The 282,357-nt window shown below is 44.6% G+C and overlaps 2 protein-coding genes and 2 long non-coding RNA genes across 6 annotated transcripts; 2 read left to right on the top strand and 2 right to left on the bottom strand.

Moving 5' to 3' along the window:
• Nucleotides 1–54,059: 54,059 nt before the first annotated feature.
• On the bottom strand, nucleotides 54,060–88,833 carry LOC115343307. Of its 2 annotated transcripts, none has more exons than XR_003924069.2 (4): nucleotides 87,910–88,833; nucleotides 74,623–74,735; nucleotides 55,022–55,137; nucleotides 54,060–54,202 (listed from the first exon to the last, which is right to left on the bottom strand). It is a non-coding gene; the product is annotated as an uncharacterized LOC115343307 (long non-coding RNA). The 2 variants fall into 2 exon arrangements; XR_003924071.2 differs by lacking the exon at nucleotides 87,910–88,833 and adding an exon at nucleotides 75,532–75,854.
• A 32,673-nt stretch (nucleotides 88,834–121,506) lies between these two features.
• Nucleotides 121,507–127,932, bottom strand: ACKR3 (atypical chemokine receptor 3). The gene is made up of 2 exons (XM_030018794.2): nucleotides 127,860–127,932; nucleotides 121,507–123,521 (listed from the first exon to the last, which is right to left on the bottom strand). The coding sequence occupies exon 2, from the start codon at nucleotides 123,491–123,493 to the stop codon at nucleotides 122,399–122,401; it is 1,095 nt and encodes a 364-aa protein (XP_029874654.1). The 5' UTR covers nucleotides 123,494–123,521; nucleotides 127,860–127,932; the 3' UTR covers nucleotides 121,507–122,398.
• Nucleotides 127,933–128,113: 181 nt separating this feature from the next.
• LOC115343383 lies at nucleotides 128,114–134,159 on the top strand. 2 transcript variants are annotated; one of them, XR_003924102.2, is made up of 3 exons: nucleotides 128,114–128,197; nucleotides 128,759–128,870; nucleotides 132,987–134,158. It is a non-coding gene; the product is annotated as an uncharacterized LOC115343383 (long non-coding RNA). The 2 variants fall into 2 exon arrangements; XR_003924103.1 differs by having other exon boundaries at nucleotides 128,125–128,197; nucleotides 128,740–128,870; nucleotides 132,987–134,159.
• Nucleotides 134,160–169,133: 34,974 nt separating this feature from the next.
• Nucleotides 169,134–281,128, top strand: IQCA1 (IQ motif containing with AAA domain 1). Its single transcript, XM_030019198.1, has 19 exons — nucleotides 169,134–169,399; nucleotides 179,581–179,905; nucleotides 183,460–183,573; nucleotides 185,752–185,940; nucleotides 186,671–186,742; nucleotides 198,306–198,493; nucleotides 222,677–222,761; nucleotides 230,321–230,443; nucleotides 236,250–236,325; nucleotides 242,654–242,760; nucleotides 242,974–243,069; nucleotides 249,873–249,934; nucleotides 252,777–252,859; nucleotides 255,683–255,790; nucleotides 259,235–259,434; nucleotides 268,236–268,319; nucleotides 272,416–272,593; nucleotides 275,815–276,053; nucleotides 280,577–281,128. The coding sequence occupies exons 1-19, from the start codon at nucleotides 169,389–169,391 to the stop codon at nucleotides 280,679–280,681; spliced, it is 2,445 nt and encodes an 814-aa protein (XP_029875058.1). The 5' UTR covers nucleotides 169,134–169,388; the 3' UTR covers nucleotides 280,682–281,128.
• Nucleotides 281,129–282,357: the final 1,229 nt, after the last annotated feature.

Raw genomic sequence — 282,357 nt, 5'->3', positions numbered from 1 at the left:
AGGTGTGGATGAGGAGCAAAGGGATTAAAAAGGAGGTTAAATATAGGTCTTTAAGGGTGGGTTTCCCATCACTAGACAGACATGAGCCCGGGACACCCCACAGGAGCTGTTTGCAGAAAGCTGGCAAGGGGTGGCAATGAGCCGCAGCCAGCATAATCCCCCTTGTAAATCTGCCTCCATGTCAGAAATGATCAGGCTGGACATAGCCAGCTGGAAAAAAAGTCCCCAGAGCGCTGAGTAAAAGCTCGCCAGGCAATTAGCATCGCTCGTACACAAAGTCTGTACCGACACAGCCAAGTCTGGGTGCACAGCACTGCCTCGGGGTCAAATAGGCTGCTGCCGTCACTGCCCTTCGACAGAAGGGAAACTGAGGCACAGCCACTGGGTCAGCTTGGTCCAAAGTTGGGACTTTGCTTTCCTTAATAATTTCCTAATTGGCCTGATGGGAGGATGTGCGTATAGGGTTTTGGGAGTACCAACCCTGGTCCTGCGCGCTGCTTCTTGCTGGAAACAGCCCCTTTTACAGCAGTAACATGGAGATGGGCTTTTAGCACATGCTGGGCCATCAAATTTTAAAGGAATATAATAATCAATGAAGGAAAGATGGTTGTTTAAAGGACTGAAGCAATATCAGTCAGCATTGAAGTGATTTTCTAAAAAAAAGAGACATGCACACTCCGTAAATGAGGAACTGGAAAAGTTTATGGCAGCAACAGCATCAAGAATATGATTAATTGATAGATTTTCCTTGAATTGTTTCCAGACTAATGGCTGGAGCCGGAGACCAATAAACAAGATCCCTAAACTCAGCTTTCATTTCTGCCTTTGAACTGGCACACAACATTGCACGAGCCCTGTGGAAAGGCCTAACCTCCAGAAACACTGAATGCAAAAGTCCATCTGCCCTTGGAAAAAACCAGCTAACTCCATCCGAGCCTCCACTTTGTCACAAGAGATGTCTCCCAGTCGTCAGCAAGGCCAGCTGAGAAATGAAATCCTTTCTTCACCTGCCAAACATTGCAAGCAGAACTACCTTTCGATGCAAGCATTTCTGCTGATGCTTTGGGGTTTTTCTTGGCTTGTAAGAGCTTCCGGAGAGGAATGCCAGCGGAAAAATAACCACTCAAAATGAAACAGAAAGTTGTTCTCTTTCCCTTCCTTTGTATAAGCTTAGCAAATGATTGCTAAATCCCTACATTCCCAGCTTCTTTGAATGTCACTATTGTTGGGAAAGGCTTTCCGTGTGTTAGTCTGTTTTGCCACTCTGATGTAGTTTACCCTAGCAATGTCATACCCATCGGACCTTAATTCTGACGAAGCCCGTTTGGAGATGGCAATGAAGCCGCCACCATTAAAGACGTGAGCGCTCCCCTGATGGAGGTTGCTTTCTGCACCTCCCATCCCGCTCTCCTCCCTCTTCACACCCTTCCCTTCACAGTAACTGGCACTTAAATGCTCTGATCGGGGAATTTCTTCATCAAAAAGGTGTCCAAAACTAAGCTGAAACTGCCCTATGAGCACATCCATCCTTTCCAGAGGGCTGGGGGGGAACATGGCAGGGAAGACCAGCCCCACCACCAGTCAGGATGGGACCCTCTGGGAGCTCTTCTCAGGGAGGATATTTTGGGATACACCCTAATAGCATAACTATTTAATTTAAGCCACGGAGCTATTTATTCTGTAAAAACACTGTGCTTTTATTAGCCATTTATTTACAGTATGTGGCATTCCCCACGTGCATGACCTGCTGGCGAGCATAGGAGGAGGCTATTTATTTTGGAGCCATGTCCAATTTACACTAACCATGGAGCAGGGACCCATAAAAAGGCCAGCGAGCAGAGTAGAGCCAGCCCGTGGGCTCTGACAACACGGCCATTATAAGGTCCTATGCATCCCTCCCCCATAAATGTACGCTCTGGATGGCCCAGATGGACGTGGTCTGGGAGCAAATCTGGTTTAGGTGGGTCTTTTTTTAATGTATGTCCCACGGGTGGGAGCTAGCTCGGAGGCATAGAGCTGGTGACACCGCATCACCGGTCCCCATCACCTTCTTGCCACAGGGTGTGCAAAGCTGGAGAAGCGATGCAGGCACATCTCAGTGATGGACATCCCTCAGGAGGGATCCAGTCGTAGGCACGTGGAAAACTCTGGCTTGGGGATCAAAAAGAAGGGTTGATCCCGTGTTCGGGTTTGTGTGGCACTGTGGGATGTCAGGTTTCCTTGCCATGCATCAGTTTTCCCCTCCGCAAAGAGGGATGGTCCTGCTTTGCGCAGAGCCACGTAGACAAAAAGACATGATGCAAATGCTCACCAAATGCTCAGCAGCGCCATTGGCTCTGGCAGAAACTTGCTGCTGTTTCATCCCATTTGTAAATACTCATAATTTTGCTTTATGAGGACAAAACGAAGATTTAGGAATTGTATTACAGGATGTATTTCCCTCTATGGCACCCCAAAGTGCTCTTAGGGAACCTTGAAACACCAAACATCTGGGCACAGCAACAAATAATAAGAAACAACGGCACATTCATTGTTTAGCAGCCTTTTATAATCCATCCAATGATTTTTAAATAAACTGGATGGAAAATAATAGAAATTTCAGGCCCTGGAACCCATTATTCCTGCATGCCAAGCCCAATGCTGCTAAGTGCAAGAAGGACCCTGAAGTTAATGAAATTCCTGCCTGAACAAACTTTTATCATGCTGTTTAGTAAAATGACTTGTGCATCATAAAAGCAACATCACTCAAGCTGTTAAAATGTCTTCTGTGGAAATAAGGCAAAGGAGGAGGAGGAATATATTTGTTAAATTACATATAACAAGTAATATATATATTTAAAATATACCTTTATTAGGTTACTGGAGGTTCTTCAGTTTAAAGCATGAGGGTGAATTGATCAACTGCTGTGCCAGCAATTGAAGTCTCCCATTTGAATGGAAGGCTGAAAAATTTTAACTGATTTTCATACAAAATATCTATCCATCACCCCACCAAGCCTGGAAAGCTTCCATTTCCAGAGCAGTTTTCTGTAAAAAAATGTTTCATTGACAGTCAAATGAATAAATAACCAAATCACTTCAAAGGCCCCAGAGGAGCATTTTTTTTGAAGAACGCATTTCAGATGACAGCATCAGCCTCGTTTCTAAAATCCCTAATAATCTTCCCCTTCTGACCAAGGATCTGTTTTGCACGAGAGGAACTTTGCAGAGAAAAAACCTTCCAGCCAGCCCTAATTAAGTTCTGCTTCGTCCTGATGAAGCACATTTCTAGAGCTGGATTTTCAAAGCCCTTGTATCTGCTCCAGTTTCCCTCCAAATGGCTGCAAAACACCCTCCAAGAGCTGGTGAGCCCTGATTGCTTTTGGAAGCCCTTGCAGGTTATACATATTGATTATTGACATCATGTCCTGTTCTTTCCCAGGGGACACATGGGACCAATTTATCCTTTTTCTGCTGGACAGGAGTTGGAAAGCCTGGGAGTGTTAATTTTAAGCTGTTTATTCCACCTCCCCCTCTGCCCCCTTAAAGTTTTTTAAAGAATTTAGCTGGAATTTATTTTCAAGGTCACTTATGCACAGTGCCTGTGAGTAACCTACCCTGGCTAGCTGGATAACTTTGCGTCTCACTTATCATTTTCCCTCTTCTTTTATTTATAGAACTGATTATAGAAGTGCATCCAGCGCCAAGGGCTCCCTCAAGTCAACGAGGTTGTGCCAGTTTACACCCGCAGAGGAGGCGAGGGAGATGACCTAACGCCAACACATTTCCAGAAGAACTCATTGACAAAAGGAGCCTTCTCCAGCAGGGAAAAGGCATGGCAGGAGGTGGAGAACATCCAGCATCACCTGGCTTTAAGCACCTGCCTAACCCTTAATGAAGCGCAGGGGGTTTAGATCCATGCCCATGTGCTTTTTGAATACAGGTATGCCCATGCAAGCCTGGATCTGGGCTCAGATGTAAAGGCACTTGCTGCATGAGTAAGATTGAGGTGAGGGTGCCCAGGAGCCTGGTCGTGGTGCAAGAAACTGTTATCTCCCTGACATCATTTTCATCAGGGCCCTGGCAAGCTTGAGGGCACCTGGGATAAGCAATGGGAGGCTATTTTGTGTGTGATGAGGTAAAGAGATTTCAAGATTTCAGGCTGGGATACAGACTCCTGCCCCTTAGCAAAGGGCCCCAAAACCTGGCTGTCGCCAACACCTCTCCCTTCCCTCTGAAACCACTGTGTTTCTTGGGAAGAAAACCATTTCTCCTGGAGAATGTTGGTCTGCTGTTGAGCAACAAAGACACAGAAAGTATTTTGGACTGGAGGCTTAAGGGAGGTTTCTTGGAAGAAATCACTTTTTCTCCTGCTGCTCCCCTGACATAAGCCTGAAGGGCTTGCTGCATTTTTTCCTCCTGCTTAACATCATTGGAGTTGTCACTTTCAAGCCCATGCCTTGGAAGATCCCAGCACTGCACAGTCCCAGACCTCGCTTCATCCCACCTGTGGGTTATTTGGGCTTCCAGGTGCCCCAGCAATGCCCCATTACTCTTCACACCGATCCTACAGCTCAAAAAATATGAGCTGTTGAGTGCAGGCAGATGGAAAAACATCAGCAGGAGGGTGGTCAGTTGATGTCTTTAACACCTGCAGAGGCCTCAGCCTGGAGGACGGGTGGAGGGATGAACACCTTGTGCCATTCCTGGGCAGAGGGGAGGATGGAGCATGCCTGAGATCACAGCACAGCCATCTCCCAACAAGTCCCGCTCCCTGCGCAGGCGTTTCTCCAACACATCGTAATTTTTGCTATGGGCTTAAGCCACCGGCAGGTCTTTTTACAGTCTTCGCCATCACCTCTGAAACTACCTGAGGCTGATATTGAGCAGTCTTCTTTAGAGAATAATCTTAAAAGGCAGAGGAAGGTCTCTCAGATGATGGGAGATCATCATCTCCCGGAGGACGCCTGTCCAAAAAAAAGATGAAAAAAAGCTGGGCAGATGCCTTCTCCAGCACTTCTGGAGAAAACTGCTCTCGTGGGTGGTGGCAATCATGGGAGACCAGGGGAGGTCCAGTGGGACCAGCGACAGCCCTGATGCAAATCTGAGGGGCAGCTCACCCAGCCCATGTTCCCCACACACCGAAACCTCGTTTGCCTCAAACAAGCCTGCCAAGGTACTTGTTTTTGTAGGGGACCAGCGGTGCCTCAGTTGACTTCTCCATGGGGCTGGAATGGTTGTCCATTCCTCCACATTTGCCAGCAAGGTTAAGGGTTTATTAAGTCCTTGGAAGCTCAGCCTGCAGATGAGTGCTGGGTTAGGCTTAGTCCAAGCCTGAGGCTGATTTAGACACAGGTCAGAAATCCCCAGGAGGGAAGGCAAGAAGATGGGTATGTCTTTATGTATCAGTGAAAAAGCATCATCGATGCTGCCTCTCCCAGTTGCTGTGAGTCCCGGTCCCCTCCGGACTGCGTCGGTCCCCAGGCATCACAGGAATGCCTCGGTTTGCACCCACCACAAGATGTTTCTACCCTGAAGTCAGTCCTCTATGTAAAGGCAGAGTGTGACCAGGGGGGCTGAGCTCCCTTGCATCCCATCAACCAAAGGTGAGGCGGCCAAGGGAAGGAAATAATTGCCTTGTTTTCCAGCTCTTCAGGCAAGGGGACTGCGTGCAGAGGAGGACTGTAAGAGCTGACACTGATGTCTCTGACCAGCTGCCCCCAGGAAAGCTGCCAAGAGCTCAGCTGTAGAGAAAATGTGTTATATCTCAGTTTGAGAGAGAAAAAAAAAAAAAAAAAAAGGATTTAGACACTGTGTTTAATAGGAGTGAGAAGCCCTCACCTCAGATTTAAATTCAGCCCCAGCTTCATCAGGAAAGAGTCAGAAAAATGTACTGAGTCCTTAACAGGGCTGACACACCAGCTCCTTTCAGAAATGGGTGGATGGATGGACAGACCTAATCACCTACTGTGCGTCCTCTTGCTAGTCTTGGCTCTCTGTGCAAATGTGGGCACCTCTGGGTGTACCCATGTAGGTCTTGAGTCCAGGGGAGGCCTGCCCTTTGGGATGCAATGTCCTGGGTGTCCCCTCTTTGCACCAGGAAGGGGTCCTGCTGCCCCAAGACCTGTCCTGCTGCCTACTGGCACCAAGGGACATTTCCCCTCCTCTAGCTCATCGGTACCACCTGAGTCCACCTTAAAACACTGACCACACATAGGTATAAATCCTCACAAAGCAGATGGCTGAGCACAAATCCGGAAATACAGTTGCAAAAACCCCTCCGCAACCACATGCAAAGGAAAACAAAACATCAGTGTATACCCGAAACCTTTCTCCACTCCCAGCTGTCTCCTAAGGTTTCCCTGAATCTCGTCTCCCTGTCCCTGAGCGCTGCCTGCCTGAACCGACCCCATCCCTGGGTTTCTGTTCCCTGCTTGTCCTTGGCACTTATTGAACATAAATAAAGCCTGGAGCCCCCTTGTGCTGTTTCCCTTCTCATCCAGGGATGTGCCTGTCCTGGAAAGGCAAACAGAGCCCATTTTTCCGTGCCCGGCTCTCCTCGGCTCTGCAGAGCTGACTTCCAGGACTAGCCATCAGACACGCTGCAGTGAAGGAGCTGACTCCATAGGATTTTGCAAGCTGTTATCTCATGAGGTGTTGTTTTGCCCCATTCCCTTTTCAAAACAGAGAGCACACGTGGCATTTAATGAAACAGGTGGCTGGCTCAGCGCTCAGAGCACTCCGTCCCCACCGTCCCCCTGCACATGTGGGCTTGCAGCAGTGTTGGGGGTTCACGACCTCGCAGATGGTCTGGGTAAACGCGGTCCAGGGAAACAAGAGGGACTGATGGATGGATGGGCTAAACGCTTCAGGTCCACCCGCCTCACACATGCCAGTGGCCAAGCATTCAGTACTCAATGAATCTGGGGGGAAAAAGGGCTTCATCTTGCAAGGACTTATAGGTGAAGCAACCAGCCACCATGCTGCAGCTTTATTTTAAGTGAAGGCAAGAGTTTCAGCCAGGATGTTTCACACCTGCACTGAAAGTCTTCAGTGTGTGGACACTGGAGGAGACTCCAGCAAGGGCAAAGGAGAAGGTGAAGGTACTTACGGTGGTCCTGGAGAGTACCAGGTTCATGGGTGGCAGCCTCCTCTGGTTTTCTTCTCCCCTATCCCTTTGCTGTTGAGCTTGTGCTCCCATTGCAAGCACATTTGACTGCAGCCAGGCAAAAATCCATCCTCAGGCCAGATGTCCAGGGCTTCCCAGCCTGACCCTTGGCTGTGCCGAGCAGCTCTCCGTGCTGGCGCCAGGGCAGGTGTGCTAAGACAAAACCGCTCACCCTGCACTCTCCCTGCAGTCCCCCCAGGCCCCGGCAGGCAGGAGCCAGTGTTCCCCGGACAGCATGTTCCCTGGCTCAGGGTCATCCCTAGTTTGTCCCAATCTGGCCCAGATTCATGAGGCAGGTCCAGAAAGAGAGGCCAGCATGGGAAGCAGCTGAGCAGGCTTGTTTCCAGACCGGTGCAGCTGGGGAAAAGTTTATTTTGTTAAGCTGCTACTGTCCCAAGGTTATTAAAGGCACGCTTGGTGCATTAGCCCCTATTTAAGCCATGCTGGTGAAACACAGGATAGGCCAAGAATCACGGCGAAGCCAGGAGGAAATAGTTTTTATTTGCTAAGCAAGCCTCAAAAAGATGCGCTGCCCCTTTGCCCTGAGGGCTGCTGCATCTTAGACCCATCATCTGCATCCTTGCCGCCGGCACCTATCCCAGCACCCCAAGGAGGCGATTGCAGGGGCTGTGCCTTGCTGCATGGATGGCTTGGCCCCACGTCCCCAGGAAGGGGCAGCCCCACAAGCGCCATGCTGGGAAATTCATGGCAGCAGCCTCCCTGGGTGGTATTTCAGCCCCTGGCACCAGAATGCACTGGCCCATAGATTAAAATCATGCGTCAGGCTTTAATTAAAGTAACTTGATCCCAGGAGGCTCCAAAGCATCAGGAAACAGCATCCCCTCCCTTCCTGTCCCCTTCCCGCCGAGTGATTTACAGTGGGGCTGACGAAAACACAATCCACCCTGGGAAACCCCTTTACTGGTTGCAACATCCCTCAGGGCTCACAAGTGACCCCAGGGGTGGCTGAGACCTTGCAGAGGCATTGCACTCATGGCACTGGCAAGGAGATGAATTTGTTTGTTTGGGGCTTCCTTATCTGCCACCGGCAGCAGGAAGCTCCCGGTGCCGGGGCCACCACAGTGCATGGTCTTGTGGCTGCCGTCATGAACCCACGAGGTCATTTTTTATGTGTTTTTAATGGCTGCGTTAGGATGCGCTGGACTGGCTCACCCTTAGCCCAACCTTTTGCAAAAGCTACCTTTTTGAATCAAGATTTTACTGGTGGCATATATTTATAAACCCTGTGCATAGGGCTTCATCCAGACAAAGCCTTGGTCCTCTCCTCAAGTGTGCCTGTACCAAACTCTTGGGTACCTTATTAACTGCGCAAAAGATTAATAAGAACAAGCAGGTATCAGCCCAAAAGGCCAGCCAGATGCCTTCTCTGACAACCCCTGCATTATTTGTGTTTTAACCAACCTATTTACCAAGTTAAGCACCTCCTACAGCCTACCGAGGGTAACACCAGGAGTGAGTACAACCCTTATCTCCATGTAGCATCCTTATTTCTTGAGTATCTTCAAGTGCCTGTGTTTTTCTGCCCTCCACGGTCCTGTAGCATTTGTATTAGCTAAGGGCTGGACAAAGCACATCCACCACAGCTCAGATACAGAAGCAAACAACTGTACAAGGCCAGACACTGCAGGAGCAAATCCTCAGATGACAGATACCTTTGAACCAGGATGGTGATGCAGGTAGAAAAGCAGATAGAATCATAGAATCATTTAGATTGGAAAAGACCTTCAAGATCATGGAGTCCAACCATCAACCATGCCCACTAAACCATGTCCTGAAGTACACCGTCCACTCGCTTTTTGAATACTTCCAGGGATGGTGACTCAACCACTTCCCTGGGCAGCCCATTCCAATCTTGACAACTCTCTCAGTAAAAAAATTTTTCCTAATATCTAACCTAAATCTCCCTTGCCTCAACTTGAGGCCATTTCCTCTTGTCCTATCTCCAGCCACCTGACAGAAGAGACCAGCACCCACCTCACTACAACCCCCTTTCAGGTAGTTGTAGAGAGCGATAAGGTCTCCCCTCAGCCTCCTCTTTTCTAGACTAAACAGCCCCAGTTCCCTCAGCCGCTCCTCATAAGACTTGTGCTCCAGGCCCCTCACCAACTTGGTTCCCTTCTCTGGACACGCTCCAGCAACTCAATGTCTTTCCTGTAGTGAGGGACCCAAAACTGACCACAGTACTCGAGGTGCGAATAGATAATAGTAGATAGATAATAATATTTACAGAGCCACAAGCTTTTGAGAGGAAAAAAGTGAACGCTGGGTGACACAATACATCTTAGGCTGCCCACATCCTAAGGAGCACCAATCCCACCACAAAAAAAGCAGCTGTAACCGTGAGACAGCAGCCATTCATCCCTCATTTCAAAGGGTGAGCCTAAGAAAAGCCCCTCAGGTAAATATATCCACTGCCAGAAATGGACAGCTGGATATGTGTAAATACATGTAGGGATTAAAGGTAAGTCTCTCTGTATGTAAAAGTTTCATAAATCACTTTGTTTTCTTGTTCTTGCTGCCCTCTCCATGTTTCATTCATTGCCTTGTTTTCCTCTCACTTTCTGCCTGCAGTACAGCTCCAGCGCTGCCTTCACCAACATAATAATAATTAGGAAGCCTTTTCTTTGGAAAGAATTTAGAAATATTAAGCATGTTACCATTGTTGTTTCAGTACATAATATTCCCTTTTTGACTACATTTCTTCTTCTTCAAAAAAAAGGTCAAAAATCAAGCACTGCGGGTGGGTGGGAGACAGCATCTTGCCCCAGCCTTCAATCCGGCTGTGGCGGCTGGTATAACATCCCAGTCCTGTCCTCGCTGCAGGGAAAAAGGGATTGCAGGAGCTGGCCGGGGCCCAGCTCCAAATGTAACTTTGGAAATGACTTGAGAAACTCCTGCAAATGAAATTCAGGGAATAAAGCTGCCTCTGAGTCAATCCTGGCAGAGAGGAATCTACCTCCGAATGGGGCTTTTCCCTTGTGTTTTTCCTTCTGACATCCTTCTAATATGACAGCAATTAAAAGCCCTGAAAAATGGATGGAAACAATTTGGAAGAGGTCTCTATTCGATTTGCTCTCATTAGCACTGTAGGCTATTTTTTCAGCTGCTAATTGACAGCTGCCTTCCATATGCAGTGTCAAAAAATAAAAGCCCCAAGGCATTATATCAGGGTAATTTTAACTGGGGCTGTCTCATCGGGCATGCAAAGGAGCACAAGAAGGGAGATAGTCACATCAGCCCACCATGGCCAAGCTGATGTCAGGCAGCTCCGATTTTGGGGATGCCATACCCTGGCAAAGCAGAGAGACGGGGGGTGTGTGAGGACTTGGACACACCAGGTCCTCCCACTACCTGTGGGACCACACTTGGGGGCATCATGTGCATCCACAGCAAAGAAGGGATGCCCTCAGCACCCAGAGGGTTTTGGAGCCTGCACAGTCCACAGCTGCCATAAAAGCACCAAGCATTGCTCCAGGCTTTTGCCTGACTGCCTGGGGTTGTCAGGGCAAGTTTTATCATGGTGACAAGGGCTGAGACCACTCTGGACTCGCCCTGCCTTGGGGAAGCCATGGGAGCCCTCCAAAGCCACAGGTTTCCACCTACAAAGCAGCCCCAGGAGCAACTGCTGCATGCAGGCAAGTCTTTTGGGCTCCTCTGACCTGGAAGAGGTGGTCCCCGACATGTCCCCACCACCTCCTGGCCATGAAACCTGTCCTTCCTCTGCAGCAAGGGCACAGCACTTTGCTGAAAGAATACCCACCCAGCAGCACCATATGGTAAGGTAGATAGCCCCACTGAAGCAGACCCAGCTTTTTTTGGTCACCTGGAAAAAGCAGTGAAATTCTTGTGCTGAAAGTCAACCAAGTCAGCTAGAAATAGTTTTAGCAAGAGACCGGTGGAAGGAGGCTCACGTTAGTAAGCACTGTCACAATTTCTCAGTGAGATGAAGGAGGAGAGAAAAAGGATCAGCCCTTTCTGGTATGCCTTTTGCCCACTGGTGTGCTGCCTGTGGGTGTCATGGATGCTCTTTCCTGTCCCGAGAAAAACATAGGACTACACTGAATACAGCCAAGAGATAAATTGCTATAAATTTTTGTGAGGGATGCTTACTCTGTACTGAAAATCCATATAGGTGGGTTAGCCAGCAGAGCTGGATGTCCAGACTCCTGGACGCCACACAGTGAGCAAGTGGGCGGTAACATGAGATGTTTGCTCAGTGGATTTACACAGCAACAGCCTTGGAAATTACTGGAAAGCCAGGAAATGGAAAAATGACTGTATGCCAAGGTGGGCATTTCACTTGTTTGTTGTTTAAACCTATCATTCATGAACTGTTGGTTTTCCTTTAGCAGCACTTCCCTGGCACCCAACCCAGACTTACTGCTTATTGAGAGCATTGATTGCAAAAGATGTTTACAGAAAGGGCTGAAGATGTTCCCAAATTTCAGCGTGGGAGCCCACAGTGAGTGTCTCTTAGACATAAGAAGCTCCTGGACAGCTGAACTTGGACTTTCCTCCTTGGGGCGAGGGTAGCCCAACTACTGGGCATGACCCAGCAGGATGCCCCTGCATGTGGCTGACATCCCCTCAGCTGGAAACTTTGCTTTGGCTTTTCTTCTAGCCAAACTGCAAAGGTCAGTGGTAGGAACAGGGAGGGGAAAGCCAATAGCTGGAAACAGTGATAATCCAGCTCAGCTCTGGTGATGCCCTAGAAGATCTGTCAGGTCAGTCTGCCTTTTCTTTGGAAAGAAATGAGACTGGTATGGGAAATGCATGCTGAAATACTCTGGCTCGGTGTTAAATAGCTCTGGGGTGACCCACAGGTGTCTGAGCCACAGCACCATCACTTGTCCTGGTCCTCTCCAGACAAGGGATGACTAAAGGCAGATGAAAACCTAGAGGAGCAGAGGGACACGGATGGTGAGCTGGAGACCACTGTGCACCCAAGTCATTGGTCTATCCCCAGCCAATGCATCCCAGGCAAATTCCCTCCCAGATAAGTAATGTTTTCAGGTGCTAGTAGAAGATCATTTTTTTCCCACCAGAAACTACGGTACCACCAACACAGAAAATCAGGTCGCTCAACACTTTGGTATCTACAAACAGGCTTTTTTCATCCACTTGGAGCGACGTAGGTTAGTTTTCAGCCTCTGGCTCACAGGGGCTGAGCACTCACTTCTGGCCCGTCAGCACCGATAACCACAAGTTTGCTAGTGGGTGGGAAGAGCCCATCAGCCCTGTGCATGGAGCTGGCTGTGATTTATAGACAGCCCGCTGAGTGTAGATGTCACATCACTTCAAGTAGGAATATTTTTTACTGTTGCTCCACATTGTAAATTTGTCTTCGCATGACATAATTAACAGCATCGCCTCACACGGGCAAGGTGATTTAAAGGCATGGAAATAGCTTCGGTAAGTTCATCACTGGGGAATTTGAGGAGAGGCAGCATGGGGGCAGGAGAGCAGCCTGGACGGCATGGGTGGGTGGCTGTCCACGTGCTGCCCCATGCTGTGCCCAAACAGCCACAATTTAGGGCTGCGTCCCACAGCACAGTGAGGAGAGGGCTCATAAGACACAGATACAGCCTCTGCCACCTCAACATATTATTTTACGGTTGTTATCAGATGGAGAGACTATTGCATTAAAGAAATCATTCCTTGGGCATAAGGGAACAACGATGGTTTTCCCCAAACGGAGGGCAGTTATCTGAAACATAAATAACCCCTGGTTCTGTTTCTATTAAAGAGAAACATGTAAGAGATCAAATTCTGCCGCTAACTTCGCTAATAGTTGGCTGCATCGCTGACATCTCTACATAGGCTCGCCCCTAAATAATTGAGCTTGAGCTGGCTGAGAGTTTTCCACTGAAATAGCTCTTTCGGGCACACAAGTATGATTTCTGCAAACTTTGAATTTTCTGCGGGAAACCATTTTGGAAAATCCTTTTTCCCTTGGGAGCAAACAACAAAAAAACCCACAAGCCAAGCAATATTTAATTTCAGTTCAGTTTCCTTGGGATGAAAGCCCCACAGCTTGTGAAGTTGAACTGAGATGCCAAGTTTCAACCATTTGGCATTAACCAGAATCTGCAAAAATTTTGCTGTGGTGCCATTCATGAGCTGTTATTCAGGCTGGGTTCATTTCCCATGATAACGTCCATAGCCCTGTTTACCTGGGGTGCTCATGAATTAGGACAAACATAGTATATCTCAGGAATCTGAGGTATAGGGGATATTTAGTCAGGTTTGCAAGCCCTTCATTGCTACAGCCTGGGGATACAAAGGAGCCTATTAAACCCCGAGCAATGGCCCTGAGGCTCCCAATTTCCTAATTGCTAAATGACACAGAATGACAAGATGTGATGCAAAGAGCAAAAAAGCATGGGAGTCTTGGAACAGAGACTGTTTTATATTATTTAACTAGACCCGCAGCCTTGAGAAGACTACGTAGATCACTCGATGGCAACACTGTAAGAATCATACATTGGTCCCACAGGCTGCCAAGTAGGATATTACTGTTATTTAGAAAGATATAAGCAACCAGTAACAAGAAGAGGAGCCATAAGACATTGTTTTTCAAATACAGGTAGCCTCACTCAATGTACAACAGGATGCACGGGATGTCATCTCTGTGTAGTTGTCTATATGGATTAGCTAAATGGATCTAGGATGCAAGTTCTTGGTCATCTGCATGTACTAGTGTAACTTGCCATATGGACACTTTCATCCTGGTGTACAAGTACCTATTTTCATACAGATGATCTCAGTTTGGAGGAGTTTAAAATAGGTCTCTATTCCTATCCTGGAATGAGCATTCCCCTGTGGGACTCCACTCATACGATATGCCTGGGTTAGCTACCAGCATAACAGAGGAAAGAGGTCTACTTTTGGTGAGGAAAATATGCTACACTGATTCATAGACCAGGGACCATCCCTGGGCGTCCAGCACCAATGATATAAGGTAACATGCCTGTTCTGATCACCACTTGTTTCACTCCCATCTTCTGCAAAACCAAGCTCAGGTCAGCATGCGACCTATCAGTCACTCAGGTTTAACTCTTTAAAACACAGAAAAAGTGCTCTCCCTTCTAGTTTATACTCCTAATGCAAGAGACCAAAGTCCTACCTGCTCCCTGGAAAAGACCGCTCTATTCTTCACATTTGCTGAAGAAGTGATCAGACAGCACTTTGCATCAAGAGCAGGCTTTTTCCATCCACACCAGAAGAAACCTCACTAACTACCAGCCCACAGCACAGGCTGCCTGCTCAGTTACCAACTAGCAGTAAGCAGCCTATACATTAAATAGCCTCCAACCACCCCCAGGAGGCCCACCACCCTAAGCATGTGTTGCAAGGTCCTGAAAAACTCTGCCAGTAGAAAAGTACCCTCATCTGGTCAAGCCCCAGCTCAGGCCAGCATCCTGCCTAGCATTTTTTTCATAAAACACAACAGGAGAAAATCCAGTAGAAAAATCACTGCTCTGAGCTTGACCAACCAGCCAGCCTCCTTACCTGCTTGCTTATCTGACCAGCCAGCCATCTTGCCTGCCCAGCCAGCCTTTAATAGGCAGCTGCTGCTGCCTAATTGGCTCTGCCCAGCCCTGCCTTCATGCTGAGCACCTGGGTGAGGTGCAGCCACCTCTTCCCTTGCTGCTGTCATAGGGTTTGCTGAGTCAGACAGCCACCTAGGAGCCCTGCTCATGCCAGAGTTTCTACAGGACAGCTATCACTGGTCTCCCAGGCGCTTGTTTGGCAGTCTTATGCTCAAGCACATTCACAACTGTCTTTTTGTTGCTTTTGCCACTGCTTTCTGCTCCATGAAACAAAGTCCTTTCATGGCCACCAAGAGACTGGTCAGCTGGAGAGAAGCAAGGATGTCCCTGTTCATGGGGTCCCATCATGCTCAGAGGCCATGGTCACACCAGTGTCGCTGGCCCACTGTGTTTGTTGCATCTGCTGTCACTGCAAAATGCACACATTGGAAGAATGAGATTTCTTCCTTTAATTAATAATAATTCAATAGCTGCCCTGGTGCTCTGAAAAGCCGGGCTTTCCCTTCGACTCTCTATCCAGCTTCCACCTTTTCCCTACAGCTCTCTTGACCCATGGTCTTTGCATTGGCCATGCTCAGCTCTGCAGAGAGACTGTGAGCTGGTACCACCCTCATGTTGGGTTAGCGAGATCAAACACACAGCCACAACGGGACTTGATCAGTAACGGACTGGTCCTATTTGCCACCCCAGCTGCTCAATACAACACAGCACACCCAAAGCAGCTGCTCAAAAAGCAATAACAGAAATCCTCGAGAGTCATCTCCCTCCCACCTTCCCTATGAATCAGGTAGCACTCACCACCACATTGCAAACTTGCATCTTCCAACAGCCAACAGAGAGAAATCAGACCTAAATCTGATCATGATAGATCAGAAATGGGTTTGGAGCTCTTTGTTTCTCAAGCGTGATGATGATGATGTTTTCTTCGTTATGCCTCTGTGACTTTGGGGACTGGGTCTGTGAAGGCTAATGTGCCAGACTTCTCAGGCAGGGTTGTTTGAAAGGATGACTTCATTGGGCTTTTTGTAATTCTCAAACCATGAAGCAGGACTTGCCATGGCATTTGCAACAACACATGATAATTGGGTGTAGCCTGAAGATTTTACTAGCACTCCCTTGGCACAGCTAGCATTAGTCCGTGCTGCCAGCATGCAAATAAGTCTTGTAGCCTTGGCTCATATATTTGCAGAAATCATCTATTATCAAATTGCTGGAGCTGCATGGTTAGCTCTGCTTGCACAGATTTCCTCTCTAACTGGGAAATGTGGGGGAGGAGGAGAACTGGAAGGTAACCCCCACTTCCCTGCATTTTCAAACTTCCTTACAGAAAAAGCAGGATTTCCCAAGACAGAAACTTCTGGCCAGGAAAGTGAGGGTTTCCCATGGAAATTTCGTTGAGAAAATCCCTAGTTTTCGGATGTGTGTTAATGGAAAAGCTGTTGTGTAAGAAGATGATGCATTTTATCTGGTTCAAGTAGGTCAATGGGCAGCAGAAGAAGGACTGGGCTCTGGCCACGGCTGCTGTTGGGTGACCTTGGAGAATCGCCTCCACGCTGTGTTCCCATCTGCGAGGTGGGGATAAGAAAGTGTCATACAAGAGCTTGCTGGGTTATTAATAGAGGCCTCTGGCTGGGATTTTGAAACAGCCCAAGGGGTTGAGAAGTCCATTTATTCTTTACAATTCAAAGCAGGCAAGTGACTCAGATTTCCTTGACACTTTTAAAGTTAGGAAAAAGCACTCTCAAAAGCATTTGTCTTGAGGGAAGCAAGCATTTGAATATGTGACTTTCTTTTTTCCAAATATAAATGAGAGCAAATTACCAACGAAGCTGAAATGTTTGGTTTGGTTTGACTTTCACACTGAAAAACATCAGATAGAAATCTGAACATCAACTTCTCTGCCTGTTATAGTCGTGGTAGAAAAACAGCCAATGCAGTGGTCAAAAGGAAACATTTTGACTATATGGGATGGAAATGTTTCCATAATTTCCTGTTGAAACTGTAGGTGAAATTGATACATTCTCCCAGAATGTTTGGATTTCATTAAATTGCCATTTTTTGGCCAGATCCAATAGTAGCAGCGGTGTGGGTTTGGTTTGAACATCTAATAGATACAAAGGAGTTTCTCCAGCATTGCTGTAGAATACATCCTAGGTCGACTGGCACCCCCTGGTTAGAAGGGGGGTGACAAACAGGACAGGGGAATGTCGTGGCAGGATCTTGCATGGAATCAGGACCGGAGCAGGGCAGGAGCCCGGGCAGGGACCAAGGGAAAACCATGGGATGGCATCTTGTGCAAGGGGCTGTGCTCCGGGATGGGATACTCTAATGCAGATTTATAATCGTGCTAATTCAGGTCAGCTAAAATCCAGAGGGAGCAAAGGGCATGTAACGTGCAGTAGCAAATTGATGTGAAAAGGGCGATTGCAGTTTGGGGAAGGGGATGAAAGCAAAGCAAAAGGAACGTCAACATTTCGTGGTTTGTCCGTATCCTGAAAATATTCAATCCCGTGTATGGTCAGGGGAATGGGCTGTATAATCTTCTTTTCCAGCTCTGTTTTTAATGGTGAAATGGATACATCTTGTTTTCATTCTGACTTTTACAAAATCTGATATGGCACTACGACTTCATTAAAAAGACATTTGGAAACAAACAAATGAAAGACTCGACCAAAATCTTTGTAAGCTGATTTTTCTCCTGGAAAGTTTTCATTTTGACAAAGGGGAGTTTACCACAGGGAGAGGAGGAAATCATTCCCTTGGAAAGCGTACAACTACTTCTTTTTTTCCTCAGCTCTGCGTTTACTGCAATCTCAGATGCAGCAACACAGTGCTGAGATGCCAGGGTTATACTTTCAAGTCACTGCTGTGTTGACCCCTTATCTTACCCGTAGACCTACATCCCTGCTGTCTTAGCTGTGAAGATGGTCTTTAACCTAGGCTGGGTGCAATAACACTTCACCCATGTTGTCATGTGTGAGTTTCAGCAGATGTGCTGCTGTTTCCTAATCGAAACCCCACGACTAAGTGGAATTCAAGGTAAACATTTCCTTCCAGCCAGAACGGGCAGCAGTGATAATTGATTCTCGCCTGAGATAATTTTTCTTCTGCAGGCCATTGGGCTGATGTATTGGAAACCCTAAAAGGAAGACGAGAGAGAAGAGGAGACCAAAAGCTCCATTTGCTTAGCGCTGGAGAAGCCAAACTGGGATGGATTACTTTCGCTTGGATGCAACATAATTAAAAGGAATTTGTGAAAGAGAGACACACGGGGAAATTCCTAACAACATAAAAGGGAGGAAGGGATGGCTCATAAAAGAGTGATTCCCTCTGTTTTTTTTGGCAGCCCAGCCAAGCTCCCTAAACGCAAGGTCGTAAAAGGACTCCACGCTGAGCAGAAGACAATAACAAGCAGGTGTTATGGAAAATGACCCTTCCCTGAGCAAACAGATTTGATATTCCTGCCACCTCACTGCATCCTTCATCTGCTTCTTAAATCTGTTTTCAATGAGCAGATGCAGCCTTAACCTCGAGTCCGTCAAATGCTACGCTCAGCTGCTGTGTTTTTGCAGCAGAGCTTGTGTCTTGGTGCCTGTGCCACTGGGCACCACACCACGGGTATCTACCCACCACTGCTTGGCCAAGGTGCCTACCGCCTGGGACGTCCATCCAGCAGTCTGTGCTCCAGGCAAGGGAAGCTTTGCATCTGAGTCTGCACCTAAATCAGTAACTTATATCCAAAAAAAGGATGGGTCGACCATGAGTGCCCCAGCTCTCATAAACACCTCAAAGCTTAAGAGGATTGCCGTTATTATATTTAACAGGGGCTATATCAACACTAAAAATAAAAAATAATATTTTCCTGCCCTGTGTCAATGTAAAGTGAGTTTAAAAATGCTGGGGGTTCTCCTGTGAGGAGGCAGCTGACCTCAGGTAGAGGTTGCTTTTGAACATGTAAAATGTGAAACTTGTCTTAGGCTTAATTTGACTAAACTAAAATTCTGAGGTGTCCAATACTCAGGTTTTATTTTTACTCTTCAATCCAGTATCACTATGATACATAATTCAGTATCAGAAAAAATGCAAGGAGGAGCGGGGTATCCTGTCCTTGCAGAGCTATGCAATACTGAGTTATATTCAGTCATAGTAGTGAATGGAAATCTTCATAATCTAATTCAGTTTTTTCTTATTTCCGAGTTTCCGTGTTTTTAAGTGAAAATACCAAAAATGTAACAGCAATTGGAATCCAGAAAAAGGAAGACCAGCCAAAATTAGCAAGTTTGGCTTGGATTCATGCTGCTACTCTCTTTTCCAGCAGTTTCTCCTGAAAACCACAAATTAGCACGACACAACTCGAAAACATGCTCCACAGACGGGATCCCGGTGGTAGCAGTGTTCGTGCAGCCTGGGGGTGAGCTTTGCAGCAGAAGCTGGAGCGGAGCAGCCCAGCAAGCTGATTTCGAGTGTCTCCAGTCCCAGAGATTGGGGAGCTTTGCTTCCAGCTTTTCTCCTCCCCTGTGCCGGCTCTGTCAAAGGCAATAACCTACACCAGAGGGAGAAATCTTCCCTCCTCCTTCACTTGCTCCAGCGCTGTGTTTTGTTCCACTGCTGCATAGACAATTCAATAAAATAAAAATATTTTTGTTATTTTTATTGCATCTGATGACTTTGAAAAGATCTTCATCCCATGCCTTCGGGATGTTCTTGTATGCCACTGAGATCCTAGTAAAGGAGGTCAAAAAGCCTTTGAACTGTATGAGAAGTCCTTGGTTGGAGGCACAGGCACAGCTATTTAAAATGGGATTTATGTGATATTACGGGTGGAATTTGCTGGAAAAAAATGGGGTTAATGAAAAAAAATTGGGGGGTGGGAGGAAAGGGCTTGAATAAGCCCTGCACTGCTCTAGGACTGGGTTTCTCAGAAGCTCCCAGGACTGGCTTAAGCCTGCTGCAGTTGGTGACAGCCCAGCTATCAGCATCACTGGGCGCAGCATGAAGCCAAGGCTGAATGCTTCACTTCTCATTTTTCTGGGTTGGGTTTCCACCCACTTCCTACTCAGCCTGGGCTGCTTATTGTTTTCCTGCAGTCCATGGAGGATTTCTCGTACATGTGCAACATCCCTCATTCTACAGCTGAACAGTGGAAATAATAACAATAAAAAAACCCCAACCACTAAACCCAACAGCAAAGCACTTCTTGGAGAAATTTGCTGATCTGCTGAAATCAAAACATTCCCCCAAGATGGGATGATGAAACTCTGACAGAGCCCAGCCAGATTCCTGCCCAAATGACCTGGTGGCACCTGCCCAGCAGCCAAGAAGGGGAGATGGCAGGTCCCCTCCTGGAGACCGTGCATGTCACGAGCTCTGTGGCTCCTCATCCAAGGAGATCTGGGGACTGCACCAGATCTTGGCACTGTGAAGCAATTTAAACTCTTTTTTAACTACTGTGCTTCAAAGGTTGGTTCTGGTTTGGGTTCAGCTGACGACCGGGTTGTTTGGCTGTGATCCTCTTTGAGTTCATTTTCTGTTTATTGGGGGGAAAAACCCAGTGGTTCGGTCTGCATTTGCTTTGACTCGTTGCATCAATTTTAGTTTCTGCGTAGGCAGGAGATCATGGCGAAGCAGAGTTGGACACAGACGCTTGGGTATTCCCCACCACGACTGCACCACGCTCATAACCCCTCCCGTCTCAGGTGCTTTTGCAGGAAACAGCCCTAATCCTGTCTGCATTTAATTGACACACAGGCTTAGATCACACTGAAGTCAGGTTTAAGCGTGTGCTTAAGTGCTCTTGAGTTAAAGCAATAAAAAAAAAAGATATTGTGCAAGGACTACACATTCCAGGTCCTGTCAATTGTGGGAGTTTATGTGCTGACAAAGGTTAAATAGATGGAAAATAAACCATCAGGCCATTGACTCTAGAACAAAACAATGAAAGCACCTAGAAATCAGAGCAGGAAAGAATTTGGTCAGAAACAGCAATGTTAATTGCAGTCAGCTTGGCTAAAGCACCTAGATATAATGATTCTTTTTTTTTTTCCTTGTAAAAAGCAACCAGTGTTCTGAATTTGCTTTTACCTGAAATGAGTAAGAATCGCTTACAGGTTTAAAGCAATGAGATGGTTTCACTATGACTTCTATGTCTTTTTATGTCTTTTAAAAAGACCATGGAAAATATTGTTCAAATAAACTAAAAGGCTATAGCGAACCTTCAGACAAAGTTAAAATGAAACTTTCATAAATGTTCTCTTTGGCTCCAAGAACTCACGGAAATGAGGAAATTTGGAGTTTGGAACAAAAGCTGAGTTATTAGCCCAAGTTAAGTGGTTAATGAGTGCTAAATATACATGTCAGTGAAAGACATATACAAACTGAAAGTGGCACTTCTCAGAGATTATGTAGGGCAGGAATAGCCATAAATGAAATCTATCAAGCTGCCCTTTGGGATAGATTTGTGACATAAACCCCAGCAAACTGGAGTCGTGGTCCCATGGCTTTTCCTATTCCTGTCTCCCCTCCATCCCCCTGCACCCATGGCTGCCAGGCGAGCCCTGCCCTACACCCACCCAGGGCTGAGACCCACTTATGATGGCTTCTCCGCTCCCCTTCTGTGTTTTTAGAGGGGTGAGGGATGGGTTGGAAACACACGCCCGTCCTCTGGTCGAATATCCCAGCTGCCGCGACGCCAGCTCCTTTGAACTGCGATTTATTGGTGGAGGAGAATGGGGGACGCCTCGGTCACAGTGTTTAAACCAGAGCTGCCAACCAGCCTTTCATTTCGGCTCACTTTGCCCATTAGACTAAACAGGTTAGGGCTCAGCTGAAAGACATTGCCCATGCCAGGTGATTTATCATCGTCTATGGAGCCTGGGGAGTGTAAGTCCCCCCAGGCACAAGCACAGCTCCTATTTGAAGCACCGTGCAGGGTAAGGGGTAGAAGGACCTCAGGCATTGTTTATTTTGGATGTCATGTAATAGTAATAAATAAGGCCAAGAAGCAGCACGTGTTAGCACTGAGTCAGCTTTGGACGCCAGCAAAATAGATGATCTCAGAGCTGGAGGGGACCTCACGGGGGTGGCTCTGCTGGTTTCTCTGGGGTGGGACATCACAGCAGCTCCCAGGACCCTGCCCACTGAAGCCGATTTCTGCCTGTTGCCGTCTTATCCCTAAGCAGCATTTAGGACATATAGTCTGCATTTGGTTTTCTGATGGACGCAGGGAAAATCGCTTTGCCTGTGAGCAATTCCCAAGCTAGATAGGATGCCCTCACAGTTCAGAGAAGGGCTTTTCAGCCTTTCAGCCCTTGAGATGTTCACTTTGAGGATGAGAGACTGTTTGTACTACCAGCCCCTTTGAAACAGAAAGGGGTATGGGACCTAAAAAGGGAACAACAACATTTACAGGCAGAATATTATGACAGTGAAATTTTTCCAGCAGCCATCATTTTGATGGGAAGTGCCTGGTTACTTCCATTTCCAGTTTGGGTTCATGTTGAAACACGATATCTCAAATTGCCTGAGGTTTTAAGATCAGGGCTAGCAAAGCACAGATTAACTGTAGTAAACAAGCTGGGAATCATATCTGCCCAAAAAGGGGGTTTCCAGCTCAGTTTTGAAACTGATTTTTGAGCTCTTTCAAGACTTGTGCAAGCTTTCAAATAGAAGAATGGAAAAGTTCCCCAAAACAGAATATTTTCAAATAAAAAATGTATATCAAGCCATCAGATGAGAGGGATTGGGAGAGGGTCCCACTGAGCACTGCTTGCCCACCTGCACGAGTACACAGCGCGCCAGCTCATCACAAAAACTTAACCTTGCTGGAAGGGAAAGACTCCAAAGAAATGCTTCCTCCCTGAAGCACAAAGCTGTCACTCCTGGGAAATGGTATGGAAAAGCCTCCCCTGTGCATTAGAGGTTTAGGAAAGAGAAGGTGCAAACAAGGATGCTTTACCACCTGGACTGGGAAAGACATTTGGCACTAAACACCCCAGCTTCAGTAGTATGGATGTAAATAGGAGCAAGGAGTCAAAGCACAGCAATTTGACTTGCTCCTGCTTTATTTAAAGGGCAGACATGTCTAGGAGCAGCCTAGGAAGGTTTCTTTTTTTTTTTCTCCTTTTTTTTTTGTTCTGGAAAGCTGTGGGTGAGGAGTAGTATTACTCACCCCCAGTAACTTAACACAGAAGGGACACACTGGAAAGAGGAGAAGAGCGCATCTGGCTGGGGGAAACCACAAAACACCCACCCCTCCACCCTGGCTGCCTTTGCTGCATGGTAAACCTCCCTCTCTTTTTCAGAAAACCCTATTTACAAACCTGGTGTAGGATGTCACACATAATTTACTATGTTTACACGAAGGAAGGAGAGTGGAAGGGAGCCTGCCAGCACAGTCATTGCAGTGGGTATCGATCCTTCACCATCTACGCTACGACATGTCATCTTCCCCATGACCACAGGGCTGGGATGCCCCAGGCTGTGCATGGGGCAGAGGGCAATCGTGCGCTGGGCAGAGCTGGGGGCAATGGGCAATCCAAGAGCAGCGATGGGGAGCCTGGCAGCATTGCCTTCCTGCAGTGTGGTTTGACATCACATGGTGCCAGGTACAGGGCAAGAAATATGATCAAAACCTACCTCGCTTCCACCACGTGTTCTCTTTTTTTTCCATATTAAATAGGATTTTGACATTATTATAGATCTCCTACTAGAGCGAGACTCTTTAGCAGAGAAACCAGATGTGCTTAAAAACATGAGCTGAGAGCCTGAACTTTTAATTTAGGGGAGGGGTTTTACCAATTAAATTAGTCTGTATTTTCCTGCTCTCCCCTCCAGGCAGAGGACCCCCGGTGTCAGGCTCTGTGTAAACTGCGTCTGAGAGGCTGTAAACTCCATGAAGCGGGGTAAGCAGCCGTCCTAACAGTGAAGGGAAGTAAAGGGTGAGAGAAGGGAAATGTTATCCCAGTTTGGAGCTGGGGGGATTAGCAGCTGGGTAGGATTCAAGAACGAGCTTTGGTGCACAAGTAGCTACTTGCCTCTCCTGTAAGCATCTGGGGTGCCTGCGGTCCCACGTCCTCCTGAGGGGATAATGCTGGGGTGCTTTTCAAAGGTTGCAGGGTAGGGAGACAGGTAATTCAGGTAATACACAGGGCCATTGACTTGAGCTGATCCGGAGCTATGCAGGCTCCAAGAGCTGGAGGAGCGTGTCTTAAGCTGGCTGCTGAGAAACAGCATCCCTGTCTGCTTCCCTCCCTCTTCCCCAGAGCTTAAGCTGTTTGGCAGCTGTGCTGTCCTGATGGGACCGTCGCAGCAGAGAGAGACAGAGAGGCGGGGGATGCACCTACCAGCTTGGCCAGCAAAAGTGACTATAGCACAGTCACGTGCTCAGCCTGGGTTTTGTTTCCTAGCAGAGGGAACAAGAGTTCACATCATGTACGTCACAGGCTTTTTGGTCACTAAAGTAGGGGTTCCCCACACTGGCTGAATTAAAGCATCATGGCTGTGCTGCTGTCACTTTGCCACGTTGAATAAGGCTCAAGGTCTGCAAAGATGCCTGGGCTGCAAAGCCGATCCAAGCCCAGCCCTCCCAAGGTCCACTGTTGATGGCTCCAGTTTATCTTCATGTTCTCTGTCCCTCTGCCCCATGCCACCCAGCCTGGCAAACCACTCCTCAGAGCAGCCCTGTGGTCATCAGCACCACTGACCAGCTTCCTCACATCTCTCTGGGCTCATACCTCGCTCAGCCTTGTCACATCCCACGTTAGGTCCTCTCCTTGGGAGCACTCACCGAAACATATACCCAGCCTGCGTGTCCACTAAAGGACATTTTGTCATCAGTACTAAACAGCTCGTTACCAAACCGTTGATGGTGACCAGCCCTGGAACCTCTCCTTGCCTTGCAGATGATGTGGCCGCAGCAAGCAGAGCAAGGCATGCATGGGAACCAGCAGAGGCAAGGGAAGAAAGCATGCAGACCTTTCATCTTTGGAGAGGCTGCATTTCCTCCTTAGCCTTAACTTGGCCCCTAAGCCGTTTTGGTGGAGACTGCCATCACAAACAATGTGCTCTGTTTTCCTGACCAGTGTCCGAGTGAGAGTCGAAATCCTCTTTGTTAGCAGGCTGGGTTTTCTTCTCCTGTTTTCAGGAAAGAAAAAAGAAAAGGAGCCCAAGGGCAGACCATGACAAACTGGGTCTCCTCCATCTCTCTTCCAAATCTTCCAGAGATATTTTTTCATCCTCATCCTGATACAGAAATAATATTTATCTCAGCTGCAGTCAATATAGAGCATCTGTAGCATGGTGCATGTGTGTGTCTGTCACACATATGGATGCCTGGGATGATGGAGATGAGTTCAAACATGGCCCTGTAACATGAGTCTAGCAGGAACTGCTGGCCATCATCCAAGGTAAATGGCCAGGACTGTCCATACACGGAGCGAAGGCGGTGGTCAGCTGCTCATCTAACTACACTCACGCCACGCTTGCCAAAGCAAACGGGCTGCTTTGACCCCGACTGAGATTCCCAGCACAACCCTCTTCAAGCAAGCCCTGATGAACCTTGAATTATGCTGAAATACAAATAAAGTCCATGAGATGGGAAAACCCCAAGAAAGCATGCTCTGTGCTGATCATCGGACAGCTGTAGCTGGGTTTGTACCCCCTCCTTCCTGAAGACACTCATATTTCCTGTAGCAGTCTTGAAAAGAACAAAATCCTTAAGATGAGAAATGCTACACAACTCTACAAACATGTTTTTTTCCAGGAAATGAGAAGTACTCATTGGGTTGAGGGAAGAATTTACATATCGTAGGCTACCGATGCTAGTCAATATTGTTCTCATCATAAAGTTTTCTGCTGGGAAATGATGTTCTGTGGAGCTACCTTGCTTTTTGAGACCACTGTGCAATACTGCCTGATTTTATCAGAGTTTATGGGCTTGATTTTATCCGAGTATTTTGCCTTTTAAATATTTAAGTTTTGCATAAGCTTAGATAATTCAAATTAACATAAAAATGTAATTCAGATAATTTTTAATCAGTGAATGATTTTTTCTCATTAAAAAAAAAATCACTTTGTGGGCAAATTTCATAGTCCATTTTGACATGGAAGGGAATCAAGTTTTCCTTAAAATTCCTTTTTGAATTATGAAAATTTTCATAGAAGACAACATCTGGTTCCCACATGTATCTGATTTTTACCATGATGAAGCCTTCAGTATGGTGTCTCTTCACATCACACAAGATTAATTCAAATTGGCTTGGATGGGAACAGTCCGTGAAGGCTAAGAGCTAGATGGGAGAAAAAGCAAAAAGGCAACCAACAGAGTATACTGTTGGCAGAGCTGGTGGATTCCATTGGGAGGTCAGTGTTAGGTCTGATATTTTTTTACATCTTTATTAATTACATGAAAATGCAACACGATATGCCAGTAAAACAAGGAAAAAAGAGTAAAAAAAAACCAACCAAACAAAAAAACCAACCAACAAACCAAAAAAAACTAGTGATGCTAATAGCAAAAATATAGTATTTCCATGAGGTTACTGGTTAGACAACACCTGAAATAGCATGGTCTTTTCTGGGCACCCAACACTGTAATTTGGAGGGAGTTCATAGAAGAGCAACAGAGATGATGGAGATGGAGGTGTTGAACTTGGCTCAAGGAAAGGTTGGACAGAGTAACAGGCTATGAGTGCTTAAAGAAAATAAACACACAGGGAGAAATCCTGACCTTGTTGATGCTGATGTCAAGACTTTCATTGACTTCAGTGGAGCCAGCCTCCTTCACACAAAGGAGGAAGAGGAATTATTTAGTGGTGGAGAAGGCTAGATGCAGGACCCGTGGGATGAAAATAGAGGAGATGATAGACTGCAAGTTCAGTATCAAGGGAAAACAAGGCAAGAAATTTCCGTTTTGTTCAAAGGCAGCAAAATCCAGAGTGCCAGCTAACTGATACAGAAAGAGAGAACTGCAGTTCTGTAACCCTTTAATTAAAACAAGGTTAAACAAAACTAGTGTTACATATTCAGCTCTGATGAGAGAGGAAACTAACAAAAGCAACGCTACACCCCCTGCAGCCAAACTCCCAACTGTAGCAAGAGACAGCATCTCCCCAGTTCAAGCACAGATGGTTTTATATGGGAAATGTAAATAAGACGTTACCATCTGGTTAATAAAACATGCATCTAAGCTAGACTTGGCTACATGTCCCCAGATGTAAAGATTTAAAAATACTTTTTTTAAAAATGCATTTTTTTCAAGGTTTTCCTCCAGAATGCCCACGGAGGAAGTATTCCCACTAACATCAAAAGCACTAAACAGAACCACAAAATGTCCTATCTGTCTGTCCTATAAATTATGAATTTATATTAAATCTCCCTGCTATCTGTGCAGAAATATAACCAGGATCTACTGCCAGAACGTATAGTACACTGCTCAGTGCCTGATGAAATCTAGAGGCTATTGGAGAAGCTGGCTTCTTAAATACATAGCCTATGTGAAAAATAAGGCAAAAGGCAAGCTATTTTCAGAAAATGGTAACTCTGCTGGAAAATTCTGCTTTGGAGATGGAGTCTATTTATGCATTTGAGTTGAAATTGTCAACCAGTTATTTGTGACCAAGGGAAACACATTCTCAGGGAAGTGGAAACACTATTGGTTATTTTTTCAAAAGACTTTTTTCTTCCCAAACTGACATACTATTAAAATAAAACTCAAAAGGAAGGACTAATTAACCCTAACATCAAAGGAAAATTGTTTACTCCAGGTTGCACGGAACGTTTTGAGTGACTTACTTAAAGGAAAGGTTCTTGTCTTTCTCCTTTTCTTGCAAAGAAACCAAGGAATTTCCAGTTTGGCTTGGCCACCTACCCAGGTGGTCCACTACATCCATCTCTCCAGTGAATGCTAAGTTCAGCTCTGCCAACACCTCCTACAGTTCTCCCCATGAAGAGGGGTTTCACCCATAATTAACATTAGAATAAATGACTGAGATAAACAATAGGAAACCATTTAGATCAAGGAAAATGGGCATAACACAACACCCTCTCAAGTCAGAGGAGAGAGTCCAAGTGATTGCAGGGGGTTACACTAAGTCTGAGGCAACCAAACAGGAATGAGAAAACACAGCCCTGAACCCCAACACTTGCCACACCAGCATACTAGCTGTTGGAGTTTGCTGCCAATTTTTATCTTTATAAAGTGGCTGAGGTAGCAGGAGAACTGCCAGAATGCAAAAGAAGGTAAGATAGCATCGCTCAAAGTCTCTGCGCGCCTGCAAAGAGGAAACACACTTCAGCAACAATACTAAGAACCTGCCAATTTCACATGAGATACATAAGCAGAGTTACCCTCCTCTGTGCATGTTTTGGAAGCAGCTTTAGCACTACACATATCAGCATTGTCTGTTAGAAAACTCTTCCCACCTTACTCAAGTTTTGTATGACTGGGGTTTTATCATCTTTCCAACCACCATGAGTTGCAAAGCTGTGGAACAACAGCTTGTCTCCTCCGTGTGTCTTGGGGATCCTCAGTGAAAATGAAGCAACACTAATTTGGCTGTCCGGGTGAAGAAAGCAAGAGGAAGGTAAGAGATTTCTCCTGAGGACCACACAGGAGGTTTCTAGCAGGGTGTGATATGAATCCAGACCTTCTGATCCACCAACAAGGCCACCACGATCTGTTTGACTCCCTGGAGGTGTAAGGTTTATCACTGTGAGACTGTATTACCAGGATAGGACAAAAATCGATGCTTCTGAAGACTCTAGCAGAAAGGCACAGGGAATCAACGCTGTATATTTATCATATTTGTAAAAATATCCTCCAGTTTTATTTCCTTTTTATATACACAATTTTAAAGCTAAGAATAGCACACTGGCATCGTTCTACTGCTATTAGCTATAAGCTCTTTGTGTATTTGAGAGGCACCAGTGAGGCTTTCAGGCCTCATGATCAAGTCCAACCTCATGGTTGGACTAGACGACCTTTAAAGGTCCCTTGCAACCCAAACCATTCTATGATTCTAAGAGGTGGTCAAAAATTGGACCCAATCTCTCAAGGAAGACCTTGGAGAGCTCCCATGAAACCCTGGTATTCTGGTGCCAGAGCAGGCATTTAATCTCTCCTTTCAATAAAAATCTCCATTTAGACATTAGAACTTCAAGAGAAGATCTCTAAACAGTCCAACAATGCTGTCATCCTAGCAGGGCACACAGTTTGTTGAAAAAAGTGGGAAAGAATCCAACAGTACAAGGGTTGACTTGAAGCATGACTAGCATCCAGCTGAAGTCCATCAAACATCAGAACCTGCATTTCTGGCTGGACCTCGAAGAACCACTGCAATGTCACCAGCTTTCCTTGGACCGGGTGAAACACTACTGAGGGCTTGCTGCTTTTGATCACTCGGGATATATAAAGCTAAATCATGAGGGAAAAACGCCAAAACCTTACTCTTGCTTTGCTGGTAAAGTGGATGAAAACTTTTTTCAAGACCGAACCGCTCTTTAAGTCATTGTAGATTTACAGAAAGTTTTTATCTTTTGCTTTAATTTTTACAGTTGTTACACTTTTTATTTTAAAGGAAGCTGAAAACATTTACTGACATGAACCATACTTGCTTTGTGCCTTTTCAAGTACCAGAAATGTTCCATTGCAGGCACTCTTTGAAATGTTTTCCTTTTTCCTGCACACTCTGTAAGGTTATGTCAAGTTTCCTCATTAGAAGTAAGAGGTGATTTCTTATCAGCTGCTTGGCATGGTGTAATGTTTGCATTACGTAGCAAGATGGATATTGCATTTTAAGTCCTCAAAACTGTGAGAGTGGAGAGGAAGGACTGGGGCCAAGGGACCGGCATTATCACAGGGCAGTCTTCCTGCCTTGGCCACAGCCAAGAACACACACACGGGAGCTTCTCTAGACTTCTCCAAAAGAAAGACTTTTTTTTTAGTAACTCAGCCACACAGGAACCATGGCTGGACTGGGTACCCATTTAGGCTGCCCCTTCCCAAGTAATACAAAGAAATCAGGCCGTTCTAATGAGGGGAATTGCATCCCTCCCTCTTTAACAGTTCCCAAACTCATTTTCCTTTTCATCCCCATATGTTACCCCAGAACATTTCACCAGCCAGTGCCCCTTTTTCCCCTCAAAGCCAGCTCACTCAAGATAAGAGAGCCTGGCTAGGTATGCCGCTGGTGGACTGGTTCAGCCCCTCTGCTTACCTTCTCAAGAGATGCTCCCCCTCACCAAGCCCCACCAGGACCACAGATCTTTGTGGTCCTCCACAAGGTCATCCTCTAGAGCTGATTTTTGCAGGGAGGTGGAAGAGGAGAAGATGACCTGAAGCATTTTCTGGTTTATTTCCCATTCCTCCAGCAAATTATCTCCAGATTACATCTGGCAGGGTGTGAACAGAAAGTCCTCGTGAAGAAACTCAGACAATGCCGGAGCACGTACAGAAAGAAAGACTGGAGCTGTGTGCGGAAGAGGAGAGGCATGAAAAATATGAGTGAAAACAGCAAAAACGGGAGGGGAGAGGAAGGAGCCCTCCCCTCTTGGCTGCTGAAGCTCCATGCGTTGACAAAGACTACGGACACCTGTGCCCAGGAGAGGACATGGACAACGACCTCCAGCTGTGGAGGGAAGGGAGGGTTTGTGGAGCATTTCCCAGTGCAGGGGAACAGAAGGAGACCTGTTCTTTTGATCACTCACTGGCTCAGTGGCCAGTCATGGCATGCCTGGTCCCTTGATGTGCTCACGGGGAGTGATGACAGTCATCAGTGGTGTGGGTTGGGTTTTAAATAGCCTCTTGTGGGGCTGCGAGTCAAGACTACAGGGCCTTCTGCTAAATTTATGGGACTAACATCTCAGGTGCAGACAAGCTGGAGCGGAAATGGTGAATCTGAAAAAACAATTACGAGGGGAAATAGGCTGCTCTTTCCTGAATTAGGGGGAATGTCAGGATCATTAGGTCCCCTCTCCCTGTAAGCAATGCTTACTAATGCAGGCACTTGTCAGCTCCTCTCCCTATTCTGCTCTGGACTGGGCATGAACTGGCAGTGCTGGTGTGCATGGAAAAGAGGGATTTTTGCTGCATTTTCAGGGTGTCCCAGCATGTTGCACAGAGCCCTGCCTAAAGGTCCATGCTGGGAAGCACTGGTGGGTTGGGCAGGTCGGGGTGAGCAGCCCACCGGGTGCCCGGGGCACACTGGGCAGAGCTGGGGGAGGCTGGTCACTCAAGCACCCACCACCACCCAGCATCACACAACCACGGTCGGCAAAAGCTGTAGTTAATATGGACAACGGCTGAACCCTGTTTCTGGAAATGCAGTGCAACTTAAGGATCCTTGGTAGCAACACACGAGGTCCACATGGTGACTGTGCGCTGCCTCAATTTCCTGGAGGGGTTCAAACCAGCCCCTAGGTGTTATTTTAGCACAGTTTCTTGTGTATAAATATTTATAAAATGCTTGCTTCAAATACCCGTTTTAAAAAAAAATATTAAAATTAAATAACTTTCCAAACCCCACTACCACTTATTGCATCTTTAGCAAAATATTTTCTTAACCTTTCCTATCTTCAGCCCTGGGGCTTTCGCTAGCTAAGCAAACCTTCCTCCTCCCTGTACCCCAGCCTGCCTGTTCTCCTCCTGCAGGGCAGCAGACAGCTTGCTTGGTGGTTGATGAAGTTACATAGGACTGTAGGAATGTCAGGATTTGGAGGCAAAAGTAGGTGGAGGGAAGAAAAGAAACTTTTCAAATCTGTAGTCCTGTCATGAGCACTTGGTTTTCATCCACAGGGGTCAACGGGAGAAGGAAAAAGTTCATTGACAGTTTACTGACATGCAGCATATTTGACTTGCAAGGCTTGGGGCCTTGGGCAGTACTGAAGGGTTGCTCTGGGTGTCCTGAGCACAGGAGACCTCTGCTTTCTGTAACTCTGCCAGTTATCAGCCAGCTCTGTGTGGGGATTGGGCTGGACATCATAACAGAAGGGCCATGGGGTCATTTCTTTTTTTCCTTGGGTCTGGGCTAGCTACACAGGTGTCCCAACATGGGAGCAGTACCACATCAACCCCAGAAGCATCCAAACTTCAGCCCTGAATGCAAAGAAAGCATTCGAAAGGCTCAAGCTCAGTGATGAAGGTACCATCTCTAGCTGGAGAGTGCCACAGGGAGGACAGACCTTTTGAGCAGCTCTCAGGACATTGAAATAGGATTACCTATGTGATGTCCAGAGGTGGACAAAGCTTCCCCTGAGGACTGGGGAAGGATCTCCTCCCTTTTCCACCCAGGTGAAAACCGTTCCTGGCCTGGGACTCTGGTTCTTCCCAAACTGACCACCCTCCTAGCTCATCCAGGGCAGATGGGCTACAGCCAGTGGCCAGTGAGACTCGATGCCTAAAACTGAATCAGCCCCCTTTTTAAGTCATCTTATTACTTGGGATATTATAACTCATTTTATGTCCATAGCGTTTGCCTCCTTTTGTTCCTAAAATCATCTGGTTAGCAAATCCCAAGATAGAGCTGTCAGTCTGCCCCCGGCCATCTCTGCTGCTGCACATGAATGGGGACAGACTCATTTTGAAGTGTTCCTGGGGTAAGGGTGACCTACTTTCATGGCTGCGGTACAGTTCATTACGAATTCCTAATGATCTCATTGTTCCATTAAATGAAGGTTGCCACCTGTCCCGAAGACTTTAGATCAAGCTGGGATTAACATATCTGCTGACCCATTTCTCCCTTTTGTAGGACACAACGCCATGATCAATAGGGGTTTTTTTCAGACCATCCAGGGTTGAACCTTAGCAGCGATGTGGTGCTGCGTCCAATTAGCAGGGGATGCTGAGCAGTGGGGCTCCTGCTGGTGCTGGGCACTGCTGAAAATCCTGCCCAGCCGATTTGGGCATCAGATTCCACCTGCCTAGATCCCACCAGAAAGAAAGGTCAAACCTTATGAATAATTTACTATGGAAAAAATCAAGGAGAAGGGAATTGCCAAGGTTGCATTTAGGGCAAATGAAATTCTTCCAATTTAAGAGAGAGTCTATAAGAGACTCTATTAAGGACCTGGAGGCTGCCTGCGGTTTTGCTCTGGGCAGTCATCCCTCCTGCAATATTATGGTAACAAAAAAGCCCGGCTTAGCACCCAGCAGCCATTCTGGCTTGTGGACCCTTGCAAGAATGCTTGTTCGGCAGGCTGTCCCAGTGCAGGCAGCCCCGCTGGGCTGGCAGCGGGGTACAGGCAGCCCCCCTTGGCCCCTTTGAGGACAGAGCCCAGTGGCTGAGAGGGCTGGAGATGGCAGGTTGGAAGCACAAGCCGAGCAGCAAGAGGAATAAAACAAATAAAGAAAGAAAGAGAGAGGAATAAATTCCCATGGACAGGCTCAGTGAGCGCACTGCAGCCAAGTGACCTCAAGTGCACCGCTTTCTTCTCTTGCTTGAGGAAGGCAGAAGTACAGCTGCATTTTTCATAAATAGGAACACCCTAGCTTGATGTTTTTTAAAGCTGTCTAGACAGTAGAGCAAGACCTTATTTCAAGTCACATAATCACTTTCCCATTTCTCTTTGCAGCAGAGGACATTTTCCAAGATTAGATAGAAGCTGGTGGAGCAACATGTTATTAACCTTGGGTGTGCCTCCCTGCTTTAGGCTCTCCTTGTCCGAGCTGGAGGTGCCTTTCTGTCTGATCATGTCTCCCCTTTATTCATGCCTTCCCCCTTGACAGAAAAGCTGCTTCTTTCACTAGCTTGCAAAAGCGAGATAAAATTACACATGGGCTGCAGACAACTGGGAGCACAGAGGGTGCTGCGGTAAAATGCCAGCTCCCTTCAGCAGAGGGCAAATATTTTGTGCTTCCCAGCACAGCACTGATGCCTCTACCTGAAAATAGCATTAGAGAAAAAAAAAAAAAACCACTTTGTGCTGACCTCCACCAGGCCAGTGTGCCCCAGGCTGTTGGAAGGAGGTGGTCAAAGCTGCTAAATGTGAGAGATGGTGGAAGAAAAAGCACTACCAGGAAAGGATGCTCTCAGCAGAAACGCCTCCCTCTGGCACGCCTTGCATCGTGCAGCCTGCACCTTCCAGGGCTGGCTGGCCCTGGGCATTTTTCTGGCCATTTCTCAATCCTTTTACTTTTCTGTGTTAGGACTGCAGCCTATTTCCACGGAGCAGAGAAGGTGAATAAAATACCCATGCGCCATTTGATTGCAGCACGTGGCCTGACCCAGCAGCAACGGCTCATCCCCATTGCCTGGGGATAAGGAGCCGCCATGGAGATGTTGCATCAGGCACTTTTGCTGCAGAAGATGCTCCTCTAGGGCCAAGGACAAGGCTTTCTTGTGTGAATGTGTGTGATACGGGCACGTGAGTAGCATCCTGTACCCGACATGGACCATTTTTTACTGCGGTGACATGCAGCGATCTGTGCTCAGGTTATCCAGGGAAAGCAGAGTCCAGCACAGCTCATTACATTGAATTAAGTCAGCAAGACCTGAACACAAATACACCATCGCAAATGAGATTATTTCAGTTTAGAGAGCCTGGTTTGCTGCCCTGCTGGAGAAGCACCGGGTTGGTAGGAAAGAAAGTTAGTGTTTTCAGGGAAGGCGGGGAGGTGTTTGTAGCTGAAGCAAAGCGCGCATTTCTTGCCTGGTGTTACAAGAGCGATGCTGAGCCTCTCCCTGAGCACTGCTTTTGTAGGGTTACCCATTAGGATTAAAACATGTGGACTGGGAGAAGAGGACTGCCCTCCTCCCCACCTCTCTACAGGATTGCCACGTCTCCCCACGGCTGTTAAAGTGATTAGCCAAGCATAGTAGCAAGCCTGGGCAGCGATCTCTCTTTTTTTTGCTTGCTTAGCATTTTGCTTTGGAGGATGCAGAACCTGACTTTGGGAATAATTTGAGCTTGAGAGTATCCGGTATTTCTCTGCTCCCTAAAGCAAGCAGTGAAAATCATCCAGGGGAGCTGCCTTTCCTTAAACAAAAAATCTCTACTGCTACGCAGAAAGTGAATACATGAGCTCCCTGATATTAATGCTTTACTTCACAATTTACATATCAAGTGCTTTAATGAATTGTTTTCAGTATCATTGTTCCTACCATGAATAAACTTAAAAGTAATGGATTTGTAATTAATTAAAGTTTAATTACAATAGTTTGTCATTTTATTATTTGCAATTATTACCATAAAGGTAATAAAAATTGCAGGATGTCACAACTGAATACAAATCCCTAATCAGAAGCAATCAACTCATGCCGTAACCTTGAACAAGGGTGATTTTATTAATGCACCAACTCTGGAGCCCGAGCTGCTGCCTTGCACGTGGTGGCTGCGGTATCCTCAGCCCTGGCTGGGGCCGCATAGTGCTTTGGGCTGTTGTGGTGGGATCCTCTTGCCCCTTCCCTTGGGTAGCCCTGGCCGTTCCTCCCCTTTGAACCTCTTTCTCCACGAGCCAGAGAGTCAACCACTAACTAAAGATGCCTTCACCCACCTCCTGTATGTTCCCTTTGGACACACTGATTTGCTAAAGCAGTTATCCACCATAATTCTTATTTCATTATTAGCTATCATTTCTTCCAGGTCCCCTGGATGAGTTTTTCGTTTGTATCAAGTTTAAAACTGCGCATTAAATCCTAATTTCTGCATCATATTCTTCTAATATTTAATTTTCAAACAATATTTTTTTGTATTATGAAAGGTCATACCTAAACCACTCCAGTATTCCGCCTCTGACTTGGTGAGCCCTGCAGCAGAAGTTCCTTTGCTCTGAAGTACGAAGGATAAAAGGAGAAGGGTTAAATTATATCTCTGTTTGCTGCTGCTGCTGTCCCCATGACTATTTCCAGGACTCGCAATACCCATGTTCACATGCAGTTAATTCTTCCCACTTGAGAGAACAAGATATGCATTTCCTCATCCCTACATCTTGATAGGCTCCAATCATACCCATGATTCCCTGGCATATTTCATTTGGCTTGGCCTGATATCTTAAAAAAACATGTTTTAAAGCAGTTTTCCACTGGCCAGTCTCAAGACATCTTCAAAAGGCATGAGAACTGCACCCAGAGCAGCAATTAGGCTGCAATTAAGCAGAGACTTTCCCAGTGAATGCCCCCAAGGGGCTATATTCATGATGTGGGAGGGGGTCTTCAGGTTGGCTTGTCCCACCCTGCTAAATTTATCCCTTCTCACCATCCTTTGTCAATCTTCTGCATGGCTCAAGCCCTCAATCGGGTTTGCTCTTTGAAGTCATTAATTGGTTGGGAAGGAGCAATTCCATTTTTAGCTTCATTTCCTAGGGAAAGCATATGTACATTTGCCTGTCCTCCCTTAATCATTACTGAATGTGTTGGCCAACTTCATGCAAAACCCAACAGAAGGAGAGAGGTCTTGGTGCCTCTCTGTGCCTACAAGTTACACAAAAACTAGGCAGCTGGGGAGAGGCAAGAGAAACCCATTCAATGTCCCCAAATCAGTGGGTGACTTTCACCAGGCTTGAGAAACCCAAGACACGTATGGACCCCAGGCAGACTGCATGCCTCCGAGCCATCATATTTCAAATGCAAAACGTTTCTGCTGCTTCTGGTTGGGAACTCAGCCACCACTTCATAAATCAACACCCCTGCTATCGCCTTTGCTCTGCCAGCAGACGGTTTGATGTGAAACAATACAGTACTAGAGGCGTCAGCTTCCTTGGGTTATCTTAGTGGAAGGCTAACATCAGAGACCCACTTTATCCATCGGGACGGTGATATTTTCAAGCTCCTTGCCTCCAACCAAAATTTCCTTGCACGACACCTTCAGAGATCTAAACAGCCCCTATTTTTAAGCTGTGATACAACAGCATTTTCAAAAAGCTTGAGATCTCTTATATCTCAGCACTTCCACCTTAGAGAGGTTTGCAGATACGTTCAGCTTCACGCATGCAGTCTTTCAATTGCCTTAGCATGAGCTGAGACTTAAACATGTACATGAATCCTGCAGGATCAGGGGCTAAAGTTAGGTGAAGGGTAGAAAACAAACCCACCATAGTCCTGGGGTATTTGCATTTCTCGTAAACATGCTTGCAAAAACCACTTAGCAAATGAACGTTAATTGCTCTGCAGAAATCCCACCCTGTTCAAAGGAGAAGGGGAAAAAGAAAAAGCCCTAGGTAGATGTTGCCAATTTTTCCTTTGGTCCCCCAAATAAAATTCAGATGATCTCATCCCACATTGATCAGCAGAGACCAAGTAAGAAAATCAAAAGGAAATTACTTCATCTTAAGTGCCTATTAACTGATGTGATAAAAAAAAAAAGCTCCGTTTGACAGTAAAAATCCATGTGACGAGCCCACGAATGCCAGAACAAGCTGGGTATGGCTGGAGCTGTCAAAGGCATGTAACTGCAAACCTTTAAACCAATTTAAGTGCCTTCAGTTGGGTTTGTGAGACAATCATGCCCCGAACAAACATTTACATGAAAAAGGCTGCAGGCCTCCGCTTTTGTTGCTTTTCCAGCCCAAGGCTGGCAGAGCCGGGAGTATTTTACACACACTGCAGCTGCTGGGGTAGCAGAAATAGATAAAACTTGACAAATTAACACAGCATACACCAAACAAAGAAAGAGACCTTTGAACTTCAGCCTTGTGGCTGCAAGGATGCTGAGCCCAAGCTTAACTCATAGCAGTGCTCTGGCTTTCAGGCTTGCCCCACCATTGCCTCTGGTCTCGGCAAGGTGAAATGCAGCAGTGATGCTGGCTGAGGGGCCAGAAGCAGGGATGGATTTGAGTGTTATCCTTACCTGGGGCCAAAAGCAGAACGAGCCTCAAAAACTAAGTGCATCTCTTGGGATTCAGGGATTATTGAGATGATTGAGAAACCCCCTCTCCAGAAACACCGTAACTCCAGCACTTCTGCAGTTGTTTCAGGCGTGTTTCCGCAGAGCAAAGTAATAACGCCATATAAAACCAAACTGAAATGATTATCGTAAGCCGACGTGTACACAAGAACAAGGAGTCACTTTGGGGAGAGTTCAGGCATTAACTGCTGAACTTGGTTTGACCTACTGACTGCACGGACCGGTGACTCTCAAAGCAGCCGAGGCTGAGGACGAGAATCCCTCGGGCTCTTCTTTTCTCTCCTTGAGACTTCCTACAAGCTCTCCTCAATTTTTTAAAGCCTTCCTTGGCGAAGGTGACTTCTGCCTATCTTGCCTTACCCAGCAGGTCCACTTCAGATGTTCCTAAGTTGGGAGGGAAACCTCTTCCTCCCTCATTTTTTCAGGGCTTTCTGTGTCTGTAATATATTAGTTAATCCATTGTTCAAGCCATAACCTTGGCTCTCGTGGAACAAACAGGAACTGGGGTGGCTTGACAGCTCCGCTGCTTTCTTCTCTCTGGATTTAGACTTTCATAAATGACCCTGTCAAAGCTACGCCTCGCAATGCCACAATGGTAATTGTTTGCAGTGTGGATTGATGATACCGTATTAAAGCCACTTGGCAGGGATAAGGTTTGACTTTTTGTGTTCAGATGAACAGCAGTGTGGATGAACGAGCAGAACGAGCATCACTTGGCCTGCCTCCATATCTGGCCACCAGCGCTTCCGCAAGCCAACATCTCTGTGGTTGAGTGCATAGCATCGTCTCAGGGCACCCTGGAAAATGGAAGCCGTTCTCCTTCCTGAGATAAATCCTCTCTTTCAGACCTTCTTCTTTATATGGAAATACTCATCAAGTTCCTTAAAATAGGAACAAACAGGAAATTCTTTATATGCCACTAAAATAGAGTCAAAATCCTCACCAGATTGACACAAAGGTAAACAAAACATGGAAATAACTCGATTCTTTTTAACTAAAAAAGATTCATCTTTCCTTATTTTGCCCTTCATTCCTCCAATGAAAGCTTCGCCAAACTTTGTGGCAGTTCCCATTTTCAAGAAAGGGACCCATATGACAATCTCTTCTTACTTTTTTCAAAAGCAAGTTTTGTGACCACTCCCTTTCTGTAACATCTTTGGTTCATCACCGATGTCATTCAGTTTCCAGAAAGTAAAAGCCAAAAAGAGGAGCCATAAGCACATAATCATCTCCTGGCGATTCCTGCCCCGGGAAGGTGTGACCGGGAGGGATTGCAAAATGGCAGATGGAGAAGACGGACCGGCCACAGAGCCGGGAGGGGTCCGGGGAACATCTAACTCCACATGTCCCATTGCATCTCTCAGCACTAAACACTTCCAATGCATGGTGGTCACGCTGTGAAGTCTGGACAGGTTCATGCAACGAGGACTCTGCTGAGGGTTAGTAAATACAGAGCAACGACCAGACCCGGAGCAGATGTTTTTGTGGGATAATGCCTTAAAAGCAACATCACCCCTTCATGGTCATCCCCACAAGTCCTACCAACCTTCGCAGGGGTAGCATAGACTGGGGCTGGGTGTTTCCGAGAGACCTCACATCACCATAATCCCACAAAGACTCTCTTCTTTCTTTCTTTTAAGTCTCCTCTGCCAAAACTATGTGAGGTTTTCACTTTCTTTCAGCAGGGAAATTCAAAGACCTGTGCAGATTCCCTCGTGCAGTGCCGGGAGAGGGGAGCGATGACTGATTGATCTACGTTTCTTCTGTCAAGAACACCAAAGGAGGTACCGAAAGTATCCATCTTCTGGAAGAAGGTTAATTACAGAAGCTCAGCTTGCACACAGGGGTCCCACCAGTCAGCACTAGATAAGCAGCCTTGGGAGTATAAATTATTACAGATGATAAGGCAGAATTTCCCCTTAAACAGCTTTGTACATATGTTCCCAAGATTGACTCCAGAGATGCCTGTCATCGGATGTCAAACAAGAAGCAACAAAAATTACAGAGAATTAATTTCTTGTCTTTTTTCTTGCAAGCATATGACACTTACTCCCTTGTTTAGATTAACTGAATGATTTCAGATCCTAGCAAGATGTGACTAGATGACAGGACCTGGGAATCAGAACTGAAGCCCTATCACCCATGCTCGATCACAGCAGGTGGCGAGAGCTCCACCACTCCATCACGCCTGCAGAAATGGAGGCTGGTTTTAGCTCTAGAAAGAAGATAAATTACAGGCGCCAATTGCTACAGTTTTTGTTGTCACTATCTCTTCTGCAAGCAGTGTATAAACAGGAAACCATGGCCACATGGCAGGGAACTGACTCAATACTGGTGAATACTGATAGAAATCAGGTCATATTGACATCCTTTGTTTATGCACTGCTTTGTTAACACTGTTTATCCTTAGTGTCTCGGCCACATATTTGGAAAAACTCCCACTTTGCCACCCATCTACCGCTCTTTTGTTCCCCCCAAAATGTGCCACTGCAAACCCCTTGCCTCTAACCATCACCAGTAGCAGCTCCTTCAGACCAGGACCTAAGGGGATGAGTACTTTTGGGGTACAAACCAACTTATGCCACTCTTCCAGGAAGGTTTCTTCCTGATGCCTAGGAGCTTGCTATTAGCTTTTGCCTGCAAACGGGAATTTCTCTCCTACCAAGGAGCCAAATCTATTTTAAGTGACCAACCCGCTGAAATGCAGCCCACTGCAGGACAAATCTGCAGTCTAACCGTGCATTGCACAGCAAAGATCAGCCTCCATTTGGCTGTCAGCTGTTTATCTCTACCTGGTAGTTTATTCCAAGCCTGAATTCATCCTACTGGAATGAGGAGTTTACATGCATTATAAATTTCTTCCAGCATTATTAACACGCCAACAGCCACACAAACATGATTCATTCACGATGTTCTGTATTTTACAGCAGCAGTTCATCTGTTCCTAAACACTTTCCTCCCCACTCCAGATATGCCGGAAATATCAAGGTAGCGTTCCCACCATCAGCTCTGGGACATCGGAAATAGATGACATGAGAAGACCCTTGAATTCCTGCATTCATGTTTTAGGTATTTCTTTACCCAGCCGAGTCCACAGCAGGTCAGAGGCTTCTGCTGGCGGCTCCTTCTTTCACATACCCTTGGCTTTAGAGGAGGAAGGCCACTGCAAAAGCCAAAACTTTTTTGCTGAGAGGAGAAAGAGATTTCAGGTATAAACTGTTATTATTCCACCCCCATTTTTACCAGCTAGGAGCTTCTTCTCAACCCCCACATTTCTGCTGTATTGCATTAGCTCTTGGTCTTTGCGATCTAATCCGGTTCATTTTTTAAGCATTGCCTCCATCAAGGGAGTTTTTATTAACCACACAGCATGAGGAGTTTAATGTTTACTGTGGGCTAGCTGTATGCTGAATTCCTCCCCGCAAATCACCCCCTCTCCTCTGCATTTACCACGACTCAACCAGGCTCAGCCGTGGGGATCTGCCCAGCCAGGCCCTCTGCAGATGGGCAACATGTTGCATGTTGGTACCCAAAGTCATCGATCGTGTGAGTAGGACCTACACCCAGTTATTGACTGGGGTCACGGAGCCCAGCCCCAAAGCAGAGAGTTTGGGACTAAACAGCTCAATGCCTCAGGGGTGGTGGGATGAGGAAGAGGATGAAGGCTGGGAGGCATTTTGCCAGCCAGTTACCTACTAAAATTAGTGAGCTGGGTCAGTGGGGGCATGCAGAGAAAGGCTTTGTTCAGGGGAATTTGGGCCTGGGAAAGCCTCTGTCTCTGTCTCCCCACATATAATACTGGGAGATTAACTGGCCACAGCATGGTACTACGAATACCTTGCAGGGCTTCATGGTGGGCTTTTAAAACATGAAGAAACACGAAGAACCAGCAAAGTTTGGAAAATGAGTGCTAAGACCTCTGACCTTCAGCATTCAAAAAGATAGAGGCCATCTCAGGCTTGAGAACTTAACAACATGGGAAATACCCTGCTGGTGCCTGCCGGGCCAAGGGCCCACCTAGCCCAGCCATGCCAATAGGAGATGCTAGTTTGGGTGGTCCATGAGCCCCCCTTCTCTCTGCTGCCTTTCCCCTCGGATGCCTCCAGCAGCCCCAGCTCCTGCTTGCATCCGTCAGGGAAGCAATATTCCCCCATTCGCTTTTCCCACCGCCGTCACAATTTTGCAAACCTCCATCATCCCCTCCAGCCTGAGCAGCCCCGGCATTTCAGTCCCTCCTGGAAGGGCTCCATCCCCTCCATGGTTTCAGCTGCCCTTCCTGGTCCCTGCTGCACTTGAACTATTCTCCTCAAGATACCAAAAAACCCCAGCCTTATTTATAACCGATGCAGTTTGGGGCAGGGTCCTTCCAGTTCTCATGGACAACCACACACAGTTAAAAAATCTTGCAGCTGGTCAGAGCAGCCAGATGTTATTGCTGCAAATTTCCTCAGCCCCATGCTCCTTCAGTAAGGGGAAAACTCTGGCTTGAGCTGCAGGCGTAAAAGAGTCTGATAAAGATATAGGGTGGGTTTGGTTCTGTGCTTCTTCAAGGCCGTGTTGGCAAGAGCAGTTTTGCAGATGCTCGGATGTTGCCAGATGCATCCCAGCCGAACCAGTGTGAACTGGGCAGCCGACCTCAATGAGGCCGTGACCAGCCTCCGCCCCGAGCATCCTGAAAGGTTAAGAAGGGCCATGCCACCGCGTGGGGCAGGGTTTCGTCCTGTCCTCAGTTTGCCTGTGGGATCCAAAAGGAATTTTTTCCTATTTCTCTGCCAGGCAGGAAAAGAAACCAAAAAACTTTGTTGTTGTTTATACTGGACGGGATTAAAGTTTGCAATATTTGTTATATTTAGATGCCTTTCAGACCCAGATTCAGGGAAACATTACACATGATCCTTGCTGTTTACCCTTCACTCTGTTCCCTCGCTTTTATTGTTCTTCCAGTTTATTCCTCTTCCAATTTAGGTTACATTTCCCAAGGACTGCGGCATAAACCCAGATTTCCCAGGGAAACCAGCACCTCTCAGCAGCAGCAACCAGTTTTGCAGCTTCAACCAGACCACCTCGGTCCTGCCTAAAATGAAGTGCATCCACTCTTGCCTGAATCACAGCCTAAACGACCCCTTAAAGTGGATAATTCACCCCAAGATAAAAGGCATCTATCCACTTGAGCATGATGCTTTGTCTAGGATACCCCAGCCTGCCCTTGCTCCCCCTCAAAAAGGGGCTGCCAATGCCCGCAGCGCCGCAGGGCTAGGACTGACGTGCAGCACAGCCCCAGCTTCTCCAGGGACCAAGAAACTGTTGTTTCTCTTCCCCCTGAATTTCTTGAGGAGGAAGGGATGCTGATAAGTCCTGCAGTGAAGGACTTGTGAACAAAGCCCCGGCTGCAATATATTCTCATAAAACCTTCCCAAAGATGAGCATGTGAAAGATCACTTTATAGACAGGGCAGGCGGGAGAGAAGTTTACATCCAGTGCCCATGCTGCAGTTAATCATTCCCTTCAATCTAGCTGAATTTTTTTTTTTTTTTTTTTTTTTGAACTCTGTGTCCACTAGTTTTCCAGAGCAGACACATGTTTTGGTGCACTCTTCCTCCACCCTCCCTTGCAGGCGAGGCAGGACAGAGCGCCTGATACCTGATCTCTCTGCTGTGCCCTGGCTAATGGAAAAAAGCTGCTCGCTTGGAGCTGCTCTGATTTATTCTGTAATAATCTCTCCGATGGGGAGTCTTTGACCTCCCCACAGAGGCTCCATTAAAACTGAGCCTGGTAGCTGGGTAAGGACAGGTAGTTATTTTCTCTGGATAGCAATGGTTGTGCACAGTAATGTGCCATTCCTGCACGTTGTCTTCACCTTAAATATAAAGACAGCCGTCAGAGCAGAAGCTTATTTATTCACTTTTTGAGGTCTGGTCCAGAACCCATCATTTGCTTTAGCTCAAACCCCTGCGCATGGATCCTGGCAGAGCTCCTGCGTGTGTTTAATTTGAAGAGCGCAGATTATCTGCCTGCTCAAAGCTGAGCTTGTGCAGAGCTGCGTGGAGGAGCAGGATGCAAAAGGCACTTTGACTCCAGCTAAGTCTGACCTATCCTTTCTGGCCACGGGAAACCCAGGAACAGATGTTTGGTGCTGGGATTTTTCTCCCAAAATATCTCGGATGTTTAATTCACATTTTACAGATTTGCTATTGCTGTGTATAGCATGAAGGAGAGCACGCTATCAGGTTGCAGGGAGGGGAAGAAGGTATCTAACAGCTTTTCTTCTCTCTTTAAAGATGACTCAAGAGAAGATTTTGGTTTTGTAAGCAATGGGCAATTTTTCAAATGCATTCACTATGATCTCCTTGGAAGTCTTTGCTATCTTCCACATTTAAAGCAGCGTTATTACAGTCTGAATAGCTGAGCGTTGAGTGTTTACAGAGAGGGGTACATCTTTCATTAGCCCAAATGATGTCACTAGGTAAAATAACCAGATGAGCTCTCAAGCGCAAAAGTCCTTCTGCAAGTCTTCTGTCTGACTGTTCGCCCAAAGATCACTCGATTATTTGGTTGGGGGGGGGGAGTTCCCCTTCAAGCTTTACACTGCTTGCAGCGATTAAGTGATTTCAGACAAGGTTTCTGCTAGCAGTTGGTTGTCACATTTGAAGGAGTCTCTACTACGGCAAATGGGGCAAATTTTAAGAGCTCTCCACTCACTGCATGTCCTGATGTATTTCATTTGTGCAGAAGCCCACCTCTAAGATGGCATAGAAATATTAAGGTGCATGGCTGGTTTTATGCCTTTTTGACCCAGAAGGGAAAACTGGCTGTGTGTACTAACAGCTATGGAACGAAGCCAGAGTATTCAATCAGAAGACAAATGATGTGCAGGAAATCTCTTAGGTGACCAAATATTTACTGTAGCAATGAAACTCCCCCCAAAAAGTTCCCACTCAAAAATACTTGAAATTATCAGACTTTTTCCCAACTTTTCTCTACATGAGTAGTCAAAAAGTTTCCCCTGGGAAGACCTCGCAGAGCCGCAGCTGTGTTCCCCTCCTGCTGAATGGCCTGGAGCATCCTCCGGACACGGATCGGGAGGCACAAAGAGGTGCAGGACCCCACAATTCTGCTCTGAACCTGTCCCCCAAGGACAGGGGAATCTCACAGTCCTAGTTGGGTATTTCTTTTTATTTTTTTTTAATGTAAATACATCAATGCTAAAAGTAATTCGGGGTCAGATAGAGTCTTGCTGTACCTTTCCATCAGGGCTGGAGGGAGTGTAAAACGGCAGTGCAGAGGAGAGCTGATAGGGTGGTGGGCAGCTCGGCCGTCCTGCTCCCCCTGTGCAAGGGGGTTTCTTTCCAGGGTGTGAATCGATGAGGGTTGTTTTCCTAAGCATTGCAAAAAGCTGGTTGTTTTTATGCCCCTCAGCTCTCTAATCAGGAGAATAACGCCATCAAAGTGGGGAATAACCAGCATCCACCTCTGCGTAGCTCTTGGCTCCATTTAAAAGTCCCATGGGGCTACAGATGTGCTTTAACCTCCACGGCAAAGGCACTGAGCACCCGTCCCGGCTGCTCAGCTTTTCAGGCAGCCAGTTATTGTCCCCAGCATCGCTCAGGTTCGTCGTGGCCATGCCAGCTCGGAGCCCGGCACCGATGCAGCCTCCGGGGCGTGCATCCTTGACACGCCTTTCCTCTCATTTTGGGCAGGAGAGGTTGCGGGTATTTTTCAGACCATGAATTCCTCATGAGTTGGGCAGACTGTCTGCAATTACAACATTTTTGCAGGGCATGAAAACCATTTTCCGCCAAACCCTGAGGACCACAGACGCCAGCCCTGGCAGGGGGGGACTGGAGCTGCGATGTTTCCCGTCCTCCCCTGGCTGGGGGGGCTGCTTTTTTTGATGGCTGGGCTCCAGAGAGGGCTGACGTGATAGCCTTTACATGCCATATTATCCACACGGAGCTGAAGCCGCTGGGGATCAAGCCAGGGGGACCCCAGAGCTACACCCAATTGCCCACGGGAGTGTCGACGCTGCGGCAGCCGGATGAGTTGCTGCTTGCCAGCCGTCTGCCTGCATGCCCTTTGCTGCTCCCTGTGAAAGCTTTTGTCAGCCTGACATGCAGTGGGCGAGGCGGGGGGACGCGAGCACAGGCAGCTGCCGGCACCCGCCGCAGCTCCGCTAAGGCTTGGAAACTTGCTAAGAGTGTTTGAGCCTCAACAGCCAAAGGCGAGAAAAATAGGGGCTGTTTTTCTTTCCTGGCTTCTCCCATTGGACAGCTGGTCATTGCTAGCTCCTTCCCCTGGCTCCATCCCCACGGACGGTCTCAGGCTGGCAGCTGCCGTGGGGTATATGGTCCCCTGCCTGCTCCGGGGTGCCCAGCTGGCATTTCCTTCCGGACGGGGTACCGACTCTTCATCAGCCTTCAAGATCAGAGCATCTCGCCTCCCACAAAAGTGCCCAGACACCCACAACCTGCCTTCTCACCCTGCCCTGGGCCCTGCAAGTAGAGGAGCCCGGCACAGCCAGCCAAAATGCCGGGACCCAAAAGCAACTAAATACCCCCCGGGCCAGAGCAGCTATGCCAGGAATGCTCCAGTGGGCTGCCAGCCAAAAACGTGAACTCCTCCGGCAATGCGGTGCTAAGTAGTTTGAATTGGGTGGTTTGCTCCTTCCATTGCAATTTCTCTTTTTCATGCTGGTTTTGCCTCGGTTCTGCACCTCAGTAGTCCAAGCGTGCTCATCCCTTCTTTGCAGTTCCTATATGCACGTGATGGACCCATATTGCCAGTGATCAAAGTGAGAATAAAACAGAGTTAAAGAGCTTGTATTGTGCAGGTGAGCAAATGCAAAGCAGAGACCAAGGGAAAGCTCAGCCCTCCTTTGCTCCTTGGTGTGACTATAGGTATGGGACCTTACAGCCAAAGTCTTCAGAGCTTGGGAAAACATGGGATTTGGGGACCTAACTGAAATAGAAGACCACAACAGAAAACCAAACCCTTAGCTCTCAGGATCTGAGCTCAAAGGTGGGACCCTGAGCACCATTGGGAGCAATTTCGTGAAGGGAATTCACATCAGCCCCATCACGGCAGTGCGTACGACTGAGCGCTTGCTGGACATCTCACCCCGCAGCAAGGGAGGAGGTACCATTTAAGGCGATGTACAGATGTGGGGATTATCACCCTGATCTCCCTCCATCCTGACAGAAAATCTGTCCTGCCAGAAAGCAGCACAATCCTGCTGCTGTAATGCCAACCTAAGATCTTCTGCTAAATGTTCCCCCCCCCAAAAATGCTGCATTTCAAAGCAAATCCTCCTGCCAGCATCTCTATTTATACAGTATCAAGCACTGATGCCATTTAACAATGCCCTCCCTTTTCTTGACATTATCTTAAACTGCACTGCCAAATTAAGCAAACCCGCTGCCCAGCATATGTTCTCATCTTTTTCTCCTCTCTCCTCAACCACTGCCACTACCATCCCTCAAAGGGACCAAGTACAAATAATTCAGCCTCTACCACTTGGACTGGTTTTAATCAAAGGATTTGCTGGGTTTCTACCACGTGGGACACCTCATTAACAACTTCACACCTTTTAGAAGGAAAAAAAGTGGTGTTATCCATTTCACCATCACTGTGCTTAATGCTGGTACCTGTCGTTTTGCACCAGGGTCCCCTCCCAGGACAAGTTTTATTTTGGTGGGGAACAAAACAACAACAAGATTTTTAAAAAAAGCATTGCTGGGCTGAAAGGGCTTAGAGATCGGCAGGAGCGTATTCGTCAGAAAGGAGATTAGAGCCTAATGAAATTTGTCTTTGTGCACGTGTCTCTTTCTTTTTTGGGGGGGGGTCTTTGTAAAAAGGCAGGCTTATTAAAATGCAGGGAGAACCCCACACAAAAGACATTTCTTAGGGTCCAAAGGCGCACTTATTAATGCAGAGGTTTTTGTACGGAGCATGCCAGTTTCAGGAGATTTTGGGTATTGTTTGGGGAGAAGAAAGCAAGCCTCACTGATCATTTTCTTTTCCAGTTTTAGTCACAGCAGCTGAAACAAGCAGGTGCTGCGATTCAGAGCCTGCAGAAAAGGGCAGAAGATGGGGGGGAAGGGGAACGCCACAGGGAAAAATTCATCTGCATGAGGGATTTTTACTATTTTGGCTCATTAAATTGCAGCGCAGCAGTGTTGTGTCCACATTCCTAGCTTCCTCCATGAGGGTGGCACGTTAACTGCTGGGAAGCATTGGCCGGGCACACCATCAGAAGTCAAAGCCTGCTTCAACTGCAACAGGTTGGCATCAATAGCCAGCAATTTTAACCAAAGCATCCATTTTCCCACATACATCTCTGATGATACCAAACTGTTGGCATGGAAGAAAATAAGGGGTTGTGGCCGAGATACTGGTGTGGAGCACAACTCCGATTTCCTCCATTCATTTCAAAACACAGCGGGGTCAACACCCTGCTGCAGCAAGCACACCTGAATGCTGGTGAGCAGCATCTGCAGCAGCGTGGCTGCATAGGGACGGTTTACCTTAACGGGGCCTTAACCCTGGGAAAATATGGTGATAGCACTATGCACATGGACCTTTTGCACAGCCATTGAGGACAGAGCAACTACAACAGTGCTGGCAGCCCAAGCACACTGGCATGGGTCTGGGGAAAAGGAGGAGAGGTAGAGATTTGCCCCTGTCCTACAGAGGACCTTGGTACACCTCCAAGAAAAAGTTTGCATAGTTGCTCACACTTGGAAAAGCAAACGCAGGGGTGGGTTGTGCAAGGGGTTAGGACTCCACCAAGTCCTTGCTTACAAGAGGGGAAAGACTTGAAAATCTCCACAAGGCACTTTTAGCACTTCCCATGACTCTCAACCCAAAGGGGAAAGCCCACATCTACCTTCTGGTTGGGAAACATACCCAAGGCTCCCGCTAACAAGTGTTTCTCGAGCGTGACTTGTTTGCTATCGGCAGCAGAGCCCTTGGGAGTGTTTACTCAAGAAGAGCAACAGTAGGAGTTCATTAACTAGCTTTTGACACTTTGACAACAGAGTTGGATCCACCCAGCTGGCTTTTTTTCCACACTGCTTGCACGTTTCCACCTGCTATGCTATGAAAACTATGAGAAAAATCTCATGTGTTTTCTTATGAGATTTTTCTTTTGAGAAAATGTGGGAACTGGTCCCATGCTGCCTCAGCCAAGAGAAGAGCGTACAGAGGGTAAGCGCTGAGAAGGACACAAACAGAGGATGGAGCAGCGAGCCCTGGGAACCAACCAGCACAGAGAACTGACGGAAAAGTATCCTGGAGCGGCACAGCTGAAAACTCCCTTGGTACTAATTTTTCTCTCTATGTTTGATCTAAGCTCATTGCAACAAACAACAGCACCGATGCTGAGGTGCTACCCCCGCTATCGAATAATTCACATGAATTATGATTTCATGTAGTATCTGATGGCTGTGTAGAAACACAAATAATGACAATAAAATTCACTGTAAGCGTGTTACAGAACATCACCCAATGTTTTCTGCAGAGCCCCAAAGACAGTCACAGTGCATGCTCAGCAATGCCATCCCATTAAGATATAACAAATTTGTGGGTTATATCCACTTATGTCTCCAGTCAAACTTCTGCCAACATCTCCTTCACCTTTTGCAGGTGCAGGAGCAGAGCAGACCATAGCAAACATCTTTGTTTATTTTCTAAAAAAACCTGCCATCACCCACCCATCACTGCCAGCCCAACAATTCACCCCACAGGCGAGGGAAGAAGGAAGCTGAGGCTGGGCTAAAATTGCTTATTAAGTCTGATTGTTTTCACCTTTGCTAAGAGAATATTTTAATGGAAATCAGATGGGCTGAGTCCGGGGACAGGAGTTCAGCTCAGAGAAGCAAGAGCTTCTCCCCCCTGAGGCTGGCGACAGCTCAAGACCTCACAAAATCTTTATTGTTATCATACCCTTCATATTGCAGCCCTGCTTGAATGCCCCCCTCAAGCTGAGGCCCCCAATTTGCACCAAATTGCACAAGCACACAGAAAGACATGTTCCCTGACAGCTCGCATATAGAAAACATATAAACATTGATCCATCAAAGCGATAATAGCATAAAAAGAAGCCTGGAATAGTTCATCCTTCATCGTGCTGGATACAGTAAAGAGGGACCTCTCGGTCAGACTCATGGCCAGCAGCAAATGGGACAGGCGAAGGAGCTCCAATGCTAAGGAGCATCTTTGACTTGCTTTCATACAGGTAAAAGGAGGATCAGCTGCCTGCCAAAAGCCATCTCTTGGGAGGGTGTCTCCCACCCCAAAGCATGCAGAGCTTGGCGGTTATGCTGAAAGGTCAATGAAAAGATTGAGGTTTTAAAAATGGTGCATGATGTGCATGGGGTTGGTCTGTTTTTTGAGGGTTTTGTTCAGCACAGGAAATTGAAGGTCTTTGTAAGAGTTAATAGGATATCACGGGGCTCTGGACAAAATCATGAGGACCAGCAATATTGTGGCTGGTCCAAGTAACTCAGGCCCTGCTAAGCCCCCCTCTCACAGGGGAAGGCTACAGATGGTAACACTGATTATCAGCCAACCTAAAATGGATATATATTTTTATATATACATGGAAGAGAAATGAATATATATACAAATATATATATAAAATCACAGACCTATGGAACTCATTGCCACAATATTTTTAGATTTTATCCATATTCAAAGAAAGGATGGATATTTATGGTAAGACCTTAGTCATCCCAGCTAGGGATTTATCCACACTTCAAGGAGCACTTCAAGCTCCATCCATCCAAAGGCAGGAAGAAATGTTATTTGTTAATCACCACCATGGGGATTATTTCCACCTTCTCCTCGAGGCTACCAGCTGATGGCTGTAGGAAGCTGGACCAGGTGGACTGCAGCCACTTGATGGCCCCAACCAGATGCACTTCTGGGTTGCTTTCAGGCCCCAAGCCCATCCTCAGCTCTGACCATCCACATTCTCCAGCCCCGCAGCCCACCAGATGGTGCTCTCGGTATTAGTTAATACTGAATTAGTCTGCGCCTTTTCCTTCCACCAAGAAACTCCAGCACAGGTGAGGTGTGGAGAAACACCACCGAGAGCAACAGATTTCTGTGCTTTCCTAGAGCACCAGCCAGATCACGTGACTTCATCCCAGGCATAACGTGGTCCAAAAACCAGAAACATGTTTTTGAAGCATCTGGAGGCGATGGTGGGTTACGGGTGCTAGCATGCACCTTCAAGCCCAAATGCAACACGTGGCCCTTTGGCTGCACCATGGTGTTGAGCCAAAACACTGGGAGAGATGGGAGAAGTAAAGTCAGTGGGGAATGTGAGCATGCCCTGACACTCAGGAGACAACGTACCACATGCTAATGGACCTGTGAGCCCATTGGAAACCCTCTGGTGCATCATTTCTTGAAGGCCTCCTCTACAGGACCAGCTTGTTTTTCTGGAGTGATACACCATGGCCAAGAGAGCTGGCTGGGACATTGGTGGACTTTGGTATTTCTGCTTGCTAGAGATATGAAACGTTTTCTATTTGAGGGCAAATGTTGTAATACCAGGGAGACATTGCGCAGGGCTGTGGAGGGGTCTCCGTCACCCAATGTTACCAGCTTGCACCGACATCCACCAGCTGTGAGTTTTGATGAACTCCGAGGTCCCTTTCAGCCTTCATTTCTCCCCAATTTTCTGCAAGAGGAATGTCTGCAGTTCCTCTGCCCTTTGCAGACTGCAATGTTCATAATTATATCAGGTCTGGAGAATTGGGCTAATGTTATAGGGCTGATCCTGAGGCTGTTTCTTTGGCCCAGCGGGATGGACTGCTTTCCTTCTGTGTTTCTGGCTTAACGAGGCTTTCTTTAATTTCTCCTTAATAAAACCTGGGGCAAAGGGGAACATTTAGTGTGCAGTTAAATAAGAAACAGAAAGCGTACCATACTGGCTGACTTCCTAAAAAGTAAGTGCATTTTCTACAGTCATCCATAAGACATCAGCAACAAAATAAAACCTCAAGCACGGAAGCCTGACCACTAAGCAAACCGGCAGCTAAGTCTGCGGCTTTTGTTTTTTACCAATAATGTATTTTTATCACTGAGAAGCCGGAAAAGGGAGAGCATTAAAGGTTGCCTGCGCGGGTACACGGGAGCGCTCTGGCTGTTTACATCCGTAATGAGTTTTGCTGCCTCTGAGCAGAGCACAGGTAATAACAGATCATAAAGTCGGTTTACCACCCGAATTGCCAGTCTCTGAAGGTTACTAAAAGCCCATTGAAATGAGCGTGGTCAGATCTGCCTGGCTGTTTTGAAATCACCACTTTCTTAACGGTTTAGTGGAAACCTCTGTTTCTCCCCTCATTGAAACGGGTGAAAATCAGGACCAGAACAAACAGAGCCAACCTGGTTTTGTCCAGGAGAAGAGTCTGGCCAAAATCACTTAAATTTGTCTGATGATGCTATTTGTTTGCTTTGTCCAGAGCTGTCCCATCAGCTCGTTGACTAGTTATAAAACTTCCCTGGTTTATGAAAACTGCTTATAAAGCATCTCCACATTGGACAGGGTTAATCCAGCCCCGGGATGTGTTTTTCAAGCGTCATACCTGGAAAACCCTCTGGGACTCAGGGCCCCCTGCCAGGTGGAAAGAGCCACCACTGTGTCCCAAGGGCTGAACTTCCCTGTGGCAAAGCAGGTGCCCCCCCCAGGAGCGGGGCTGATGGAGGCGCTGGGGATAAATGGCCCCCAACTCCTCTTGCTCCCCCCTGCAGGAAACTGCCCAGAAGAGCCATGGATTTGATTAGTGAAAAAAATTCATCCCTCCTTTTCTTTTTAGGATATGCAGTGGTGCTGGAGAGGTCTCCAACAGCCTTTATTACAGAAACCCTCTGATTATACCACTTTTCCAACCCAAAAGGGCCCGAGAAGGTGGACAATCTCTGTAAAAGAGAAAAAAGCCTCTGACACATTTGCCGCTGTGGTTTCAGTGCCATGTTTTACTGCCCCTCCATGGGACACAGAGAACATCACTTCCCAGCTTACCTTCCCCTGTCCCCCTGAGCTGGCATCACTGTCCCTGGCACAAGCATCTCCTTCAAACCTCCACCAAGACCAAAAAGTGTTTTTTCTGCTCAGCCTGGACCAGAGTTTCTCCTCTTTGACCCAGCCGCTGAAAGAGGGGGAAGGATTGCACTGATTTGGTGGGTGTCCTGCCATGGCTGTGGATGTTACAGATTGCTTTGCCTCAGGGTTTCTCTGCTCCCTCATAGAGAAGCAGTGCACATCCCACACAAGGGAAAGCAGCATCACTGCGGCAAAGTTGATGCATCAACGTTCTCCTTCAAAATTTGGCCCCTGAGAATGGAGTGGCAAAGTGCTGGGGATGCAATTGCTTAGGTGTGAGGTGTACGAAGCTCCTTGAAGACTCATTAATAATTTTAAGAGACAAAATAAATCTGCTTGGAACAGTCTATCTTTGGTCTTGCATTAACAGAGAAGTAGGAAGGCTACATGGTCCTAAGATGTAGCCAGAAGGGTGTATGCAGTGTCTGGCCTGAGGGCGGATGTGCAGCTAGTTAAGAACAAGATGTTAAAAGCACCAAAAGGTCAGTGACATTAAGGGCTCAGGCTTGGACTTGCCCCAAAGGATGGTGGCCACAGCCTTGGACCACCTCTGCAGCATCCCATAGCGCTCTTGGTGCGGGGCAGAGTATGCGCTTCTGCGCATTTTATTTAAGAACCATTTCACCTTTTGCACAACCCAACTCCATCTTGTGCACATGCTTTTTCATTTACAGCCAAAAAGAGAAAAAAAAGCTGCATTTCAATTGTTCATTTAGCACTTTGATTTCTCTCTATTTTCCTTGCCTTTGTCTGTGTAGGAATGTGCATTTGTGGGAACACATAATATATTTTAATGTTTTCTGCAGTTGTTTAGTGGGTCCCCTTCTGAAGCCGTATGGACCACCATGGGCTGAGAAACTGGGATGGAAGATCCAGAGAGACAGCCTCGTGCAAATCCAGTGTCATCCCTTTGAAGTCCTTGGGGCTTCCATGGCAGCCAGAAGTAATTAGTGAGAGAAAGGGATTGTAAGAGCCATGCTGGCTCGCCATCAGCGCTTCCCGCTGACTTCGAACAAAGCAGAGCTGAGCCAATACCGAGCACTGTTGGAATTACGACACCAAACATCCAACCTATTTATCGAGCACACTGCGGGGCTTGGAGACAGCTCTCTGCAGCAGGACTCACACCATCAACCTTGCACCGCGCTAGTACCAAAACTACTTAGCCAAAATACACCAGGCATTCAGGTGCTGTGGCTGAACTAGTCACACTGTCCCTCCTATGCCACCATCCCATCAAGTCAGGGGTGGCTGTAAGCTCTAATTTCCTTAGCAGACCAATTTCAAGGAAGACCAGCACAGCTACCAGCACAGGCAAGAATTACCAAGTGACTTTACGCAGCTCCTAGATTTGCAGAGAAAGTCAGTACCAGATAATCAAAATGCTCCTTCTTACCTTACTAAACCTCTCGATCTGTCGAGTGCTCCCTCTGCCATGGGGTGCTGAGCCTCGGCAGCTGGGACTGCTCCTCCCTCTCAGTTCACGCAATGGCTCCTGCTGTATGATTTGGTATTTCTGCTTGCCATTTTCTCCCCGCTCTATAAAGCGAAGTGGGTAAAGTTAAAGACACCTGCCTATTGCTTAACTAGCCAGTTCTCCTGTGCCTTCCCCATTAATGGATGCTCCCCACAGTCGGAGATTTCACCTTCCCAAAGATGTGCCTGGGAAAATCCCTCCTCCACCACTGAACTGAGATCAGGTATGTAGGGTGGCTGGAGGAGATTACTTTGGGGATATTTTGGAAGAAAAGCAGGGAAGGAATTTTAAATTTTCAACCTGGAAAGGTACAAGTACTCTTCCTGCTTTTTCCCTTCTAGGTATGTCTTTGACAAGCATGTTCCTCTACCTCTGTTTTTCTTTTGCTATCTTGCCTTTTTTCCTCCCCTCTTGCTTTTTGTGTCTGTCGTTCCCCTCCCCCCCCCCCCCCCCCCCCCCCCCCCCATTATCTCTTAGCAAAGTTACTATTTTCCATGGCAAAGACTGTGGGCATCACCAAGGTCAGAAGGCACCTCGGGACGTCTCTAGTCCAACCTCCTGCTCAAAGCAGGGCCAGCCTCAAAGCTGGATCCAAAGTTTTGCATGTGGTTATGAACCCTGCGCTATAAAGATGAGCACAGATGTGACAGCAAGCTGCGTTTGGGGCGAACCGCTGAAATTCCCAGAGCAGTTTTTCAATAGTAAATCCTGATTCATCCAAAACCATTTGACTTGCAGGAGAATTTTGATTTTGAAGGAGTTTGGACAGCAAAACCTCAGAAACATTTAAGTTTGAAACTAAAAGCTTGATTTCAGCTTTTTCATGTTGGTTATTCTACCCTTTCCTTTTGTTCTGACACCCATGTTTTGTACCACTTTACCTGGTGTTTAGACTGAAACTAAATGGTCTGCTTCAATAAGGTCGCTCCCGTGTTTCTGACTCTACGTTTCACAAGAACTTCCACTCAGTGAACAAACTTGGACTTTTCTTCCTGATCTGGAACAAAAGCGAACAGAAAAACATCAGAAAGTTTCATTCCATGTGATGGGAATTTGACTTTCTGGACAGCTTTCGTTGCTGTCAAGAAGAAGGGTGGCTGGCTGAGACAGCTCATGAAAACTTTGAAAGTTCATACAAAGGCTCTAAGCTGGAAACACGTCCCCCAATCCTTGCATTGACTGCCAATATTGTGTGGATGGGATTTTTCAGGGTCCCCTCAAAGAACCGAATATACGGCTCCCAAGACGCCTGAGGCCTCTGGTTCTGCTAGGCTTGTTTTGAAGAGTCCTAGTCTTTTTTTTTTTTTTTTTTTTTTTTTTTTTTTTTTAATTCTGCTTCAGATAACCAGAGTGGGCCTCTCGCTCATGGGAAACATTGTTAAATGTGTCACCTCCCACCAAGAGAAGCAAAGAAGGAAGGAAAAAAGCCACATGAAGATATTAAAACATGAAACTGGAACGTCTACAAACTGCTCGGAGAGTTCATTCTTAATTCACATATCCCTATTTGCTATTGAAAACGGCTATTTAGCTATTTATGGCATTGTAAGCAATCACTCTTGGTTTCCGCTTAGCCTCAGATGGATGGTTGCCCCATATGTCTCATGCTGTACATAAGTACGATGGAAAAAAGAGAGAGGGTATAGAAGCGAACAGACCTTTTTGGATGGCCACATCTGGTCCCCATGTGTAAGCCCAGCCTCACGGAAAGCCTGCTGACAGAGAATAGCTGCATGCTGTGGTTCTAGACAAGCTTCTTTTATAGATGTATTATATATATACATACACTTCCATTTTATATATATGTGTAAACATATATATACACAGATAGATATTGAGCGAGAAAGAGCTTTCAGTATTTTCTTTTCTGACACTTGCAGAGCCCGCTTGGCCAGATGTGGACCACTGGGCAGCACTGATTTATTGCGAAGCAAGGCTGCTGTTCCTATCATGCTGCCGGATGGCGAGAGGCTGGGGAGCAGACAGGAACTCTGAATATCCCCAAATTGGGCAGGGAAGGACCTGGGGCAGAAAGCAGAACTGATGTGAAGTGTTGGATAGGTTTATGTGAACTTTCTAACCCGCATCCCTCCACAGAGCACAGGTCCTGGGGGTGGGTGAGATAAACACTTTGCCATCCAGCCAGATCCACCAGCCCATGCCCTGGCACCCAGAAAGCAGAGCTGGTGCCACTTTTTGGCCAGCAAAGTCTTCCCTGCTCCACTCCTGTGGAAAGGGGATGCCTGGAGATGCTTCCACTTAGTTTCAAAAACACCATCAGCATTTATACACCTCCTTCTTTAAATCAAGACCTCCAATTCACTTAGAATTTTCCCCATATCTGCTTTTCAGCCATCTTGCTCTCATCTGCTGGGGAAATCCATGCCACCAGCTGTGAGTCCATTTTTTTAAGGCCACTTTAAGGCTGACACCCCTCTTCTTAAGGCCAGAAGCCTCTCCTTTCTCCATCTCCATGGCAGAGTTGGTGTCTTCTTTCCTTAGCACACCAGGACCCTGATCTCGACTGTGACAGAACAAATAATGCTGCTGGGATGTTATGGCTAATCAGCAGGACATCTTTAACCTATTATTAATTTGGACGGCAAACAAAATAAACAGGAACAAAACCAACTTGTCTCCTCGCTCCAAACATTTGTCTCCCAAGGAACCCATGCTCAATACGATATTAAGAAGGGAGCAAGCCATGAATGTGCAAGCACTGCCGGTGACCTGGTGCTTTGCTGAATTAGGGCCAACAGCCTCCTAATATTAAATCCTTCTCAAAGGAGAGATAGCTGCTGGGACTGAAATACACTTGGACAGGATAAACTGGAGCACAAAATGGGCACCTGAAGGAATATTTTCTCTTGGCGAGACCGTGGATTGTTCATTGCAAGGCCAAAAGGCATCCACATACTTCTGCAAATTGGAATTTTTGTGGCAGTCTGGGGAGGAGCGGGATAAAGCACTTATTTCCCTTTTTGCTTTCAAGGTGGAGATGGGTGTCTGATGTCCCCGAGTCCTTCTGAACCCCCATCCTCGGCAGACCTTCTGCATGGCCCCATCCAGTGACCCCTGCAGCAGAGAGAATTAATCCTCCCTGCCATGCAAGCGCACACAGCAAAACCCAATAAACCAGCCCTGAGCTAGCAATTACGTTTGGAAGAGCACATCAAGCACCGAGCCAAGTGATCTCAAGTGATGGAGCAGCCTCCAGCCCCCCAGGGCAGCTGACTCAGGAGCTATTTACACTCACATTATCAAAAACATTTCATCTCATCCCCCAGTTCTCCACACACTGTAGCTTGGAGGAGGATCTCAGCTCTCCCTGTGGAGGGAGCAGCTCCTATGGATGCCATTAATCCTCACCCCAGCCTTTGGGGATAGCTAAAAGCATCGGCACGAGCTCCTGTTTCCCCACTGCCATGCAACAGAACATACTGGGTGCCTGCTACCCTGGGCGATATTTTTTTTGGTGGGATAAGGATGCCTCAGCCCAGCTGCTGCCCTTTGCAAGGGCAGGGATCTCACCAATCTCTTGTTTTCCAAACTCAGAATGGGATGGGTGGAAGCACACACCAGCTCTTTGCAAGCCCAGGGGACAAACTGGTGTCTATCGAGACTCTCACGTGGGAAAGAGGATGGACAGAGAGTAGAAGGGGGGCTGGCAGTCGGAAAACAGCGGAAAAATTTTTAAAAATAGTGGAATTGGTGGAAAATATTACAAAACACCACCCACTTCCTTCCACAACCAGTGACTACAAGACTTTCTTCCCCATCTATCACATTAGCTGGGATTTTTATTCATCAACCCATCCTCAAACTGTGCAGCAATGTCTTGGGGCAGGATCCCTGGAGGACTGGGTCCGAGTGAGCTAGTTTGCGGTGTGCCCAGTGACTTGCTCCGACACAGCGATGGTTGCCTTACATTCGCATGCACCGAAGGGCCAGCCTGTCTGCAAGGCATTTTCTCCATCCCCAGCAGCTCTTTCATGCTCCTGAGCTAGTCTGCTACAGAAACTGGGTCAGGAATTCACATCAGTGAGGATGCAGGCTTACCCATCATCTGCTTTTTCGGAAGAACCCTGCTCACAGTACCTCTTTGTGCCATATTGGAGCAAAAGGGCCCAGGACTGATAACTGACCTGTTTTTCTCTGCTGGACAAAGATTGTCACATCTTCCTGTGAAAAGCTGCCACTTTGAGGCAGCGATTTAAACCAGAAACCTTTTTTTCCCTGCCCTGCTTTTTTAAAGAACCTGAAAATGATCTTTCAATAAGGCAGTGATAAATACTATTGAGTCTCGAATATGTGCATTAGAAGCTGTCATTTGTTGTAGAAACAGAGAAAAAAAATCCCAATACATGCTTAAAGCCTATATTTCCCCCCTAGCAAACCCCAGAATGTTTTTCAATATTTTCTTGAAATTTTACAAGTCAAATCAGTCAAGTCTGAAATACTGTATTTTTGCAGCATCTACTGATACTGAACATGCTGTTTAAACAAGCCTGCTCACACTCGTAAGTGAGCAGCATGTATGAACTGCTGCTGGCTTTTTCCAGGGACAGGAGCAAGGTTCAACAAGGGCATTAAAGCAAACATTTCCTGAGTTTTTGCTCTTTTTTATGCTACAGAACACCACGTAAATGACTGAAAAAAACATGTTGTTAAGAAGTTATGTAAGTATTACATTTTCTTTTCTTTAGATCAGGCCATAACTCTTGCAGAAGGGGGAAATTTCTGTGGCTAAAAATGATAAGGAGAACCAGGGTTTGAATAAATGGTCCTTACACCCTTGGATGGATGCTGTGGACCCTCTGCTTGGGAGTAGTGGGCTTTTGGGGGAGTTCATAAGAGATGGGCTTTGTTCATATGCAAATTTATTGGCATTTTGCAAGGACACATGCAACTTTTTCTACTTTTCTCTAGCAGTAAGTTTGACTCAGCCGAAAGCAGAAGCAATTGGATTATGCCATACGTACATAGGAGCTGAAAAGATGTCAGATTTCCCCCTCACTCTATGCCATGCACAAATCTGGAAATTGGCAGTTTGCAAGATAGAGAAATTCCTGGGGATCATCCAAAATAAAAGTAATTTTCCCATTATAAGCAGACTGAAACTAGAGCTGCAAATCCAACCCTCTTAAAAAATGAGCTGCGGTTTGGATGAGATACACTGAATCTGGATCAGTTGACTCCCATTTTGATGTGGGAACCCAAATCAGATCAGTTTCATAATACTGTTTCAGATGTGGCTGAAAAACTCATGCAAGCAACAGATCTTCCAATGTTTTCCTGCTTGCAAAATGGCTGCAAGTCCTGGTTTGAGCCAAGTATAAGTACCGCTAGCAAAATCTGTCAGCGTCAAGTCTAGGACCATTTTTCAATGAAGTTACGAGCTTTTCTGAAAGCTAATTCCCAACCAAACTACACCACGGCAGCTTTCCATAGCTTTCTTGGAGGCTAGCTCAAGCACAAAGTTTTGCATCCTTTCAGAGAGATGGTTTTGGAGGCAAACGTTTTCTTCGTTTGCTTGGCTCTCCTTCCAGTAACTGTTGTTAATTTTCCAGTCTGTTTTGCAAGTGGCAAAACGTTTCCCATTTGCGAAGTGAGCAAGTTTTAATTACTCCCATAATTTTGTATAGAAGGGAAGAGCCAACCATATTAATCAGATAATGAGAGCAATTGCTCTGAGTACCATACTCTCAAATACACAAGCCAGGGTATGATCTCAAAAATAAACCTAAAGCACAATTTAGATTACATGAATGTGCCATAAAACAAAGGAAAATTTACTTCAGAACCTTCTCTCAAACTTTGGGTGTTACATACCCTTAGCTATAACCCCATTACCTCTCTTTCCTCCATCCCCAGCCCCCATCTCTGCAACAAGGACCTTTGCCAAATAATACTTCTAGCTATATCTGAAGGAGAAGGCATACAAAGCCATAGTAATTCAAATAAAGGTTGGAAAGAATTTCCTTACAGGAAGAAGCTATCCCAGTTTGTCTTCCCTTCCTTTTGATTATACAGCTCAGATTAGGGTTAGTCAGGAAATTACATCGTCTTCAGAAAAAAAAGAAAAAAAAGAAAAAAAAAGAAAACAGAAGAATATCAAGGAAAAGGAAATTTTTTCATTTCTTGCCAAAAAAAATCCCACAACTTTTTTGAGGTTTCAAAGGCTTGGTTACATTTCTTTCTTTCTTTCTTTTTTGTAAAGTTTTACCATAACAAATACCACTTTGCACATGGTCCTTGTTTTTAAACAAAACATGGGTTGCTATAAGAACGTGCATATATTTTCTTCCAACTTAATATTTTAACATTGAAGATGGATGGATTCTGATGACAGAGCCACCAAAAGCCAACATCTGCCCCATGATCTGGAGTAGATCCTGAGCACTGTTGAGCAGACTAACTTGGCTCTGTGTGTTCATGACCAGAGGGAAGAATTTTTGGCTTTTATAGCAAAAGTTTATCCCCGGTGCCTTTTGATGAACAACTGACCTAGAGAAAAGCACATTTGCCACTGCAGTGTGTGACTTTGGGTTTTTCTAACCTGAAAAGCGAGCAAGCTGAGCATCCTCTGAGCAAAGGTAAGCCTTTCTAGGTAATAAAGTAGGAAAAAGAGAAATCACTGTGAAACATGTTGTACCCAAACACAGAATCTACGATTCTATGATCAACCAGTTGTCGGTCAGTCAGCACGGACAAACCTGTTGTTTTACCTCTGCTCCTGACAAAACTCAGTGGGGGAGAGGGAGAGGGCAGAGCTTTCTGACGGGCGGAGATGAGACGCAGCCAAATTATTTACTTCCAGTATTAGATTAACTGCACTATGGGAATGATGGGACCATGTGGTTAAAATACTTGCATCAAAATGATTTATGGCTGGCTTTCGTAAGAAGATATTACAAGACAGGCTACACCATGCTCAGTTTAACTCAACCTGAATGGTCTTAGCCCTGCCAATTCCCTGCAGTTTACACATATATATGTGATTTTTCTTTTGTACCGATGTGGCAAAAAAGCACATCAGCTGTGTGCTTCTGCAAACAGGATCTCTCGGCTCTCCATCACCCATCCATAATACTTTGCAGCCATCACCCCCACAGGCCCATGAAACCTGCTCAGAGATGGTTATCCAAATCTTTATAGTAGAGGCAAGCCTGGCCCCAGTTTTTGGGGCTGAACCTGCAGAGAGGCAGGACAAGCCCCCCGCAGAAAGTGAAACGAGGGCGAGCTGTCAGCACTGAGCTGGTGAAAGAATAAATCTTCCTTAAGGAGATAATCCGATCAGCCTTGTCTGACAACACAAAGCCAAGGGTGGCATGCACAAGGCTGGCTGCACAGGGGAGAACCAGGAGCAGCAGTGACTGCAGACACAGCAAGGCTCATATGCAGCACCCATTCCTATTTTAGCAGGGGATCAGAGCTCAGTATAATCCTCCGATGGGACTATGCACGATGTTTGCCTTCAGACCTTTCCCTCCGGGCAGTAACCATTTGTATATCGCAGTCTTGTTTACATCCCGCCTTAAATACATGCGCCGACACATCACAGGAATTAATTCCTGATGCGCAGCTGGCAAAGGGGATGCTTTTCACCCCCCCAAAATTGAAACCTCTCTTCTGGAGGTGGGGCACAGCACCAGCAAAAAAACCATTAAAATATATCTGAAATTTCTGGCGACACCATCACTTTTCCACATGTCGGGCAATGAATTTGTCTGACACAAACCACAACTCCCTTTAAGAGCAAGGTACACTTTCATTGCAAGCTGCTGGGGAGGCAGAGCAAGCTCAGCAAGCTTCCGGCTGGGCAGCAGAACAAGAGAGAGCAGCTCCCCAACTTTCTGATCAACTTTCCTGGTTTAAGATTTTGCAGCTGTCCCACACTCGAAAAATATGCACCCAAAACCTTAAATGTTCCTGCTGCCTTGCCCCTTCTAAGGAAAGGAACGTGGTCTGAGCATCCCAATCCCATGGAAGAGGGATGCCTCATGTCACAGCTTATCTAAAACCCGTGGGTAATCCCACTCACTGTGGCTTTGGTAACCGTTCTTTAGTGTTTCCCTGTAAAAGAAACAATCTCCGTTGTGTGTTTATCGTTGTATTAAGGCCTGTGCTTTGCTGGGTGTCCTGGGTTGATGGAGGATGCAGCTGCCTGGAGGGGGCTGCGTCATGGCTGAGGTGCTCTCCCCAGCTGGCTTCTCCCTGCAAAGTGTTCCTGCTCATTCAAGGCTCCGGTGGGATGCTTTGCTGTCACTTGTATTTGGGGGAACGACAGCAGCACAGTGACCACAAGATCATTTCTTGCCAGGCCAGCAGGTACCAGCCATACTGGGGAAGGAAGGAGCACGAGGGAGAGATTTCACATCAGGAGCTGCAGAGAAGCCACTAAACCTTCCCTATCCCTTTTTTATTATTATTATTTTTGTCCTGGCATGAAAATGACTGAACTGAGAGGGGCCCCTTGAAACAACAAGACAGAGGGGAGAAACTGCTCTTGAAGTCCCACCTTGCAGAGTAAAGTTTCCCCCTTAGAGCTCATTTTCTTGCCCCAGGGCTGCACTAGCCAGACCCTCCCTGTGGTCTTCAGGCTCTAAGCATGGCAACTTGCGCCCTTTCGGAAAGCAGCCCCAGCCCTCTGATCCCACCCTGGTTTTACACAGCTTTGCACTAAGCCTCGGTAATCTGTAACACACCTGATTCAGCAGAGACAGTGATTTCCCAGAGGGGAAAACGCACTGGTGCCAGCACGGTGCTGTGACAGGCAGCAATGGCACGGTGGCTGCTCAGCGGATACATGGGACGGCACAGCATGGTGGCTTGCCCTCCCCAAGCAGCTCCCACCCCCTCCATCCCATCCCTCCTCCCCGTGCTCCTCTCCTAGCCCTGCTGCTGTAACCCACTGCCCAAACAACCCCTTTCAAGAAGCTCCTTGTTTATTCATTTTAAATATCCCTCTCCAGGGAGCACTCATTAGATACGAATCTTAGAGCAACACCCAGCAAAGTCTGTGAGCTTTGGCACGCGGGCGTTTAACACAGGCTGGAGAAAATCCACCTCTTGTCCCCAATCTAACGAGCAACTTCAGACCAGGATGAACACGAAGCATCAGTTTGTTTTCTTTTGTTATTACTGAAGATCAAAACAAAGCCAGAAGCATGGCCAAGAGTCCCCAGTGTCAGCAGGGAAATGGGAAGAGGTCAGAGCAGCATCATTAGCAGGGCAAGGCACCACACGCTGGCTCCTGCATCTGAAGCAGGGTGACCCAGCCCGGGAAGCCCTTCTCCTTCCATCCATCCCCTCTGAGAGGAGACCACGGGGGTCCCAGCTCCATCCCAGAGCTGCAGGACCCTGGCCATGCCTGCGGCCCCTACACCATCCACAATGACCTGATCACCACTCCGCTGCAACGGAGACAAATCTGCTTCACAAAACATCCCAATGCAGCAAATATTTTTGGCTAGCTTTTCAGTGGGGTAAATCAGTGTGGTCTGTAAGTGTCGGCGGAACCATGGGGTTACTTTTGATCTGGTGACACAGCCTGTCCTAACTTCATTTGTCTTTTGGAAACATCAGTACCACACAGTAAATCATGCTACATAGCCTATAGAGTAAACCACCGCTTCAGCTCCTGATGGCCAGAAGCTGATGACAGCTTTACAGCAGCAAACACCCTGCTGCCTTTGACCCAAGGGCCGTGTGCTGCCATGGCTCATCTGCCAGAGCCCTTGGGCATCCCTCGGCTGGGGCAGGTCCTCCCTGGGACCGGCCCCCGGGTGCCCAGACAACCTTGGTTCTTGCCTCCGAGCCCGGCCAGTCCTTTTGTCAATGGGTCATTCGCCACACCCTGACACTACCAGGTTGGCGTGCAAAACAGCTAAGCTGTATTTTAGAAGTTCAGCCTTAGGACAGGCTTAAATCCTAAAAATCTTGCCAAGTAGAGGCTGAATTTCCAAATCCATCAGAAACTATTTTGGTTGCCTTGTGGGGCAGGCAGGAGACTATCCTGCAACCCGCCGTGGACCACGGAGAAGCACTCCTACCAAGGCCTGGGCATCATCCGTCCTAACACCGTCACTCAAAAACAGCTGGAGCACTGACATATGCTTGCAAAACATCTTTTTTTTTTCCCTACTTTAGACATTTGATTTAATATTAATATATTATTATATATTAATAAGTATTATTTAATACTCCACCCCTCCCTTCAAGTAGCATCAGGTGTCCTGTAAAATATACAAGCTGGTAGACAGCAGTGGTTTCTTGACCTTCTCTGCACCGCTCACTATTTCATAAACCCCACCAAGGCACCTCTTAGTCTGCTCCTCACCGAATTAAACAGCCCTAATCTGTTTAACCCCCTCCTCCTCCTCTACCTGTGGAAGACTTTCCAAGCTCCTCATCATTTCTCCCTCTCTTTGCTGGCCCCACTCCAGTCATGTTTCCCTCCGGCTTGGGCATAGGACAGCACCCCAAGGTGATGGTACTCCTGCCAATTTATAGGATATAATTCAGATACCCTCAGGATTGCTCTCCAACTCTTACAGTAGTCAAACACCTCCTGGGACAGGAACCAGGCACCACTGCTCCTGGCCGTACCACCAATTGGTGCAGCATCTGGGAACAACCATTGCCAGGGCTGGTGTCACAAATTATTTCAGAAAAGCATATTTCTACTTAGAGAGTGTAAAGCTGGACATTTCTGCCATAGGAGGAAGATGTGAAATAGTTAAACCTGCCTCTGGGGTTGTCATTTTGGGGTTTAGAGTTAAAGGTTGCTGGGGAAATTACCGTCTCCCGTAAGTCCTCTGCCATAGATACCAAAGATCCCAGTTTCCCCCATTTTGGGTATCCTTAGGACGTATTAACGGTGCCCACTGTGGCCCTACAGCTGGAATTGAAATGGTATCTCTGGAAGGTCAACAACACAGCACCAATGCACTTGGCAGCCTCCTTGCAGTCCTGGCAGCTCCTGGCACACAGGGATGTTCAGGGACTCCAGTTTCATGAAAAGGATGGGTTTGGCAACCCTTCAGTCCCCAGCAGCTGCTCTGTCAAAAGTTATTTTGCCATGCAGCATCCCTATAGCTGAGGGACAACAATATTTTCCTCTTCCACACTAATCTTCTCTGGTTTTCCACTAAGAAAAGAAACCAGTTTTTAAAGAATGAAATTAAACCAAAAGCAAAATGATTTTGCTTTTCTCACAAATCCCTCTTCCCCTTTTTCTGGTGAGAAGATGGAAGGTGGAAGGAAAATAAGGAAAAAGTGTTATTTAGAATAATACTTTTTCTGCATGAAAAACTGGAAAAAAAAAAAACCCCAACTTAATCAAAAAGAGCTGAATTGCCATGCCTCTCCTGGGATCACCTCATCCCTCTAAGCCTCTCGCCCTCCGGTGATCCAGATATTTGCATGCCTGCTCACGCTACAGCCTTTGGGCTTTCCTGCAGTACAATGGTTTATACCAAAAAGGCAGAGGTTGCGGACAAAGGAAGGGGAGGAAAGAGCGAATTGGATCCCTCCAAAGATAAATACTGCCTTGTGGAAACTCAGATGGCTATAAGCCTCTCGCAGCTCATTGCTCCAGAGCAAATGAGCTGGTGGTCTCCATCCAACGATGGGCAAACATCCAACCTGCAGACCCTCCGTTCCAAAACAACGGCAGCTGTTGAACATCCTAGCAGTGTCTGCTGAATGGGGAGAGCACCCAGAGATGGGACACATGCACAAGCCCTCACCATCCCTGAGGAAGGGCAGAGAAGGCCAGTGCTATTTTGGCAGTGCACAGTAGCCCACAGCATGATGAAGATGGTCGCTGGATGCATGCCAGCTGTTCCCTTGACAAACTGCTGTTTTTCTTTAAAGGGTAACAGAGCTTCCCAAGAGAAGACCGTGCGAAAGAAATAAAGGACCAAGTCCAAGACCAGGCAGGATCTAATCAGCCCAGCTTAAATTCTGATGTCAGATTCAGTTGGCCTTCATCCCAAGATGGGATGTGCAACTCAATTGAGTTGAACACCAGCACATCAGCAGGGTGGGCTGTCCCACCTCAGACAAGGCAATACTCCCAAGATGATACCTCTAGCAGACAGGCTAGTGCTACCTACGGCTCTTGGGCCAAGCTGGTGATAGCTGCTGCATCCATCCATGAGACACTACCAAACAACCGGAGTGTTTCTTCCAACCTGTCACCAATCTGTTTCTATGGGGATTTCTGTAACTTTTCGTGCATATGGAGATTTTATTTTTTCCCTTCTTTTTCAATTACATGTTTCATTAACTGCCTGCACCTCTTGATCTGCCAATGACTAGCTGAGGTTTCCAGACTGAAGAAATGAAGAAGGAAATAAAGCAATGATCTATTACCATTTACAGCTGCCTCAGGATGATGCAAAACTTAATCAGTTGTTTGTAAAATGCTTTCACTAGCAGGGAAAAAAAGCTGAAAAAAAGCAATCCTTTGCTGAAGATCATTTCCACTCCCTCTCAATTCTCTCCTAAAGAAATGCCTGGGGAAGTGGAAGTCCTCAAAGTGTGTCCCACTGATGACAGCTCTAGGGTCTCTGCTAGAGAAGGCTTCCAAACTCGTTCCAGCAATGCCAGTGCTGCTGGCCCTTCCCACTGGTCACAAAACCATCGCTTTTCTTCTGGCCACACACAACTCCATTGCAGGCAAAAGTGTCACCCTTGAGGACCAGACAGACAGGAGATCTCTCTCTGGCTTTGCCCAGCAGTGAAGCACAAGCTGTGGTGGGTTCTCAGCAAGACATGGTGTTACTTGCATCACAGACCATGCTCTGAAGTCTATCCCTTCAGCCTTCCATTGGTTTGCCTCAGGTTCAGAAGTCCTCTCTGGTCAGCTCTGCCCATGACAGAGCACTCCTCGGATGGGTTTTTTGAGCACAAACCTGTCAGTCCCATTTCTGACAAGACCAGTCCAATGAGATTTGCTGACCTAATGCAATCCTGCCAGGACTGACAGCTCTACATAGCTCTTCCTCGAAGAGATGGACAGCAGACAGATACAGACCTCTGAACAAGACAGCCCCTTCCAGTTCACCTCTGCTGAAATGTGCAAGGTACAGCTTCAGCTCACCATCAGCCATCACTACTGTCCCAGCAGCATTAGAGGAATTCAGCTGATCCCACACTCGCATGTTCCTCCCTGATAGTACCTCTCCACTCCCTGACTCAGCCCATGTTAATTGTGTACGACGTCTTAAAGACCACCCAGCTTGAGCTGCAGAGCATTCAGCAATGGATAAAAATAACAATTGCATTAAGTGAGGCTGCACTCCTTGCCAAAAAGATTAGCAGTGGGAAAATTCCTCCTTTAGGGAGCTTTGCAGCCAAGGACCAGCCTGTAGGGTTCATGACCGATGGCATGCCCCACGTACATTTAACAGCTATGGGTAAAATGTGGGAAGAATTATGAAACTGGTGACTTCCCCTAAATCTTGCTTTTGTCCTCATTCCTAAAAGGGAGAGCATGGTCGGGTCAGTGGTCCTGGCGGGATGGTAGGCAACCGGCACCGAGGCTCATTTATCAAAGATGTTATAGGGGGAGCTGGTGACAGGGAGGCTGTACCAACCAGAGCATCATCTTTCCCTCCAGTCCATTTGCTGTTAAAAACAAACCAAAGCAACCTGAGGATATTAGAGAAGGAGGAAGAATCACCTCATGTATTTGTCAGATTTCCACTGAGCATCTTCGAGGACAGGTGCATGGGTAGCCACCCCTATGTGCCAGTGAAGAGTGCATGTGTAATGAAGAGCCATGAAAAGGCACGAGCCAAACTATGGATTACAGAGAAAAATACTCCCCAGAGGTGAAAGATGAATACTGACACACAGACCCCCTTCAAGTATTTTTGTTTTGCTGAAATGCAAAGAAAGGAAAAATAGGCTTGATAGTTTTGTTAGATACAAATGAATTAACCTGTCACTGTGCTGATAGAGGGATACTGCTGTAGTACCCAGAAAGGTTATCATGTTGTTAGCCATTGCGTAAAAAGGTGAATTAGACACCTAATACCTTTGCTAGCACTGAACATTTGGAAATCTGTTAAAAATGCTTCTTTTCCGAGGGTATCTCAAAGTCAAGAACTGTTGAGTCCAGCCTGTTTGGAGAGGGTATTTGAAAGAGTCAGTTCTGATGTTTGTAATTTTAATGATCCTGCTAGAGGAAGGATTTGGGGTGAGCACAGAGAAGCTTGTCCTCTACACAACCCATTGTTAACTGTTAAAAATTCCCTGCCGGGTGCATTCTCCAACCCTGTCCAACACTTGCTCTCAAAATAATTCAGGAAAGTCTATTATATGGTCTTATACCTGTTTTTGCTGGAAAGAGCATTTCAACACTGGACCACAGAGGACTTTGTACTTTATGCACAGAATTGGACTTGTTTGGCTGCCTTTCACCCTTTAAATCTAATCAGAGGTTACCTGGCTAATTTGACAGTGCAGTGTGCACATTGCCTTTATGTTACACAAAAAAAGACTTGTCACATCAGACACACAGCAAGGTCTTGCAGAACCGTTAGCCTAAGATGCAGAACCTGATGCGTGCATGAACTACTCACATTTATTGTTTGTTTTCTCCTTTTCATAGGCAATAGTGTTCTCTTTCCCCATCTCCAGCTAGTTTCTAGTTACTGCTAAGAAGAAGCCTTGACACCTTGTGAAGGAACAGTAAAATGTTGGGACAGGAGAGCAGGCAACAGTAATATTTAATGATTAAAATAATTTCTCTGAACCTCAGACTATTAGGAACCTGACAAAAATTCTTCCAAGTGAGTTAAGAATTGCGTGGAATGACAACTGTGTATAGGCAACCATGACAAAAAAAGGCCTCTAAACACCTTCCAAATTAAGTAATAAGTTCCTCCACCACCAAGCCTTCTCCTGAGAGCCCCAGGGCCCAGGTTTCCAGCTTTTGATTGCTTTTACTTAATCACAGAGCTTGTTAGTCCCTAGCAAGCACCCCGAATTAATGGGGCCACTGCATCGTGCTTGACCTTCTTTGGATTCCATGCATGGGATTCAGTGATGGTGCCACCCAGCCAGATGTTTCCAGCGCCTTTTGAAAAGAAATGCATCTTTTCTTTTATTGGACACCCTGGCAAGCAAGCCCACGTGGAATGTAAACTCCGTGTGCAGAGATATATATTTTCTCTCACTGTTTATAAACACATAGAGCCCGGTTCTTCCCCCACTGGGGTTATATGAGCCCAGGATTTATCAATGTTGGAGAACATACTCCTGATTTACACTGAAGTGAGCAAGCAAATTATTTGCAGGAATAAAAATAATTAGGCAAGCAATTGCTGCTTTGCATATAGATTTGAATACACACACAACACAATATTTAGATTACTTGCAATAAACAAACTTGCCTCAATACCCACAAGACTAAACCTCAGATCCAAAGGTAAAGTCAGGGAAAAATACCCTCATCTTCCCCAGCAGGAAGGGAGGCTCTCAGACATGAAAAATGCCCTTGGCAACACCTTTTTTTGGCATCTGCTTTGACATCCCTGAGCCAGCCCTCAAATCTGCTTTGCTAAAAGAGCAGGGCCAGGATGCCCACAGACCTACAGAGGTTTTGCTGGCTTCTTACCAGCTTGTTCTTGCTCATCTGTAGCTCCAAGCTCCCTTTCAGCTCCCTTGCTGCTTCTCCTGCCTTGCTCCTTGGTCTTGCTCTGCTCCATCGCATGTTTGCTGCCCCACAGGACCACAGGCTGGTCCCAAGAGCCACTGAAGGGAGGTTGCTAGACTGCGTCTGTCTTCTCCCACCCAACTCCTGGCCCAGCCTTCAGTACATGCAAAATCACCCTGTGATTCTAATAGAAGCAGGCATGCGGTTTTGTTCATGGCTAAAAAGCACGAAATCAAAGTACATTAATTTGATAGTTGGCATGCATATGGATGAGGTAATAAGGATGGTTAGCATCAAGTGTCCTTACGAGACATTAGAGAAGCCACTAATGTTTTGACATCAAAAAATTTACGATACTTATAAGGCCGAGCTCTGATAATGATGCATTTTCTGGCCCCAGTACTGCTGTTATTGTTGAAATAACATGAACATACTGGTAACGGAATAAAGCATTCTATATATACACATAACATATGTTTACACACACTCATATTTATAGATATACACACACATATACAGGAGGGGATAGATAAATATCTGTAGTTCACAAATGAGCAGTTTTAGGAAACTGCAGGACACAAGGAAGGATTTTATTTAGAGTACAGTTTCCTCCTTCCAAGACGAGATCTCTAACATCTGTCACCCATCGCCTTCTGGCCAAGCCAAAGGGGTCATGAGTGCAAAACAGACACCGCAAAGTCACGCTTTGGCAGGGTATTCACTCAATTTTGGATGGATGAAGAGCGCTAACCATGCTCATCCCCTGCAGCTTCTGCCTGCTGGGGCTGCTCCTTTGCCACATTGATTTAAAGGGTTGGGGATATCTCTCACAGCCAAAACTGGCCAGAAGTAAGCTTAATCACCAACACTGGATCTCTCTCCTTCCATCCTCACCATTTCATGACCGTACCTGGATACGAGTGGAGATGCCTCACTCCTTTAATCTGTTTTTTTAATACTCTTACAGAGGGAATCTGGGATCATCAAGCTTAATAAAGCTCAACATATTTAAAAAAGCAGAGGAGGGCAGAAAAAGGGTAGATAAGTATATGTACATATATACACACACAAATAAAATCCCAGAGGGGGGAAGAAGGGAAAAGCTGTATTACAGTGAAGGAGCCCTGTTAGCACAAGACATGGGTCCACGTGTTGCCAGGAACAGGGAAAGCCTGAAAGGTGCAGCTCCCAATGTTAGTGCAACTGCATGCTGGGACAGCATTCCTCCGGGAGCAGGCAGAAAAAAACCCAACTTCTTTAATGGTGGAACTGGACCAAATTGGTTTCTGAAAGGTCTCTTGGGAGAAGAAGACAGAGAAGACTTCCATGGCCCAGGGACTCACCTTGAGCTCTGGCTCATGCCCAGAGAAGCCCCAAAGTCAAGTGCCACACTGGAGCAGTCACCACTTGACCCTTTCCTTCATTATTTGCAAGGCCACATTTGAAAAGCAGCCAAGAGGCAGCACCAACCTGTCTGGGAGCACCAGGCTATAGACAGCCACAGCTCGGCACAGGAAAGCTCAGCAGTGACCAAGCAGCTGATGGGGTTATCATTCCTCACCCATCTGCACCCAGCAGAGCCTTTTGATGCTTACAGGACCTTAATGCTAGAAGAGTTTGGGTGGCTCCTTGTGAACTGACCGCTCCAGACTGCTCATAGCTGGGGGATGCAGGGCTGAAGCAGTTCAGCAGGGAGGGTTGTAGGCAGTAGCACCACCAACCCCAGCTAAGCCTTTCCCCCTGCAAACAGTACTGCCAACACACCCCTCACTGGACACATGCAGAGGTACAGGTGATTCACCCACGACAGCAACAGTCTGAATATCTCAGCATCTGGTGCCTTCTGGTGCTACATGACAGGATAAATGGATGGCCATCAGCCAGAGGGAGAAGGCCACCACCAGAAGCAGAGATTACATTAGCAGAGGCAGGCATGCATTGCACGCTAAGAAGGGGAGAGCTATCACAGCTTGACTTCGAGCCCAGCCACTCCTTCAGGAGATTAGATCCTCATGGCAGTAGGAAACGATTGCTATCAAACATCTTCCCTTGCTCTGGGATATTCCTTTGGGAAGGTGGTGCCAAGCCACATGGAAGCACACCCTTCCTTCATGTCAAGCCTCCAGCACGGCTCCTCAGAAATCCCTGCTGGGGCTGAGCAGCAATCTGAACCATGAATTGTACGTGCTTAGCAAATTCCCATCTTAAATATCTGGCAGCTTAACTTAGACTGGGCTTCTGCAGAATGAGAAATGGATGCCATTTTCCTAGGAATAAAATAAAATGAGGCCTCCTTCTTCCTTCCATTATCCCTTTGAGGGGAGCTTGAGCTTTGTCCTTGTTCCAGGCAGTCTGGAGGCATATGATGGGACAAAGATGTGGAGATAAAAAAAAAAACAAAAAACCAAAAAACCGACAAAAAAACCACCACACAACCCCAAAAAACAACCAACCAAAAAAACCCACTATCTCTACTCATGATACTCCTTCTTTGCAGCTGACTCTTGATCCTAGCCCAAGACCCATCTTCCTTTTAGCCCAAGAGAGCCGTCGCAATGAGGCCACGTTGGGTGGTCTGTTAAGAGCACAGACAAGAAGATGAGCTGAACAAACATAGTAGCTGCTGTCACAACCATTTTGTCTATAAGGCTAGTTGTTCTCCAGTGTCTTTGGACAGCTCTTTACAAGACCCCAGAAAGGACAGATAAATTATCCCACAATACTTTAGCATGTGCTATGAGCCCTGCATCAAACATATGCACCAGGGACAGGGTGGACACTGCAGTCTGAGGGTTATTTTGCAGTATGTTTGCTCTCACAAGCTACCCAGACTAATGTGAAGGATCAGGGGTGTAGCTCGCTGCAGTGAGCCGTGCTCGGGGGCACTGCCAAGCACCCCCAGAGAGGTGGCAAGAGCAAACTTGCTGTGAAAGCCAGCTAGAAAGCTTCTGCAGGAGAAGATTCCCGACTTAAAAAGCATAAAATCAAAATCCTTCCTTTGACAACATCCCTTTTGTTTAAGGGGGAAAGTAGTCCTGGAAAAGCTGTTTTTCTCTTGGAAAACTTGAATAGCCGAGCCCTGGGAGACTGTTGAACTCACTTTCCGCAGCCATCAGGAGGAAGGTGAAGCTGAAATACTCCAACCAGGAAAGCCCCTCAGGAACACAAAACCTATTTGTTCATTGCTGATTTTCCTCCTCTTTTTTTATTGGGAAGATGGGACCCTCTTGATGCATTCATCGACATGGGGAACAGGGTCCTTTTTTCTACTCGGCTCCACCCACCACCAGTTTACACACCTACACACAAAATCCTTTCCCTGCAGACAGGAGCTACACCCATCCAGTCCTGTCTCTGTCACCCGAAGACCCCTTTCCTCTGGGTTCAGCTGCCCAAAGGACACCGCAAGCCCAGCGAGGCAACCTTTCCCCATTTAATGAACATAACCCCCTTGTTCAAACCTTCTGACCATGCTGCAGCAACAGCAGAGAGGGAAAAAGAGCCGGAACAATGCAATTAGCTCCCTCACACTCAAGAAAAGCCCTTGGGGTGGGGGGGTGGTCAGGAGCTGCAGAACATTGAGGGACCCAGCCAGTGGAGACATGCCCACATTTTAAGAACTACATGCAAGATCTGGGGATATTTTTCCATAGGATGAAACAAAGGGCACCACCTAAATACGTAGTAGTTTAAATAAATAAATAAATAAAATCTCTTTCCAGACCACCTCTAGGTAGAGCTGGAGAAGTTCCTCCTCAAGTTAAAGCAAGGGATGTGGGGGAAGAACCTGGCTTTTGTATGAAGCCAAGCACCACATGGGATGATGTTGACACAAAACTCTTGACTGCACATCGCAAGCACCCCAAGGCTAAACATGCCTCCGGGGCAGATGGACCTCTCACCCCCTAATCCCCAAAAACTAGGAACAGAAGAGTGGGTGCCATGGGAGGGAGGGAGCAGAGCAAGGGAAAGGACCAGGGACCACCACGAACCCAGAAGGATTTTCCCCACCAAAACTCCTACACAGCAAATGGACTAGGACTCGGCCCCAGCATCACTGGCTCAGTGACACTTGCTGTAAATTTGGGGCAGCCAAAGGACACACGCCACAGGTCCTGCCCTGGGTCCGCTCCGTTTTGAACCCAGCAGGACTTTTGCCAGCAACATAAACAGTAGCAGGCTCCTGAGATGGGTTTCTCATCCAGACACTCAGAACTGTTTTAACTCACAAAGCCAGCAGAAAAATCATTCAGTGGTGTTGTTGGATCCCTTTTTTGCCAGGTTAGTGAGTTAAATCAGGGTCCAACAAGCACTGAAACCAGAACTAGATAAACAGAGGGAGTGCAGCACCAGAGCATGGATGATAAAAAAAGGGAAGCCTCCACTTTTTTTTGTTCAATTGCCTCCAGCTGCCTTCCCAAACCCTGGGAGCCAGGATAGCAAGAAACAGCCAGCTGCTACCAAAACCACCAGCCAGTAAATGCAAGGATTAACAAAGAAAAGAAAGAGAGCAAAATACAACCTGCCAAAGAATCACATTCTGAGTTGGGCAGAGCAAGAGCTTGATAAAGCCAGTTGCAAAAGATAGCCCATGCAAATACATTCACAAAAAAAGGGGGCTGTCTGGAACCACTGCATTTGGCCTCAAGATCCAAATTCCAGTCCAAAACTCTACCTGTGGGAGGAAGAAAGCAGCGAGCCAAAAGCAGAAGGTGGAAGGCTCTTTGCATTTTTCAGGTTGACCCTCAGAAACAGAACATAGGAAACCATAAAATGCCCCTCTCAAAACATCCCCAGGCACCTACTCACACGTTACAGAGCATCGGTATCTGATGATCGTGATGGAAACAGTCTTGCACAGGCTCCTGGACCAGGGAGGGAACGAGAAATCCAACAGCTACTCCCGTTCCAGGTTCTGGCACCTGCATGTGTGATAGATAAGCATAAAATAAGTCTTCCCGGGGCAGGGTAGACAAGACACTCTCTTGTAGTGCCTCTTCCCATGAACAAAAATTGCTAAGCTGTATTCAAAGCATCAGCTGTGACATTTGGGGTGGGTGGAACAGGAGAGAGATAAAATAAAAATGATTTAGAAAAGATGAAATAACTTCCAAAATAAAGTAGAAAAGGCAGAAGAAAAATGTTCTCAGAGCAGATGGAGCAGGTTGTGTCTCAGTCCTGGCTCCCTCTGGCTTCACCAGGTGCACCCACTTACCACACACAGGCTGGTAAAGGACAGGCCCACATCTGCCTTTTCTGATAACCTTGTGATTTTGTAAATCCCCTTCTTCCTTTCTCCAGACTGAGCAAATCCAACATTTCCAATCTCTAACTGCCTGTCTTCCACCATTTTACCTGTACCTCCACCTTGCTCCTCCGCAGATGCGGAGGCAAGTAGTGCCCTCAGTACTCAAGACCCAGGAGCACCAAAGCTTTATTTTTTGGCAAAAGGCACTCTGTCTTGTTCTCATCACTCTCCTCTGGGATGCTAAAGATCTTAAAGCACCTGCTCCCAACACCTAGGGCCCATTGTATTTGCTACTACTGAGCATCTCTTGGACCAACACCTGATCTAGGTCTTGGATAGCACCAGGACCCAATCCAGAAAAGCATCTTTTCTTGTGGGTTTTAGGACTGTACAGGTTCCGCTCATTTCTAAAAGATCCCCGGTTCCTAACAGAGCAACATCCCTGCTCCCTACGCCAAACTCAGGCTTACCTTGCATGCGTACACAGAGCCTTCCTCCATGCAGGTAATCAGACGCACCATGGGCTGGGCAATAAATAGGGTGACCCCCACTGTGTCAGGGTTTTCTGCCTGCCTCCTAAGCTGTGGATGTTTGCTTTCCATAGCTAATTAACATAGCTTCCCCTCTAACAAAGATTACTGCTGTCTTTCCCTACTCCACGCTTATTAAGCTAAGCAGGAAAAACTCAGGCATGGCATAGCTGAGACAGGACGAGCAAGAAGCAAGCTCAGCGGGTGTCCTCAGTAGCCCCATAGTACTGCAAACAGCTATAAAATCCTCCTCCTCCCTTGCTATCCCCATTCCCAGACTTGCTGCTGGCTCAGCTCCTGCCCTATATCCTCTCCCGAGCCAGCTCCACCCCATCGTTAGGACAAAGTCCCACCTTGCTCAGCCCCATCACTCCCCTTGAAGGGGCAGCCCCAAAGTGAGCACCCAAAGGTGCCCCAGCTCGCCCTCCAACCCCAGCCCCATGCAGCTAGCGTGCAGGCCAGGCAAAACTGCAGGCAAATTCCCTTCCCTTGGGTCAGCTCTATCAGCCACATGTGTTTTGAGTTAAGATTGGGGTATGTTTCCAGTAAGTAATGCCCACACAGTCTCCGGAGTAGTACCACAATCTGAGATTAATTGGAACAAGAAGTCACACGTTTTGTACTGCTGTTAGCGAGATTCAGTGCTTAATTGAATTGCAAGGCACCTTGAAAACTCAGAGGCTGAGTATGACTGTAACTCCCAGCCTTTCCCTTTCCTCGGGAGCCTTGAAGTGCCATATAAGCAAGAACATCATTGCTGCCACTTCAGCAACTGGGGAAACTAAGGCACGGGAGCTGACGTGACCGTTCCTGCTCATCCAGCTGGCCCATGGCAGAGAATCCATCTCCCCAGAGTTATGGTCCAATCTGAGATCCACAAGATCAGATGCAGGGTCATTTTCTGCAGCTACCTGTAGTGAACAGCCCGTGGGGGAGACCCACTCTGAGCAGATTGCCCCCGATCAAGCCACAAGGATTCCTCTGCCAGATGTTCCTGTGGGGAGGATTGGTCAGATTTTGCAATCTCTACAAAGCTCAGAGAGGCTCAAAACTTCTACTCCAGATTTAAGGCAAGAGATATACTTCAATTAAGATTAAAAGGAAAAAAAAGGTACCTAGAGAGCTCTTTATCAACAGTTGACATAGAGGATGTATCAGAACAATTTTGGCTCCCAACAACAAGGTGCCTGTTGACAGCTAGGGGAACCGCGTGTTCAGCTAGCACCAGGACATATGTTTGGAAGGTGAAACCCTCTCCTTTAGGCTCCCACTGGACCCTTATTCCACCCATCTCTGTCTTTGAGAGGACGATGCTGAGCTTTGCAAGCATGGGCTGTCATCTGGACCAGGCTTGAAGATACCACTGCAGCCTGAGCGGCAGCCACCTCATGCTTCCTTGCCCTGGAAATAATCTCTCTGCTGCATCCTTAGGGATTAAAGTTTTAATTCCCCCAGTGATGCCTCTTGCATGGCTCATGGTTGCTGAGGTTCAGTTTTCACCACAGCACGCTTGCTTCCCTCCGGAGGGTCCCGAGTTCCATTCGCACACATCAACCCCTGAATCACATTCCCCTGGGTGCAAGCCGAGCACCTGGAGTTAATAGATGGGATTTTCCTGGGAGTCCCTGCAAAGGGGACTGGAGTGCTCCCATGTGAGCCGGGAAGCAGCAGGCACGGCTGCTCTCTGGTCGCCCAGCATCGCTCTACACAGAGAAGTTTAATGCAGGCAATTCACATTTCATCCAGGAAAAAGGTGAAAAGCTAAACATCTCCCCCCTTGGTAGAGAGATACATAGCCCTGGAATTCCTGTTTATAAAACTGCAATCAGTGCAAGCGCAAATTAGGTAGAATCAGTCAAGAGTAGGAAATTGCCATCAGAATTTCTTTTTTTTTTAATCAAAAGAGAAAAAAAAAAGGCAATTTAAAACTGCTCTGGCTGCTGAGCTTTCATAAAAGCTTTCCAAGACCACATTTCTACATTGCATGTCACCGTGGAAGACACCCGAGATGTAGCGAATTCCCCCAAGTTAATTTGAATTATGCCACAAAACAGATGTGTTCTTTGGTGCACAGAGAACCTTTTCCTTCAATTTCAAAACGACTGCTGCTGCATCCCATCAGCTCTTATTATCCCACCACATCGTCTGACATGACATAACAAGTCATGACACCCTCGTATATCATCAGCAGAGACGGTAGCAACTCCACTCGAGTTGGGAAGAGCAGTTATAGCACTGTTGTGTTGTAGGAGCAGGTTTGATGGGAAGCTGGGGCTACTGTCTTGAAGGTATTGGGAAAGGAGTGATTCCCCTTTCTGCACCAATTAAGATCTCGCAATCAGGCAGCATGCAGGAATGAAGGTGGAATTAATCGCTGAATCGTATGGAATTTCACCCTCTGGGCTTGGCTCCCAACTTGTGGGAAACAACACAGATTTAATCAGAAGCTTTGAAAGCAGGAAGAAATCATTAGAAACACCCAGCCTGGCCTCCTGTGTTAGAGCGGGTTGTGCTTTTCACCCAGAAATTCCTCCATCAAGTCCACTAACCCAGGGCTGAGGAGGAATCTGCCACTGCATGATGGATATAAGCTTGAGACAAAGCTGAGAAAAAATGCACAAGATCCTTTGGACATCTATTCCAATGGTTAAAACCCTCTCATCTTTAGAAAGCATTAATCTAATACCCATATTCTAACTTCAGCTCGCAGTCGCTGTACCTGGCTGGGTCTTCTGCTCAGCTGAGGACACCTCTACAGCCAAAGCTTGGTGACATGCAAGTGGCTGATCCTGGTGGCAGATTTGCGGGACCAGGAGTGCAGGGATGTCCAGTGACATTTTCCAAGCGCCCCGTGAAGCTAGAAGCAGCACCATTCCCTCCTACAACGTCCTTCTCTGAGATCTTTCCAGCTAGTAGTTCAAGGACTGCCACTAACCACACTTTTCTGCTACCTTTCCCTGGATGCCCTTAGAGCACAGGTAACAAACATTTTGTGTTTAGTGCTTTTGCCTTGTCTGATCACCGCATTTCCAACCTTCTCCACGCCTCCAGATAACCTAACCAACTGTAACATCAAGTTTCTCCTTCCCACTCTTGCCACACAGAGTATAGATAACCATGACCATGGGAAACTTGCCCTTCGGCATGACATAACGTTGATTTAACCAGTTCTCTCCCATTAGAGCCTATAGATTCTCTACATAAGCCCATATCTCTACATTTCTGCTATTACCATGATGCAAATTAACCCTAAGTATACAAAGGTACATTTGCACACCCACGCTTGGAGGGCAGCAAATGTACAGGGTCACATCTGATTTTCCCTTTAGGTAAGTTTCTGTAAGAAGAGCTCAGTGCTGAGCTATAAGGTAAATTTTCCAGATGCGAGTCATTCTCTGCATCACATACAGGGGGAAAAAGTCCAATTTTACAGCACTTCTGGTAAAGGAATGCAGAGAATGTGTCGTAAACACTCCCCCCATCAAATAGGTGGTAAATTGAGCCATGAATGTTTGAAACACTGTACTTTGGAGAACTGGTGGCAATGATTTGGAGTTTTGAGGCTCTTTCAGTCAAATTGTTTGTTCTTTCCATTCCTCAACTTCTTTTTATTGTATTTGAGATGATGAGGAAGATTTTTCTCTGCCTTACTCTCCTGGTATGCCATGCTGGTTGCTTGTAAGAAGGCTCACCATAATCACTAAGCAAGAAAAAAATTGTGGTTATGTATATTTTGTCATTAGCTCCACGATGGCTGCCCTAGGAAATCACAGCCCAAACCATACCCAGGGGGCTGCACTGGAGAGCACCTTTCTGCCTGTCAGATGGAAGACGGGTGTTTTTCCACCTTCGGAAGATCTTTATCCAGAAACAGGCAAACAAACAAACCACCCAGCAACCTTTCTTCCCCTAGTGAAAATATTTTAACTATCCCAGATAAAAGAGTCAAGCCTGACAAGGCATTACATATGCCTTTCATGAATTTTTGCAGGAGGTGGTTTCTGGATTGACTTAAGGAATGCACTTAGCATGCTGTTTCCCCTATATAAAAACACTGAATTAGCATTTCTCCCTGTGATTCTCAGCATGATATTGCTACGTGCAGAACAATACAGGATAAGCAAAAACCCATAAAAAAGGCTCTCATAAAATTGCACAGTGCTTGGTTTTCTTTTGTTAATCCCTTGACTTCATCAGTCGTTCCGTCTGCTGATAGGAACAAGGGTCTCCTCCACAGTGCTCTTATGCTTATAAAAAATCTCTGGTCTCCAAGATGCAAGTGGAATAGGTGGCCATCAGCCAGCTGAAAACAACAATCCCAAAGAGCATCTGGACATACTACCCCTGCTCAGTTGGAGCCATTATCAGGGACGGGGTTGGCAATAGGAAGACAGGACACCCCCTTTGACCCAAGAATGTCAGCTGGGAGCTGATCTTCAGGGTGCATCTAATTATTCCTTAAGAACATTTTAATTCACAGCTGGTTCTGTTCCTGTTTAGTACCTGGCATCAAATTTATGGGGCAATGTTTCTTTAAGACTGGCATTAAAGTGCAGAAGTAACAATCTAGGGTTAAGAAGGTTAGGCATTATGTCCAGATTAGTATTATCAGATGACCTGAAGCAGGGGTTACATTAAAAAATGCCTTAATTAAAAAATACAGGTCAGAACCAGTTTAAGCTCCAAACCTCCGGTTATATTCTCTAATTAGAAGGCTTGGACGCATGCCTCAGAGTGATGGATGAGCCGTATCTGCCTCATAGCATCACATGAAGAGATGGGACACAACTCCTCAGGCACAGGGCTCGGGCAAGATTGTACCAGTTTTCTTCATTTCAATTCACCTCTCTGGTTCCCCCCCCCCCCTCCCCTGAAATTAATAGACTGCAGGCATTCAGGAACCAGAAATCAGCAGGGCACTAACTCCTCTTGGTTGCTTCACTCTGAACTTCAACTTATGCACTGAAGCCATGCCAGCTCTCTTCTCAAGAAAAGCAGAGAGAGCCTATAGTTTAACACGTAAGTTTATTAACTTACTGCCAAATCTCCAAAGTGTCTGTGCAGGAGTCAGGAGGTGTGTTTTCCTTTCTTTGCCCAAGCAGAGGAGTTTCATACCCTGGAGGATGCCCTACGCCTCTGCGGGGTGTTCTCAAGGTCTTCAGCCTTGCTCTGATAGAGGTCTATGTCTTGTGCATAGGAAAGGTTTGCTAGGAGACAGACCACAAGCAGCCACATCTCAAGCACACGAGTTGAGCAATCCGGAGCAAGAGAAAGGTGTTAAGTCTCAGTCCCCGTGAACATCTCCTGATTTTCACCAGACAGCAGGAGAAGACACCATGCTGACCGTCTCCCTGCCTGGTTCAGATGCAGGTAGGGAGTTTGTGGCTAGGATGTAGGTTTTATCCTAGTCTCCTCAGGACCACCATGCAACACAAGACCCTCACCAGAACTGCCAAGGACAGCCTTGGGCCCTATATAACCCCATGCTCCAAATCCAGCATATTTCACCAGGTGGTTTCAGATGAAACCAAACCTCTTCTTGCCAATGTCATTGCAATTCCTTGTCCGAGGAGAGCGAACCCTCCCCACGAACTTCACCAGACTGGTCCTGCTTGAAACATCCACCTGGCATTTGGACAAAACTGCTTTTTCACTCAGAGAAAAATCTCCTCGTTTGTATGAAAGAATTGGAGAAGGCCATGGGGAAGTGCCAGGAGACAGGGCGAGGAGCTGAGCCTCTCACCCTGGGAGATTAGAGACCTGTAAGACTGGAAAGGAGAGAAAGCAAGCCCTTCACCAGGCTCTGTGCTAACAGCTGCAGGTTTTCCCTTTCACATTAACAGTTCAGACACCTGAAACCAGATTGTGCCCTCGGTAAGAAGCTTGTAAAAAAAAAAAACCCAAACCAAAAAAAAACCCTCTTCTTTTCTTTAAATTTTTTTCCTACAGCATATTATAACCCATTGACAATTCAACTAACTTGCATGTTTCATTTGTTTATCTGCTGCCCTAAGTGGAGATTTTGCTATATAGCTTGTAATTCCTTTGGGAAAACAAATTGGTAATCTGATAGAGAAAGCCACATATGGGAGAAGGCCTTCCAATTTAGAGAAAAAAAGGCACTTCCTTGCAAAAAAAGGTTCATTACTCAGTTATTTCAGCATGCAAACAAATTTAGTGAGTGCTCGGTAGGTATTTCAGATAAAATGGGAAAGGGAATTGTCACAGTGACAATTGATTTGTTTAGTATTAGTTCTGCTGCGCTCTGTCAGTGTGCCTCTCCATTAAAGGACATTATTGCTGTCCTCCAGTTTCATTTACATAATGAAAATAGATGAGTTGTCAAGGCCCGCGGGGCAAAGCACCTCATCCCCTTTCATGTTGTAGGAGGAGAAGGCGAGGTGGTCTCCATGCCACCACCTTGTCAATCTACCTGGGGCGCACCTCAAGTGACAACAGCACACCTCTATTAGGCACAGCATCAGGAGGCACCCTAAATTCATCCTGCCCAACATTTCCATCACCCTCACTCATGCAACACAAGGAATAACTCAGTAAACATCTGCTGCATTCAACAGCGGTGGCAGAAACAACCCGGAGCCCCCACAGTGAGATTAACAGCCAAGCACGATGAGATCTGTAGGGCAAAGAACATCGCCATCGGTAGCAATTTGTACAGCCCCTCACACCGTGTGGCTCTAATCACTGATCAGAGCCACACGGTCTGTGGCTTGACAGATATTACATTTCTTTGTAATCCCCATTCCTTTTGTAATCCCCATGGGCTCCAGCCCATGCCTGGGGAGCTCTACATGCAAGTGCTCATGCGTGACGGAGGGAGAATGGTGTTTGGTGAGAGCCGCTGACAGCTGAATGCGTTCGGAGATCATTGAGTCAAAGGCATCTTCCAGCCAACGCGGTTATAAGGCTCCAGCATCCCAAAAAGCTGCAGAGGAAAGAAACAAAGAGGCAACGTCTTCTTTTGGAGAGCATCATCTGGGTGTTTGGTCCTTTCCCAACACACCAGAGCATGCACAGACGATCAGAGCAGGCTTGCCTCCATCCCAGATTTATTACTGGAGAAGACATCTCCTAGGAAGCCTGCAGGGTTTCTGGTTCTCATCTTCTCCCTGCAGCTGCCGCATCGCTCAGCGCTGCAAATTGCATAAATCAGCAGTAACAGCCGGGAGATGAAAGCGTAAATAGGCCGTCAGAGAAGTTATTGACACTAAAGGGCAAATCCTGCCCTGACAGGCACCCTGCAACCTCCCGTTCATTAGGAGGGAGATGGAAGGGGTGTACGCGAAGGTGAATGTCAGCCCCCGGGACGTGGGTTGCACTGATGGCAGGTCCGACTGATGCAGGCGCCTGCGGGTCAGAGGGGAAGATGCTTCAGCCCTATCTGCTTCCCACTGGCTGAGATTTGGTTTTAGCAGATAGCCACTGTTTAATCACCTCGAATGCCATTCCCATCTCATAGATCCCAGCAATTTATGTGCTAGCAGAGCTCGAGCAGGACAGTGGTGCTTTGCAGTGAGGCTGGCAAGGATAAACCAAGGAGAGCCTCAGACTTTAGGAAGATGCTGAGAAATGCCAAGTGCTTTGTCTGAGACCTAGTGAGGATGGGGGAGAGGGGGAGAAGTGCCAAGCACAGAGCACCGAGTCCTTTAACTCAAAACTCTGCTTTGGTCCTTGTATCTTAAAATCTTCTGTTCTTGACTTGTGGGTGAGAAACACAGCTTTCTCTGTAAAAGGGGAAAAATTCTTTCTAAACTGCCTCCTTAAAAGCTGTGAACTGAAAAGGAAGAACCCACATGCGTTCGTGTTTAAAACTCTGGGATTTAAAACACTGCTCCTGAGCTAAGGGTGGGGAGACCAGGAGAGTCCCCAAGGGGAAGCTAACTCCCAGGGCTTCATGGGTCAGATTTAGCATACTGCAAATTTAAAAAAAAAAAAACAAGCAAAACTGATTTGAAATAACCCTGAACCCCAAAGGGAGTTTCCAAGAGCTTCACTAGAGCATTTGCACTCAAACTGCCACCCAAGGGAGCAGCAGGACCGCCATCACCAGATATTTAACCAGAGCACCAGCTTTTCCCCAAGCAGAAGGTGTCCAGCTTTTCCCCAAGCAGAAGGTGTCCAGCTTTTCCCTTCTCTCCTATCTTGCTCCTTTTCACATCACACTTAGGCTTTCCTGGGACTGCTTCTCCACCATAACAGCAGACAGGAGGAATGTGGCACACCAGGTTTGTTTGGATAAAGCGAGAAGGGGGGATTACCCTTAGCTTTCTAATGGAAAACTGGCACCGCAGTTAGCTCTTAGATTGGTACGAGGCTCTGTAAATAAAAATTGGACACAGGAGGGGGAAGCCTCTGAATTCCCCAAACAGAGCGAATTACCGATACTCCAGGAGGAGTGATTAGGCAGGATGCCAAGCCATAGCTAATGTTTTCCAAAAATAACTAAGTCAAAAGTCCATAAACATCAGGAATTTCTAGCACAGAAACTACAGCCCACGTGTTCTCCGATAACCAGCTAGGAGCAAGCCTAGCGGAGCCTTAAGTGATGGTGGGACTCGTGCCACTGACTTCGGTGGTCCTGGGAATCAGCCCCAAGGAGCTGTTTACGTGGCCTGTGTCAGAGCTAAAGCAAGCCACCTTTTGCCCGATGCAGTCTTGCAAATATTTTCCTGCTGGCGAAAAGCAAAACAGGGGAGGGAAGGGTTGAAAGGAGCTAAAGGCTAAGTTCAGCTTGCTGCTGTATCCCCTGACCCTATAAGCCAGACCTTTAGCATACCAACAGGGAAATCAAGCGGAGAGGGTTAAATCCTCACCCATCAAGCCCACCACAGAGGCACATTATGCTGACAACTGCTCTTCCCGCACTTGAACTACTACTGAGCTAGTAGTTTAAGGGTTGCTGAGATAGCGCCTCTACTACCTCGCAGTGACTGCAGTGGGTGAACACTCTTTCTTTCCAGAGATAGCTCGCTTTCTCCGGCAGCACTGTCTGCTCTGCATAGCAGGGGATTTCGCAGGGAACAAAGATAAAGAAACGCAACTGTAAAACTACTTTTAAAACCTGCCAGAAACAGGCACAGAGCCGGAAAGCTCTCCTTTTTGGGGTTCCCAATGCTGCTACCGCACTGCGGGGCAGTTGCTGCCTGGAGGGTGGGAGACCGCAGAGCTACAGAGCTGGAGAAACACGAGCAGATGCTATAGCTCTTCTTACAGACACGCACAGCATCAGTCAAGATGACCGCTGCAGAGGGTTTCTTCCTGAAGACGACCAGTGCAGAGGTTTTCCTTCTCTGCTTGCAGACAGTCTGTTCCTGCTGCCCCACATCTAGCAGTGCAATTAGGTGGCAGCACTTGGGGAAAATCCTAAGGAATGCGCGTTTTCTGTCACACAGCAGGCACAGCCTACGCAGCCAGGTCAGTAAGAGATCTGTGACGTGTGCATTTGAAACACCGGATTTGAAATTTGCACGTTTTTTTCTTGCCAAGCCCGACTTTGCTCGGGCCATTGCTTGGCTGAGATGAAACTCAGGACATAAAGTGGCTCAAGGTTTTCTGCTTGGAGATGCAGTCATTTATGTGGAAACATTTGCAAGGCTCAGCACTTTCCCCTAAACAACCTCAGGAAGAGAGTCCAGCGATCATACGGAGGGTTTAGCACAATTCCTATATAAATTGTATTCTTCCAATGGCACAGTTTTATTTTCCAAAGTGATAAACCATAATCTCATTAGCTTGGCTCCTTTAGCAATGCAGAATACTCCCTATTTGATTGGCAAAAGGCGCAGGGATTCAGAAAGCAAGCTTGCTTTCTTGTTAAGCCACGGGCAGTATTTTTTTCAGCCTTCTCCTGTTTCAACAAGACATTAGTATGTACAATGTGTGCTGTGGAACTAGTTTGGTCTAATCCTCTTCTTTGTTTGCCTTTCAGCGTTGCAGTTTTTAAATTAGCATGGCATTAGCCTGCAGAGGAAAATGCAAGGCTGGCTCACTCTGAGTAAGTTATAAGAGTCACAAGCTCTGGTTACATGTGACAACAATTCCAGAAACAAGTCCTTTACTGAGCAAGGTCCAGGAGAAAAGCCTGGAATGGGTTTCCATCACCAGTGACAATACAGGGTGTTAGGGACAAATAAGGCCCTTCCCAGAATCATGATTAATTTTTAACTAAGCATCTAAAAATGTTCACAGTGTTTCCCAGATTTTTCACAGCTTCCAAAGTATCAACGTTCCAAGTGAAGTTGTCCAAAAGTGTCATTATGAGTAATTTCAACTTTCTGTTAAAAAAATAATTGTAGTTACAACTTAGTTTGACATAAGTACTTATAAGAAACACTCTTAAAATTATACCTATTTCAAACCCTGGGGGAAAACCCCCCGAAACTCTAACTTTTGAAGTCACATTTGAATTCAAATTATTCTCCTTTTCGTATGTAGAAAATACTGTTGATTGACGCAGGGTTTCAAACACTTGGCAACGAGTCTTTTATGAGGCAAAGCGCAAAGAAAAAGAAAAATCTGCTTTTAAAAATCTATTTTTAACAGATAAAAACACCACCATAAAATAGATGTAATGACACGCAACCAGCCAAGTGAGTTCTAGAGGATATAAGATATTGAGGCAGAGCTTGGAAGAAATAGAGAGAACTGGTGTTTATCTAGAAAATAAGGATATCCATTACCAAGCACCTGTTTATCTCTGTTTACCTCTTTCGCTTTTGGGGAGAGTTACCCAACTGCAGTATTCCTCCAGTTTTCCTCACTACAGGTCACTGCTGTGCTGTGGGACTGCAGACCAGAGCCACAGCTGAAAAATTCCCTAAGCTCGGCTGCAGAGAGCTGGAACATACGAATTACCTCTCTATTTATAAGGCAATAGCTCTGCTGGGATATTCAGCCTGGTGTCAAGTTGTATTAGTAAAATCTGGAGTTAGAAGAGAATATGGCATCTGGCAGGTGCCGCAGGGTTTGCTAGTCCATCCTTGCTTGTTCACACCAGGGAACGCCAGGAGCATTTCCAGAACACCACAGAATATGCACTGGTTTAAGGTTTTATTAAATATTTTCCTCTTTAGTAAAGTTTGCAGATTTTCTGCCTCTTTGCAACCTCCAAAACCTGGCATCCTGGAAAAAAGTCAAATGCAAGGCAGAACTGCTCATTAAGGTGGGCTGGCGTGACCAAATGAAATGCAAATTAGCCCCAGAGACTGCCAGAAATTGCTCACCAGGCCCTCTGGGTTGGCATGCATGTCATGGGAGCCCTCCAGCCTCGCTGCGTGGCCAACAATGAGCCATAGGTTTGGGGAGGGTAATGCAAAGCAGGCAGAGACCTGCTGGATGGACCCTGCCAATGGAGGTAATGCACCCTCTCCCAGGGCTCCATCGCCGCTTCTTCCTGCCAAAAGATAATGACAGGGAAGAAGCGAGCCTTGAGATGTCCTCGGACAAAAAGCTAGGACAGACTCTACAGGAATTTGCCAAGCAGTGAGATGTTTTTCTCTCCAGAGTCCAACTTGCTTGCTGCTGACAAAAGAGAGGTAAATTGTTGAAAGGAATGAAAAATACCTCAAACACTACCAAGCCCCTGAAGCCTTCTGTCTTCAGAAAGATGTCCTGCTCCCACCTACACCATCCTGCTGTCACTGCGAGCCATGTGTGATCCCATTTAGCCAAGGTCCATACCGGCTCTCAGGAGCAGGGCTTTTCAGTCCTTCTTTACCAGGTGACACCCTAGAGAAGAGCAGTTTCCATCTTTTGGGGTTTTTTTTTCCTGTTTTCTTCCCCTCTTCTTTTAAGCCTTTCCCTCAGAACCACAGTAGCTTTACTGAAGGGACAGCAATACCAGAGCAGTGGAAAGGAGGCAAAGCCCCATGTGAAACTCATCTCCCACCTTCATGCCAAGTCAGCCCAATTTTATTTGGGATGGCTCCCAGAAAAGCACTTGAATTGATTTTTCAACTTCATTTGCAAAGCTAAGGAATTCCAAGCAAAGCATGGAGACAAGCACCACTGGCTTGTTGGAGAGACGGAGGCTTGCTGCACATTTGCAATGCACTTCACCCACTATTGCCTTCCCAGCAGTTACTGGAGCTGAGAGACAAACCCAGGCACACAAACAAACTCTCCGTTTAGGTACAAGTCAGCACACAAATTGCTTCGATTCAGCTAAATGAGGGGGGCACAACCTAAACAACAGCAACCTCTGCAGTTGCACATCTTCAGCTACAGCAGCCCCACTGGCATGATCGCTTGCAGTCCCTGTTTCAATATAGCATATTTGCAGTAAAAACACTGACCTACCAAAATAAATGACTCCAGTGTACGCGCAATTGAAGAATTATTCCAGACTTTGGCATCGGGTCCATTCAAATCCCCTCTGCTGGGTAAGCTGATGCAGCTGGGCAGAGCCGGTGGCAGCCACCCGGGCAGGAGGAGCCAGGGCTGATCTCATTGATTGACGCACTGGGCACCAGATGGTCTTACATCCATCTCAGACCAGCTTCTGGACAAGTTTTTGCTGGGGCGGGGGGGAGAAAATTACTGAGAGTTGCAAGATGAGAGGCCCTGTTAGAGGTGCAGAGCTGTAGTCCGTGATCACTTTTGCGGTTCGCTCTCTTCAGCTTTGGGCTGCACGACACATCCATCAGCTGAGATGGTAGCTCCTCCACTAGCCCTACGTGAAAGTTATTTGCCTTTAACAAAACTACAAAAAAGTAAAAAACAATTATTGACACCAGATGTCACTTGGACTGAAGGGCCAGACTACACAGAGCTGGTGGAGAGGAACCGTACATGATATTAAACAGATTACTGGGTTTCAGACGTCATCCGCTGTGTTTTGAAAGGCAAGCTTTCACCCCGCAGCATTTCTCAGGATCCCAGCACAGTTCCACAGGAGCTGCATCCTCAGCTGACACAAGTCAGAGCTCTGCTGAAGTCAGTGGCATCGCACCCGCTTTCTCCAGCCACAGGATCTGGCCCCTGAATTTTCCAGCTTGGCATCCTGTGATCCTGACAGCACTCTCCTTCTTCCAAGACAATCCAAGTCTTGGCAGGAATGCCCCTCTGTTCAAATGAAAACATTCCCAATGTTGTGATTTTCCATCTATAATTACCAGGAGATCAAATTCCTTCATTGTGAACAAGCGTGATTGCTCCCTTAAGACTCACTGATGTACATGCTTTCAGAGAGGGGGAGAGGGAAGACCAGAGGAAAGGAGAGGAAAAAAGAGGCTGACAAACAAAATCTAAACAAAGCATTGATTTTTCTTTTTGAAACTGGGTTGCAGTAACATAGCAGATTGTCCGAATTCAGTATATCCCTTGGCTCAAGAACAACCAGCTCAGTGGTGGAAGGTGAAATCAAAGCCATGTTCTCCAGCAAGCAAGACAGCTACTCTTTATTCAGCTTTCTGCAAGCCATGAGCTTTATTTGGAGGCTGTAGAGCTGCATGCTCAGCTAGCACAAAGCAGTACCCTTGCGCTCAAGGATCCAGCCTACCTGGGGGTCAAATAGCCCTTTTAGAGGTGGTCCAGTTGCTTCTGCTTAAGTAACCCAGTGGGAAAAGTCACAAGCAAGTTGCACCTTCTCCTCCTGCCCTCCATTGCCAACAAGTGCATTTGAAGGCGCATGGGCTGAGCCTCCTTCCCATAGTCCTGCCCTGGACAGTTGCCTCCAAGGAGGAGTTTAAACCTCCAGTCTGAGCTCCGAGGCAAATCAAGACCATTTACCAATGGTTTTTTTTAATCTTTTTTGCTAATAGCATTGCGTATTGGAGTATGAATTACAGCCAGCAGTAATAATGAACTCACAAGATAATGCCCCTGGGGAGAGAGCAAGGAAATTCAGGGCCAGGATACAGAAGCTCTCATCAGGCAGATGGAAGGCTCGCTAACGAAGGGTTTTGCGGCAGGGGACGGTTTGGATTCAAGCAGACCGACACATCGAGCCTTTTACGTCTCGTACATTTTTTTTCCATGCTTTCTACAGGCAATTCCTGCCAGAATTTTTCTGACTCCACTTGGCGGAGAAGTGTTTAATCAGCATTCAGCCTCTTTACGGGGCTGTCTCTGAGGGAACAGATTCAGGCAAGCGATAGCAAGTGGTAATTTTGGCTGCTTAATCTGGGTTGATTCATTTTAACAGTCTGCTTAACAATAGATACCATGTGGCCACAACCAAAGAAGTTTCACGGTCTTTACTGAGATTTAAAGTAGGTGTGAAATGCTTTAAAAATGCATCATTACTGCAGGAGCGATAAAAGCTTCATTGCCCTAATGAGGAAAAGGATTGGCCCAAGTTCCAGAGCGATTATTGCTTTTCTCTGTAAGGTCATTCAGTGTCACCAGATTCCTGAATTTCTTTTATAAAATTGCAGAGGAAAAGACGAGAGTCTGAAAGCCCCAGATCCTGGAGTCAAGTGATCACGTGCATCATGCGTACTCTTCTGAACTTCTGCACCACCTAGGAAGGAGAAGTTTAGGTCTTTCTCTCAGCCTCAGAGCATGACCTCTGTAAAGCGGTTTAACTAAAGGAATTAGCAATCTCTGTAAGAGACACACCTCTTAGTCCATCCCATCCGAAGCACATCCTCCTCCCAACCCTTTAGCCAATACTCAGATGGGCAAAATGTTATGCACCTGATCCTAGCTTTGATGCTGGACATATTCTTCTTGCACTGCTTTGGATTTTTTTAGTTTTTTTTGAGACAAACCACCACAACAGAATGTCTTGTCTCACATTATAAAGTATGACAGCTGTGTTTCTGTAATACATTTTGCAATTCAGAATTGCAGACAGTCAAGGAAAAGGTTTTGAGATGAGATAGTAATAAAATAATTTTGCATTCCTAAATCAATGCATGTGCTGGTTTTAAATTACATTTTTAAAAGTGATCTTTACTCCAACAGTAAAGTGGGCTATTATACAAGTAACTGAAGGTCCAAGACCAGAGCTGGCTCAGGTATTGAGTTTCCAAGCCACAGTAATGCCAACATTTTTGGAAAACAATGTCATCTTTAGTCCAACTAAAAAGCAAATTACTCAGTTATTTCTAGACCTGAAATCGCACTGTAGAGAGTTCTTTTTGAGACAACACAATACTGCTTTTTTTCAAATTATGTAGGATTGTCCCCCCTGACATCCTTGGCCACTGCTGACCTAAACTAGCCTGCGACACAGCTACAAAACAATGACTTATGTTTTCGTGAATGACCACTGCAGATTTTGGCTTGTTCATGGGAGTTCAGGGAGGGCTGTCTGGTCCAAAGGGCAGCTGTTTCTCCAAGCTGCAGAGCTGAGCTTGGTTGGGAAACACCTGACTCAGGACGCCACGTCCTAGGGCATTGCCTGTGAAGTTCAGACCTGGAAAGTCCATCAATGCTCGGTCCCAGGGCGGCCATGCAACAAAACTGCCTGAGAGCTGAGGACCCTGAGGACCAGCAGTTCTCTTTCTCCTTCACAGAAGTTGCAGTCTAAAAGCTTTGATCATTACCTTCGTGACACTTAACGAGGACAAAACCTGGAACATTTACCAGAGCATTTCCAGCTTTTTATTACAGCACCATTTAGGTCTGAACTTCCCAGCCTACTTTGAGGTTAGCAGCAAACACCAAACCTTAGTGACAGAGCTGAACTTGAAATCCCTAGTACTCATCCACCTACAGTCATTCAAATGTTTTATGCATAAAATCAGCGTCATTCCAAAGGCACAAATTGTAACCAGGTCAGTCCCTATCCACTGAAGCGTTTGTTTTAGTACAGGCTAGCCGTTGTGCTTACGTGCACATATTTTCCATCATTTCTTAGAAAATATGGGCAGAGTGCAGGCACGTGTGTCAAGAGAGGAAAACAGGACAAAGGACAGGAGGAAGCCCATCTCCAAGAAATCACTGACTAAAATTGCTCCCAAGTTCCCATTTCCTCCACAAACAAAACAGCTTTCAAAAGTCCAAGTTGGGGTGGATAAAATATCAGCCACGTGCCTGACTTACAGCACTGGGACTGAGGTTTGGGCACCACTTCAAGACTTTCCCCTAGGAGTCTATCCAAACCCTCTTTGCTTCTGATGTGGAATAATTTGGAAGTGTTTTTAGGCTGCCGGCTGGGATAACACAAGGGCTATTGTAAACACACATGCAGCTGATCAGCACCAAACCCACACAAATATGGTCTGTACACACATAACTAGTACATATTCCTTTTTTTTTTTAAAAAAAAAAAAAAAAAAAGAAAGAAAGAATTAATTGAAATATTGAATTAAAGAAAAAGGTGGAATCACTGAGCAGGTCTCAAGAAGAACAGTGATCATTTATGGAAAGAGTTATGTTTTACCTGATTTTAATAAACAAAATGCATTTATATGCAGGTCACTAGATTTAAAGAGCTACGGATAAGATACAGCCGTAACCAGCTCTCATCCGAGTGTATGCAGTGAAGCAAGACCATAATTTCCGCAGATGCTATTTCAAAAATACTGCTGCTAGCCAAGAAGGTTTGGAAATGTAAGAGAGTGTAACCAGGGCACGGAGACCTGTGCAGACTCAGAAATAACCTGCTGGAGATATGTAACCCAGCCTGGAGCTCTAACCCTGAGTAAGTGCTGTTTGCCTGACCTCTGCTTTGGGTGGAAAAGGACAGAATTGCTCTTCCAGAATCATGGCGCTCTGGGATAATTTGGTTTTCTCCACTACAGTAGCCAGGAAGAAATTCATCTTACCTGTGAGACATGTCCCAGCTGGCTTGAACATAGAATGGTCTTTTGGACCCGCCCCAGCTTTCAAGGCAGGCTGATGGGAGCCTAAAAATGGGTGTCTTCACAGATGGCCTCAAGGGAAGCCATAGCCAGAGGTCGGCACCATTCAGGTATGGCCACACTATGAGATGGAGGGGCCCTTTCCTAGGATTCCCAAATAGCTCTTGCCGGCTCTGGTCTGTCTCACAGCATTACGGCCATATCCTTTATTATTTCTTCAAAAGTCCTCAATGACCTCTGGTATTGTCCTCTATCAGCTGGTCTAGGCAAGCTGATGAACCAATTCATGCCAGCAGGTGAGCAAAGAAGTCAGAGGCAGGGACCTGCAGCAACTCAACCTTCCTTTCATTCTGAAATGCTGAGCATTTTTCCTTTTCCACCTCCTCTCAGAAGTGTGATGTGACAGAAGTCAACACACCTCACATCAAGGCTGCTATCTACCATGGCAACTGCTTTTCCTGCAAGGAATGGAGTCTCTCCATATCTGGCCCAAAAAGGACTAAAGGTCTCCATTTCTGGAGACACACCAGGCGTTTCTGTCCACCATGCCAAGCCTAGGCTGGGATTTAAAGAAAACAACAGCAAACCAGTCTGTCAAGTTTATAGATGTTGGATTTTTACGTCTTGCCACCGGATGGATTTTGAGCAGAACCATTCCACATGGTGGGGAGAGTGAACCTCAGGAGAGGGAAGAGGGGAAACAAGATAGCAGAAAGATTTCTCTGCAGTAATAAATCCATCTTGAGAATAACAGAGCGGCATACAACCCCGTTGTGACAACCGCGTCCATCCATGTACAGATGTTTACAATATCTGTAAACAATATTTCCCTGAGTAGGAAGTAGCTGGAAATTGAAGTAACGTTTCATGTGAAGAGGCATAAGTTCTTTGCTCTTCCACCACCAGCACTACTTTGACCAACCTTGTACTTGAAGCAATCCTTAAAATAAATAAAAGGAGTTATTCGGCCCTTACATAGGTCTTTGGTATCTGCTGTAATCATAGAGCTTATGGGATGGATCCCACTTAACAGGCCCAGAGGAGGAGGAGGACTGATTAGAGCCCTCTGAATGAGAGATCTTATGATTCCTGCATCAAGCTAAGCTGGTTTTGCAGGAAATAGCAGTTTGTTGACGCTGCCTTCTTAGAACAGCTTTGTTGTAGACTTGATCCAAAGCCTGTTAAAGTCTGTGATTAGACTTCCTCTGCTGTAGCAGCCTCTGGGCAAAGCAATGTCATCAGCTTCTCTTGGCTCATTCATGGGGCTGGTCTGATGCATTTCCCAAAGCAGAATACCGGTGCCAAGATCCTACCAGTCAAAACCCACCAACAACCATTGTACAAAGGTAGACAAAGTCCCTGATGTAAAGCACATCTAAGACAACATGCAGAAAAGGGTGTAAAACGACTACAACACCTCATAAAGCACTGAGGGAAATTGAGAGCACGAATTTTACATGAGTTCATTATGCACAATGCTTAGTTTAGTTTAATCAAGATAGCAACCAAAGTGTGATCCTCCACAGCAAAATCCTTCCTCAAATCTTTGTCCTTGACCTTGCCTGAAAGGCTTTGCTTAAGCCCTCAAGACTGTAGGTTGAGACAAAAAAAAAGTCTGAATCACCCTTTGTTTGGTGACCAGTCAGGGTCACACACAGAGGGGAGAACTGAGAAAAATTTAAGAAACAATCAAGCAGCAGAGAGTCCCAAAGCTTTTCTGGCAGCAAGGGAAAACGTCTAAGGAGAGCAAACCCAATTTGCAAGGCTTGACTTCTTAAGACCAATCCATTCAGCTTGGAGGTACTTCAGCTTCAGACGTCTGGAGGTTCACCTGCCGCAGGGTGACAGGAGGCTTCTACCTGTACCAATACGGGTTACTCAGTTGATACCACACAGATGCCAGTGAGAAACTGCATGAAATGGGAGGAATTTACCCATCCAGCTCTGCTACAGAGAAGTCCTCCCTGTTTTGACCTCTCCTGACAACCTCATCAGATAATTTCAAGCACTACTTTTATCCAGGATAAATTTACAGGTTATGTATGAAGCACTCAGGATCTTGCTTTTAGCTCCCCAGATTCACCATTACACAGGAAAGCCTCTAACCTGAACCAGGAATGAGTTCAAACTTAAGCCTCCTTTAAAACTTAAGCTCCTGTCCTGAGCCAAGGTGCAGGGTGCAGACTGGGTACTGGCTTACCTCGGGCCAGGTTCCCAGTCGACCGTCGTAGGTCTTCGGGACAGAGCTGTTTGGCTGGAGTTTTTTCACGCTGTGACCCATAGCACCACTGTGAAGACAACTCCTGCTCCTATTTGGGAGCAGCAGAGATGTCAGGGTAGCCACATGGGTCTTGCTTTAAGCAGCAATAAACGAAACTACCTGCAGTGCACAAACACTTTCCAAGAAGAACCTGTGTTGGGCAGAACATAGGATCCGAGGACCTTCAGGGCAGCATGACAACTGCTCTAGAAAGTGGAAGGAAAGCCAAAGACTGAGAAGAAACACACGGGCTGGTGCTGGGAGAAGCAGCAGGAGATGATGATCTCTGCAGGGCCCATATTCATTTGGGCTTATAAATAGAAACATCGAGGAGACTCTCTCCAGACTTCAGTGACTTTTTTTTTATGTGAGAAATATTAGGAGTACATGGTCTGCAAAGTCATTATCACCATCCATAGAAAGATAAGGAACATTGATTCAACTCAAGGCTCAGAACAGCTGAATATTGTACAAGCATCCTTCAAGCCAAGATTTAGAAGCGGTGGGGGAAGAGAGTGCACGCACATCCTTTGAAGGGTTGATTAGCACAATGGCCTAAGAATATTCTCAAGGCTGGAATAAATTAAGACATGCATTTTCTTGAGATGCTTGGGATGCTCTGTAATTTTATGATATCCAAAGTGCTAAGAAAAGCAAGGTGCTGCCAAGATTGCATTGCTATTCATGTGTTAAAGGTCAAAGAGTTGCAAGAAGGTCAGTTTTGCAGGTTACAGACATCTGTAGCAGTTATAATCAAAATGCGTGCAACGTCTAAAGCTCTCCTTATGGTTAAGTAACAAGCAAAGACTACGGCAATGATGCAATACACAACGCACCCATCGGTACCAACTTAGCACATGAATCAGTGTCTGGTGCTATAGATATGTTGCAGCATACAAATAAGGCCTTGCTATTTGCACGGCCCATTAAGCCTTGTTGAGCCTTGGATGAGGGGACATGGTACAGTGTGCTTGGTAACATGAGCTAGAAACTTAGCTAGAAGTCTAAGAAGGCTTCTTAATGTTTTCTTTCTCTTAAGGTCATTAGAGGTGTCATCTAAAGAGGCTACTTCCAACCTCCTCTTCTTCCTACCTATATGAAGCTGTACTATAATGAAATGCCAGAGGAGCAGCGAGATGGCAACTACCTCACCACTGATAGGCAGGAGTCAGAGTGCAGAGGAGGAACTTATATAAGCTCTTACAGCACCAAGATGAAAAAAGATATTGCTAATTTCTTTCAGAGCTGCCTCGTCTTGACAGAGAACAGCAGAGATGACAGTCGGGTTCCCACTATTCCCAGCAGTCATCCAGTTACTCACAGACAGCTGAAAAGTCACAGGCAGGAGGCAGAAATGGATGTGGTTTCAGTCTCTTTCCTGTAACGATCACTTTACATGATCTCAGCTCCATTTTCCTCCCTCCTCCATTCCTGCCGGTGGAAGCACTGATGGTGAGGACACACTAACTCCGCTTCGGAGAAGCCAAGCTCTGGCTGAGGTCAATCCCAGCTGGAATAGGCGATCCTGTAACGCCAGATGGGGGTCTGAGGAAAAGAAAAGCAGCACTCCTGCTCCTTACTCTGCCACAGATTTCTTGTGGGACCTTGGGCATGTCATTTAGGGGAGAACGTGGCAAAGTCAGGTTAGATGTGCACTAAAAGGGGCTTGGGGGTTTTGTTTCATTTTTAAAAGACATGCTTTGGCAAAAACTCTCCAGTCTTTCAATACACTTTCAGCTGGAAATCTCAACCTGCAAAAATCACTGTATATCAACATTGGGAAATTCCTGGTCAGATCTAATTAATATCATAATTCCAATACGAAGGGGTTTGGCTGCACAGACTTTAGTTTAGGCAAAAGCATATGTGCTTCCACATCAGGCACTGCTCCCTCTGAAACACACAGAAATTCCCCCTGCCCATTTCCAACTTACTTCATGGTGCTTTGGATCACAAGACCTCAGGCCATCTGCAGATTACAAGTCCTGACCCCACTGCCAGGACCTTGCACAACACGAAAGGGAGGAAACTCTACCAGTATGAATTCAGTTAAAAACCTTAGCTTGAGGAGAAAAAATAAAAAACCAAAGATCTGCCTAGGGGAAAAACATCTGGCTTGGTAGCAGGGTAGAAAGCACAATCCTTCAAACTGACATTGCATATTTTTCACTGCAAGTCAGTGCAAAGTGAAACATGTATCCCAGGAAGCAAGAGGCCAGAACCCCAGTCAGAAACATTTTCACAAGATATCATCAGAAATCCATAGTCTTGGCATACCAGAGGCACATTCCTTCTCACTTCAGAGTAAGGCATTCCCTGCCGTATAGGAGAGAGTAAGCTGAATAAAGCCAGCTTGACTTACATACGGGCCAGGATTTCAAGAGTCAGATCAGAAATTAGTAGGAGCTACACAACAGCCCTGTAGCTAAACCCCCCATTTTGAGCACATCAGCCTAGGCTCTTCGGAAACATCTACATGAAGGCGTTCGACTGTTCAGCCAGCCTTTTTTCCATGTTGTGATGACAGCATGAGCTATTCCCAGCGCTGGCATACCTCCACGGTTATTAGCAGCTAATAACCCAAGCATTTCTGGGCTCGTCATCACAGTATCTGAGGGTCTTTCAAGAGTTCAGAAGTATTTAAGAGTTTGATTTGCTTTGGCTGTGGAGAATCCAAGCTGGAAATCTGTGTGGCTTGATCCTGGACACTCCTTGTAGGGAGATATGGATGGTGCTGGGGTCTCCAAAGGGGAATCACAACCCAGCGGGCAGCCCCCTAGTAGTGCCCAGGGAGAGACAAGTCCTCCGGGTGGTGGGAGGAGGAGGTGCTGGTTGCTTTCCTCGCCCATCAGTCTTGCCACCTTTTTTTGCACAGTAGCCTGGTTTCAGAGGTGGAGTTGTGGTGGGGATCTTCCAGGTTGGGGAATAAAAGGCAAGTGGCCCAGGCTGCCTGTTCCCTTGGGCAAGGGTTTCAACACAAGTCCTTACAGGGGGAGAGTGAGGGCACATCATGTCCTGCAGCTCCATGCCAATGGATGGAGCCACAGCTGGATTTACAAGGAGGTCTCATCCCATGAACTTGTACTGGGGAAGCTGAGCCTTCAAACTGAGACATGCAGGTACCTGATTTCTCTGTCCTAGTTAGCCTCAGTCAGTAGATAGACTCCAGGCTGTTAAGACCAATGCAGAGGTAGAACCTTAAGCCACCGTAAAGACTCCCAAGATCAACCAGGTTGAGAAGAGGTACTTGCAGCATCAGCTGGGAGATGAGTAGAGAAGCCTGGGCAGTTTCCAGTTTTGGACTTTGCACCCTCATTTCGTGAGGCTGTCCCTAGAGAGGATCTGTGCTGAATCACTGCATCTTGCAGAGAGTACACTGAAGCCACTACTTTGGTGATAGTTTCATCTGAAATGCTTGCCAGCACTGCTAGAGAATAAAACAGCTCAAGAGCTACCTGCCACCTGACCCAGCTCCAAAGAGGTATAGTCATCAACTGTTAATGGGATGGAAAATGAGGGCCCTTCATACTATGTCAAAGCCTCATCCCCTTTCACCTTCTGGGAGAACTACAGCTGAGCACCAAAGCCACTGATAACACTTGTCTCCGTTCCAGTTATCATCCTAGAGCTCACACACATCTGGAAAAGCACAAAAATCCAAGAAACATACTGCACTGAATAAGATGCCTTTGACCTGAGTCACCGAGTGGGACGCAGAGGAAAAAACAATCATTTGGAGACAAGGTGAAAGGCATTATGCCAAGGAATTGTGCAATGAACACAACAAACGAAAAACACACAAAAGAAAAAAAAAAATCACACCCACCAGGGAAGCTGCCTGCCTCAAGGAACCCCGCAAATCAGAACTGCCCATGATAGCTCAGCTATCTCTCAACATCCCTGTAACCTGCAGAGCCAAGACATACCAGCATGCTGGGATCTCCTGGAAGAAATTTCAAGGCTCAGTGGTGAATATAAATCATGACTTAATGCACTTACACTTAAATGTCGCCAAAGCAGTTCATGGTATTACAACAGGGCGCTCTCCCCTTAGCTTTCTAGTGGGATACGTGAGTATCGGAGGCTTGGAAATGCAATCACAGTACATCCCTTAATCACCATGAGGGTCTTCCAAAGGTAGCCATCAGCCCAGATCAGAAGGTGAAAAGTCAGCTTGCCATCACTTGTAGAGACGGCATTTCTATGAGCTGCTGTCAGCCTACCACCCCAGGCTGTGCTTAGCAATAGATTATAGTCACACCAAATATAGATATGGGCTACTTTCTAACTATAAAAAAAAAAAATCTAGTGCGGTTTTTTTTTTTTACATGTTAGTCTTAAAAAATGTAGTTCTTCAGGGCAAATGAAAGATATTGGATCAAAAGCATTTTTACCTTCTCCCCCAAGAGTTCCCCAAAAGCCTTCAATAGGGTCAACTGAAATTGCTTTTGATCATTGTTTTGGGTTTTTTTTAGCTAGTCCAGCCAACCAACAAACACTTCAACTATCTACTTTGACTTTTCTTTAATCTGCATTTCTTCTTTGGCAAAGCTGCCTGGTCCTCAAGCAGGTATCCTTACCATCTACTACAGGGATATTGGCAGGCTCTCCAGTTCAGCAGACCTTGAATCCTCAATATTAATAAGATTTGTCAGACACTATCTGCTTTTGTTAGCTATTGCTCTCATCCCTAGAGGACTCTTCTCTTTCCTTTGAATCTGGCAGAACAAGTCCTACTGCCCATAGATTTATATGGAGGTACATCAAGTTCTCCTTCCACAGAGGGCTCTAGCACATAGGACTGTATAATCAATTCCACATGAAGACTTGTGAAAAAAATCTATTCTCCGACAGAGCCGTCCATGGCAGGATTTTTAAACTGCTTCCAAGTTGCTATTAAAAAGGAAAAAGAAAAAATAATTTATGCAAATAATGAAGTGTTAACAGCTTTTGTGATATTTGGTGCTTTTCCCAAAGCCACAGCTCACAGGGCTTAACATGAGAACCCAAGCAATTGTGTGTGCTCCTGAGCCTCACATTTGCAAAAAAGAACATTGCAACAGTCCCAGAAACAGGTTAAACAAACATTTATGAAGAATCACACAGGTATTGCTGAGCTTGCCTTGGAATGAGAGGAATCTGCTGGATGGAGTCTCTGGTGCCTATTCCAGGACTATTTTCTCCAATGCTTTTTAAGTCTGTGTTTCCGAGAGTTAAAACCACACTCATTTTAGCCAAACTTTTGTTTTATTTAAGACACAAAGGGAACAATATTTATCATTCAAACAAAGGAGCCAATTCTCTTTCCTCCCTGCTCCTATTTTTGTCTTCTGCCTCTAGACATGAGTATCCTTTCCCTGTGCTAATTAATAGGTGGATAAAGGTGCACCTTAAGGTTGAGTGTTTTATAGAAAAATTGATTACAGATCCTGACTTCACAATTACCAATCAAGATGCTCATATTATCTGCCACAAGATAAGGGTAAAGCCCCCAGGCTTTACCTGGCTAGAAAGAAGCTTGCAGTGCCCTGTGAGATGACTTTGAAGGCTGGAGTGAAAGCTAAACTCTAGAGAAAGTATAAGAGCATGGGAAGGGCCACCAAAGATCTCAATAACGATGACCCATACTGGGGCACATCAACAGGTCAGAAGGAGTGAGAAACAATAATAGGTCAGATACATCATGATGTACTTGCCAGAATTTAAGGGAATGGAGACTAAGACCATGAGAAGATAATGAATCTACTGCACTGACAACGTGGCATTCCATACCTGCTGAGGGTGCTGGGTCACTGTACATCTATTAAACAGGCTGATACTGAGAGTGATTGGAAGAAGATGCAGGATCACAGCAGAGAGAAAGCTCTCCTTAGACAAGACATCTGAAAATGCCAATATGCAAAGTGTGTTGCATGTTCTCAGCTCGGCCTTTGGACCCAGCAGTACAGAGTGGCTTAAGACCAAGACCACTTGCGTACTTACATCTCTGACGTGCAAACGCTTACATACACGCTTTGGTATTTGCTGAGTTGGTGCCTCACGCTCCCCATTTCATAAATCCTCTTTCCTTTCAGGCTCAAGTGATGGAAAATGCTCTCTGAGCACACAAAATACTTGCTGAATTCAAAGGGGAACTTCAGCTAGAGAAGTACAGCAGAAAGTCACAGTCTGGAGAACACAAAGGACTCCTCATTTATAAAACCAAACTTTTAATAACCAGGGGACTTAGACAGAAACGTCATATTGGCACTGTGCAGCCAGGGTTGCATGGACTGATCTGCATGGGTTTTACCAGCACCCTGGGAGCTCCCACTGCCAGTTGCTGCAGGCTGGGACATCCTTGCACTATGTGTTTGTACAGCCCATGACACATCTGGGGTCCAGTCTCTATAGGCAACTTTGGGCACACACATAACTTAGAAAGCAGTTTAAAGTCAACACCTTACCTATACACATGTTTATACAGCAGGACATACGCCGCAGCTCACAACTAATTCTCCTCCATGCCCAAGGTGCTCAGAGCAGTTAGGAGCACATGTCCCACCTTTAAAAGGAACCATTCATCAAGGATGAGCCAGTCCATTGAAGAAAAAGCTGCATTTCTCAATGTAAGCAAGGCTTTGCCAGCCAATTCTACAAATCAACTCGTTGGAAAAAATTACCAAAAAAACCCAAAACACCCCACAACAATTAAGTGTCATGTCAGCAAAATATCAATGCAAATGGGAATTCCTCACACCATATACTCCCAAGCCATTTTTACAGTCCTTATTAGAGCCACTGTTTTGCTGCGGATAAATCCTTTAAAATTGTCTTTCAAAAAACCCTATGAGATAAAAAAAGAAAAAGTTCCCGAGTGACTGTCACGGGGGAACAAAGCAAGAAAAGAAGAGGAAACGGCGAGTTGTGGATCACCGTTGGTGGGCACTTGAATAGGAGCCCTGTGCTTGACACCACCGCGACTTTGAACAAAACTGAAGTCAAACAGCTATTTGTCAAGGGGTACAAATGCACACAAGTGGTGAGAACCTGGCCCTGCTGTAAAAACGTGTCAGGAACTTTTCTGTAGGGCCGCGCCGAGCCCCCCTGATGGATCGTTGTACTCGGAGGACAGCATTGTGAACAGCAATAATAAGACATCTGGTCCGTTCTCTTTCTGAAAGCATATTTTGGCTCGACTGAAACCACGTGAGCAGCTCCTTGTACAATGCAGAGACGCAGCGTCTCATTGCCACCGATCCGCAGCGCCGGGTCTGTCCTCCCCCGCACCCAGCAGCATCCCTCCGATCTCAGCCCCACCAGCCCGGCTCCGTGACATGCAGCTGGCATCCGGCGTGCCCTTCGCATCTCTCTGTCTAGACAGCTATGAAAGGACCGACATTGCATCATCCGCTGCAGCCTCGATCACCCCACCGCATCCCGCCTTGTAGGTCTTGCCCATTCCTCTTGCACGCCCACACAACGATGAGCTGGAAGAAGAGCTTGGCACCAGTACCAGCTATTTCCACACACGGACTTTCCCCAGCAAAGGCGACAACCTCTGAATAAGTAGGGTTTCTCAGACATGATGCTTAGGACACCAGGTCCAAGCTGACACACGCACAAGCTTATACAGCACAGCCCCACTGCGTCAAATCTGCCTTGCGGGCACGGGACCGCAGCATGCAGCAACATCTCCCCAGCCAGAGAGGAAAGGATGTGCAGCAGAACATGAGGATTTTAGCAAGCTGCCAGTGCAAACAGGCTCCCCAGCCACAGGTAAACCAGCAGCTCCTGGGAAGCCATCAGCTTTCCTTCCCGTGCATGGGCAGGACCCAAGGCAGCCAGCTCACACGCACAGCCCCAGGGAAGCGGGCATAAATTATAAAGCCTAATTCAGGTACAAAGTTTCTATAGAGACTTTCAGTTCTGAGCACATTTTACAAAAAAAAAAAGAAACCTGGAAAAAAATAGGGACTTGACACGCTTCAGAAGACCTCTCGTGACACCCTGCACCCTACGAGTGATGAAGGGAGCAAGGGGAGCTGGCTGGGGACGGACTCGAGACATAAAGAAAATAAGGGAAATAGAAGCAAAGAAACGAACAGCAAAGCGGAAGAAGTAAAATGAAGGATGTCTCCGTGCTTCAAATATTTCAAAACAGAGGCCTCACTTTCCAAACAATGTTTCACTGGGGGAGGGAGGGGGAAGAGGGGGTAGGCTGGTTTTCATTTCATTTTCACTTTGAAAACACCATTTTTCCACACATCCACTGAAGTGCAAATTTCCACCGAAGCCGTTTAAAAAGAGAGCATGCCTCAAAGCTGAAGTTTTCAAAACCACATCTGTTCGAAGTTATAAAGCCGCGGTTGAGAAAGCCCCCAGCAGCCCTTTGCCGAAGGAGCCGTGAGCAGGATTTCCCAGCACAGCACCCGAAAACACCCCAGGACCCAGCAAGCCAGAGTGCTGCCAGACGGGCATAGCAGGACCCACCAGCTGAGAAGAGGGCAGCAGAGATGACACAGAGACCAATTTCTTCTGCTCCAGCCTCTGTCACGGACCACGCCAGTGCTGGGAAGAGAGATAAGGAGCTGGGGCTGCTGGGTGTGCGGTGGGGGGGGGGGTTGATAAATGAGGTGCTTGGTCACGCAGCCCCTGTGCTCCTGGCACTGACCACCAACACCTCCGCGCTGCTGGCTCGTCCGGAAAGCATGTGGCTGCCCATCTTTTCATCCTTCTGTCAGGAGCTGAGCAGTGCAGGCAGCCACAGGCAGGACGAGGGTTTAATATTAAGAGAAGAGGGACGTCGCCCATTGCTGTGCCTTTCCAGCTCCGCCACGCCTGTGCCGGACCCCAGCTCAGTACCCGGGGCGGGCAGATGGCTTTCTACAAACAGCTCATGGGGGAGAGATCTGGAAAGCTCTCCAAATTCCCTGCCGGCGCAGCGGCAGCCTCCCCCTGCCTGGCTGGCAGTTGGCACCGATAGCATTGCGTTCCCCGAGATGCTGCGTGCACGGAGACCCTTCGCCTGCAGCTGCGAAGGGGCCGGGACGGGAGGGACACGGCCCCGGCGATGGTCCCCGCGCTGGCAGCTGCAGCTGATGGCAGGGATGCCTGGGGAAACCAGGTGCCCCCTTCTCAACGGCTGGGTGGGAACGCTGGCACCCAGGGCTGACGGTGCCTTTGCAGAGATGCGACCCGCTGGCCGGGCGCCCGCTGCCGACGCCTGATGCCCTGACAAAGGAACCGTGCATCCGCAGCGGCACCGGCTGAGGGGGCTCAGCTCCAGCACACCCCACGAGGCTCCTTCGCCCACAAAGAAGAGGAGCAGCTAACGGGAGGGACATAAACCATCACCCACATGGCAATCAGCTTCACCATCCTAAAAAGCCCTTCACACATTGCTCAGGCTGGCGGCTCCTACAGGATTTCAGGATTTCTTCTTTGGGGGCTTCTCTCACCCAGCCACACGCACCAGCCCCCTTCACAGCAACGCGGCCGGCACTCAAGGTCTGTGGTTTTTGGCATCCCCGGCTCTGCCTCTTCTCAGCGTCGTCTGGCAATGGAGCCACCCGGCTCACTGGCACCCCAAATCTGCTCCTAGGGAAGGAGATGTGCCAGGCGCTGAGCTGTCCCCTGCTGCTGTGTGGTCCTCCCCTATGACCTGCACTCCCCCTTTCTGAAGACTGTCCCGGTCTGTCTGCAGTGGGACAAGGACACGCAGACCTTCCCAATTCCCACCAACCCCACCACAGCTTACCTTCTGGGTCTGTAGCATTCCCAGCAGCAGCAGCTGTGAGGAACGCTGTCCCAGAGTCATCCCAGCCTGTAAAAGCATGCGTTTCAGGTAACAGGGCCACCAGACCCCAACTAGGTGGCATTAGAGCACAGTAGCTGGTCAATGTGCTGCTCCTTTCCTGGGAATATCAAGGTCCATGGGTTTTGCAGTGCAAAGGAGTCCTTTGACATTCAGTTGAATGTATCTAAGCCAGCCTACAGAGCAAACACACCATGGTCTTTAAATGCATCCAGAATGGCTAACTTTCATAACTTTCTATTGGGAAGACCCGAAGAGGACAGTAACGCATCCCAGTCCTCTCTGCTGCGGGTTTCCAAGAGCCCTGTAAGTGCAACACTGTGTTCATTTTTCAGAGTTGAATAATAGCAAGGGGTCTGAGGCACTTCTGGTGAACAGCTACCAAGGAGAGACATGCCACTGCCTTTCTGCAGAGAGGAGATTTCTGTGGAAACATCTCCTTGCCATCCTTTCAGCATCAGTCACCTCCAGCACCGAGCTGTGCGTGGAGAAAGGGGGACATCACAGACCTTCCTCCCAAGGGAGAGGAGGCAGAAAGCTAGTGGGGAAGCGAGAGCAGGATCCTAACTTCTGGTTAGGGGCACCCCCAAAGCTTTCGATGTTATTTAATTCATTACTATTTCTCTTCCAAAAGAATGAATGGGGATCAGAGAATGGACTCACACACTGACTGCCTGCGCCACACAATTCCAGACCACAAAACCACCTTCTTTACAAGTATATGTATAGCCTATTAGTCCATTTTTCTGAATTATGTGACTCCCACACCACACTCGGATTTCCCTGTGCACATTCCCGCTGTTTCAAGGAGGAGATGGTGCCTTCTCTTTCCTTCTCACCATCACCCTGTGCCTCTGGTCTCCCCCTTCACTCTTTGCCAGGTGCCAAGAATAGCCCACAAAGCCCTGTTTGGGGGTTTTTTCCACATAAAGCTCCCTGCAGCTGCTGCGCAACAAGCTCTACATGCTGGGCTGAGCAACCTACAATTTCCCTAACTCATGCCCTTGAAACCAGATGGCAAGCCAAAGTTTTCTCTGACAAGCAAAGGAATCAGAACTGACATGATTGGAAAAAACAAGCTCAATTCCTCTTGGCAGGATATTAATTTAGAAATCTCTGGTGTCGTTGCCCCAATTCACAATGAATTTGGATCCAAGGTTTCCTAGTGCCAGACGACACAGAGATTTGACAGAGGAGGTAATTGGAGGAAATGGCTTTGTAATCTAGCTATTGTGCTGGCAAGATCCAGCTCTCCTAAAGAACAAGGTTCACTTCCTGGCATGGCTGATTCATCATCCTTTATTTGTCCCCGGTGCCTCTTGACTTTGCTCTGCCTGGCAGGGATGGCACAGACCCTTTAAAGCAGCATCAGAGGTCTGCTGGGCGTTCACGCTTTTGCCCAGCCTGCTGAGCGGCAGCGATGGGGTGATGAGCCCTGCAGGGTCGATGACTCCAAGTGTTCAAGGGGCAGGGTGAAGAGCACGCTTGAGCGAGTCTCATGGCCTGCGCACCCCTTGGGCAGTAAGCACACCAAGCAGATGGAGCCAAGCTCCACCGACGGTGTGGGCTCGTGCCATACCGGCAGCAGGAACAAGGACGGGGGACGTACAGGTGGGAGCAAACCCACCCAGAGAGTGGCGGGGCCTCTGTCCACGCCACATAAATAACCCAGAGGGTGGGAAAACCTGAACTGGAGCAGAGTTTGGACCAAAACTTGTAATCGCATCCTTAGCGACATCCCAAAGTGGCACATACCCCAGAAGAAAGAGAGTAGCCTCTGTGGGGTTACCTGCCAGATACAGGTCCTAATCATTGGATCATCCATTCTTATCCTTCTTCTGAAAAAGGTACTGTAGACACAGGCTGCACTATGGGGAAAATGTAAGCATCGAGGGACAAAAGAGTCTGTCCTTATCCCACCAAGAAAGGGGGGAAAAAGGGGGAAACAGGACGGAGAGGTTCCAAAATGTGTTCTGCGCAAGGTATGCAGGTCCTGGATCGTCATACGTAGCATTTTTCCACTGCTCTAATAACAACCACCATTTTATTGACCTGTGTGTTTATGCCATTCCACTAAACACTTTGTTTTTCTAACTGCAGTTACCTAGACTGGATGGTGAGCTGTTCTGGATGGATGTCAGATCCACTCCCAAGCTGCACCTCCAAGATCTGATCATTTGGCGGCTGGGGCAGCATGAAACCCTATACCTGCTAGCTCTGCAGATCCCACCGATGGCCTGAAGTCCCCTTTGGGAGCCCTGTTAAAATGAGCTCTTGCCCTTCAGAAGGCTCCTCTCTATTTAAATAAACAACTTGGAGGATGAAGCATAGCAGCAGTCTAGCGTGCCCTGCTATCTGAATATATCTTTTAGCTCCCTGACCTGATTCCCTGATGAAGCTAACACCAGCACACTGACTGCATACAAAGCCAGTGATTTTGCAGAGGAGGAGGGGAAGAGTTCAATTACTTTTCTTCATCTGCTAGCAAAAAAATATTAGAATAGTAAACAGCTAGCAATCACATAGGAATGCCTGGGAGAGCTCTTACCTACATGCAGATCTCTCATCTGGAATTCATTTATTTACATTCACCATTGATGACATTAAACTACAGAGGTGGTTGGGGAAGGACATATTCAAAAGAGGCCTGAAGTTATTGAAGAGACCAATCTCTACTCCCAGTGTCACCTCTGGAAATAATGTAACCGAACCAGCAGACTAGCATTTCAGAACAAGAAATGCCATTTTCAGCTGCACCAGCACCATGTAAAAATCCGGCATTATCAAATAGACATGGCTCCCATCACCCTGAAAAGCAGGATACTTCCACCGCCTGACTGCAAATTCATTAGCGCTATCAGAAATAGAAGGCACCTCTATTATACTGCAAGTCACAAAGGTCCAAATTCATCCTTGGGATCAACCAAAACGAGCTAGCGATGCGCTGTCTGGTTCTGCACCTGGTAATTGCCCATCACACCTGGCATTACCACTGAACAGCTTATGTGGGATGAATCCTGGGGGTCTCTAAACCTCCTGGAGGAAAAACTGCACAGAAGAATGGCATATTTGCCCCGTGGGTTTTATTCTGCATTGCATTTTGCTGCTAATTCCCTCAGAAAGCTTTCCTAGTGCAGAGGATCACCTGCATCGTTTAATTACATTCAGTAACTTAAACTGCCGGAGAAAACCCACTTTAGCTATAATCATTTTGAGCTCTGAAGAAATCCCATAGCCTTGTAGAAAACATAGATCTAATTTGTATATTCCCCTTTAGTGTCATCTTATATCTCTTGCAACGACGCATATGCAGATATGTACTGAGATTCGCTTAGCTTACCCTGAACGTGGCTCCTCCAGGGTCTGAAAAGCAGAAAATACACTGCCTGACTCTGTTTTTGGGGGTGTTAAGTGGAAGGTCCAGCAAGAAAGCAGATGCCTCCCGGGAGCCCTGCACTGCTCTCCACCACGAGTTTCTACAGGCAGCTCCAGGGCTAGGCTTACGCTTAGCACCGCTCTAGGAAGGGACCACACATACTCAGGTTAAAGGGAGAAAAACGCACACAAAGATCATGGAAGTCTCAGGGCAAGTAAATTACTGTTAATTGTGAGATATTTGATTGCAAGAAGCAGCAGATGGCCAGCCATCTGTTTTTTATTGTAAAATTAAACAAGATTAACCCAAACAGGATTTCCTCAGCATTCTTCTCTGACTGGCTCACAAATACATCTTTAACACCTATGCTGCAGATACAGCACAACCAGAAGCTCTTCCTGCCTTTCCATAATGTACTTGGGCTAAATACTCCGCTAAGTAATGCCCCTGCACGTAAAGATTTCCAGCAGGACTGAAAAGAAGCAGAGGATGGATTAATTCAGAGATGAGAGAACTGGAAAAGGTCAGCTCAAACTGAAGTAAAGCAACCCCAGCAGAACACCTTCCTTTTACTCTGCTACAACACCAAACTCAGGTTTGAAGGGCACAAGCCTATGGGCAAGAGAGGATGTTGCCAAGGGCAACAGGTTGCCAGAGGCAACGGCAGCTGGGGTACCAACCCCTCCCGCCAGCATCAGCACCCGGGTCGGTGCTGGAATGGAAAGGGACAGAATAGCAAAAGCTGGGGAGAGTGGCCAGAACCCCTGTGCTGTGTCCATGTCCTCTCAAAGGTAGCAAGACCCTCCGACCTCCCCTCATCCTCCTCCCTGGCTTCGTCCCCTCCAGCATCATCCTTAAGGCAGGAAAGGCCAAACCTCTCTCCCTAAGACTAACTAATTCAATTCACCCACCCTATGAGGCACTGTGGGCAGCTCAGCACACAAACTCATCCGACCAAAGCGAAGTGCACAACAAAGAGAGGTGGCAGCATCCTCCTGGCTGGCGAGGGCATGCACGCATCCCAATTTAAGCACATGGCTCAGGTGCTACATACACAGCATCACGTCCCTGCTCAAAAAAATGTCTCTCACTACAGTACCTCTACAAACTCAGGCATTTTCTTTACCTTTCTACACGTATTCTTACAAACTTCTGGAACTTCCCCTTTGCCCTGCCATCATCAAAACGCCTGCCTTTGTCCCAGGAAGGGCGGCATTGCAGAAGCTCATTTTTGCTTTGTATGATTAGTGACAACGATGTCATTTGCAGGCTTCGGCCACTCTTTGCTTCAAGACATACAAATACAGAGATCAAGCCCTGCAGAAATCAGCTCAGAGAAATTTTGTCTAGCAAGTCGGGCTTGCAGGACCCACTAATCCAGCGAGTTTTCAGCCCTCAGCTACCAAACCTGCTCTGGAAGTCAGCTGCCTCTCATGCTTTCCCTGGAAGCTGGGCTGCCGCCAAAAAGGCCTTTCCAAGCCCACCCAGTTACGCTACGCACACGTAAGTTAGTACGTTATTGGATCAGCTCTCGCAGCTGAAGCTGGCTGAGCCCCTGTCCCTCTGCAAGCTTTTCTCATGCAGATTACACGCATCTTGGTTTGTTCAAAGCAAATCGGTTGTGAATTGAACATAAAGGGTGTTCCAGGGGAGATGTCTGCTTGCATCACTCCCCAGTGTAAATCCCCAGGACACGGTGCGTCCAGAAACTATCAATAATACCCCACTCACACCCTCCTATCTTATCACGTACAGGCAGACAACCTGTTGGGAGAGTTTAATTGCCCATCAGCTGACGAACAACAGGCCAGGGTTCTAGCTCACGTAAATGCATCTTTTTTATAGCTGTTGTTTACCTTTGAATATCTTCACTTTCAGGGCTACCCTGGAGAGAAAAATGCCATGGTCTTCTTTTTAGGACAGCAGCCAGCCAGCTCACTGCACCCCAAGCTGTTTGCCCCCCCCACCCCGTCGCTGCTATCGGAGGCTGGGAAATGCAGTGCATGATTCACCCTTGCACCCATTCGCAGGGTGACAGAGTGACACAGCTCCTCGAGGGACGTGTCCCACAGCTGCTGCCCCTTTGGCATCTCCAAATACGAAAGGAGAGAAGTGCAGCTGGGTTTTGCCTGGCTGCTGACCCCTAATCCGGAGACAAGCTTACTGTGGTTTGCATCTGGACTCAGCTCTGGCCAAATACAGCAGACCATCTTCCTGGAAATACAGTCTGACTCCCACCTCATTCACCTCTGACCTTGCATTTTACTGATCCACGGTCATTTTGCATGCAGACACATGTGCTGCAGGATCACTGCGGTTTGGGGTGAAGTCTCTAATAAAAAACAGTTTGACCCCCTCCCTCTACAATACCAAGGGAAATGAACCCAAAAGGCAGATGCTGACAGAGCTGATCTTTCCACCTGCAAACGCTGGATGGCCTGGCTCAGCAGCAATTAGCAAAGGAGGCACGGACAGAGGAACCATCCTCTCCTTCCCAAACTGTAAGTCCCAGGCTGGAGGTGGCCCAGCAGTCCAAGCTGCCCATCACCTACTTCACTTGGATGCTCCCTCCCTGACAACCACACCAGTTCTTCACTGGTGCTGCTCCTTGCCAGAAATACAGGCTGCCTGCCGGGCCACTGCAGATCCTGCTGCCTGAACAAAACCAGCTCCGTCCTTCTAGTGGGAAACTTCGCATCCCTGGTGGTTTTAGGATGATGGACTACCCCAGGGACACCCTAGTGTGATTAGCTCATCCAGGCTTTTATGTGTTATGGAAACCATGTACCTTCTTCCATTTTGTGATGCGGTCTGCCTTTTAAAACAAACAAACAAACAAAAATGGTCTCAGACATGATAAAAGCACGAACTGCAAACTAATCATGTTTCCAGCCAGTTCACTGCTTCTTTTCATCCTACTGGAAGCCACCAAATGGAGATCAAGTTCCACCCAACGACAGGCCATCCATTTCTTTCAGGCCAAAGCCCTCGCGCTTACACAAATGTAAGGACAATTCTGCCCTGTATTCCTGGGCGCAGAGGAAGACATTGTTAGGATAAAACATGGTCCATGTATAGGCATATTCAGGGAATTAACTGAAAAGCTGTAATACGTCTTCTCTTTTCTCCTTGCCTTTTCCACAAGAGAGAGCCAGGCTTGCTTCAATGTGGACCAAATTATTTGGTTTTCCACAGTCTTATTCTCAGAAATGACTGTTTCATTCTGAGCTGGTATTTCCCCAGAAGAACTCAGTCCAAGGCAGACACCTCAGCTGGAAAACTCCAATCCCAACAGACAAAGGTATATGCAGCTGACAAGAGCATCCTATCATAAAACGGAGCAGGGAATTACTATATAAGCACTGCTATACTACACACTTTAAAAGCATAGCTTAAAAAGCCAGTTTTTAAATGAAGGGAACAGATGCTCTGACAAGAGCCCTGTGCAAAATATTTCCTTTACCAAGAGAGTAAAAGGAAACCCACTTCAGCTGAAGAATCAGCTTTTAAAGGCAATCCCTAGTAAATGAGGTATAAAACTGAATTCAGAGTATTTCCACTACTTTCTTGTCTTTCCAGCAGAGCATCCGCTGGGCTGGGCTTTCACTGACAATCACTCCTCCACAGCCAGCTGGGGAGATGCCCCAGGAGGTGGAAGCACAGAAAAAATAAAAAAAATAAAAGCAGTTAAAAAGAAAAATTACAAGCTTTTTAAACATGATTTATCTATGCTGGGTACTCCTCTATCTAACCAGATGCTTCCAAATGTCTGGCACTAAAGAAAAACCTATAATTTTACCCCATGAGATATTACTAACCCATATTAGACTTGCCCAGAAACAACTGGCTGCTATTGCAGCCGGGGGCAGGGCGGGGTGGGAATAAGTGGATTAAACTATAAAACAAAAGAGACTTCAAATAGCTATGATATTATCTCGGAGGAGTTTCCTAACAAGCCAGTTCAGTCTGTCAAACGTGGATTAGAAGGGCGCTATGTGCTCTCATGAGCTGCCTGGGGAAATGCGCTTCCAGAGATGCTTTCTACCAAGAGAAGAGATGCTTTCTACCAAGAGAAGATGCTTTCTACCAAGAGAAGATGCTTTCTACCTTGCATGTTTGTAAGTGACTGAATAACAGAGTATGGATGGGAAGCCCCCATCCAAGCCGGGATCATCTACCAAGGGGCTTTCAGATAGAGATGTGTAAGAATTAGACTCTACCAGATCACAGGTTGCTGCCAATAACAGGCATATAACTCCTGCAGTGTCTCACAGTGTTTGATAGCATGGAGACCACGGTGCATGTCCTCTATGAGCTGGTTACACGTGATGCACAGATACCACTGGAAAAACCAGCGCCAATACAACTGGAGAAAAACAGATACGCTTTTAGCCTGAAGAATGGCTTGTCTGTTTTTTCGCAAATCTATCAGCTAATCTAACAAGAGATATTACTTCCTACAAACCTCGCCTTGGTTATGGGAGCACTGCAGGCAGCAAGAGCATCACCGCATAAGGGAGGGAGCCGGCTTGAAACACACGTTGCTCTTGTTCCCACGCCGGTATGGCTACAAAACAGCTTTTACAAAGCATCATCGCTTGTGCATGTTTGTGAAGGGGCCCAGAGAAATGACCCTTGACTGGGATGGACCTGCAAGGGTAAGGGAAAAGCTGAGCAGAGAACTTGGTGCTCGCTACCAGCCCTGCTGTTAGGATTTCAGGTGCCGGCTCGTGCGGAGCTGTGCCTGCAGCACCAGAGATAGGACAGAGTCTTGCTCTGCTCCCAGCTGCAAGGCAGAGATAAGGCTCCTGGAACCGATGGAAATGCAGGGCACGAATCAGCCCCATGTTTGCAGGAGGAGGAGAAGGCCACCAAATGAGGCAGAGAAAGAGTACAGTCAAGCCAATCCAGCAGAACACCTCGGATGAGTTTTATCTATCCTGACGAATACAGTGATGGTTATCAAGCAGATGCTGCTGCTAAGAATGGTGCAAAACCCTACCACTTCAACAGGGGCTCCTTGGCTCTCCCAAACCCACACTCTCATCTTCACCCCCTGCAAACAAAGAAGAGCAACCAAACAGAGAAGCTGTGCACTACAAAAGTTCAAACAACGCCTCAGCTGACTCTAAATCAGAACTGAACATGCTCCTGGTTAAGATGGCAGCTTAACTTACAGCATGCAGCAGCAAAGGGCAAAAAACACCCTCCTCACCTGTGAACCACAGGTCCTGGAAACAGTCAATGGCTTTGCTCTTCCCCCATCACTTGTCTCCAGCTTGCTTCTCCTACAGGCATGGGATGCTGGGTTACCCCGGAGTCTTGTTTTGAACGTGTCTCCTTTGCTGTCTTCCTCTAATGCACAACTTCAGCTGTCTATGGAAGCGGGGAAGGCAATTAAATTGGCTAATGACGACTCCCTGCAGGAAGGTACTACTTGTGTAACACAAATCTGACAACTTGCAGTTCATTGAAAGTTCCCTTTTCCATCACCATGCAAGTTTAAACAGTTTTAGCTCCTAAGCGACATGGACGTAATCCAATGCCTTGTAAAGTGGAAGTGGTTGGTTGCTCACTGGAGGAAAGGAGAAGAGATTTGTGAGATCCCAAGTAGTATTTCTGGTGCTCTATGTTGCCATGTTCTCCACTCCCAGGACTAGCTCAATATTAGTATAAATATATAGCATAGCATATATATAGTACAAATAGTATAAAGAAGACAATTTCAGTAAGTGCTAGCAGTCTCTTTTATTGATGACCATATAATTGTTCTTACTAATGACTGCTGCTACCCTAGTACGTCAGACTGAGACCTCAATTATGCCAACCACACAACAGGCCTCGAGACAGCTCACTGCACCTTTGCCAGATGCCCCAACTTTCTGAACAGCTGAAGATTACAAGAGGTCACAGGAAACCCCTCGAAGGCCCCGGGGTCTGATCTTACAAATCAGGATTAGCTGAGCTGATCAGCTCCCATTTGTCAATGACATCCCATTGGCTTCAGCCAGGCCAAGGTGTCTTGCCCTGGATACCAGCCATGAGCACAGGAGTACCACCTGTAACTCAGGAGTGGGCATCCCGTGATGGAGACGATGAGCTGCTGATATACAGAATGTCCTATTAATCACGGGAGCCATCTCTGCATTGGAATAACAACACTCAACACATGGAAGCAGATCAGAAGATGCATGGCCAAAGAGAAGGACCCTTCAAGCCAGGGCTGCTTTCCAGCCAATGCTAAATCATCACCAAAACTTGACTCATAATCCCAAGCATTTGCTTCCTTTTATATTCTGCGTGACAACAATTCATCTCTGAGGCTATACCATCTCCAGAGGTGCTACCCTTTGGTAAGGCAGACTTTCCTTACAAGCAACGCAGACGGCTCAAATGGGAAACAGCTTCCCCTTCCCCCAAACACCTCCTAGGTCTAACACACACCACAGGCAACAAGCTGCTGGTCTCGCAGAACAGAGGGGAATCAAGAAGCCTCATACAAATAAATCCAGGCCAAGAGGTGTCTGGGACTTTCTCACTGACATAAGATAAAAGAGGTTGCCATCAAGAACAATGGCAAATTGCAGGGAGAAGGCTAGATATACAGAAGCACTTACCCACCCATGCAAGTAAATCCCATTTACTTCTACTGAACCACCCGGTCCAGACTTCCCAGCCACATAAAGGAGTATAACCCACTGATGTTGATGGACACTAGCAATTTCTACCTTGAGATGCTCTTAACCCTTATACAAACAGCACCTGGGGTTGAATCCAGTTTGAAGAATGGGTTTTCAGCTTCAAAAGAGCAAATCTACCCGAGTAAAAAGTGAGACCTCTGCAAGCCTAGAATTTCAGAGTTGCAGAACTGAACCTGTTTCAGGGTCTGGGTTTTTGTTCTTTATTAATCATTTTCACAGGCCTTTGCACTTTTGGATTTCAGCCTGACTGGAAGCAGCAAACACTGGAAACCTCACAAAGCTTTCCAAGTGTGAAACCGCCCTCCCTTGAGAAGGTTTAATGCACTTCAGGTTTGCATCCAGACTTTCAGGGGGCTGGGCTGAGCCAAGCAGTCACCCCTCTCAGACACTCAGGATGTTCACCTGTCAGAGAGCTTCCAACCTGAAATACAGGCTTTCATCCTGAAGCATCTTTTGCAGAAGCAGGACCAAGAGATCACCAGGTGCAAAGGAATGATGGGGCTGAAAGGCAGAGCCGAGATGGTGCCTGGAGAACAGCTCATGATAGCAAACCATCGGGGCTGCTGATGCTTTTCTCGCTAAACACCCACTTTTCATCCTTCCCCAGAGATCTCCTATGCTCCATCACCCTCATCCCATAATTAAATTGAACAAACAATGCCTGGAGTTCGCTTCCATAGACAGACACAACTCTCAGGCAAGGTTTAGAAAGCCTCAAGTAATGCCAAAATCAAACGTGGCCCAGACGTGCAGAGCAAAGCTGCCTCTCAGCCAAGAGAGTTGGAGCGTGCACAGGGAAGAGCCTCCCTCTCTGCTATTTTATTCTCTAGCCTTACAATGAGGGCTATTCTCCCCTGGAAAGAGGAATCCAAAACACTCCAGCTTTTTATTGATTCACTGCAAAGGGAAGGTATAGATTCTCCTCCGCCGGCCAACTTCCCATTAAAGCAGCCACCTCAGGCCCATGATGAACCGGTCGAGCTGAACCAAGAGGAAGCAGCAGCCGGTGGCTCTTGGGAGCTTGCAGAATCGGTGTTTCCGACTGACTGCCTTCCTCACTCCTTCAAACCCCTCAACCAAAAACACCGCATTCACTGGGCCAGACGGGACGGGAAATGAGAAGAAAAACTTTCTCTCCATCACCACTCTTCTTTATAAAACTGCCACCCCTGCCTCCCACCAAAGCAACAGGGCAACCTTGAAATTCAAGCCAGTCATTGGAACAAGTTGGCTAGGTTAGAGACAAGAGCTCCGGACCACGTCTTTCAGAGCTGAGCATCCTCCACACAGTGCAGGATTCCCATACCTTTCATCCTGCACTGGTTTTAGAACAAGGCCATGTGGAAAAAGAGAGCCCGGAGGGAGTGTGGCATGGCCACGGAGGGCTCACAAGCTGCTTCGTGAAGTCACGTCCTGTGTTCAGGTGGTGAGGTCTCAGATATTTTACCAGGCCTTGATGAAAGGAGGCAAAAATTATTAAAATGCCCTCTAGAGGAGGTTCTTATGGCTGTCGTGGATAACCCTGAGCTGAGCAAATCCACTTTGCCCCAGTCATTATCCAGGCCAGCAAGTGACAGCAAGGTTGTGATGGGGTGCCTGGAGGAAGGGAGATGCCAGCTCGTTGGTCCGTAGACCAGAAATCTGACTTTCCTTCCCTCTCACACCTTCTGCTCTCTGGAAGCAGCATCCCACAGACTTAAACCAAAGCAGAGCCTGTCTGGGGACAGCCAGGGGAGGCCTTAGTCGCAGTCTGGGACCCCACACCAACCCATGCACACCAGGCAAGTGCTGGGAGCAGCAGGGCTCCCCCATCTCAAAGCCCACCTTACCCACCTTCAACCGGGCTGGGACGTGAGCTCTGGGGGTCAGGCACTGCCTCCAGCTGTGTTTGCACAGCCTGGCTTGATGGTTTGACTCTCCTGCAACCCAAGCCCTAAATAATGAGGATATTCAAGTGTCATGTGCCCACTGGACCCACAGCATCACCCTGATCGATATGGAGCTGATGGGAACAGATCCTGGCGAGCTGGTGGCGATGGGAGCTGTAACCCTGAGATGCAGATAGACCCACCCTGACGCATGATGACCGTGACTTTGGCTTATTGTGCATCCCAATTCCCCACTGCAGAAGACATAAATGTGCCTGTAGGTGGCCCAGAAACACTGACTTATTAAAAAGAAAAAGGGGGGGAAAAAAAAGAATGAATGCAGCGTCTGTCACCCTTTTGCAGAATTGGGGTTTTTTGTGTGTGTGTGTAGTTGGTGCTTGTTTTCCAAAGATTTACATTTTTGTGTGTGTGTCATTTGCTTTTCATGCATTTTGAGACCTTGGAGCTTAGAAATTCAAAACACTTGTCAGTCACATCAATCCTTCTGGACAAAACAGAGCTGCCACTTGGATGGATAAAAAAAAAAAACAACAAACAAAAACGCACTTTTCTATCAAGCTGTGACTCGGTCACCCTACTCAATGCAAGCAAGACAATGTTTAGAGAAAGCAAAAAGAAAGATCTGAGTTTTCATACTCGTCGGTGGAACTAAATTGATTAAGGTCATTTCCTAGGTAGGTTTGAAATCTTCTGCAACAATTTTTTGAAAAGAAAAAGAAAAGCATCCCCCAAAAAAGGGAAAAGTCACTACTGCAAAAACATTAAATCTGCTTGGGTAACTCAGAATATATGTTGGCAAGGCAACATATCTCAGCTTGAACAGTAAACCTGCTATGTCAGAGGCTCTGCAACATATGAAAGAGGCTTGGGTTTCAATATATCATGCTGAATTTACTTCTTTTCAGCCTTTCACGGCAAAGTATTTGATGTCTGTCCTTTCACTGTTGCAATCGATAGGGTAACCTTACTTAAAAGTTTCCTGACCTTTGCTGTTGTTGATACTGTTCTGTTAAAATGTAATTTAACTCTTTTTCTTTAGTCTGGAAATAGCACTGTACAGACAGCAAACATGATAGGGGTTTGGTTTTTTTCCCCTCCTAACCTAGAGGCGAGAGGCAAAAATATCCATCATCAGAGTTGGCTTAAAACCAGATGATGTCAAGAAGCGTACGACGTACAGCGGCCCAGACCCTCTGTTGAAGTGGACCTGTTGAGTTGCACTGATTTTTTACTTCACATCCGAGCTAAGCCCACTGGCATCTGCAAAGGGTCCGGTTGGTTTCCCAGCACTTTCTTATAAAGATATATACCTGCTTGGTAAAGTAAATAACCAGAAAGGCCGTATTCTGATGCTCTCACTCCAGTGCTGAAGAGCATCCTGCCCCAGTGCTGAAGAGCAACCTGCTCAATATTTTAGCCATAGGATTGAGTGGTCTCCCTGGATTCGCAGCATCACTGCGATGTTTGTATCTCTTTGGTACTATGAAGTTGTAACATTTCCGGGATAGAGACCTTTAGCTTAAGCCTTGCCTGTATTCCACATAATCCCTGAAAACCAAATAGATCAAGACTTACATGAAAAAAGTGAATTTTTTTCAAACAGCGACTACCAAAATGGAAGGCGACCGATTTTTCTCTTGACAGTGGGTGTTAGAAGAGTTGGCCACATGCTTTAGGGTTACAGCTGGATTATCCATCACAGGATCTTTGTGAGCCCGGTTTGAATCATATTATAACCCTGTAATGCAAGTACTTTTGCAAAAGCAAATTTACATTGTTATTATCTGTTGTGTTGCTATTATTAAGTCTTTGCTTTATGGCTGTACACGGGTATTACATTGCATTAGTGATGCAGATGCGCACATCTGCACTCACACCCATACATTTGCACAGGATTATGGCTAAAATTCCTGATCCTACTTATAAAAAGCCCTGTAAATCCTGGATAGCTCCCTTTAAATCAGCAACATGATCCTACTGTAAATCCGGGGTGTGAATCAGAGCAGACTCTGGCAAAGATGCTCTTCAGCAACACACCGTAATGGAGCAGGGGAGGCTGAAAGCAAACCCTGGGCCCTGTACACATCAGTTCCCCCCAAAACCCATTCCCACTGCATCATGCCCTGCTTAGCCCCACACCCCATCACACAGGGACTGAGCCCCACTTTTCAAAGCACCAGCCCAACTCTCCTCATCAAAAAGCTCTCTGAAACAGATTAAGAGCTGGCTTCGGCAGTGCTGCCGCCGCCACGTGCTTAAATATTGCTCACAGCTGAGTTATTTCTTGCTTCTTAGGAACTTTAAATGGCTTTTATGCTCAGTGAACTCATGAAAGGCTAGTATTTAAAGTCAGCAGCATTGAAACGATGAATTAGCCAAAGCAGAAACAGGCCAGTTAGGCATTTCTTACAATACATTATCTAGATGGTTGCCAGAGGAGCTGATTTAAAGTCACTGTGCTACACCTGAATGTCGTTTATGGCTCATAAAAGGAAATCTGTGTTTAAGTAACAATAAAGCAGGACTGTGCTTTCTATATAAAAAAAAAAAAAAAAAAAATTCTCTCTCACAGAACAGATGTATTTTTATTTGCTCAGTGCCTGCCTTCAAGGCACGTGGAGTCTGACAGCGCTGGGATGCTTTCAGCCATAAAGCCCAAGAGTGAAGCAGGACTTGCTCCAGCATGGATTATGTTCCATTTTTACTCATTTTTCCACCGAAACCTTAACATAGTGAATTTGACCTCCTTGCAAAGGCAAGACCCGAACCCTTAAGTACGCCTGTAGCTGTCAGAGGAACAAGGGAGATCCCTGGGCACAGGCAGCCAGCGCACCGGTCCTGCCCCAAAGCCGCAGCCCTGCAGCAGGAGGAAGCCGGGACCCTTCATAACACCCCAGCTCCAGGGTCAGGACGTTTGGCCAAACAAGGTGACAGCAGCCATCACATCAATCACTGTAAGTCATGGTCACATCTACCTGAGGACATGTATTTTCGCTCACCTGTTATCTGCTGACAAACTCCCTCATATCAGACTCCAAGGAGTCTTTTTTTGGTCTCAGGGCAAATACCAGCTGGGGTATTGAGTCACACAAAGCCACGAGGAAAGCCTCCTAGAACATACACATATGTTTTTTCCTATTATGCTTCTGCCAGAGTTTGTTTTTCGAGATTTTTCTGCACAAAAACAAGTCCTAATGAGAAATATGCAACGACAACAAACTCTATCCTTCTGTCCCTCTGCACTGTTTTGCCCTCCACCAATGTCCCACCACCTGCCCACTACCACCCTTCTCAGAGTCACAGCCACCTCGGGGCTGCCCACCTCCACGCACGTAGTGCCAATCCCTGGAGCGGACCTCGTGCACCCTTTCCCAAGCCCCAGTGCTGCCTCCCAGCTCCACCTGTCTTTTCAGGGGCCAAGGAGACAAGGTGGGTGCTCAGACCCAGGCCTTCCCATCCGAGGAGCTGGAAAGGACCCACACATGCAATGCTACAGCTGTTGACAGCAAGGGTCACGGTCCCGACCTTTACCTGCTCTCTCAGTCTGACCCTGCTTTTGGAAGAGGCATCATCCCACCACAACTGACCTCCCCAAGGAAGAGGTCTGGAGACTTTATTGGTCTGGTCTAGGCACCAGGTCTGCAGGACCTCCCCGACACTTAGCACCACTCGGGATTATCTCCAGGGCTGACGCCGCGCTGCGAGTACCAAACTGCAGAGAGGGGAAAAAAAAAAAAACCCAAAAAAAAACCAAACCAAACTTGTGAGCTTCTGCCAACTGAAACCTCCAAACCAGCTACAGCATCGGATGAAAACAACATACTGCCCAAGATGGAACCTGAACTGAAATAGTTACGCTGCTGTAAACTAAGCAACACCCTGCAGGCACATGGAGTGGGATGCCAGAGCCGTACCCAGCACCTTTCGCAAGGACACACAGCCGCACCCATGGATGCTGAGGCATGGGAAGCAATGCCCAGCTAAGTCAGGAAAATTTATTTCTCAATAGTAACACACCACCTCCAATTCTAACTATCAGCATGAGGGAGCACTTCCCTTACAGTTCAGCAGTACCTTAAGAAAGGCTTAGGGGAAGCTCAAAATACCCATCTCTTATTAGAAGCATCAGCACAAAAGGCTATACTTATGTAGCAATGTTGTGAGTTATGCTGGCAGCCCTCCTCTGCAAGTGGCTCCTCCATTTGGGTACAGACCGGTGGTTTTTTTAGAAACACCAAGTACAAGGAGGGGACAGTAGACTTTGCAGTGCTGGCAAACATGTATTTTTATAGGATCACCTTTGAGGAGGCAGTTATGCTAACACGTAGAAAGAGACAGAATACAGTCATGACAAAATTGTTTGGCCGTTGGGATCTCAGAGGGATGAGGGCATGCTTTAATAGGCATTTAAGCATAGCCTTCACAGCAAAGCAGTTAGCACTGTGCTGGAGTTGCAAAACATGCAAACCAGCAACAGCAAGTCAGCGATGCCTAAGAGATATCATTGATTTATCGTTAGTTACCTTGTCCTGAGACGAAGACGACCACGATTCAAGTGCTTTGCTGGCTTAAAGATCTACTTCATACATCCTGCAGTGGCTGAATCTTGCCCCACGCTTTGACAATATGGCATTGCAAATTCAATGCAAACCATGACAAAGAGAAGAAGAGATAAAAAGGGATTTAATGCTGTCAGGACTGCCAACGCCCAAATTCCATCACAAGCAAAAACCATAGAGAACTGAACCTAGATTAGTCCAAATATCCACTCTATCTGCATACTTCCATATTTTCCTTCCACATGTTTATTTCTAAGCTACAAACACAGCCTTTCATCACTCCCAATAGCTTTCACCTTATAAATCCATCAGCTTTACCTTCCTGAACAGCACAGCCTTCCACAAACCCACTCCTCCCACCCCTTCCCCTCTCACCACACACCAGTGCTGTCTCATATTCCTCCATTCAATGGTTTCTGCCCACCGTCAACAAACGTCAGGAAAACACAGACTGACCTGTTTGCTCCTGCACCAAACAAAGGAGAGAAGGTGGCTTTGGGATTTCTTCTTTTCTGGCTTTTTATTTTCTGAGGAGGAGGAGGATAGCAAGTCAAACCACTGGTAGGCATAGCTTTTTTATTTTTCTCCAGATCTTTATTTTACAAAAATAACTTACAAATAGAGACAACTCTTCAGAAGTAAGATCATTCACTCTGTGCATAAGGATACAGCTTTGTGAAGTACAGGTGTAGGAGTTAACAACTCTTACAATACTGTTGATTTTAACATGATGGTAACTGTATTACACTACATACATTTCATGCTCCAGACATGTGGGTATGACCACCACATAAAGCTACGGTCAGTACAGTGTGCCAGCCAGGGAGGATGCACCTAAGAGATCATCTCCATTCTGCTATTTATCGGCATCCTCTTACCCACGATAGTTGAAACCAAATGGCAATCTAACACTCGGACTACAGCACTCTGGATACACTCATCAGCAATATACTTCAAATACATGATAAAAATATATTTAACTTTCAAATACAATTGTATAAGGTACACCAAGAGCCAGAAAATAAAGTCTTGAGCTTTTAAATACAACACACTATATATATAACATATATAAGGAAACAAGAGGGAATCTACACGTGGAAGAAAAAGCTTATCCTGGAAATGCATGTTATCTATGGTACTCAATGGCTTTGCCTGCTAGAAAGTCATTTCCATTTGCATAGCGTTGTTAAGAAGTCCAGACCGGGCTAGGAGAAGATCAAATAAAACACACCAACAAAAGGCTTGATTTTGGTAGCACTTCCATTTTGCACCTGATTCTACTCTTAAATTACAGTTTGCTATTTCTCTTTTGTAGGCTGGAATTCATGCCCCGTTCATAACAAGCACAGGGAAAGGGCGGGGGGTAACAAAAAAACAAACAAACAAAAAAAACCCCCACAACACACAAAAAACAAAGGTCAGAGAGTCAAGGAGGTTTCTTTATGGGGTTGCAGTCATTTGGCATTCTGCTCCAGCGCAGAGTATTCTGCTTCCGACACTCTGGAAGCATCAATAAGTTTAGTGAGACCAGTTTTGGCAGAGTACTTGAAAATAAAGGCTTTCATGAGCTCATATCTGTAGTTGCGGTTAATGAAGCTGTACAGGATGGGGTTGACGCAGCAATGGACTAGAGAAAAACACTGAGTGATGTGAAGAGTAGCATATAAGAAGTTCTCCATCTGACAACTGAAAGGTATGAAATGAAGGCTATAGAAGATGTCAAGAAGGACAGCTACATGGTAGGGTAGCCAGCAGACAAGAAACACGACAACATAGGAGAAAATTATCTTCCCATTGCTCTTCCTCTCTTGGTCACTGGAGGTGGAGATGGTCTTCGCAAGGAGGAAATAAAAGACAGCAATGATGGGAAAAGGAATAAGAAAGCCCAGCACGACGGAGATGAGCTCCATTCCAATCAACCACTCTTTGAAGCTCTCCTCTGGATAGACAGGACGGCAATAGGTTTCGTTGTTGGAAGAGACCGTCTTGAGATAATAGGTGTCTGGGAGAGATGCGGAGAAGGCAAGAAGCCACACTAAGATGCAGATGCAGCGGCGGATTATCTTCTTCTTACGATTGCTGGAATTGGTGAAATAGGCAACTGAGAGGTAGCGGTCCACACTCATGCAAGCCAGGAAGAAGATGCTGCTGTACAAGTTGATAGAAAATATAAGGTGAGTTATCTTGCACGTGATTTCTCCCATGTGCCACTGGTTATGCTGGACGAGGGAGACGACCCACACCGGAAGGGTGATGACGACGCACAGATCAGCGATGGCCAAATTAAATATGTAGAGATGGGTTTCGTAACCAGTCATTTTGGCTTGGAGGTTGACCCAAACCACAACCGAGTTGGCCACCAGCCCTATGACAAAGATGAAAATGTAGAAGAAGGACAGGGTGTATAGCAGGGCGCTTTTGTTGAGCGTGCCAGGGCATGTTGTCGCATCAACCGTGATGCAGTCACCGTTGTTGCACGTCCAGTTGATCTCCGTCAAGTTGGCCGTTTCCAGAAAATCGAGAATGGAAGTCAAGTCAAGTGCACTCATGTTTGCTCACTTTGGAGTTCCGAGTGACCTACAGGCAAAATAGGATCAAAAAAAGACCCGAGTTAGAGATATTTCTGCTGCCATCTTTGTACCACAAAGCACACGCAGGACACACTGGTTTAGTAATTTCCTACTCTTGTAAGGCACTTTCCATTAAAGAGATCCGTGGAGTAAAACAACCAAAACAAGAAACATAACAAAACTCATCTGGTCAACAAAAGAGGAACAGCACTAGCTTTTTGTCTCTGTGTGTGATTTTTTTTTTTTTTTCTCTTGCAGCTCACATCTGACATCATCAGGTTGGCTATCGTCCCCGGGTGTGAAATCCACAAAGTACACCATGGCCAAATAAATGTCAGGCAACTAAATCTGTCTTCTCCAGCATAAATGATGATACTATCACTTTCAGCAGGGGAATCTTTAAGCCATTTTATCTGCACTCCCTCAAGTGTAGTAGAATTGATCTGGCTGATACACGGTACCGTAAAACATTTACCACAAGCTCTGGTCAGCATCTCGTCAAGCCCAGCTCCAGCTGCATTAAGCAGAAATGGGGAACTAAGGGGCTTTGTACCCTCATCCAATTTTAAATTTAAATCCTGCTCTGTCCTCCCCCCTTCCCTTGAATTCTATTTTACAAAGCATCCCCTGCGTTTAACAATTATCACGTAGGTTTGAGAAAAGAAAAAAAAAGTCGGAGCTTGACCGCTGAGTAGATCTGCTGGGCTTAAGTTTTCTTTTTAGGAGAGCACTTTGATTTACAAAACATTCCCCCATCACAGCTGGCTCCACAACAACTGCTGCCTCCCCACCCTTTTGCTTTTCTACATCTACTTTTCTTGCCTCTTCAGCGCCTTCTTCCATCGGCAGGCAGTGGACAAAGCAAGGGGCTCCTCGTTAACTTCCTCGCCAGCAGAAAGAAGGGCCCCAGCAGACCCACATGGCTTACACAAAATCTGAAGCCGGGCTGCTAATTACCGTTGTGCTTCTGGGGCAGTGTAAAAATGCTGCCTCCCCTGCTGGGACCCTCCCACCCCACAGGGCCAACAGTACCACCCACGGCAGCAGCCGGCTGCCTTGGCCCATGACTACCACACTTCAGCCAAGCATGTTTTGGAGCCCCATGTCCACAGGCTCAGGCTTGGGACATGCCAAAATAAAGACGGAGAGGTGGGTTTCCAAGGGATGGACGCCATCTCGTTCCCCCATAGCTTCACTTAAGCCAGAGCAACGGGTCAGCCAGCCCACCCGTAATCCCCACCATGGACACTTCTAGCATCCTGAAAGGTGGCCACCTTGTTCTTTCCCACACTCCCAGCCCTAGCAGTGAGAGGTAGCCCCTGATGCTGCCCCAGCCCTGGGGGCAACACCAGCATGAACGAGCGGCTGGCGAGAGCAACGGGGGGAAACTACTCCCACAGCCACCTCGATCTCTGAACATCCTCGAGCCCACCACAGGACCTCTTGGTGGGGCTTAATGGGAGCATGGAGGGGACAGTGAGCAGGGAAGAGCTCAGACACGCTCGCTCCCACCTGAGCATCCTCTCCTCACCCCTGCTCCCTGAAAAGGGACATTGGTTGACACAGCACCTCTCGCTCCTCCATCTGCATAATTGGCTCTTCCCAAACCTCCCACCCTCCCCACCTGCTGGGGATACAGGCTACGGAAGAGAAGGGAGATAAGGGGGGAGATTACCAGGGAGGACTCAAGGCACTATTGTCCCAGTGGAGGGGAAGCTGGTGGCACTAACAATGAGGAGGGCCGTGCACACATCCAGAGGAGATCAAATCTCTCCACAAACAGGGCCCAAATTGGCCCTGCGAGGAGATCTAGCCTATCACTTCAAACCTATGCAGGGTTCCAGGCTTTCATCCTGCTGTACTGCTGAAAGACAGAGCTGAGATTCAAACCAAATTAAGCATGGATTTTGCTAAAATGGTGGCTAAAGAGGGAACCGAGACAGTGGCAGCTTTCTGTCCTGGGACAGATGATCCCCCATCTCCAGCTCAGGAAAGGAGAGGGTGATTTAACCCACGTCTATGCAGGGCAGAAGGGCTGATCCTGCCCCCCCCCAGAGACACAGGCCACCCTCAAGCTGCCTGTACTACCAGGTTGGTGCAGGCAGCAGGGATGTGCGCTGCCCAGGCACAGCTTCCCAGGATGCTCACTTCAGTCCAGGGCTGCAAGTGGGAGAGAGGGATGGGTCCTCCTGCTAGACCTCATCCAGGGTCCCACCACAAACATTTTTCAAGGCCTCTCAAGCATGGGGAGAAGCAGCATGATCCTCACGTCTCTGTATCTCAAAATCCCACAGCAACTAAAGCAAAATCCCTAAAAGCCAGAAAACTCCCAGCCCCATAGCACAGGCCACCATCTCCTGCTGGTATTTGTGGACAGCAAGGCAAGCAGAGCAGAAAGAACACCAGGCTACCCCCATAACACCCCACAGAAGTAGCACAGGTGGGCCTGGGCATCTTCTGGGAAGGCACATGGTCCAACAAGGGGAGTGGGCTCCTTCCACAACTCAAGACCCCAGCTCAAGCCAACCTCCAGGGTGGGGCTGTGAACACCCACCATCAAGCCTCCAGCACTTCCCCTAACAGGGAAGAAACTCAGACCTGGCTGCACAGCGTCAGATCACCAATGCCGACAGAGAGGCAGCAACAGGGCAGCAGAAAGCCCTCGAAGCTGGGGTTCACACCAATGCTGGGGACAACATGGCCACCAGCCTAGGACAGCAGCTAGGAGAGGGCTCATAGCCTCACTCACAGCTGCCCTGGGGATCTTATTGAACACAAATGATGCTCAGCCCGAATCTCAGCCTGCTTCCACTCCAAGAGCAGGTCTGCTGCATGCACGTGCATCCATCTGTCCAGGGCCGCCCGCATGCCTGTGTGCTTTCGCATCCCCAGCGCAGTAATAAAAATCTGAAACTGATACGGCCTCCCAGGCTCAAAGCTCTGCTGAGAAAGATGGCTATATTCAGAGATTACAGCTTTATGAGGCCAGGCTCTCTATAGTCTGGGATTAGCTGCTGTAACCCGAGCTCTGATTCCCACCCAGATTAGCTGGGAGGTGTGGGGGGAACCCACCAGACAAACTCAATAAAGCCACACTGTGCTCCTAAAAAAATACTTTAGCGCTCTCTGCAGACAGCACAATATCCTAAAAACTTGTGAAGGGAGCTGGAACCGCATTTTGTGTCCACTGCACTGCAAAGCTCTTGCAGGCCATCACCCCTTCACCCACCAGGCACGCGTGCTGTGGCCAGTCCCTGCTAGTTCACTAGAGTTATGGCATGAAGGAAAGGAGATGCACCTGAAATCCTGCTCCAGACAGCCAGAGTTGCCCCTGGAGCCGACGCAGCCTGCAGGACTGCACCCTCCCCATCCCACCTCCTGCCCAGGACCCGTTGCAGGCTGTGAAAAAGTAAACAGGCACAAGCAGCCCTGCCTAGGAGGGCAGCCTAGCACCGCGTGCCAGCGTTCAAGCCCTCAACACTTTGGGGAACTTCTCAGCACCCCCTCTGCCACCCAGAGCATCTTGCAGCCCGGTCCTGCCTGCACTCAGGCCTGCCTCTGAGCAGCTCAGGGATGCGGGCAAACTGGGCTTTGCCCTTCCCGAGCGGAGAAGGAAATGAGCTATGCCAGGAAAAGCCAGGACAGCTAGTCGGGTTGTCACCTACACACCTTCACTCCTCCCGTGTCAAAGGACCAGCCTGGTTCTCCAGCATGGGGAAGCGGGCAGCACGGCCCCTTCCAGGCCGTTTTGGCCACCGCAGGAGAACACCCACACCCTCAAGGGGCTTTGCACAACTGAGCCCGGCACATTTAAATTCTCTTCTGCAGTTCTGAGTTGAAAAAGAGTAATAATAATACTTGGGGAAACAAGTGTCCCATGCAGCTCCGGATCACACCTAGGCACGCAGGGGAAAGCAGCGCCCAGAAGCGAGCGGTGCTCGGTGCCAGCGATGGGATGCTGCAGTGGCCCCAAGCAGGTGACTCCAAAGTCTCGGACCCTCCCCACACACCACCAACCTCCGTCCCCCACGGCGGTTGCGCCAGCCCGCTAACCCGGCCACGGGAAAGCCAGGCGGGGTGCGAGAAGAGGATCTCCCCCGTCCCGTCCCCCCAAAATGAGATCCCGAGAAGGGGTGGGATGCAGCCGAGGGAGGCCGCGGGGCGACGGAGAGCGCGGGCCGAGGGAGCTCGGCTGCGGCGGCCACGCTGCTCCAGCCTCCCGCGGCTGTCACCCTGCACGGGCCGGGGGTACACGGACACCCGCGGCGCCCACCACCTCCCCCGCCCCCGCCGCGCAGCCCCTCCAAACCCGGCCGGGTTGAGGCTCCGCTTCCCCCGCCCTTACCTCCCGCGGCCTGGGCGCCGAGCGCTGCCGGAACGACTGAGCACTGCCTGCCGCCGCCGCCGCCGCCGCCGCCGCCGCCGCCGCCGCCGCCGCCCGCCGCCGCGCCGCCGCCGCGCCGCCGCCGCGCCGCCGCCGCCGCCGCCGCCGCCGCCGCCGCCGCCGCCGCCGCCTTATATCCGCGGCGGGGGACCGCCTCTCGGGGGCGGCCCCGGCCGCGCCGCCCGCCCCGGACCCGCCCGGCCCGGCCCCCGCGGGGGGGAGCTTCGGGGGCGGCCGGCGGCGGCCCGGGGCGGGGAGCGGGGAAGGGGCGCCTCGCTGCACCCCGGGAGGGGGAAGGGGTGAGCATGCGGGCGTGGGGGTCGTTTGGCGTCTCCGTTAAGGGTAACGGGAGGGGGGGGGGGGGTGTAGGGAGCGTCAGGCACCCGCTGGTTGGAGAGAGGGGAAAGGGGACTGACACCCGGACAGGAAGAAAAAAGAGAAAAGGGGGTGGGGGGAAGGGGGGAGGGAGAGAAAAAGGGGGGGGAGGGAGAGAAAAAGGGGGGGGGGGGAGAAAAAAGGGGGGGGAGGAAAAAAGGGCAGGGGAGAGAGAAAAAGGGGGGAGAGAAAAAGGGGGGGGGAGAGAAAAAGGGGGGGGAGAGAAAAAGGGGGGGGAGAGAAAAAGGGGGGGAGAGAAAAAGGGGGGGAAGGGAGGAAACAAGGGCATAAAATGGGGGGAAGAGGAGGGAAGGGGGGAGAAAGAGGGGGAAGAGGGAGGGGAAAGGCAGGGAAAACGGGGGGGAAGGGGGGAAGAGAAAAATGAAAAAAGAGAAAACAGGAAAAAAGAAGAGGACAAAGAATTAAAACAAAAGCAGGTTTCTAGTTGTTTTCTGTTTTGATTTAGTTTTTCCCCCCGCCACTAGAAAATACTGAGAAGACAAGGCGAGGGGAGGCAGCAGATTCTCACCTCTACTCCCTCACCCGGAGCAAGAAAAATTAACACCAAGGGAAAGTGACAGGAAGCCAGAAAACCCGGTAACTAAAACTGAAAATCCACTCCTTCGCACTCCTCCTCAGCACAGGAAAGGCAGGTGATTAAAACGGCCGTGGAGAAGAAGGGGGTCAGCCTTTCTGTCCGTCCCAGGGAGGATGCTAGGATTAGATGATAATCTAGCTGCCAACACAACAGCCCCACGATACAACTTGCTGAAGCCTGACAACGGTGCTGACAGCTCCAAGGGATCTGACGCACGTACCAGGCTGCTCCGAAAACACCAGATAACCCAGAGCAGGGGCTTGGCTCCCCCCTGCCCAAACCCTGCTGCTGAAGCACATGCCAACAGGTGCAGCTCCGAGAGCCTAAACCACCTCGTCCTTAACTGAGCCACTGTCCAGCCAGGGAAAACGGGTTAGCTAATGCATTTTAACCAGCACTTTTTGGAAGATACAGGGTGTTTTAGCACTTGCAACCTGAGGGCTTCAACACCTCCAGAAAGCACATATTTTGTTTCCCCAAAGATGCTTAATCCTATTGCCACAGGCAATTAAAAGCTTGCATTAAAACCTGCTGGCAAAAGCATGCTTAAAAAGAGAACACGTTTTCCCATGAAAGCGCCTAGCACAAGTTCTCGAGCTTAAAGCAAGTCAGGGATGCAGCAAAACAAGATATTCTATTCTATGGCAGAAGGGACCCATTTTAAAAGAGTGAGGGTGTGGGTTAAAAGGACTCCTAGCTGCCAGCAGGGCAGTCTTAATTCTGAGGAAAAAAAAAAAAAAAGAGATTTCTATAACTGTGCTCCATTTCTCAGCCCACAATGCCTTAATTCTGCCCCCATCAAGGAGCAGAGTCAAATGCATCAAGTTTACACCCCTGCAAGTGAAGGCACAGTTAGCTTCAGCTTTTCTGCCAGCAAAGAGAAGATTAAGCTGCAGATGTTACACCTCCTGCAGCTCCAAGCACGCGCTGAAGCTTGCCGGGTGCTCACCCCATGCTGCCTCCCAGTTCAGCCCCACACACCCCCAGAGACCTCTAACATCTCCTAGCTGACCCCACACTGGGGTGTCCTGGGGAGCACGTGGCAAAGAAATGTGCTGGAGAAAGGCCCAACCCGTTGGGCGTTTGGTGGTACCTCTGTCCCCACCGAGATCTGGGTTGCCACCAGCTCAAAGTGCCACCCTGCAGCAAGACCACAAGAGGCCACCAAGCAGACCACCCCATCCACCACCATGCTCACAACACTGCTAGGTGTTTAGGTGCCAGGGAAGGAGGAGAACAGAGGGATGAGTCTCTTGCCATCCCATGGATGGAGAGGGTGAGATGTAAGGTACCTTGTCTCCCTCCCTGACCCCAACTCTCCCTGGATGAGGTCCTCCAAACGTCACAGCTGTCGGTGAGCAAAGCGTTTCAGCATCCACTTAAATTCTGAGTGCTCGCCCAAGTCCATGGATGTTGGTGGGATTGAAGCATGATGAGTTCAGACAACGACAGGAGTAGGTTTAAAAATAAGCATGTACTGGAGCACTTGGCTAAATCGGGCTCTGAAAATCCTGGGGAAAAAAAAAAAAAAAAATAAAGGCACTCTAGCAGAACTCCAGGGTCACTTAGCCAAAAAAGCAAGCGGAGTGGTTTTTCCTTACTTGGTGTGCCAGAAAATAACATCAAGTAGAACAATCTCTTCCACAGCTCTCCAAAAATACTGGCCAGCATCTGCAACTGCAAAGCTGCTGGCTGTCCAGGAGTCGCAGGCAACCTCCCCTCTCCTGCATTTGCCGAGAGCAGAGCCCTTGCTGCCCTTTCCAGGTTCCTCCCTCCAGCTATCTTTTTACAGTGAGCACGTTCCTCACGCAGGAGAGACGGAGCCCATTCCCTTTCCGTTATGAAAGCCAGATTTTGCTCAGCGTTCAGGGATGAAATGCTTGGGCGGTAAGCAAAACAACACGGTCTTGAAAAAAAAAAACCCGGACGCTATGAAACCGCCTCCCTAAAACACAGCAAGCAGAGCTGGGGAAAAGCTGGGCACCCCAGATAAGATCAGCAGAAGGTTGAGATGCTACCTGCTTGCCATGATTAGTTGGTATCTGCTGCCAGTCCAAACAGGTGTCCCAAGAGATGTGATCTCAGATAGTCCAGTGACCAGAAACTCCTTGCAGATGCAGCTATCCAGGCAAGGTGATCTATAGCTCATTGAAAATTAGTTGTCTCTGGATATTTAGGAAAGCGGGAAAGCAAAGCTCCACAGCTCTTCACCCTGCTATGGAGGAGTCTATGGCACATGCCAGAGAGGGAACGGTCACCTTCACAGGGCAGCGGATTCACCTCGCTGGGTTTTTCTTGGGGTCCTTCCACGACGAGCCTCTGCTTTCCCCAGACCATGGGGGGCCCTGCGTGAGGTTGAGGCCCCACTGTGCTCAGCGCTGCAGATAAACACACCTAAGGGTGAGCTCTGACCCGTGGAGATAGGTACAGCAACAGGGGCAGGCACAGGGTGTTGGGCAAAATGCGGCACTGAAAGCCAGATTATTATTTTAACTGCTTATCCAATTGTTTTGCATTTATATTTTGTTTAACTGCTTGAACTACAGCAATACATTATTTCTTTCTCCAAAAGCACAAGTTTTTACTAACGTGGTGGGGAGAGAAAAATCAGGAATTTCTCACAGTCCCTGCAGCCTCTCCCTGCTGGCACTGGGGATGTGGGCTGAAAGCATCCTCATTTTCTCTTAGGGCTTCCCTTTCCAACTGGGAGGCAGATGGAAGCTAACACCCAATCCTGCCTACTCAAGTCAACAGAGAAATTAAAAAAAAAAAAAAAAAAAAAAGGCAAGTTGGCAGCTTTAAGTGCTAGAAAGATTTTTTTGGGGTGAGAGAGAAAGCGAGTAAGGCAAAGTGCATATATGTGTTGGGTGGGGGAGCATTTCAATAGCACAGCAAATATCAAAAAAAGAGAAAGGAAAACATTTCTCCATTGCACAAGAGAGGATCTGTGCGCAGCAAGAGTGATGCAGGAGCAGCATCACCAAGCGGGTGTCCAAAAGCAGCAGCCTCACAAGCAGGCGGAGAACAACACGCTGGCCAGGAGTGCAAACACCCACATCGAGACGATAAAGCTAGGGAGAGCCCTGGAGGAAATCAGGCTGTGATCCATGAAGTGTACAAAGGTAAAAAAGAGCTTCCTGCAGTCCTGGGAGCCAGCGCCAGCGGGCTGCTGGATGAAAATGCAGCACTCATTTCCTCCCTCTACCAAGACAGCTAGTTCTCTGTCCTCTCCCGGTCACGTTCCTCACTGCATCATTTGGATGATAGATGGAGGAACAAGCCACCGGACTAACAAAAGGAATAAACAGATGACTACTTCAGGAGTCACCTCTGAAATCACAGGCAGAAAGGAAACAAGCAGCGAATTTCCAGCAGGCAGCGACTGCGGTACTGCCCAGCTTCACTTCCCCTACCAACAGAAAACAATCAAGTCATTTAACACCAAGCCATGCCTAAAGCAGCATCAGCAGCCACCAGCAGCCCTCAGGAAAGCCACAGGGCTGGTCTCCGGTCCAGCTCTGTCCTGTCCAGTTTGGAAGAGATGCAAGATGAGGAAACCAAGGGGAAGAGAGCAGGGAGAAGTATCCTCCCTGCTGCTGCACTGCAGAAAGGCACTACTCATGCTTGCAGCAACATGAGAAAGGCACTCGTACTCATAGGCAGCTCCAATATCCTCCTCTGCGGAAGGATGAAGCAAGCCAGAGGCGCCCCGAAGTGAAGGAGCTGCCATAGCTCAGGAGGGTGGGAAAGCCGACACAAGGGGCACAGCAGCAATGCTGGGTGGGATGCTCAGCACACCCTGGGATGCTGTGCTCATGTTCGCAAACACATGATGTTACCCTATTTTACAGCTAGGGAAACCATGGCAGAAAGAAGTTGACCTCTTAAAACTGGAGAGCAAAGGAACAGATGTACAGGCAGGGGCTGCCAGGGCAACCACAACCCATCCTAGGGCAAGGCTCCTGCTTCCCCCAGCCTAGCACTAAACCAAGCAATAAAAGAGAAATCACAGTGCAGGACTTCCCTTTGTCCTCCATACCACCCACCCATTAGGTAAAGGTTCATGAGAATTTTTCCTCTTTTTTTTTTTTTTTTTTTTTTTTTTTTTCCCCCAGAAAGCCCCTCGTGGGCTGGTTTCCATCTATGCTGTATCTCCAAAGATGCATTTTCAGCTTCACCACCACAACAATAAGGACCAAATTTAAGAGGAAGATTTTAGAGCACCAAAGCTGAGCTCCTTGGGATGTCACAGGCCTCCAGCATCCACTGTTTGAAGCACCACACGCTGAAAGCCTTGTGACAACCTGCGGTAGAGATATGCGTTTTCCAGGCAGACTATCCAGCCCGGCAATGCTGCCGTCAGCATTCACCTCTTGACAAGTGATGGTGAACAGTGCTGATTCAGAGAGACAAATGCAAAGCACGCAGCACTTCACGTGGGTCTCGATCAACTGGGCCACCCAGGATTTTAACCGTTCTTTGCCTTTTTCCACCAAAGACGCAGCAGGAGCGAAGTTAACACTCCCATCCAGCCACCCAGCAGCACGCTTTCTGTCAGTCCTAGCGGGAATTGCAGTCATCATTCCCAGTGAGCTTCCCAAAAGCCAAGCACCGTGGCATGCATCCCAGCAGGATCCACCAAGGAAAGGGCTGGCAGAGCAATCAATTTACCATTTTCAAGGCGATGAGAGCTTTTAGGAGAAATCAATTGGTGGTTAATTAGGAATATTACCCATGTAGCTAATAGTTATTGATGATAGCTCTCTCCTTCACAGTTCATTTCCATCTTACCCTTCCTCTAAATAAAGGTGTTACCTATGGATGTTATTTGCGGCTTCATAATCTGCTGTCATAGGCATTATTGCCATTTATTTGAGAGCATGCCAAAGAGTGACCATGAGGAAGATAAAATAGGACCCTGAGCCAGAAATCCTGCCTGGAGCAGCTAAGCAGCCAGCAGTGAAGATTTTTCAGAAGCACTGATTTTTATATAAACACCATTCATAAACTTCTCTCCGCACAGCGCTGTCTCAAATTAGCAAGGTGACATTAATGCGTCGGGGGTAGGTTTTGACAGAAGCCATGCTACAGGAAGCTGGACTCTAACTTTGCATCAGCAGCAAGGGTTACAAGTGGCACGCCAGGGACAGAGAGGGAAGAAAGGAGTTTAAATTAGGATGATGGGATTCCCTTCCCACCTTCACTTGCTTCCATGGGAAAGAGTCCTGCTAGGTGTAAAACAACTAAATACTACATGCTGGTATGAAATAAAAAATTCATTAAATCATAAATCTTTTGGAAAGGGGATCTACTGGGGAGATTATATTCACTTTTCATGGACATATTAATTCAACGGTGGCATATCATATTGTTCTCTGCGGGGGAAAAAGACATATTGTTTTAAAGTATGATATTTAGAGCAGTCCTTTAGGAAGGAAAGCAAATATAATCTTGGCAAGGAAAACTGACTGCATGAGCACTGAGTAAGGGACATTAAAAGCAGGGCCCAAGTCCCAGCTGCCGAAAGTCTGCATAGCTTGACTGCAGTTGCTGGAGCTAAGCCCATGCATGGGAGCCGAGAATGAAGGTCACTTCCATTTAGCCGCGACTCCTTGAAAACATTAAGTAAATGAACACAAAGGGTAATTTTTTACTGGGCCCATTGTGAACAGTCACTGTTTGCCTGCTAGCAAACACCAATAGCAGGTGAGAACACAAAAACATTACAGCTGCATTCAGTTTGATGTTTGTTGGTTAGGAACTATCTGGCCATCTCCTTTTGGATTGCTTCTGGCTCAGCAGTAGAAATTGCCGAGCTATCCTGGCTCTCAGTCCAGCCAGACACTCAGGATTTGGGTAGAACTGGACAGCCACCTGCAAAACACGGGCTCACCAAAGCCCTCCTTTGGCTGCTGCCCAGTCTAGACTCCCTACGTGCCTGGTCTCTGTTCTACAGGAGTGTCCAGTCCTACGGTGGCACTGCAGCAGATGGACACCTATCTCCTGCCTAAATTGCAATCAGACCCAGGCCAATAAACACCTCCCTCCCCTCAGGGACCACATCTGACAGACGTTTGAGGAGCACCCTGCACACAGCCAGCCGCAGCATATGGACAAGGTCTCCTTGCAACAGGCAGCTTCCACAAAATGCTGGGGTGGGACTGGTCTCACGGCCCCCCTTCACAGCTACAGTCACACTCCACCTTTGGCTTCCCTCCTCTCTCCTGACCTCACAAATCTTGTATTCCTTTGAAATGGGAGCATCCCTCTCCCCTTTCTCCATCCATACCTTTAGCATGGTGGTCAGTGCAGCCCCATGGGTGATGTAGGTTCAATCTCCTCCGGCTTGGTTCCAGGCATGGAGGACACTGGGATGGGACTCCTGCCCTCTGTGCACGTTCTCCAGACACTCATCCCATGCACAAGTCCCCGACAAGCCCCGCTGTCTCCTGGAGCATATCCTCCCTCATGAGTAGGCTGTGGATCACAGACAAAAACACATGCAGACTCGAGCTCAGCTCGACTTCACACAGCACCATAAGCACAATCCCAATCATCCCACGCAGTGTTGTTCTGCCATATGGCTGCTCTCACAATAGCTGCGGGAAGGACTTCAGCAAACATACAAGTTACTATACAGCAACTGTTCATGACCATATACTTCCTCTGTGATAACTTGCCATCCAAAGTAGCTTATTCCAGAGGAACAAAGGGAGAAGAAAGCTTACTGCACAAGGTAACAGTGACCGCTGAGCAGCTCTTGCACTGTAATACAATTCAGGCCAGTTTGACCACGTTGCAGTCTTAACCAGCTCAGGCACAGATAACTCAACTTGGCCCATCAGAAAAGACAAGATCTGCTTATCACCTGAATTGCATAGGACACTCTGCACAAGAGAGCACACACATGCAAACTCCTGCTGGACTTCGCTTTTTTCTCCTTCCTTTTGCTAATCCAGCTACCTCACCTAAAGCCTTCCTATCCATCCCAATGAGGTGTGAAATTTGAAGCATCATTGCTCCCACCGACAAAAGTGCACACAGGACTGTTCCTAGGTAATTAAATGACTAGATAAAATAAAAAAGGCCTGATAAAACATTAACCATGAACAGTCAAAATGACAAAGTCAGCACACACTAACCACAAGACTCTTAATACAACATTAATTCAGTTGTATGTTATTTATGTATTTGCCCTAAGTGTATTCAACTACCTGCTCGAGATGAAAAACACTAATAAGGCTGTATTTTTTTCCATATCTGGGCCAGGTTCCCACTTGGGACAAGCAGTTTATACCAGCCAAACACTTGGACCATTTTAGTTTCTGTAGAAACCCTTATTGCTGGGGTCCTTAATATTGGCTTTAGGTGCAAGGCACATTGGTGGCAGCTCATGGCCCAATGCCGTAGGAAGCCAGAGAAGTCTTAGACTACTCAAATTATCCAGTCTGAGCACAAGAAGAAGGCAGCCTGTGCTTTAGCTTCTGTCCAGAGCTCCTGGAAAGTTAATCCTATCCGATTACACTACTTTTTTTTCCATAGAAGAAATAAACAGTCTTTTGTACTAAACATAAGGCTGCCTTCTTTTGAAGGAAGATTTATCATCCAGGATAAATTCATGAGTTCATTCCATTTTTGTCCCAAGTCTTCAAAGCAGTGTTTTTACTTTGTGATGCAATATCAGTGGGTTCTGCCTCTGTAGCAGGCAGTCCCCAAAAGAAATCCCACTTTTCCAACAACAACAACAAACAAAAAAAAAAAAGAAAGAGAGAGAGCGTGCGCATGAATGCAGATCATCTCATCAGTTGCTTAAAGCCTGCACACCACATTCCACGCACGCATGTTAGAGCCGTGCAAACACATACGTAAGGAGCTAGGACCAGCTTCCCTTCAGACCACAAACACCAGGAGAGCAATGGGGCTTTGAGCAGCCTGGTCTAGTGGAAGGGGTCCCTGCCCATGGTAGGGAGGTTGGAACTAGATGATCTTTAAGGCCCCTTCCAACCCAAACCATTCTATGATTCTATGGTATGACATTGTTCAATGAAGAGAATTGACTGGTGGATGACAAAATCTGCTGTGAGTTGCCCCAGGAGAGGACCCAGCTCTGAAATAAGAAGGATGGCTCCGTTGCCTTCCCCACGCCAACAGGGACTCTGTTGTACTGAGCTGAAACCTTGAACTCATTACAACGTCACTCTGTCTTTGGATCCGATATCCTGTGGGGGAATCTTCTGGGAATGTATTTTGGTTCAGACTTGGGTCAAGGAGAGTTGACTTGACCTGAAAATAAATCCAGGCGATCTCAAGCTGAAGAGCTATTGACTACTGTTTGCAATACAATAAAGCGAGGAGATCAAACTCGGCTGAAACCCAGGGTTAACATAAATCCAAGGAGAAAGGGGAACAAGAAAATTCATTCACCACCATGACAAAGGGGACATTTTTTGCATTGGCAGAATTCAGAGCAGGGACTGAAAGCGCTTCCCAGGCAGCATTTTCAGTGTCCCATATGGTAAGTGTGTGCTGTTTAGCTGTGCTGGTATCTTCAACAGACTGGCAGTAAGATAAGAGGTACACGAATGTACACGTGTGTGAAAAAGGTTTTGTGGGGGTTTTTTTTTTTTTTTTTTTTCTTTTTTAACATCACTAGATGGAGTTTCTCTGCTTGCACACAGGGCAGCTTTTGTGAGAGGTATTTTATATGGATCCCCGAGGAAAGATCTCAGCGGACGGGCTCTGAGCACTATTGTGTGCACGTGTGTGTAATAACTCTCAGCAACTTTCGGTTTACCGTCCAGGAGAAACGCTGGTTGTACTTGCTGCAGCTCCAACACGAAATCCTGCTCCTGGCTCATGCTAATATGTTTGTTGGATAAAACAGTTTTTCAACCAGCTGATACTTCCCAGGTCTGTACTGCAGGGAGCCTAAGAGACACTCCCTACCCATGCTGCAATATATTCTCAGAAAAAAGTAGAAAATCCCCCCCGACTCTCCTCCTTCCCAGACCGCAGATCCAGAAGCAGCAGTTTGACTCACCACCCCTTTGCCCAGACCCATAACACATACCTAGCCAATAAATTTTCCAGCTTCTCAACGTGGCTGGAGCTGCTCATTGTCCAGCAAATGCTCAGGAGGATCCTCTGTCCACCCAGCAGTCAAACCACAGTAATTTGGTAATTTTACCAAAGTTAAAACTTTAAGATCGCAAAGCTGTCCTACAAGGATCTAACACATGCACCCCCAGAACAAGCTGTGGATAACAACAAGATATAGTGATCCTTGGACTCACCTTTTAATGTGCCTGGTAAGCATCCTCAGAGCTATCCTCACCTCAAGCTTGCATGTGTTTCCAAGCTAGAACAACTGGTTCATCTGAGGACAAATATTAAAAGTAGTTTAGTCCTTCTGCCAGCATTCATTATCCACCCCATTTTGCAATAAGGATCTGGTCAAATCCCTCTAGTCTTTCCACTATTCCCTTCTCCCAAGCATGCAAAGGGACAGACACCTTCTGCGCTTTGCCAGGGAAGAAGTGGAGCAGCTCAGCTCATTGCAGCAGAGAGGTACATGGGGCTGTGCCCAGGAGCCCTGGCAACATGGACAGGGCAGGACCTTCACTGAGACACATCAACCCAGACAAGACTGACCAGGGTAGCTGCTTTCAGGAGATGAAGGCAGTCTCTGTGGTAAGACACGAGCACCACATTCCCCATTTGAGTGCAACTATTTCTAAACACAGCCCAAGGAAAGCTGCATATTTATTTTTTTATTTCACTAAACCTCATTTTATTAACCAACTTATGCTCTAATGTAGATGATCCCCTTCTTTATAGAATAAATTATCCTTCTTCCCATCTCCCACTGATTGCACGATTCTTGGTCAGACTGTATAATGTTTGATCTAAGAACGTATAAACTCCACTAAACAAAGCTGCAATAGAAAGTTAAATAACAAGTCAAGACTCCAACCTCTCCAGGGAAAAAAAAAGGTGAGTTTGACAAAGTAACATGCTGAGAGAGCCTGGGAATCTTCCAGATGAAATAAAGTATTTTAAGAGGGAGTCAATATTCAAAATCAGCATTTCACATCTGCACCCTTTAAAACTGCCATGAACCTCACCCGACTCAAGTGAAATCTTCGCAAACTGGGATTTCTTTTACCACCGTGTGAAAATTAACACTTTCAATTGCAATTAGCAGTACCACAGCCCTGTTCACGCTTTTGCTCCAAAAACAAGTCATACATGAATATTCACAGCCAACCAATGCCATCTAACAGGAACTTTCTAGTAAAGACCTTCCCAGAACATGTCTCTCCTCCAGATCAGGAATGAGATAAGAAAGGCACAGATCAGTCTCCCTACAGTGGCTTTATGGGTAGGTGCCCAACCACTGGTCATCTCGGGGAGCTCTGGGACAATCATTTCTCATCTAACCTGCAGTGCAGTGGGGATTGCTCTCCTGAAGACAGGTCTACGGTTTATACATGTGGAAGCGCAAGTATTTTTTTAATTGAAACATCTTTTCTTCACAAAAAATATCCATCATCACTGTAGCTCTGCTTCTCAACCTCTGTCTTCCCTGAGACACACATTTGCAGGACCAACTTAACCCTCCTTTCTAAAAGTCAGTTCCACGTAGAAGAGCAAAAACATGTGGAAAACCAATCCTGGAGATTTTCCACTCCTCAGCAGAGGTCACAGTGAGGAACAGACCTGCACTGTCTTTTACCCATTACCTGTCTCTTCTCTGCTTAGGTATCAAGTGCATTGGAGTCAAAGTATCTGAGCCCTTTCTGCACAGCGTGGCAGCTAGCACCAATAAAACTAATTGGAAGAGGGGGAGAATTATTGATTTTAATATCATAAGCTTGATGGAGAGGGAGCTAAGTGGTTCTTCTAATGCGGCAAACAGTCTTCTACTTAAAGCTGTGGTCATTTCAACTCCATCTCTACTGACTGGTGCAATTAAGCCTGAAGCAGGACAAGAAATGCAAGGAAGGGAAGTCACTAAGGAGAAGGGGGTGGAAAAAACCCCAGTACTACCTCACAGATAGTCGCATTTCAAAGCACACAGAGAAACCCCTAGCAAAGCAGTGAAAGACAAGCATTCCCTCTTAAAAACATAAAAAGTTATGAGCTCAGTTACAAGCCTTCCCAGTGCACACTGACACACTACCAACCAGACCTGGACCAGAGACTCTGCCTAGAGCTTCAAAAATGCAAGTAAAATATCATCCCTCAGTGGTGTTCTATCCCCAAGCCAGTCTGAAGTCATCCACAGAATCTGATGGGTGGTGATACATATGATTTACTGGAGAGCCAAAGAGGCCACCCCGCTCCGCCCTTTGCAGGCAGGATCCTCTCCTCCTTCTGCAGGACCTTTCACTTCCAGGGTCTGCTCCATCACCTTTCAGCTGCACTGAGTTTGCAAGGCAGGAAAAAAAAAAAAAGTAATTGTTTTCCAAGCATGATATTACTGGCACATGTCAAAGAGGAAAAGCAGATTCCCTGAGGCTCCTTTCCACTCTAAATAGCCAAAAAGTTGTTCTCCACCAGAATAGCTTTCAACTGAAAGGCCAGAAAGAAATTTGGAGCTGATCTCAAGTCTATCAGCATAAACGGTGGAGCCCTTGCTGTCCTCAAGGAAGCCAGGAGAGTGGAAAGCAAAAAACTACACTCCTCTGAGTTTAAAATATTTACTTAAAACTGGACGCCAGGAAAGTGAACAAAAAATAATGTTTGAAAGGAGAGGGTGGCTATTTAAGGGCTGGAAAGAAAGATTGTATTTACAGGGTCATGGGATAAATTTAACATGTCTCATCTAAAACAAATTGAGACCTGATTAGGCACCCAAAATGAAACAAACACCTAAGCCGTTTATTAATTCCTCCTTGAGGTATTAGAGGAGATTAGGTTGTAAAAGCAAGATGCAGATAGCTCTGGAAAATGCCTTCTCACTTTGCAGAGAATTTTATAAGGACAAATCAGGTACTAAAGTTCTCGTCAACAGCTGTTTTGCTTGGCTGTCTTAAAAAGCAAACAAATAAACAAAAAACCCAACAACGCCTTGTGTTGCCTAATGGAAACTTCAGGCTAGTCCTGGAAAATTCCCTGGCCCACCAATAGAGCTGGTGGAGAGCTTTCCAACAGGCGGGCTTTGGATATTAAAAAAAAAAAACAAAAAACAAACCCCACACCAAACAAACACAAAAAACCCCCACTGAACTTTTCATGTTGGGTTTCATGGAAATATTTCAGTTTTCCAGCAGGAAAAAAAAAAATTGAAAGAACGACATCTTAATTTTCAGGCAAGGTTAAGTCATCATTTGGTCTAGATCAACTGCTACTCTCCACCCTTTGTGGGTGAAGCTTTCTGCTGGAGCTGCGTTAACATGATTCATCCAACTCTCTCCCAGGAGAGACATTGCTTCATTGGCGTCCCTCCTGTATCTTGAGAAACACAGTCCGTCCAGAGAACGGAGGCAGCTGCTCCAAGTGGATTACTTTTTTCTTGCACAGGCCCATCATGTTTCATGCACAAAACAGGAGAAGTTAATCATGTTCTTGACACAAAAAAGAAAAGATACATTTGTTTTTTAAGCTAGGCTGCAATAATGAGAGTTAAGATGCTGATGTCAACCACAGCAGTGTAATCAGCACACACCCACAACTGGCTCCAGAAGCAAGGGAGGGTTATTTATGAATTATTACATGAAGCCAGGAGACAGAGCTGCAAACAGCAGGATTGCCACCAGGCCAGCTGCAATTTCTGCCGGTTGGTCTAAATCCTCTGGATCCCCGAACAAGCTATTAATGGCCAGATGGATGAAAGCAGGGTCAAAAGGCACTTCCAATAGGTCTGCAAGATCTTCACCGAGCAGTTAATTGTTCAAGGCAAGAGGCCCACACATCAACAATGATTGGTCTTGCAAAACAGACATTACAGACGCTTTTGGGGCTTTCCTCGTTTTTCAGGGCAGGCATTTTCTTTTATTCTTCCAAGATTTATCCATGAATTATTAGCAGAGACGGGTGTTTGGTTAGCAGGACAGCCAGCCACGGTGGGGCAAACATCTACAGCCCATGACCAGTCGCTTCAGAACTACTTCTTGTGTGAGTGAGGACATGCTGGGAGGTCATAAGCAAAACGAGAATGAATTTAGGGCAGTCACTAGGACTCATAATTGGTCTCGCAAGCATGCACAGTATGTTCACACAGAGCAAAAGGTACTGCTAACTGCATTTGTGCTGTAACTATCAGTAACGCTTTGTGATTGCCCAGGAGTTCAGGGCAGGTCAACATGCCACGAACAATTCCTTTGCTACAGAGATCAATGCTCTGCCCTGACTGGTATTTACTTTATGCTGCAAGTGATACAACCACTACTGGCTCTGCATCAGCTAATATAAGCAGACGTGGGGTACACTGATGATATCTCAACCCTTCAAGGTTTGTTTTGTGAAAGGACCACCATGCCCTGCCTTACCTACCAGAATTTCCTGGCATTTGGTAAGCACGCCAGTAGAAGCATTTAGCTAGAAACCTCAAAATCAAGCCAGAAAGAAAGACTATTTCTCTATGTTTACCTTACTGAACAGCAATCTCTTGGCCTTCCCACTCAAGAAAAACATACCCTTGTAAGATTTCAACCAGCATTTACACGCCCATAACAAATCCACACAGATTAACATAGAAGTTTAACAGGGGAATGCAGCCAGATTAAGTGGCTATGAGTGTTTTCGAGGTCATTATGGTTAAATGCTACATAATACAGATGATAAGGAGCACTGGGAAAGCAAAGTGGCAGTTTAGAGAAACAATTGAAGACAAAAAAGCACATCTGATGCTCTCATTCAAAGCCTCAGATGGTCAATATCTTGGGGAGCTGTTACACAGGGCTGCTGAGCTTCAAGGCTTTTGCACAGCAAAGTCCCTTCAGGTGCCTGTCATTTTAGAAGTCAACAGAGCACTCTTCCAGCAAATTTCATGCTGGGCTTCTCTCAAATAAATATAAAACAAAGCCATTTATTTACTCTCAAAAATTATCTGGGATGACATAAGCCTGCCCTCACGAGCAAGAGACAACTGAGGCTTTTCATTCCTTGCATGTATCTGGTCATTGAGGTCTTCTCTGAGTGACACTTGAAACTTCGCACTTTGGGACAGTTGCTTTTGACATCCTTTAGGACCTGATGCTACCAGCTCAACATGAAACAGCCCATCAAGTACTTAATCTGAAAGCAGGTAAAACAACACTACTAAGAGTCAAAACATGTCTCTGCTGAAGATAACACAAGTTATGTTTGTCCAAGCCATCCAAGGTTAGACCTGGAAAAACACACTCTTATCACCAACTGTAAAGCTGTATAATTTTAAAATACAACTGATTGCACCCATAGAGAATGACACTCCTTGAGAAAAGGAATTGCTCACTGAGCCTTGCACGGTAAAACCTGAGCTGCTCTTTTCTTCTGCAGCTGAGAGTCCCACCAGCAGCAGTTGTACTTGGCAAAGACAGTCCTCTCCACAAAGCCCTCTGCTTCTCGGAGGAGCAGCAGGGCCATTGAATCTTTCACCTGTACCTCATCACCAGGACACATATTAGCACAAATTGGGGAATGTAAGCACTGATGCTAATCGGTCTTAGCAGTTTGGCTCGCACCTGCCTAGATTTTTACCAGGTCAGGAAAGCAGGTAACTTCAGAGCATGAGCCACAACACAGCAAGGACAGGTTCCAGTGGGGACCCCTGGAAGAGGATCCAGGAAGCAAAATTACCACTTTTATAACCTTTTCAGGAGCTTCAGTGGCACACACTTGCCACACAAGTTCAGGAAAATGTTAGACTTATTTCTATCTTCCTTTTCTCCTTCCTGCAAATGATTCCAGGGTTTTCATGTGAGCCTGGTCCATGTCAGTGCCATCTTTAAGGACCCTCATTCCTGGGTATTTAGAATGTTTTATTGCACAGCTGAAAAACATGAGAAGAAATAAATTACGAAGCATCTTGAGTGATCATGCACTCCCATGAGGCACTTAAGATACTTATAGGAATAATTTACAATCGCATTATAAAATCCCTTGTCCTTTAAAATGATGCTGATGCTGCAGAAAAATATAAATCAATACTGCAGAGAGCTTTCAAAACTGCTGTTACTTAGGGTTTATGAGCAGGCTATGATGTCCAAGTTAAACGTGGGGGTTGCATGCCTACAAACCAGCTATGTTCTTCCCTTTTGTGGACTTTCGGCTGTCAAATCAAATGCAGAAATAGCTTCAAAAAGGGTTCAGAAGATGTAGGCGCACCCTAAGAACCTGAGAAATTGTGCCTGCTCTTACAGACACAAAGCCACCTGAACTACTGAGGAGAAGGAAAGCTTTAACGCATGGAGAGTTACAGGCTTTTGGTGACACGGAGCTATTGGCAGCTGCCCAACTCATTATGTCCAGCCATCCTTTGAAGGCTATCGTTCTGTGAAACAGAAATCAACACCCCATGCACTGCTACAACCTGAGCCAGGGGGTCGTGACATTCTATCACCGGCAAAGCGAAAAAGGAAGGGATATGTCGGCAGCCCCAGGCACAGCCGCTTCCCCCTTGGTGTGGGATAACGCGCAGGTAGGAAGCAAAGTGTTGGCTGATCCTGCAATCCGGAGTGAGGGAGGGGAGCCAGTAACACAATACCTCCAGGCTGCTGCCGCAGATCTGAGTAGCATCAGGGAGCCTGGATTGCGGTCCCTCCAGGCTAGCACAAAGGCAGATGCTGCTTATGAGTATTTGCAATAGCCCTGCATGGCCAAGCTGACAACATCAGCCTGCTTTCAGACTGATGACTCTTACAAGCACTGCCTCTACTCAAAAACAGCTTAATACAAGAGCATTACAAGAATAACATGCACCTTTAAGTGAAGCATTTTAATATTGATCAACCTGAGGAATCTGTGTTAGCAATGGATGAAAAAAAAGCTTTAACCACATCCGACAGGATCACTGTTGTCCAAGTCTTTGGATCTCTTTGTTGCCCTATCAAGACACTACACCGACCCGCTGGGCTCGCACCCCTCAATGCCGGGGGCTGGCTCCAGCCGCTTTTCCTCACTGTCTAAGAAATTATCACAGGAGACTTCATGCAATTAGGCCTCAAAAATGGGGATGTCAGTCCTCCAGGGGAACTAAGCCTGCCTCATGAAAGCTACTTCAGCCTTTGCTTTTGCTGCACAAGATGGTTTTTTACCCTGAGGATTTATATCAAAGCAAGACACTAGTCAAGACATGGCAAGCCACTTTAGTTTTTACCTCTTTGTAGCTTGTCAAGGTGAATGTCAGTGGAAAAAAAAAAAAATCTCAGAGGTGACCAGGCACAGAGATGGCCATCTAAAGTTACATACCTCAGTACAAGAAAAATAAAAAACCCACCCCTATGTTTTTAGTGAAAGCAAACCTGGTCTCTCTCAGCAACAGGACTCCATTTAGAAATCGGCAACGGGAGTTTAATGAGCTGCACAAAGCCAGCCATCTCACACCTCGCCATTTCTCCCCACAGACTGAAAGCTCTCTCAGGATCCACCACCTTTTTACGACCTGGCTGAAAACAGCCCAGCCCAGGGATGCTGCACCTTTCAGTCACCATTTGCATTTTCCTCTTAGCTGGCCTGGTGAAGGAATTTGTTTTTTAAGGCGATGTTTCTCAGGGTAGCTCTAGCGCCTTATGGGAACCGAGGTACATGCTGCAAACTGCTGATCCTGCATGCAAGAAATAACAGGGGGAGGATGTATAGGGATGATATTTGTACTGCATGTATGTTTTTCAAGAGCGTACTTACTTAAAAACCAGCTGTGTAAGCAAAGCAAGTAAGGAGAAGTATCTCTGGTGAAGCCCAGCTCTGCAGCACATGGGCTGGAGGCCAGCTCAAGAACAACGCGGATGGTGGACGAGGGAAATTTAAGGCTCTGGATAGCACGCTCGTTTTTCCTGCTCCTTCTGTTCCTGACCCTCCCTGAACTGTGCAATCTCTCAGCTTGCAGAACAAACACTGGGCATCCCCAAAATAAAAAGCCCTACTGAACCCAGGCTGCTGCATCTGGCACGTTCCACTTACCTGGACAGGAACCAGTGTCCCAGCAAGACGTACTGCCTGAATTGAGATGATGCTTCCATTTAAGCAACCACCTCTTACTCGGCCCATGTTGAAATCCCAAGGCTGACAAGACTAGGGAGAGGAGATGTCAGTTCTCACTTTACCACTCTCCTTAGCATCTTCCTCTGAAAAGCCTAAGGCTTATTACATGGCCAAAACATATCTTGCATTTGCTCTGGTCATGAAAAGCAGCAACAAATTGAGAGATGGAATAGAATGGAAGCTTTCTAAAAGAACCAGCCTTGTAAAGCTTTCAAAAGTTGCAGCTGACATACCCACTGGATAGATCCACATCATTCCTAAAAAAGCACCTGGAAGGCAAACAGTTCCATCTAGATAAAAAACTACGTTGCGTTTTGGATGGGCTGGACCCCTACAACATGTATTTTCACAGACAATTTATGCCTACGCAACAGTTGTTCACCTAGAGCATCCATCACGCCCCCAGCTACCCAGGCATCCCAGAAAACATGGTTCAATCCTCCCTTTTTCCTCCTGGATATGGCATTTATTCTGAACCGAAAACAAAGAAAAGCTAAATATCTATCAGCTTGAATAAATGCAGGGTTTCACTGCAGAGGTTTTATCCAAAACATCTCCTAAACATCTTCACTCAGCAAAAGAGGGCTGAGGTTTTAACTTCTTATTGTGCTTTAAATTTTTATTGCATCTCTGAAATGGAGACACTGAAAAAAAAACTAGTCTTAATCCATTTCTTCCCTACCTCTGTCTTCAGGAGAAACTACAGAAAGAACTAAAACAAAAATTTACAGATAAAAACTGTATTTAGCTTTGTACAGAGGTAAAGCTCTTCCATTGGTCGAGAACTATTTTGACCCAGACGTTTCCCCACCATGGCTAATAAAAAAAAAAAATTGCAAAATTTTCCTTTCATTTTTAGTCTGGATATGAAATGCTAGTGATACAGAGGATATCAACAGTTGTAAAATCTCTGTCCTTTCTGGCCCTTGCCAAAAAGCAGCAATTGTCAGGAAAAAAAGAAAGAAAATGAGAAATTGATTCTCGGCTGAACTACAATTAAGTTGTAGCTTTCCCTTACCTTCCAGAGCTTTATTACACAGATTTTATTTGATGAAATCAATTAAACAGGACACTGGAGATAAGTTAGTGAATTAGCTTTGCTTATGCTAACGCTTATCACTTCAGGGTGGGTTTTGCCTGGCAGAGAAGATGGGGAGAAGGTGTGGTATTTAATGTGATTTGTTTAGGCAGGAATGTGCCTCATTATTCCAGGACTGGAAGATGGCTGCAGGGAGGCTTCCACACAGGACAGCCAAGGGCAGAGCTCCTCACGACCATCACCTATGGCATATGGATGCAAGTCCCTGCACAGTCTAGCAGCAGCGGTGCTCATTTGCTAATGTTTTTTTTTTCCCAAGCCCACAGTACACAGAAGATTTTTGACATTTTGAACACTGGGAGGGGTGGGGAGATGTCAATGTCTTCTGGAGCTTTTGGTTAGGTTTTTTTCTTCCCTTGCTGGGCTAACTTTTGGCTGATTATTTGGTTTTACTATTACCAGTTCTAGCTAATGTAATACCAGCACCAGAATACTGCAAGACAGTACGACAGAGCCAAATCTACTTGTGCAAGTAGAGAGCAATTGCTTTCCTCTCTTCTAAAAATAGTTCATCCACCCTAATACAGCATCAAGCACTAGAAAAAAAGCACAGATTTTCACAGCTGCTATTAACCTATCTCATCTTGAGATCCTTGGGAACTAATCACCTCTGGACAGGAGGGAGAGCCTTACAGTACTCATTTGACACTGGACAAATCAAAGGCAAGTCCAAAGGCTTCACCTGATTTCAGAAGGGGACAACTACCTGCTAATGATCCTTGCTGCAAGGCACACAGTCACATGGAGCTGGACACAAAGCTTAGAAAGCACAACAGCGCTGGCGCCTGAAATGGGTGCCACCTCTGCTTTAAACTTCATTACCCAGAGACTGCTAATAAACTGGAGAGCAGCACTCTCATGCTCCATCCTGCAAAATGCCAAGTACTGTAGTTCTGATCCAGCAAACATACATGTGAAACAGCTTTCTCCTGCTACTGGTGCTGGGTAAAGTGATGGTCACCATGCATAACGTACTGCAGGATGACACTGCTGGTGACACAAAGTGCCTCAATTGCTAAATCTATAAGAGGGTCCAGCAATCCGTCCTCAGCTGACTGGGTCCAAGACACAGAATTCTTTTTAAAAGAGATTAAATTGTTCGAGTGTCCTATTGCAAGCCAAGTTTTTGGAGGCCTCCTGCACTGCTTGATAAAGCAATAAATTTCCAGAAAAAGAAAAAACAAATGAGCAAAGTCAAAACCAAGGTTTTGTTTGCTTTAGAGCAAAGGAACCAACCCCCAGAAGTGAAACCTTATCTTGTGCCTCTAATGGGCTGGATTCCCATCTTCACTTTGCTCCTAGAGTTTCCTCCACCAAGGCTGGCCTCTGGCTGTCTCTAGAGGGTCCTCCTCTGGCCACATGAAAGGCTTCTCACACCCCTCTATGGCAACAGCCTTTAATACAGTCTAAAAGTCAGACCGATGTTTAGATCCCTTCCTGCTAGATCCAAGCTCAGGCTGCTGAGCTTTAAGTCTCAGACACAGAGCCAAAATTTACCGTGAAGAGATCTGAAACAGAGGCACTTAGGGTTTTCATAAATGGAGATTTACTTAATTTGAAGCTGAACATCAAATTTCTGCTGTACCTAAAGTAAATACTATCCATTAATGGAGGAAACATGGGATTTTTTTCATAAAAATAAACACACAAGAAATTTAAGAGCTACAGCCCTTAGCTTTCTAGGCATCGTTTTTAATAAATTGTACGTCTACCCATTTTCAGGCTTGGAAATGCATTAGACTGCAAAAAAAATTACTGTTCCACAGCTATGCAGCCTTTTTCTCCAGCTTCATAGAAATGATGCTGAGTTCATACTGCCCAAAGTGAGACACATCAGGGAAGTTCCTATAGCTTGGCACTGCATAGGTCCCTGTGCCAAGAGAGCTCACACCTACCCACGGTGTACTGGCGGGGCATGCATAAGCGGATGAACCAGACAGACCAAGCAGGGTGTGGGGAGCAAGCCTGAGAAAGTGGTGGAAATTTAAAAAATAAAAAAAAAAAGAAAAAAAGAAAAATCAAAACACCCTGACCGGGTTCCCAGCTGATATCAAATACCATCACCAGCTGGTTGCTAGTGGATATAGTCCATATGAAAACAAGAGGTCTGGTTTCTGTAATTCACAGCAAGAGGAATGGGCTAAGCCCCACAAATGCAACGACTGAAGGCGTCTTTGGGGAAAGCATTTCCAAGGCAAGCTGACTCTTCTTTCGACACGCCAGGAAGGGACACCTGCTTATCACCAGCACTTCTGCGCTGGCCAAGGACAGCATGTGATGGTGCACGGTGTCAGAGGCTGGTGCCCAAAGACAGGGAGCGGGCGCTCATGGTTCTCTGACAGCAGAAAGTAATACAAACCCCAATGGATTGCACCTATCTGCACCCATTTGCAAGTGTTTTAATTTCATTGCACCCACTGCTGCAAATTATTCTTACGTATTTCACCTTCCCATACTTCCCCACCATCTACAATAGCATTTCTCACACATCCCATCTCCATGATCTTTCTGTTGTCCTGCTCCCCCACCTGTATATATGAATGTCACCTGTAAAATACAACGTCAGTCAGATCTCCCTGACCGGTCTGCGCCATACAAAAATTCCTCATGCTAACATTAGACATGCTTGGATTAGCAAGGAAATGAAAACAGGCCACAGTAAAGAAGTGGGCTGGGGGAAAAAGATGGAGATGTAATGCTAAGCAACCATGTCAAGTCACAGCTGGCCACATCTCATTAGCCTTGTTTGAGGGTTCCTCTTGTCAAAATAGCACCTTTGTAGCAAAGGAAGAATCCTGCATGCTCAGTCCTGCAGCACTTTGGGCTCTTTTGCTGGGCACAGTCTCCTTTAAGCATCGACAGCCGGCAGCTACATGTCCCATAGTTCCATGGCTCCACTGCTTTGTACCAGGAGAACCTAGAAACCACCAAAGGCTCAGTCCTGTAAAATCAACTCTTTCAAAGATGCTTTACAAAGTTACTATGCAACTCTGGGAAAGGAGTTCGGATAGGAATTAATGAATTTTGTTTGGTATTAAAAGATTGGAAAGTTCTGATAAAAGTCATGAAAATTCCTGAAAAAACAAAACAAAACAAACAAACAAAAAACCCAAAACTTGTTTCCAAAACAAGCTTGTTTTCCCCATTGCTAGTTCTAACACAAACACCAGGAAAGATTCAAGCACTGATACAAGCAACTCTTATCCACCTCATAAAAATGGCTGAAAGTGAGAAAACAAGTTCATTTTCTTTTCTTCTAATATCTCCTCAGCCTCCCTTTGTGCTTGAGGATCTCAGGAGACAACACAGAGGTGACCAGAACACCGATAACCCCCCTTTAAGGTTGAGTAAATTGAGGCATTGAACAGTTTCTGTGATTTACCCAAACAGAACCATAATCCCAACTTATTTGCATGTGAAACACTGTCTCCCAAATTAACCTAGCCAGTTGAAAATACAAGTCTGTGGGGGGCAGGGGAGAACTGTCATTTAGTATATTTCCTAGCTCAAGGGGGTATAAAACTATTTCCAATACTCATTATGCCCATTTCACTAATGTATTTTTAATACCGTGATGTAGTTTAGTATTTTTTCATTGTTAATGCTCTTAATAGCCCATCTCCTCCATGCACCCCTTCAGAAGAACATGAGCTGCAGGAGCAAAAACCACAACTAGAAGAGCTGGCATCCTGAACACACAGGTTGGGCTGCAACAGTGACTCTGCAGTGGTCAAAAAAAAAAAAAAAAAAAAAAAAAAAAAAAAAAAATCAGTCTTTGGCTCTTGGCAGGTTAATTAACTGAGAAATGAGGAGGATTTGCTTCCCAGGAGACTATTTGCTCCCCGCCACATAAACTAGATGGGTCTCTTATGTTAGGGGACCTTCTATCAATTGCTCCTAAGCTCTCCAGATCTGACCACACTGCCATACTGTAGTCTTCAACGTAATATGGAAAGAAATAAAGTGACCATGTTTAAAATAGCTCCACAGATTATAACCCTGGGAGAAGACACTCAAGAAACATTAAAGGTCAGATTTAAATCCACAAATATAATGAAATGTGCAGTTACAGATGAAACTCCCTCCTTAACAGACTGGACCAAATTCAACCCTGCTACAAACCACCCAGCAGATGAACCTGGCCCAGTCATGGCTCAGATCTCCAGTCATAATGAAAGCTTGTCCATGGCTTGAACCCAGCAACAATTAACCTTGACAGGGGGAGATAAGATTCAAGTTTCAAAGAACAGAGAGTTTACTGGGGTTTTGTGTGCTTTCATGAGGCTTTGATTATTATTTTAATGCGGTTGTTTGCGGTTTAATTTCCTCCCCCCCCCCCCCCCCCCTTAATGGTAACATTGAAAAGATAAAAGCCTATGCACTAATGGCAGGAGCCAAAGGATGGCTGAAGTCCAAGCTACCTCCACCCCACCGCACTCATCTGATACACTTCCAGAGAAGAGGGAAATCAGACAAATAGATGCTGTGGATAGTTTAGGACTGACTCGCCTCAGACTTTTTGGAAAAGGGAGAAGAACTCATTAGGCTAAAAGGAAAGCCAAAAGTAGTTATGAGCGTGCTCTTTTAGGGGACTAAAGTAAGAAGCCAACAGATCTTTACATACTTCCCAGCAGGAAGCCTACAGTCATCCATAACACTGCTGATAGCCCTCCATGCTTGGCAAGGTTCCCACTCAACCATCTGGAGCACATCCATCGAGGTGCAACTTTGAGGAAGGAGACTGAGCGCCTGGCAAAGGTGTTCAGATAGCAGCTGTAAAGAGGGTTTTGGCTCCCGAGCTTCAGCGCAGTTTCACTTGACAGCAACTGAGTACATCTCTTCTGCAGATGGTGCAGCTGCAGATGGCACAGGCAGTCCTAAGCTAACTTTAAGATAACTAGCAGTCACTGCTGACAGCAGCAGCAGAGTTCAGCATGTGCGCTAAAACCCTCTGTCAGGGAGTTGGGCCATTCGCCCAGGTGGCTGCTGCACTTTTATCGGTACCAAAGCTAGTTAAAGCCAGTTCACCTTGTGTCTCCAGGAACCACAAAGCCACCGCAGCTCCTGCATCATAGAAGAATACCTGCATCACTTCTGTTCTCACCAGCTGACGTTTTGATCTTGCTGATGTCTTCAGCAGAGCTCCATCCGACTGAGGGCCAGGAGTTTGCTCTGCACCTCTGTCTTTCCTTTGAAGGTAACAGCGATATTCACCCTCCTCGAGGGCTGTTAATGAGAGCGTGTTCTCTAGTTAGGTGGAAGTACGGCTCTGAAGCCTCTACCAGAGCTTTTCCAGACAATGCAGCCACAGGAGGTCTTTAAATAAGAGGAAAGTATCAAAAGATGGGGAGTGACCTGGTCAAATCAGCTGGGGAAGAAGATGTAGGGGGGAGGTGGGAGAGAGCAAGTGCACTGGAAGCATTGCAGTTTTCTTCCCATGTCCATTGGACAGCAAATAGCAGTGGCATAAGAGTTCACAAGTGCTCTCAATATTGGCAAATATCATAGAAGGGCTTGCCATCTACGCTGCCAGAAAACGTGGCATCAGCATAAGAGAAAAGCAAACTACAATGTAGTATAATGCATATCCATATGCTATTTATAGCCTCTCCCGGCACACATACACACAAACTTGTGTCCCCATGGTATTTTCTTGGCTACACTTACAACCCCTCCTTTACATTCACACAGCATGAACTGAAATCAATCATTAAGTTGAACACAAAGACTTTGCTTCTCTTATCCTAAAGTTAACTCGGAGGACACCTTGCTGGAGGTGAGGGGAGCAGGGGGGAGGGAAAAAAAAAAAAATGTAGAGGAATGAGAAAGGCACAAGTTTTTTGCCACGACGCCACCACTAGAGCACGTAACAGCCACCCATTGCAGTAACGAAAAGATAGCCTAGGTTGAGCTGTTGCTCCCCAGCACACATCTCCACTTTACGATGAAGCTGCTATGCAGCTTTGCTGCCACATCCTCCCTTCCAGCCCACTCCCATACCTCCTCCCCATGGAAACCCTCAAAGATCCAACTTGCCCACCTTCAAGTAAGGCTTAGTCCTCTCTTACCCACAGCATCTCCTCAAGACTTTTTCCTGTACTTTTAGGTATTTTATTCTTTGTTGGCACACTCGGTTCTCTCCTTAAAACTCCCACAGCTCTCCAGCCTCATGCTAGGAGCCACCACTTACTCTTTGGTGACAACATTTGACCAGAACCTGGGAAGCTCTTTTTCCAAGGGCTGTATAGAACCCAGGACTGCAACATGGCTTTTAAAGCATATTGCTTTCACTGAGACCACTAGCCAAAGTTAAAGCAGAGACTGTTTTCTAAATAGCAAATCCTACAAGGATCTGCTACTACAATTTAAATCTCCTGGAAGAGGAGACTGGGGGGATGAGGAGGGCAAGACCCAGGGACGCACCTGGCCAAGCCCTACAGAAAAGATGCACCTACAGGCAGAACTCAGCCTCCTCTCAGAGCCTGAAATGGCACCAAACCCACAGCTAAATCATGTCTTATTTCAGATTTTCAGCCACCAGATCAAACAACAAAGGTACAAGGGCACAGTAATAATCTGCAGTCTGACCTGCCCGAGATTTTTTGAACTACCCTGGAAAGCTACTGCAAGGGCTTTAGGAAGAAAACAAACCCTCCCAATATAACACAGAAGAGCTACGTTCTAATATAGTGTGCATCATGGTCTGGCTTGTAGCAGGTCACCAACCTTGGACAAAAACTGGTTAGAGTGGGAAAGTCGTTCTAGTGGCCCAGGAGCCTCTAAAAAGGGAAAAAATTGGGCATCACCCCTCAAGAAAAACAAGACACACTAACAAACTGACTGCATGCAGCTCCCAAGACATAAAGGAGCCATGGGCAGACTTGATTTTTATGAAGAAGTCGGTAATGGTTTAGCGCAGACCTAAAGAAATAGTTCCTGGGGCCAAACCACTAAACCAGGCCTACTTAAATATACCACAGCTTGTGAAACCTTGCAGAACAGCGCTCAGACCTGCTGCTGAGCATGGGATGATTCAGCCTCTGCCACATCCTCCCCTTCACAGCTTTAAAGTGCCATCCGAGCACAGCTTTTTTCCTGCTGCTTGATGCTTTCAGATCCTTGACCTGGTAACAATATCACATCTGCTAGCTATTATCAGAGAAGGATAAAGGCTCTCCCTCCTTGCTTCTCCCCATATGCAAGCCAGTGTGAACCCAGTACAGTATGGTGTTGTGTCTGTGAGAGCTGAAAGCTGTCAGGCTATAATTCAAACAAATCAGATCTAATCACCCTTATCAGAAGGTCGATAAAATCAGTAAAATTGAGAGGCTACAAAAACACAAGCCGAGGAGGTATTTCGCGATGGGCACAGAAAGCCAACACCTCTGAAGAGCTGTTTTCCTATAGAGATCCCACCCCACAGAGGACAGCGGGGCATTGCTGAAGATCAGTGTCTGTGCAGGTTCTCCGCTATCTTTTGCAGACCTAAAAAAAGTTATTTCCCAAACTCTGCTGCTGGAATAGGGGTAGGAGACACAGAGAGCTGTATTCCAGAATTCCCTGTGGCTCCCAGATTTTGGACAAAGTGGGCACAAAACCACTACAGATAGATGGACACCACACTGGCCAGATGCTTCATAGGTGCGATGATGTCCAAACAAAACATGGAGACAGACCCAGGTGTCATGGAGGTGACCGCAAGCCTTATTTTGTTCACACACCTCCCCAGCCCTGAGCTGGACCCTGGCACAAGCACATGCTAGAGATGAGGGTTTTCTGAGACCGGGACCCCGCTTTAGAGGACAAAACAGTCCAGGATGTTCGGAGAAGCGCAGTGGGGCTGTAAGCATCAATCCTGTATCTGCATGTAGCAGTATCCCACAGCTAGTTCTCCTTTGCCTGGTCAGCAAGCCATTGCCAGCCCCGATCCTGAATCAGACAGCTGAATGGCACCGTACCATAATGGGAACAGTCCTTGGCAGGTTTCCTGCCTTGGGCTGCCCGTACTTTCTGAACCAGGGTTGCAGTGAGATTTTTCTGGCTAAGGCCAGCTCCAGAGGAACCACCTGGAGTCCTTGGCCAGCTAACGGAGAACCTCTGCCCTCATATGACTCACCTTCCCATTGCAGAAGAGCCTGAGAAGCATTTAGGGGAAGAGCATTTTACAGGATGAGGAGTATACGAGTACGCAGATGGGCAGGGAACTTCCTGACACACACCCCGTAACTGTCTGTTAGTCACGACGGCTGCCGAGCCCTGACCTCCCTCCAGCGAGCGTGACGCAAAACAAAGCTCCACTTACTGATTTCAACACTGGCAGCGAATGTCACACAGCGACAGAAAAAATAAGGGTTGGAAAAGACCTTGGGAGGTCACCTAGTCCAGCTCTGTGCCCTGTGGAAGAGTCAGCGCTGTATTATCCCCATCAGGCACACGTCTAACCTATTCTGAAAGGCCTCTGATGATAAAAGCAACATATTCTACACTTTTGCTATTTATATCATGATTTTAAGCACTACTTGAAGAATGGAGGGCACAGAGGGGAATAGCTGCATAATAGCAGAACATTGCATTACAGAAATGTTGCAGGACTGGGGAGGGCAAGAAGCTGCTGAATACATAAGCATACCTCAGCCATACATCAGTGCAAAATGTAAGGACGGGACCACCAGCAAGGTAACAAGGGCATGAGAGTGGAGTGCCCCAACCAATCTGGCCAGACCACCTGGCAGAATTGTGACATCTGGCAGAGCCAGAGAGGACTGAACCCTCCTTCACTGTGCAACGCGCAGGTACAGACCTCAGCACTGGATCCGGCCACCGCTACCTCCCACAGAGGTTGGTCTGACATCCTTCTCAGGGATTAAAAAAATACAGATAAATAAAAAATAAAGCTGCGCTCTCAGCTGCACGGGAGAGGGTGTCTCAGCAAGATGAGGGTCTAGGCATATTTACACAAACATGCAGACTGTTGAAAAGAACAGTGGAAATGCTTTGCACAAAATCCCATTAGCAAATAACGGGATTTCTGGGAGCACCATCTGTGCACCACATTGAACACTCACCCCAGAGCACGGAGACTAAAGCACGTTGCATATAGAAACACAGACAAAAGAATATACAATAATACACAAAGGCAGGGAGAGCACATATAGGATGGGGACAAAGCCAGAAGAGACGTTTTGCTTCTCATCCTCACAATACCCAAAATCCCATTCCCTTCACAGCCTCCCCACAGTGGTTCCTGAGGCATCTCACGTCCCTTCTGTGCCTACTGTGAGGCCCCCGTGATGTTGCCACAGAAGGGGAAAAAAAGCTGTCATGAATGAGAATCAGCTGGCAAACCAAAACCATTCAGTGTGAGGTGAGACAGAGGTCTAGTATTAGAAATACATTTTTCCTCACATGTTTTCTAAGGAGGTCTCCTAGATTTCTAAGCCAAGGTGTTACCTGGAAAAGGCTGTGTCTCATCTGTGAGCTTCTTCAGCTCCACCTCAGCAGAAAGGGCCCTGGGAAAAGTCCAGGAGTAGCCACACTGGGGTAACTCTGAAACAAAGCAGGAGAGGATTTGGTGTGAGGGGGTTTTGGAAAGCAAAACAAACCCAACTTTGCAAATGAGCAGCTTGAAAGAGCCATCTCCAGTGACTCTCCAGCACCCCTTCTCCTCCACATTTCCAAATGTCTCCCTCTTTGTCCGCCCTCCCAAGGGCTCTTCAACAGCATCCTCCAAAACAGCTATTACAGCAATTACTGCAATTAATTGATTTGCATATCCCCAAAGCCCCATCATTAGTGCAACACAGCCAAGCGTGTTAGTGTTTAATAATATCAATCAACAATTATTCATAACATCCCACCCCGGCAGACCTAAATATAGAGACAAGCATTCATGCGAAAACAAAAAGGAGGAAAAAAAAAAAACAAACCAGCAGCTAAACAAAAGAATTAATTTAGAGCAGAATTAGGATCATAGAAACAGGACAGAAAAGAGACAAGGTCAGATGTCTCGCTCCCAGCTCATGTGCGACTCTCCTAACCTGCCTACTCTCAGTTACTTAGCTAGCTGCAACTAAATAAAGTTATTTGCTCTTGTGGTAAATAGCCAGCAAGCCACAACGAGCATATACACAGTGCGGTAGAAACAACAAGAGACAACTTTCACAGCCTGCTGGCCCCAGTTCAGAAAAGCACTTCAGCAAAAGCTCGAGAGGGTCTCCACTCAGGACAACACTTAAGCACATGCTGAAATTTAACTACTTAAATCCTGCTCCTCCTCAGGCCAGGCACTAGTAAAAGGGAAAGGCTGCTATCCAGTTTTCCAGGCATTTTTAAGCAATACAAGCTGCACCTCTTAGGTGCTCTTACGCTCTTCGCTAACCTCTGGATTTGGAGCCAAAGCCTGTTTGCTTAACGTATGAGCCCTTCAGGACACAAGCGTTGCTTTCATGCTGGGACAGGAGAGCACCTCACACCAACACTGGAGCTCAGAGGTACTGTCCACGTGGAAATAGCATACAACACCACAAGCCAATGGGAAAACTAGCATCAAGGCTGCTCTTTATCAGTGCATTTTAAACAGTCCAAGACTAAACTAAGACTTTCATTAAACCTGGGACCTTGCTCATGAGACAGGCAATTCAGTGATGGAGCCACATCTAACGAAGCCGTAGCTCAAAAGAGCCAGAAACCCGTGCTACTGATAGAAACCTGCCGCATTTCACACATCAAGAGGGAGGCACGACCACCTCAGCCTGGTCTCCCTTCTCTGTGATGCAGCACCCAAAATTTATGCATTTGCCATTTCTTGTGGTCCCCTGTCCTCTTGTTATGGGACCTCCTACCCATCAGTGCAGGAATGAGATCGTCCACAGCCTGTCCACACACTACACGTGCCCAGGACCAAGGTACTCTACTGTGGGAGGATGAAGACCTGGACAAGGAGCCTTGCCAGAAGGTACGTTTCCCAGCTGCAGCCACACAAGGAGATGTGAGGCCAGTATGAGACCATCACCACTGACGTGATTCCACATGCACATGAGGATATCAGAGAGGTGACAGATCTTCACCATTCAGTGCGTTTCACATGGCTTGGATGTGCCCAGATCGCCTATATGCTGCTTCATCGCTCACACCAGTGAGGGTCTCCATCACCACCTTCAGCAGCAGGAGGAGGTCTCTGCAAGAGCCCAGCATCAGACTACATTAACATAATTCAAAGATACATTAATGCACACGCTGATCAAGCAAAGAGAATGGCATCTTGTGCTGAAACAGCCGCCAAGCAAAATTCAGGTGTTCAGCTCCTCTACTGATGTAAACTGATGCAAGTATGGTAGGCACCAAAGGCAACGAGTTAGTTTGCACCGCTGGAGGAGCTAGCATGAACATGGTGATACAAAGCCACAGCCTTGCTGCAAGTCACAGCTTTTCACCAAGCTGGTGGAGTCCCGCTCTGACAACATATTTATTAAAGAAATTAGGGCAGGAGGGGCTTAATAGGTGCTTCCCGCTCTCGCTGATGTGGCCGGATAGCTGGTAGGGCAGCAATGTCTTCAGCCTCCATCACTCACTAGATCCTGACCATCCGGCAGCACCCCAGGCTGTAGCTTCAAAGCCACCTTGATCTTCCTTCATCCTTACCTGATGCATCCCAAACTGCCGCAGACAGCTCTGCCAGCACAACCATGGGGCAGCAAACAGTCCAGGTATCGCAGAGGGTGGCAGGAAGGAAGGACCTGCCTGTCAAGAGAAACTTCCCTACTAGTGTGGGCACAGGCAAGGAGCAGCTTTGCCCTCGCATCTTGCCATCAGGCACTGTGACAAGCTCTCCAGCACGTTTCCCTCTGCTTTGGCTCCATTGATCCCATAGCTACACTAGAGCTACATCCCAACACTGTAAATCACACCAGCTTGAGAAGGAGGACACCCTGATTCCCAGCTCAGCACCCAGGGCTCATGCTAAAAGCAACCACCAGCTACTGACTGCAGACTAAACAAAGCTTTTTTTACACTGCCCACAGTCTGGACCCCTAACTGGAGACTCATCCAGCGTGAAACCCCCTATTCCCATTTCTTTCACACCCACCCCCTATTCCTATTTCCTTCACACCCCTCCCTGCCTCCATTGGTGCTGATGCTGAGTGAGATATTGCGCCTTAATAGGCACAATAGGAAGGAAAAAAAAAATACAATGTCTTGTCAGCAGCATTCTAAATAGAAAAAGAAATAAGTAAGGTTTTAAAGCCCCCTTGCCTTTTGTTGGCCTTCTAACTTCCCCCATCGCCTGTAAGCACACACAACATGCCAGGAGGCGTGCCCAAGAAATGAACTGCATGAGCAGGAAGCAAGGCAAACTATGATTGCAGTAAACCACTTCAAAAAGGCTTCAGTTTTGCTCAGAATTGCTTGAAAGGAAACATGTCGCTCATGGATGTTCATCCTTCGTCTCCTGCCTGTATTAAAAAAAATACTGGTCTGGTCGTCTCCATTTTTCTTGGGGAAAAAGGGTTTCTGGAAGGTAGGGTCTAAAAGCAAAACATAAATAGGAAATATAAACACTTCCTTAAAACCATATTTGGCTTCTCTGAGAAAATACCTAGCAGCTTTCACTGCCTCCCAAGAGCAACTGACAGATTTTAGGGGAAAGCTAAGACTTAGTGGCCACAATGCTGTTTTGCAGAATAACACGGAAGGGAAAATCCAAACCAACTAAGTGCACAACGCTGAAGACCTAGAGAGAGGTTTGCCTGAGGCAAACATCTCCTAACTGCTGTAATTACCGTGAAAGGTCATCAAGGACACCTCCCTGTGCAAGCTAGAAAAAGTCATGTAAGCATTTCATGTGGTTAGTGCAACCTTTTTAGTAAACGTAGCAAAGCTCTGACATTGAGCCATATGAGATGGTATCAGCAAACAGGCATTTTTCTCAGAAAGCACATGCATAAGAAAGCTGAGGACATTAAGCCCATTCCAACTCCTTGCTATCTTGCTCTTGAACACAGCCATTAAAAAGAAAGTTCAAGCAAAACGCTGGGTAAAAAGGAAGGGCTGCACACACAGGACTTCGCATTGACAGAGCCACATCCTGAAAGGAGTACAAAAGCGTTCAGTCTGCAAATATAATTGAATTTAAGAGTCAAATTCCTCCCGGGTGCTGGCTGTTGAGAGGTTATCATGTCCCACCTCCAGAACAGGAGGGTCCTCATGCATCCCGTGCTCCAGCAAAGGTCAGCTCACGCCAGCTCTCTTGCCCGTGGTGCCTCCAGGGTGGCACCCTACTGCAGCCAGATAACGACACACATGCTATGTGCCACTTGCTCCACAGTCAGGGACAGCGTGTGCTTCTCTTGCATGTGGATGTCAACACACGCCAACACGCTGCTCTGCTTTTTTTGTGTGTGGCTTAATTAAAGGCAGATACAAAGGGCGGTTCGTACAAATGTTTATCTTTAGATGCTTCCCTCCCTAGGACCCCACTCGCAGGCTGGGGACCAACAAGTGAGAGCAGGAGGACAGGCCCCCTCCCCAACAACCTATGGGTCCCTCCACAGCTTCATCCGACAGATGGAGCAGTATCCTCTCTCCTAGGACACCCCTAACAGCCCAGAGAGTGCAGGAGGACATGTGGGATGCTCCCAGCAAGGAGTCCTTCAAACCCTGCCCTCCACTCTGCACAACATCTGGGGCTGCCAAGGGGCTGGCCATATCTGTTCAAGCAGGATGAAGCCACGGCACGCAGGTCTGGCCACCTGATTTTACCTGTCTCAGACAAAATTATTATTTTGGAGCTGGACTGCCTTCTTTACAGTCCCAGATCTCATTTTCAGTGGCAGGGGGAGAAAGCCTTTGACCCATTAAGTGCCTTTGTAAAGGACTCACTGTTGGCATCTGACTCTCTCGGCAAGACAGATATACAGCAATTTAGGTTGGAAGGGACCTTTGGAGGCCATCTGGTCCAATCCTCTGCTCAAAGCAGCAGTAAATAAATCACAGCACATCTCCTCTGTTCATGTAGCCAAGGCACAGGTGGGGGACTCATGAGGAGCAGGGAAGTATGCAAGAGACCTCAACACAAGGAAAATCTCTCCTGCTCTGAACACCACCACGGAAAACAAGTCTCCTATCTGAGAAGAGGCTGCTAAACCACACGTTGCCTTGACTGACCACCTCAATTCTCTGACCTCTTGCTCCAGAGCCTGGAAGTGTCTCCTCTCCACAAAGAGACCTCTCCAAAAACCAGGTTTTAGCCCTGAAGTCCCAAGCAAAGAAATACTCAGGTGTGTAAAAGGTGCATTTCTGACCTGTACCTGCAGAAATGAGTGTACTTAGTGCCTTTGGTCTAACCTTTACCCCTTTCTTCCAAGGGCTAGTGGCATTATTGCGTACATTATAAAGCAGTCCTGTCCCAGCGAGGGTCTACCTGACTTAATCTACCCTACGTGGCCAACCTGGGAAGAGCTGTTACTGCAGTCTCAGAGGTGTTACACCACCATACAGTAGTGTCAGATAAAGAAAATGCTGCAAAGCTTCTGTTTAACTGAGCAAATTGACCTGTTTCATGCTTTAATCTTGATGCAGGAAGCAGAAAAGCCCCTTCTACCCTTCTCCAACTCAGACAAAGTGTGTCCCTGTGCTCGCTCCCAGCTACAACTCCACAATAGTTGTGAGCTGTTTCTTCTCTGGCCTTTTTATTTCATCTCATCATACCAAAAGCAGAGACAGGCCTGGAAACTAAATTGCAGCCACCAGTTTCATTCATAAATTTGGCTGCATCCTTGCCTAGTAAACTATTGTTGTTATTTCTCACCGTTTATCCCCTCAAAGCCAGGGAGTATTGTTTTTATTGCTATTGTGAGAACAAGAGCAAGAGAAAAAAAATAATCTTAAGCTTCCCTTCCCCTCCCAATCAAATATAATGGAGAAAAAGAAAAAAAACGGGGCGGATGTCAGATCCTCAAGGATTTATTTTTTTTTTTCCACTATCTACAGGAGCTCAGCCTGGTGCTGCAGGTTTCTGAGTCTGAATTTTATCAATGGGCTGCATTGGGTGCATTTGAAAGGACAGCAGGTGTTCGAACAATGAACCCAGGCTGCCTCTACATCTGGGCTACAAAAGCCATCGTGGTGTTTACAAGAAACAGGATAATCAAGAAAACATCCTGCCACAGGCACCTAAAAAACTACAGTCCCTTGTTATTCATTTTTCTCTCACACTGCACTGTTTATTTATAGCGCAAGAAGTTGAACCGGGAGGAGGAAAAAAAAAAAAAAGTTTCACACTCATTTCCACGCAGAAGTGACGCACGTGCAACATGGAAGGGATGGACGGCCAAGCACTTGGCTCGTATTGTTCCTTTAGCTCTGGGTGGGACATTATTAACCCTTGAGCTCTTGCTGTAACTAATTAATTAGCTGGGCATAAGTTGTTGGTTTTGCTTCATTCATGCAACTGCACCAGTTGAACCTAACTCATTCCAGGACACTCAGATGGAAACTGAGTCCCCACATACTGGATATAATGTCCCTAGAGCCTAAACACAAAGAGATAGGCAATTACGGGGGAGGGATCACGGAAACTGCTCATCCATCTTAGCCTTCAGTGCTTAAGGTCGGAACCCAATGGCCAGCAGAGTAAGACAGGCTCTTCCAGAGCTCACAGTAGGCATAGAGGGTCCTCTCCCCAGATACCCTCTGGAGGAACCTCTTTCCCTCCACAGCCAGCACTGGCTGCCCAGCGTTCGGGGTCAGAAAAAGTGAATACACAGTGCATCAAGCATGTCTGCAGAACTGAAGGTTGCCACCAAATTTCAGCTGATGATGGCTTGTGGCTCCCTACAAAATCACTGTATTTTGGGGCTACTTTCTACTGACATTTCATTCTGCTTTCCTTTAACTTTTCAGCACAAAGCAGGATGCATCCAATTTCGTAAGAGGCATTTTGGTTTGTTTTTTTTTTTTTAAATCAAATTAGTTTTCATTGAAGATGCACTAAAACGGAACCTCTAGAACATTTCTCACCATCCTCAAGAACAACTTGGGAAGCTCCAAGGTATCTCCAAGTCTTCCAGACTACTGTTTCATGACTCAGCTCATCCCTGTGTCTAGCAAAATTAAGTATTCCGTCCCCTCATTATCCTCCCTTCCCTGCTTTAACAGTTTTGCTTCTGGAAGCCTCCAAAACACACCAGCTAGAGCCCCTGCACAGAAACATGGGGAAATGAGAGCTGAGCTGCTCAGCCTCTCAAGGAGTTTGACTTCCTCACTTTTGAGTTGAATCAAAGAGGATTAATTCAACAGGTGCTTTACTGGAGAGTGAGCGGGAAAACAAAGCAAAACACAATGAAACAACAGCCTACATACACGAACAGCAGATGAATTCTTCCTCTTCTGGGCAATGAACTGCTAAAGCAGATGGCTAACATTCCCTTCTCCTTTAGACCCAAGTCACTCTCTGTTGCTGGCTTTAAAGACATGAAGTCCCAGAGCTCAAACACTTCCCTTCAATCAGACAGTGGGTCTGGAAGGAGATCTTCCTGATCCAGACTTGACCCCTGAAGGGTTGAGCTGCCTCCCCTGCCCCTTACTCATGGTCTTCTCTACCCTGGTCACCCTCAGAAACACCACCTCCCCAGCTGGAGAGCAAAGGACTTTCCAACAGCCTCTCCATCTCATGCACTGGCTAGGACAGCTGAAGCCAAGCCTGCTGCCCCATAAAATTCACAACAACATCTCACAGCTATTTTTTTCCACGAACAGAAAGACCATCAACCAGTGTACATATAAACTGACCACATCAGAGACCAGCATCTTTGTCCCCCTCCTGCCATAGAAAGCAAGCAGCACTTTGCTGTTCTGAGTTCTCATCAGTCCAGGGCTCCCCAGCAGGCTGGTCCCACCAAACCTCCTACCCATTTACCGAGGCATGAGACATGGGGGCTCAGATCAGCTAAAATCCCACTGCAACTGAAAGGAGCAGATAGCGGCTTGTGTTGTGTAGCATTTTCTCCTCGTTTGCTTAAAAATGTGAGAATTTTTGAAGTTTTCAGCGATTAATGTGCACACATAGCCAGTATTAACAGTCAAGCTTTTTGTCATTTTTCCATCAAAATTATAAGAGAAGCTTATACAATATTTTACATTGCTGACTAGGGAGCCTATAAAGCCAGTAAATGTTTAGAGGATCTGTATATCTTAAAATAAATTAAATAGGTCTGTCCAGAAGTGCCATTTCACACGTGATACTGAATACATCTTCACATTATATAACCAAAAGAAATGCTACTTATTTCCAATATTTGTTTTGCAGAATAATATAAAGCAATCTTTACCCTCCTGACTAAAGCTTGACACTGTGTTTAAGTTAATTTATTAAAAATTTGCTAGCTGAAGCCAAATATTCAAGCCAACCAGTTTTCTACAACCCCTGCTAACAAATTACTTGGATAATTGCCAGAAGCCTGAGTCTGATCCCTTTTTCTATTTCTTTCTCACCAAAAAAACCATCTGGTGCATGTTAATTGTCAATCTGTATCGACTGCAAGATTTATGCTGGTAGGAATCTCTAAGAACAGCATCCTAAATAATTAAATAGCCAAACGCCAATTAACAATTATCAATACAGAATAAAATCAATACACTACCTGATGTTTCCTAATAATAGAGAGCTGACACTACTTGAACCAGCTTCTTTTGAAAGCTTTAATTTTATCGAACAACATCATTTCAGGAGAGATGATTTGGGGTTTTACTTTTTAACAAAGAGAGAAGTAGAGTGTGGCATGGCATTTAATATCTGGCTGAGATTTAAAACGCACACTCCTTATGAAGTATGACATTTTATACCTGAAACCACAGGAACATTTCCCACATTTAAGTGATAGAGGGAAAATTCTTCAAATTAGATTTGAACTTTATACCTTCTAATTCTGCTCCAATCCTCCTCCTCCATGTACCATGCTCAGGCCTGATGAACATGCTGGCGCTATATCAAAGTCTAATAGACCTGACTGCCGACAAATCCCCTTCACTCAGCCTTGAAGTTAGCAGCAAACCTCCTGTAGATCTAGTAGTTAATGTTAACTGGCAAAATAGCTCAGCAACTGATCGCAAGGCTAAATGAACTGGTCAGCGCAGCTCAGCTGGCAGAGCCATCCCTCCTGGGTGTCAGCGTGAGCTGGAAGCTGGCACTGCAAAACCACAAGGCAGACCTAAATCCCCAAGCTTGCAGCGAAGAACCACCCAGAGCTCCTTCACACACTTTAATCCAAGCCTAAAGGAAAACCAAACACCCACCTGCAAGGAAACTCAGAGCAACATCTCCCCAGGCTTGCCTGTCAGAGGTCCTACTTCTCAATTTCCTGGACTCACAGGTCTGCTGTGCAACTCAAGTGCAACCAGGTCCCCATTTGGGGACAGCTGCCCTGCTGTAAGTGCTGTCACAGCCACTGTCCCTTGCAGAAGAGCTCCTCTGTTGAGCCCGCCAGGATGAGAGGCACACTGGCCCTCTGGGGTAAGGCTATGGAGCAAGGTGGTTTTTCAGTGTGAGACATCCAGCAAAATCCACCCTCCTGGCATTTCTTCACAACCCCCACTTCATGCAGCTCATTAGCAGCATGCAAACGGGCCCCTTCAACGACGCCTCATGTCAGCAAGAGACACCTCGTAGAGCACATCACATCCTACACTCCAGGGAGATGCAGCACAGATATCTCACACCTGTCCCCATAGCCAACAAGCAACAGGATCTTTGACTCCCAAGCAGTGGCCCAAAGCCTCAGCTCATCCATTCCGCGTGACGGAGAAAGCCCTGACCCACAGCCTCTCCCTTTGCATGCTCTTTGGGCCAGCAACACACACACAAAAAAAAAAAACACTCCACCTTCCATCCTGTGCCTTCAGGGACAATCCAGACCTTTGTAAGTGCTTTGAAATATGAGTTGCAAGGGCAGAACATTTTTCCTATTATGTTCCTTGCTTTACTTAAGCCCTTAGTCAATAAGAGACAGGTGCTCTAAATTCTTTGCCAGGGACCTGCGTTTAGGGGAACAAGGTCCTCCAGTTTTATACGTTATCCTCTTGTAAGCTCACTAGTTGCCTCTTAAGCTCGTAATAAAAAACTTTTTTGAGAAATGATGGCACCTAGTTTCCAAGGCAGCAGAACTTTTAAGCTCGCGTTTGCAAGAGCCTAAGGGATTACAAAGGCCAAAAGGAACACACTGTATAAAACCCATCACCTATTCCTACTGGATAGATTAAATAACACAGTTTTATCTTTTAATGCAACATGATCTTGATGAGGACGTCGCTATCAATGCTATACAAAAAACATACAGTGTGTGGAATAACAACTACAAATCCCTTTAATCTCTGGTGGTACCTAGAGATCTCAGATGGTTTGGTGCCTGTAGGGATTATCAGTGATGCGCGATCCTGGACTGGAAAGACTGAGATACTTCATGGTGTTGACTGACCATCAACGGTCTGCTGGACCTCAGCTGCAATTCAGGGTGCAGTGCTCCAGGGGAAGAGACAAGAAAGGAGATAAAGGAAAGAAAAGGAGAAGAAAGCTGGAAATAGGGATGGAGAGCAGCTGTGCCGCACCTGAAGAAGAGACACAGCCACAGCAGAAAATATATCACAGGGCAGTCCTTTGAAGATAGCACTGTCCAAACAGCCCAGACAGACCTGCATCCTCTTGCTTCAAATTACTTGAAAGCTCGAGGATTCAACTGGAAACCTACAGCAAACCAGAATATTTCACAGTCCCCAGTTTTTCTGTTTATAAATGTCTATTTTCTTAGGCTAAACCAATTACTTATTTCTCATACACTACTCCCATTTCAGCTACAAAGCAGGCTCCTTTCCCATGAAAAAAAATATCAACTCTACTTATGTCATAATTAATTTTACTGCATGACTTTTTCCAGCAACACAATTCTTTTTTTTTTTTTTCCAAGTTCCCTACAAACTGATGAAAATAAAAAGCCCCTCAGCTCATGCACAGGCTCCCTGCACACTCTCATGCACTTCACTTTTTTGTAACTCAATTTCCCCATTTTTAAAAGGAAGATGTTTGCTTTCCTTCAACTTTTTTTTTGGGGGGGGGGGGGTGGAGAAGACGGCAGGGAAGTGAGCAATGGGCATTACTTCATCTTTAATACAGTTTCCAGCACAATAAAGACCATCCTTTGCACTGTGACATCAAGGTGCTAACAGAGGGCAATAAACTCAGATTAATAATTAACATCCACATCGTATCAAGCAATCTTGTTGCTCTCATTTCAATTGCTTTAGAAAGCTTCCTATTTTTTTGTCTCAAACACATACAACAGGTTACTTAGCTGTTAATTTTAGAAGCTATTTTTGAGCAATGCATTACAGAATAAAAGCACTGAAGTCTTCTATTCCAACTCCAATTCCTGAATTTTCTTATTGAATTGCAAGCGTTACTCCCTTTCTCTTGATGATTTGGGAATGGTATCTTGAGGTCTATAGGAAAAGGTATATTACTTAGGGGTTACAGCCAAATTAGTCCTTGAAACCACATGCACTGATAGAGACAATACTGCTGAGACTCTGCTGGTAAAACTCTTGACTGAAAAAAAATAGTTCAGCAAAAAAAGTGATGTACGAATACCCACATTAATGGAAATAAAAACGTAAGGTTTCCATCCTAGCTGTGAAGGCTCAGTTAAAGTATTAAATAAGAACAAAACACAAGTTACTTACTGCTTTTGAGACCCCCTCCAACCTGCACATGGGTAAGAACCAGGCACTGAAAGGAAGCAGACAAATTTCTGATGTAAATTGCATCAGCATGAAGAACCGCTTTCATATTAACACAGCTAATTACAAGCTGATATTACACCATTTTCTGACCCCCTCCCCCAAAGAAAAAGCAACAGGTACTAAGCTCACTTGCTCGTTTACTCGTATAGCTCAAACCCACTGATCCAATACACCAAAAGAAACCATGCAATGGGCATAACCATCATATGGCTTGAGAAATAATACACCTTAGATGCTTTTTATTATGGTCTTGATCCTTCAAGGTTAACATTTTCAAGCTTTTTCTCCAAAACCACGGGGTCTAGGAACTTTATTTCAAAAACCTGATAGCCAAGAGTCTCACCTAATTATGCAAGCTGGGGCTTCAAGGGGGAAAGAAAAAAAAAAAAAGGCAAAGGAACACAGACACCCAGAGATTTACGGCAAAAAACACAGTTGCTGGCAAAAGACTCATTGTCCCAAACTTCTTGCCTTTTCCCTTCCCTACCCACTCTGTGGAGGAGTGCATTTTTTTCCCCCAAAAAATGTGATGTGCTGTAATCCTGTCTCGCTAGCTTTGATTTTTCTCCTTTTAAAGAAGGAACCTTTTAATGTTCTGCAATGGATATTTCCCACTCCGCACACAGGCAATAAATTAGAACAATTATTTTTAAAAACTCCGGCTTCGCTACCAGCTAGGTATCATTTACAAGGAGGCAAAACAGCTGTATCGGCCTCGAAGCTAACCTCCTACCAAACCAGGGCTCAGAAATTATGGGTGTGATTTTACAGGCTGCATTGCAACATGCTCCCATTGCCTTTTTTTTTTTTTTTTTAAAAAAAAAGGAAGCAAAAAATAAGCAAATCCTGATAGGAGTGATGAAGCACCAATAGATGGGATGGAGACGGAGACAGTCACTTCCCAGCTGCCTTTGGCATACAGATGTGCTAGGTTTGAGGATGCAACTGATGGAAGGGAATACAAGGCACGAGGCAGATTTCCAGCTGTTGCAAGAGAAGAAATAATTATAAACTGGTTTTTAAGTGGTAAGGGAATGGAAAACCGCTAGAAACTTGCCTCGATAGGTACTTGGGGAAAGAAAAAAAAAAGGAGAAAAATACAAATGCAACTGGGACAACCCCTTGGGAGAAAAATACAGGGAAATAAATAAAGGGGGGGAAATAAAGGGGGGAGATAACTCACTTTCTTCCCAGGACAGGTCCTGAAGCAGCACCGGGGAGGGGATCCCCACACACACACCCGCCCCGTCTCCGCGGTAACGGCGAGGCCCGCGCAGGCCGCCCGGTTGCCGGGGCCGCGGACAAGCCGCCGCCAGCCGCGGCAGAGCAGAGCAGGGCCGGGCCGGGCCGGGGCGGCTCGGCGGGCGGCCTGGGGCTCGGTGCCGGGGCGCCGTGCCCGGCGGGCCGGCCCCGCGGCGGAGGAGCGGCCCCGCGGCACCTCGGCATGTCGCAGGCGTGAGTAGCGCGGGGCGCGGGGGCCAGGCGGGGCGAGGGGCCGCAGGTGCCCGGGCGAAAACCCCGTTTAAGGTTTTTTTTTTACCACCCCCCCCTCCAGGTACCTCCAGAGGAAAACACCTGCCGGTACGAAGGGCGGTACAACCGGTTGCGCCGGGCCTTGTTCGCTGGTGCGAGGCCCGGGCGCCCTTTCCCGCCGGGCCAGGCCGCGGCGCCGGCCCCGGGTCTCCCCTGAGGCGGTGGCGGGGGTCAGCCAGCCCAAGGGGTGCTTTGAAAAGGGCGGGATTCGGCCCCGCAAAGGAATCGGATCACCTCAGCAGTGCTTAGGCCAATATTAATATTATTCCTACTCAGACACTAGACTCTTTCCCGCTCGCAAAAAATACTTTTTCCTCTCTTACAGACCAAAATCTGCACATACTGGGTTGGTTGGTTTGGGTTTTTTTTTCTCTAATGAACTCCTCATGCTTTCAGCACAACACAAAGCTTTAAAAGTTTATTTGCAATAACCAGACACTGATGATGGCATTGGATCAAAGTGCCTGCAAGGAGCCATGCTAATTTCTCCAGAAATATTAGTAAGATACCAAGCTCCCATGTTAAGAAAGCATTATTATTGCCGCAGTACAAAGCTGGGAACCTAACTGTGAGCGTCTTTCATGACATTATCCCTCGGTATTTTGTTGTTTGCTGCCTCCGGGTCCAGGAGTACTGGGCATAACCAACCCAGTTTGGGGCAGCTCTTGGTCCCAGTTCTGATCTGGATGTGGCTTGCTCAAGTTAAAAAAATAATAGTATGTTAAGGGGAAAAAAAAAAGGGGGGGGGGGGGGACACACCCAACCTTGGGCAGTATTTGTTACCTGCTGCTCCTCTCCTGCATGTTCAAGGCCTGACCTGGTCAAACCTGACCATATCTAGCAGGTTGTGAGCACAGCCTCTGCTGGCTTCTTATCCATGGCCTTCTCCTCCTCCGGCATCACAGGTACCAGCCTCAAAGCCTCCTGTTTCTTTTGCTCTGTATTGTCTTTCCAAACTCCAGCTCTTTGCCAGGTAAAACCTCTCAGGCTCTAAAACATCCTTCCAGCCTCAGAACTAGAGCAGCTCTCCTTGTCACCTCCACGTTGGGTTTCCCCTAGCCCAGCCTCAACACGTTTTCAGTCCCAGCCAGATACCACTGCCAACTCCACTGCATTCCAGCCAGGCAGCTTCCTTTTCCTTGGCTCAGGAGAGAAGGGTGACCTGAGAGGAATAAAAAAAATCACCAAGGGCACAGCGGATACTGTCTGGGGGCTCTGTCCAAGGACACAGAGCCAGCACAGCCTCCGGCAGCTGTAAGTTTGAGGAAGGCTTGGTTAGGTCCATGGCTAATCTGGTGCAGGACTTGGCTTGTAGTAACACTAATCGTGCTTCACACTGGGCATGGTCGCTCAGTTAAGGGAAGTTCACAAAGTAATGGATAGTAATCTAAATTGCATTGTTTAAAAGAAAACAAACAAACAAACAAAACCAACCAAAAAAAAGCCACAAAAGTAGTTTGACCTCTTCCTGAGTTGTCTCAGAATCTGTCATTCCTACTGAGTGTCTGAATCACAGTTGCTCTTACTTAAGCTATATTAACACAAAAAGAATTTAGTATAGTTGGAAAATACTTGTGCTTCAACTGTTTGGCCTAACTCTGTTTAATTTTAACAGAGGCAGGGCTCTTTAGCATTTCCTATAGCTTTGCCAGCATTGAACAGCAAGTCCATATAAACACGATACGCATCTCTCCACCCCACATGACAAAAATATATACAGTTCTGTTTCCAAACAAGGTAGTGGTGCTGGTAAGGGGCTCCAATCTGACATTGATGCTACTTGGCTCACTTAACTATAATCATTCTATTAGCTGTGCACAACACGGCATTTATAGCTAGGCTAATCCAGTCCTTCGTAAACAGAAGTCTGAATATACACCAGTTCATCAACCACTGCATCTGTAGAGCTTGAGTTAAGCAATGGGCTGGATAGTTTTGTTTACTGTATTCTACACCTCAGTCAGTGTACCAAGTTTTCTGCACAGTTTGTGCTTTTCTTTGTTGTCCCAGCAACAGGATTCAGGTTATCACCTGAGAATCTGAGCATTCCTTTAAAAAAAAAAACAAAAAAAACAAAAAAAACCAAAAAAAACCCCCAAAAATGTGAATCAAAAATGCTCCTAAACCATCAGGAAAATAAAAAGTATTAAATTCTTAGCTAAGTATACGTGGCCTTAAAGGTTTAATTTCATGATTTTTAAATGGTTGGGGCTGACAGTGCTGGTAAATCTATAAAAAAGTTATCTTAACGTTTACTGTTCACAGCCTTGTGCATTCCTCCCCAGCACAAAGCTGAGTTGTCATCAATGCCAGTAGTTATGAAATAGGAGCATGCTTTCCTTTTGTCCTAGGCTATCTTGTTTTGCAAGGTACAGCTGAGTTGGTTCTCAGGTAAGTTACTGAGGCTACTGTTACATGATTGTATGACGTTATCCTGGCTGGGTACCCTAAATCATGCTAAATTAGAAGTATTTTAAAAGCCACGCGACAAAAATGTCTTATAACAGACTGCCTTACTTGAAGGCAGTGAAGCAAAGAGCTAATAATGCTCAGGTTTTATGAGAAAGAACTTTGGTACTTTGGGCAAAAATATTTTAGGGGACAGCACCTTATTTAGCTAGGAATAGAGATGGCTGCCTATCTTGCCATGTCACATGGAAGACAGACTCCATCCTACAAAGAGGTAGGCACATCAGTAAGTCACGGTCAAGTTTATAGTACCAATTTTTCACTACTGTACAGTCACATCCTGTGTACTGTATGGAAATGCTACACAACATAGCTTTTTTTGAGCTTGAGATAAACAGCTGCTTTTTAGACATCTGGAAGAACAGCTGCTACACACAGAGCGAAATTGCATGCATCTCGTGCAGCCAATTGGACATGCTAGACGTAGTAGGCATGTGTGCAGGGCAGTTGTCTCGCATGCACCACAAGTCAGAGCAGTCAGACTGGCAACTTCTGCGGTACAGAGTCACACTGCACACAATTTACGTGGCTTGGATTTCAAATATTTCCAATCAGTTTATGGGGCATGTTCACTATCCTCAGGGCCCTGTGATTTTAACAGAGGCACAGTCTAAAGCTCACAGAAGCATGTTATTCCACTGCTTTAGTAAGCTTTGTATCAGGATGGAGAGAGTACACTCAGAAAGTGCTCAGCTATATTTTTTTAGGGTCAGTAAGCTTCAGCAGCCAGCCAAAAGAAAAGCCAGCATGTCCAGATATGCTTGACGTTTTCTAAGGACAGTTGTAGTGCTCACAAGAGAGCATACCCATTACATTTGCTGTAGGTTTGATTAAGAAGCACTGGATGTATGGCACTTCCTAAAGTACTCAAACCCCAGCATTTACGTACAGATGTACATTCTGTTCCAGACATCGAACAGGAAATTTACATAGATGGTTTTGCATTTATGTTTTCCTGCTGCATTTCCTCCTCGTTTATGAATTTGTTTACCATTTACTTGACCTGTAAGATCTTGACCAGTAATTTCTTAACTTGCCCTAACATTCCTAGTCCAGACACGTTCAAAGCTGAGTCTTGGCACTGCTACCATTTTTACCAGGTTTTAATCAGCTACAAGACATTTGCCACTGCCACCAAGGAGCTTTAAACAATCAAAAAGCTTTAAAATTTAATCTCATGTCACAAATAGAACTTAGATTAATTCAGTGGTTAAATATTGATCTAAGACAAGTTCTTTAGCATTTCCCCTTCTGCTTCTGACAGAAACAACCAAAAGAGAGCTATGTATTTTTATATTACATCCCCAAAGCTCAGTTAAAGAAAATTAAGGTTGCAAAACCAAAATGTAAGAAAATTTCAGTGCAACTTTTAATCCCCTCTTCTCTCTCCTACTTAACATGGCTGTACTATGATGCAGTTTCTTATGTTGTGATCATATCCTATTTTCTTCCCACAGGGCCCCAGCCTCATTCAGCGATTGGGCTGTTGTTGAATATTTCTTTTTATCCCCTCATTCAGCATGTGGCCCCAGGCCATATTCTTCAAATTCCATCCGAACGCCATAATTATTAGCTTCCTCGTGGGCATTCCTAGCATGTTCTCTCTCATGCATCTCCCAAGCATTCACAGATTCATCTTTGCCCCTCTTTCCAACCCTGGTGAGCATTAGCATGTCATCCTGCTTATGTTAAAGCAGGAGAACAGAGACAGAATCAAAATGATCACAACTAAGACTCAAAGCTGCAACTCCCTCCCGTGCCTCCCTTCATCCTTAATGAGCAGGTAGGGAAAGATCTTGTGCATTACTCATACATTGTCGCCTTTGGGAAAAAGCATTGTCAGTGAAAATATCCCAGCAGCACTTGTGCTAGAAAACAGTGAAAGAAGAGGCTACAGTTTTCAAGAAACTGCGTGGACCATGTTAACTTTGAGCTTAAAGCTTCCTGATGCTAGCAGAGGTAGAGCAGCACCCAGAGACAGCATTTGCCCTTTATGCATGCAACTGTAGGCAGCTGGACAGGTGATTGCTCTTTCCGTGTCTAAGGAAGAGGGAAAACAAATTATGCACATAGGATGATTAATGCTGAAATAAACTTCATTACTACACCCACTAAAGCATGGTATAGACAAATGCTGCTTGGAGCTTGAGTAGGTAGGGTCTTCGCAGCTCTGGCCTATTTCTAGCTATCCATCTCTCAACAAAGAGTTCACTGCAGTATCTGCTGCAGCAGTGCTACACAGTAATTGGATGTAAGTTACCAGAGCTCTCCTTCCCCATCCTTTCATGCTTCCCTGGCCAGGAGAAATACTGCTTGCAACGGAAAAGAGGCTCCTGTTCTCCTCCTTACCTGAGAGAGGAGGGCAGCCTCCAGCACAGGCAGGAGCTGCAGCCTGATGGACAGAAGGATGGCCCTTGGAGCTGGCTACAGCAAAGTTCAGCCTAGAATAATGTCTCCCCCACCTTAATCGCTTCACAATGTCCTCCTGTTAGAAAGCAGCCATTTTTCCAATCAGCCTTGTGAGTTTAGCGTGAGACATGCTAAGGTGTGGTGTGTTGCCCCCACTGCTTAGTGAAGCAGGCTTCCTCACCTTCCTTCCAGTTTCCTGTTACATTTATGACACAAAAACCTTTTATCCCCTGTTCATTTTCTGTCATAAGTGCCAAAGACTGAAATTGGAGATGACAGAAGCATAGAGCTGTTCACGTTAACAATGCCAGCAGGCTGTATGTTTTCTTCCCCTGTCACAACCAAAGCCTATTGAGATTTATCCTTTATTTTCCACAAATGCTTCAAACTGTAGAATATCATGGCTAGAGCAAGCATGCTTAAAAGAAGTCATCTGGCAGCCTTACATTCACCACCAGCTAAGAAGTTTGGCATGATTGTAAGCCAGATCTTATTTTAGGAGCAAGGCGGGCCTGACCGGGCTCAGAATTGTTAGCCTGCGCAGCTCCAGACTGCAGGCTAAAGGATTTTAAAACAGGAATTGATTCAGACAACCTTTCAGTCAATTCAGTTGTGTCATAAGGCCACACTGCTCTCTGCTTCTGTCTGTACCTCTCCACCCCCAAAAAAGTTTTGTCTATAATAAGATAAAAGAAAAAAAAAAAAAAAAAAAGCGTGCACTACTCCTATAATATATTTAGCCCAGCAATCACCATGCAATACCTGAGCAGGTTGTAGTGGGAGAACAGGTAACTGTTGACCTGGGTAAGCCAGCAGTCATTTTAAGTCTGGTGATTTTTAGAAAGAGAAGAAAAAAGGAAAGCAGCAACAGCATTTGTGCAAGCCCCTTTTCCTCTCGAGGCCTCACTTTCCCCTCCCAACCTTTGTCTCTTGTTTCTTTATTTTACAGAGGCTGCAGGGCAGGGTTTCCCTCCCCCATGTTTGCCCAGGGCTTAGCACAATGGCTGACCTGTCAAGCCCCAAGTATCTAGAGGAGACCCTGAGGACTGGCCCCTGCACACACTTCCTTGTCGCTAGACCCATGTTTTGGTCTCCTCTCGTCTGCCCTGTGACTGTTGGCTTGATTTGTGTGGTGGTGAATATGTGCTGGGCTCCTTGTGCCTGCAGGAGCCGGCAGAGCACAGATCCCTGCTACAGCCCCTTGCTCTCACAAGCCCTGCTAATGCTTTCCCCATTCCCTGTTAGATTGCCCAACACAGCCCAATCTCATCTTCTGAGAAAGAAGAAATGCAGGTAGTTTGCAGTGGCAGCATAGACACTTCAGAAATGTTTTAAAACACACACAATTTAGCACTCATTTAATCAAATTAGATGAAGAGAGCTGGGCCAAATCAGAGTCAAATGTTTTCCCTTCCATCTCTTCACGTGTGCCCATCCATCACAAAAAACAGTAGGGCCCATGGAGCACTACACTCTGCATTTACATGGTTGGCATGTGAAAGTGTGAGATATTTCTGTCCTCGGAGGACAGCCCAGAAAAACCAGGCATCAAAGAAGCCTGGGTTCAGCCCATATACAAATCCAGACAGACACAGCTTGGAGTGCAAACTGTGCCATGTCCTGGAATAACAGAAATAGTGTTCCCTTTGGCAGCTAAGTAAAAACACCAAGACACTTTGGGGGGGGGGGTGAAGAAAAACCACACACACAAAGGTAACCCCACTGATGCCAGATTCCACTACTGGCTCAAGAGTGGTCTGAAGGACAGTTTGCATGCTCAGCACAAATCCTTCCAAGAAGGGCATGCTGAAGTCTCAGAACCAGTTCAACACAAGTAAGCAGGCTAACCTCAGCTGTACTCAAAACCAACACATTTTTCTAAGTGTAAGAAGAGATGGGTCAAGCAAACATGCAGAGTTGAAGGGCCCTGGAATATTAAAATGAGGCAATGCATAATTTGGCAGGATTTTAAACATCTCTTTATAACTTAAGCAGAAAAACATATTTGTAAGCTTCACTCTAAATAAGCAGATCAGGCTTTATTTTGAGCAATAAAAGTGAGATTCAAACTAGAAGTCATGCTATGGCAAAAGAGTCTTCTTAAACCCTTGTTTTAAACTCCGTGGGAGTGAAGAGACATCAGTTAGGAGGTAAAGCCTTGACCTTCCCTCCAAGCTGTAAGCTGCCAGAAAGGACTCTGGGGGCTCTGGAGTTAAGTCACCTTATGTGTTTTTTCCTCATCCCATTACAGCATTGCTTATTTTCCCCATAACACTCCTGTTTTGTAGTTGCTATGACAATTTGCAGCATTACTTACACTGCTATACACATGCAGAGATTAGGAGACAGAATTCTTTCTTTTCCAGGATTTAATAATCTTATGCCTTGAGTAGGAAAATTAGGCTCAGTCCTGCTGGGTACCTGCACTAGTAGGCTAGTTAGATGCTCTAATCCAATCTAATTCTGATGCAATATCATCCTCGGGCACAGATACAGCTCACAACCTACCTGTTACAGAACAGGAAGAAGCCTACGAGATGAACCAGTAACAGTAAATAGAAAGCTAGCGCACTCAAGGCTGCGTTGTACTCCCGCTTCAGCGTGTGGAAGCAACTTTGAGGGAGTTTACAACTTAGTGCAAAGGGAGACTGAGCAAATAGGGAAAAATTCAAGTAGAGACTTGGGGGACACATGCTGTCTGATTAACAGGCAAGAAGAGTCAGTCCTGTCCTTTGCTTTTAACGTGTAACCTTGAAGACATGCATTACTCCTTCTGACTACCTTGAACGTGTTTGTCTCCAAAGCTGAAGGGCTCCTCATGATTATGCAGCTCTGCCAAGTCCCCCAGAAAGGGTTATCAACACCAAGCACATCTGATGCTTCAAACTCGTCCAGAAGGGCTCCCATTTGGACACTAGTAAAACCTGAAGTAATTATTTTAATCCTGTTTTGGGGAGGGGAAACAAATGGCTGTGCATGTGTCCTCTAGTTTTTAATCAGGATGAACGAAAGAAACACTCAAATCACATTTCTGCTTGCACTGTCCAGTTATCAAGTATGTGCTGTTCCCCATCATGTGCCTAACAAAACAGAAGCACTAGGGCCAGGTCCCTGCAAGGTGTCAGTCACCCTGACCACAACAGGTACAGAGGAGCTATCAGCTTATCACAGCTGAAAATTTAGCAGCTCCACGTCAATCTTTTCCTTTAGTACTTCATTTTTCAGTGGGCCTGTCACTTCTTTTGCCCTCTTTTACACAGAACATCACTGCTGCAAAAGCTACAAACACACCATAATATCCATAGTCTTAACATCTGACCCACAGCAATATGCTTGCTATCATCTTAATGCTTATCTGATAAACTAATTCTTTATGGAAGCAATTATGTTCCGTCTATATTGTGCTATGTTAACACACTCTGAAGGGCTACAGCACTCCGTCCCCCTCCTCCCTCAAGAAGTCATTCTAAATATAAAAAGAAACTGGATATTAGCTAGCTCAGCAGGAGGAACCACTTGACATTCCTCAGTCAGAGGAGGCAGAAAGGGAGATTATTGTAAATTGGAGTGGACAATTGTGGAGTCGGTTCTCGCTGTGGTACAATCTGTTGTCTCCATGCAATAACCTGCATTCGAAACGCTCTAGCCTGAGGATACCCACTTGTTCATAAATCAGCGGTATGGTTGTGGGGACAACCTACAGGGCTAGGCTTCCTCAAAGATTTATAACCTCCCTACTATCAAATGGTCTGTGAGTAGGCACAGCTAAGTAAGTACAATACCACGTTGTTTCCTTCTGTGCTGGAAAACCCTGTGAACCTCACACCAGTATACGTTCTTCGTGTCCTGACTTCAGAGGAAGTGTACAAAACTGCCATTGATCAACCAGCAGAGCTGTTAGGTCAAAGCTAATACTGGTCTTGTTTGTGCCAGTCTTCTCCACTCTGTTGGTTTTATTTTGTTTATCTCCTGCACCTGGGTTAATTGCAGCAATTGAGTGATTCGGGTGGTGCAATGGGATGTAAATGAAGTAGGAAAAAAGGAAGGGGAAAGACCTGGGTGGGCTGCAGAGGCATTAGGAAAAGCAAGACCAGCTGCATCCTGCAGAAACCCAGGTCAGCTGAAAAAGTATAATATGCACTTTATAAAGTTAATGGTGCAAATTCAATAGCAGGGTTCAGATTGGTGGTGTTTTTGCTGACTGCTCCAGGGAGTCCCAACAGTACCATCAGAATCCTGGATGTGCAGCACACACCCCATGCTCGGGGCACTTGTGGGCTGGAGTTTGTCCTGTCCACCCCACTGGTCTCTCCCACAGCACAAGCCTCAGGTCATTCTGTACTCCGAGATTAAGAATGATAAGATCAGCTGACAGATCTCCAGCTTAGGCATTTATTATCAAGCACAAGCAATGTTAACAGCTGCCCAGCTTTCTTGTCAGAATTAATACACAAGCACTCCCTCAATGCTGCTCAGACCAGCAAAAGGTCTGCTCGGAAAGTTCATCTGACGGAGGCAGGGCCTTTTGCTGTCTTCATCCTTCTTTGAGAGGCTCTAGCTGCAGCAAGCAATAGCTTGCTTAAGCACGTGGATGGGTCTCTATTGCACCGTTGAGGCCAATGGCCTTTATTCCTAGATCTAAGAAATAAAAGCCAGATTTCCCTGTTACCTTGACCCATAGTTTTCCCCTCCTCCTGCAAACCTGACAATGTGAATCAACTGTTTTTCTCCCAGCATAATTGAGTCTCAGCACAGTGCAGAAGAAATTTCTTAGCTTTGCTGGTAGAGAAGCATTTTCAAAGATGTAAGATTTTTTTGACACCTGTCACTCCCAAGGGAGAGTCTCCACTTGGCGAAGAGAGGTTACAAAGTAGAACAGGACCTAAAAGGGTCTTTCACTACCACAGATGTTGGCACCTTTCAGCGACAAACCTACCGTTTGAGCTCTTCTCTGAATAAAAGCCTCATTTCGTCCAGAGTCCATTTCCTATTACTTTAGGATGATTTCTCACAATATTCATCACTGATCTGCTTTTACCATGAAAAACCACTGACAGCCAGTCCATGCTAACATCAGAGCTCCACCTATTCCTACCAAAACTACCAAGTAATGGCTCACATTTCCAGGCTTGTTTTGAGAAATCCACACACATAGAGCCCTGGAATCATTGTGTGCTAACTCTTACTTTCACGTCAGGTTAACGTAGTCTTCTCTTTTCAATTAGCACTTACAATAAGATGTGGACAGATGCCCAGAAAGACCTCGACATCCAGCTCCAAAGAGAAAGAGAAGAGTTCCTCCAGCCAGAGAAGGACCGCGTGGAAGCGTTCAAGATGTTAGCTGCTTCCTACATCAAATACATGCAAATCTTCCGTAACTTGGAGACGGCCCATGACCAACTCGTTCACCGGCAGAAACGGATGGTGATTCGGCAAGTTCTAGATGGCGTGATTGGCCGGATCCTGGAGATAAAAAAAGAGATGGTGGAGCTGGAGAACTCGGAGTTTCATTACATTGATAATATCCTGGAAGATCTAAAACTTCTCCCAGTAGGTCTACCTCTATTATGAGCAAATTCATAGGAACTTTGCCTATCCCGTGTTTTAAGGGCAGTCACATTTACTTGCAGTCTGTAAAGTTCCACCAAGTGATTTAGCTTCTTGCACGGTCACTAGTGTAGTGGATGATCAGTAATTATGGTATTTTTTATTACAGATCAGTGTATATTTGATCTATGATGAGCATTGTATATTAGAGCAAGATTTTAAAAGCTGATCTGCTTGATCAATATGTTGCATTTCTGCATCTCCATAGCAGCACAGGCTCTGTGGATCTTTCACTTGTACATGTTCTAACATGAAGTCATATTAGCTTAGACAGCTATTAATGACAGTGGCTTGACTCTACCCAATTTTAGTGTGGGATTAGGTAGAAGATGGGCAACTGATAACCAAGGTACAGTCCACTTCAGTCTGCCCTTTGCATCACTGTGAATCAGCCTGGCCCCAGGCCTCTTCCAGAGATTACAGGTAATGCTAAAAGTTGCATTGTCTGGTCTACTAGTTCGTAGTACAATGAACTACTAAAATGAGAAATCTGAGACAAGTCTTGTATTGTAAAGGAGGTAGGAGCCTGGACCATATTCAGCATCCAGGGTTCAGGACTGCCTGATGTAAAAGCAGCCCCCTGACAGACAGCCCACTAAACCAGATGAATATGACAATAAGGCAAAGTCTTGAAGCTGCGCTCTAAAAGCGGTAATAAAAAATTAGCTGCAGAGAGGTGGTTACTTCTCTCGCAGACAGCTCCACCTATTGTCCAATTCACATACCGCTGCTTTTCTAAAGAAAAAGTTAGAGCTTATACTGCTTTTTTCAGGATCCCAGTTATAAGGTGAGATAAGTTGCCTTATAACTTTATTTTGAGATTTTCAAACATGTTTCTGTTTGTGATTACATGTCAATTTCACTGTGCAAATTTAAGATAGTAATTGCCATGGATTTTCACCAGCTCTTTACCTTCTATGTTAATTGCAGCAGAGAACTATTTTAAACTATGAGAAGGCATACTAGAGAGGATAAACACATATCCAGGGAAATTGAGCCTTCAAATCATATTTTGAAACCATTAAGAACTGCTGTTTTCATGACTTCTCAGTAAATCCACCTACAGCAAAAAAAGTTGGCAAGTCTGAAAGGTCATGCTTGACATCTATTAAAAAACAAGCATAAATTCAAATTCCTGCACCACACCTTAATTGTAAGAAGGCATGACATACCTACCTACTTAAAAAAAAAAAGGCACTGAAAAGATTTCAGACTTTTTCAAAGCAAACATTATTTTCCATAGTAGATAGGAATACAGATTTATGGGGTTTTAAATAATCACATATTCTTGGTTACAAAACAAAATTACTGGCCAGTGCTTGACAAATAACTTCTGTTTCTTAAAGTATGTGCCCAGAAAGGATACCTCTAATCCTTCCTTTTACTGTATTATCATGGGCTAAAATCCAGCATGATTGTAGGCAGATAACGCAACAGAGTAGTCTCGTTTTATATCTTATACAATGATATTGCATACTTTTTACTATGTCACTGTAAGGCCAAGCTTCATCTTTCTTGAGTTCCGTGCCTCGTGTTTTTGTATGGTTGCCTTCCAACACTCAGTCATTCCATTTCCTGGGGTAATTGTAAAGGTATTTGGATACACAAATTCCATGTGGAGCCGGGAGTGGCTAAAAATCTGCAGATTTGACTTCAGGATAAACATCACAAGCCTAACTTTTCAATGCTGGGCCCCAAAAAGAGATTATGAAGAGAAGCAAGCTCCCTACTCCCCACCCCTGCAGCCCCAGTATTATGGCTTTGATCTCATCTTTACAGTCAGTAAAAGTCACAATCCAGAACCACTTGTAATTAAAGCCCAGGTTAGATGTCAGAGATACTCATCACCCCTACACTGACTTACGCTGCTACCTGACAGCGTGCAAGTCCTCTTATGCTATGTGAGGGTGTCCAGACAAACCGCTTGATTCCTTATACCTAAAGACAGCTAGATTTGTAATCTATCATAGAGTGATTTGCACAATGTATAATCATTTCCATCAACAATCAAGGATGTTGGAGGGTGCAAAAAGGAGCTTAACAAGACAAATATTTAGAAACTTTAGCAGACCAGACCTCTACATTGATAAAATCAACAGGGGTAAACAGTCCTACTTAGAAGCTTTCTTATGCTGCCATAATAGGGATGTCCTGGTCTGCACAGTATGCAACTGAGGGAATTAGTAATGAAATCTTTAAGTTGGCAGTTCACAAGGGCTGTTTTCATTGGCCACAGCCTTCCCTGCAAATTCTTGCTCTAGGAATTGGAAGGCCTTAGAGCTCACAAGCACCACGTTTACCATGTGCCTGTGTCAAGGCAGGAGCAGTGCTTGTTCTTTACAGCCAGCACTTTTCTCCTCTGTATCTGCCCACACCAAAGCTGGCATTGAGGCTGCAAAGGACCAAGTCAAAGGTCTCCCTGAGCAGGTCAAAACTCACCAGTTTCCATAGCAGACAGAACAGAGAGCACTGACAGTGAGTGCAGCATCAAGTCTTGTACCTGTCTTAGGCTCCTTGGGCAAAAGGACAAAGTACCCACATACACCTAGGGACAAATTATTGCGTAACTTGACCATGCAACTCTTCATGAGTAGTGTGACAGGGTAACTGCTGCCTGTCTCCCCCATGCCTCCTTCTATCCTTCTGGGTAAATCATTTGCTTGAGAAAATATTCTAGATGTTCCTTAAACAGTATATAGGGAATAAGGCACCAGTGTGAAGACACATTCCCCATCCCACCCACCCCAAAATATACTTGCCAGTAAATATTCTTGGAGAATTATTTTGTCTTCAGTACAATACAAAGAACAGGTTATGTCAACTCTGCAGCTTCTTAACTTTTGGGGTGTTTTTTTGTGTGCCTGTGTGTCTTTTCCATTTCTCAACAAGAGTGAAATCCTACAGGAGAAGAATCAGTAGAAATGTGAATCAGTTACATTTTTTTAATGATAGAAACGAGTGAAGGCAGCCACTTCTAATCACACCTGATTTTGAGAAGGGACTGAGATATCACAGACAGTGACAGTTTGTCTACAGGTGAAAATAACTGTAGACGAACTGAATTGTGCTTTGGTTCCATGTAATGGTTAAAAAAAAAAATGCAAGGGAACAGATCTGTTTTTCATGTTGATTAAAAAAAGAAGTAGGATGATCATACAACCGAAGGTATTCAATTAGGTAGAAATCATGTTTAAGTTTCCAGCAACTCTGCCAAATATTTTAACAGTTTAATAATGTAATTGAGCCATTATAAAAAGAAAGATTTCTGGGCTCCCATGGTTCAGAAACTGGGTTGATTTATTTGTTTTTGTTGAATTAGGTCTTAAGTAATTGCAAAGTAACAGCTCAGCAGCTGTTACAGAGGTCAAATTCCTCAAAACTCCAAAATATTCAACAATCTCAGTCCAATTTAATTGCTTTGTAAAGGTGTTCAATTAGTAAGTAATGTGATTTTAATGCAGTTCTAAAAAGCGTCTCATGACTATTTCTTCTTCTAGGAAGACATAGAAGTACCTATTCCAAGGTATTTCATTAAAGAAAAGCTGGAAGTCCTGCAGCAGAGGGAAGAAATCCTTGATCGGATTTTGCTTGATGCTGGATTGCAAACACAGGTAACTACACCACATACCTACATAATAACATGCTTAACTTTTTTAGTTTATAGCCACGCATGTCTGAACACGAGCCACTGAAGTGAAAAGTACTTTTATAGCAGTTAGGAAGTAAAACTCTGTCTACGGATAAGGCACAAATAGAAAGTAACATTAAATTTTCCTGTCTAACAACATCCAGTCACATCTTGAGTCTGGTTAAGACTGAAATGAATCAACTCTGCTTTATGTGTGTGAGAGTGTCAGAGAAAGGGCAGCACTTTGGCCAAATTTAGTAGGTGCTTTATTTGTCTAGCTAACTCTCATCACATAATTAGTCTTACTGAAATCAAGTTGGGCTTAAGTTTTACTGAACCAGGATTCCTAACCAGAACGGGCAAAACTCAGAGTTCAGGTCAGCACAACTGTTAGCATTCAGTTGTTTATAACCTCTGAACAATGACTGCAGTCTCTTCTGTGCAGCTATAGAGCTGCAGCTGCTAGGAGGAGTAGAAAATTGAGTTTTGGCAGAGCAAGAGTCATTACAGAGAAGTACATGAGCGCTCCAGTGAAGACTGTTCTGGATTTGATATACTTTTGACCTTTTGGAAATGGCACATTGCCTACAAGCAGTCGTTGCTAACTCCTTGAAATAAACAACTGTGCCTACATGTCTGGATGACTTAGATTCATAGATGTTATAGCCATAAGAGGCAGTCCCAACCAGACCACTTAGTCAAACTGCTGCACTGCCCCAACCATTGAATTCTCCACCAGTAATTATGCTGGTAGGAGAAGTCTGTGTATTGATCCCACAAAGCAACAGAGGGAAGGTTCTGAGGGAAAGAAACAGCACAAGACAGAGGCAGTTTGCAGAGACAGAGCGCAGGCTCTCTGCTCAGTTACTTTAATGGGCAGCTGCAGTCCTCTTGGCCTCCACAGTAAATCTCTGGGTAAATTCCCTGCTCTTCTTAGTAGTCCGATGTTGGTCTGTGCAGATCCTCTGTTTCAGCACATTACATCTTGAAGCCTTTTTGTATCCCACAGTTCTGCTGTCACCCCTTTTCAGCATGGCATCCATTACAGATGAGACTATCTGGTGTGCAGCCAGCTCACCTGGGAGCACTGGGCTCTTGCACTTCAGGCTCTGGCAGGGTCCAGGTCTCCCTTGCCAGGATACCACAAGAGAGGCACAGGATTCAATAAACATTAATAAAATAATCACACAGTATGAATCCAGTGCCCTGTGCTGCACTTCCAGTTCAATCACCGCTGGGATTGCTAGAGGGTTGTCAGCACTTCTGCGTGCATCATAGCAAACCATGTACACTCAGGAAGTCTCAACTGCTGTGTAGACCACTGTATTCTTCAGTTTCCATGGCAGTGTTACAAGCAGTGTAACATAAATCAAAACCAATAGAGTTCATAAGAGGAGTCTGCTGTGCAGATCATTTGTCCTTCTATGTAATTTTGTTATATAAAGCCCTGCTGAAACTGTAGTGTAGTGAGCTCCACACAATATATATAGAAGCATTAAATGTAAACTGTCTCCAATCAGGGGATTAACTTCAAGAAAGGACAATAATTCAGTTTTTCCATGGGGACCGTGAGGGGTTAACAAGAGTTCTCAGGAGTGAGAAGGGGAAGTCCCTCTCTCCAGCTGCACTGTTCTGATACATTTTTCCCCAAGCCTTTTCTACTTGGGCTGGGCTTACCAGGCCTGGGCTGGCTCAGAACTGCCTGTCCTTCCATTCAGCAAGAGAGCTGGAGTCCCTGCAGCGCATCCAGAAACCCATGCCTTCAGAAAAGTAAAAGGAAGACATTCCATAGCCTAAGAAATTCCTATGGTTCTTCAGGTATTTTTTTCTCAAATGGATAGTCCAGCAGGATGCATAAGCCATATAGAGCTGTTCTTGCTTCTCACTATAGCATCAGGCTTTCCTTGTCACACATCAACACATCAGGTTCTCCTAAACGTTGTCAGAAAAACACATCTCTCAAGATACCAAACTTACAAGATATTGCAAGATAGCACTGAGACAGGAGTCTCTACTGTTTGTGACAGGGATTTTTTTGTCTTCAAAAGTTTCTGCACGAAGTTCATTCACTGTTTCATTTGCTAACCGAGATAGGCAATTAACAAAACACATAACTCTAATACTTTGCTTTGTCCATTCCTTTTTGGCTGTGCTGTTGAAGAAACCCGTCAAGGCCATGACGTTTGAAGAAGCCATTAAAATGATCCAGGTTGCAGAACGGGCTCGTCAAGGCCGTTGTCGAGCAGCATTCATGAAGCAAATTTACCTTGAAGAGAAGAGAGAAAGACAAACTAAACTTCAGGTCCAGATGGGTCCGAGTCCAGATGCTGCTTCCACTTGCATTCAAAAGGTGACACCTCTGATTTAACAACAGTTCTGGCGGAACCAAATGACAATGTTTTGTTCAGAAGAACAGCAGTAGGCAGAAGCACAGCTCGTAGGATGGGAAGCATTCTGAAATTACAGTTTTCAGGATGTCTAGCAAGGTGACATACATCATTTAAACCACTTACCAAAATGAGACAGGACCCTAGATGTGAGATCAATGGAAACAGTCCTGCACTGGCAATGCTGGATGACTTTATAACCTACATGTTTTTCCATTCTGATTTTTATGACCTCAGTTGCTTTTTCTGGCATCCCCTTGGAATCGCAGTGCATTTCAGAGAATTCATGCCTTTTCCTGTGATGTCTGGGGAGATAGTTCATTCCATATCTTGAAAAGATGGCAAAGGGAGATCACTGCTAAATTCCAGAAAAAGTCCTTGCACATTGTCTGAATAATTCAGACAATTCAGCCTGATGAGAACAGGAGCTCAGTCTAAATCTTAAGTCTAAACACTTTTTGAAACCCTAATGTTGTTGTATTTAAAAGCTAGATATACCAGTGTGAGGGGATAACAAACCTCAGAATTTGTTTAAAAAAAAAAAAAATAGCAGATGGCAACCTGTTAAAGAGTAATAGTTTCAATTGTATATTGTGCCTTTCCTTCCTCTATTTGTTTTTTCCTGTGTCTGCCACAGTAAAGGAAGCTGTAACAAGGCCTATTTATCTCATTAGAGTTTTGTTTACAATTCAGGTTTGGCGTGGATATATCCAGCGCAAGAAAACAGAGAAAATGAGAGGAGAGGAAATGATATTTCTGGGGATGGTAAGTAGTGCTGGCTAGAGAATATAAAATGCCACATTCCGTTTGTTCTTCAGTCTTTTGTAATTTAGCAGAAGATGAGAAATTAATTTCTAAGATTCTTCCTATTTTAAAAGGAGCCTCTAAGGAGTACAGAGCTAAACTGGAATGATAGATAGCACCGAAGTAGCACTATTTGTCTTATGCTGCACACTTTTGTGCTATATATACATAGTCCGATGTATATGGCAGATGTGGAAACAGGCAGTGTAGAATTTGCCCCAGGTTCTAGGGAATTTGACCCAGGCATGACAGAGCAAGGAAATTTTATTAATCGATTTTTAATTCATAATTCCAAGACACTTGAGCTGTCTTATTCCTGGAGCAGAATTAAAGCGGCAAAGTCTCCTGTCCCACCCCTTTGCAAACCACTGCATATATATGTCAAGAGTAAGGAAAAGGGACATTAGAACTGCCATATTAATATGTCAATATTTCCACATAGAAATAATCCAAATATTCCTCACATCATACTGCAAAAGGAAAAAAACAAAAGCACCCTTTCCAGAAGGAACCTCTTCTTCCCACAATTAGAGAAGGTACATCTGCTCCCACCAACATCTTCCTTCCTAGCAAGTACTTGAGAAAAAGTATAAACTCTTTACAGTTGACATTTTCTTTGGCCACCACCAATTCTTTGGGTGCCTTCATTAGGCACTAACAAGTGTCAAGTCTCACAGCTCTCTTCAACTCCAGCTACAGTAGCACAGCCCTTGTACCAAGTTCTAGTAAAGCTGCTTCAGAGCACACATTACAGAAACATTCATCATTGCTCTATGTTTGGTAGGTTTATTTATACCTCTATGTTCTACAGTTCTTATATGATTAATTTATAAATTAATCATTTAATTTTGAATTAAAACATGCTTTCTGCTTCTCCCAGACAATTTGGATGATTTTCTTGCCCAGCAATTAATGGAATTGCCCTTAGCTGCATGATAGGTTTATGAAAACTAATTGGGCTGGTAGCATACATCTGACAAACATGTATCATCAGTTAAGAATGACCTTAAAATCTTATCTTTAGAAAGTAACATATACATTTACCTAAGCTTTGCCATGTTAAATACAGCTTTTGGATTTAAAAAACACCTTATGGATTATTGCCTTTAATATCTGCTGGTCATTAACAGTAAGCGTGGCCCGCATAGCTAAACAGAGCTTTGGGTGCCGATTCTGCCTCTGTTTAAGACAAAGAAAATTTCCAGAGATTTTAACTTAGTGCAGCCCTAAAATGGTGAATATTTGGGATGTACTGAAGATGAATTAGAAATTACACCTTTTGCAAAACAAGGGATCATATCCTATCAAATCCCATGACAGTTTGTCAAGTCTTAAAACTAGAGTCTTAAGAAGGAAATCTTGAAGTCTGTTATCAGTTATTGGAGGGTTCACAGCAAAACACTCTTTTCATGGTGGCCAATGGTAGGAGTAGCTGATAACTAGGATGTAAATAGCCTAGTTTATGGAGAGGAAATCTATATGATCATAGGGATGAAGGGAGTTAAAACCAAACACATACAGCATATTCATTTCCTGACCTCCATTTAGGAGCAAGAGAATTGATGTTTGCAACTCTGCACTCAGACTCATTACTCTTTATCAAGTATATAATCAAAGAATGTAGGGAAAAAATTGATACCTCTAAATAATAAAAAAAATCTGTTCATCTTTCTAGTGTTTTTATATTCCCCATTTGCGTTTCCCTTTTACTTTTCATGCTGCATTCCCTTCCATGGTCTCCAAAGGAAGTGAGTGGCAAGCAGACATTGGTTCACACTGATAGATAGGCAGTGAGCTCCAAAGGTCAAGTCCCTTTGATGTACGATCACGTCAGCCCTCTAAAAAATGACCACAGATCTTCATGTGTAAATATGTTGAATTTGCTTTTCTAATGCTGCACGACTTAGATAAATTAGAAGACCTAGCCATCCATTACTCCAAGTCCATCCCAAAGGAGACTTGACTTTTACTGCAGTAAATATAATTTCTCTTATAATTATAGTTGTTTTAAAAATGTCTATGTTACTTGCTTATAAAGACTGCTTTGCAAAAAGAGCTAGTCCATTTGAAGTTCTGAATAATGATTTTTGGAAAAATTCAATTGTGTTGATCTAAAAAATACAGAAATATGCGCAAAGACCAAGAATTGTCCAGTCTTTTACTTAATTCAGTATTATTTTCTTTACCATCTACTTGCTTCAGAAAAATTTATGTATCTTTTCTGGAATTCAATTCTATTTCATCTTTTTCTTGATGACAGAGTAGAAGTCTATGTTCCAGAGATTTTTCTTGGCTCAAAAGTAAAGCCTCATTATTATTATTATTTATTAAAGTTTAATTGCAGAAACAGCATGATTCCCTCAGCACATGTTTTTCTAAATCTCCGATAAATCACAATTTGCAATACCGGTTTAATTTGTAAAGAGAAGCAAGCCTCACTAAGAGCACATATATCTTGATAACTGTATCCTGACCTGTTTCCTGATCATCCTCACATTGCTGCCACAATGCTGTTTACTAGAAGCTCCACCATGACCAGCATAATGAATGTTCTAGGCATAGATCTGTGTTTAAGCCACACCGACCACACTGTTGTTGCAAGAAAACACATTAAATTGTCTTGAAAACATGCATGCGCTGCCCAAACAAACCTGCATTTCCTTGCTCTGACTGTTTCACTGTTACAACCCAATTATAATGTACCATTTTTTTCAGTTTTTAAACTGGTGCCTGCTTCCACTTGTCTAATTCTGGCATTTATAAATTCCCTGTCATTAAACACCCCAGTGAGAGGTTGCTGTGACTGTTTCATTTTGCTGCAGTGCAAACTAGCTATCAGCCTAGTGTAACTGGATGTGTGAACTGGTTTTTGGCAGCTGCTTTGTCTCAGGGGGGTACAAAACAGCCCAAGCCTAATAATGGACCTAACACTCAGCGTTCTCCCCAACAGACTTTCCTAACAGAGTAGACCCCGCAGGAAGTTATACTTACAATCTCAGAGCACGGGCTACTGGAAAGAGGAAAAAGCTGCTTTTAACATGAAGTGTTAGGATAAACAGTTTGCAATCAAAGAGTAGGAAGAGCAGGAGAAGCCTAGGAACAAGGAATACAAAAAGGCAAGACAAAATCCATACCAATTTAGGGGCTCAGCCTACTGTTGCAACTTTGAGGCAGGAGTACTCCGAAGGCCTGGACATCCCCTTGCTCATGTTTTCACTCAACAACCACAAGTAATCAATCCCATTGGAGCCAAGTGCTTTACACGCTTTAACAATTTATAGGACTGAGCCCTGCATGCTTTGGACACGCACACATGTAAATGCCTTCTTGTCTTACGGGCACATCTATTGATTTACAGTTACACAGCTCTCACACTGCTCTATTCTGTAATTTCAGCCATTACCAAAGAGTTAGGGGCATAACACATGCTGATCTATGATTTTCTCACATAGTATTTCAACCATTCTTCCTTCCTCTATATCCTTTTCACATGGAAGGATCTATGTGGTCTTAAACTGTTCTCTCTTTCTTACCTATTTTAAACATACCCTAATTTAGGCATGTTGTCTTGGATAATGCTTTTATTTATATCTGAGAAAACAGTCTGCCAAACATTCCTTGTTCTTTGAATTCCTGATAAATATAATTCATTTCATCCAGTCAGAAAAAAAATTAGTATTTCCCAGAATAGCCTTCTGTGTAAATATTATAGACTATGGCTAAATAAATATTATATGGGATTTAACAAACTGCAAACTCCATAAGCAAGTGAAATTTAAAATATTTCTCAAGCTCTTGAAAGTGGGCAGTTACAGTAGTGGTATACACCAGGCCTGTTTCTATTGAGCATAAGGTTAAAATGACTTTTGTTTTACTTGCAACCTAGGTAGCATTTAGATTTCAGCACAAAGTTATATGTTATTTCACCAGGCATACATATACATCTAAACAGTGATAACTAATCTGGCATGTTTTCAATAGAAATTTTAAACCTGCTTATTTTTGAAATAGACACTTAGAAGCAAGAAGCCCGCTAAATAATTTGGCTTGCATTGGCTGAAGTCACACTAACAATGAAATCACTGCCTTTCAGAGTCCAAAACATACTTGCCATTTTTAGTAGAAGTTTGACAGCATGCCCAGGTGTAATGTTGGAAATAAACATAACCAAACTTATATAAAACTTAGATAGTCATGGATATAAGTGTTTTCTCCAGTTTAAATTTTCTTTCATCTTATTAAAAAGTGCTGCATGTCAATATTTTTATATATATGATATAAATCTATAAAACAGCCATTTTCAATATTTTTCTAACAAGGCCTCTTACTATAAATGCTTTGTTTGAATGCATATGACAATTACTTTAATTGGCAAAGCCATTGAAGTGAATCATATAGTAGGGAAGCTTTAATGAATGCAATATATTTTGCTTAGTTGTTCCTTTTTTGTGCCTAATTTAGGAATTCAGCCATATAATTGATGTGGCTATCACCATTTGTGTACCATGGAACCTACATGAATACAACCTTCGTAAGACAAGAGACCTCTTTAAAACACATTCTTCCTGCACCCAGACAAAATACATTGAGGAAATGAGAAAGCAAGGACCATAGCTAACTCCTATATCAAGCTTTTAAAGATAATTTGGATCACAGTTTAAAATTCAGCAGAATAACAGTCATAAGTAAAGAACAGAACCCCAGTTGCTTAGGTGGTAAATTCATTTAGTCTACTAGTAAGGAGTTACTTGCCTGTGTAGTCTAAACGTAAAAAGATCTCACTTTCACTACCAGGGAAAAAATAAGAGACCATTAAAAATACTTACTTTGCTTAGAAAATAAAGTCCTCTAGAGAAGCAAACTATACTCCTTCTGAAAATAAGCAATCTACAGCAAAGTACTACACAACTAGTACGTCTATCAAAACATTACAATTGCAGACAATGCTGTCTATAGCAGAACATATACTGAAGAAGTCCCATAAAACCATGCAGCGTGTGTTTCAGCTGTGCTGTTTCAGGTCTAAGAAAAGAAGCTGTCCTAAATTAAGTACCCAGTAATAAAAGCTGCAGTAAATCTACCTTTCAGGCATAATATGAATGTTAGCCTTAAAACGTGAAATAAAATGAAATTTATTTATTTCATTGAAATGAAGACTATCTTTCCTTGTAAGTGTAGTCGTAATGGAACAATTGAAGAGCAGTTAGTTCCACAGCATGGGGCCTCCTATATGTAGAACTGTAGCCTTAAGCATGTTCAGCCAGCCTGCACACCTCTAAGTGTTTTATAATGAACAATAAAGCAGTCTGTGTTGGAAACTGCTGTTGAGCTGACTAAGCAGAAAGGCAGGCTTTTCAAGCTAAGAAAGAGTGATCTGTGCAATTGAGTTTCTTAAGTCGAAAAGGGAAAACACACAGAGACTTTGATCACATTAGCTTACCTGGGAGGTGTGGGAATCTTCGTCCATCCTTCTACTGGGAGGTCTTCCACTTTCATAAAACCTAAATTCCCTTTGGGAAAGATAGGGGGAGGAGGAGTAAAGAACAGAAGAATCTAACAACACTCTCATCAGCATACTTGTGACTGATGAGTTGGAATAAAATTCTCTTTTAGACAAATGTCCATTTTGCCTTATTAATTTAAACAAGGATTTTAAAGACAAAGCCCATCAAACATTAGATAAGCATTTTAAGTTAATGGACCATGTAGTCCTATTTTCCCACAAACTCAGGAATCTTCATATTATGTCCTATTTTTACAGCAACATCAATTATTAATATGTATACTTTTGCTGACAGAGGACCACACTAAAAATGTGAGTTTCGTTATCCAGTTCTGGGTCATTAACTGTGAAAAGCTTGTAAATATAATGGTTTATTCACATGGGAAGCCTTCATTAAGATGCATTATTCTACAACTGATGTGGCAGCATTGCATTATCAAGTTCACTGTCTCCATCTAATATTTGTAATTTGTTTCTAAATGAGTTGCTGTTTGTAGAGCAAGTTAACAAATTTGAATTTCACATGGCCAAAGAAATTTCTTAAAGATGGGAAAATGCTTCTTCCCCCAAGGAAGACCTATTTATTAGCATCTTACTGTAGAATGCCTCCCTTTGATTTAGAAGCAGAAACATTAGAGGCGCTGAGAGAAGTGATGCTAGAAATAAATTGGCTTTTGTCTTCCTTAACGTGCACATTAAGTATAGAGGGCTATAAAAGCAGCACTCATCATATTGTCTCAGCATAACTCTTTAGAGCTCCAGAACAAGCATGTAGGCACATGGAAAGTTGATCCGCAATACTGCAAGGCGCAGGTCAAAGACTGGCCAGCAGGGAGGCATTCCTGCTGGAGCTCTTTAAAACCATTCTCTCACACTGTCCACCTCTCTTGGCACCCCTTCTACCATTTCAGTACCTATTTTTCTCTTGCATTCTCAGGTGGACAAAGCTTTTTCAGACATACTTTCTTCTGAAGTCTGCTCCTTGACAAGAGAACACAAACTCCACCAGGGCTGTTATATAGACTCTGTCTTTGTTTGAAGACCCAAAAGTGCTTGAAGATGAATATAAGGTCCCAGGTTTTGCACTTGTCTCCTCATTACTGAGGCAGGGTTAGGAATGCATTAAACTCTGAAGCTGGTGAGGTTTAGGATGACACATACTTTTGTGATTAGAACAAGAACGCTGTGGACAAAAGAAAGAGAGCTTAATACAGCGGCTTTCTTCAATTGCAAAGCAAGAAGGTAGAAGCAGTGTTCTCTAATTCATATCACCTATGCTATTCATAGCCTTTTTTTTTTTTTTTTTTTAAGGTGTTATAATAGTCTAAAACATTTCATACCATCCATTAGGTGCCTGAGGAATCGGTTTTCTTTCCTCGGTTTGTCTTTTACTTGACAAAAGAAAAGCATTGTCTATGAAAATCACAAATGCACAACAAATGACAGAGAACTGACAGCTAAAACAATGGTTACATTGTAAATTGTTTTACAACAATTACATCCTCTGGACATCTTGTTGTATCTCTTCAGCAGCTCCTGCTGCTGAAGTGTCTATTTTTAGGTTATGTTGCTAAATTAGCTTCCACACTCAACTTTTATCTAGTTCATCTTCTTATTCCCTACCTATATTTTACCAACCGATTCCTTTCCTTGATCATTCACACCCTTATGTACACTTGGATCTGTTCTTATAGGCCAGGGAAGCAGTTTTTAAGATAGTCTCCATTTTACTTATTAGACCACATACACATAAGTTCTTTTGATGTTTCTTCATCCTTGTTTTCCTCAAGTCCAATTCATTTTTTGTTGAGGTAACTGCATTGATTTCAAAGTAACAGAATAGAAAGTCAGGCCAGTTGTACATTCACTTGTAATGTTTTACTTAAAAATCAAATAACCATGGCACACTTTCCTCACTGCCATTCAGCACTTGCCTCCTCCTCCTCCACCAGAACAGAAGCCAGCCTTCAGTTCCTGACATGTGTCAGCCTCCTGGTCTTCACTCATAGACAGGGTGCACTGTGTATGTTCCACATTAGACTGTCACAAATCCTTCAGGACTCATTTATCACAAACAGCTCTGCTCTTCATTTCATGCTCTCCCTCACCCATCTGAGCTGGAGCGTGTTATTGCCAAAGCTTTTGCACTACAGGAGGAGCCCCAGGTTTGGCAACCGTCTGTCCACTGCTAGGCCAACTTCAAAGGATGTCATTTGTTATTAACATATCTCCCTGCTACTCATCGCAACAGCTTGCCTGGCAGTGCTGACTCCTGCTCAGATCAAGTGTCTTTTCGTACCTGCCATGTCACCCTATCTTGTTGGCTTCTCTCCAACACCTACTCTCCTCCCCAGCTTATCTGGCCATCTAGGTCTGAGCCAGCTCCGCTTTCCCAGAGAAGGAAGCAATCAAGCAACAGCACATTTCACATCAGCAATGGCCTTTTCCTCCATGTAAATAAAGCCTTTTCCACATACCTTAAATTAGAAAACATTAATAACCAGAAATCAATAGGATTGGAAAAAAAGACAGTTGAATGAGAATACAATCTTATCAACTTTCCCCATTCTCTTTCGTTCCTTTCTTTAGTGGGTTGTCAAAGGTCGATAGCTGGACTCTTGCTGGTAGAAGTGATTCCTGTTTCTTTTGTTTTCTTGTAGTAAAACAGTCTTTGGAAAAGAAAATGAAAAAAACATGAAGGATAAACACAACAGAGCTTCCTTCCATAAGCTGTGTTACAAGGTTATGTCCGTACTTCAGCCTTAAGGCCTTGAGTGCAGCTCATAAACTAGTATCAGCAGATATATTGATAACCATATGGTGCTCAGACAGGTAGCTGCACAAATATTTACTCAGGGCTTGGCTGGATTTTGCTAACCAGAGCATGTTCAGTAGCCTCATTGCTATCAGCATCTGAGCCAGCTGGTTTAGAGCTACCTGGACTGTGTCCACACCAGCTTCATGACTCTGGACTCAAGTGTAGATACAGTCTGTATTAATTCACGTAAAGATAAGAATCTCCTACTTCTGGTCTTGCTCAGGGCACGGTCTGGGCACGTTCTTGCCAGTTCAAACAGTTCTTACCTCATCTGGCTTTGGTACTGATGAAAGATACTCTGACAGTAAATTCACAGTGACAAGTAGCTGGTCATCAAAGGCTCCCTCAGGACTCAGTGCAGAGCAGTTCGGAGGAGCTGAGTGGAGGAAGGGTTCAGAGATGGCAAAGAGGAGCTCTCCTGTCTGTGCTGCTGCATGGGCCATCCCACTCTCCACCTTGGTCTGGTCCCATGCTCAGCCACCACTTCCCTTGCTATGGCTCTGGCCCTCAGCTGCCCCCTTGGCTAGCTGATTCACCTCATTATAGCAGGAGATAATTAACACAAGGAGGGGGTGGAGTGGGGAGGATGAAGCCAAAAGGGATTATTTTCTACTTCTTAGAGAGCTGAACTTGTTCACTGCAGGGTCAGGTGAGTGCCAGAGCCTGTGCAGGAGAAGGGAGGAACTGCAGGACCACACATCCAGCAGTTAGGTTAGAGGGGGAACTGCCCCTTCCCAGCACCAATAAGCTGTCCATCTGGTGAGCCTTCTCATGGCATTTCACCCTTAAACATTCAGGTGCATGCTGTAGAGAAGCCTGTCTTTCTCCATCAGCTGCAGATCAGCCTCATTAAAGCTGGAGATAGCCTTGTGCCTCTCACACCAAGTTGCCTAGTCCTGAACATTGATTCTGTCACTTCCCAAAGGAGACAGGGGACCTTCTGTCCACCCAGCAAGACATCATCAGCATTCACCACAACTACCTTTGCTCATGGAAATACTTGTTTAGTCCCCTTTCTTGTGCTCCCAGATTTCTTTCCCTTATCCCTTTTCTTCTCACATATTTTCAGCTAGAAAACGTATTTCTAAATGAAAGAGCCCTTCCCCAGCTTCCCCTGGTCAGCATTTAGTTAGGAAATCTAGTAGGTTGTCCTCTGTGCATAATGCAGTGTCTGTTCAGACTGTGCTACAGCAGTATAGAAAGACACGGAAGAGTCATGTTGGCTCTAGCTGGCTCATCTCTTCCGTAGCAGCCCTGCTACCAGTACCTCTAGGCAGTAGTGCTCTGATAGGAACTTCTCAGAAAAGCGGTCCCTTGAGCATTACTGTAGTGAAGCAAAAGTTCAGTGGGAAACTGCCAGAGTGAAGGGGATCTTGTTTCTAGATCTCAATCTGGGAAGCAGGCCTCGTGGGTCCTCCTCTGGTTTCCAAATGAGTCCTGAGAAAACAGCATCATATCTGGCTATTCTGAGGTTCATTTAATATCAGGAAGGCAGACAACAGTGAAATCCAGGTGAAATACGAATAAATAGTGTAATGTTAGTTGTGTCATACTTAAAAATAGGTGCTGGTGAATTGAAGGTGAAGATTGGAAACACTTGACTTCTGTGGAAACTGAAACATGAGTGAAGGTAACATCTCATGGTGAAAGGCAACATACATTCATGAAGAGAGCACGTTCCAGCCGCCTTTCAAAAGCATGCTGCTCTTCTTGTTTCCTCCTGAATATTTTCTCACTGGTGGCCTTGACCAATTCCTTCTGCATAGTGCGAGTCACATATTGCAGATGCAGGGAAGGCAGTAAATTGCTTTCCTGAACAGGGGAGGGCCTCTGCGCTTATTTTGGATAGTGTGCAATCCCGCTGTGTACTTTCTGAAACCAAACTTGCTTGGCACTTGTTAGTGATTTTTGGAACCTGGTCGAAGCATGGAAAAACATTGAATAACAGATCTTAAATATAAGCTGGCCAAACCTTTGATAGAAGCCTTTTTGTCTTTGCAGGAGACCTGTGGAATTAGGACTTAGAGCACGCTAGAAAATACATCACAGCAGAGCAAGGAGAATGCATTACTAAATTAGTCTGAGATGTGCTGATTAAGGACAATTTCTATACGTTCTGAAGGTGGAAGGCCACAGCAGAATTGTATAGGTTTTTTTCATGCAGACCAACAGTCCTAGGCTTTTGTTCACATATGCTGCCACCTATATGTCAGACAGTCACTAATTTTGAAGAGTAAAGCACACCATATTATCATATTTTCTCCTCCTTTCCGTTCTTAAATTTGACATATACTATCAGACAACATGATTAGTACTTCCCATGTATGTGTAAAATATTTTGTTCTAGAATTGAAAAAACCCTAAAGCTAATTTACAAGTTAATTTTTAAAATATATTTTTCTCTACACTTATAAGGTAGTAATAGCTTGTAAAATACTGGGAACATCTTAACTTTATCAACCATTACAAACTAAAAATGCAAAGTTTCAGACCACCCACACAGATGGTATTTTTCATGCTTCTGTATTTGCATACCAGAAAGACTTTCATTTTTCTCTCTCAAAGTACACATGTAAAATCAATCACAAAGCAGAAATTACTGTAAGACTTTAAACTGGCTTAGAAGCTCTTCTTGCCAAGGTTATCAAATCATGGGAAACTTGGGGAGCTATGATTTTTATTACAGTGTTTGGGGGGTTGTTTATTCTTTTGTTGTTGTTCCTCAAGGGAAGTTGATTTCCTAAAGGAATATGACCAGCTGCAACAAAATACCAGGAAATCACTGACCAAGCAGTGCATATAAAAATTTAAGTGAACAAATTAAAAACAATACTGGCTAATTAAAAAGTACCAATAGGAAGTCCAAACATTTGAAAATTCAATTAAAAAATCTCTGGCACCCTTCTGACATGGATAAAGTTGGCATTTACAGAACAGCAGCTTTCTCACCTGTCTCATTGAGATCCTAGGATCCCACGCTAGAAGGGTTGTTTTTGTACATTGCAATGTTGTTAATTAATGCTGAAACATTAACAATAGACTATTGTGTTCATCCAGGCAATTTTTGCGAGCACAGGGTTTTTTCCTGGCTTCCCGCAAATAAATTAAGGCTTAAGCTTGGATTCACTGTCAACCTGGCATTCCAGTTTATATTAAATTTCTTTTAATTCATACCTTTTTTTTTCTCCTCTCGTCATTTTCAGAGCCTACCTCCTCACTTAAAGGCAATGAATATTTCGCAGATGCGTGCTGGGCAAGTAAATGCCCTGGAAGTTGAGGTCCAGGAGAGACATGAGGAGGTATTCATCAAGGACAAGCTGAGAGAAACAGAGGGGCTTGACATCAAGGAAACACTCCAGGATCAGATTGGCCAGTGTTTCATCGAGTGCCGGTGAGCGGACATAAACACTTGCCCATTAATAAGTCCATTTGCCCCAAGGAGTCTAATTGTGCAGTTCTTTCAGATTGCAAAATCCATCTTAAGGTGGTGATCCCAGTCCCAGCTGCAGAGCTAAGTTCCTGAGTGACAGGACTCCTAATTAGGGAAACCAGAATAGTACATCACTCCTTGCACAGTCCAGCAGGGATCAGAGGTGCGCCTTGAAAGACTGACTGCAGAATCAGGTCCACAGACCTGTGGGGGCACATTTAGATTGCCTGTTAGCTTGGGCTCCGGCTTTGTAATTATAAGCAGCATACTTAAAGTTTAAGAACACTGACTTTTTTCCCTGTCTGAATACATAAGGTTTAAGAGAGAGAATGCAGTCTTCCATGAGATAGAAGTATAATTATTTGCCATAGCAAATCACATCACGTCACTGGTACTGCAGTCCAGGTGCCTGCTGCTGGTATTATCCAGCAGCCGATATGAATCTGAAGTACTTTTGTACTTGAGGCCTGACCTTCTAGACACTCCCCCAAATGTAACTTTACTTAAGTAGTGCTGCTGATCTCAGTGAAACTTCACGTCTCAGTAGAGTTAAGCACATACTTACACGTTTTTAAACTGAGTGCTGACACCTATAGTTCTCTCAGGAAGTTTACTTTAGCTGAAGAAGTTTTGAGACTGGCAATACTATAAAGCCTTGTACTAAGGAATATAGGCTGGTTTTATTATATAGGTAATTTTTTCCAGGATTTACCACATCCAATGGGTTTGTATGTAAAAGTAAATTGGGAAGCAGCACCCAAAAGTTCCAGGATTTAGCAGCAAGGTTTCAGCTACTCTGCATAAAACTGCTCTGCAAAAACACTTCCAGTGTTACAGGGCTCACATTTGTCTTGTGGACTAGTGTCATGTCCATTAATCGTTCAGCATTTTTTCAGTGTACCTGACCTGCCTTCAGCATGCAGTTTCCAGTTGGAAACACAAATGCATTCTGATGAAATCCTGCTCTATTTATTCCTTGACTACTTTAATCAGGTTTTGGCAGCTATACAAGAGCGTAGTGTTTGTTAAAAAAAAAAAAAAAAAAAAAGGCAATCAAAAATAGCACTCTCACAGGTCTGCCACAATCTATTTCTCTTCTGTCTTGTACTTTTGCCTCTTATAGACACTCAAGACTAGTACATTTTTACCCCATCTAGCTCTACTTTAGAAAGAACTGCTGGGTTTACAAACCTCAGTTATTACAAAGCACTTCCCTTTTCCCTAAATCAACCCTGTTTCTAGGGTCCACTCTGCACACTTCTTGAGCTGCCATTTCCTGCCACTCCCCGCAACTCCCAGCATGTTCTGAGGTACAGAAATATCTTATTTCCTTTGCTTAATATTACTCATCTAATAGTAATTCTCTAACATAGGTCAGTCGTGTCCAATTAACTTGACTCTAGAGCTTGAGGAGAGCTAACTGAAATGCTATGTGAACCAATAACAATGTTTCTATAGGAGATTAGCAGCGAACAGTCAATCTCCCAGAGAATAAGGCTGAGCCATAAACCTCTTTAAAGACAGTTATGAGACATTATTAAAAGTAAAATCCATTCCATGGAGACACTTAACAGCAGAGCCAACCAAGAGCCTAACCAATCCAAAGGATCATTTGGAGGAAGCCAAAGCCATCATTCGATCAAGGGAGATGGAGAGGAATGGCTGAATGAGCAGTTCATCAAAACCCTTGCTACCTAATGTATAAGCGACCTCAGTCTCATGTATCTATGAAATACTCTGAAGACGTAAGGTGGAGAGTAAATGCTGAGCTTTCTTATTCTGGAGCTCTTACAAGTGAAATGGGACCTCACTGCTACATTTATATCCCAGTTGTGCCCAGGGGCCCAACTTTAGGTGAGACTTCAAGGCTATAGGCAGACATAGTCAGTATCCCAGCATATAAATATGTGATTAAACAAGTTAAAAGGAGTTCTTTAGCTAACCTTTAAGTTGTCTGGTCTGGTCTAGTTGGGTTCAATAGTCTTGAATCTCATCTAGACTTGAAAATTAACAAAGATTAAAGCAGATGTTAGAATATAAGCACCATGTTAACTGATCTTGGATAGCTTTATAGGTATGCTTTTCCTGAGCAAGTGATTATATTAAATGGGACTAAAATATACCCGCACACAGAGTTAGTTAATCAATGACACCACTGCTTACAGACAAGCCTTTAGTCAGACTTGTTCTGCTGCAGCTGAGATGGACTGAGAAAATGGCTTCCCTCCAACCTTGTAGTATAACCAGAGCAAGCTGCTTCTCAACTCACCCCTCTGAAACAATCTGATATTAAAAAAATTAATGAAAAAGCAGTTTTAAGCTAAATCAGACCATTTCAATAGAGAACAGTTAAAGAAATGCTGCATGTGCAGTTATGTGGTGTGTCTGAGTGCAGGGTCACCTCTGATGGCAGAGGGGCAGTGACAGACTTGGTGCAGGCAGAGCAGTGTGTTTGATCATACTCCCCTTTACTCTTCTTTTAAACTAACTGTCCATCGTGATCTCTAGAAAGCAGTAAGGCATGTTTCAGCCAAGACTAGACAGATCTCATTGATAAAGAAATATTCTGGTGATTTAGCAGTGTGGTAGATAAAATTCTGCCCCCAGTGAAGCCAGTGGGAGAGCTGCCATCAGCTTCAGCAAAGGCTGGACATCACCCAATATTTTAGTTCATTTGAATCTGGCTGAGTGATGCAGTGATTTATGGGACTGAGAGGAGTCAGAGTGAGCTGCCTGCCATCCTGCTCTTCACAGGAGGCCTCTGTTTAAGTCACCAAAATAATTTTCCCCACAGACATATTTGCTTACATCCAAAATAGGTTTAAAAAAAATTAAAAAATCAGCAAATTTCTACACATGGGGATCGTGTGTGTCACACAGAGCCAAGCTTTCCATGTGATGCATGCCAAAGACACTGCAGAACGAGCAGGAGTTGTGTCCTGCTCCTGCCTGGCCTGCTCAACAGTAGCCAGATCTGAAGTGTCAAGGTTTACATTAATTATTACCTGCCAGGATATATTTTAGCTCTCCAGTAAGCCAGTCTATGAGATCAACAGCTAAATGTAGCTTACAAATTACTATTTAACTAGGCTTTTTGACAGTTTACCATTGTCCATAGTCTATTAAATAAACAGGTAGCTAAAGAGGAACAAAGATTCTTTTGAATAAAATTTGCTGTATGTACTAAAAAAAAAAACAAACCCAAACTTCCATATTTTATCCTTCGATTGGAAAAGGATATGATAGGAAATACAATTAGCAGGTATTGTCTTTTAGCGCAGCTACTATTAGATGACAAAAGCAATGAGCACGTATTAAGTTTCTCCACTTGCAAGAACTGCTATAAATATTTACCGCTTTCTTTCCACAAGGGAACAGGCATAGCTTCGGTCATTTCAAGACCCAAGACAGCTTCTTGTGGAGATAGGTTCTAAAAAAGCAAAATAAAGCAAAACCCAAAGGAATAGATTAAACGAAAATGTTCCAGTTGCTTATAGCAATCCCACTGCAGAGAAGACAACGTATTTTTGATATAACACTGTGCATTACACAGCCTTACCATCCATCATTCCATTTATCTGTATTGACTTCCATGGAGCTGTTCTTATTTGGATTGCAAGTGATTCACATAAAGCCTTCTAGATTTCTATTTGGCCTTGTCCCTATGCACCACACTAGAAAAGATAGATAATTATTTTTAATGCTTTTTTATGAAAGCATCATGCTGTATACCTTCAGTCCTCCCTTTTTTTCCAAGATACCTATATGATTTGTAGAGCAGGAGTCCAAATGTTCCAAAATTAACAGTTGCTATGATTATATGCATCTGAGTCTGGATTTTAATCACTTGGCTCCCACAGATTCCCTCCATTACATTAATAACAGCGTTTCATTTTAAGATACAGCAATTGCATACCTGGGGTTTTCCTTTCAATTTCCTACACTATTCCAGACCAAAAACATTTTTCTCTAATTTTACATTTAGGGTTTTGCACTGCATATGCAAAAACCGTCATCATCATCTTTTCCACTCTTTACCCACTGTACATACCAACAGTTCCCAAATCACAAATCTTCCTTGGAGTCATCCCTAAAATAAATTTTAAAAAGGGGTGGTGAAGAAAAGGGGAGAAGGATTCCCTTGTACAGAGAAATATAGTAGTATCTTTGTCTATGAAGTCTTCTCTGACAGAAATCAACATGAAGGATAAGAAATCAAGATGAGGCTTTTATTACCAGAGATAGCCTCAAGAATCACAGGGGAGAGCCTAATACACAGGCTTTGCTGTAATGTGTCTTATGCCCTCTAGCTGTAACAAATTATGCTGTGAATTTCTTGGAGGATTTATATATCACTGCTCAGTGCTCTGGGGAGCATTTCATCAGTGGCATTGCTGACCTAATAACAGGGGATCTAAGTAATAGCAACTTTTATGTACATTATGTGTTATTCCCACAGATTTGGGGATTGGTTTTCTGGAGGAAGGAGGAGGCAAGGGGTAAATGTGCTTTCATAATAGGTTTACACTTTACTGATTAGCTTTGAATGATCTTCTTGCTCTGCCTGCTGACTTGAGTACTGTCAGAAAAAGAATTGGCCAAGCTTCGTGGTGAGTGAATGAGACCCCTTCTGAAGCAGGGGGTTCCTGCGCTTTATTTATTCATTTGGAACATTCCTGACAGCCAGCCCAGGCTTTGATGCAGAGGAAAGGAGAAAGAAATAGGAAGTGATCATGTTATATTTCCCTTTTTCACAAGACTGTTTTGTTGAGTTGAGTTCACTGCCAATACGCCTGTTCACGGGGCTCCCTAGGTAGCAGGGGGCGGGGAAGGAGGCGGCAGGAGGAAGATGAATGGAGAGAGAGGTTTTGCACTGAAACTCCACAGAATAAGGAGAGTATTCATTTGTGTCAGGCACTGCCCGTATCACATTTCACACTCTGTACACACTGCTTTTTATGAAGTTAATGTTAACGTGCCTGAAAGCTGCCAGGCAATCCATCAGCAACTGAAGTCTTGCCAACAAGACAGAGACAGATGACACCTCAGCAGTGCCAAGCAGTGGCACCCCCTCCCGGTACCACCTCAGCCCTGGTTCAGAGGCATTGTTGCTCTAAGTCCATCCAGACCTGTGTTGTGTTTCAGTCCTCTCTGGTTCATCATACGTGCCCTCAGCCTGCCAGAAGTGCCTTCCAAGTAACCAAGGAGCATGGATTGCTGTCTCTACACAATATGGCAACAGTTCACAGAACAGCTGATAGGAAAATTGCTTAATAACCAGTTTTAGTGCAATGAACCACTACAGCAGACAGTCCTCTTGAAGAGCAAGCTCCAGCCTGGAAATCCTTGGAATACAACCAGAAACATCACCAGCCTCTTAATCAGTCCGCTTTCCATACAATGCCCTGTTACTCTAGAAAATGCATTCCCTTCTCTGCCACCCTTGCAAGGGCATTTCTCCTGTAGGAACCTACCAAAAAAAAGCCTCTCTGGTATCTAGTACTTTATATTCACCACAGACAGGAGTTACTGCCTACAGGAGCCATTTTATAGATGGGTGATGAACCGCTCTCTTTCACCTAATCCATATTGTCATTACTTGTTTTCCCTGTCATCATTAAAGGATTGTCACACAGTCACAAGCCACTTGTATGCGACATTCTACTCAGGAGCAAAAATTACCAGCCAGAAGCAGCTGTGAGCTCAACGTGAAGATCAGGAAATTCTGCAAATGAGGTTAAATAAGCGGTTGTCTGGTAATTCCACCAGATGAGGATGAGCTGAACTAAATTAGAAAGAGGTCTGTATCTGCACCACAGTTTTCTCCTGTCCTTACCTGTTTTCACTGGAGCTGAATATATCTTCTCCTGCCTTCCTTGTACTTTGTGCACCAAAAGCCTACACAAACCAAATTCATCAGGGAATAGCACAAAAGAAGTAGAAGCTCCTTCTGAATCACTCTACAGCCAGTCTGGGTTCTGTCTCTTCTCTGAGTCTTCTCATTTTCCTCGGGAGAACGAAGACAAGCTCTGGATTGTGGAAACGAAGCTCTGAAAGGGGATGGCACAGGCTTGGGTGTCCTCCTCTGCCCGAATACTTTGTCTTCCTGCAAAACTACAGAAACATTAATAGAAGAGACAATGCCCATTTTCTCTATCAGTAGTTTCACGTCTGTTTTCTGACAGAGCTAGCTTCAAATTTTGTAAAGGCAGTAATCTCTGTATCATAACAATCAGTGCTGGTACAAAGTGCTCTCTCTGAATGCCTTTCTCCTATGCCAAAAGGCCACTCCGCAGGAACAGCTTACATTTAACATCAGTCTTCCTGAACACGGCTCAGCCTGCTCCCAGATGTTTGACTGTACCTTGTGTAGACAGTCAAAGCTAGCTTCAGAATCCAGTAGGAACAACACAGCTGTGACAGCACACAGCTCTGGCAGCAAAACCTGTCCAGGACCCTGGATAAATATTCTGGCAGCTAGACCATGCTGAGCTCTTCACTGCAAGCAGCCATGCTGCTGGGTTAAAGTACATCTGTGAGAACTAAAATCCTGCCTTTGGGCTCCTGGGTGAGACAACCTCTAAGACTGATTAATTAACATAATTAGGAGCTGTAAACATTAATGGGTAGTGTTCAAGCCTTTCCTAACACATTCTTAAAGCTTCCACCAAGTAGTTATCTATTGACTAATTTTGGCAGGCATCTTTAGGGCTAGAGGGAGCAAGGGAATGGAATGCAAATGCATCACTGGCTTACTAGAGGAGTACCAGAGCAAATAGCCCACCGGGTTTCTTTGAACAGAGGGAAAATAAGTGATCGTAAACAAGAGGATTGTTTGTGTATGGCGGGAGAGAGTAGATCCCACAGTTCTGCAACCTGTTTTCCTATTGATTGGCATCAACTATCTAGCTTCAACAGCCATTTAAAAACAAACAAACAAACAAACAAAAATAAACAAACCCTCAGGCCTTCTTTCTTGCTTGTGGGAACACTACATTGTCCTTTTTTAGAAAGTGTGAAGCCCTCTAATTCCAAAGGAGGGACAACCGTTACTAAGTCCATCTGCAGTTAATCTACTTTATTGGGTGTCCGTGGATTTACAGGAGGCAGGGGACCCCTCTGGAAGCTTCTGTGCAGTGGCAGAAGTTGCCTACTTCAGTGCATGCTAAAAATTTACGAGTGTGCTGACATTAATGGAGGTGGCTTGATAGCTTTTGGGGGGGGATCAGCCGGAAGCCCCTGGATTCACATATTTCTCATACTTGGTGAAACACAGATAAATCTTGGCGGCAGGTATCTGAAACAGTAAGACCAGTTGAACCCTGGTGTCACACCTCCAGAGAGGCATTGATAACATCACTAGTTCTGCTTTCTAAGTCACCACAAACTCTGAAATATGTTGCCTTTCCAGTTTTGTAAGGCTCCTTGAACTTACACTTCAATTTATGATTGCCGCCTCTATACAGTGATTAAAAACATATGCAAAGGACTCTGCTGCTGCTCCTTAATTTTGTTCTGTGAACTATCAAAAGTTTGAAATAATTAAGGAACAGAAAGAAGATTCTTAAAATACCACAGGTGCAAATCAAGCTTCCCAAGGGGTTTTCAACATAACAAGTCATCCTCGTGAACTATGATTTAATCATCAAGTGCACCAACGCTGCACATAAGCACGTCTTCACCAGCTTTCCAAACGCTACTATTCCCTTCCAGACAGACATTCAGATATCTTAAATCAAAGTGACTAGCAATCTTCCCTGAATGATCTCTCCTTTCCCCCATAGTTTGCTTGCTGACTTTGTTACTGAAAATAGGGTCAGGTCCTGATATTATTTAACAGAACTAAGTCGTCATTCTAAGCAGACTCCCATCAACTTCCAGAAGGATTCATAAAATAAGACACTGTTGTTTCTGAGCAAGTTTATCAATATCAGGGCTTTCTCAAGGGTGTTAAGAGACAGGCAGAAGCACATACTCTTGCTCCCCAAGCAGTTCACCTCCAGTGTGAGATCAGGGAAAACTATTTCAGTGCCATGGCACTTTGGGCTTTTCTGCTGAAAAGCTCAATCATAGGCTTTCTGCCTCTGATGGGGCTTTTCCTCAGCACTTTGCAGGAATGCTCAGAACTTCAAGCATCTGCAAGCACATATTCATCTCTTCATCAGGCATGATTTGCATTGCACACCTCTTGCCATGCTTGCATATAAATTATGCATTAGCGACATTAAAAGCTCATTCAGATCTGAACAGTCACACATTAGCAGAGCCATAATGAGCATGGTCCTTCTTCAGACCAGTCTCTCCTCCTCTACTTTTCTCCTTAGAGTGCTTGCTTCTAAATCACTTTGCCCAGAAAGACTTAACCTTTTCCCCACCCCGTTTTAGTCCCAGTTTCTGTCTCTGCAGTTTTCAGCTGTAAAGCTCTAAACACTCTGATGATGGTACACCAAAGGCAAAATTGTCCAGAGCCTACTAGCTCAGCCTATGGAGGTAGGATTTTTACAGGGATGGCAAAGACATTTCTGTTCCGAAGGGCAAGATGAAACTCCTTGTTCTAAATCTTGGGAGCAAAAGGATGGGTCCAGTTAGACATTTTCATTTATTTAGCATAAGCAAAATTATGTCTTTAACTAGTCTCCATCTTGGGAAAACCTGACTCATTTGAGACAGTATTTTCAGACCTATCTATTGTAAATTGAATGCTCAACATGTAAACTTTCAGTCCAAATGGTTAATAGCTTAACAAATCTGTGATCAGCTGATAAAGAGCTTTGTAATGGATAGTGTCAGGCAGTAGCACCAGGGAAGTGCTAAAATCAGAAGTGGAAAATTAGTACAGCTGTTTGGTGCTGTCAGTCCCTGCCCAGTGCACTGCAGAGAGTGCAGAGCTGTTCATGCAAGACAAGAACTTGAGATAATGTTGATCATCAGAGGTTAGAATGCAAGAGGGACAAAAGCAGTCAGATACTTGAGCACACGAGAGACATCCCCGAAGAAGCCCCAGATAAGGCACCAATAGATGAGAGGAAGCAGGTCTTGCACCACCTTCCCCCACAATGCTGCCAATGACTGGGCTTTCTGAGTCCCATTTTTGGTGCATAACTTTTCCAGATATTTCATAGGGATCCATAGCCTCCCCATTACAGGCCCAGTTCCAGCAGGTTAGGCAGTGTGGTGTGGAGACAGCCATAGGTGTAGTTCTGCACATACAAACAGGACATCTCTTTATTCTCGCTCTCTCATTCCTAAGAGCACAGCATGGGACATGGGAGTAAAATGGACGCAACGAGTAAGGCCAAAGCAGTAAGTCTCAGCATGCATATTTGGTGGTACATCTGCTGTTCAGCACAAAGAAATTAGAGGACCAAAACCACAGTCTTGGTACAAGGGCAAGTTGCTCTGTCCTGTCCTGCCAGTCATTTCTAGCCCTGTTCTTACAGACATGCCCATCCTGACTACTATTCTATAAAGGTGAATTCCTGCCTTCATTTGCTTCCTACTTTTTGACTGTAGCACTACAGAAGCAACACTGACTGTTACAAAAAATTTAGGTTAGATTCCCTTTTCTACTTTCTTCAAACAGCTGAAAGTGACCCACAGATAACCCACAGTCCATTGACCTTGAGTCTAAGCCTCCCACTTAGCATTAAAGCTCCTAAAAATAGTCACTTCTTTGTACATCTAGCAGTCTGGAATCAGCTAAATAGCATTACTCTGAGTTGGTCCCATTTGCAAACAAGAAGAAAAATCTTGTAACTAATTAGTTCATTTTTCCTAAAGTACTCATACCCATCTATAGTAATACTTGGGAATTAAAAGTCTGAAAATGCTAAGTGCTACTGACATAATGCAACAAACCCCCCACTGATATTCTCAAGGACACTTCCCAAACATTAGATTTATTTGTTGTCATAGATACTCACAGACACAAACATTGATTACATGCAGGGACTCAGTCTTGCCAGCAGCTTATTATAATATAGCTCTACATGTTTTGAAGACCAGATTGGGCTTTTTCTGGAAAATGCTGCAGTAGTGTGCCCTGTTCAATGGCTATGTTAGGTTGCAGGTCTCCCACACTGCACTTTCTTTATTCCTTTCTCAAGCAGAGTTCTAACATAGCAGACAGGATTTCCGAAAGCAGAAAACAGACAAATGGGGTGTTTAACACTGGTAACTGGGGCCTGATTTTCACCTCAGAGCTGGTTTCTGTTCCAAGTAATCCAGCTAGATACCTACTATGCTTGGCCCAGAGAGGCCTGCTCTGCCATCTGATCTATTCTTGGTTTGACCAGCATAGCTTAGTCCTAATCAATGAGAAAGAATAGAAGGGAATGAATCCCAAGGGGAAGAGGAAGAGACCCTGCCCAGCTATTTTTTTTTTCACTCCACTGTGATAGGGAGAGGTGTCTTCCCCAGCAAGTTAATACAGAGCAGGTGGAAGAACCAATTTTCCCACTTCCCCATTTCCAACAAGCAAAGTGAATGAAGATGTGCTGGGATACAGGAACAAGAAACAGGCAGAGAAAAAAAGAATCAGGAGTCCCACTGGTGCCTTATAGAAGGACAGAGAGGCACTGAAGAGCCAGTGGCTGGCAGAGGAGAGATGTTTGAGGGATATTCTGGGAAGAGAAAGACTAAGGTAAAGCTTAGAAGTAAGGAGAATAAAAATGAACACGAAGCACAGAGCAGTGGCTCCCAAGCCAGAGCCCTTGCTCCACAAAATGATCTCTTTGGAGAAGCAAGCAGAGGAGGTAGAAAAGACATTTTCAGCCTTGGCTCTGTAGAATGCAAAGAAGAAAGGAGGCAATTGAGGAAAAAAGAAACATGGCGTGGACTGACACAAGCAGAGCAAAGGGGTAGCAGAAACAGTCACGAGGAGCTGGAGAGGCAGAATCAGAAGAGGAGGGATGAAAGAGGCATATAAGTGGAAAAAAAAAAAAAGCCCTATAAGCCCCCTAAAAAAAAAAAATAGGGACAGTTAGAACTGATAGAAAATATTAAGCATGTCCAAGGCAAAGACAAAAGAGCAGTCCCCCAAACGTGTTTGCCAGAAAGCAAGCTCAGGTAGCTACATTAAAAAAAAAACTTGATTGTCAGGAAGTCAGATTTGACTATGGAGAGGGTGAAGGCATGCAAGTTATGGCTGGGAATGACAGCCTATTATTCTTTCTCACAAGAGAAAAGGGATATATTTAATTCTGAAATACAGTTGTTTCACTGTTTTCACTGGCAGTGGGTTTTTCAGAGTTTACATACTGGGGACCATAGCAGGAGAGTGTCCGATGGAATATAAGGCTGATTCAGGGCATTATGGCTTCAGTATGCCAACATGTTTATTTAACAAACTCTTGACAAGTTACTTAAGTGCTGAATTTCAAGTGAATTTCACACCCAGGAGACTTGCATCATCTAGCATAGAAAATCCAGGCTTACACTGGAAATAGGTGTAACATCTACCACACCGCTGAGAGTGCTTCCCCTCCAGTTTCATTTCTCCTTGCCTTCCCTCACCTGTACCTTGGACAAAAAGCTCACGTCTCCGAGTCAAATGTCAAATAGGCAATTAGACTCAAACTCAGCTGCCATAAGGTACCACTAAGGTCGAGAGTACAACTGCAGTGAAAGTAGGTTCTTAGGTGGTTAATAAAACATCCAGAGGCATTTAAATAGAATGAGCTTATGCCCTTCAATTTGGGGTATAAGTCAAATTCAATAGGGTTAAGCAGAAATGATGGGCAGTTGAGGCAGGGGGAGGACACAGGCAGAAGCGGGTTATCCCATCAGCCTCTGGATCTCCACAGTCGACTAGCTGGTACAGGCTCCAGATGACAGCAGTACACTGACTGCAGTCCCAGGGTTGGCAAGCATGTCAAGGGCACATGAGGCAAGGCATATTTTTTTATTTGAGCTGATTGTCTCTCTTGAGAGCACCAGAATACCCCTTTGTCAGGTGGGCAGTATGCTGCATGGTTTGGTAAGCATCTAGGTAAACTCTTCCCAGTGCAAAGTTAGCATTAAAGTTGGTCCATCCAAATCCTATACTTGGATTGAATCTCGACTTAACGCTGAAAAGGTTTGAAGATAGTATTTCTGTGGGCAGAACAAGAACTTGCCTGAAACCTGAGTGTCATCTATTCCTTCCAGAGTCAATATGTTTCAGTTTTACTGAGAATTTCAACACATGGGAGATTAGTCAGACTCCATCAAGCAGGTTGTTTTTATTATCCAAGTCAGAGTACAGGGCTTTTAAAGCCATGCTACATTTCAGTCCTGTGCAGATACAACAGAAAATCTAATTATTTATAGTAATTTACTTTAAACACACCCAGCTATTAGCATCACAAACTCGCTATGTTTTGTCTTCTGTGTCAGGCATCCTTAGGATTTATGCAGAAGCAGTATTAATAGTTACCATCCTAAGCTGAATAAGAGACATTTAACAGTGCATATAAGGGAGCTTACTAGTTCTCCTTAGGCTCTACTTGTACAAAATAACTATATCAACATAGTACCTTTCAGTAATATACCATACCAAATATAATATTGTTTGACTTGGGCAAAGAGCATAGAACCATAAAAAAGCTGGTGCAGTATTTACTGAGATATTTATGTAATACCAGGAAACTGCATTACCCTTAACTAAAATCTGTTCAGATACTCCCTTCTCTCCTCGTAGAGTGTCTTACTGACTCAGTAATCCTTTGGTGGCTTGGAAAGGAAGTTTACTGTCGTTTTGTATTCCCCATCACACAAGGAGACTGGCTCTTTCCTGCAGATTTTTCTGGAAAGCATCTAATCCAGCAACCAATTTTGAAGATACTGGTTTAAAGCATGGCTATAAGTTAAAGGCTGCAGTCTGTGTAGCTGCAGGAGTCCTCAAAGTATTCCAAGTCAGAATACAATTGCTCTGAGGGAGCAAATTCCAGAGCCGGAGCTCTGCCATCTTTCGTATTGCATACATGTGCTTCCCATCATTGGCTCAGCTCTCATAGCTGCTACAGAGGGGGTGATGCTATGCCCAAAATATCATTTCACCTTCATCCTCTTCTGGGAAATCATGTATAATGCATGGTTTTATTCTTTATGTATTGCAAGGTTTGCAATTGTGGGAGGCCTGGGAACTAGCGGGAGCAAAGGTGGGAGCAGCTGATTGTAGCCTCTCCCACATATATGCCTGTATTTCATTCCCATGCAAACCTAATCTTTACATTCTGTGCCTGGTGGAGCTCTGCTATCCTATAATAAGGCCATTCCAGACAACTGATACTCTATACAGGCCTGTGAAGCAATACATTTAGATCACCAGTACCAAAAAAAAAAAAAAAATAAAATACAAGAGAACCCTAAGATTTAGCAAGTGAGTAAACCTGCCCTTCAAGTCTCAATCTTCAAATTGCACTTCCCACACCACCTTACCTGTTACACCACTTTGGTAGGAGGAAACTACTGACGTGTGGGCACTTTGCTTCTACCAAGAGTGGGCTGCAGGTCCAGCTCCAAATTCCCAGAGAACATCCCCATGCCTGTCCCTTGGTCTCCAGCCAGGTGTCTGCCTCTTCTGCCACATTGCCAGCAACTCTCTGTAGCACTGGCCCCATCTGCCAAAGAGATGCTTAAAAAGCACATTATTAAGCCATCATATAAACGAACAATAATAAAAATCTCCATTTTGTGCTTATAATTGATTAAATTTGAGTGCATCCCACTGTGAGTAGCACATGCAGAAGATTTCAGTCATTTAGAGAGGCAGTGCGAGAGTCCTACAAAAGGCATTCAATTCTTCATCGGTCTCTAAGATTGTCCACATTTTCGGTCAATTTGAAGAGACACACCAAACAGGTACAGAAATACTGCACTCCAATTTTTCTTTCACAAAACTAAAAGGTGAGGGTTAATGAACTTGGCATCTCAAGGCATTACAATGTGTTTCTTAGACTGCAGAGATGACTGGGTTTTTCAGCTAACACTGTTGATAAATGGGTGCTCTTAATACCAGCCTAACACTGGCTTCTAATTGAGCTCATTGGAATGTTTCTCCTTGTCTTTTCTCACACTTTAAATTGCCAAAGCAGAGACTCTAAATTCTTTTTCTTACTACTGAACTATTTGGTTATTAGCATTGACCATGAGTCTATAAACATCTCTATATATGGATTCCCTACAACATTCTTCAGTATCAGTCTCAGTTTTTTCCTGGTTTTACACTCTGTGTACACCTGATTGTGATTTATTCAAATAAGGCTGCACAAGCCAATTGGGATGAACATTGAAAAATCAAGCACTGTGACTGCTTTCATATGCATGAAATTGCCTCAGATTTATCATTAAATAGTTCATTTAAACACTCATGCAAACCACAGAGAACTGGATCTCTTGAAGTGGACAAGAATGTTAGCAGCAGTGAAACAGCAGCATATCCGGTTGCCTTCTTTAAAACTTAGGAACACACTATGTGCCATTTTGAGCTTCTCATTCCCCACTGAAGTTTTTCTTCTGTATCACAAGCGCTTTTCAAGGAAGTGCAGTCTTAGCTACAAGTAGTGCCATTAGCACAGCACTACAGTATTGGTCTTAAATGAAGTAGCAAGCCACTCTCCCAAGCAGTAATGTGATGCCTGACAGATGCTGATTACACATTGTCCTTTACAAACGCTTAAAGTCAAATCATGGGCAGGCAGCAGGTTAGAGGCACAGTGATCCATGAATGGGACAGCCATGATATAGTGGTTGAAGAAGACAGTATGCACATACAGATCATTTTAATCCAGGGAGGTAAAAAACGAGGCGAATTATGCCAGACTGGACTGTATTTCTGCATTGATACCATAGATGGAAAGCAGACTTAGAGATCTAGCTACCAAAATGTGTCTGATGCCACCTTCAGCATCACCTCAGATTTACCCATCTTCATCACACTGTGAAATGATGCAAGCAGTTAAAAACCAGGTTAAAAAAAAAATCATATCATTTTACCGCACTTGCATCAGGCAGGCTGGGTTGTTTTAACCACCAATACAAAAGGCTACGTATTACTCTAACATTCTGTTCTGTATTTATTCCAGTATTTCAGTAAGGGTAGTTTCAAAGCACAAAGCTCCTCTGTTCATTTTCACGCTCTTAGTCCCCAGTTTTCCAGACACATATGAAGGGTGCATGTCCTGCATAGCATGTGCAGGGAGTTTGACACGCCCCAAGTGAGTTGAATTTATTATGCATGTATGCAACTATCCATCCAGCATATAAGCAATAGGTTCAGGGAGAGTGCAGTCATTTCAGAGAGTTTTTAATCAGCTAATACCGCTAATACCCTTGAAATACTTCAAGTACCTTTCACAGTCAGGTGGTGGCAGAAGAAATATAGCATATGCAAAACCATTTCAGAACGAGGAGGAAAGCAAAGTCCTGAGAGAGCTGACACACAGCTTGGGTGCAAGCAGCGCTTTCCCAGGTGGGCAACCGGTCCAGGGCACTATTTCTCAACCCTCCCCAAAGCACTATCTTCAGGCTAAAGTGATGGGCCATGGCAAAACAATTTAAAGCATTAAATTTAAATGCCCAGTTTACAGCCTCGTTTTCCTGCCAGAGAGATGCATTTTGTTTCGCTAACACCTTGACTTCTAAGAAGCAAAAGCGATTGCTCGAATTTCTCATAACCAAATCCCATAAGACAAAATGCTCTCTATACTCCATTTCATTCCAAATCCCAAAGAAACTTGTGAAGTTGGAGGGCAAGTTATTTCTTTTGGTTGGCCTTGCTACAAAAATCTCATGCTTTATTTTCCTCTTTACAGAATTCATATTGTGTTAATAAAGTACTGTTGATTCCCTCTGGCTGACTCTGCAGGAAAGCTGTTCTTGAAAAGCTTCTAGTCTGAGTTAAAGTAATCTTGCTTAAAACTGGCCATAATTGTTTCAGTCTCTTAAGTTTAATACTAAGCACAGGAAATATTGCCAATTTGAGTCAGGATTTAGCATTCTGTGAAGGCAGGATAAGCTGACCAAAGGTAAGGAATTCAGTAAATGCAAGGGGAATTTGACCTGGCGTTTCTTTGAGCCAGCTTCTGTATTTTTGACCTTGCTCTAAAGAGAATGGAAAGATAGAAGAAAATCAAAACAGATGAGAGTTTAACGACAGTTACGCACTTCAGAGTACTCATTACTCCATCAGCCAAGTCCCCCAGACATAGTGCTAGGCCCTGAGGGGAGTTCTTCCACCGCAGGAAGGATTGCTCAAACCCACTCTCCTTACAGCTGGGTTGACAGGATCGCATTCCTGAAAAGGCTGTAGACAGTCAACAGGAAGCTGACACTGGAAATAAGCCTGGGGACAGTCTGACTTTGAAAGAGGGGGAGCAGCCCTTCACCTTTTGAGACAGCCCCTTAAGGAAGACAGCCTGCTTCACAGCTCTGGTAAACATAGTAGGATGAACAATTCCAAAAGAGAAGGACAGGCACTAAAAGAAGTGTAGACCTAGAAAACAAAACATGGGTGCAGTGTTGGATGTCAGTATCTGTTCTGTAGCTTTCAGAGAAAAGAAAAGGCAGGATTTCTGGTTCTCGCAGGCCTGTTTCCGATAAGCAAGATTTTACCCCAACACAAGTACATACAGTCAATTTGATGAATTCTTCACTAACAAGGCAGTTACTGGTAGGCCTGACAAGACCAACAGCAGAAATACTACAGACTAGAGACCACTATGTGACACCATGATGTGCCCTGCTCCTAGCTCAGAAACCATTCCCTCCAAGGGCAGGGATGGGACAATCCAGGTGTCCTTGGGTCCACCAGGAGATGCTTTTACTGTTACTGCAGAGAGCCTCACACCAGGCTTAGCAGCTCCTCTGCCCAAGACTGTTCTGCATTGCAGGAGTCAAGCCAAAAACCCCTAAATAACCTTATAGGAATCTGCTTTCCAGTCCCTTTAATCTTATTTCCATTTCTGTACCATGGTGGGTAAATTTAATACTCTTCTTCTCTAGGTTTGTCTAAGCTTTCAGTATGGGTTGGACATTATTAGCTCTTGCAAAGCAGTTCAGTTATGTAGGTCATGACGTGATTTCTCCCAATCCTGAGTTAATTCAGATTTGAGCTATGAGAAAACTTCTGGCAATATGTTTTGAGGGCAGAGAGGGACATGCAAAAATCAGAGTACCAGAACATTTCGTGAGTGTTGATATTACCAAATTTTTGTTCTGATTTTTCCAATTTTTTTTTTAATTTAATATTGGAACTGTAAAATAAATCTGTTTCTCCTTGGCATTATTTGTGCCCATATTCCCTTTTATTTTCATTCAAAACCTTAGCAGTGCTACCTTCCCACATCTCTGATTCAATTCAAGGAGAAAAACGTATTACCATTTTAAACCAGGAATAATTTGTCAGAATTTTGAAGGTACCCATAGGTCAAAAAAATCCTTTTCCCCTATGTTTTACAGCAGGGAGCAGGATAACCAGGAGTCCTGGCAGAAAAAGCTTGTGCCCAAGTCTGTCTGAAGGGGAACAGAGATTCCCTTTTTTCCAGTAGACTAATTACCTTTTGCTATCCTTAAAAGACCAGGAGGATTTTTTGAAAAGGTAAAATAACTTCATGACAAAGCAGAACGGACTATTTCACTGTAAGAACTCAAGAAGCTTAAGAACAACTGTAGTAGGTCAGCCAAAGGTTTACCTTTCCTGGCCAATAATACTACATCTAATAAAACTATCAGAGAGAATTACCACATTCCACATTTAGATCTGTCCCCTCCAACAACTGTTTCCCAACTATCACTTGGCTTTGAAGCTTACTTCTACCATTTCAGATCTAAGGCAGGCATTGGGTACCCAAAAGACCATCTATTGTTTCTAATTATGATAGTTACTGTAATAAAGGATATCACCTTTCCCCACAAACCTTTCACACTCGTTCCTCCATGGGAATGTTTCTTCTTGCATGTTGTTGGCCTCACAACACTTGATCTTAAATTTTTAAAGCTGAATATATATCCAGAACAATAAAGTTTCCAATCCTCCAAACACTTCTCCCTGCAAGTCACTCCACTGAATTACTTCCATGCATAACAATCACATGTACAAGCAAACGCTTGGAGGATCAGGACCTTAGATAAAACATAAGTTGTAATATGTCTGTGTCCAAACCCATTAAAGATGACAAGAAGCCTGGGGAAATTAATCTTGCTTTATAAGTAATTCTGTATTTGCATAGGTTATTTTTTCTGGAAGTAGTTTTCAAAGAGCTAAAGAAAGCACACACACAGAAGGAAAGAAAATGCCACAGCAAAGGCACTTAAAATAAACCAACACTGCTATTTAAGCAGTTTGAGAGAACCCATATCAGGTAGGATTACAGAAATAGGCAACAACTACAAAACAACAAGGGGTTTATTTCTTTAAAGGGTTCCCCCCGCCTCTTGTTTTTGTTCCTTTTCTGCACAGAACACTCGGCTGTCCCTCTGCCTAGAGCATACAGCCATCATTCATGCCTTTTCTTCTGCACACAGCCCACATCCTTTCTTACCCTGAAAAAGAGTTAAACACTCTTTTTCCTCCAAAGAACAATTTTTTATTTTCCCCCGACAAGGCCTTTTATGCAATTAGCTAAAGAAGCCATAGCCAAAGAGAAAGAATAACACATGTGAAATCATGGCAGAGAACAGAGTAGGTAGTAACTTGTTGAGTCTATTACCAGACAAAAATGTTTAAATCAATGGTGTGTTCTCATAAATCAACAGCCATATTTAGCTTTAACTATAACCATCCCTGAGCAATGCGGAGTAGAGGAATCACTTTAGAGAAAAAATGGTGATGGCTCCTGAAATGAGGAGGGGAGGAAGCAGCAGATGGGACAAGCACAGTGTAGGGTCATTTCCCAGACAAGGAATTTATTTTATAGGTCGGAATTGAGGTGCCACAGCATTCAGGGCTGAGCAGACTTCAGCAGACTGCCAATCATACCAACTCATACCAAGTCTGGTGGCGATTTGGAGATGTTAAAGAACCATTTGAACCTAGTTAAAACTTGGACATTTATGTGGGTTGTGCACTAAAACAAAAATTGAGCCCAGAAGAGCCAGAACTCTATGCTACACAATCACAGACAAAAGGATTTGCACTGCAGACTATAAAAAACTGTTCTTTTTCAATTACACTTGACAGATCTAACTTATTATAAATGAAACAGATTTGGAAAGGGAGATAGCAGTAACAGTGAACCAGGGAACAGGATGTGACTCAAAAAACACCGCAAAAATCTCATCAGATCCTTTTCTTTTTTAGCTGGGAGTGGAAGACCATCTTTTTCACTCTTCCATCCTTGTTCATCCCCTTACTCTTCTGCTTGAGCTGGTTTGATTCAGATTTAGGGCCCCCATTCATTCGAATTAGATGGCTTTTCTGTAAAGCTGTTTAGCAAACCCATGCCATGCTCCCGTTGACATGTTCACTGCTTTCCAGAAGAGTAATGGATTTCCCACATACCACAGAAGGTCCTTTCTTCAGCAATGTCCTCCGCAGCACAGAAACATTTAGTAGTTCTGTTAAAGCAGTGGCTCTGACCCAAAGAAAGATATTTTGCTGACCGTGAACTCTGGCACTCAGTTTGATTTGCAGCACTGCAAGCAAAGCTCCCAAACACAAGTTTCTGTTCAGTGGCCTGTGAATACACAACGGGGAGCAGGTCACCCGCAAGAACCATCCTCAGCTCCTTGCCTGCAGACTGGGAAGCAGCAGGCTTTGGGTTCCTTAGTCTATAAGGGCTTCCCTAGGCTACTGCTGAAGTTTGTTTTAAGGTTGAGGTTTCTTCCTAGCCCTACCCTTCTGTCTCACCTTCCTTGCTTCTGAGCAGCCGCCAAGTGCGGTCCTACTAAGCAGCCATACTTATTACAAATTTCATTTGTTCATTTATGCAAACTGTTTTACTACAACTGCATCCTCCATTTGAAATCCAATAGAATTTGCTTTGCTTTTGCTTGCAGTCCTTAACACGTTGTCAGCACTCCCACTGAAGCAATTGTGTGGAAAATAAGAGTAGCTTCTTCCAGTTCTGGCATTTGCACAGTTTTATGAGATGCTGGAAAAGCAGTTGGATATTTTTTTTTCCCTGCAAACATTGAGACAAAAGTAAGAGATTCATTGACTTTTGACTCGCCTCAGAACCAGGTGTTTCTGACACGTACCATGTCTCAAAAATGTTACACACTCCAATACTCTTCTTATTGAGAGCTTAAGGTTTTTGCAGTCTCCTCTCCCCATCAACATGCAACAAGACTTTCAGACTTTCCTGACCACCAGTTTAGTTTTTGCATACTGTTCCCTTTTCAGGGACATTCAGAGAACGCATCAGTGTGTGTGAACTTTGTGGGTAATCTGGCAGCTAGATATAGTGACTGACATGCAAAGAAAGTGTTAAGGTACTATGAGTATCGAAAATAAATGCTGGGCAGATTAGAGGAAATGCACACCAAGTACCTTTCTTTTTTCACTCAACCAAGAAAGCAATCTAAATAACAAACACCAGTCTGAAATTCACATTCAGTGATCTCCAGTGGGTTTGCCTTACAGTGACTGTAGTTGCAACTCAACTTTTAGAGTCACTGAACAATGCAGGTGTAGGTATAATGCTCTTCTACTCCCCAGTTCAATTTCAGGGCTAGCTGCTGACTATGGGAACCTCTGCAGCTCCACCTTCTCTAAGTCTTGATTTAGAGCATGGGTAGTGCCATTAGTGCCACACAGGTGGAACCAAGAAGAATTTCCACCATAGAGCTCTCCTCTACACTTCCAGCAAAACAAAACAGCACACTAGGCTCGAGTTTGGAGCAAGTCCTTATATTTGGAGCAAGTCCTGGATTAATTTTCTTTCAGTATTATTGCCTTAGAAGTGGCTCTAATAATGAATACTTCATTGTTGCTAGGAAGTTTCAAAAGGGGAGGGCAGTTTAAAATTATTTGAACAATTATTATTGTAAAGCAAGCTGAAAATCATTCTACATGTTTGGGAGATCTCCTAATTCAAGAGCTGTTCACTGCTCAATGTGGGACATGCCTGGTGGGACCCTCCTGAGGCATAGATGATTGTAGCTTGTTTGATAGAACAAAAATATAGGAATATCCTTGGCTGTTCATGGAGTGCATGGTAGCTGCTCATTTCATCCTGGTGTTTTGCCAATATCAACTGTAAAACAAGCTTATACAAAATAGAATCGTAGAATGAATCACAGAATGGTTTGGGTTGGAAGGGACCTTGAAGATCATCTAGTTCCAACCCCCCTACCATGGGCAGGGACACCTTCCACTAGACCAGGTTGCTCAAAGCCCCATCCAGCCTGGCCTTGAACCCTTCCAGGGATGGGGCATCCACAACCTCTCTGGGCAACCTGTGCCAGTGTCTCACCACCCTCACAGTGAAGAACTTCTTCCTTACATCTAATCTAAATCTACCCTCTTTCAGTTTAAAGCCATTATCCCTTGTCCTATCACTACGTGCCCTTGTAAAAAGTCCCTCTCTGGCTTTCTTGTAGGCCCCCTTTAGGGACTGGAAGGCTGCTATAAGGTGTCCCCAGAGCCTTCTCTTCTCCAGGTTGAACAACCCCAACTCTCTCAGCCTGTCATCACAGGAGAGGCTCTCCAGCCCCCTGATCATCTTCGTGGCCCTCCTCTGGACCTGCTCCATCAGGTCTGGGTCCTTCTTATGTTGGGGGCCCAGAGCGGAACACAGCACTCCAGGTGGGGTCTCATGAGAGCAGAGTAGAGGGGAAGAATCCCCTAGTTTAGGTCCAGTTCAGTCCACATTAGCATCTTATGACAAATGCATCAGACAACCCATTGTGATGGTTCTGAGTAGAATGCTGCCAAACAGTGAATGGAGAATGAAAATTGAGATTCATTACGTTTAAAATGGACTTTTGACCAGGAAGATCAATGACTGCATTTTTCTGTGCAGATTTACAGGCCATATTAATCCCTGGTTTAACCTCTGAACTCAGGGGATTTCATCAAGAGAGGAATTTGTCTATAAGGTTCATGCATGTGCATGCTTTACAGGTATTACAAGATTGAAGTTGTAGTTGTTTAAACCTAGAAGATAAAGAGGAAGACCCACAAGAAGTTGGATAGGGAAATAAGCCTTCAGAATACTACTAGCTGACCATCAGACAGCAATTGATATGCTAAACAACAGTACACAGGAAAGGATGAAGTCCAGAAAGGAAAAAACAGATGTCCCTGAAGAATTAGCACAACTGAAATGTGTGGTAGCTGTCTGCTCTCAGGGTCACTGATGACCATGGGAACTTATATTCTGCATTACCTTCAACAGAAGACCCAGTCCATGCACAGCTGACTGGTTAGTAAGTGGCTGACACTTTTCTTCCACTTGTGTGAAAAGATTAGCATTGCCTTCTCCTCACCTCAAGTTATTTTTCAACATAGCACTTGCTGTAGCTGCTACAAAAAGATGAGATGAACCATGTCACGCCAAACAGCTGCACCAGCTGTGAGCAGAAGAATCACACAAAAAATACAGATTATAAACAAACTGGAACCCACTTCCAAATTTCAGGATTTTAGAATTTCTACAGCACTCAAATATACACTCATCATACATACCCACAGGCTAAATACTTCTGTCTTCAAGAGCTATAAATGATTTAGAAGTGAAAAAGCTAATACAACTACCAAATGTAACACTAATAAATATTGAAAGCTGGCAGTGATACCACATTCAGGGGGCAGTGGACTCCAAACTGATTCTTCACCCGTGCATTGCCTTTCCTTCCTCCCAGCTGGCATTAGTAAAGTAGCAACAACCTTAATATCAGGTTTTGTTGCTGTAAGCCAGACTTGTAGCAGCATTTAAAACAAGACTGCATTTAACAAAATTGAGCTATTTTCTGGCTGTTTGTAAAAAAATGAAACATGATCTAACACTAAATAAACTAGATGATGCAGGTTTTTGAGGCCAAAATCCCATTCTTACTAGATTTAAAAAAAAAATAAATAAATAAAAAATACACTAACAATGACACCCCTTTGTTCGTTCAGACTGGTTTCTGGGAATGCAATGACCAAAGTTTTGCATCTGTTTGCATATAAAACTAGTAATTGTTGAACATGCAAGTCGGAGCTTACAATCACAGTTGAATGTTTGTTTATTCTTTTGTAATTGGTATTACATTAATACTAGCTAGGATCCAAACCCTACACATGGTACTATAGAAACGTAACAGATGCTATGTTCCAAGGATCTCGGTTTGAAATTGAGTCTAATGCTTAACAGTAGACTAGGAAAGTCCCTTAAGGTACCAGTTGTTCTAAAAAAAATGAAAGCAATTTTTATGAATCACATTGACCTTTCTGAGCTATATTCTTCTCAAGGGAAATTTTGTTTCATTTAGAGGAAACATTACCATTCTATTTGAAAGTAGCACAAGGATTTTTCTGAAGTGTCAGAATTTTCTTTGGAACAGAAAGTCTTCCTGATATTACCAAACAAACAGAAAATCTTACTGATATAATCCAAAAAGCTACAAAAGTGAAAGAATTTAAAAGTGTCTTATCAATACAAATGGCCTTTGGTCTATAGTTATTATTTATATCTTTTAATCTCTTTCTGAAAGGTGTGGAAGCATCATATGTTATCTGTGCCATCTGTGAAACCTTACCACAAAGTCACTTCTTGCCCCCTCGCCAGTTTCCATCACCACCTAATTGTGCAAATACGTTAGAAATTTTTGAGGGTGGAGATCCTCACACAGAAATACAATCTGGAATTTGTAGATCAAAACCTGATTTAAATAATTTTTTTTTTTTTTTTAAGAAGCTGGCTGTTAAAAGCAGAGAGCAGAGCTATAAATGTAAATACTTTAAGCCAAGTCTCTCAGGTACAAAGTGATGTGCAGTCCTAAGAAGTCCCGCAAGAGCTTTCAGTGTTTGATGGCGCATGGGACAAGAGGCATGGGTTGGTAACTGTTCTAATGAGTTTACTGGACTGTCATAAGAAGCCACTGTCATGAGAAGCGATCCAGCTCTCTGTTTTTTGAATAGGAGGTGAGGGAGGGTATGCTTCCCCACCATCTAACATCTTTGTCAACCAGATGAAAAAGCATGGATTAATTCCTTTTCCACTTTTGTTTCTCACACAGGCATATCATAGGCAAGTTTCCCGACTACCCCACTGAAGAGGCAGGAGGTTCAATGGCTATTCTTTCTCAAAAAACTCCAGAGCAGGTACTGTCACCCTGTTAATGAAAAAGGTAAATGGGATTGGGAAGGAATTGCCACAAAACATGTCTGTTTAAGTAGCAATTTTTCATGACAATGGCCTCTTGTATTCCAGGAACCTTACAGTTAAAAAGCTTTTTGCTGCAAGTAAAAGGATTGTTTTCTTCCAGGGTAAACCACGGAAGCCACATACTAAAATTTGTTCCCTTTCAGGATGTGCACCCACTTAGTAATGGCAGAAGGTACTCAGGCACGAAAGTTACAGACAGATAAATGTCTGAGGGAGCTAAGAGGAAAGGGCTCAGCTGCAAAGAGTTGCTCTCCTGTTGCAAAATCCAGGTTGTTAGACTGGTGCTAGCTACTAGTAGAAATACATATTAAACAGTTTAAAGACCCTCGGTTTAAAATAGGCCTCCAAAGCTACCCCAGAGGCTGAAATTGGTTCCAGTGTGTTTGCATTCAGTATCAGCACAGTCTGGCAATAATCAGTTTTAGCAGAGAAGAGTTTCTTATGCAGGCAGGCCTAAACCTTGATTTACTGCCAAGGATCCATTAAGCGAGCTTGAAAATTCAAGTAAAGGAAGTATGTTTCTTATGCATTCTTGTAGTGAACTCAGTTGTTTTTCCTGATAAAAATCCCTCTTCTGACTTCTCTGGCTAGTAGAAGTGGCTGGTAATCTCTTCCTCTGATCATCTGGATGTCACACTGAGAAAGTGATTAAGACCAGTTGAGACAGTAAAGGCAGTGGTCAGCACTCAGAGCTGTTTCCACCCACCACAATGATCTTAGCAGGATGATGAGTCTGTTGAGGGAAATTATAGACAGGAAGCCCTGCACACAGGAGCAGGATTTGGCCCCTGAGTGAACCAGGCGTGGTGGCTACCAGAGGACTAGGAAAACTAACTGGTCAAAACCTAACCTCACTAGTCCTTAAAGCTCCCCTGTTGAGACAGACTGTTGTGTTCATCAGCTGCCTGAACTGATGATCTGACGCAAGTATGGTAAAACAATATTTTTGGATTCACTCCTTCCTGGAATCATAGGGAAAAGCCTGGGGCATACGTACTAGCAGTCTCTGTGTGGTTTGAGGGGTGGTAAATACAGACTAGCCCAGCATAAAGCACAGTACTCTAACCATTAGTTACTTTGCTTACAAAAATATGCAAGGAAATGCTACAAGCAGCTCTCCGTGCCTCACTAAAACTGAGCTCAGGGCATGCTCCTGGTTTTAGCCACGTTCAGAGTATGCCAAGGTCAACCCTGCTGGCCTCTGTGTCTAAGCCACTCAGTTGTTCAGTCCCAGACAGAGTGAAGGAGACCCACAAGTTAAGTTTTCAACTTCTGAAGTAGAAACACACGCCAAGTCAAGAAGGCTTTGTTAGCTCACTGAGCAGCAGGGGAGCCACCCAGCAAGTATGGCTTATTTCTGGAGGAGACTTTAGGGAACACGATGCTAATTAGACCTGCTACCACCAACAAGGATAAACACAACTCAAACAAAAATGTTACAAGAAATTATACTGAGCAAAACTGGATATGGTAGTAGATTCTGGAGAAATATATTCTTCCTGTCCTACTCCCAGCTTTGAATTCCTACCTTCAGCTATTTTGCTGTTGTTCCAGGGCATCTACTTTCTCTTTGCATAAAAAAAATATAAATGAAGCCAAAAGTCTAGAGAGATTGCTTTACTGCCCATTTTCCCTACATAAAAGAAAAATACCTGGAAGAAAAAAAAAATTGCCTCTCTTTTCCCAACAAATTTTCACTAGCAATTATCTGATTTTCAAAGATTTTTGGTTCTGTTTTTCCTCCCTTTTTAGCCAGCACAACTGAGAGCAGAATGCACGTAATATAACCTTAACAGATATCCAGGATGCAGTTGGCAAAAGAAAGTTCAGTACGATCATGATTTTACCTGAATGTCAGAGGAGTAAAGCATATTTTGTTCAACTGAGTCAGCTGCATATTAAAAATCCCTAAGGCAACTGGTTTTGTTCCACACTGGTCTACTGGGCAACATAGTAAATGAAATCCTGGCCCCATTGAAGTTAATGGGAGTTTTGTCCTTGACTTCAGGGGAGACGAGATTTCACCTCTTGTATATATTAGCTTCTGTGAATGGGTTGGTTACTCCCAAGTTAAACTCCATGAAAAATCAAGACTGAACCGTATTTAAAAAGTGAGCATTTTATAAGACTTAGGTAAAGACACTTTGGGGAAAATAAAATACAAATTAATCACTTCACGAACCATTGCTGCATTATTATATATTCTATATTTCTTTATCCTTTGACAACTCTGACCTTACTTGACTTTGTAATGTAGCTGGCCTTCTACACAACCTGCTTTCATGACATTTTACAAATACCTTTCAAAAAGATATGCCAAAGAGATCCCAATGCAAAGTACTTGGTTTAGTCAGAAGAATACGTATGGTCTCTTGACTAAAAAGCAGCTTTTCTCTGCTTTACATACTCTTTAAGAGAAATTTAAGATTGTGAGACATCAGTGTAATCTCCCTGCATCTGTTCAGTTGTCTATCCCTAATGGTTTTTTTATGTTTTGCTCTGAAGATAATCATCAGATGTGACAATTTTTAGCTTTGCCCTTATTCTGCTGCCAACAAAATTATGATCTCTTCTTGTAGTTCGTTAAGTCTCATCATCATGAAAATAAGCCAAGAGAGCTGCCATTTAGCAGGCATTCCGCCTCTCCCAACTTCCCCTCATTTCCAATATTAAATAACTTATAAAAAAAAAAAAAAAAAAAAAGATGCTTACTTACCAAGATTTTGGTTGTACATTCAATTGCTGCATGGAGGACAAAGTCATTTTCACATTACTGTAATCACAGTATCTGATCCAGCAGCACCTAAAGAAAGGGTAAGAAAAAGTATGTGTTAGCTGCTGTGCAAACGTATACTCCTGATCCTCGCTTAGCACTCTGTGCAATACTGTGCTGCTAATTAGTATTCATTATTACCAACACCTAAAGATCCCCATGAATCCCGGTAATCAGTTTGATTGTAAATGGCAGTGCGAGAGATCCCCATTAGTTAGTTAATATTTAGTTAGTAACCCTGACTGCTTCCCAGGTAGGGACAGTAAAATGCTTTTATGCAATGAGGTACTGCAGTATTCACACACACACCCCCAAATATAAGATCTTACTTGTTTTTACCAAATGAATGTATCACAAGTAGCTTTAAAGTGTCGGAGAAGGACTCAAGAGGCTCTGTAGAGTTGTACTTTTTTGTATCCAGCATTTTGCAAATATGCTTTTATCCTGACAGCAAATACATGAAGTATACTTTTCAGTAATAGAAGCAGATGCCTACAGTTATGCTCACCTTTATTTCTTTCCCCTGTTTCACACTATTCTGAATGCTCCTTGTAGAAATTATCAGGCTGGATTTTCACAAGTGATAAACACACAGTGCCATCAGCTGGAGCTGGGCACCTCAGAGCCTTAAAATATTGTGATCATTTCAAGTTAACCATGCAGGAGGACAGAAATAGTACTCAGTCTCTGTTAAGCTACGCAACAGGCAGGTGTATTCACCTCCAGACAACAACTCACTGCAGTGAAGCCATTCAGCAGGTAGACTCCTAGTCCAGCAGCTGTCCACTGCCTAAGATCATGATCTCTTTTGGCTCAAGTCAGTAGTCTAGATTGTATGCCTAAAGCCAGGCAGTATCAACAACCCCTTTTTCACCTCTACCACCCACCTTTCCCCCTCAAATAAACCACAAAACAAAACCCTACACCAAGGAAAGCTAACAAATTTTTCATAAACGAATTCAATGGAGACTAACATTTTGAAGTGTTTGCCAGAAAACGAACAGAACAGTGAGGGAGTTTAACTGGTGAGTTAAACTCCACTTGGGCAACATCTGCCAGATGGAAAAAAACCTAGAGCATGTTATCAATCATGGACTGAAATGCATGGCAGTCTTGTTAAAGCCAACCATAAGATTTTGCAAGATCCCATAAAGCTATGAAATCCCACCCAACATTTTGAATTCATTCCTGCAAGAAACAGATCACTGGGGTTGTTTTAAACAGCTTAAACTTTGCTTGCAGGTGCACACCCAAAAGTAAACAACACTCAGAAATGCCTTGCCAAGAGAACACTACATTATTAAAAGCTACACAAGCGGATTTGCCTGTAAGAGGGAATGAATTCAGAACACTGGCCCTCCGCTAGCTAGACTGGGCAGAGTCCCAGGCCTACCATGATGAAAATAACGTCTCCTCCAACTGACAAAAAAGTAATATCACCTTACAGGAATAATCAGCCTATAAAAAGGGTTGCAATTAAGTGTCCTCAAGCTAGGGGTGCAGGATAGGGGGAAGCACATTTACAGCATACTGCATGTTATGTGCAAATGATGTAAATAGGCAGTCCAATGTTTGGCATGCTGCTCTGTGACATGGGGATGGCAACCCTTCCCATCTCAAACAGTCCTGTTTTCTTAAAGAAAAAACATTTCTTTTGTTAGATTCCAAAACAGCTTCTTCCTGTAGAGTTAATACTCAAAAGACAACAAATTTTCTCTCTGGGAACACTTAGGCTATGTACATATAAAGTGTTCCTGTTCAAAATGGTTTTAGAGCTAGGCTCTGAGACTGGTTTTCATCTGCCACAGCTAGAGATCCAGAATTCCCAAACTCGCTCTATCCCTGCTTTTCATTTATGCCCACAACACTAGAAAGCAAGAAGTTCAAGTAAGGTCTTCTGTCAAAGGATGAAGGAAGGGCTTATTCTTGAGGAAGAACATTTACCTCAAGTATCAGCTTGCTTGAGCCAACACCAAGCTTTCTATGGCTGAGGACAGCAGAACATAAGTGAGTCCTACTAGCAGCTAGAGGTTTTCATATACTTGGCTCATGTAAACCAGTATCAGGCATCTCCGTTCATAGGCTGTGTTCTGTTTTAGTGCCCCTCTCTTTCCCCAAAAAGGGGATTTGCTCTGCCAAAGTTGTGAAACACACTTGAACTGATGTATGAATAGAAAAGTCAATTTGACTTTTGTGGGATATCAGTTTAGAGGAAAATACATCTTTTCAGCCTCAGAAGAATACGTTACTGGAGAAGAGTCATCACTAGAACAACAGGAGTCCTGCATCAAGACTAGGGGGAAAAAAAAAAAGGAGGCTAAAATTCATCTGCTCTTACTGAAACACATTCTCTTCCTCAATATTAAGAGTTTGCCAAGTGCTTTCAGCATCATTGCAAAAGGAGGCAACCTAGCAAAGAAGAGGGCAGTCTAAAATAATTTAAGACGACATCAGCTTTTATTTCCACTATTAAGTTTTCTTCAGGGCAAAAAACCCTGTATTATAATGTGGGTGAATTGCTTAGTATCTCAAACTAACCTTTGCTTGCCCTTCCCTTTCTTTCCTCCTCTTTTGTCAGATTCTTCAGGCATCTTCTTGTAGCTGGAGGGGAAATTGTTCTGTACAGAAGAGTACAAGCCATTCAAGGTTAGATACACAGCCAGCTTCACCCCAGCTCCCAGTCCTCTGCAATTACAAAGCTGCTTAGAGCAGAGGTGAAAGCAGAGCTGGAGAAGCTGCACCAAAGGAGTATAGAGACGAAGATGTATCTGACATGGAAAAAATTATATTTACTCTGTCGTTCTCTTTTGGGAAGAAGAAAGCCACTTCAGAAAAAGTCAGGCTCCACATGCCGACAGCACTGCCAGCTGCATGGCTTTGGAGCATTTCACCAAAACTACTTGGCACCTCTGATGACATATATTGCTAAGGCATCCAGGAGAGGGACTGCACAGGTGTTATTTAGATGCATGCAACCATCTGCCTGCAGTCACTGTACATGTTTCTAGATGCAGCTTCTTGTCACTGCACATTTCATTCAGTGCTAACTACAAGCACCGTTTTTCTGTTCCCTATATGAGCAGTTAGGTCAAGAGTTAGCGCCATAGCTCATACTACAGTTCTGAAAATAGTAAACAACTTTTTTCTTGCCACCTTACAAAACAGTTGAAGGCAAGACAGAAGGATGAGGACAGTTCAACAATTCAGTCCCATTATAGCAGGTTCATGAGAACAGAAACGCTATATAACCCTTGCAGTATCATTCATCTTTATAAAAACATGAAAGCAAATCATTCCAATCAGAGTCTGGATATACTTAAAATATCACCAGTAGAACTCAAAAAACACTGTTTAAAATTAAAACCTTTGTCAATCACATGTGTGCTTACAGGTATCCTGCTGGATAAACCCACCCCTGAGGTGCTGGAAACTTACGGTTACCCTTTGGTAGGCAGTCAAGAGCAGAGGGTGGAGGTGACAAGGTTGGATTTCTGGCAGGGTATTAGCGCTACAGTAAAGGATACACTTTGAGTAGTTCTGTTGGTTTTGGATACAACAGGCCTGCTGGGACACTAAAAACCTATTTTGAACTCTAGTCAATCTGTTAATCTATCCCAGGGAATGAAATGCTTCACTGCTTATCACCGCAAGATATGACTGAATGGTGCTTGGGGTTTAAATTACCATATTTAATTAAATGTGAGATAGTGAAATGCTTGGGGAAATCTACTAATGAAATTTCACTAGCTGCAAAGTATAGCCCTTGTTGTCATCTCCCTTCCACTGTCCAATCTTCAATGCATTAAAAGGCATTCTTTAGAAAATAAATATTTTTGCTGTTACAGGAAACTTGTCTTAAAACTGAAAATTTTTTATTTTCTACTCTTTCATGGTACTAGCAGTATTAATGGTCCATTAATAAGCTTCAGTGGCCACAGATTTTCTGATTTACACTCATCAGCAGATGATCTTACAAAAGAACACAATGAAAGGCACCTGGGAACAAGAGAACAGTAGAAGCGACAAATTTAATCCTCCATCTTTTTCAGATAATAAGGTATAAATGGCCAGGAACTAAAATTATCGAAAATGATGTATCTTTACTCAGTTATCAGCTGCTACTGGCTTGCAGGGCTAAAGATGCTGGGCAATCCACGTATATCTGTCAGAGTTTGTCACAATATCTCTATCCAATCTCTCTCGCACACTAGAACAATTTCAGTCTTTAGCCACGTATTGAAATTAGACATGCCTCAGGGCAATCTCTCAAAATCCATCTCTATAAAATCAATCTGCCTTAGAAACGCTAAGACAAATTCATAATCTGAGTCCAAGTCCAGAGGGAACTTTAAGTTGTATGTCATTAGGATATTGTGCTTCTGGGTGCTTTCAGGAATTGGTCTTACTCTATAAAAGCCTTCATGGTTTGGGACAGAAATCACCTCTTTTCCAATGATATATTGGGATAGTCAGCATCTATGTTAAAGTTTGCAGGTGGGAGTGCCCTCAGCATAAATTAAAAGGACTTCTCTGTAATGGTGAGCCACTCTGGAGTTCATAGAGAGCTACCAAGCAATATATTGGATATCATGTTCCCCCAATACTGGAAAGATGAAAGCAAGGGAGGAAAAATACACACTGGTTCATAACTCCACAAGCACATCTGACACCTTGCACATGAAAATATTTGACCAGCTCTTCACATTCCTTTGTCTCTTTCAGGTCGCTGCAGAACTGGCTGCCAGAAAGGAGATGGCTTTGCAGAAAAAAGCCCAAAAGGGGAAAAAAGAACAAGAAGGGAAGGAAAAAACAAAAGGAAAAAAGCCACAGAAATCTGGAAAGAAAGTAAGAGCTCCAGGAGTAAAAATAGTTAGCAGTTTGTGAAAACAGCCAAGTCCAGCCTATTAAGCCATGTGTGGGCAGAGGCTGTTAGTTTACATTAGACTGGTCACCAAGGCTTCAGAAGACACAGGAACTGCCTGAGGCCAGTCCCTCTCAGCCTTTCAATTACCTTGATGATTCTGGGGAACTGAATTTTACCTCTCATGTTTTAGGAATGACCATTTGCACAGCTATGACTTAGCTCAGTGGGAAGAGCTGATGTAGGTACAGACTGCAAGAGACACAAATGAATTGAAAAATACTCTTTATGGCTTTGACATTGTTGCCAAGACAGCGTGCGTGCATTTTTGCAAAGCACTGTTGCTTTTTTTGTGCAGATAACAAAATGGTGCTGAGCTATCTAACCAAATATTTCCACTTTTAGTGTTGGGTACAGAGAAGTTAGTTACTGCCACCCCTTCACACAAGACCTAGGAAGTGAGAACCTTAGCCTCAAGTCAGATACCTGCTTCAGAGCTTGCATGCATTTCAAACTAATTTATAGGTACAGTTCCATATAGGCCAGCTGCATCTTTTGTACTGCAAGCCAATATTTTGTAAGCCTGTAAATAGCAGTCATGTATTTTCAGTCCACATTCTTAGGGTATGAGCTCTTCTTTGCTTCAAGTCACAGTGGACACCACTTAATATGATATACTCCCTGAAACCTTTGATATACTAAGGTATGGTTTCACAGAAGGTATACTTCCAAATTCTTTCAGGAGCAACTTCACTGAGGAAAACACCTGTGAAAGACCAAAGGGCATCTTCAGAAGTGAGCTATGCAACAAAAATTGTAGGCTTTTGCTGAAGCAGCAACTTTTGTTTCTCATTTACTTTATAAACAAAGTTGAAACAATGTATTTTTTTAATAAGGGTCATTAATCTCTCACCAAGTATGTGGAGGAGAAGGGTGAGTTTTCTGGGGCAAAGTTTACTCTTCAAGTTTTACACAAATTAATTTTAAGTCCTAACCCTAGAAAAAACATATAACAGAAGATGCTTTTCTTGGACAACATCCATTAATCTGGCCAAAGCTCTCATTACAGCTACCCAGGAACCTAAACTACACAAACTTAGGATGCATCAATCTAGTTGGGAGGTAGTTATCTAAGCATTGACTTGTAACTTAGATAGTGTTTTCAACCAGAAAAGATGCTTTTTGGGTCATACAAAACAAAGTGTGGGGTTTTGGGGGTGTTTCTTTCCCTTTGTAGATGAAGATGCACAGCAGGCTGAAGGAGCAGCATACATAAATGGGTTTTCTGAGCTCTTTAAGCCTGATCTTGCATTGCCAACTAGGAAGGGTAGTGGTTGCTCCTGTGCAAACAGGAATTTAAGTTCCTATCACACCTGTCTTCAGGCAGTAGTTTGCCATCAGGGTGCCACTATCACAGGGTGCAGTGTCACAGCACTAGTGAAGGCATAATGCTGCAAGCAGTGTGTAGTGGGTTGACACTGGCTGGACACCAGGTGCCTACCAAAGCCATTCTATCACTCCCCCCGCCACTTCCCCTGAGCTGGACAGGGGAGAGAAAAATATAACAAAGGGCTCATGGGTTGAGATAAGGACAGGAGAGATCACTCACCAATTACCGTCACAGGCAAAACAGACTCAACTTGGGGAAAATTAACTCTATTTATTACCAGTCAACCAGAGTAGGGTAATAAGAAATAAAACCAAATCTCAAAACATCTTCCCCCCTCCCCTCCCTTCCTCCTGGACACAACTTCACTCCCAGATTCTCCACCTACCCCCCTCAGTGGCGCAGGGGTATGGGGAATGGGGTTTATGGCTAGTTCATCACACGTTATCTCTGCCGCTTCATCCTCTTCAGGGACAGAACTCGTCACACTCTTCCCCTGCTCCAGCGTGGGGTCCCTCCCATGGGAGACAGTCCTCCACAAACTTCTCCAACATGGGTCCTTCCCACAGGCTGCAGTTCTTCATGAACTGCTCCAGCATGGGTCCCTTCCACGGGCTGCAGTCCTTCAGGAGCACACTGCTCCAGCATGGGTACCCCATGGGGTCACAAGTCCTGCCGGAAAACCTGCTCCGTGGGCTCCTCTCTCCACAGATCCTCAGGTCCTGCCAGGAGCCTGCTCCAGCACAGGATTCCCACGGGGTCACAACCTCCTTTGGGCACCCACCTGCTCCGGCATGGGGTCCTCCATGGGCTGCAGGTGGATATCTGCTCCACCGTGGACCTCCATGGACTGCAGGGGGACAGCCTGCCTCACCACGGTCTTCACCACGGGCTGCAGGGGAATCTCCGCTCCGGCGCCTGGAGCATCTCCTCCCCCTCCTTCTTCACTGACCTGGGGGTCTGCAGGGTTGTCTCTCCTACATGTTCTCACTCCTCTCTCCAGCTGCCGTTTCTGTGTGCCCCACAACTTTTTTTTCCATCTTAAATATGTTATCCCAGAGGTACTACCACTATCGCTGATTGGCTCGGCCTGGGCCAGCAGCGGGTCCGTCTTAGAGCCGGCTGGCATTGGCTCTGTTGGACACAGGGGAAGCTTCCAGCAGCTCCTCACTGAAGCCACCCCTCTAACCCCCACCCGCTACCAAAACCTTGCCACAAAACCCAACACACAGTGGAAGGTGATTACTGGTACCACCTCATTGTATCTTAGTGGCGGAGTGGAGCCAACCTGGAGGAGCAACAGAGGAGAAAGTGTAATGGCCTGCAGACCTAAGCCAAGTAATACTAAGTTGTTTGTTATCCATAAGACTTCTGGTGACTTGTACTAGTGCTGAGTTCAGCTCTGTGGGACCGCTTCATGGTGTAACCCCTTAAATCAGCACATACACTGCAGAATTCTATGGGAAAGATCAGATAAAAGTACGTGTGTGAAGGCAACAGCTCAGAAAAGCTTTTGAAATTAGAGACTTTAAAGACCATTGTCATTCACAGTTATAGAACCCTATAACATCTCAGACAGACAAGTTCCTTTGGGGAGTATTCACAAGGGTGTCCTCTAATGGCTTTGCCCTTGTCCTCACTCCTTCCCAGCTCAGCTGGCCCAGAACAAACCCCTGTGGTGCCTCTGGTCTTGCACAGGCAATGGAAAGGGCTGGCTGTTCCAGACACTTTAGTCTAAGTAAGTCAAAATGAGATATTAATGTTCAGGCATGCTGAAACCGCCAAACCCAACCCAAACTTCTGAAACTGGGTAGCAACTCACTCATCTGCTTAAAAATCTGACTTTCACAGGGTAAATTTGATTCTTTGTTGGTTTTGCACATTTCACTAGATAAGAACCAACAATACCAAAAATGAATCTCAATACCCTCACAGCCTCCACAAGGTTGTTTTGAAATGGGGTGAAATACCAATATAGAGCTCTGGGGCTTTATAACTTGATGTCGTTCTCATCTCTTCAGCCATCACAAGTCCTGTCAAGTAAAATTCTAAGCCATTATATCAGGTTCTCTATGGTTCATTGAGAAAGAACAAAGGGAACATTCTCTCCAAGGTTATAATACTGACAGGGGAAAAAAATAGCATCTAAGACCAGTTGAGAAGTATTTTGAAAAGTTCTAACAGCAGGATTCTTATTAATAAGTGTAGGCTATAAGTCATAGTGATGCAGGCAGAAAAAAGCCCTGCTCCTAACCTCAGTACTTAAAGAAAACAAGAGTTTGATCCCAGAAGGAAATTTAAATATTTCTCAAAAGGCAGATAGCAATCTTTAAAAAGGTGTATTTGATGTCAAAGTAACTTCACTTTCTTTTCTCTGTAAGGTGCTGATTTGATTTCCCATTGGGCACCTAAGAAAAAACAAAACAAAACAAAAACCCCCACCAACTTCAGCACCGTATGATCCCTCTTTTCAATAGCAGAACACGTCAGACCAGTCTGGACTGCTTCGCCCAGTAGCGTGCTGCAACCTGTCTGTCTCACTGAACATGAGCAAGGCTGTGCATCCAGAAATGTTTAACAGTGAGGCACATTTTGTCCTTAGGTGAAACCCATTAGCAAAAATCTCCATAGCAAAAGTGCACAATGGAGTCAGTTCAAAATTTTCCCTGCTGTTGAATGAGAATCACCTAGTGGGGGCTAGGCTTTGGAAGGCTTCAGAAATATATTCAAACTGTTATTTCCATATGTCTCCTTTGAACCAACAATATATGTTTCAATCTAAGTGCCTTAGTGCACTTAACATAGAACAAGCATGGAATCAATCATCTGAACATAGAAAAATATATCAACTGACTTCAAGGAAAAAGAAGTTCTTTATATTACATTGACTCTTACGCTGTTAATAGAGGCAGGAGGGAATACAGAACAGCATTCTGCAACTGTCCTTTAGACTTGGAGTGGTTTTGATTAAAATCAATGAAACTGACACAACAATATTATTTATATCAGTGTATAAAATCATTGAAGCTAGTAATTAAAATGATTTATTGGCTTATTTGTAACAATAAAAGAAACATTAGTGTGTCCTATGCTATTAAGAGGCTAAAAATGAATAACCCATTTTTAGGCAGTTTGGGGGGGTTAATTAATTAGCAATTATCAGTATTTCCTCTTAGAACATCATGTTTTAATAATAGTCTATAAATTATGGAAAAATATTAAAAGAATGGATTCTGCTTACTGCAAAAGATCCAAGGATGAATCTCAAAATGCCACACCCTGCAAAAACTAAGAATACATTAGAGTAACTGGGAATTTGAGCTCTGGGTGTCAAATCCTCAAACTATTGCTTATATTTCGCCCAAATGGTTCTTGATATTTAGTCAAGAAACTCCTGAATCTCTTTCAAATACATCTATAGAGCATAGAGTAGAAGTGATAAATGTATTTAGGTTTTGCATGTCCTTCTGGGCCCAAACTTTAATTACTATAACAACACTTTAATTAAAAACACATTTAATAATTCACATGACCTGGCTGCAACTGTATCTGCTGATAGCAGGTATGCCATGGCACCTAATTACAGAGGCATATATAGGGGGTTTGTTTCATTTTACTTATTCCAAGAACTACACTTTATATCTTACTGATAACCAGGGGGTTACAGACTACACATTGGTTAGCAAAGTCTGATACAACTTACATTGTCTTGCATAAATCCACATTCACCTCATCCCCAAACAGCGATCTAATTTGCCACTAATAACTATTACCTTATAACATTTTGAGGACTTATGACTGATACAACATCAAGAAACTTTCATTGTTTTCTGACAAGTTTTTCCATCAGAAATACTGGTTCAATGAAATTAAACTGTTTCAGGAACATGTCAATGTCATTTACTTTAGAGAGAAAAATGTCAAAATGTTTTGATAAAGTTGAAACAAAATATTTTGGTTTGCAAGATACACCAAGATCACTATTTTTCTTTCTAATTACAGATTAAAATGAGGTTTCAACAGTTTTGAATTACCCACAAGTTGGGAATTCCTTTTCGGGGGGAGGGAGCAGCCCTACAATAAGATTAACTGAAAAAATACCAAGGTAATTTCATTTATATGTTGCAAGTCTCCTACCTATATTACATGTTCAAACAAGCCTGAGTTTAATTCTTGTGACCTCAGTAGGTCAACTGATGAACAGACACCCCCTTCTCCTCTCCAAAGGGATAAAACTTCCTTATAGCCTGCTAGGAAGATTTTTGTTGATGAGACAACAGCATCTTATTCCTCAAATTAAAATTAATCTTTAAAAATCCAATGAAAATTATTACTTTTTTCATACTTGAGAAGTTTCTACATCTTAATATTCTTACTTTTCTTTTCACGCCACCCCAATCTAGGAAGAGGAGGAAGGGTGGAAAATGGCTCCCAGTAATTTCCTTTCAATGATGGAGGAAGGAAACAGTCAATACAAAGGTCAGTAGAAAAAGATAACAATTATAGCTGGAATGTTCTTCTAATTCAGCCTAATTTGAATGTCATTCCTATAGGGTCAAACAGAGCAGCTACCCAAACTATGGAACGTTATAGAAATGAGGACATTAGATAAAAATGGTCTTTAGGAAGGGAGCCTCTCAGTACCTCAAGTCTTCTTAGAGTCTCTCAAAATCATCAAGCTAATCACACAGGAAGGTACAATTCCATATGAGTGAAAGTGGCCAAGCTAGAATCAAAGTGCTTTGATGTTCATGCAGGGGCTTTCTTGGATTTTCTGAGGGCAACAAAATAACAACTGAATAGCAAATAGTTCAGAAGCACTATTCTGTAGATCAGGCTTCAGCATCAACGTTTTCATGCTCCTGTAACTCTTTGTCCTGTCTTCCTCTCATTCATGGAAAGCATCCATGGATTCATTCACCTACACAATCTACAGCTAGTCAAATCTTTTTTGATTAGTTGTTTTAATAAGAGGATCATCTTTTCAAGCAAAGTCACAAAAATGCTGCTGGACTACGAATACACTTGCTTCATTCAAAGTGTGTGCAACTTAAACTTAACTCAGACTTATAGCTAGGAGACCGGCTGTTTTGTCACTTGAGAACGCATCCAAAAGTAGGGGTTTTCAAATTTTAAAAATGGTTTTCACAAAAGGACATCTTGCTCTTTTCTGTATCTCTTCTACCCTCTTCTCTACGCTTGATGCCTTTGCCTATCTCCTAACCACTTGTCTTCAGCGTGCACCCTAGATAAACAAGTGAGTTAGCAATCACTTATTGCTGGGCCTGGAAGTGAGCATGGAAGTCATGCACTTGTCTGAAATCAAAAGGAGCACCTGTCTCATGAACTATAAGTGAACAGCATGATAGGACTCCAAAGGTCAGAGAAGCCAAGTTGAAGTCCTGTGTCACAAAGTATGCCTGATCAAAGCTTATAGGGGTTTTGGGTGGGTTTTTTGGTTTGGGGTTTTTTTTGGTTGGTTTTTTTGTTTGGTTTTTGTTTTGGGTTTTTTTTGCTTTATTTCATGCAGATTTTATTCTCAATTATTAAAAATATCTGTTCTTCTCCCCACACTGCAGTGTTAGGAGCTTGCTAAAATTCCTTATGTGAAACATCTTCATTATTCCTTCCTGCTGACAAATTATTGGCATCAAGTTTTTTTTCCTGATTTAGGTTGGCTGGAGAGAAAGAAGCGTACAACTTACTTTCTAAATATACACCAGCACAGCTTTGCCTGACGTCTGACTTCTAACAATTAGGATTTTCTTACACGTTATACATCATAAAGCAGTTTTATGGCTAAAGAGGAGTTCTTTGTCCCAGGCTCTACTCCCGAACGCTACATCAGAACCACATTGAAGTCAGTAGGAGTTTTAGATAAGGATCAAATTCATCTATGCTTCTTTCCTTAACTGGCCAAGAACATTACTTGTGCTTTTCTATGCACTCAGGATGAAACGGCACCTTGCAACTGGAGACCAGCAATAGCAAGCCCAGTGTTTCCCATCCAGCAAGTCCCAAGAGCAATAAAGGAGCAGTGTAGAGACCCTAACTGCTGCAAAGTAGCAACAAGACAGCAGGAAGGCTTCACATTGCTACGTAGGCTTGGCAATATGCTCATCCAGCGCTCCACTAAGGAGTAGGTGATGTAGTAGCTGTGCTTTCCAGCGCTCCCACAGTGCTGCTTGTATCCCCTGCTGAGGCTTTACAGTCTTCAATACAATGCTGAACTGCAAATTCACAAATTCGTTGTATTTGTGCAAATAACTCTCCTCCAGGTTGTAGAAAACATGTTTGGCCGTAACTTCACACAGAGGCTTTAAACAGTGCTTCCCAACATGGCAGTGGATGCCAATGTTAGGAATAAAAACACCACAGAGTTCAATAGGTCAGTTTAATAGGAACAGACTCCCAGTTTTCACAACTATCTCAAGTAATAACAAGTCAGGGAGTTTATGAGAGGATGGGGGACACATTCGTCATCCAAACTGTACCTAAACACCAGTACTTCCATTCCTAATAAGATACCTGCTTTAAGCTCTGCAAGTATATAACATTTCGGGATTACTCATGCTAACTTTTCGCACAAAGATGAGTGCTGAATTGGGGGTGTTGTGTTCCTGTATATCTCACAAGGCCTCCCAAGGGCAACTCAGCAGCCTATTAGCTGTCTGCGGAGCCTGTGTTCCTATTCAGGCACCTGAATTGGATGCCTAAAGCCAGTCAGCGCTAGTACCTCCATCTTCCCATTATGTACTAGCAGCACTTGCAGGTAACACTGCAATAATGTGCTCAGGTAGGTCAGCAGCATGGGCAGCATCCTTTTGTGGTAGATAAAGACTCCAGCCTGGCATTCAGAGTTAAACACCAATGCTCATCTCCAGCCCATCCTGCCAGAGCTGACAGCTATTCGCCTAGCTCTAAAGGCATATGAGAAGGAACCATTTTCTGCACAGAGCACAACCAGAGATCCTCAGAGAGGAAAGAGCTCTCTTGCAAGCTTCAAAGAATAGCTGCAGTTCTGTCTTATCCACAGTAAGAGTCTATAGCTGTTCAGTTAAACTTCAGGTGTTGGTTTTTTTTTTTCCTTCCTAGTAAACCAAGTCTATTTGACACCATATTTATTTTTAGTAAACAGCTGTTAATTCCTCCATGCAGCAGTCCCCTGCTTCATTCACAAGCACTTAGTGCTTTTTATTGCAGGACACCATTTATCACAATACTACCTGGTGGTTGTTCAGAATAATTTTGCTTTTAACCTGGCCATGCATAAGGTTCCTTTTTTTCCAAGGCCTCCTGAATCAAATCTAGAACAACTTCTGACCAGAACAGTACAAGCAGTTTCTTGTATTTTTAATTTTAGCCTGCTTTCATTTCAGTAGCATAATCGTTTAGAATAAAAGAGGTTTGAATTTAGTCTTTCTACATTGGGAACTTTTTTCTATCCTTATGTAGAAATAGCTCAATTACCATCACAATTTGCACAGAAGTTCAACTTTATTAGTGCATCAGTCTTGAAAACATCATTGAAGTGAGGGAGCTTGATTAAGAAAGTTTTATCCCAGGTGCCTACAATGAAGTCATTTAAAGACCCTTATGAGCATATCTGGAGTTCACCTAAATGGTAGCTGACCAAACAACAAACATTTTTGTTTAGTCACACACATTCCCACCCCCCCAACACATACAATTAAGAAAGTCTTCCCATCCCCTGAAACTAGTTGCTTTGCTCTTAGGTTACTTGAATACTTAAAAAGATGTAGATTACTTTTCACAAAGATCTAAGCATTTCAGTTACAGACTTTTTCCACCCCAATTTTTTTTTTTTCCTCCTCCACCAAGCTAGAACTACTACTTAAACTTCACTGGAACTCATGAAGACTTTTATTCTTTTAGCAACTAGCAAAGCTGCCAAATACAGTTCTAGACTACATTTGCCAAGCTCTATCTAAAACACTTACTTTATATACTGTTTTGGAAACAGCCAGTTCTATGTGACATCTACTTTTACACTGGAATAGCAAGAGTTTATGTGGAGCAAATGTACATAGTCTGAATCATTACCTCCATCTTCCTGGGTTTTATTTTTGCAGTAGCCTGTGCTGCAAGGCAGAGATGTGCTATTTCCCCCATTATACAGAGGGCCAGTTGATATTTACAACTTGCTCAGTGTTGCAGAGCATATTTGAGTTCAACACAAAGACTCCATGGCCCAAACTTTAAGGTGTGGAGGTATTATGTATCTTTAACCATGCATCAAAAGATTCAAATCCTTTTGCCAGGAGGTTGAAAGTAGTAATTTTAAGAAAATCTTCATGCTTCAGATAAATCTATTTCAATTATTAGTCACAAGCGGTTCTCTGAAATTCAGTGATATTGGAATTACCTACTAGTCTGCAGAGTGAAAACTAATGCTGCTGAGATGATCTTAGCAGTCGCGTTAGTGGACTGGGCTGTCTTTTGAGTCCTGAGCTAGAGAGGTACGCATACAAAATAATCCAAAGATAAGTATACACTGTTTTAGAAGTGATATAAATTGCACTGCATACACACACACGCAAAAATAGCTCCCATAGCTGGATGACCCTGTCTGTAACAGAATACCAGGCTCTTTTGACCAGCAAGTGAAAACATAACATCCTTAGCCTCCTGACCTTACTTTAAAAATAACTTTGAAGCATTTTGTTGATCTATAAAAGAACAACATAGCATCTAACACCTATGATTTATTGATCTCTTTTCTAAAATCAGGGACCTCTAACCTAGTAGCTAATATAGCACTCAGAAAACTGGTTGCCAGGTAATATCAAAGGCAGCTGCCTAATCTGCAGGGACTGTCACTGGTTTGCCTGCAGTAGATATTAACGACTAATCAATTTACAAAATGACAATAAACAATTATGAAAAAAAGAATAAAAAAATCTATGAATCCCTCTATGAAAAATAAATATCTAAAACCTAGCACTCCTGTACAAATATAGCACTTGCAACCTGTTGACCCAGTTAGGAAAATGTTTAAAAATTCACATAACTCCCATGTAACATCCCCTTTCCCCAGGGCTGAAATTCCAGGCTAGTAACCCTGGAGGAGGTACCTTTTAACTAGGGCAAATCAGCTTTCCCTCTTGAAATATTACATGACATGTGTCATGCCATCTGATGATCTGCAAGTAATTTAAAGAAATTAATATCTATACCTTTGAGTTTCTTTCCTCATTACCAAAAATATCCACTGTCCTTCTCCATCTCTACCATTTTCAGTTATGAAATTAAGACTACTCACCTGCAAAAACTATTCCCTATGTGTAAAGCCACAAATACTCCGCACATAATTGGACTCTGAAAATTTGTAGGGGATGGAAATAGCAGCCAGTATTATATTAACTGGACTAAAACTTGAATGATCTCATATGGGTACTGTGAAAGCCTTCCTGAATTTATAGTGCCTTAGAAATGGCAGTGGGTACAGGAAGGAGTACCCTGTACAAAACAGATTCATAAAGGAGCCTATGTCTTAAAGTGGAAAGCTGTCATTTTAAATCATCTGGAAATTGAATTAGCACATACTGCTGGAGATTAGCTGTCATTTATAAAGATACTATCGGGGCTTGAAATGCAAGATATGAATTGTCTTCCTTCAAATTAGCTCAAAAAATGTGGAAAGAAGAGAGGCATTTCCATTAAAAAAAAGGTACTTTTGCTAATAGCAGAGAGTTGAGATATGCACCGAGCTTGCCAGACCTCATTTAGTTCTCTTTCTAAACAGCAAATTGCAGTTTGCCTGAACAAAAATAAAGAGCTGCAGCTCAGGATCATTAGCTACTTTATCATAAACAGGGCTGGGGTTTTTTTTGATCATCAGTTTGCACAAGCTTGTTTTGTTCCTGGAGTTAGGTCTTCTTACTACTTATCCTTTGCACAACACTAAGAAATAGAGGTTCTGTATCAGGTGGGCCTTGTCACCTTTCGGAAAAGACTTCCACTGCATCTCAATTACTGCATCAAGCTTAAAACTCCCTGAAGTTAAAACTCCATGTGGCGATATGTCACTTGTGGGTTGGATGCAGGTTATTGCTCTGTCGGACTCCCTGTCCCCTCACACTCCCATTTCCATGTGCTCAGCACAGGCTTTTATGCCTATTCCAGTGCTCCTGGCCCATATTTCAGCCTCATGTGAATTACTACAACGGCTAACTTGCAAGGTTGCAGCAGCTTTAACTTAGCATTAGATAACTGAGCAGGAGAGAACAAGGAAACTTCCTGGTTTAAACTAAACACACCTTCCTTTGGTCCCCAAGCCTGCACTACACCGCCCAAGGGACATGCATAGAGAGCACACTCCTCAGGACAGGAGTCATCTTTGTGACTTCTTCATGGTAAAGATTTAAGCACTATGCTATTAAACAGAGAAAAAAAGAATGCCAACATCAGGCACAATATGGTTTGGCCGATACTGTACTACCTGCTCTTGAAGATGAGCAACGCTCCAGGCATTCAGCTTTGCAACCAGAAAATTACAACCTCCATATCCCATTATCCTCCTGAAATCTGATACTAATTTACAGCCCAAGACAAAAAAAAAAAAAAAAAAAAAAAAAAAAAAAAAAAGGTTAACCTCAAGATTTACAGATCCTAACACAACAGGGCTCTGAACTTGGTAAGGGTCCCTAGAGCCTGCTACTTTCATACAGCTAATAATTTAAATAAAAGCTGCCTACAACTACCTGTTTTTTGCCTCCAGAAGCAGTTGGAGAAACCAATGCCTTCTGTAACGTTTTTTCCCTTTTTTCTTTCTTTTGGATAACAGCCATTTGGCAGAACAGAAGCGAGGGATGGGATTTTCTCCAGGATCATGACCCGGAGCTGATCAAAGAAGAGAAACGGGAAGAAGTGGAGGAAGAGATCAGAGTGCAGGTGTGCTTACAATAGTAAGAGGACACTAATAACGTACATTGCCTGTGTACATTTCTCTACAGCTGCAAGAACTGGCCCTGGCATAGGCCTTACCTCCTTCCAGAGTCCCTACTATCTGTTCCTTGCTTTAACACTTGTTTAACTGAACATTTGTCTGAGGTGTGGTGGCAGAATAGAAAACATAGAAAGATTCAACTGTATTTGTCTGGACAGGTGGATGAATTGATGCAACAGAAACTGGAGAATCTCAAACTGGCTGTGGATGGAGAAAAGAGTGACAAACAGAAAAAAGGAAGAAAAAGTGAAAAGGTAAGACAAGCAAGTTTGGAGAATTCAGGGTAAATCTCAATTCTCTGCCCAAATACAGTGGTATTCAGTGCAAACCCTAGTCTCACAGACATTTACTGGATCTCAAGTCAGAAGCATTTAAAAATCTATTCACCTGTGGCTTTTTTCAGGGCCTTTTCCTTTAGCTATTATTATTCCTTAATCTTTATAAATAATGCTTAGGACAAGTTCAACTATTGCAGAGATAAATCTTTAAAAGATAGATCAGATTTTCAAGAGGGATACACACCCTTTTGAAATCCTCTGATCCAGTCAAACAGGAAAATCCAAGCAATCCCTCTCTTTAAGGTGACAGGTTCAGATTAGTACGGTCTTCCAATGAAGGCATGGATCTGGGTGCCACTACGTTTTCCAGCTGCTGGCTGTCTTCCTCCTAAATGAGGACTAGTTAATGTGTTTCAAAACTGTACACAAAAAAATGTTTTGGTGTTACCTTTCATTTACCTGTAACACCACATAGATCACATACAGCCAGGTACACATTAATTATGTTACTACTTACTATTGAAGCATTTGGGAACTTGCAATTAAGCCAAGTTTATTTAAGCATATAAAATAAAGACATACATTCTTTTTAATGTGTGTTACCCAGTGAAACACAGCACACATGTTCTCATCTAGTTTCACAGCATTACCACATGCAGAATTCCACAGCCCGCGGTTCCCGGAATTCCTTACCCAAGCATTTAAACTATAGATCATGTCAGTGCAAAATAACTCAAAGCTTACAGACCCTACCATTCAATCAGCAGATCCACTTAAAATCCTCAGGGCAAATAGCCAACCCTAATCTCATGTTGTATTTCATTTCTGTAATCCTTTTAGCATGCAAATACTTGCTGTTGCTGTACTTCTACTCAAATTATATTTAAAAATGCTCTTTCACCTGACAAATGTGCAGGGGCAATTTAATAATGTAAGACTGGAGCAACTATGAAAGCTGATACCAATTGGATTGCTAAATCCATTTCAAAAATAGGGAGGCTTAAGATACACAGACAAAATATTGCAACAATCTTCCCAAAGTTGTCATGGGCAGATGCATTTAGATCAGCTAGTCAAAACTGCTTCAAAATGTCACTCTGGAATTATAAAGCTTTGTTAGGGGTTGGGGTTTTTTCTTACAATACAGTGTTGGAATGGTTTTGGGTGGAGGCAGGTTATTTAACTTTTGTTTTCCCAAGTTGTGCCAGTAACCTGAGAGAATGAGGTGGGGGAAGAGGGGAATAAGTACTAATTAAATAATACAAGTTCCCTAAAGATTTTATCTGGGGGAAAAAAATGAACAAAAACCTGAAAAAAACAACAAAAGAAAAAAAACGTTCTATTTTAGGGGTGGGGAATGGAAGGATGTATCCAGTTTTAGTCAAAACACATCTTCCCTATGCAAAACTATTTGAAATGTCCAATCAACATTGGCAAAGGCTTTTTCTAATTAGCATTTGCGTAAATATCTCAGTCCATAAACAAACAGAGTGCATGCATACCTGTGCACACAGATTCAGATCTGCTTTATGAAAATCTGGCTTATTTAACAAGAATAATAATGAGCTGGAAAGTTTTGAAAGTGGCTTATTAATTTGTTATTCAGCAAAAATCCTCTAGTTTTTCAAGGCGCGTGTTACCACATCCTAGGTCCCATACATCTCCCCCCCAACTATGCAATGTGAAATAACAGTGGGCTTGGATTCTCATTGTAGCCATGAACAGGTCTGGAGCACAATGCAAAACATTTCCCTCCCTCCCCACCTCAAAGGGATATTCTGCAAAGAAAAGCATTCTCAGAAGGATTCAACATTCTTCAGAGAATACAAACATTTTTCTGCACTCTGTCAGTGGCAAATGGGCAGCAAGAGTAATTTCTTTAAGTGAAATTTTACAAGTGGAGTTTTCTGTCTAGGGGCAGTTACACCAAAATCACGATGCTGCATTTGGCCATCTCCTGTCTTGTAAGGAGGGATTTCTTCTACTTTCTTTGCAGGAAGACACCACAGTAGAACTAGGGCTTTTTTTGTTGTCAGGGAAAAGTCACTACCCAGGGGTGTACAGTATAGATGTCCTCTGCCTTTTCAAGAGCACCTTAGGATAAGTAGTTTACAACTTTAAAAACTCTGTCAAGTCCATATTAAAAAAAACCAAAAATCTGTCTGACCCACAGGAGATAATTTGAGTTTGAAATCCCTGTTTGAAAGTCCCTTTTATAGAGGGTTCAGCAAGGACATTTTGGAATTGGACTCTAAAGGAAAAGCAGAAGCTCCCTCCCAGTCAGTGTTTCAGATGGCTTAGGTCTTAGATAAACAAAATTTAACAGCTCCAGGCATACCAGCAGGCCACTCCTTTATTTCCAGGCACTGTACTTTCTAGGCTGAACTTTACTACTCACTCCCAAACCTTCAAATACCACTCACTGCTAAAAGCTGACACTTAACCCTACCAAGAATTGTTCTTATTGCCCCTGAAGATAAGAAGCCCATTTGCCACCTTTGTGAAAGAATCATCTTGAGTGGAAAGGCAGATTGCTCTTCTCATTACAAATGGGTCTCCAGACCAGTAGGACTGGTCTGAAAATACCTAAACTAATTAGATTGCACCTAGTATGCAACAAGTCACACTGCTATCATTTGAGGCACAGATCCTGTGCCTCTATCCATGTTGGAAGCATCTCACCCCACAGACTGTCCCACTGTTGTCCTTACGGTCCAGCATTGATAGGGTATAGAGCCCAAGTGTCCTTGTTAAGAGACACACTGTGCTGGACTCCAATTGCTCCAGATCTGATGACTGTCACAGGAGAGGGGATGAGGATACAGCAGAAACAAAGGAATGTGGTTCAGCTCTGCTGCAAATTGCATTTTTCTTCACTATGCACAGTGGCAGCTTGTCATCTGCCCAGCCATGGGTCAGCAAGCTAGGATTGTAAGCACCTGTGTAAAAACAGGCTGAGGAAGGATTTGAAGGGAGATTGCCTCCTAACAAGGGATATGGCATTGATGTCTAGGAAGGCTGGCAAAGAGATGTCTGAAGGTCTAAGTCCCCACCCAGCCTAGAGGAGCCTGTTATAAAGCACCTGGAGTGAAAGAGAAAGTGCTAGCATTTTCCAAAGTATTTGATTTCTAAAAAGTTGGTGGCATCCTTGTGCCAGCACAAACTTTTTAGTGAAATGTTGTTGTTCCAAGTCTACCCCTTTCTGCCGACAGCCCAAGCTTGTGATTTGGGTGGCTTAACACAACCCACCAGCTTTACAAGTATTTCTTCTAGATGGATGCCACATACCCAACCACGGTACCCAGAGGACTTAGCAGCCAAGGGTGTTTCTCTTGGGAATCTGCAGCCAAGTAAACCACCACAGACCTGGCTTCTTTAAAATGGCTTTCCACCCAACATAAGAGGTGACAGATCAGCCCTCTACAGTTACTGACCTGGAAGTTACATTTGAGTGCTTATCAGAGTGCTTTTTATCAAGCCCATTGTGCTGCATTTCCTGCTCTGCTCCCCCAAGGATTTGTTTCCGATCCAACTGCAGGTAAAGCAACCCATTGCAAGTGAACACACCCACACATAACACAAAGGCATGGGCAGAAGTCAGACAAAACAGAAAGAGGGGACATGGGAACCTAAGTGTGTAAAAGTTGCTTCTGAAGTAGGCTTTGCTAGCATCTCAACGCAGCTTTGGATATTCCTTTTTGATGCAGCTGGGCAGAAGCAAAGAAAACCAGAAGAGGTTAACTATAGCAATGGCTATGACAAGAATATTGACATCATTCTAAAGACTTGGTAAGAGCAAAGCCATAGTGAATAAGGCCAGAAGACAGGCTGAGTCAGAATTGAGGAGAGCCTGGGTTTGAGGACAGCGATTCACAAGCCCTGTTGGATTTTCTGTAGCTAATGGAGATTAGCACCCAGAGCTCTCAGCCAGCTGCAGGGGCTGCAACCTCTTTGGATGCTGTAGCTAAACCCAGAGATTAGAGATCAGAGCCCCTCATTTAGCAAGAGCTTAATAATCAGTTGGAACATCTTCAAGGACTTTTTCTGTGCAAGTATCAGAAGCTGCTCTCTATATCTTGGCATTGCCAGAAAATACTTCTCAACCCAGAGCAGATGCACACAGTGCAAATCTGCGCTTGCTCAGCCTCCCATCCAAGCATCACACATGATGCAAGGAATCCACACAAACACTTCATAGCCTGCTGCTTATATGCTGTCATTTCCCTTAAACCACAGGAGTACTTTCCTCCTGTTACTTTTCCACATACTTGGTGGCAGTAGCTGCAGACAGCTGATGGCAGCAGGACTTGTATGATCATAGCCAAAGGGTGACACACATCTTGCAGTTCCAATGTGGAACAGTTCTCTCAATGAGACATTTTGGCTACCCTCTCCCTTCTGGTGCCAGAGACACTCTGCTCTGGAATCCGGTCTGAAATCAGGTCTGTATTTGCTCATGGCAACCTCTGAGCTACTCAAAACATTTTCATGAGCCCACACAGTAAGACAAGATACCACACTGAGCATGGAAGACAGTCTTCTGTCATCTGCCAGCTAATAGCTAATGCAGTTCACTACATGTGACTTATCAAAGCAGAAAATAACCAAGTAAGTGGATGGCTACACAGAAGCTAGACTGACATTTCAGAGATAGAAACAAGGAGATTTCCATTATAAATGATGAGCATGTTCACATTCATTAAACATTATCATTTTCTAAATAAAAGCAGTTCCCAATAAGACATTTTGGAGAAAAGCCATTGTCTACAATTCATATTTCCCCTTATCACATCTCAGTGTTTGCCAAATTTCCCATAAATGCTGATGTTAATTAGGAAAACACATTTTTCCCCTGCATAGTTCATTTTTGTTTTGCTCTTGAGTTACTTTATTGGTGAAGCTGCCTTGAGGACAATACCAGTTGGCCAATAAATTCAACATATGCTTAGTGTCTTTACATAGGTAGAAACAAGCTTTTCTTCCCAGTCAGACCCATGATGTGTAATTTCTAGCTTGTTGGAAGAAAGAGACACAAAGCTAGAGGAACAGCAGAAATAAACCACTGACAGTCTCGGTATTTCCAGTTGTTAAAACAGCATGGCACATGCTTTGTGCTTCCCATTCCTTTTCTTTAGAGAAAAACTCCACTGGCACATTCTAACAAGTGTTTGCTGCCAAGCTTATTTATGTAAAGAAACCCAAGGTGTACTTCTACAGATACAAGAGTTGTTTGCATATTCTAATCCAAAACTTAAAAACTTCACCTTTTTCCAGTTAGCTTAGCCATATAGTTCTGGGTTTAATTTACATTTTCATCTAGATTATCTTTGTTGCACTGTAAACAGTAACAGGTGATTTACATTGCAACTGATCTTGGAAACTTAAAATTGATATATTTCTGAACACTGCCGATCCATTCTAGGGAAAAAAAAAAAAAAAACAAAAAAACACACAGCATTTTCCAGATAATTGGATAGCATTTTTTAACTCAACAACATAGCCTCTAGAGCTCTGCAGAAGTATTCACTATTAAAAAAAGAAAGTAAACAACTCTACTCCCAAGAAAGCGAACATAAACTATTGGAAAGAATAAGCTGTCTCGATCAACTAAGCATTTAAGCACATGCTTAAATTTAAACTGTTGAAGAAATCCCATGGTGCACAAATGTCACTGTGTAAATAGTTTCACTGAAGTAATTCTAAAGTGCTTTGCAGAACCTAAGTACGGATACCAGTGGTGGGCACTAATATGGATTAATGATGCCCTCTCCACTACTAATTATCCTTAACCATATTTATGGCTTGTGAGCTGTAATTAATGGAGGGGCTTGACATTACTGATTCACATCTTTCTTATTTACGTTTTCCATGGGTTTTTTGCAGTATGTAAAGAAACTAGTCACACAAGTCAAAACCTTCCCATAGTGAAAGTGTGGTGAAAATATCAAGAGTAGAAAGAGCAGGTCATGTTTTTCTGACCTCTTCAAGCTTCTTCCCTGAGGCATTAGGAAAGAGAAGGCAGAAGGATGTCTAATGGTTAGGAGGCTAGCCAGAAACTCAGGAGGGTTGGTTTCAGGTCCTGGTCCAGCTGTGAGCACCCTGCATGACCCTCAGGGAAGCCGCCAATTAAAAAAAAAAAAAAAAAAAAAGCATGAATGGTCTCTGGAGCAGCTACTTGAACCCCACACCCTTTTCCTTCCTGCTTCCCTCTTGGGTAAGGGCCATACCCACTCAACCAGAGTTGTGATCCAAAAAGGAAGGAGAAGAGTTTTTTCTTGGAGCAAATGACCCTCAGATTCTTTTGTATGCAACCTCTGCTGGAAGGAGTGGGACTGATCACTTTGAAGTATGATGCTCTTGGGCACTCACTGGGGAGGTGACAGTTGCAGCTCAGGTATACAGGCTCCCTGAGCAGTTGTATTCTAGACGGAAGCAGCAACCACCAGGTTACTCCATGCAGAGTCCACTTCAAGAGCACCTGCCACAGGATCTGCATGAGACTTGTAGGATGGGCACAGCTCCTCAGCCCAGGGGTGCTTCACCTCTCCCACACCTTGATGAGACACTTTTAAATGGGAACATCTCCTGTGCTTTTATAAATGGGGACATTACTTCCTTTCCCTCAGGGCATTCAAGGATATGATTTTTTCTGTTTGGGTTCCTTCAGTAACAGTAACACTGAAACATTTGCTGTTCTGGCCCTCACTTTGCTTCAGTACATTCAAATATATATATCTGCACTAAGGTCACTAATTCCTCCCTGGTTTTGTGGTCCTCAGAAAAAGAAGACGACCATGAGGAAAAAGATACCCGAGATGGAGGAAGATCTTACTCCTGACAGGTAAAGAGAAGACCTGTTTACCTGAGATTCAGACAATGAGACTGCATCCTCTTTGCATTAGATATGCTATCAACCCTTTTAGTTTTTAATTACACAAGGAGCACCTCAACACTGCTACGCTTACCAGCATCAGGAGCCCTACAATATATAAAACCTGTTTACTAACAGCTATAAATATCCATAAAAAGCCTAGATGATTAAAAAAAAAATCTTTTACAAACTTGAAGCACATACACTTCAGCTAAAACCTTCTTTGCATTCCCAGTGACCACTATAGCCTTCCCACTGCCCCCCCCCCCCCCCCCCCCCCGGAACTGATGGTTTCACAGCACCACAAACAACAGGGCAACAAAACACTGCCTTAATGCTACACAGCACAGACCTTGTTTTCCCCCCCCATCTTCAACAATGCATACAAATTAAGATCTCCATTCTGCAACACACCACTAGGGCCAGTCTCCATTAACTTCAGTCAGGTTAATTCCAGTATGCAAAGCTAAGCACATATAACATTTATGCAGGATATTGGCCCTGTTTGCCTCTTCCACATCCTCTCTGCAGGTGCAGAAGCACCTGGCAGTTTTGTTGACTGTCAGATTTTCCATCTCAGCTGAAGCCTGATAAGGGAGGCTGCAGACAGGCCCCTGTACTCTATAAATCACCCTTCATGTCTGAGGTATAATGTGCATGTCATAAATCAGTCTTATTTATCCATAAGAGTTCTGGCAGACCTGGCAATTTCTTGTGTACACTTGCTCTTAAGCACCCTTATTTTATTTGGGGGATTTGAGGATTTCTTCTTTTGACATTACATTTTCAGTGAGCTCGTGATGCATTCACTGATAATTTGGCCATTTTTCACCTGTACACATAATAGATACACCTACACAGAGATATCACCACAGGGACCTGCTGACCCAGCAGCAGTGCACAGCAGGAGCAGACCCATCTCCCAGGAGAGCAGAGCTGGAGAACAGCATGAAGATGCACACAGTCAATCACTGCAGGAGGAAGCACATGGGGTTCATCCCACAAATCTATTTGTACAAGACATGCACAGCAAGACCTGGACTAGATCATTTGGTGCTAGCACTACACAATCAGTCAATGATCTCCTTACCCACTTTAAAAAAAAAAAAAACAAAACAAAACACCCCCCCCAAAACTCTCCAAGCAAATATTTAAAGTAAATGTGTCATGGATTATAGCAGAGCATGACCTCTCTTACAAGAGCAGTGCCAAAGTCTAACAAGGATGCATATATTCTGTGCTTTTAAAGTTACTCTTGCACATACCTGCTTCTTTTATATATATAAACTTAATACAACACACAGGCATTTAAGAACACAAGCGTTTTAGTAGCTGGCTTTTAATCAGAGTTTATGTGGCATTTTGGCTCCATGCTTTGCTCTTCCCTGCTGAGCAGGGAGGGAGGAAGCATTTTGGAAATAACCAAGAGAAGCTCAGGTTCATCTGTATTTTGGCATGGTGGAAGGGGCACAGGGGGCTTTAGTCAACAAAGACTGATCACATCACACTTACTTGGAGGAGACTCAGGGCATGCATCATTAAGCTTGCTCAGTAAAAATAATAAGACAGGAAAAGTAGAAGTCATGCTTCCAACAGAACTGTCAGGTTAGTCCCATTCTACCTTCTGCTTGTTTTATGGTGCATACTCAACATAAAATCACCGAGAATGAAAGCAAGAGTCAGAGTGGCAAAATCAACACTGTTGAAGGTGTGTTAAATTTCGTATTTGCTTATTACTACTCCTATATTAATTGTGCCACTAACTGCATAAACATAAAACTTCCCAGCTGAAATGGAAAAAGGCTGCAGACCTCAAATTATATATGTAGTTTTATTAGCCAGCTGAGAGCTGCTATTAAATACTTTTATTGTAGCCATACCAGAACATCCCAATTAAGATAAGTGACAAAGACAAAAAAAGCTGAGATACTGAAGGAAGAGGATGTGAAAGCGCACAAACAGCAAAAGACCTAAAAAGGTTCAAATCAGTATTGTTTATACTAACAATACCACAAGAATTTCCAACAGGCATATTCATTTTATGTAGTCCTTAAAGGAATATCAATCTGTTGAACCTAGTGCCAAAAGTGTCATTGAAATTAATACTTAGAGAGAACTCCAAAAGAGAGAGTGTGTACAACGTCCACACCAATAGAAAACCAGATACAAATGTACATGTATTAAATCCTCTATTACTGGGAGCTATTTCCAGCCACTAATGGAGATAGGAAGAAACCGTCCCACTGGAGAAGCTATACCTGTTTCCACTGTATGTTTTTTCCCCCCTCAATCCTCCTTTGGCCAGCATCACCCTAACACTGCAGTAGGTGGACCACTGATCGAGTCATTCCCAGTATGTTCCTGACAAGATGAGGCTGTCTATTGCAAACAGAATAAATTCCAAGAAGAACTAATGAATTACTACTAATTGGAGAGCTAAGTGAATAGGTATAGTAGTGTTAGGATTGCTATTATTGTATAATTTAAAAATAATTTCCCAGTAATTGATATTAATGAATGAGTCTATTACACAAGTCATAACTGATCTTGTATCACCTGGAAATGGGTAATGGAATCAGTGTGAGAGGGAGCCATGCAGTCTGTGAGGTAATAAAAGAAATTCCTTGCCATAACGCAGAAAACGGTATTTATTGATTTCATATTGATGGCACTAATCACCTTTACCTCTGAGCTACAAAATACATTTATAAAGCTGAGGAAACATAAATAACTCTTAAGCTAGTTCAGTTATTGAAGGACTGAGCTTTTACTTACAGTGCCCTAGAATTTGAGTGATGTCTCTTGTCCATAGGACCATCGATTCTCTGTACAGGGAACTAGTGGAAGAAGGATTACTAATAAAAGCCAAGACCGTGAATCTCTCCGATTATGTTGGTAAAGTACACGTTTTACGGCTAATATGGTGTTTAATCTAACCAAACCTCCAGCCATTCAATGTTCACTGACCCCTATTTCCAGTCACGAGTGAGTTCAACAGTAATTACACTTTCAGGACTTTCAAACTTGAATATCTAAGGCCATGTATGCAAATCAAGTTTGTTTCTGCGGGGTGCTTAGTACCTTTCACTTCTGCTACTGAAACCAGGACCTGTTTGTAAAGCTGGTGGTTAGCTCCAAGCACTAACACCTGGAAGCCTTGAATGTTTTTGGATGTCACAAGCCACTCTGAGGTAGAACCAGGACATCCTTTAAGGAGCACTGGCCAGGCATTGGCAAGACAATGCAAGTCTATCAGACTAGGGGTCATAATCCGTCCAGAGTATTTCCCAGAGAACAGCAAAAACCATACCTTCAACATTTGTTCATTCAGCAGAGAAGACTCGCTCTCTTACCTCCACCTCCCTGACTGCCCATGAACTTTGAGCAGTGCTTTGAGGCATATCTGGCCCTTGATTTGAGGAAGGTGTGTCTCTGTCTAGTTCTGCATTTCATAGTCCTCTTGCCCAGTTTGTTACCCGCAGCTGCAGTCAGACATGTTTGCCTATGCTTACACAGAGCAAAAAAAACCAAAACCAAACCACTTGCAGGCTACACAGAGGTCTGACACCATCTCCAAAAGCATTTGGTGACATACAGCAAAATCACAGCAACCTTAACAGCAAAAAACCCAAGATTCAGTTGTTTCAAAGGCCACCATTATTTGAATTTGCAGACATCCAGAAGCCACAATGCCACAGGCTGTTGGTACATTATGTATTGAAGCCAGAAAAGCTAGATTGTTGTACACCACCTCTAAATGCCATGTTTAGACAAACTCTTAGAAGCACCAATTACTTCCTTCAGAGTCTTTACCTACTCTGTTGAAGGCTGAATTAACAAGTATTCCGTCCATTTTATGCTCATTAAAGATCATGAAGTAAAGTAATGGAAGATTTTCATCATTCCTTCGTTCAACCAACCAGTACCATCAAGGTCACTTTTGTCCAACAAACATTCCCTACCACAGATGTTTTTAAAGCATCTTAGCCAGTGGATAATAATTAACAGCTGGTAACAAACTTGGAAACAGGCTGAGATGGCTTTGGGCCATCTTCCCTTGACCCTGAGGTTTGAAGCCTTGGCTCCTCTGCAGCATAGAGCAACACAAGGGCTGCTCCAAGTTACACCAGCAATATTCACTTCCCAGGAGCAGAAGATACTGGGCATAGAAGTGCTGAGCCTGGCAATATTCACCTGGCTGCCTACACCCATGCCAGGTCCCCCATGTGTCCCAGCACAGATGCTGGCCCATACAGACCAAGCAGCAAGGAGATGGCCCAGACTGTCAAAGCCAGAGCTCTTTCTCACTCAAAACTCAGTCATGCTTCTTGAGCTGCCAGAACAAGATAAAGAAGGTATTTAAAGTTGGCCTGGGATCTGGACTTTTTTTTATTGTTATTATTACAATAAAAAAGCCCCTTTAAGGGTCCAAGGACACAGTCAAAGCCTGCAGAAAAATAAGTCCTCATCTGCTCAGCTTTTACATGGCTGAAGTCTAAGCCCAGTCCCTGGCAAAAGGACAAAGAGTGGAATTGTGCTACACAGCAAGTAAAGGCACTGAAATGTCCCCCCTCTATGACAAACCGACATCACTGAACTAATTTTCTTGGTGACCTTATCTAAATTAGTCAGAGAATATCCACTGTGATTTATGTTCAGTTGCAATTAAACCCTTTGATGCCTTCTAATTAAATCTGTGAAGATTAATTCCTATCCAGTTCTTTTGATTTCTCCTTAAATAAAAGATAAAACCTGAAATGAATTTTATTCTTCAGAGGGGAGGAGGCAGCTGCACCAGGGCTTGTCTGCCTTTTTGCCCCCAAATTACAACTCCACTTTCTCTTAACCATTGCTAATTTACCTCTGCTCCAGAGAGCTCTAGTGCTCTCCCTTTTTATTTCCAATAAAACATGATATACTATTATTTTTCAATAATGTAATTTATGCTAAAAAAAAAAATCATCAACTACAGTCACAACTAGTTTTCCTGCTTGTGGCCCATCTTTCTGGATCGTTGTTCTCTAACATGTCTTGTATATGGACTTTGACAGGGCAAGCAACATGATTATGGCTCTGTGACAAGAGCTGAGGGAAGATTAGATCAGATCAGTTCAGTTCATGTTGGGGATTTTTAGTTTTCTTGGGTTGTTTTGTAGAGGTTGGGTTGGTTTGGGTTTTTTGTACAGAAAAGGTGAACTGCAAAGCAAAGAGCCCCACCAAATTAGGTGACAAATGTCTAACATAGTGAGAAGCTGAGATGTGATGCAGCCAAGGGAAAGCTTGTTAAAATATTTTTTTCCCCCCTTTTTGAAATCCTTTTGATAGAGCATGGTTCACTGGGATTCCAGCCCTGCAAAATCCCAGATCTAGAAATCTTTTGCCAGCAGTGTGATTTATTGGTGCTACTAATGATTCTTCTCCACAAAGTTTCTTTAAAAGGTTACTCGAGACCGACTGCTCTGCTGAACACCTTCCACAGCCTGGAAGGGAAAGTCCACAGTGTGTTTAACTTCATTTTCCTTTGCAGTTCACCTTTCAAATTTCTCAGGGCCACATTCCACAACAATATCGCCCTGCTTTAGTCCCTCTCCCTTGACAGTACTGGGTTTGCTGAGAGCATGTTATATTGGTATTCTATGGTAGTTTTTCATTACTTGAGTTATGCATTTTATAACAATGCAGTGTCACATTTATTAAGCCCATGCTTCCTCCCTACAGGCGAGTACAGCTATCTGGGGACCACACTTCGTCAGGTAGATATAGAGCCAATGCCCTCTCTTGCAGATGTCAGACAGCTAATAGCACTGTATGGAATATTGCCATTAGGTAAGAGCACAGCAAAAATTACTAGAGGGCAGAATGCAATGGCTTTGCTTCCTGTCAGTAACATGCATTTTTACTGGCTTTGACAGGGCTTGATTAATCGTAATCTAAAGCATTTTGCAGTATAATTGTTTTTCAATTAAGCCTTCTGAGTGAAGACCATATCATTTTAATAGTGCATAAAGGAGTTTGCACATGCTATTGTCAGGTATTGCATTTCCATACCATCTCTGTTTGCATGTTAACAGTTTGTGAATGGCAGCACATAAAAGGAAATCACTTGGGAAAGATAATAGCTAAAACAAGCTCCAGTGATCAAAATTAATCAAGTTAAGGGAAGGGCTAAGGTTGCAATTTACCTTTTACAAGCTGGCTAATGTTACTCAGTACTAAACAACGCAATCATTTAAGGAATTAGTCTGAATACATTTTGTACATCAGAGAGAACACTTTTAAATGCCCTTGCAGTTCTAATGCCAGACTTAGCCAACATCTAACAAGGCTTTGCTGGGTCAGGTTGTTTGCTTTTAATGTAAAATCTATCCCATATTTTACTTGGGAATGGCATTAAGCCAAACTCTAGTTTGCAATCTAGTTCTAGATTGCAAGAAGTGCCTGTCTCAAGGGCCTCTACTCATGCTTTGCTTGCACCCTTTTCCATTCCTGTTGGATATTGGGGAGATTTTAACTAGGCATATCCTCCCCCACGCTGTATCATTGTCTGCTGATCCCCTTTATAGGGCAAAATAGCTGACATCTCCCTGTCTCCCATTCTGGCAAATGGAGCAGAGATGACACAGAGCTTCTGCTTTTCCCTCCCGTTTACACACCTTTCAGAAAGGCCAGTGCTCGGACAATTCTGTACATCCATGCTCTGTGGCTCTCCTTGGGCATTTCCTGGCTCCCCCTGTCCCCAAAGTGGGATCGATATGTTGTAGAAAGCTTGGTGCAATAGTGCACAGGTCTGCTTCATTCAAGTTTTGGATAGAGAAGAGTGCTCCCACTGCCCTACAGCTCAATCTGAAGAGTGAGGTTAACAAACAGGATGCTAGCAGCACCCTTGCCTTCAACCTAGATGGGGCTCTTCCCGTGTAAAACACTCTCAAGCTGGTTTTGGGTAAACCCTCAGGGGCAGGCTGCAGGTTTGACTGCAAACAGCTGAGAGCGAGCTCAGCAGTTATCCCTGTCTGCACTGACTGCAATGTGGTATTTCACATATCAGATAACTCCTCCAAGGTTATGTTTTAACACCATCTAATCTAGCGAAATCAAGCCCCATGACACCCCCGAGGCAGGAGGAAAGAGAACCCATAAATTTTCCTGCCATTTATACAATTGGCAAAACTTCTAGGGAGAAGAGACCTTGGACTAGTTGAACAAACAAAAAGTATTTGCAATAGCAGTTTGAAAAAATACCTTTGAGTAAAAAAAAGGTATTACATGAGCCAAAAAAAAAAAAAAAAAAGCAGCACAGGAATGGTTTCACCTTTTGGGTGATATGTTATGGATGACATTTTACTTAATTGGTCTCAAAACTAGTTAATCATTATGTAATTGTGTATGTGTAGAAGTGGAAGTTTTTCTCAAAATAGTCACCGGATGGCAAGGAAGGCTCCAGCTTAAATGGCATTGAGAAAATTATAAGCAGCTGAAAGGAGAAATAATAGTAGAAGATATACTTCATCTTTAACCACAGAGGAGTCTGCTGCTCCCCTCATAACAAATCTGTGTGTAATAGTAATAGATTGGTATGGAACGACCAAATATTAATAAAGCCTGGGTGGCTGACAACTTCACTACATCCTGCACAGTGCTGAAATAATGGCATTCATCTTAGCACTCAGTTCATTGTCATTTATTTGGGACGTTAAACCATTAGGACACAGATAGGCAGCCCGATTGGATTTGTTTTTAAATACCATTCTTACCTAGCTGTCCCCCTTAACCTGGAGAACTTTTCCAGGCTAAGCCATAGGCTCCCTCTGCAGCTCATCACTTTTGGGGCCAGTTTACCCCACTAATCCCATAGTCTGGATAGACACCAGTCTCTTCTTCAGAAGTAGTGGGTGCTCACACAAATTTTTCAAATCTGACTTTGTAACAACCACCACTACTGACACAGGACATTTTTAGGCAGAGGCAGTGGTGTTACTGGACTACCAGTGGGTATGGACAAAGCATTTGACATTCGCTGCTATTTCCATCTCCAGAGGTTCACCTGTGCCTAATTCATACAGTGACAGAGCTGCAGGGAAGACAAGTTCTATCACCACCAACCACCTAAATCTCTCTCTGTGGTTCTGTTTTCACAATGCAGGCATTTCTGCTAGGCTTTCCCAGGTGATGGAGCATATTTCTTACAGCCCAGAATGAATTTACGTGGAAGAGCCAGAGAGACAGATGTAGAAATGCTGAGCAGTCAGTGCTGCTAGCAGAGCAAGTGAAGCATAGCAACCCTGGCATTTGCATTTGCTCACCCAAATAAAATTAAGGGAACAGAAAAGGATCCTCCTTGTAGCAGATACGCCGTATCTGCTCTGCAGCATGCAGCTGCCATGTTCCAGACTGGGGAATAACATTGGCTCCTCTACAGATAAGCTAACACTACTCTCAGCAGGTGTGCTTAGAGGTGATATCAGCAGTGAAGGATTTTGGAGCACAGCTATTTAGGTGATAGTCAGTCTCCAATGCTCACTGAACAGCAATAGCATTTAAGAAGAAAAATTACCCAAAAAAGGGAGGTGTAGGCAGAAGTTAAAGAAGAGCAAATAAAACACATGGTAACATCTGGTTTCAAAATCACTGACAAACACAGCTCCAACAGATAGTCCCATTAGCTTGTTTTCTTTAAAGACGGGGAAGCTGGAAATTGTCATTTCGGGCAGCAGGAGGAAGGAATTCTGCTAGTCCTATGTGCAACATGAGTCTATGCCCTTGTCCAATTGCAGAAAGTGAGGACCTGCTCTGACAACAAATGCAAAGCTCAAAGCCACAGGTACATCTCTAACTCTGCCTGACAGCTGAGGGAGGGAGCTGACAACTGCTGTGTAACTGAAGGCAAGTGTCCCTGTGCAGAGCACCAGGCTTGTCTGTACACATAGCCACCAGCATCAGTTCCATATCAGTGCTCTTACCTTGTGTCCGTCCTCAAAAATTTACTGATGATTTACCTTTCTTTTAGCTTGCAGATTTAGGCAGAAGTTTGCCCGTCAGAAGGTACAAATAAGGGTGGTTTAGTTTTGCTACAAACAGGGATGTTAACTCAAACGTGCTACAGCCACAGCTCTGGTTATACAGAACTGAACTCAAGAGCACTTGTGCCATATTAAGGAAACAATGAATTCATGTTATAAATTATTTACAGTGAAGAAAAAAGGAAGAATCATTCCATTACCTTTATGGCAGACTTAAATGAAAGCAATAATAGTGCCATATGACTTTTTACAGGTTCCCAAACTGTCCATGAAAAGGCTCCTTTGGTGAAAGCCTTGTTACTAGCTGGACCTGCTGGTGTTGGAAAGAAAACATTGGTCCATGCCATCTGCACAGAAACAGGAGCCAATCTCTTCAACTTGTCTGCTTCCAACATTGCTGGGAAATATCCAGGCAAGAATGGCCTGCAAATGATGCTTCACATGGTTCTCAAGGTACTGTGTTTTGTGTACTTCTCACCAAGTTGGTTCAGTTCATCACATCTTTTGTGGAACAAATAAGGAATTGAATTGTAGTTCCTCCATACCAAGGAACATATATACCAGTCACACAAGGGCAAAGCTGCCCAAGGTCCAAAGGACTGCCAACCCATTTTGAAATTCCCTCCCTGCTTTTAAGTTTTCAAAACCGTTTGTTGTCAGCCAGTGTATGCACCACTGCAGAGGATTTAACGCCCCTTGAGAAATCACTCATAGTAGCCATATTTTTCACATTAACATTTGTGCAAGTTTTGTGTTACCTTGAATATGAAAAGCATCATAGATAAAACAAATTCTGTTCTCTATTTATATGCACATCAGTCAGGAATGCTTGCCATGCAGCATTTAATCAAATACTAGACCAGGGGTGGTCAAAAATTTCCTCTCTGGGACTGTTGCTGTAAAACAGCTCTGCCCTATACTGCTCTCTGTTTACCTATCAGCAAGCTTTTCAAAAGAGGGAATCCTAGCTCAGGATTACATTAACAGAAATGTATGAGAAGTCTGGAAATGAAAGAAGGCATATGAACTGTGAAAAACATATCCCAAATCCTCTTCAGAAAAAAAAAGACACTCCTGGCAGGATTTCTTCCACATTTTAAGTCCTCAGCATTTTTGCTAAGGAAGGAAGCTGGTAAACATTTCCAGACAAAATACTCTTAGAAAGAAAAAGCAAAGCACACACACTAGAAAAAGCCAAATACAATATTTTTCCAGTGCCAGAGGCCTACTAAAAGACTGAATTCAAATTGGTTTCCCTGAGATTTATCAGATGTATTTTATTAAACCCAGTATTATAGGAGGTTTTGTGACAGGTGCCTCCATCCCCAGAAAAGACAGGTTTCACAGTTAAAAGCAAAGCAATCCCCACGGACCCCGTTTCTTGCTGGTCAGAGCAGTGCCTAAGGAAAAGTGACGGTGCTGTGATCATGCACCTTTGATGTCTTAACACTAGCACTAGGTCTAGCACTCCCTGACACAAGCTAGTGCCATTAGACTGAGCTAATACTCCCTCTCCTCCCTCCGCTCTGCACATTTCACCCTTCTCCATTTCTGTGCCCTCATCAATAGCAAAGCACATGCCTGGCTACAGGCACAGCACACACACCATCCTTTCCATCATTTAGTCCCTGTTAGGGCACAAGGCCTTTAAACACAGGAGAAAGGAGGGCAGCCTTTTTACTCCTATAGAAGGTTCCAGCTGAAGACATTAAGGATTTTTGTATACATACATATGTATAATTTATACAATAACTGGAACATACATAAAATGTGTGTGGATATCTATACCCCATTAGATAAGTATATATACACATGTATACACGTACATGAGTCTAGACACAGGTATATAAAAACTATTACATTTTTCCACGTTACTTAAGAACAAATGGAAACATTATTTAACACCTTCCCCAAAATTACAGGAAGCAGTCCAAGCTTACTTCCCTACTGTAGCTCTTACAAAAGAAGAAATGACACTTTGGTGAACCTCCATGAGTTACTGGGATGGAAGTTGCTCACAGTCAATCACATGAAATAAAGGCTGTCCAGGCATTCACTTATCAAAAGGTGACTTGTTCCAACTACAACAACACTACTGCTCCAAGATCTGCTCCTTTAACAACAGAGCAAATGGCACAGCACAGAGTATCTCTTTCCAAGGGATACAGCATCTGCGTGCTCATTTCTGTGCAAATTCATATTGACATAGCACCAGCCTGTCTTAGCATCATTCAAACCAAGTATGCTCAATTTCCATTCCTAATTCCTTTGGTTGTTTCACCTCTCCCTGCTGCCTTCTGTCCCCATGGCCAAGTCACTGATTTGTCCAATCTGCTGATGATTCAGACTCAGATTCTGTAGGTTCCCAGAGCCAGGCTGGAAGCAATCCTCCATCCACACAGGCTCTCACCTCTGCAGTTACAATCTCACTTTTTTTGGCCTTGACAATGTCAAATGTGTCTCATTTTCCCTGTCTCCGGGAACCCTCAAGTGCCTGCCACAGCCATCTACTCCATTTGTCCTGCCATCAGTTGCTGCTTTTTTTACAACATCAATGCTCCCATCCAGTATCGTAGTCCTGCACCTGGGATGGAGTAACTCCATGCAACAGCACAAAGAGGTCCAGGCTGTAGCCCACCAACTAAACAGCAGCTTTGCAGGAAAGGACTGGGGGTTCTTAAGGACAGCAAGTTGAACACTAGTCAACAGCATGTCCACACAGCAAAAAAGTCAGCCAAATACTGGCCTGTATCAGGAAGAGTATAGCCAACATCTTAAAGCGATTAACGATTCCCTGCTCTTTGGCACTTATGAGACCACAGCTGGACACTGTGTCCAGTATTGGGCTACTCTGTTACAAGATGACAGGCACTGACAAGCAAGCAGGTCCAGTGGAGAGCCATGAAGATAAGGGGGCTGGAGTGCACGAAATAAGCTGAACAAATCCACTTGTTCCAGCCTAAGAGAAGGCTGGAGTGAAAGGGACTCTAACTGCTGTTTTCAGGGGCTTCATGGGATAATACAGACAGAGCCACACTCTTCCCAGAGGTGCACAGCAACAAAACAAGAGACAATAGACACAAGTTGCAGCAAGGGAAGTTGTTTAGTGTTAGGGGAAAAGTTTCACAAGGAATCGAAGGATAAAGAATCTTTTATATCCAGATTTACATGAATCTACTGTTATTCAAGCTGAAGCAAACACAAGGGCAACACAAATTGAAAACAAATTCCTTGACAAGAGGAAGCTGAACACTGGTATTTGCCCAAAAGAAGTTTATTTTTCACCATGGTAAAAAAGTCTAGTGTAAACATATTTGGATTATTGTAAGACTACAATATACAGTGGCACATACAGCAGACAAGCCATGAAAGCAAATGGCATCTTGCAGCTGACATGCAGTATTTAATATTCACAGCTCTCAGTCTACTATGACACACCATAGTATACCTTGTTGAAGTGCCTTGCATGCAGATGATCACTGAAAGATTCACCACATTTCCATAATCAGACACTTCTGGTCATGTTTTTTGCAAATAGCAACTGTGACTGTTGTCAAGCAAGCTTTCTACTCCACCTTTCCCGATGTACCTTTATAGAGAGTTAGTCAAGCAGAATGCAGACCTTCCACTTACAGTTGTAAGTGAATGACAGGAAACGTGACAGTTCTTTTTCTGTTACCTTATGACCCATGTAACCATCATTAAACACCAGGATTTAGTAAAAAAGAATTAATGGTGCTCTGTGATAAAGGTAAAGTAACCTTGCACTTTCGATTACTTATCGCATCTGCAATGAAAGAAAACTCTGGAGAGCATAAAATGACCGTTAGGAAACTTTCTGTCCATAACTGAGTGTTGGCTGCTGGCAGTTGTTTTGTGGGAGACACCCTAAGCAAGTGAATAGCATTGGGGGGAAAAAAAAAAAAAAAAAAAAAAAAAAAAAAAAAAAAAAAAGAAACTTTAATTTGTTTCAGATGCAAAAGCCAAATTCTTTTTTCCCCCCTCCCTTATTTTGGGAGGAGACTTGCAAGAGACATACCAGCCCTGATCCAAATGAGACGCTTGTGTATTACTCAAAGCATGCATTTGAAAATGTCATACGGAAGAAATGACTTCTCATACCAGAACAGGAACACACCAACATTTCAATCTGCCTATTCAAAGGAAATGTAACGAAGATTAATATTAAATAGGAAAACTATTGAAAGAAGCTGCAAACACCAAGCCCAAGCACTTGTGTTCTCCATAAAGATACAGCAAACCCTGCCAGGTCAGCTCTGCTTCAGAGTGAAAAGAGAGGATCTGTCTCTAATATAGAAGCACTTCCCAGCAGTCCCCAAAACAAAACTCATCCTTCAAGCGTGAACCAGAACGTGCTGGAATATTTCAATCAAGCCACATTTTCCATGCATTAAGCCAGCCTCAACTCAGCAGAGCTCTCTACCAGCTTGTACCAACCAACAGCTTGGCTCTCCCGCGTTCCCATCAAGGCACAAAACACTGCTGCAGTACAACAGTTTATATAAAAGATGCAAAGAAGGCTAGTGAAGGATGCATAGAAACAAAAACAAAACCAGAAAGGATCAAGAAGGTAGAATGCCTGACTCCGTGACACAGAAGTGTTAAAATGCAGGTAGTTCATAAGGCTTAACTCCAAGGCAATCAAAATGACAAGCACTGGCCTTCCATTAGCAACCATAAGGCAGCCATCAGGTTAATCACTACCAGAGGGAGACAACCCCTCTCAGGTCCTTTACCAGGGCCGCAGCAGCACACAGAAAGCACATTGTACGAAAAGCCACACATGGGAAAATGTTATTAGTGCAACACTGACCAGGCTAAAAGGTTGGGAAAGAGCTGGCCAGGAGGAAATACCAACAGAGAAGTCGTGTATGTGTATCAACAGCTCAGCATGTGCTGTGCAAGCCGTCTCTACCAAGCAAGGAGTTTTACAGAGCAGCAAGCTGCAGAAATATTTCAACACCATCACTGTTAGGGGACTCTGTTGTCAGGCTATTTCATTAGGCTATTTAGCAAGTCAGAGGTGACTATGAAAGTGTTATACCAAAAAAGGAATATGATGAAGTTTATTTAAGATTAAATGGTATAATCCCAGCATTTAGAGGCAACATAATTTTGAAGTCTGTCATTAATTTTTTTTTTTTTCCCACTGAATCAGGTTCATTTATTCGTAACCACTGCTGTATTGTCCCTTCAGACAGGTAATTTTTCTGGCAGTCTGAAGAACCAGCTACAGTTTACCCTAGTACCTTACTCTGTGTATTTAGCATTTCCATGCCACACAAGACTTTTCCATTACAGTTGAGGTTTGGGAACAGTACAGTCAGCCTTTCTTCCAGGCATCCCAGAGCAATGCTTTTCTCTTGGTGCAGTTCAGTCTGCTAGAAGCCTAGATCCTTGAAGTGTTCAATACCACCAGTACTCAAATATATAGTGTTATTTCTGTGACAAAGCAGCTTTACATTGTGTTACTCTAGTGTCAAAAAATGAAATGCATGCTGTTAGAAGACAGTATTTTATAGTTGTTTTCTATCTAACAAACAAGAATACAGTGGCATCATCACTGTAGCACTGGCATGTTTGCCTGGTGAGGCTCCCACAGATAAGGTCTAATCACAGGTTTCAGCATCTTGCTGCTTTGAAGCATTTCTGTAATTATAAGCTACAGAGTATTGAGTGGTTTTCAGCAACAACTTGAGCTTCCAGAAAACCTCAGTCTTGGGCATTTTAAAAAAAATTCCATCAAAGCCTTCAAGTTTGGAGGAGCCTTGTGCACATGTGCCCTGCAAGAATCAAGTTTCTGCATTTTCAACTGTAGCAATTTAACTGTTAAACTCTGGCTCTCAAGTTTGAAAAGTTTAACCCAAGGCTTTCAAAAATGCCGTTTGATCTTTGTTGCATGTTGACAGACAGCAGGACGAGAAGGCTTTTTCTCAGTGATTTTCCTGAAGAGCAAATCAAGCCTTGGTGACCCATCAGAGAGGGGTTTGCTGCGCAGGCAGCTGCTGGGTCGGTGTGGTATTAGAAGGGTTAAGGAGCCATCTGCTGGCAGCTCCAACAAATTGTGGAATGCAGCAAAGCTAATAAAATTTCAATTACAAATTAATTATGTACAGTGCATTTAATTATCCATGGATTCAAACTGTCCATGGATAATTCAAATGAAGCACTTTCATGGGGGATATACAGTCTGCTACGTATCTGCCAACAATTTAAATTAGATGCCGATGGATTCTGGGTGTCTGATATGTCTTTAAAAAAAAGAAACAGCCGGGCCCACAGTGTGTTGAATTTAGTCATATTAATGTGTATCGGCACCAGAAAAATATATGCAGGCCTCTTTATACATTTAGATCATTGCCTCAAAACAGAAAGCACAGGAGAGTATGTGTTGAAGAAAGAGCCAGACCTGAGGTTATTCATTGTATTTCCACTTACTCAGTGGGGAAATAAAAGGGACAAAAAAGGTGACAGGTATGACAACAGTAAGCATTCTTCATTAAGAGTTAAAATGAAAGTATAGTCTGATTTAAAACTTAAGGCTCCATTTTAGAGGGCTGCTAACCACAGAAGTCATCTCTGAGCCAAATGGGGAAGATTCTGCAGCTCCCTGACACTGGAAGGACAACATGGTTCCCTTTGAAGTACACAAGCAGAGTTCAACCATTGCCAACAACTTTTATAGCCTCTGTAACCCCCCTCCCCCTTATTCCCCTTGTCACATCATACTGCAGCATCAGACACACAGGTATGGAGACTATTGCAGAACAGCTACGCACGTCCCCAGACGTCGTACAGCTGCATTACCCGTACAAAGCAAAAATGCCAAAAGGGGACTGTTCTTAGGAAGCAAATGCACAGCACCTCTTTGCCTTAACATTAGCAGAGAAGTAACCCTTGTCAGCAGCTGAGACATTAACAGGTCATAAACACAAGCAAAGTGGGGAAAAGCACCACAATAACAGCAGATCCCACAGTGACAAAGCCTATTGGGTTGGTAATGCGTGCACGCACAGTCTACGAACAGGAGTAGACAGCATGCCACCAGCCCAATCCTCACTCAGGGGAAAGGCAGGCTTCAAGGGGAACAGTCTCCCACTGCCTCATCTCCCTCCTGACATCCTCTCCAGGCACACACACAGAACGGGAGCGAAAAATGGTTGTTATCTTATATTTCAGAATGCAAAAGTCACCATCAGAAACATCAGAAAGCCCCAGCTGATAATCCATTCATTAGCAGTGCCGAGTTCAGTAGGGGTCTCCGAGTCAGAGTTTCCACACGTCACAGTAGATTTCATAGTGGGTGCACGAAATGCAAATGCAGTTCTTTAAGCTGTAGGTTTCTTTTAGCAACTTAAACCACACCTACATTTTTCTTTCCAAGTCTTAATTTCACAAACAATGTCAGTTATCCCATCTCTCCTATATAATCACGCTACCACATTACACTTCTTTCACCACTTGTCTCCAAGCTTGTTTACAGACATCCAGGAGCTAACCGAATTCACCTGCAAGTATGAATCAGTAGGACTGACACGCATTTTTCTGCAGGTGTCCGAGCCCTTGACTAGTAGGATACTCAGCAGAAAATACCTGAGTCTAAGGCTGCTGCACAGCTCAGTTCAACAAAAGCCACAAACTTGCCCTCTCAAATGTACTTTGCAGAGTGCGTGCAGGCTTAGGAATATGTCAAACATACCTCTGAAAATAGATAAACAGGAGATGGATAAAAAAAACCTCTGGCCTTAAAATGGCAGATATTATTGCTGTACAATTTTAATCTGTCATTTCATTCCAGCTTGTATACTCAACACACTGCTGGACTGAGAAGTTACTCCTTAAGTTGTACATGCAGATAAACATTCACATAACTGCCTGGGTCCACACATCAGTTTCTGCAGGATTTTCATATTATCTTTCATTATATGATGTTTTTATTTTTTAAATCCTCATTATTAATGCTAAACATTTGAGTTCCTGCCTTCCAACAAAGGGGGAAGCTCAGTTTTCCTCAATGAAATGGTTCTGAACTTGGAGGTACCACCTGACATATTCTAGGACTGACGAGTTACCACAAATAAAGTGTCACATGCTGAAGATGGCATTGTTTCCACTTCACCCCATCAGCAGCACAGCAGAGCAAACAAGTTTAACAGCCCTCATCTACTATTCTTTTCTCCTATCTTCAATCCATTTTTACTGTACAGCCACACACTCGCTTGGTGCTTTTGATATGCATCCATAAAAATGAACTGTGGTGCTTTGAAGAAAAATGTTCATGACTTAATTCTTCCTGCACTGGCTGTCAATCAGACACTGAGCTTATGATGTATACAATCTATCGGTTTTGTAAGCTTCCTTCCTGGAAACAGCAGTTTCAACTGGGTGGGGGCAGGATGGGTGGGGGAAGCAGGACAGAAGAATGCTGTCTGTCTTTCATTACCCATTGACTCCTCAAGCCATCACTTTTGTTGCTGAGCAAACTAATACAGCTCTGAGAGCCACTGGAAAGTGATTAAAATTTGGCAGCAGAAAAATCTAAACCACCGGCGTTTCTATAGCAATAGGGAGAGTGCAAAATGTGAAAAAGCCTGTAGCATTGCTGCCATCCTGCTGTGAACCAGAGGTATAGTGCCTCTGACTTTGGAGCCAGAAAGCCCATTTGTATAGACACCCGCCTTCAAATTTAACAGGCTCTGTTTTAATTCTTGGGCTAACTGCAAATTAAATGCTATTTTGTAAGCCAGAAGATTGCACATCAGCCTATTTTGCTTAAAGATTAGTATCCTCACTTCTCATGCAACAGCCATGTCTTGCCTGTCTCTCCCTCTGTATCACCCTTGGAAAACCAGGGAGGGATCCTACCAGCAAAGGCAGTCAGTCTAAAGCTGCTGGTGATCTATTGTTTGCCATTGAACTCAAAGTCCAGGCTTCCTTTTGCAGAACTGCAAGTGAATTTGGGTTGAGAAATGGAAGATAAGCATAGCTCTCAAAATGATCCAGTTTGGGTTGGGTTCTTAATGTTAGATTCCTAACTAGAAACAGTTTGATTTGCCAAGGCTGCTGAGCAGACCCAGTGCTATCTATGAGCACTGAACATTTCTGGAACAAAAAAATCCTGGCTAATTTTAACTGCTGAAATATGGATTCAAAAGCATGATTATAGGCACCCAGGTATGAAATTGTAGCCATTTTAATCAACTTCTTGCCTTCTCTCCCCCATTTTCTCTTAGGTGGCTAAGCAATTGCAGCCTTCAGTCGTGTGGATTGGAGAGACAGAAAAAATATTTTCTAAAGCAGCACCGAAGGCTGAAGAGGCGAGTTGCTCCTTTTTTATTTCGGTGCAGATAATTTCTCCTGTTGCATTACAACCAACACAAAGGAGCAAGTGTATTTCTTAGCTTAGCACATACCAGTATGACCAGACCTGCCAAAGCTTGCTTTATAATAGCTTGCCTCACTAACATTTTTCTTTTAAGAGAGTCTTGTGACTTCTCAAGAGCCCCCAAGAGGTCACATTTCTCTCCTATGCCTATACTTGCTTTATTTAAAAATAGTCCAGTCACTGCTCATCAGTGCACTGAAAAGTAGAAGAGAATAATGGAGAATTTCAAAATATGAGGCAAGAAACTAAAAGTTACGATGAGCTGAAATTGTTCAGCTCTATTAATTTGAGAAATTGGATGGAGCCAAAGTGAACAATGAAGCAACAGGATAAATTTCCACTGTGAAAACAAAGAGCCTATGTTAAATAGTTATGTTTACAGATTATTTTCTTTGGGCTCCCAGGAGTCCTACTGCCATTCCTTCCTCTCTTGTGTAGCTTCCCCACAAGAAAGAAAATTAAAACACTGCCCAATAGGTACGGCAACTCAACCACTGCAGCAGAGAGCAATTCACCTGAAATCCTGATTAGATTCATGTTGCTTGCAAAATATTTTACTTTTAGAGATCCAAGTGAAAAATTAAACCTTTTTCCTTAAGGCAAGTCCTGTACATTTAGACTGTGAGATGGATACAAGCCTGTATTTTAAAAGACCAATGAAGCATCACCTCAGATGAGGCTGTTACTTCTATGAGGGCTGTATGAGCTGATAGGTGTGCAATGGTTGATACCCTCTAGTGGTCCCCACACCAAAAGGGAACCTTTCTCTTGGGCTCAAACCTTGACAGCAAGTGCAGACAGGGATTAAAATTAAGACCAGGGGCCAAAGACTGCCTGGAGTACTCATTATCTTTATCTGCTTTGATAACCACCAGTGTGGAAAAATTTCTTGTCCTGCGCACCTCAGTGTCAAGGGTATCACCTCTGCCCCTGCTATCGCATCCCGAGACCTGCAGGTATTTAACAAAAGGTCTCTTGCATTCTTGGTTGGAGTGGGTGACTCCAGGCTTGAAATCACTCATGTCCAAGATAGTTCTCACGGCATAACCAATATTTGGAACCAGAGAGCATGAAACAGGAGGGACAGGTAGTGGTAACTGGCAGTCTGGGGAGCCTTCCTTAGGAGCACTAGAATTTTGGAGAAGATGAGCTAAGCTCAGCCCTAAGAAGCCAAAGCGAGTGGAAGTCACTTTGCTCATCCCAGTGTGACATTTCTGGCACCATGACTCAGAACCTCGTAAAAAGAAGCCTTAAATTCTTCAAATACCCACTAAAAAACTAGTCTCTCTCCAGTCCTCCCCAAAGGATGCAAAGCAGTCCAATAGCAACTACGTTATGGTAAACCCAGTTGCCAAGGGCGATGTGGAAGCAGTTCAGCTACTCATAGTTAAAACAAATAGGGGTCACTTTCACAGTCCACCACACTTTTCTCCAGCTCAGGTCCACATGATGGCCAAAATCATAGCTTGCCTCTTCAACAGCCCTTCTTGCTACTGACACATTTCTTCCAAAGTGAAGGAGGTATTATTAGCTTTCAGGACATAACCCTGAAACGTGTGCACTATGGACGCACATTAGTTTCACAAACATAACAGGAGCTGCTGACACATAAATGCCAGTCTGGCTTAGTAGGCTTAACCTGAGAGTGAGTGTTTAGCTCAGTCTCTGATACCGGTTCAATCATTTAAAATTGAAAAATTAAGATTCCTACAAGCTGAGCAATGAACATGGGCTGTAACCAACTCTAGATCAGTGGGAATCCATGAATATCATTTGTCACCCAAATAAATTGAAGTTCTAAATGCAGGGGTTAAATTAGGACTTATTTTCACAAGTAAGAGGTGAAATAGGAGTCAGACAGTTGTTTTAAAAATTCTCTGCATCTCCTGATAGTCAGCTTTTCCAGCAGAAGATATACTGCAAGCCCAGAAAACACCATGTGTCACTTGAAGCAACTATTATCTTCTATCAGTCATTTCAGTGAGATGGGATGCCTCTACCCACCCACCCCCCCTCCAAACCTAAAGTAATTTGATAATTCTCACTTTTCTAGCAATATTGATGTCTCGAAACATCTTGGAGAACATTTGTACTTCCTTCCAATACACATGAAGAGGAGGAAATCTTGAAGCCTATGAGTAGCAACAGATATATATAAATCACAGAGAGTAATTTAGCCAGCATAAAAATGTGTTAAAAACAAAGTAAATCCACATTTCAGTCATTGCTGTGACCAGATCTCCCTGACAGAGGAAGGGTGGCAAGATTGGCTAAAACTTCCAAGGTAGATATGTAACAGCAGCTTGTTTAATCATCAGAGAAGTCAAGTTCATTACCAAAAGCTTCCCAACAAGGGAATGGCAAAGTTTGGATGAGAGCTTGTGATTTGAGACAGCAAACATACTGTTCGGGTGTGGACAGCGCAACATCCTTTCTTTTGGAGCAAGAGAAAAGCCAAGGCTTCTCCTTTGCTCTAGGGCAGACCTACTGTGCTTACAAGACACCTTCTTTGGGAGCAAGCGCAGGCATCCTGCTCTCCTGGGAGCATTGGGTGCATAGGCATGTCAAGGACGGGATGAAAAGATGGCAGCTGGCATTGAGTAATGGCCACAAGAATAGTTAATCCAAGAGCAAAAGCATGAGCTGGATGCATTGTCCAGGCAAGCAACATGCCCATGCTCCAAAGTAGAACCTAAGCCCCAGTGCTAAGGCATGTTCAGCTCATTATCATGATTAAGCAATTGGCAAACTTAGGAAGAGGCATAGTATGACCATGAGAATAAAAAGAATGATAAAACAGACATATTGTAATTAAGACAAGTTTAGCTAGAAAATTGCTGTGTGACTCTACCCCAAGACTTTGGGAATTTCTTATTGATTTCCCAATTTCTGCTCCTCCATAGCTTTCACTCCAAAGAACAGAGCTTTGTCTCCTTTCTGTCAGCCATCTGCTACTGCAGAAAACAGAAACATTGGATCACAAAGATTGTACATGCAATATAGATTCACAGGTGTTTATTATTGCCTTTCAGCTGAGAAGGTTTGCAGGACATAGTTTCTTCCTTACTGACATTGAGGAAGGCTGATCTGAAATTGAAGCTCAAGTTTCTCAGGGAGTTGCCTACTATATAGTTAAAAAAAAAACAAAACAAACCACAAAAAAAAACCCCACAAGGTGATCTAAAGAGTAAAGTTTTCAAGTGAGTGTTGGTGACTTGGATGTTAAGTCTCAGTCATTTCTGAAAAGAGGCTTCCAAGTCATTAGACGTCTCTGATACACTATCCTAACACAGTTACTCACTTACAGCTTTATTAACAGTAGAGTGACACCACAGCAATTTGATTAAGATTCTCCAACCAATACTCACTTGAACATTATCAAACATAACTATCCAATAACAGGTTTGCTCGATACTCATCTGTTCTGTAAATAGTAGTTAAATATTTGTTATAAAGTCCAATAGTAAATTATTGCAAAGAAATGAATCCTGAGTTCAAAGAGCTTGTGTCCTCAGGTTAGAGCCTCAGCAAGCTAAAAATGACAGTGAAAATTAGGGAGTGTATTTTTCACATTTAAACCATGGGTAGGAGTTGGCAGACCATAACCTCCAAGAGCTGTGAGGATTCCAGACCAGGTTACATACCCTGGCAATTTTTCTATCTGTTAAGGTTCATCAGGTGTACAGGTCCAAGCAATATTTCTCCTTGCACTGGAAATCAGGATTGCCTTCTTTAAATGAGTTGTTTCCTTCCTGCTTTTCAATAACAGGAGTAGCTAATTCAATAGTGAAAGGCACTAGCACAAACCCACAAATACCTAAGCAGAAATCAAGTGTTTACCTGACTTTCAGAAGACAGAGGCTTTCTACTGAGGTTCAGCATCTAGTCTGCTTATACTAAGTGCAACTAGACTACTAAAAGCACAAAATCCTGTTGCATGTAGCATGTCTACAACTACACCTCATTAACTCAACTGTCAGCATTAGTAACAACTCTTTCCTCCTTGTATTTACATGTACATGCTGAAGATGAACCCAAAACGACTGGAAAAGATCCTCCCCAAATTCCTTAAGGCTTTGAAAGCACAGGACAGAGTGCTGCTAGTGGGAACCACCAACCGTCCCTTCGATGCTAATCTTAAATCCTTCTGCAAAGTTTATCAAAAAATCATTCTGATTCCTAGGCCTGACTACGCTTCAAGATTTGGCAAGTATTTCAAGTCATCCTGATGATTACTACTGTTTAAAAATCCATGCTTATTTTGTCTGGTTATCCTCAGAACTGACTTTAAACTCAATTCATACCCCAGGTACATCTCAATTCCTGAAAATTTAGGTAATACTGATACAGGCTACCCCCAAAGATCAAATAATAGAAGTGCAAGTTGGGAGAAGAGTTTAAAATACTGTTCAGCAGTGTTTAACATTTTTTCATTAGTTTAGTGTGCACCGAGTTCAGTCCAAGCTGTTTTTTCCCCTGTATGAAGGATAAGAACCTATTTCAGTGCCCATTTTCTATTTTAAGCTTTTATTTTTTTTTTTTACACAGGGATTCTGAATTTGTTATTCCTATGCAGTTCCCATACTCTAAACAATATACTTCGGGACCTCTCCATAAACAGAGCCATGTCTGGAGGACTGAGTTTTGTTGCCATCAGATTCCATTTTTGTACTTACAGATTATGAGAGAAATTGTAGAGGCATCCAAGATTTTGCATGTCTAGTCTATCAAATGTTTACAGTGATAGACAGGTCCTCCCAAAATCTGACAGATTCATTGAATACCCCATAGGCTGAGACTCAAAGCTTGTAAGGAAAACAGTGTCTTTTATTAGACCAATTTACATGGCTAGAAAGAGACAAACTTCCAGGAATGCAAGTTTGTTTTCAGATTTGAATCACCTTGGAAGCCTGCAATAGCTCACCGTTGACTGAGAAGAAATGCTCCCAATTAAGCTTAATAATGTGCATCAGTTACTACAAGAAAAATGGTTGTCTGTCCACATCCTTCAGAATTGGCTGGTAGAAGGGCTTTTGTTCCTAGAAATATAAATTATTTTTTTCCTGTGGTTTAATGACAGGTATCATGTGGTTTAATACACTTTCCTGGGTACTAAGGAGTCTGGATGTGGTAACTCATGAACAGAAGGGCTGTTTAGATTCAGTCTAAAGATAATATGGAAAAAAGGTTTGGGGCTATTCAGAATGGCACCAAACACTTCAAGTTAGGACTCTCAATGGTGCGCTTCTCCTACCAGCAGCTCCTAGCATGAATATCTCTATTGATCACCACATCAAGGAAAACAGGCTCCCTTCATGCCACTGATCCAGTAGATCATGTCCCAGAACAACACAGTAGTAAAGGAAACCACCTTCAGTTCAGGGACCTCGCCATACAATTGTACCTTGACTACAATATTGCTCCGCATAGTCACCTTATTACAAAAATCATGCAACTGTATTGTGAAGTCCAGTTTCATACTGCCTTTCATGGAGGCAGCCAAGGTACTGAGATGATGCATGTTTGGGCAAGCTCAAGACAGGTTTTGACTGCCTAGCACATTGTAAATCTCTCCCACGTTCAATAATTTTCGTAGTGTGGATGGGAAATGGTTTCTAAGCAAGCTAACATGTGTTTCATGTTATGTTACAGCTCTGATAAATTGCTAACAGATAAGGGACATGAATAAGACCTAGACAACAGAGGTGATAGCAGCTGAATTTAGCTGTGTTCGCCTCTGGGGATTGAACTGTCACATTCTGGGATTCTCACCACTCATTTGGAGTAAAAAAAAGGACCAGCTAAAGGGATTTCAACTACAAACTTAAGAATGCCCCAAGAAGTTAACTCTTGACATTTTAAAGCAGATTAAACTTGTAGCTTTACTTCTTCAACATTGTCCCATTTAAGAAAGTGCCTGGCTTGCTCTTTAGCTCCAACCTTTCCTGGAGTTCAATGGAAATATGATCTTTACAGTACAGAGCACTTGTCTCCTATTCTTGACAATTTTCAGTACCAACACCCAATTTGAGAACTAAAGAAACTTGTTTTGACAGAAAAACCATGACATAACAAACATTCATAGCCACAGTGCACAGCTACCTGTCTGCTACAACCCTCCCTTTTGTTACAAACCAGAATATTCCAATCTATGCACAATGGAAACAGTAAACCTACTATGGAAATCGTTAAAGTGGAAGATTCACGGTCCTATACTGGTTTCTTGCTATTAATCACCCACCAAGTTAGTACCTCCTATTACGCATGATCCTACCTGCAGCACACAATATATGGCTGCACAGAAGTAGCGCTCACTGTTGTGCGCATCAATTCCTCTTTTATGAATTAGTGATTCAGCCAATAATTATTGAGCATAGATATAATTCAAGTGGAAGATCACAATTTGCCTGAGTGGAAAATGTACTACAAAGTTGTCAATAGTTATGGGCACAAGTCCATAGTATCGACATCGCAATCGAAGGAAGAATAAGGCAGGTTTTCTCCATTACATGAGTGCCGCAACATCCAGTACCATTAACTTTCCACCCAACGTTTTCATAATATGAGTGTTCAAACACACGATACTCAAATCACAAATTGTTTCATTCAAGAATGTTTTTAATCTCTATGCATAATACTAATTATTTTTTCCTCATGTTTTCCTATAAGGCTTCAGAGGAAAGCATAGTGAGATGGCATGCAAGTTTTACTAAGTTTCTCTGAGACAGACCATTACTTTACATAGGATAAAACAAGAAATGTTGTTACTCCTATTAATTTATTTGGGGAAGCAAAATCTCAGGCACTTCACAAACATTAAGAAAACCTTCATGTCACAGAGGTTCACAGCTAGAAGATACAAACAGGTTCACCATTTAAATAACAAGCAAAATGCCAATCACAGAAATTTACACCTGGCCTTCGCAAGATGTGCCTGCATAGCTGGAAGCCTTTGGCTTCTTTGGCTTCCAAACCAGACATTGAGTCCCCATAGCAGCCCTCAGTTCAGCAGGAGTAACTGTGATCAGGGTCGTGGAAATAACAACAGGCTGTTAATATAGCTACTTAACTCTACACACCCAAATGGGAACATTCTGGACAGGTTCTTTTTCTGTGTATACACACAAGCATATTTAAGTAGTTCTTTCCATTTTTACACACATATCCACCTCACTTCATGCACCCTTAAAGACTTTCTGAGAAGAACTGACTGGTAGCCAACAAATGGTCACTAATGGTTTAAGAACAGGGGCTATGCTGCAAATCTACAGACAAAAGAAACAGCAAACAAGGAAGATTTGAGTCTTGGCTTTCCTGACTGATATCCCTTATTTTCCTGCTTCAACTTCAAAATGCAAAAATATTTCTCCTGCTTTCCTTAATGCACGTCTTTGGCATTCTCTCTTTTTCTGGGTCCTGATGAACAGTGTTATGGAAACACATCATCCTGCAGAATGGTGGAGCAATCACCAACTTGCTGAACATAAGCTGCCTAGCAAAGGTGTCCGATGGTTTCACCCAAGGACACATCATCCAGGCGGTGCAGGCTGTCCTGAGCGAGCTACGCCTCCTACAGATGACCAGGAAGCCACTGAGGACTGCCGAATTCATGACTTCTCTGGCCAGACAGGACCCAGTGTACAAAGAGGAGGAGGAAACATTTAAGGTGACATTAAGAGCTATGTTAACTGGCTGTCTTTCATCATCCCCTGCCATGTCCTTGTCCAGGCACATTTGCTCTGGAGACCTGCTAATTCTGCTGATGGGTTGGCACATCACTATTTGAATGATGATGTATGGCTCAACAGCACCAAACACCCATCTCCCCCATTTTGGGATGTTTGGCAGCCCAGGCCGCTGGGCAGCTGGACATGCCAGGCAAACAGTCATTACTACAGGCAGCAACTCTGCACGGGCAACACGCCTGGCGTACTGCTTTGCTGAACCTACTGCCCACACCCAGCTCATGTTGAACAGAGCGACCTTCACAGGCATGGATCAGTTATGCAGGTGCCATTAGTACAACGCATTGGTCCTTTTTCTTTCAGAGCTGACATGTTCAACAAGCCTGGCTGTATTATCTTGAGAAGGCAAAAAAACCTGGACATGCAGGGTCTGCAGGGTGTTCCACATACGGATCAAGTTCTAAGCCCTTATTTTAAATTATTTCAAACCAGAATTTTCTTATAAGAGTTTTCATTTCAGGGTTAAAAAAAAAAAATAGTTTCTGCCTCAAACTCCATCCCTCTTCCCACCCTCAGGGCTATAAAATCCTGAAGGCAAAACCTAGTGCATTTGAGGTGCATTACATGTATCTCAAATATACATGGATCACCCTGCAAACAACTACTTTTTTCCACATGTAGCTCAGTAATAATTACTCTTTCTTTCCCTAGACAAGGATTATCTTTATGTAGTGGTTAATTTTGCTTTCACCATATTGCATTCGGTTTTCCTGTTGATCGGAACAGTTTAATCAGACTTAAGTACAGGTCTACCATTTATTTACTGTAGCGACTTCGGTGTAGCTTAGGGACAGCTGAACTGGACTTGAACTAGCTGAGTGCAACACTACAGTTTAGCAGCACTGACACCCCAGAAAAAATAGTACAACACTTGACTAAGGCATTTCGAGCCTACTAAACTCTAGTAAAAGCCTTGGCCACCAAACAGGAAAACCCTGCTGCGTACCAAGGAGCTGGAGGCGGCCCGCACCAGGGGCCCCAGATGGGACAGGACTTCTGTATTAAAGCCAAGAGACCCCAAAAGAGTTTTCTCGGTCCCATACCCCCTTATCTCCTACCCAGACCTGCTTATAAACCATCCAGTTCTCCTGGCTGAAAGGTTTCCTTTTCATTTTGCTCTTTGAATCCCCCCTGCTTTTGAATCCCCACAGCACCTCGCACAATAAACAGGATGTGGTTTCTCACAACTTTGTCCAAGTCTTCTTCCACTGCTAACCTGATGATAGTGCATATTTCTCCCAGCCCTGTTGAATACTTTCCAATTTCCATTTAGAGCCATTTGGCTCACTCAACATAAGCAGCATTTGTGATATTTGGCAAATTACTCATTTTTTTCCTCATGCTTCCTATCTAAACCAGTATCTTTCCTCAGGGAAAGGCTAATGGTTCAGTGTTGCAGCAAAGAAAAAAAAACCCCTATCATTCCCAGCTCCAAGTAGTAATCCATTTTTACCCTGAAACATGAGAGCTAGTATTTAGTGTGAGTTTAACTTGACAATACTATTCCACTTACTATAAATGTGCCTGTTTTGTACAGCATAAAGTATGCAGGCAGCACTTCATTTTGAACACGGCTAAAATGATACCATCCTCAGCGTCCCATGGCAATCATTTCCTTGCATTAATTACAGCCCTTAAGAAAGTATTTCCTTTTATCTATTTTAAATTTGTTTCCCTTAAATGTCATGGAACCTTGCCCCAGCACCTGTAATATGGCACAGGGGAAGAAGATTGTCAAAATGGCCTCGTGCATTAATTAACTCCAGTATCTTCATCTCTTCTTGCACAGAAGCCCCTGTTCCTGTGCCTCTGATCGTTCCCATCACTGGACCTTTTCTGTTGCTTTGCTTTGTCCTTTTTGAAGTGGGGTGGCTAAACCGCGGTATTCAAAGTGAATATTAGCACTGTGATGAATCTTTGATTTCCATTCACTGGAAACATGAATCTCCCTGTTTGACATTTATATTCTGCCAGTGATCCAAAATGAATATAAATAATGCAAAATTTGTGATAATGCGATTTCTTCATTCAATTTACTCAAATTTCTGCCCCAATTATACATGGACATTTTTTAAATTATAAATTATTGCACCAGTGATTGATACAAATCCTTACACAAAAATAACAGTAGTCCTAGAAGAGGAGCAAGGGGCAGTCCACTAGCACACTAGCTCTGCCTGGCAGTGACTGGTACAAAATATGTATAATATGTAAGAAAACCCATACCAAAGACTGTGGACATCATTCCTCCAACAATCAAACATTTTAACTCTGATCAGTTACTTACTGTCAGTAACTTATGTCTCCAGTTCAGATGCTAGTGCATTAGTGATAAATCTACTTTTATTTTAACTATATCTGGGGAGCTGACTTCATTAATCCCACATAGCAGTTCCACTAGCTAAAGAGTGAAAAGCAGCCGTTACCATACACTAACAGGCAGATTAATTTTGTGCATTGAAATATACGCACAAAGAACTGGGAAGAGAACAAGAGAAGCCATCACGAGTCACTCGGCTCCTCCTGCCACGTGCAGAGCCCTTTATCAGCGACCCAGAGCAGGCAGCGAGATGATCTCCCCAGTCTGCACCCACCAAACAGTGCTTTCCACCCTACCAAGGTCCCAGCAAGCTGTTGGCAGGGTTTTGTTGTTCTTTCCATCTCCCACTTAAGGTCTGGAGAGCATTATACCCAAGACAACAAACCTGGGGGGAAATAGTATTTCTGTGGCCTCATGGCCTATCGTGCACAGAAGGCCAGAGACATTGCTTGATTGCTAGCTACTCCTGGGGACGTCAACTCCTCCCCGAGCCAACAGTCACAACCACCACCTTGTCTTTCTTACCCCACTCATGTGAAGGACCAGAAACAACCATGTCCAGACCTCTCCCTACCCCATCCTGCATCCGTTCCCCCAACACAGAAACAGCTTGGCCCAAAACCATCTTTAGGACAGCAAAATTCAATTGCCCAGGCCCCTGCATTAAAAGCTCAGGGGTTCCCCCTAAACACCTCCCATGACACCATCTAGAAGTGGATGCGTGAGAGGTTGCACGATGTTTTAATCAGTGGAGTCAGGGTTCTTGGGAGGAGGGCTGCTCAGCTAGTTCAGGCAATTAGAGCAGAGAGCAGGGTTAGGGCTGCCCAGCAGCCAGCTGGACATTTGACAGCTCTCAGACTTCATTTACCTGCTGACAGTATTTAATCTGCAAGACAAGAGATCCAAATAGGGTGCCTGTCATCAGCCCCTTTCTGGGACCCAGAGGAAGCCTTTAAGCAGCATGACACCAAGAAGGACCGTCTGAGGCCAGGAGAGGAACATCAAGGGGTTTTCTTCCCTATACACTTCCAATACCTCTTCTCCCAATTACTTCTCTTGCTACTGCCTGTCTGTAACACATACTGGGAAACTGGACAAGGCAAATTCCTAGGGGTAGCCTTACCAGGCTCAAGCTGGAGGCAGCATTTTGGATGGATCATACGGAAAAGGCAGATTTCACAGGATGCCGCATTGATAAGAAGGGTGAAGGTGACAGGGGCCCAATCGAAGGGCAGAGGAGTCACAGTTGTGGCATTAAATAGTGGTCTGTGGTCAGCAGAAAGACATTCATTCCTGGGGCAGCACATGGATGAATACAGTCAAGATGGAAGGTATTTTATCAATCATGTCAACACCTAGTGGCATTTTAATCTCTGTTGTAGGCAGGCCTTTGTTGATAAAGGTTCCTGTACGTACATATGGGGAAAGACTAATTCCTACACACTACTAACTTTAAAGCATTGCCTTCTCCTTCACTTTACATTATTTTCACATGGCCTAGAACTGCCTTGTTGACATTACAGTCCAGGAGCTTGGCAAGTTTGCAGAGCGACTATACCAAAATCATTTACAAGTCACAGGACTGTGAACAGGCATCTGAAAGCAATAAACAGGTTTTTAATGTTCGGGGTTTGTTTTGCTTCTTAAGCTCTCTCATTGAAATAAAAACTGTCTGGATTGATTTGCAGAGCCATGAGAAGTATATGCTTTGTCTATTGCCAAGTTTCAGACCAGAGGGAGTTTTGACAAGAGCTATATGCCTCGGAAATAGGGTTGATCATAGAAGTTCTAACATTTCCATAACTATAGCAACACAAATGGCCCAGCTAAGTATTCCTGTTAATGAGACACAATTCAAGCAAGCAATTGCTATACTTCTTGTTATAATAATGTTCTCAAGAGATGGGAGGATTTCATTTCTGCTTCTCCACAAGCCAGCCAAGATTTTAAGAGGTGGGGTTTTTTTAAGGATTGCTTGATTGTACTAGTGAAAAGTTTAAATGTTGGTGTTGGTTTTTTTGGGTTGGGTTTTTGGGGGGGTTTTTTGTTTGTTTGGTTTTGGGGTTTTTTGTTTGGTTTTTTTTAAGTTTTAATAAAACATACACGTGCTTTTTGATTCTCCAGGCTTGGTATGCCAAGACACCACTGGGTAAAGCACGCATCAAAGCACTGGCAGACAGTAAGAAAGCAGAAAAAGGAAAAACAAAAAAAGGAAAAGGGAAAAACTAACTTCCTCAAGAATTTTGCATCTGGCAATACCAGCCACAGCTCTACTTCATGGGAAAGAGGAAGACGTTAGGAAAGCAGACATGTCAGAATAGTGCACCCCAAGTTATAGGTATTCCAGGAAAGACAATTCCTTTCTGAATGAATTTTTAAAAGTTAAAAAAATCAGGCAAGACATCAATGTGACATGTAGCTCTCAGAGGATAAAGAGTTAATGACCACTAACTTGCTCAAGCATTATTTATTCTAAGAGATTTTAGGGGGCAGAAGGGTTCATTACTCAGGACTGTAACATGCCATCAACTTTTAGGCTATACTCATTTATTTCAGCAAGTAACTCTCCTTAAAAATTGATGTCACATTAATGTCTTTCATTACTTTAATATCCTATATGCTTTATAAAACTAACTGCTTTATATATCTGTAGGTCTAATGTGTTACAGTTCTCAATAAAACTATTACAGCTATAAAGACTGCTTTTTAATTGCGATGGATTATAAGACACTTAATGCAATCTACCACAAGCTGAATATTTACATAGTCACATGAGGACCAGCACTGTTTCACCTTTTGATGCCTTATCATGGACAAATTCATACATGTGGATCTTAGCAGAAAACATTAATAAGCAGCACAAAAGCAAAGCAGTCAGGTGGTGTTCATTTTGGTGGATGTCCTGAAAGTCTATTTTGCAATAGAAAACAGTGCCCAATTACTTTGTTTGCACAAATAGCAATGTATCCGTTGCTTAAAACAAACCCCGTGTGTAGCAAAACAGCAGCTGTAATGGCAATCTGGAATAGGCCTGTTGAGCTTTCTAAAAGGTTGTTTCATGCTGTGTTAAACCCAATCCACAGAGACCTGCTTCAGCTTCTTCTAAATCCAGTCCTGCAAGCTCTGTTTAAGTAGCCCACTGGTGAAAGTCTGCCCCATCACGTTCAGACCCCACGCATGAAGCCATGCGCAGATGCCGCTTGTGGGACCACAGCAGCTCTTTCTGTGTGCTTGAGCAGGAAAACCTGAAGCTCTGTGGCAGGCATGCCTTCTGCACAGAAGGACCTAAGACACTTGGAGGCAGAGATTTCCTGGTCTAACGCTTTGATGTAGTGTCTCCTACTCAACAGGGTGCATTAGGCCTAATATTGAAATATCACAAATAGCAAGTGCAGGGAACTAAACCGTCTCAGAAACACAATGCCAATGCACCAAGTGGTCCATGATAGGATTTGATAGTGTTTCAGTTGATAGGCAATCTTGCTTGCGCACAAATCAGCAATTTTGGGGACAAGCTATTTCTAAACGGTGGTTAGAACACCCTAAAGCTTTGGAACATCCTACATGACACTGATGGAGCCAGCACCGCCTTTATGTCAAGTGTAGGATCTCATTCACCAGAGTCTTCTACAGATAAAAGCCACAAATACCTGTTTTCACATCTAACTGCAGCCTACCTATGTTGACTTGACAACAGGTAACTGACAATACCTGTTTTAACTGGAAACACAAGGCACACCATCCCCAGGGAGTCAAAGGACCTCTCTGTACCTTCTCTATAGACAGACGGCGAGGTAGAGGAGGGCTGCATTGCTGTAGGAAGCTGCTCAGGTTTCCTCCAGCCCAGACCAGGCCAACCTGCCTTTGTAGGAGGGCAGGCTGAGGACAGCACATCACACATACTC

This window comes from Aquila chrysaetos, chromosome 6 (assembly GCF_900496995.4).
Source record: "Aquila chrysaetos chrysaetos chromosome 6, bAquChr1.4, whole genome shotgun sequence".
NCBI lineage: Eukaryota > Metazoa > Chordata > Aves > Accipitriformes > Accipitridae > Aquila > Aquila chrysaetos.
Note: the sequence above shows the minus strand (reverse complement) of the source record. Positions and strands in the feature narration are given on the sequence as shown.

What these genes read in the sequence shown, in the direction of transcription:
- ACKR3 (XM_030018794.2), bottom strand. Translation starts at nt 123,493, where the DNA reads ATGAGTGCACTTGACTTGACTTCCATTCTCGATTTTCTGGAAACGGCC.
- IQCA1 (XM_030019198.1), top strand. An exon ending in AAATGATATTTCTGGGGATG is followed by an intron (nt 186,743 to 198,305) that starts GTAAGTAGTGCT and finishes CGTCATTTTCAG; the next exon opens with AGCCTACCTCCTCACTTAAA. An exon ending in AAGGAAGAAAAAGTGAAAAG is followed by an intron (nt 243,070 to 249,872) that starts GTAAGACAAGCA and finishes TGTGGTCCTCAG; the next exon opens with AAAAAGAAGACGACCATGAG.